The 274,894-nt window shown below is 44.8% G+C and overlaps 7 protein-coding genes and 1 non-coding gene across 13 annotated transcripts; 4 read left to right on the forward strand and 4 right to left on the reverse strand.

The window, feature by feature from the left end:
• Positions 1-6,329: 6,329 nt before the first annotated feature.
• On the reverse strand, positions 6,330-10,613 carry LOC141264933 (E3 ubiquitin-protein ligase UHRF1-like). Its single transcript, XM_073677361.1, has one exon. It carries the CDS (start codon positions 10,526-10,528, stop codon positions 8,288-8,290), a length of 2,241 nt encoding a protein of 746 aa, XP_073533462.1. The 5' UTR covers positions 10,529-10,613; the 3' UTR covers positions 6,330-8,287.
• Positions 10,614-14,019: 3,406 nt separating this feature from the next.
• Positions 14,020-85,724, reverse strand: PEX1 (peroxisomal biogenesis factor 1). Of its 4 annotated transcripts, XM_073677365.1 has the most exons (25): positions 85,544-85,680; positions 85,059-85,164; positions 84,074-84,214; positions 72,959-73,042; positions 69,424-69,538; positions 64,362-65,053; positions 61,900-62,019; positions 61,364-61,487; positions 59,243-59,346; positions 58,445-58,533; positions 57,438-57,570; positions 54,546-54,642; positions 53,994-54,164; positions 50,350-50,504; positions 48,847-49,036; positions 48,570-48,736; positions 40,923-41,057; positions 40,449-40,513; positions 37,310-37,452; positions 37,123-37,226; positions 35,378-35,554; positions 31,920-32,147; positions 27,751-27,927; positions 24,677-24,804; positions 14,020-14,511 (listed from the first exon to the last, which is right to left on the reverse strand). In XM_073677365.1, the coding sequence occupies exons 3-25, from the start codon at positions 84,161-84,163 to the stop codon at positions 14,436-14,438; spliced, it is 3,564 nt and encodes a 1,187-aa protein (XP_073533466.1). In that variant the 5' UTR covers positions 84,164-84,214; positions 85,059-85,164; positions 85,544-85,680; the 3' UTR covers positions 14,020-14,435. The 4 variants fall into 4 exon arrangements, with proteins under 4 accessions (XP_073533466.1, XP_073533465.1, XP_073533467.1 ...); XM_073677364.1 differs by lacking the exon at positions 85,059-85,164 and having other exon boundaries at positions 85,544-85,723; XM_073677366.1 differs by lacking the exons at positions 85,059-85,164; positions 85,544-85,680 and adding an exon at positions 84,899-85,038.
• LOC141264934 (E3 ubiquitin-protein ligase UHRF1-like) lies at positions 77,667-82,311 on the forward strand. The gene has a single exon (XM_073677362.1). It carries the CDS (start codon positions 77,761-77,763, stop codon positions 80,026-80,028), a length of 2,268 nt encoding a protein of 755 aa, XP_073533463.1. The 5' UTR covers positions 77,667-77,760; the 3' UTR covers positions 80,029-82,311.
• A 229-nt stretch (positions 85,725-85,953) lies between the features above and the next one.
• Positions 85,954-92,462, forward strand: RBM48 (RNA binding motif protein 48). The gene is made up of 5 exons (XM_073677368.1): positions 85,954-86,278; positions 87,269-87,459; positions 88,125-88,270; positions 90,153-90,622; positions 92,306-92,462. The coding sequence occupies exons 1-5, from the start codon at positions 86,171-86,173 to the stop codon at positions 92,393-92,395; spliced, it is 1,005 nt and encodes a 334-aa protein (XP_073533469.1). The 5' UTR covers positions 85,954-86,170; the 3' UTR covers positions 92,396-92,462.
• Positions 92,290-113,686, reverse strand: CLXN (calaxin). The gene is made up of 6 exons (XM_073677369.1): positions 113,494-113,686; positions 109,172-109,327; positions 108,996-109,100; positions 94,435-94,586; positions 93,634-93,738; positions 92,290-92,776 (listed from the first exon to the last, which is right to left on the reverse strand). Exons 1-6 carry the CDS (start codon positions 113,570-113,572, stop codon positions 92,726-92,728), a joined length of 648 nt encoding a protein of 215 aa, XP_073533470.1. The 5' UTR covers positions 113,573-113,686; the 3' UTR covers positions 92,290-92,725.
• Positions 113,687-115,513: 1,827 nt separating this feature from the next.
• On the reverse strand, positions 115,514-130,565 carry FAM133B (family with sequence similarity 133 member B). Its single transcript, XM_073677370.1, has 11 exons — positions 130,418-130,565; positions 129,298-129,395; positions 128,984-129,062; positions 127,709-127,783; positions 126,930-126,962; positions 126,413-126,484; positions 124,740-124,826; positions 123,979-124,026; positions 121,679-121,771; positions 118,922-118,960; positions 115,514-118,640 (listed from the first exon to the last, which is right to left on the reverse strand). The coding sequence occupies exons 1-11, from the start codon at positions 130,439-130,441 to the stop codon at positions 118,557-118,559; spliced, it is 732 nt and encodes a 243-aa protein (XP_073533471.1). The 5' UTR covers positions 130,442-130,565; the 3' UTR covers positions 115,514-118,556.
• A 2,931-nt stretch (positions 130,566-133,496) lies between these two features.
• Positions 133,497-181,106, forward strand: LOC141264173 (gastrula zinc finger protein XlCGF53.1-like). Of its 3 annotated transcripts, XR_012319817.1 has the most exons (4): positions 133,497-133,682; positions 136,206-136,242; positions 136,506-136,694; positions 151,856-151,965. XR_012319817.1 is itself a non-coding variant. In XM_073676482.1 (3 exons), exons 1-3 carry the CDS (start codon positions 136,294-136,296, stop codon positions 181,086-181,088), a joined length of 294 nt encoding a protein of 97 aa, XP_073532583.1. In that variant the 5' UTR covers positions 136,286-136,293; the 3' UTR covers positions 181,089-181,106. The 3 variants fall into 3 exon arrangements, 2 of the variants coding, with proteins under 2 accessions (XP_073532583.1, XP_073532584.1); XM_073676482.1 differs by lacking the exons at positions 133,497-133,682; positions 136,206-136,242; positions 151,856-151,965 and adding exons at positions 136,286-136,350; positions 181,041-181,106; XM_073676483.1 differs by lacking the exons at positions 133,497-133,682; positions 136,206-136,242 and adding an exon at positions 136,286-136,350.
• Positions 173,933-174,004, forward strand: TRNAA-UGC (transfer RNA alanine (anticodon UGC)). Its single transcript has one exon. It is a non-coding gene; the product is annotated as a tRNA-Ala (tRNA).
• Positions 181,107-274,894: the final 93,788 nt, after the last annotated feature.

The following is a 274,894-nucleotide window of genomic DNA, read 5'->3' on the forward strand; positions in this document are numbered from 1 at the left end:
AAAGGCAGAATGGCGGTAGGGACATAAGTGGAAGGGGATCTCTGAAAAGAGTCCCCCTTAGGCGCTTAAGATGAAAAGCTGCCACAGGTGCAGGGCCTCTGAAAGGCCTGTGCCTGTGTGTGCCATGGCTGCCTGCACTCCCCACGACTCCTACAGGGTCCCGCAGTCAAGCAGGGGCTCCTGTATTGCTGCTGGACCTCGGCTGCAGTGTGCTGGCTGGTGAGAGCTGCAGATGCTGCCGTCCAGGCCCTACCTGATGGTTTCTCAACCTAATACCCCCAGGGGGGATTAGGGAGGGTGCCGCTGTCACCTGTCAGGGGGCTTTGTCCTCGCCTCAACTTCGGACAAAGACCGAGGGAATTGGGGAAGGAGGGGGGTTCTGAACTTCGAGCCTGACCCGAGGGGCCGGAGAAGGAGCAGCATGGTGGCTACGCCATCTCAACTTCAACTGTGCACCCCATAGTAGGGGGCAGAGGAAGGAGCCATGCCGGGGGTCTCTTAAGAGACCCTCTTTTCTTAATCTGTAATCCCGTGCTGAAGCGAGGGACGAGTGAAGATCTGAGGTGTGCCTCTTTGCGACACTAAGCAAAAACTGGAGTAGGCCGATGCCGTCCGGGGGTGCATACCGCAGAGGAGGAGCCACGCTTAATCTTTTTCAGATAAGCATAGTGTTGCCTTCCTAGTGGACAGCAGCATAACACCCCAAGGTCCTGTGTCCCCCAATGAGGCGACAGAGTAATATGACTTGTTGGTGGCTCTTGAGGACTGGAGTTGGGGGAACTCTGAGCAGAGCCGTGTATCTAATCCTATCATGTGAGATACAAGTCCAACAAGCTATGTAACTAATCCTATCATGTGAGATACAGTCCGCTAAGATATGTAACTAATCCTTTCATGTGTGATGCAAAACCAACTATCAGCTCAGTGACACTGTCCACATCTTGAGATCACTTTGCAGTCACCAACAAAAATGTCTCTGCATTGTGATCCTAAACTTCATCATCCCTTATCCTTTTGGAAACACCCAGCAAGAGAGGGGAGAAGCGACATTAGACACATGCGCCCACATTTACTGCAGTTGTCATGCGGGCTAGCATTACAAAAGAGGTTATATGAGGAGATACGTTTTAATAAACACATTTAAAATTGAATATGCAAATTGCCTCTTCAGAGAGGAAGAGGACTAGAATTCTAGAAGTAGCAATCCTAAAAGTCAGTATTGACCCTTGCCACATGACTTTGGCTAAAAGTCAAACAAGATTCACAATTTGCAGACATGACGTTTTGGGATGTTGCTCCTCGTCAGCGCAAAGTATGAGATCTGATTTGGCTGGGTGAGAAAAACTGAAGACACAGGAGTTTAAAAACAGAACCACAATGGGCAAAAAAACACAACATGGCAGAGGATAAATGCAGGCAATATAGTACAATATGTAATATGGTGTATTGTGATTATATGTGCACTGATTGATATATCGCGCAATTACATCATTGTGCATTTGTCCCATTCCTGTAAAATATTACATACTGTACTATATTGCCTGCATTTATCCGCTCTGACATTCCGTCTTTGTGTGCATTGTGGTTGTTTTTAAACCTCCAGTATCTTCAATTTTAAACAGGTTTATCAACTAAAAAAAAAACAAAAAAAACAATTTTACAGGTTTACATTATGGTTTTTGCATTTGCTCCTGTTATCACAATCCATCTTGACTATTTCAGTGTCTGTATTGCTTTATACACTTGATATTATAGATACTGTTGTTAATATTGTGACGGCAGCTGCTCCCCCTAATGTTTAGAAGTTGAAATCATCAACTTTACTTTTCATATTTTATAGCATAAATTTTTTTGACAACACATTTAAAAAATTAAAAAACATTAACACTTTACTTTTTTCCCAACAATTTTTTTTTTAAATTTAGGACATTCCCTTTAAATGCATTGACAATCGGAAACCGCTTTAATAGCTACTATTAGGCCATGTTCACACGTTCAGTATTTACATCAGTATTTGTAAGCCAAAACCAGAAGTGGTGAGGTGTTTCTATTAGGCTGCGTGCCCACTATGCGTTTTTCAAGCATTTTTTGCTGCGGAATTTCCGCAGCGTAAAAGCTTAAAAAACGCTTGGTAATACGTGCCCCATGGTCCCCAATGATAATCCGCATGTGCTGTGCACATGCTGCGGAAATTTCCGCTGCAGATTATCATTGCGGAAAAATCCGCTACATGTCCATTATTTTTGCAGAAACGCGAAGCAATTGCCGCCATTGAATCGCTTAATATCCAAATGACTACATGTGCACATGCGGATATTAAGTGATTCAATGTGCGGATGGTACCCGGGTCTGGAGAAGAGGAGACTCTCATCCAGACCCGGGTACCATTTACCTGTAAAAAAAAAAAAAAAAAAGAAAGAATTTAAAATAAAAAATATACATTATACTCACCTTCTGATGGCCCCCAGTCTCCTGTACGGTGCGTCCTGGCTCCCCTGCGGCTCGCGATGGTGTAAAAGGACCTTCCATGACGTTAGTCAGTCATGTGACGGGTCACGCAACAGCTGACGACGGCAGTCACGTGACCTGTCACAAGACTAAATGACGTCATGGAAGGTCCTTTTACACCATCGCGAGCCGCAGGGGAGCCAGGACGCACCGCACAGGAGACCGGGGGCCATTGGAAGGTGAGTATAATGTTTTTTTTTTACCTTTTACCATTTTCATTCTTTTTTTAACTATTACTTGGTCACACTATATATGCCGGTTGCATGGATTTATATAGTGTGACCAAGTTGTCAAGCACTTTCCAAGTGATGGAAAAGCGCTTGATAACCCGCATGCAGAAATGCATGCAAAAACGCTTCTACCTGTTAGGAAAAACACATGTAAAATCAGCATGCGTTTTTCCTGCCAGGGAGATGCGGAAAAAATAAGCAGCATTTCGGCATCGTGGGCACATAGCCTTATACTTTTCCTCTGATTGTTTCACTCCTGATTTTGGCTTACAAAATAGGGAAACACAGCCGACCCCTGCCGAGTGTGGAGGGATGCTGGGGAAAACCATTCACATTAATGTATCATGTGACGGCGTGAAGTGACTGAATACATGCACGTCTGAGAGACATGACACCGTGCAAACTGCTAGGCCTTCATGTGCTGCCATGTCATGTCAACAGTGTAAGAAAAACATGTCTGTTGCCCATAGCAACCATTCACAGTGCAGCTGTTACAAGAACTGAATATAAAACAAACACGGAAGCTGAGCAGTGGTTGCTATGGGCAACAGTGTTTGTCTTTTCCCTTACACTATTTACATAAATCTGGCCAATCACAGTGCAGTTTTCACTTCATTTTCCATCCCTGAAAAATAAAAGCAGAGTTGTAATTGGTTGCTATAGATAACAAAGACAGCAATTCAAAAGAACAGGGCAGGGGGTCTCTGATCCCCACCATTGCTATTCCAGCATCTAATTTCTATACACCTAAAATAGATTCAAAAAGAGTGAGGACCCTAGTAGCGATCAGACAATATTGTGCCCCTTTAAGGATTTGCGGCAGTTCAATTCAAGTCAATGGGCGTGAAATTGCGGCGGAAACGCCCGAACAATGGCCATGCTGTTTTTTTCCGCAATGGTAATCCTGAGTGGAAATTTCCACATCATGTGCACAGCACGTTAGGATTACCATTGCTACAGCTGACAGACCTATTAACAAGCGTTTTTGCAGCGTTTCCGCAGCAGGAAAACCGCCGCGAAAACACATCAAAGACGCTTAGTGTGCACTTAACCTTAAAGAGATTGGAAAAAACAGTTGCTTCCTTTCAGAAAGAGAATACCCCCCCCCCTTTCCCTGACAAATATGGGTTGTGTATCTGGTATTGCAATTCAGCCCCATTATAGTGAAGGGAGCTGAGCTACAATACCACGGCACAACTCATTATGAAGGGGTGGCGCTGTTTTTGAAAGAAAGCAGCCATGTTTTTTCCCCCTTTCTAACTTCAGACAACCCCTTTAAATTTAGATTTTAAAATTTACAAAGGAATTGTGACTTTTTAGGTCTTTGTGGATCGAACCAAAATAATCTTACAAAAACTATAAAGAAAAAAATTTTTTTTTAAAGTTTTCCCAACATGGCAAACAAACTCAGAATTAACCCTTTTAATCCCTTCCTGCTACATTGTTCCCAACTAGAGATGAGTGAAACGATTGGCAGGACCCCGCTCCGTATTCTGTGGCTGACACACGTGAGCCCTGCGGACCTCCTCCTACCTGCATCCTCGGCGCCTCTTCTGGTTTTCAAGCCATCATCGCTGAGGTGTGATGTTTGCACTGTGATCAGAAGTTGCTGGGGATTCAGTCATGGCTCATGTACGGTGGCCATGGACTACTGACGCTGAATGATGGACCTGCGAATCAATGCGCTTATCTCTAGCTCTCCATCATTACCGAAACCAATTATATTTCGACCCATCAGTCACCCGATTATTGCAGCCAATAGATGGCCCCAGTAGTCACATGCCAAACATGCGCAAGACCGCTGAGGCCCACGGAAAGCCCCTGTAATAGAAGACCAGACAAAAATGCTTGCTGGGAGTTGTAGTCTTACATGAGCTCGAGAGCTGCGGATAAATGCATTATTAGATCAGTGCGTCTCCCACTATAACACCCAAAGATTGAAGTCTTGAGAGTTGTAACAAGAGTTATAGTTGGAGACGCACTGGTCTAATAATGCATTTACCTGGGATAAGTACTGCAGGAATTACAGTAAGTAACGTCATAGATAGACCATTATTTTTAATCTTTAAAGATTCCATAATAACAGGGTCTGTACCACAGGACTGGCGTATAGCAAATGTGGTGCCAATAATCAAAAAGGGGACAAAAACTGAACTTGGAAATTATAGGCCGGTAAGCTTTACCTCTACTGTGGGTAAAACCTGGAGGGTTTCCTAAGAGATGCTATACTAGAGTATCTGAAGAAGAATAACCTCATGACCCAATATCAACATGGGATTACGAGGGACCGTTCCTGTCAAACTAACCTGATCAGTTTTTATGAGGAGGCAAGTTCTGGACTGGACCAAGGAAATGCAGTGGATGTTGTGTATATGGACTTTTCAAAAGCTTTTGATACGGTTCCACACAAAAGGTTGATACATAAAATGAGAACAATGGGGATAGGGGAAAATATATGTATGTGGGTTAAGAACTGGCTCAATGATAGGAAACAAAGGGTGGTTATTAATGGAGACTGGGTCTCAGTTAACAGTGGGGTACCACAGGGGTCAGTATTGGGCCCCCTTCTTTTTAACATATTTATTAATGACCTTGTAGGGGGCATACAGAGTAATATTTCAATATTTTGCAGATGACACTAAACTCTGCAGGGTAATCAATACAGAGGAGGACAATTTTATATTACAGGAGGATCTATGTAAACTAGAAGCTTGGGCTGATAAATGGCAAATGAGCTTTAATGGGGATCAATGTAAGGTAATGCACTTGGGCAGAGGAAATAAAATGTATAATTATATGCTTAATTGTAAAACACTGGGCAAAACTGTCACTGAAAAAGACCTGGGTGTATTGGTGGACGACAAGCTCATGTTTAGTGGCCAGTGTCAGGCAGCTGCGGCAAAGGCAAATAAAATAATGGGATGCATTAAAAGAGGCATAGATGCTCATGAGGAGAAGATAATTTTACCCCTATACAAATCATTAGTGCGACCACACTTAGAATACTGTGTACAGTTCTGGTCTCCGGTGTATAAGAAAGACATAGCTGAACTAGAGCGGGTGCAGAGAAGAGCGACCAAGGTTATTAGAGGACTGGGGGGTCTGCAATACCAAGACAGGTTATTACACTTGGGGTTATTTACTGTGGAAAAACGAAGGCTTAGGGGTGATCTTATTACTATGTACAAGTATATGAGGGGACAGTACAAAGACCTTTCTACTGATCATTTTACTCTGAGGCCTGAGACGGGGACAAGGGGGCATCTTCTACGTCTGGAGGAAAGAAGGTTTAATCATAATCACAGACGGGGATGCTTTACTGTAAGAGCAGTGAAACTATGGGTTTTATTTTGCCTTCCTTTGGATCAACATGTTAGGCTATGGGTTGAACTAAATGGACTTAGTCTTCCTTCAGCCTTAAAAACTATGTTCCTATGTTACCTGCAGCTCTCGAGCTCATGTAAGACTACAAGTCTCAGCATGCAGTTATGGCTTTCTGGAAGTTATAGTATCACAGCTGCAAATCCATAGGTTGTCAAAGGCAAACAGACTGATCCCCCTATGCACAGAAAATAGATAAAACCAAACAGATACAATAAAAGTGGAAGTTTATTGGAACACATGGAATCCATCGTTTCCAGATATTCACAACTAATGTCTGAACGTATAAACCTAAAAAAAAAAACAACAAAAAAACAGTCACAACAGCTAATAACGACCCTAAGACTCATGTGTCATCATTACTGATCAGATTCTCCCCTCGGATACAGTCATAACCCCAGTCCCCACAAAGGGGTCCAAACAGAAGAAATAACAGATAAAAATCACAGTGTCTTGTTGGACAGCCCTTGTCTGGCAGAGGTAGATCACATCTCTACAGACTGATCGACATGAAGGACCACAAAGCGGGGTTATTATAGATTGTGGGGGAAATTAAAGTAATACAGTCATACAAAAAAATAAAAACATTGCAGTCACTGACTTGTCCACTGGCCCCACCTTTAAAGGGTAATTTATCGTTTGAACAGATGGGAACCCAGGTCCTGAGGCTGCCACCGATCACTCAACAGTAAATCTACGGCTCCGTAACCCAAGCTCTGCAAGACTGATGTCCAGATCCAAGCTCTGTGCGTGCTTCTCCAGGAGAGGAGCACTTCAGAGCAATGTTTAGTGATCGGTGGGTGTTGCAGGACCATCCCTCCTCCAGGCCCACTGATCAGCAACACGCTGCAGCTCACATTATATATAAAAGCTCTCAAATTATATTTACCCTTTAAAGGACATAAAAAAATATATATAAAATGCATTTCCCTTTAAAATTTGATCCCTGTGACTTAGCTGCAGAGAAAAGAGGTGGAAAAAAAAAAAAAAACTAAAAAAAAAAAAAAAAAGGGTTGTAGATTTCTTACTACAAGACAGCGCCACTATGAAATATGTGATGTGTCTGGTATTGCAGCCGCAAAACCAGTGGACAGGAGTGGCAATGTTAAACTCTCCAAAAACAAACAAAAATAAGTTTTTGCATGATTACATTCTTCCGCCAGGGCATGCTGGGCTTTATAGTTGCACATCTGTAGAATGATCACAGGCAGGAGAGCGTGTTAAACATTAGACTCAAACCTGCAGCTCTCTAGCTGTTGTAACAACTCACAGCATAGCATGATTGCATGCATTCATGTTGAGTGTTGCAGTTTAGCAGCAGCAGACCATGCTGAATGTGATCTCTAACTAATGCAAAACTACAACACCCATCAGGATATAAAACTAGTTTCCATAAAGCTTTTGCAAAGCTACAGTTCCCAGTAATTCCTTACAGCAGGCATGTCGGAAGATGTAGTTTTGCAACAGCTAGAAGTCATATGTAGTGTGAGTGAACGTGCTGGGATAAGGGGTTAACTGAGCACACTCGGGTGCTAATAGAGCGTCTTCGGGAGGTTCGAGTCAGCGCAGCTGCATGTCTTGTGGCTGTTCAACAGCTGCAACCCATGCATGGATTGACCAACAAACAGGCAATCCATGCATGTGTTGTGGCTGTCAAACAGCTGCGAGACATGCAGCTGCAGCAACAAACCTATTTTTGAAGCAAGCAGAAGACACTTCGCACCGGAGCGTGCCCAGTTAACCCCTTATCCGAGCACGTTCGCTCATCATGTCACATGGGCGGCAGACAAGAGCTATAAAAGTTTGCAAAAACATAAGACAAGCATATATGCAGCCACAATCCTATCACAATACATGCGTAACCCCGATAACGGCAGTGTTAGCCCTCTAAAAACAAATGCAAAAATCATCAGTGCAATTGATGGAAAATAAACGTCCTGCGCAGAAAGAACAAAAACGGTCAACTATGAAAAAACACCAGAATATGCATAGATGACACCTGCACTACAGAAGAACATATATAAGCGCTATGAAAATACAGAACTGGATACACAGAGGTAGCAGCAAGTCTGGAGTCAGGACAAAGACAAAGCAGAAGGAGAATTACTCTCCAACATGGGCGAGAAACTTTATGGCCATATCCTGGACTGTGTAGTCTCTGATGCGATCTACCGTCCGCTCTCATAACCCGGGAAGAGCTGGCCGAGGACGCTCTGCAGGGGCTTGTTCACAAGCATGTCGTAGTTCTTGCCCAGGTCGTATCGGCAGGCCGGACAGCTGTACACGGAGGCCTTGAAGGAGCGGTCCAGGCAGCTCTTGCAGATGTTGTGCAGACACTCGGTGGTGATGGGCTGGTACACCACCTCCTGGCAGCAGATGCACAGGAAGGTCTCCTCCACCTTGCTGATGAATTTGGGCCCTTCCTTTAGGTAGGTCATGGCCTCATTCCACAACTTGGCGTTCAGCTCGTCCTTTTTGATCAGCTCTTTTTGCTCCGGGGTCAGCTTGTAGCGTTCCACTTTAGTTTTCTTCGGGGTCGCCGTAGAGGGGGTCAGAGCTTTGGCGTTTTCGGAGTTCCTCTTTCTCTTGCCTTTGCTCGGAGTCTCCTCCACGCCAGCATTTTCCTTCTCCCTCTCCTTGTTGGCCACAGACTCTAGGTAACCCTCGGGGTACTGCATGGTGAGGCCCAGTTTTTTAATGCGGTCTTTGCCCTCCTTGGACCATGGCGCCGGCTCCTCGTCATCTCTTTTTAGCAGGTAGCGCCAGACGAGGAATCCGGATTTGCCCTTCTCAGGCCAGTATTTCACTATTTTGTAGATGCCGTCGTATCGGTTTCCCTCTTCTGGGGCGAATTTGCTGTGTTTCCGCCCCTTGGCATTGCGCACAACACGCACGGGTTTACCCGCTTTCCAGTCCTTGGCAACTGCCCCTTGCTTGTCATTGATGGGGGCGTTACAGTTCATGGCTAGTGCTCTGTTCGTGTTGGTCAGTTTCTGGTCACATGACTGCTCCGCCGTCCGCTTGTTACCGGAGAGGTCACGACCTCCGCTCCCGGTGTAGGTAAACTCAGTCCCGTTATCAACGTCGTCCTCATAACCACCAGCCAGGACCAGAGAATAGGAGCCATCATGGCTTCTCCCGTGGATGCCAGCCACATGGGGCCGGTGCACACCCGCTTCGCTGACCTGCACCCTGAACTTCCACAAGGTGCCAACGGGTACACCAGGTATCGGGCCGTAGTGATTGGACGGGACAATGGTGCACTCTCTGGAGCGCCCGACGCACGCCATGCCTTTCCCCCAGTCTCTATGGCACGAGGAGCTGGCAGACGCCATCTTGGCTTTCTTTTTGCTCTCCCTGAGCTTTTCCCCGGCGGACACCACCTCGCTGGTATCGTTCCGGCACTCGGGGCAGTACCAGTCTTCGTTATCTTGGGGGAGGGAAGTAAGAGGAGGGTCCAGGCAGTAGATATGGAAGGCCATGTCGCACTCATCGCACAGCAGCTGCTCCCCGGGGTCCTGTTTGCCCCCGCAGACGTGGCAGGCGCACATGCGGCACTTAACGCAGGGGTTGTCCTTGCAGTGTTTACATTCGGGACCATTTTGGCGCTTCGGGGGCGGCTCGGAGGACTGGTCGGAGCAACCAGGTTCCTCGATCTTATAAATCTCATCCACAAATTTGATCCTGCAGTCGTCGAGGGAGTCACCCGCCTGCCCCAGTAAGACCCTGGCGTACAGCTCCTTCACGGTGCGGGTCTCCCTCTTGCGGAGGATCTCGGCATCGTACCAGTAGCCCTTCTCTTTGGGCTCGTCGGGGTTGTAGTTGAGCATGACCACCAGTCCGGCCTGCAGCTCGTCCCAGGACAGCGTGCTCCGGGCTCGGGGGCGCAGGTCCTGGCCCCTCAGCTGCACCACCCCATTCTCAGGATAGTCCTCATACTTTATATGGTAGATGACGTCATCAGCGGGGTCTCCGGGGCTTCCCCGGGTCACGTTCACCACCTCCGCCTCGAACCAGGCGCCCATGTGCAGGTCCCGGGCGTCCACCGGCTCCTTTACCCGGTACAGGCCGCGGGCGCTCGGCTCCTCCTCCGGCTCAGTCTCTGACATCGGGGAGTCGTTGTCGTCGGGCTCTTCCGCCGTTACCGGCACCGAGGAAGAAGGAGGAGGAGGCGGCGGCGGGAGCTGGCGGAGCAGCAGCTGCACGATGTCATTCAGGCCGACGCTGTAATCAAAGAGCGTGTGTCCGTCCTCCATCTGCTTCCCCCGGTAGAAGAGCCGCTGCCGGTCCTGCTCCGCTCCGAACACCTCCTGGATCCGCTCCCGCAGCTCCTCCACCTTGGTCAGCTTAGACAGGGAGTCAATGCGGTGAGTCTCCCTGCCGTCCATGGTGCGCACCTGGATCCACATGATGGCGGCTACTGCGGAGCGAGCGACCGCTGCAGACTGCGGAGAAGGGTGAGAACTCCCGCGCTGCTCGCTTTGGCGCGGTTTATAGTTTGGCGGGAAACTGACTCGTGCGCCTGTGATTGGCTGCAGGAGCGCCGCTGGGCGGGGTTATAGCAAATATCCCCGCCTCCTCCTGTATACGTCATCCATTCATTTCCGCTTTGTGTTCCTGTCCTGAATGCGGAAATTATTAACCCCTTCTGCACCTTTCTGTGTGTGAGGGCGGAGGGGGAGGTGCAGTAATTTGGAGTTTACTAATGCACCTACTGTCCCCTAAGGTTATGTGCACACGATCAGGATTTGCTTGCAGACGTTTCTGCAAGGTTAGGCACCTCTTGACAGCGAAAAAACGCTGCGGAAATTCCGCAACATTTTTTTATGGGTTTTCATGCGTTTTTGCCTGTGGATTTGCCATGCTCTTTTTCCAATGCATTGTATAGGAAAAACGCACAAAGAATGGACGTGCTGCTTCTTTTAACGCACATGAAATTCTAGCAGGAAAAATCCTGATCATGTGTACAGGTCTTTCAAAATCTCATAGAAAATGCTGGGATGAGGTTAGGCTATGTGCCCACGATTCAGAAATGAAGCAGAAAATTTCTGCAGCATTTCTGCATCTCCCTGGCAGAAAAAACGCATGCAGATTGTGCATGCGTTATTCCTGCAGAATACATGCGGATTCACATGCGTTTCCGCATGCAGATTGACAAGCGCTTTCCAGGCGATAGCATCACTTGGAAAGTGCTTGACAACTAGGTCACACTGTATAAATCCATGCAAACAGCATGGATTTATACAGTGTGAACCGTAAAAATTAAAACAAATAAAGCTATACTCACCCCCGAGGCCCCGGCGTGGCTGCAGCGCTGCTTCCTGGCTGGTTCCCGGTTGCCGGCATATCGCGAGACAGAGCGGTGAAGGGCCTGCGGTCACATGACTGTGATGTCACCGCAGGTCCTCAAGCGATGCCGGCATTCAGAAAGAAGACGCCGGACAGGTGAATATAACTTTATTTGTTATTTTATTCTTTTTTTACAGGTACAATGGTACCCAGGTCTGGATGAGAGTCTCCTCTCCTCCAGAACTGGGTACCATCCGCACATAGAGACGCATAGAATCCACTTGTAAAAATGTACAGTCGCGGTTTCTATGCGTCTCAATGCAAGTCAATGGCGGGAGTTCCGCTGCGCTTCCGCAAAATTAAATGACATGCTGCGGATTTTTGTACGCAGCATAAACGCTGCGGAAAAATCCGCAGCATGTGCATAGAACATGTGGAATCCCCTTGGGGACCATGGGGTGCGGATTACCTAGCGTTTCACAAGCGTTTCCACTGCGGAAATTCCGCAGCATAAACGCTTGAAAAACGCTACGTGGGCACACAGCCTAACAATGTGTTTTTGGGGCCAATTTCGCACGGATTTACCGCATCAAAAACGCACCGTGTGCACATAGCCTTCCATAGTATTAATGCCCCAACTAACCCCTTTAAAAGTATTAGTGCCCCCTTTAGAAAGTATTACTTTCTAAATACTTTTTAAGGGGATAGTTGGGGTATTAATACTTTCTAAAGGGGACACTAATACTTTTAAAGGGGATAGTTGGGGCATTAATACTTTTAAAAGGGATAGTTGGGGTATTAATACTTTCTAAAGGGGGCACTAATACCCCAACTATCCCCTTAAAAAGTATTAGTGCCCCCTTTAGAAAGTATTAATACCCCAACTATCCCTTTTAAAAGTATTAATGCCCCAACTATCCCCTTTAAAAGTATTAGTGTCCCCTTTAGAAAGTATTACTTTCTAAATACTTTTTAAGGGGATAGTTGGGGTATTAATACTTTCTAAAGGGGACACTAATACTTTTAAAGGGGATAGTTGGGGCATTAATACTTTTAAAAGGGATAGTTGGGGTATTAATACTTTCTAAAGGGGGCACTAATACCCCAACTATCCCCTTAAAAAGTATTAGTGCCCCCTTTAGAAAGTATTAATACCCCAACTATCCCCTTAAAAAGTATTAATACTTTTTAAAGGGGATAGTTGGGGCATTAATACTTTTAAAAGGGATAGTTGGGGTATTAATACTTTCTAAAGGGGGGCACTAATACCTTTAAGGGGATAGTTGGGGTATTAATACTTTCTAAAGGGGGCACTAATACTTTTTAAAGGGACAGTTGGGGTATTAGCGCCCCTCTAGAAAGTATTAATACCCCAACTGTCCCTTTAAAAGTATTAGTGCTCTCTCTAGAAAGTAATGCACCGACTGCCCCCTTACAAAGTATTAACCCAAATACCCCCTTAAAAAGTATTAGTGCCCCCCCCTACTTTTCCCTTACAAATTATTAATACCCTGACTGTCCCATTAAAAAGTGTTAATTCATCAACTGTCCCCTTAAAAAGTATTAGTTCCCCCTGTAGAAAGTAGTAATAAAGCCACTTGAGGGTCCGCTTAAATAATAATACCCTTAGGTGCCCCCTCCAAAAAGTAATAATCCATTTTTTTTGACACCCCACACACAGATAGCCGGGTCCCTTCTCCTTCGCACACAGACCGCCAATGTCTTGTAGGCTGTGGGCCTTTATCAGCCTGAGGCATACAGGATGGAGAGCGGTTGCCCCTGGCTCTGCCCTATCACACGACGTAGACGCTGGCACCATGCAGAGTGTCGCTCAGCCTGATCCTTGGCACCAGTGATGTCACTACTTCTTTCTTTTGTAAATTGTGCGCCTCTAAGAATATCACATCCAGGGATACTGCCCTCATACTGATTTTCCATGTGGATTTTCAGTATGAAAATGCTCACACTTGATTTCAACGGGAAATAAGCGTTTAGGGCACAAGGTGCTCTGAAAAAAAAGGCAACAAGTCAATTCTTCATGCATTTCTGCCTGTCGAAAAAAGCTTCACATATGGCCACTTAGTAAATTAGAAGAAGAAAAAAAAAAGTCGAGAAAAATAACGTTTAAAAAGCAAAATAAAAAAAAAGCACCAAAATCCATTTCAGATTTCTCAGGCAGATTTACATGGCAGAAAAATCACCAGCAAAAAGTTCTTTCACCTAAGGGGCCTAAAAAAGGCACAACGTGCACATAGCTTCAGGGTGTACGCACAGCATTTATGACGTGGTCAAAAACGATGAGGTTTTCTAGTGAAAACCACTTCAGGGAACGCTCATTCTCTGAGGAGTTTTAGGAAGAGTTTTTTGTTTTACTGAAGCAGTTTTAAAGCGATGTGGAGGAGTTTTTTTTCCTAGAGTGTTTTTTATGCAGTCTTTTAATAGGACAGTGCCTACTTTGGAGCGGATTCCATCAGCAGATGCCTTATAGATGGGACATTAACATTTTTTTTTCAAACCCTGAAGAGGAAAAAAAATGCTCTAAAGACTGAACATAAGAACAGCAAAGTGTTTTTTTTTACAATAGAAAAGAACAGGAAGAGTCTTTCAAGTCTTTTGTTTAATGATTTTTCAACTTTATTTGAAGAACACACACATTTGTTTGCACATTTTTACATATGGAAGTCGTGGTATAGGCAGTATAAGGTGCTCGTCCCACCAATAAAAATGAGACCTTTTTGTAGAGATCGAATGTGCCAGTTATGAGAAATCTACTGTAGAAGTCTTATGCAAATCAGGCAGTAGGTGTAATGGGGGCGTGTCTGTGCTTTGTCACGCCTCCAGTGCACTTCCTGCCTTTATCTGCATTTGATCCTAATGATAACATTTCCTACTTATATCCACTGATGTGTGAAAGAAAGAAGGATCAGGAGCTTGTGAAAAATAAAAGACATTTATTAGTTCTCAGTTATACACATCACATGGCTTATCACTGCAGGTTTCCAGGATAGATCATTAGTATTGCACTCGTTAGGCTAATGTCACTTTCTGTCCTTTTCCGTGCGTCTGTGCACTTGAACTTTTCGGATTTTGGAAATTTTCATACCTGGAAAAAAAAACGAAGTTGTAGAAAACCATATTACACAATAGTGAGTGCAGCTCTGGAGTATAATACAGGATGTAACTCAGGATGAGTAATGTAATGCATGTATACAGTGACTGCACCAGCAGAATAGTGAGTGCAGCTCTGGGGTATAATACAGGATGTAACTCAGGATTAGTACAGGATCAGTAATGTATGTATACAGTGACTGCACCAGCAGAATAGTGAGTGCAGCTCTGGAGTATAATACAGGATGTAACTCAGGATCAGTAATGTAATGTATGTACACAGTGACTGCACCAGCAGAATAGTGAGTGCAGCTCTGGAGTATAATACAGGATGTAACTCAGGATCAGTAATGTAATGTATGTACACAGTGACTGCACCTGCAGAATAGTGAGTGCAGCTCTGGAGTATCATACAGGATGTAACTCAGGATCAGTACAGGATCAGTAATGTAATGTATGTACACAGTGACTGCACCAGCAGAATAGTGAGTGCAGCTCTGGAGTATAATACAGGATGTAACTCAGGATCAGTAATGTAATGTATGTACACGGTGACTGCACCAGCAGAATAGTGAGTGCAGCTCTGGAGTATAATACAGGATGTAACTCAGGATCAGTAATGTAATGTATGTACACAGTGACTGCACCTGCAGAATAGTGAGTGCAGCTCTGGAGTATAATACAGGATGTAACTCAGGATCAGTACAGGATCAGTAATGTAATGTATGTGCACAGTAACTGCACCAGCAGAATAGTGAGTGCAGCTCAGGAGTATAATACAGGATGTAACTCCGGATCAGTAATGTAATGTATGTACGCAGTGACTGCACCAGCAGAATAGTGAGTGCAGCTCTGGAGTATAATACAGGATGTAACTCAGGATCAGTAATGTAATGTATGTACACAGTAACTGCACCAGCAGAATAGTGAGTGCAGCTCAGGAGTATAATACAGGATGTAACTCCGGATCAGTAATGTAATGTATGTACGCAGTGACTGCACCAGCAGAATAGTGAGTGCAGCTCTGGAGTATAATACAGGATGTAACTCAGGATCAGTAATGTAATGTATGTACACAGTGACTCCACCAGCAGAATAGTGAGTGCAGCTCTGGAGTATAATACAGGATGTAACTCAGGATCAGTAATGTAATGTATGTACACAGTGACTGCACCTGCAGAATAGTGAGTGCAGCTCTGGAATATAATACAGAATGTAACTCAGGATCAGTAATGTAATGTATGTACACAGCGACTGCACCAGCAGAATAGTGAGTGCAGCTCTGGAGTATAATACAGGATGTAACTCAGGATCAGTAATGTAATGTATGTGCACAGTAACTGCACCAGCAGAATAGTGAGTGCAGCTCAGAAGTATAATACAGGATGTAACTCAGGATCAGTAATGTAATGTATGTGCACAGTAACTGCACCAGCAGAATAGTGAGTGCAGCTCTGGAGTATAATACAGGCTGTAACTCAGGATCAGTACAGGATCAGTAATGTAATGTATGTACACAGTGACTGCAGCTCTGGAGTATAATAAAGGATGTAACTCAGGATCAGTACAGGATCAGTAATGTAAGGTATGTACAGTGACTGCACCAGCAGAATAGTGAGTGCAGCTCTGGAGTATAATACAGGATGTAACTCAGGATCAGTAATGTAATGTATGTGCACAGTAACTCCACCAGCAGAATAGTGAGTGCAGCTCTGGAGTATAATACAGGATGTAACTCAGGATCAGTAATGTAATGTATGTGCACAGTAACTCCACCAGCAGAATAGTGAGTGCAGCTCTGGAGTATAATACAGGATGTAACTCAGGATCAGTACTGTAATGTATGTGCACAGTAACTGCACCAGCAGAATAGTGAGTGCAGCTCAGGAGAATAATACAGGATGTAACTCAGGATCAGTACAGGATCAGTAATGTAATGTATGTACACAGTGACTGCACCAGCAGAATAGTGAGTGCAGCTCTGGAGTATAATACAGGCTGTAACTCAGGATCAGTACAGGATCAGTAATGTAATGTATGTACACAGTGACTGCACCAGCAGAATAGTGAGTGCAGCTCTGGAGTATAATACAGTATGTAACTCAGGATCAGTACAGGATCAGTAATGTAATGTATGTACACAGTGACTGCACCAGCAGAATAGTGAGTGCAGCTCTGGAGTATAATACAGGATGTAACTCAGGATCAGTAATGTAATGTATGTACACAGTGACTGCACCAGCAGAATAGTGAGTGCAGCTCTGGAGTATAATATAGGATGTAACTCAGGATCAGTACAGGATCAGTAATGTAATGTATGTGCACAGTAACTGCACCAGCAGAATAGTGAGTGCAGCTCAGGAGTATAATACAGGATGTAACTCAGGATCAGTACAGGATCAGTAATGTAATGTATGTACACAGTGACTGCACCAGCAGAATAGTGAGTGCAGCTCTGGAGTATAATACAGGCTGTAACTCAGGATCAGTACAGGATCAGTAATGTAATGTATGTACACAGTGACTGCACCAGCAGAATAGTGAGTGCAGCTCTGGAGTATAATACAGTATGTAACTCAGGATCAGTACAGGATCAGTAATGTAATGTATGTACACAGTGACTGCACCAGCAGAATAGTGAGTGCAGCTCTGGAGTATAATACAGGATGTAACTCAGGATCAGTAATGTAATGTATGTACACAGTGACCACACCAGCAAAATAGTGAGTGCAGCTCTGGAGTATAATACAGGATGTAACTCAGGATCAGTAATGTAATGTATGTACACAGTGACTGCACCAGCAGAATAGTGAGTGCAGCTCTGGAGTATAATACAGGATGTAACTCAGGATCAGTAATGTAATGTATGTACACAGTGACTGCACCAGCAGAATAGTGAGTGCAGCTCTGGAGTATAATACAGGATGTAACTCAGGATCAGTAATGTAATGTATGTACACAGTGACCACACCAGCAGAATAGTGAGTGCAGCTCAGGAGTATAATACAGGATGTAACTCAGGATCAGTACAGGATGAGTAATGTAATGTATGTACACAGTGAATGCACCAGCAGAATAGTGAGTGCAGCTCTGGAGTATAATACAGGATGTAGCTCAGGATCAGTAATGTAATGTATGTACACAGTGGCTGCACCAGCAGAATAGTGAGTGCAGCTCTGGGGTATAATACAGGATGTAACTCAGGATCAGTACAGGATCAGTAATGTAATGTATGTACACAGTGACTGCACCAGCAGAATAGTGAGTGCAGCTCTGGTGTATAATACAGGATGTAACTCAGGATCAGTAATGTAATGTATGTACACAGTGACTGCACCAGCAGAATAGTGAGTACTGCTCTGGAGTATAATACAGGATGTAACTCAGGATCAGTAATGTAATGTATGTACACAGTGACTGCACCAGCAGAATAGTGAGCACAGCTCTGGAGTATAATACAGGATGTAACTCAGGATCAGTAATGTATATGTACACAGTGACTGCACCAGCAGAATAGTGAGTGCAGCTCTGGGGTATAATACAGGATGTAACTCAGGATCAGTACAGGATCAGTAATGTAATGTATGTACACAGATACTGCACCAGCAGAATAGTGAGTGCAGCTCTGGAGTATAATACAGGATGTAACTCAGGATCAGCACAGGATCAGTAATGTAATGTATGTACACAGTGACTGCACCAGCAGAATAGTGAACACAGCTCTGGAGTATAATACAGGATGTAACTCAGGATCAGTAATGTATATGTACACAGTGACTGCACCAGCAGAATAGTGAGTGCAGCTCTGGGGTATAATACAGGATGTAACTCAGGATCAGTAATGTAATGTATGTACACAGTGACCACACCAGCAGAATAGTGAGTGCAGCTCAGGAGTATAATACAGGATGTAACTCAGGATCAGTACAGGATGAGTAATGTAATGTATGTACACAGTGAATGCACCAGCAGAATAGTGAGTGCAGCTCTGGAGTATAATACAGGATGTAACTCAGGATCAGTAATGTAATGTATGTACACAGTGGCTGCACCAGCAGAATAGTGAGTGCAGCTCTGGGGTATAATACAGGATGTAACTCAGGATCAGTACAGGATCAGTAATGTAATGTATGTACACAGTGACTGCACCAGCAGAATAGTGAGTGCAGCTCTGGTGTATAATACAGGATGTAACTCAGGATCAGTACAGGATCAGTAATGTAATGTATGTACACAGTGACTGCACCAGCAGAATAGTGAGTGCAGCTCTGGAGTATAATACAGTATGTAACTCAGGATCAGTACAGGATCAGTAATGTAATGTATGTACACAGTGACTGCACCAGCAGAATAGTGAGTGCAGCTCTGGAGTATAATACAGGATGTAACTCAGGATCAGTAATGTAATGTATGTACACAGTGACCACACCAGCAGAATAGTGAGTGCAGCTCAGGAGTATAATACAGGATGTAACTCAGGATCAGTACAGGATGAGTAATGTAATGTATGTACACAGTGAATGCACCAGCAGAATAGTGAGTGCAGCTCTGGAGTATAATACAGGATGTAGCTCAGGATCAGTAATGTAATGTATGTACACAGTGGCTGCATCAGCAGAATAGTGAGTGCAGCTCTGGGGTATAATACAGGATGTAACTCAGGATCAGTACAGGATCAGTAATGTAATGTATGTACACAGTGACTGCACCAGCAGAATAGTGAGTGCAGCTCTGGTGTATAATACAGGATGTAACTCAGGATCAGTAATGTAATGTATGTACACAGTGACTGCACCAGCAGAATAGTGAGTACTGCTCTGGAGTATAATACAGGATGTAACTCAGGATCAGTAATGTAATGTATGTACACAGTGACTGCACCAGCAGAATAGTGAGCACAGCTCTGGAGTATAATACAGGATGTAACTCAGGATCAGTAATGTATATGTACACAGTGACTGCACCAGCAGAATAGTGAGTGCAGCTCTGGGGTATAATACAGGATGTAACTCAGGATCAGTACAGGATCAGTAATGTAATGTATGTACACAGATACTGCACCAGCAGAATAGTGAGTGCAGCTCTGGAGTATAATACAGGATGTAACTCAGGATCAGCACAGGATCAGTAATGTAATGTATGTACACAGTGACTGCACCAGCAGAATAGTGAACACAGCTCTGGAGTATAATACAGGATGTAACTCAGGATCAGTAATGTATATGTACACAGTGACTGCACCAGCAGAATAGTGAGTGCAGCTCTGGGGTATAATACAGGATGTAACTCAGGATCAGTAATGTAATGTATGTACACAGTGACCACACCAGCAGAATAGTGAGTGCAGCTCAGGAGTATAATACAGGATGTAACTCAGGATCAGTACAGGATGAGTAATGTAATGTATGTACACAGTGAATGCACCAGCAGAATAGTGAGTGCAGCTCTGGAGTATAATACAGGATGTAACTCAGGATCAGTAATGTAATGTATGTACACAGTGGCTGCACCAGCAGAATAGTGAGTGCAGCTCTGGGGTATAATACAGGATGTAACTCAGGATCAGTACAGGATCAGTAATGTAATGTATGTACACAGTGACTGCACCAGCAGAATAGTGAGTGCAGCTCTGGTGTATAATACAGGATGTAACTCAGGATCAGTACAGGATCAGTAATGTAATGTATGTACACAGTGACTGCACCAGCAGAATAGTGAGTGCAGCTCTGGAGTATAATACAGTATGTAACTCAGGATCAGTACAGGATCAGTAATGTAATGTATGTACACAGTGACTGCACCAGCAGAATAGTGAGTGCAGCTCTGGAGTATAATACAGGATGTAACTCAGGATCAGTAATGTAACGTATGTACACAGTGACTGCACCAGCAGAATAGTGAGTGCAGCTCTGGAGTATAATATAGGATGTAACTCAGGATCAGTACAGGATCAGTAATGTAATGTATGTGCACAGTAACTGCACCAGCAGAATAGTGAGTGCAGCTCAGGAGTATAATACAGGATGTAACTCAGGATCAGTACAGGATCAGTAATGTAATGTATGTACACAGTGACTGCACCAGCAGAATAGTGAGTGCAGCTCTGGAGTATAATACAGGCTGTAACTCAGGATCAGTACAGGATCAGTAATGTAATGTATGTACACAGTGACTGCACCAGCAGAATAGTGAGTGCAGCTCTGGAGTATAATACAGTATGTAACTCAGGATCAGTACAGGATCAGTAATGTAATGTATGTACACAGTGACTGCACCAGCAGAATAGTGAGTGCAGCTCTGGAGTATAATACAGGATGTAACTCAGGATCAGTAATGTAATGTATGTACACAGTGACTGCACCAGCAGAATAGTGAGTGCAGCTCTGGAGTATAATACAGGATGTAACTCAGGATCAGTAATGTAATGTATGTACACAGTGACCACACCAGCAGAATAGTGAGTGCAGCTCAGGAGTATAATACAGGATGTAACTCAGGATCAGTACAGGATGAGTAATGTAATGTATGTACACAGTGAATGCACCAGCAGAATAGTGAGTGCAGCTCTGGAGTATAATACAGGATGTAACTCAGGATCAGTAATGTAATGTATGTACACAGTGGCTGCACCAGCAGAATAGTGAGTGCAGCTCTGGGGTATAATACAGGATGTAACTCAGGATCAGTACAGGATCAGTAATGTAATGTATGTACACAGTGACTGCACCAGCAGAATAGTGAGTGCAGCTCTGGTGTATAATACAGGATGTAACTCAGGATCAGTAATGTAATGTATGTACACAGTGACTGCACCAGCAGAATAGAGAGCACAGCTCTGGAGTATAATACAGGATGTAACTCAGGATCAGTAATGTATATGTACACAGTGACTGCACCAGCAGAATAGTGAGTGCAGCTCTGGGGTATAATACAGGATGTAACTCAGGATCAGTACAGGATCAGTAATGTAATGTATGTACACAGTTACTGCACCAGCAGAATAGTGAGTGCAGCTCTGGAGTATAATACAGGATGTAACTCAGGATCAGCACAGGATCAGTAATGTAATGTATGTACACAGTGACCACACCAGCAGAATAGTGAGTGCAGCTCTGGAGTATAATACAGGATGTAACTCAGGATCAGTAATGTAATATATGTACATAGTGACTGCACCAGCAGAATAATGAGTGCAGCTCTGGATGACAATACAGGATGTAACTCAGGATCAGCACAGGATCAGTAATGTAATGTATGTACACAGTGACTGCACCAGCAGAATAGTGAGTGCAGCTCTGGAGTATAATACAGGCTGTAACTCAGGATCAGTACAGGATCAGTAATGTAATGTATGTACACAGTGACTGCACCAGCAGAATAGTGAGTGCAGCTCTGGAGTATAATACAGGATGTAACTCAGGATCAGTACAGGATCAGTAATGTAATGTATGTACACAGTGACTGCACCAGCAGAATAGTGAGTGCAGCTCTGGAGTATAATACAGGATGTAACTCAGGATCAGTAATGTAATGTATGTACACAGTGACCACACCAGCAGAATAGTGAGTGCAGCTCTGGAGTATAATACAGGACGTAACTCAGGATCAGTAATGTAATGTATGTACACAGTGACTGCAGCTCTGGAGTATAATACAGGATGTAACTCAGGATCAGTAATGTAATGTATGTACACAGTGGCTGCACCAGCAGAATAGTGAGTGCAGCTCTGGGGTATAATACAGGATGTAACTCAGGATCAGTACAGGATCAGTAATGTAATGTATGTACACAGTGACTGCACCAGCAGAATAGTGAGTGCAGCTCTGGAGTATAATACAGGATGCAACTCAGGATCAGTAATGTAATGTATGTACACAGTGACTGCACCAGCAGAATAGTGAGCACAGCTCTGGAGTATAATACAGGATGTAACTCGGGATCAGTAATGTATATGTACACAGTGACTGCACCAGCAGAATAGTGAGTGCAGCTCTGGGGTATAATACAGGATGTAACTCAGGATCAGTACAGGATCAGTAATGTAATGTATGTACACAGTTACTGCACCAGCAGAATAGTGAGTGCAGCTCTGGAGTATAATACAGGATGTAACTCAGGATCAGCACAGGATCAGTAATGTAATGTATGTACACAGTGACCACACCAGCAGAATAGTGAGTGCAGCTCTGGAGTATAATACAGGATGTAACTCAGGATCAGTAATGTAATATATGTACATAGTGACTGCACCAGCAGAATAATGAGTGCAGCTCTGGAGGACAATACAGGATGTAACTCAGGATCAGCACAGGATCAGTAATGTAATGTATGTACACAGTGACTGCACCAGCAGAATAGTGAGTGCAGCTCTGGAGTATAATACAGGATGTAACTTAGGATGCATTCGCCGTGCATCATAAATTACATTTTAACTGCTTTATTTGCACTTTAATTAAGAAAGCAATACCAAATGTTCAGCGCAGGAAAGGTTGGATATGACATTACCACTAGTGATGTGCAAACGTGCTTGATAAGGGGTTATCCAAGCACGCTCGGATGCGGAGTAGCTTCGTGGTGCTCAAAAACTATGTTTGAGTCGCCGTGGCTGAAAGTTGTGCAGCTGTTAGACAGCCGCGAGACATGCCGGGATTGCGTAACAAACAGGCAATGACCCCTTATCTGAGCACGTTCGCGAATCACCAATTACTACCTAATGACTTTTCTCTATATTATGATCTTCACCCGCAGTCTTTATCACATTAGAAATCTTGTACTTGGACTATCCGGAGATATAAGGTGACTTTGCCGCTCTAGGGATGATGTGTGCACCGGTGACACTTCCTTCCTGCACTTGGACTCTGGGACGCTCATTCATTCACAAACAACTAAGCACAACAAGGCGACAACTAAACAATGGCGGCAGAAGCTTCTGGATGGAGAAATCCGCGAGAAATAACAAGGCTGCTGGCTAAGAAAGCAAAAGAGGAGCAGTTCAGGATGTCACTGGTTTTCCTACCTTACACTTTTCTGGTACATTCGCAGGATATGTCATAAATGACTGAGGAGTTGAGGTCGCACCTCTGGGACATCAACTGTCCAAGGACCCAGGGTCCGGATTTTGCTGCGGACTTTGTGAATACGCTGTGGCTGCCGGTAACTTTTATGTGCTTCAATTGTTTACGCCACGTGGCCATAAAAAGTTTTGCAAAACCTTGATAATTCGTATTAAGGCTTTATTCACACGTCGGTGTTTTTGATCAGTATTTGTACGCCAAAACCAGGAGTGTTTCCAAAACACAGAACAGGAGTAAATCTTTCAATTATAGTTTTTCCTCTGTAAACTCCCCTCCTCGTTATGGCACAAAAATACTGATGCAAAATACTGACGTGTTAATAAGCCCTAAAACAGATTTAGTACTTTGCGGCCTCTATTTACATGAGCAGAATGATGTAGATAATTAAAGGGGTTTTTCCAAAAATCGAAAGTTAAACCCTATCCCATAGGAGGAAAACTTACGGCAAGAACGGAGCATTGGACCCCGAGAACCGGACTCCGCAAAGCCCCTTTTTTTTGCACATGCTTGATATCGGCCCCAAAATCATGGTCTATGGGAATGCTAAAAAATCTGAGTACAACACCACTATTTCGGGCAGTGTCATAGACAATGAATGGAGAGGAGGAGAAGAAGGGTCTCTGCAGAGCGCAGTTCAAAAAGCTCCGTTCTTAAGATCGGTGGGGCAAGAGGTCCGAGCGGTCAGATGTCCAGTTATCTTTTCTATGAATAGAGGATAACTTTCGATTCGAGGAATATCCCTTGTGACGAAACAGCTTCTTATCTTAAATCAGCCAGGCGTCTAGATTTGTTAAGCCAAAAGAAATACACTATTGTGTTTGTGTTGACTTGTGAATGTATGTGTATTTCTGTGGCTGGTCAAGAAGGACATTACTATTTGTATAACCCTGAATGTTGTCTTCTCTTGGTTCTGAAACAATGATGTTTGTTACTATGCTAATTGCATATTGTACTAAGGCCAGCTAGATGTTTATTTACAAGAGCCCCCTGCTTTACAAACTATGTAAATTGAGTAGTATTATGCCCACGGAAGACCCAGTGTCTTCACACCCCTTTAAAAGTTTCATGTATTACTCATGTCTTACAGTCGGTTGTAAAACCTCCAGTCTTCGGCACTTATCGAGGGTCTGGTACTGGTAAGTGCTGCCAGAAGGTGATTTTGGCCGATACACATTTTCTTCTTTGATTCCGTCTGGCAGTGAGCTGACGCCTCCTGATACGTAAAAATATAAACCGGTATTAAAAAAAAAAAATGATAAAAAAACTACATAGAAATGAAACATATTCTCTACAAACATATGTTACTTTCCTTTATTGTATCCGCACAGGCTCCAAAATAAAATAAAAGTATATATTACATATACAGTACAGACCAAAAGTTTGGACACACCTTCTCATTTAAAGATTTTTCTGTATTTTCATGACTATGAAAATTGTACATTCACACTGAAGGCATCAAAACTATGAATTAACACATGTGGAATTATATACTTAACAAAAAAGTGTGAAACAACTGAAAATATGTCTTATATTCTAGGTTCTTCAAAGTAGCCACCTTTTGCTTTGATGACTGCTTTGCACCCTCTTGGCATTCTCTTGATGAGCTTCAAGTGGTAGTCACCGGAAATGGTCTTCACTTCACAGGTGTGCCCTGTCAGGTTTAATAAGTGGGATTTCTTGCCTTATAAATGGGGTTGGGACCATCAGTTGTGTTGTGCAGAAGTCAGGTGGATACACAGCTGATAGTCCTACTGAATAAACTGTTAGAATTTTATTATGGCAAGAAAAAAGCAGCTAAGTAAAGAAAAACGAGTGGCCATCATTACTTTAAGAAATGAAGGTCAGTCAGTGCGAAAAATTGGGCAAACTTTGAAAGTGTCCCCAAGTGCAGTTGCAAAAACCATCAAGTACTACAAAGAAATTGGCTCACATGAGGACCGCCCCAGGAAAGGAAGACCAAGAGTCACCTCTGCTTCTGAGGATAAGTTTATCCGAGTCACCAGCGTCAGAAATCGCAGGTTATCAGCAGCTCTGATTAGAGACCAGGTCAATGCCACACAGAGCTCTAGCAGCAGACACATCTCTACAACAACTGTTAAGAGGAGACTTTGTGCAGCAGGCCTTCATGGTAAAATAACTGCTAGGAAACCACTGCTAAGGACAGGCAACAAGCAGAAGAGACTTGTTTGGGATAAAGAACACAAGGAATGGACATTAGACCAGTGGAAATCTGTGATTTGGTCTGATGAGTCCAAATTTGAGATCTTTGGTTCCCACCACCGTGTCTTTGAGCGGCGCAGAAAAGGTGAACGGATGGACTCTACATGCCTGGTTCCCACCGTGAAGCATGGAGGAGGAGGTGTGATGGTGTGGGGGTGCTTTGCTGGTGACACTGTTGGGGATTTATTCAAAATTGAAGGCATACTGAACCAGCATGGCTACCACAGCATCTTGCAGCGGCATGCTATTCCATCCGGTTTGCGTTTAGTTGGACCATCATTTATTTTTCAACAGGACAATGACCCCAAACACACCTCCAGCCTGTGTAAGGGCTATTTGACCAAGAAGGAGAGTGATGGAGTGCTACGCCAGATGACCTGGCCTCCACAGTCACCAGACCTGAACCCAATCGAGATGGTTTGGGGTGAGCTGGACCGCAGAGTGAAGGCAAAAGGGCCAACAAGTGCTAAGCATCTCTGGGAACTCCTTCAAGATTGTTGGAAGACCATTTCCGGTGACTACCTCTTGAAGCTCATCAAGAGAATGCCAAGAGTGTGCAAAGCAGTCATCAAAGCAAAAGGTGGCTACTTTGAAGAACCTAGAATATAAGACATATTTTCAGTTGTTTCACACTTTTTTGTTAAGTATATAATTCCACATGTGTTAATTCATAGTTTTGATGCCTTCAGTGTGAATGTACAATTTTTATAGTCATGAAAATACAGAAAAATCTTTAAATCAGAAGGTGTGTCCAAACTTTTGGTCTGTGCTGTATATATATATTATATATCTATCTATATATATCTATATCATGAAGATCAATTTTCAAATAATGACGTAAAAAAAAAAAGAATGGAAAAAGCACATTTGTATATTGCAAATGCTATAGGTAAGTTGAATTTGGTCATAAATATAATGGACAGCTCAGAAGGGGTTAGTACATGAATGGTTAATAATGACTAAATAGTGGGGTACATGGACTTATGATGCAGGACAGGGGGCCCACGACCATGAGGACATATACATTTGTAGAGTAATGGTCTGTAAAGCTGCGGTTTGTATGCGGCCCTGTAAAAACTCATCAATAATGATGTCAGGTACTTTATATTTTGGGAAGGAGCTCAGGAAACATTGACCTGGCGACTCAGTGATTTTCCTCTGAGAACAGACATTAGTGTCCTCATACATAAGATGCGATTAATTATCAGTTACAGGCACGGGTGGGGTCTTCCAATTAGGTGACTGGTATATAAGCTACAGCAGGGAGTGACTGTGAAGATGTCACAGACGAGGGGTCCTCCTTCAGGAGCTCAACAGGAAAGCCAATCGGTAGGACTGGTGTGTGGTCTGGAGGACTCCAGCCATGTAATACTACATTTCCCCTGCAGTGGCCACTGTTCGCTGGGAGTGGAGCTAGGAGCGATCATCTGATCGATGTGGTATATAAATTTTGCAATAGGTTGTCTATGGAGAGATGTTTTGACAGCTAAAAATGTTGAATAATTTTTAATAATAAAAACTTTGTGTCCCCCATTGTCTTAAAGAGGACCTGTCTTTTGCCATAAATATTTTTTTTACCTGGTAAATGCTGCTGTTCTCCTCCCTCTGGGATCGTTTTTTTTGTTCCTGTCCCTCTGCAATCTTAAGATATAGCCCCAATTCCTCAGATATAAATTTTTTTTTAGCCAATAGGGAAAGGAAGATGAAAACCACTCCCACTTGGTTAAAAAGACGAGATTCACATACAGACAAGAAGGGGCCATATCTCAAGAATGGAGAGGAGTAGAAAAAAAAAGAAAAACAACGCCGGATTCAGGGGAACAGCGGCATTTACAACACGTAAAAACAAAAATAACATATTTATGGCGACGGGACCCTTTTAAATTGAGCTGCACGTATGCGTGAATAGGAAATATAGCTACTGATAAGGTGGTTATACCAAGTTGTTGTAGGTGGTGAGACTGGTCTCAGCGGGGGCGTTCCGGCGGTGCTCCTGGAGGTCTTCTTGTGAGGAGGAGGTTATGAACACTAGAGGTTGGGAGGTCTCCAATTCTCCTACAGACAAGCCAGTGAAATCACAGGTCATGGAATTGCTTCCAGATAAGCTGTGGCAGGTCTGTAATGACAATTGAAGGAAGACATGATACCTGTGACGGCCACAAGAACGGTGAAGCTGAGCTCTATGGTGTAAGGTTGGTCCCTGAGCACTTCACAGTCCCCTGAGCACTTAGCAGGCTGCTTTGTGTACAGCATACACCCACAGCTCTTTTATACGGTAATGACTCTTCCGCTCATACGGGTGTGATACACGGGATGACATTAGCTGGGATGAGGCAAATTTTAATGAAAAGTGTAATAAAATGAAGAGAAGCCAGTAGGACGATCAGATGATCGCTGGCGATGAGCAGGAACCGCACACATAAGTATAGGATCTAATGGGATCACCAGAGCAGGAGTCACCCTGAACAAGCAGCAATTCATGGTGGCATGTAGAGGTGGATCCTGATTACCCAACCCCATGGCACTCATGTGCATGTGAACAGGAACAAATATCTTTAAAGGGAATGTGCTATCAGAAAATGACCCAGTGTTTAAAATCAGATTTTCATGTTAAATGTATTTTTCTGAATTGTATTTAAAAAAAATTGCAGTTTTCACACTGGCCACTAAGCCGGATACTGGACTCTTACTTTCTGTTCTTTTCAGCAGCCACTGGCTCTGACCACAAAGAAGTATTTAAGAGTATGCTCTGATCTTGGAAAAAGGTCCTTGAATGATGGATCCTGTGTTATCTACTATATATAGAGGTGTTATCAGTCATTGTACAGGAGGAGGAGGAGGTGAGCTATGACATCACCTATTGTGAATGGTGGATCCTGTGTTATCAGTCATTGTACAGGAGGAGGAGGAGGTGAGCTATGACATCACCTATTGTGAATGGTGGATCCTGTGTTATCTACTGTATATAGAGGTGTTATCAGTCATTGTACAGGAGGAGGAGGAGGTGAGCTGTGACATCACCTATTGTGAATGGTGGATCCTGTGTTATCTACTGTATATAGAGGTGTTATCAGTCATTGTACAGGAGGAAGAGGAGGTGAGCTGTGACATCACCTACTGTGAATGGTGGATCCTGTGTTATCTACTGTATATAGAGGTGTTATCAGTCATTGTACAGGAGGAGGAGGAGGTGAGCTGTGACATGACCTACTGTGAATGGTGGATCCCATGTTATCTACTGTATACAGAGATTATCAGTCATCGTACAGGAGGAGGAGGTGAGCTGTGACATCACCTATTGTGAATGGTGGATCCTGTGTTATTACCTGTATATAGAGGTGTTATCAGTCATTGTACAGGAGGAGGAGGTGAGCTGTGACATCACCTATTGTGAATGGTGGATCCTGTGTTATTACCTGTATATAGTGGTGTTATCAGTCATTGTACAGGAGGAGGAGGTGAGCTGTAACATCACCTATTGTGAATGGTGGATCCTGTGTTATCTCCTGTATATAGCGGTGTTATCAGTCATTGTACAGGAGGAGGAGGTGAGCTGTGATATCACCTATTGTGAATGGTGGATCCTGTGTTATCTCCTGTATATAGAGGTGTTATCAGTCATCGTACAGGAGGAGGAGGTGAGCTGTGACATCACCTATTGTGAATGGTGGATCCTGTGTTATCTCCTGTATATAGCGGTGTTATCAGTCATTGTACAGGAGGAGGAGGTGAGCTGTGATATCACCTATTGTGAATGGTGGATCCTGTGTTATCTCCTGTATATAGAGGTGTTATCAGTCATCGTACAGGAGGAGGAGGTGAGCTGTGACATCACCTATTGTGAATGGTGGATCCTGTGTTATTACCTGTATATAGTGGTGTTATCAGTCATTGTACAGGAGGAGGAGGTGAGCTGTAACATCACCTATTGTGAATGGTGGATCCTGTGTTATCTCCTGTATATAGAGGTGTTACCTTTCATTATAATCTTCTCTGTGATGGTAATGAGACTGCTGTACAGAACAAGAAGTAGGAGTCTAATGACCAGTGTGAAAATAGCAAGCTTTCCAATTTTTTGTTTTTGTATAGATAAAAATGTGGAAACAAAAGAAAAGGAAAATATTTTAAAACTAGGTAACATAAAAACCTGATTTAAACAATTGGTCATTTCTGCTGACACATTCCTTTTAATGTACTAGACATGGCATATTTGGAAATGTAAAGGAATACTCTAAGCAATACTAATGGTCGGAGCTTAAGGGCGCAGGGCATGATATAGGATCCAAATTATATAAAAACCCCAAGAGGGGACGCTGATCCAGGAAACTAATCGGAATACAATATGTGAAGTTTGGGAAATAATTTTTACCCTAATAAGGGGTAATTAGCATCAGCCTCATGGGGTTTCTACTTTACTTATGGATCAACACTTTTATAGTTTGAAATCAATAATCTTGAGTCTTCTTTCAAGCTTAAAGTTATGAAAAAGAGAATCCCTACGTCATGCACCTCCATTCAGTCCCTGCACCAGGCATAACACAGTATTCCATTACTATTTACCAATATGTCCAATGTCGGGTCCACATTTATGCTGCGGGCTCAGGAGCTGAGTCAGCATAATTCCCGGCAGATGATGGCTGTATTATACAGCCATCATCTGCCACTAACAGCAGTGAGAGGAGCTGAATTCTGTTCATTGCTGTTACACAAGTCCATCGCTCCCCCAACCCGTGATCAACTCACATTAGGACCCGGGGAACTGCTTAAAGCCCCTTTAACCATTAAGGAAAAGTGGAGCAGTTGAGCGCTGTAAAGTGTCTTTACTTTTGCTATGTAGTAGTTGTTTTCTTTGGAGCGGGGGAGTGGTAAAAATCAACTTTGTAATTAGTTTTCATTTAAAATTGTGCATCGTTTGGTTTTTACAGACTCTTTGTTTCTGTGCACATTGCCAGCTGCTGAGTGAGTGAACTGAGAATCCGTCAGCGACATAGGGGGAAATGTTTTCTTTTTCTCCTCTCAGCTGATTTATGACATCAAAAGTTCAGCTCAACTTTGATGTGGTCCATGATTATAAAATCAGCAGAAAAGAGTTACAAACTCTTGTCATAAGAAGCTCACTGATGGATTCTAAGTTTACTCATTCTGCAGCCAGCGATCGTGCAATATTATTAATGAGATCCAACTGCAAAATTTATTTTTAGCTCAAAATACATGAATTGGAAAAAAAAATGGCCATAAAAATGTTCTGTTCGTAACCTTTAATTAATTAATTGAGAAATCAATTAGTGGTTAATGATGTGAGTAGATGGTGATAGGAGAATAGTGATAATGTGCAGATTAAAGGGAGGTCACTGTAGAACGAAACCGATCAATACAGAATCTCTGGCCCAGGAACCACATGTACAATTAATATTTTGGGTTTCTTACCGTTCTCCATACACTGATCAACCATAGCATTAAAAACCACAAGGTGGGTAAAATTGATCATCGTATTACAATGGTCTCTGTCAGGGGACCATTGTACAGAACATGTTCCCCCCATCATGGCAGCGGGATTCCCAGTGCCCTTTCTCAGCAGGATAATGGTCCGTTAAGAATGGTCTGAGATCAATGTGATGACTAGTCTCCAAGGTACATCCCAGGCCTAGTTTCAGCCAGAAGTACCGGACTAGCGTGAAGATGCCCAGGATTTCAGTGCAGTACGAAGAGGTGACGAGGACCTTACGGGGGACGATGAGCAGTCAAGAGAGTATATGTTGGTTTTCTTTTCTTTCTACATGTTCGGTTTATTATGCCCTGGGGCCTGCACAAACTTCTGAGCACAATAAAGGACATACAGGATACATGCTCGCTCGCTGGGACTGAATGTGAATGTGTGTGCGGAAGCCAAGAAAATGGCTGTGGACCATCATTGATTGAAGGTGTATGGTCACTTTAAGGGAATTGGCTGCTTATAGCTTGGTGCCGGACACCACGGGACCCCTTCAGGAGGTCTTGTTGAGTGCTTTAGATGTTATGGGTGATAGGTGAATATGTAGAAATATACCTTTCTTTGATTTGAGATGATGAAGCATGCGGCATGGATCAGGCTGAGGTTAGAGTCATTACCTGATCTGAACTGCCATTCCCCAAGTCAGAGTCATTGGAGCTCCCGAAATAAAGGCGCCATATATTGGACTTTGTATCATCTGGAGGAATTTTGACCATATCCAGAGAGGTAAAAGACTGTTCCAGAGCGCTGTCTGGTTCTCCTGAAGATTCATCAGATATACTGCTTTGGTTTAAGAAAATCATTGATGATAAACTGGCGTCGCTGTCGGATCCAGAGCCGCTGTCCTGAAATAGGAAAGGTATAAAAAAGGTGAATAGTCAAATGTCTGTAGGAAGGCACACAATGAAGAAGCAAAAGGGGATGTGTCATAAAGAAAACCGCTCACGAGAAGATGTCAAGGTAATGCAGGGATGCCAAACACACAGAGGGCCAAAATGAAAAACTTGGACAAAGTTGCTGACCAACCAGTATACATTATAATGGGCCCGACATAGTCCTCCATATAGAATAATGGGCCCGACATAGTCCTCCATACAGAATAATGGGCCCGACATAGTCCTCCATACAGAATAATGGGCCCGACATAGTCCTCCATACAGAATAATGGACCCACATAGTCCTCCATACAGAATAATGGCCCCAAATAGTCCTCCATACAGTATAATGGGCCCCACATAGTCCTCCATACAGTATAATGGGCCCCACATAGTCCTCCATACAGAATAATGGGCCCGACATAGTCCTCCATACAGAATAATGGGCCCGACATAGTCCTCCATACATTATAATGGGCCCGACATAGTCCTCCATACAGAATAATGGGCCCGACATAGTCCTCCATACATTATAATGGGCCCGACATAGTCCTCCATACAGAATAATGGGCCCGACATAGTCCTCCATACATTATAATGGGCCCGACATAGTCCTCCATACAGAATAATGGGCCCCACATAGTCCTCCATACAGAATAATGGGCCCCACATAGTCCTCCATACAGAATAATGGACCCACATAGTCCTCCATACAGTATAATGGGCCCCACATATTCCTCCATACAGAATAATGGCCCCACATAGTCCCCCATACAGAATAATGGCCCCAAATAGTCCTCCATACAGTATAATGGGCCCCACATAGTCCTCCATACAGAATAATGGGCCCAGCATAGTCCTCCATACAGTATATTGGCCCCACATAGTCCTCCATACAGTATAATGGGCCCCATATAGTCCTCCATACAGTATAATGGCCCCACATAGTCCTCCATACAGTATAATGGGCCTCACATAGTCCTCCATACAGAATAATGGGCCCCACATAATCCTCCATACAGTATAATGGGCCCCACATAGTCCTCCATACAGTATAATGGCCCCACGTAGTCCTCCATACAGAATAATGGCCCCACATAGTCCTCCATACAGTATAATGGGCCCCACATAGTCCTCCATACGGAATGATGGGCCCCACATAGTCCTCCATACAGTATAATGGCCCCACATAGTCCTCCATACAGTATAATGGGCCTCACATAGTCCTCCATACAGAATAATGGGCCCCACATAATCCTCCATACAGTATAATGGGCCCCACATAGTCCTCCATAGAGAATAATGGGCCCCACATAATCCTCCATACAGTATAATGGGCCCCACATAGTCCTCCATATAGAATAATAGGCCCCACATAGTCCTCCATACAGTATAATGGGCCCCACATAGTCCTCCATATAGAATAATGGGCCCCACATAATCCTCCATACAGTATAATGGGCCCCACATAGTCCTCCATATAGAATAATAGGCCCCACATAGTCCTCCATACAGTATAATGGGCCCCACATAGTCCTCCATACAGTATAATGGCCCCACATAGTCCTCCATACAGTATAATGGGCCTCATATAGTCCTCCATATAGAATAATAGGCCCCACATAGTCCTCCATACAGTATAATGGGCCCCACATAGTCCTCCATACAGTATAATGGGCCCCACATAGTCCTCCATACAGAATAATGGCCCCACATAGTCCTCCATACAGTATAATGGGCCCCACATAGTCCTCCATACGGAATGATGGGCCCCACATAGTCCTCCATACAGTATAATGGCCCCACATAGTCCTCCATACAGTATAATGGGCCCCACATAGTCCTCCATATAGAATAATGGGCCCCACATAATCCTCCATACAGTATAATGGGCCCCACATAGTCCTCCATATAGAATAATAGGCCCCACATAGTCCTCCATACAGTATAATGGGCCCCACATAGTCCTCCATACAGTATAATGGCCCCACATAGTCCTCCATACAGTATAATGGGCCTCATATAGTCCTCCATATAGAATAATAGGCCCCACATAGTCCTCCATACAGTATAATGGGCCCCACATAGTCCTCCATACAGTATAATGGGCCCCACATAGTCCTCCATACAGAATAATGGCCCCACATAGTCCTCCATACAGTATAATGGGCCCCACATAGTCCTCCATACGGAATGATGGGCCCCACATAGTCCTCCATACAGTATAATGGCCCCACATAGTCCTCCATACAGTATAATGGGCCTCACATAGTCCTCCATACAGAATAATGGGCCCCACATAATCCTCCATACAGTATAATGGGCCCCACATAGTCCTCCATACAGAATAATGGGCCCCACATAATCCTCCATACAGTATAATGGGCCCCACATAGTCCTCCATATAGAATAATAGGCCCCACATAGTCCTCCATACAGTATAATGGGCCCCACATAGTCCTCCATACAGTATAATGGGCCCCACATAGTCCTCCATACAGAATAATGGCCCCACATAGTCCTCCATACAGTATAATGGGCCCACACAGTCCTCCAAACAGAATAATGGGCCCCACATAGTCCTCCATACAGTATAATGGGCCCCACATAGTCCTCCGTACAGTATAATGGGCCCCACACAGTCCTCCATACAGAATAATGGCCGCACATAGTCCTCCATACAGTATAATGGGCTCACACAGTCCTCCAAACAGAATAATGGGCCCCACATAGTCCTCCATACAGTATAATGGGCCCCACATATTCCTCCATACAGTATAATGGGCCCCACACAGTCCTCCATACAGAATAATGGCTGCACATAGTCCTCCATACAGTATAATGGGCCCCACACAGTCTTCCATACAGAATAATGGCTGCACATAGTCCTCCATACAGTATAATGGGCCCAGCATAGTCCTCCATACAGACATAGCCCTGCATACAAAATAATGACCCCACATAGGGGTGGCGGTTCTAGTGTCACAGGCCAAATATAATCACTCTGAGGGCCAGATTTGGCCCACAGGCCAGAGTTTGACATGTATGATGTAATGCATGGAAAGCCTGCATCCACCCCAGCAGGGGGCGCTCTATTCTGGCCCGTAGAGTGGGGTAGTCTTAAGTGGAGGAGCTTAAATTTTCCATGACGTATCATGAGATAACTCCTTCATGTAAAAATAAAGATAAAGATGTCCTACCTGGGGTGCACTGGCTGCGAGGCGGGAATGGATCGCCTCTAGCTGTGCGTTGTATAACAAGGCCTTCAGATCCGCTCCTGTAAAGTTCTCGGTGCGACTGGAAATGTACTGAAAATCCACATCACGGTCCAATGTCAAAGAGCGGCTGAGACCTTTAAGGATTTCATATCGAGACGCCTGTAAAAATTAAACCAAACAATTATTTAAGAGGGAGGTGATCTAATCAAGGCTTAATATTTGGGGCCGTCACCTGATAATCTTCCTTTAGTCGGCCCTGATCGCTGGAGGATGTGGCGTTTGGATTTGGGACTCTTGCATTCATATACTATGAATGACATAAATCAAAAACCCAAAAGCCCCTTCAACTGCTTGTACGTAGTATATAGTCTCAGCATTTTCACTCATTTATGGTGGGGGTTGTACTAATGCACAGCAGCCAATATGAATGAGCAGAGCTGCAGGATAAAGCATCTGGCCGTACACATTAGATGCTTGCCGGCAGACTCTACCAAGCATTGATGTATTTTCAATGGGGAGAGAAGATAAAGCTGCAGCCACTTGTGGCAGAGACTTATTCCCCTTGAAAATTCCCTTGCCCATTGAAATTCCAGCAACTCGATCCTGGGGAGAGTCAAAAGAAATCCATATACACCAGCTGTCTTTCATCTAATGTGTTTGGGGCCCTTAGGTCAAGGAAATAAAAGGAAATGGCTTTCAGACTTAATATGACTTACATTAGGCACATGTCTCAGCTCTCAGCTAACCTTTCCTCCTCTAGATAAGCTTGAACAATGGGCAGCGAGTAATAGTACGGTATTTAACTGGGAGCAATGCAAGATTCTACATCTGGGCAAGAAAAACAAAAATATGGGAGGAATAAAACTAAGCAACAGCACGTGTGAAAAAGACTTGGATATACTAATAGATCACAGACTGCACATCAGTCAACAGGGTGATGCAGCAGCAAAAAAGGCAAAACAGTTCTGAGAGGTATTAAGAGAAGCATAGAGTCTAGATCACGTGAAGTCATTATTCCCCTCTACTCCTCCTTGGTCAGACCTCATCTGGAATACTGTGTCCAGTTCTGGGCACCACATCTTATCAAAGACATCGAAAAACTGGAGCACGTTCAGAGAAGAGCTACCAGGATGGTGAGAAACTATGTCCTACGAGGAACGGTTAAAGGGTCTGGGAAGGTTTAGCTTGCTAAAGAGAAGGCTGAGAGGAGACTTAATAGCTGTCTACAAATATCTGAAGGGACGTCACAGTGTAGAGGGATCATCCTTAGTCTCATCTACACATGGAAACATGAAAAGCAATGGAATGAAACTGAAAGGGAGAAGATACAGATTAGATATTAGAAAAAACTGTTTGACAGTGAGGTGATCAATGAGAGGAACAGGCGGCCACGAGAGGTGGTGACGAGTTCTTCTTCAATGGAAGTCTTCACACAGAGGCTAGACAGACATCTGTCTGAGATGGTTTAGTGACTCCCGCATTGAGCAGGGGGTTGGATCAGATGACCCAGGAGGTCCCTTCCAACTCTAACATTCTAGGATTCTATGATTCCTCTGCCACCTTATGGACACGCTGGCATATACCTCCTAAATGTATGCTCAAAAAATATCTGTTTTAGCAGAGATGGGTTATGGATGTGTTTGGCATATGCACCAAGAGCCATTTGCAGAAGGCAGGCATAAAATGTGATACAAGCATAATCTGAAATGCTTGTTATCATTCCTGACCTGGTCTGGGGGTGGACAGTACAAACAATCATCCAAACGTCCAGGTCGAAGTAAGGCAGGATCAATCAAATCCGGGCGACTGGTGGCAGCCAGGACGTAAACTCCTAATAAAATAATGAAAAGCATGAATTATTTATATAGAGATCAGCCAGTCTATATACACAGTCCTGTGTATTCATGATTTTACCTTGTAACCCCTCCACTCCATCCAGCTGCGTCAGCATCTGATTGACCACCCTGTCAGTGACCCCCGTATTATCGTGTCCCCTACGGGGCGCGATGGAATCAAACTCGTCAAAGAACAGGATGCAAGGCTTGGCCGCCTGCGCTCTGGAAGTACAGGGCAGAAGAAGAAAACTTCATTAGCACTTTGCCCCATTAAGAGACTAGATCAGTTGTGCGGGGTCCCTACGTTCCTGGAATTTGCTGAGACCGACATAGGGAATATCATATATCAAGGACACGACAGACGTCCTAACCAGGGTTGACAGCATCTTTGTGGACGATGATGTTCTCCTCGTCATGGCGGATGTTGAAACGCTCTATACTTGCATTCGCCATGACGATGGATTAGAGGCAGTCTGCCTCTTCCTGGGTGCCTCCAACCTGGACGGCCCTTTATGCGGGTTTATTCTGGAGCTGCTGCGCTTTGCCCTCACCCACAATTTTTTTACTTTCAAAGATCTTTTTTATCTACATATACGCAGCACAGCCATGGGTGCTGCCTGTGCCCCTTCATATGCCAATCTCTTCCTGGGATCATGGGAGAGATCAATTTTTGGTGATGGGGGGGCGTGGGCCGCAGACCATGTGCTGTACTGGTACCGATACATCGACGACATTTTTTTGATGTGGAGGGGCACGGTGCAGCAGCTAGAAGTATTCATGGACAGACTTAACTGTAATGATAAAATTATCTGTTTCACTTACAAATACGATACCACCAGGATCGAATTTCTGGACGTCGGTCTGGAGGTGGACTCCGAATCGGCCATTCAGACTGACGTCTTCAGAAAGACAACTGCAGTCAACTCATTGATTCATGCTTCGTCTACCCATGACCCCGCTACAATTAGGGCCGTCCCGGTCGGACAGTTTCTCCGGGTCAGGCGGATCTGTTCCTCTATGCAACGGTTTAAGACACAGGATAGGGACCTTTGGACCCGCTTTGTACAGCGGGGTTATAGCCGGCGGGCTACTAAAAGAGGTTACACCAGGGCAAAAAGAACCTCGAGATCACAAGTTCTGTACCCTCGTGGGCGAGAGGACACGGGTGACAACAAGATTAGGTTCATCTCAACATACAATAGAGTGGAATACAATGAGATCAATTCTAACGAAACATTGGTCCATTCTCAGTATGGAACCCTCGCTGTATCCACTACTAGGAGACAAACCGTCTGACACCAAGGAGATCACGTAATCTCAGTGATCTTCTTGTTAGGAGCCATTATGTTCCAGCCAACAATACTTTTTTGGCTTCTTTCGCACCCACAGTGGGATGTTTCCCGTGCGGTCACTGCCTGACATGCACCAATGTCCTTCGCTGTAAGACTTTTGACTCTGCTGGGGGTGAGCGCCAATTTAAAAACAAACATTGGATTTCATGTGGTAGTACTTATGTTATCTATTACGCCACATGTGGCTGCCAACTTATTTATGTGGGGCTCACCCCCAGAGAGCTCAGAGTCAGAGTCTGAAAACATGTCAGAGACATTCGCGTTGCCAGGCAAGTGACCGAAACATCAGAACTTAAGACAATCCCCCGCCATTTCAGGGATTTTCATAATTGCGATTCACGCTCACTGATGGTTAGGGGAATTGATTTGATCCATCTAGGGACACGTGGTGGAAATGTTAAATGAGACACGCCGGATTGTGACTCTTGACACAATGGCTCCCAATGGACTCAATGAGTCCCTGAGTTTCTCTCCTTTTCTTTAGACCTGATTTTTGACAGTAAACATATTGGTTTTTTTTTATGTACTGTACTATGCGTTTTTATTCGGTGTTGCCCCCCTCCCCCCCTTTTTATTGCAGTGGGTGTTTTGGTAATTTGTTATGGGTTGTCCTTACTAAAAATTCTTCTTATTTTATCATACTTGTTCTTTATTGTTCGTATCTTTTTTCATTGTTTTTGTCCAGGTTTTATTCGTATTTGATATTCTTTTGGCTATTATTTTCTGAAGTACTGCACCGTTCTGAAGAATCCCTCTGTCTGGGGCATCTACAAAAAGCTTTGGAAGAATTCTGATATACTGTCATCTATGAATATGATATTTTGCCGTTATTCTCTCTATATATCTATTATTATTTTTTTTTATTTTTTTTTTGTGGATGTTATTTTTACTTATACCTGCAGTACCTAGAAAGGCCTGTAAGACATATATATATACACCTATGTATCATTGGTGGCGCTGTGGTGCGCGCGCTCCTCCTGGACCTGCGCCCACCTGCCTCGGTCTGGAATCTTCCATGCCCGCGCAGGCGCTGTGGCGGCTCTCTCAGGGGCTGCACGTGCCTCCCGTGGGCTGACTGCTGGGCATGCGGTGGGCGGGCGTGGCTTCCTGAGGGGGCGTGCACCGACTCCAGAAGCGCCATGGGCCAGCTTCTGATCACATGGTTTCCCATGTGATCGGTTGCTATGATACATTAAAGTCCTGGAAGGACAACACCTGTACTTCCCTTGAGAAAGCAAGGCACAGGCAACGCGAAACGTACGTTGGGAAGACGCCAATCCACCCTAGCTACCGGTCTGAGGGTCTTTGGGATACTTTAATTAGGGTAAGCGGACCTGGGCTCTTTTGTCCATTACTCCTACAAATTTGTTGATGGTGGCTCCGGGAGTTTGTAGTTTAGTGGCACACTGTGTGCTTATATTTTTGTTACTTGCCCTATACACACTACCTGGATTCACTAGTCATCACTAGCCTCATATATTCCGTTTTTCCCAGCCCATACCTATTATATAACTACAGATAACCTCTGCCTGGTTCTTTTTTCCTAGGGGGGTTCCTTCTGATACCGTTTCTTTTGCACACTGCTTCTATCCATATTGTCTTTTTTCTAATATGTATATATGTGTATTTAATAAAGATTTTGTTATATTTTTGTACAAGAAACTCCTAGTTCCTCGGTTTTTTCTCGACATAGGGAATATGTAGCATTGCACTGACTCTCCCATAAGGGCGGCAGCAGTCTGCCAGACCCGGAGCCATTCCTATATTGTAGAACTAGTGATATGTCATCACTTTAGGAGATGGGATTATCCCTTTAAACAGCTACACTTTAACTGGCATTTCCTATCATCACATACAAAATATTACCTTGTAAAGATATCCCGCACCGCCTGCTCACTGGCTCCGATATATTTGCTGAGAAGCTCAGGACCCTAAAGGACACATATTTTTACTGATCCAAAAAAAGGTCATAAACCAATTTTTACATCTCCCATAATTATCAAAATCTCCCCTCTGCCAGTCCATGATGCCAACAAACTGCTCTGGGGAAAAAAAAAATCACCCTTTAACCTGACTGAAAACAGTGGTGGTCCTAATCAGTGATTGACAGCTTCCTCTGTATAACTGTGCTTTCAGTGACAGCTGTCAGTCACAGATTAGGACCGCCCACTGGACTCCTAAGCCCAGAATGAGCAGGGATTTCATTAAATAAGATACACTGAATATTTCCCGTATAACTATATCTTTTCAGCTTGGTAACATGCTGCTCAGAGACTGGACCGATATTTGACATTTCAGGGGCGTTGAATGTGCAGAGTTTATGCAAAACACAGAGATCACCTTAATGCTGATGAAATTCATGCCGCTTTCATGAGCGATAACACCAGCCAGCAAAGTCTTCCCTGTGCCCGGTGCCCCGTACAGCAACACTCCAGATCTGTGCCGGATTGGGAGGTTTGCAAATAACTCTGGATACTAAAAAGAAAAAAAAAAGTAGACATTTACATTTCTGAGAATATTGTTTTCAAAGCATAAATGTAAGTTCAGTAACTACACACAATAAGCTGCTGTGTGTGTACACGAGGAATAACACTATTTCTGGCCATTATATCATTTGTATCCTGAACTTTTCTCCTCTGCAGTCCTATCTCTAATTTTCTGTTGTTTCTGAGCTAGTGCATGAAGACTCACTGCCAAGATGTCTCCTATACACAGCACACACAGACATGAGGGATTTCTGCTCCACTGTCTCTATGCAGCACATATTCAGCAGTAGCATGGAAAACATTAAAGCAGAACTGAGCAGTGTAGCAGTGAGTCCCTGCTCTTCTGTTTCTATGTAGCACTGAGGATACTACAGGAGAACTGAGCAGTGTAGCAGTGAGTCCCTGCTCTTCTGTCTCTATGTAGCACTGAGGATACTACAGGAGAACTGAGCAGTGTAGCAGTGAATCCCTGCTCTTCTGTCTCTATGTAGCACTGAGGATACTACAGGAGAACTGAGCAGTGTAGCAGTGAGTCCCTGCTCTTCTGTTTCTATGTAGCACTGAGGATACTACAGGAGAACTGAGTAGTGTAGCAGTGAGTCCCTGCTCTTCTGTTTCTATGTAGCACTGAGGATACTACAGGAGAACTGAGCAGTGTAGCAGTGAGTCCCTGCTCTTCTGTTTCTATGTAGCACTGAGGATACTACAGGAGAACTGAGCAGTGTAGCAGTGAGTCCCTGCTCTTCTGTCTCTATGTAGCACTGAGGATACTACAGGAGAACTGAGCAGTGTAGCAGTGAATCCCTGCTCTTCTGTCTCTATGTAGCACTGAGGATACTACAGGAGAACTGAGCAGTGTAGCAGTGAATCCCTGCTCTTCTGTCTCTATGTAGCACTGAGGATACTACAGGAGAACTGAGCAGTGTAGCAGTGAATCCCTGCTCTTCTGTTTCTATGTAGCACTGAGGATACTACATGAGAACTGAGCAGTGTAGCAGTGAGTCCCTGCTCTTCTGTCTCTATGTAGCACTGAGGATACTACAGGAGAACTGAGCAGTGTAGCAGTGAATCCCTGCTCTTCTGTCTCTATGTAGCACTGAGGATACTACAGGAGAACTGAGCAGTGTAGCAGTGAGTCCCTGCTCTTCTGTCTCTATGTAGCACTGAGGATACTACAGGAGAACTGAGCAGTGTAGCAGTGAGTCCCTGCTCTTCTGTTTCTATGTAGCACTGAGGATACTACAGGAGAACTGAGCAGTGTAGCAGTGAGTCCCTGCTCTTCTGTTTCTATGTAGCACTGAGGATACTACATGAGAACTGAGCAGTGTAGCAGTGAATCCCTGCTCTTCTGTCTCTATGTAGCACTGAGGATACTACATGAGAACTGAGCAGTGTAGCAGTGAGTCCCTGCTCTTCTGTCTCTATGCAGCACTGAGGATACTACAGGAGAACTGAGCAGTGTAGCAGTGAATCCCTGCTCTTCTGTCTCTATGTAGCACTGAGGATACTACATGAGAACTGAGCAGTGTAGCAGGGAATCCCTGCTCTTCTGTCTCTATGCAGCACTGAGGATACTACAGGAGAACTGAGCAGTGTAGCAGTGAATCCCTGCTCTTCTGTCTCTATGTAGCACTGAGGATACTACAGGAGAACTGAGCAGTGTAGCAGTGAATTCCTGCTCTTCTGTTTCTATGTAGCACTGAGAATACTACAGGAGAACTGAGCAGTGTAGCAGTGAGTCCCTGCTCTTCTGTCTCTATGTAGCACTGAGGATACTACAGGAGAACTGAGCAGTGTAGCAGTGAATCCCTGCTCTTCTGTTTCTATGTAGCACTGAGGATACTACAGGAGAACTGAGCAGTGTAGCAGTGAGTCCCTGCTCTTCTGTTTCTATGTAGCACTGAGGATACTACAGGAGAACTGAGCAGTGTAGCAGTGAGTCCCTGCTCTTCTGTTTCTATGTAGCCACGAGGATACTACAGGAGAACTGAGCAGTGTAGCAGTGAATCCCTGCTCTTCTGTCTCTATGTAGCACTGAGGATACTACATGAGAACTGAGCAGTGTAGCAGTGAATCCCTGCTCTTCTGTCTCTATGTAGCACTGAGGATACTACAGGAGAACTGAGCAGTGTAGCAGTGAATCCCTGCTCTTCTGTCTCTATGTAGCACTGAGGATACTACATGAGAACTGAGCAGTGTAGCAGTGAGTCCCTGCTCTTCTGTCTCTATGTAGCACTGAGGATACTACAGGAGAACTGAGTAGTGTAGCAGTGAGTCCCTGCTCTTCTGTTTCTATGTAGCACTGAGGATACTACAGGAGAACTGAGTAGTGTAGCAGTGAGTCCCTGCTCTTCTGTCTCTATGTAGCACTGAGGATACTACAGGAGAACTGAGTAGTGTAGCAGTGAGTCCCTGCTCTTCTGTTTCTATGTAGCACTGAGGATACTACAGGAGAACTGAGCAGTGTAGCAGTGAGTCCCTGCTCTTCTGTTTCTATGTAGCACTGAGGATACTACAGGAGAACTGAGCAGTGTAGCAGTGAGTCCCTGCTCTTCTGTCTCTATGTAGCACTGAGGATACTACAGGAGAACTGAGCAGTGTAGCAGTGAATCCCTGCTCTTCTGTCTCTATGTAGCACTGAGGATACTACAGGAGAACTGAGCAGTGTAGCAGTGAATCCCTGCTCTTCTGTTTCTATGTAGCACTGAGGATACTACATGAGAACTGAGCAGTGTAGCAGTGAGTCCCTGCTCTTCTGTCTCTATGTAGCACTGAGGATACTACAGGAGAACTGAGCAGTGTAGCAGTGAATCCCTGCTCTTCTGTCTCTATGTAGCACTGAGGATACTACAGGAGAACTGAGCAGTGTAGCAGTGAGTCCCTGCTCTTCTGTCTCTATGTAGCACTGAGGATACTACAGGAGAACTGAGCAGTGTAGCAGTGAGTCCCTGCTCTTCTGTTTCTATGTAGCACTGAGGATACTACAGGAGAACTGAGCAGTGTAGCAGTGAGTCCCTGCTCTTCTGTTTCTATGTAGCACTGAGGATACTACATGAGAACTGAGCAGTGTAGCAGTGAATCCCTGCTCTTCTGTCTCTATGTAGCACTGAGGATACTACATGAGAACTGAGCAGTGTAGCAGTGAGTCCCTGCTCTTCTGTCTCTATGCAGCACTGAGGATACTACAGGAGAACTGAGCAGTGTAGCAGTGAATCCCTGCTCTTCTGTCTCTATGTAGCACTGAGGATACTACATGAGAACTGAGCAGTGTAGCAGTGAATCCCTGCTCTTCTGTCTCTATGCAGCACTGAGGATACTACAGGAGAACTGAGCAGTGTAGCAGTGAATCCCTGCTCTTCTGTCTCTATGTAGCACTGAGGATACTACAGGAGAACTGAGCAGTGTAGCAGTGAATTCCTGCTCTTCTGTTTCTATGTAGCACTGAGAATACTACAGGAGAACTGAGCAGTGTAGCAGTGAGTCCCTGCTCTTCTGTCTCTATGTAGCACTGAGGATACTACAGGAGAACTGAGCAGTGTAGCAGTGAATCCCTGCTCTTCTGTTTCTATGTAGCACTGAGGATACTACAGGAGAACTGAGCAGTGTAGCAGTGAGTCCCTGCTCTTCTGTTTCTATGTAGCACTGAGGATACTACAGGAGAACTGAGCAGTGTAGCAGTGAGTCCCTGCTCTTCTGTTTCTATGTAGCCACGAGGATACTACAGGAGAACTGAGCAGTGTAGCAGTGAATCCCTGCTCTTCTGTCTCTATGTAGCACTGAGGATACTACATGAGAACTGAGCAGTGTAGCAGTGAATCCCTGCTCTTCTGTCTCTATGTAGCACTGAGGATACTACAGGAGAACTGAGCAGTGTAGCAGTGAATCCCTGCTCTTCTGTCTCTATGTAGCACTGAGGATACTACATGAGAACTGAGCAGTGTAGCAGTGAGTCCCTGCTCTTCTGTCTCTATGTAGCACTGAGGATACTACAGGAGAACTGAGCAGTGTAGCAGGGAATCCCTGCTCTTCTGTCTCTATGTAGCACTGAGGATACTACATGAGAACTGAGCAGTGTAGCAGTGAGTCCCTGCTCTTCTGTCTCTATGTAGCACTGAGGATACTACATGAGAACTGAGCAGTGTAGCAGTGAATCCCTGCTCTTCTGTCTCTATGTAGCACTGAGGATACTACAGGAGAACTGAGCAGTGTAGCAGTGAGTCCCTGCTCTTCTGTCTCTATGTAGCACTGAGGATACTACAGGAGAACTGAGCAGTGTAGCAGTGAGTCCCTGCTCTTCTGTCTCTATGTAGCACTGAGGATACTACAGGAGAACTGAGCAGTGTAGCAGGGAATCCCTGCTCTTCTGTCTCTATGTAGCACTGAGGATACTACTGGAGAACTGAGCAGTGTAGCAGTGAATCCCTGCTCTTCTGTCTCTATGTAGCACTGAGGATACTACATGAGAACTGAGCAGTGTAGCAGTGAGTCCCTGCTCTTCTGTCTCTATGTAGCACTGAGGATACTACATGAGAACTGAGCAGTGTAGCAGTGAATCCCTGCTCTTCTGTCTCTATGTAGCACTGAGGATACTGCAGCAGAACTGAGCAGTGTAGCAGTGAATCCCTGCTCTTCTGTCTCTATGTAGCAAATATTCAGCAGCAGCATTGAGGATATTACAGCAGAACTCAGCAGCGTAGCTGTGAATCTCTGGTTTCCTGTCTCTATGTAGCAAATATTAAGCAGCACCATTGAGGATATTGCAGCAGAACCGAGGAGTGTAGCAGTGAATCCCTGCTCTTCTGTCTTCTATGTAGCACATTTTCCAAAGCATGGAGGATATTAGGCAGCAGTACAGAGTAGTATTAGTGAATCCCTGCTCTATTGTCTCTACAGTGGGGAAAAAAAGTATTTAGTCAGCCACCAAGTTCTCCCACTTAAAAAGATGAGGTCGGCCTGTAATTGACATCATAGGTCGACCTCAACTATGAGAGACAAAATGAGAAAACAAATCCTGAAAATCACATTGTCTGATTTGGAAAGAATTTTTTTTCAAATTTTGGAGGAAAATAAGTATTTGGTCAATTACAAAAGTTCATCTCAATACTTTGTTATATATTCTTTGTTGGCAATGACAGAGGTCAAACGTTTTCTGTAAGACTTCACAAGGTTGGCACACACTGTTGCTGGTATGTTGGCCCATTCCTCCATGCACATCTCCTCTAGAGCAGTGATGTTTTGGGGCTGTCGCTGGACTTTCAACTCCCTCCAAAGGTTTTCTATAGGGTTTAGATCTGGAGACTGGCTAGGCCACTCCAGGACCTTGAAATGCTTCTTATGAAGCCACTCCGTTGCCCTGGTGGTGTGCTTGGGATCAATGTCATGCAGAAAGACCCAGCCACATTTCATCTTCAATGCCCTTGCTGATGGAAGGAGGTTTGCACTCAAAATCTCACAATACATGGCCCCATTCATTCTTTCATGTACACGGATCAGTTGTCCTGGTCCCTTGGCAGAGAAACAGCCCTAAAACATGATGTTGCCACCCCCATGCTTCACAGTAGGTATGGTGTTCTTTGGATGCAACTCAGCATTCTTTCTCCTCCAAACACGACAAGATGTGTTTCTACCAAACAGTTCTACTTTGGTTTCATCTGACCATGAGACATTCTCCCAATACTCTTCTGGATCATCCAAATGCTCTCTAGCAAACTTCAGATGGCCCGGACATGTAATGGCTTAAGCAGGTGAACACGTCTGGCACTGCAGGATCTGAGTCCCTGGCAGCGTAGTGTGTTACTGATGGTAGCCTGTGTAACGTTGGTCCCAGCTCTCTGCAGGTCATTCACTAGGTCCCCCCGTGTGGTTCTGGGATTTTTGCTCACCGTTCTTGAGATCATTTTGACCCTACGGGGTGAGATCTTGTGTGGAGCCCCAGATCGAGGGAGATTATCAGTGATCTTGTATGTCTTCCATTTTCTAATTATTGCTCCCACAGTTGATTTCTTCACACCAAGCTGCTTGCCTATTGCAGATTCAGTCTTCCCAGCCTGGTGCAGGGATACAATTTTGTTTCTGGTGTCCTTCGACAGCTCTTTGGTCTTCACCATAGTGGAGTTTGGAGTGTGACTGTTTGAGGTTGCAGACAGGTGTCTTTTATACTGATAACAAGTTCAAACAGGTGCCAGTACTACAGGTAATGAGTGGAGGAAAGAGGTGCCAGTACTACAGGTAATGAGTGGAGGACAGAGGAGCCTCTTAAAGAAGAAGTTACAGGTCTGTGAGAGCCAGAGATCTTGCTTGTTTGTAATTGACCAAATACTTATTTTCCTCCAAAATTTGAAAAAAATTTCTTTCCAAATCAGACAATGTGATTTTCAGGATTTGTTTTCTCATTTTGTCTCTCATAGTTGAGGTCGACCTATGATGTCAATTACAGGCCGACCTCATCTTTTTAAGTGGGAGAACTTGCACAACTGGTGGCTGACTAAATACTTTTTTTCCCCACTGTATGTAGCACATGTTCAGCAGCAGCACTGAGGATATTACACATCAGTACTGAGCAGTACATGATTTGTGTGTGGCTGTACATCTCTGTATTACATCTTTTCTCACTCTGCTCCTCCCCTTCCCTCTACATAAAGATCAACAGGCAGCTGTAATCTGATCCCTCAGTTAAATGGGTTGTCCACTACTTTTAATATTTGGCCATTCTATTTTTATGTTGAAAATATGTATCTTTGGAAATACCTTGCTTTGCAGTTACAGCCTGTGAGCGGCGCTATCCTTGGCCACTCACAGGCATCACGTGACCCGCCGCTGATGTCACGTCAAGTGAGGCATGACATCAGTGACGCGGCCCCCTTGGTGGATGCTGGGTTGTGGGTGGGATTACCCAGCGTGTCACACCCAGCATCCACCGCGCGCTTTCCCAATGAATGAGGAGAGGGAGAGCGAGCGGTGGATGCTGGGTGTGACACGCGGGGTAACCTTGCCCACAGCCCATCACTCATCGTGGAAAGCAGAAGAGAGAGACCCCCGGCTGCAGCCGAAACTTGATGTGACATCAGCGGATGTCAGAGCCGGCTGCAGACGGGGGTCACGTGATACCTGGGAGTGGCCAGTGATAGCGCCGCTCACAGGCAGTAACTGCAAAGCAAGGTATTTACAAAGATACTTATTTTCAACATGAAAATAGAATGACCAATAATTAATAGTAGTGGACAACCCCTTTAACTGGCAGTCTGTCTTGTTTTAGCTGTATTTCAGAATGAAATGAAATGATGAGGCTAAGAGGTGGGAAGAGGAGAGGAAGAGGCTCATAAGTGGAGAAAGAAACAGATTTTGCTGCTAAGATAATCTACAAAGTTTCTTATATTCACTTGTGCTACATATTTATGCAAACGTTGTTAAAGCGACAGTATTATTTTTTTTTTTTGCATACATGTGAAAAATCCCACTGTTATGTAAGGAAAGACATGAGTAATATGTTACATTTCTGTACCTTGGCTGGTAACTCAATGTTGTCCTTGAGAACCTGTCGTACATGGTGTAATCCTCCCACCATGCTCCAGCCCTGGTCCTTCGGCTTGTGTAATCTGGCGTTCTTCAGGGACATGGGAGTGAAGCCTTTAAGAGCTTTCTGGAAGTCTGACGTTGCCAAAACTAGATCTAAAATATATAATAAAAAAAAGAGCAGGTTTACGATATATATTTAATAAATTTGTAAGAATCTGAATGAAGGCCGGAGGGGATTCATTAGGAGAGCAGGGGCACGTCACCTCGTTTCATGTAGATCTTTCTTGTAGCCACGCTGGACTCTATGGCTCGTTCGACGAGCATGACAAAATCTTTGGCGACAAAACCTTCCGATTCCTTTGCGAGGTGATGGAGATCGAGGTCTTTAAAGCGAGAGATTTCACATGAAAGCCTGTTCTCTACAATGCAGCGGAAGACTTCAGACCTTTCCTTCTGTAAAATAAACGTGTCGCTTACGGACTTAGTCTGTATATGAGACTGAATCTACGAGGTCAAAAACAATATTTAGCAGACTGATTTACCGTATTTTTCGGACCATAAGACACACTTTTTTCCCCCAAATTTGGGAGGAAATGGGGGGTGCGTCTGAATGCACCGGGAGTTGCGGTGGTGATGGAGCGGGATTGCAGGGCCCTGCATTCCCTCCCTCCTTCAGGAACGCGGAGACGGCTGCAGCAGACGAAGAGGAGAGATGCTGTCAGCAGTGAGGCACAGCGGCGTGCGCGGCTTTCCGGTGGCCGTGGCCATCTTCCTGAAGCCGTGATCTACAGGAAAATGGCCGCCCGAGCCGGCGCATGCGCAGACTGGGAGCTCAGGCGGCCACTATCCTGTAGATCACAGCTACAGGAAGATGGCCACGGCCACCGGAAAGCCGTGCATGCCGCTCTGCCACGCCGCTCACAGCCCAGCCATGGCCCCAGCCCTGGCCAGGAAGAGGCCGCGGCCCCAGCCAGGCACAGGCCCCGGCCCCAGCTAGACACCGGCCCCAGCCAGGCACAGGCCCCAGCCCCAACCAGGCACAGGCCCCAGCAAGGCACAGGCCCTAACCCCAGCCAGGCAAAGGCCCCAGTCAGGCCCAGGCCCTAGCTCCAGCCACAAGCACCGGCCCCAGGCAGACACTGGCCCCGCAGCATCTCACCTTTTCTGCTGCAGCCACTGGGTTCCTGAGGGAGGGAACGGAGGGCCCTGCGATTCTGCTCCACCACCACCGCAACTCCCTGCTGCTGGAGCACCGGCTTCTTGCATCCAGGGTCCGCAGCATTCCTCCACTTCCGCCGGTTTCCTGAAGGACCCTACCTCCTGTGACCCGCACTCCACTGCCTCCCCAGGTAAGATACCTATTCAGACTATAAGAGGGACCCCAATCTTATAAAAAATATTTTTCTTTCTATTTTCCAACCCAAGATTTGGGGTGTGTCTTATGGTCCGGTGCATCTTATAGTTTGAAAAATACAATAAGTCTTAAAAAATATGGAGACTTTTGGGGGAATTTTTTTATTATTATTTATTTTTTCGCTTATGTAAATGCATGTATTTTGGGCTGAAATTAATTTTTACTCGTCAAAAGGAACTCACTGAAAGATTCTCAGTTAACTCATTCTGCAGCCGGCCAATAGGTGCAACATTTTTTTAATGAAATCCAATTGCAAAAATTATTTTTAGCTCAAAATACAGGGGATTAAGTAAAAAAAAAAAAAGAACCTAATAGATAATTATGTACAGACATCAGTGACAACGATGGTTACCTGAGCTGGTGGCAGGATGGGTTTAAGGCACTGGAAAAGATGAACTCCTTGCGACGAAATGAGGATGGGGTTTAGAGAATGCTCAGACTGGCTGGTTGCGATGACGGCAATCTGCGTCTCCATCCGGATTATTTCCTTCATTAGATCCTTCAGAACTGAAATACATGAAAAAAATAACCCAGGAGGTCAGCAAATTCTGCAAAGAGTAACATGCGTACCCAGCCTCCAACCAGGGGTCCCACCAGGCCAGTGGCGGCAGCTGCGATTCATTTTCTACCGGGACTGCCTGGGATGCTAAATGACCTGGCAATAGGATTCTGCTCATCAGTACAATTACGACAATACCAAACATGTCCAGTTTTTTATTATTTTAGTGGTGAAAAAAAAAAATTATGAAGTTTGCAAAAAAAATTTTGGGGGGTTGTGTCACCATTTTCCGAGATCTGTAATATTTTCATTTTTCTGCCAATGGAGCTGTGTGGCAGCTTACTGTTTGAGTGGCGAGATGATGTTTTCATTGATACCATTTTAGGATAGATCTGATGTTTTTATCACTTGTTACAGCAATTTTTTTGTGGTGTTACAGCGACCAAAAAACCCTTAATTTTGGAGTTCTTCAATATTTTTGTGGTTACGTTGTTTACTAATCGGGTTAATTATTTTTATATTTTATTAGATCGAACTTTTATGAACGCAGAGGGAAAAGGAGGGCGAGTTGAACTTTTATGGGTTTTTAAAAAAAAAAAAAAAAAAAGAAAACATGTCTTTTTACTTTACACTGTTCTTGTTAGTCCCCTTAGGGGACTTGAAGCTGAGATCATCTGATCACGTCACGGGCGTGCCGATGGACGAAAGGAATTCCGCACATGCATGGTGGCACGTGTTAAATGCGGCTGTCAATCGAGGGCTAAGCTCCTCTCTAGTCGCAATTGTTAGAGACAGGTCCTGGCTGTATCACATACAGCCATCATCTGCCAGTTATGGGGCGGGCTTACTCCGTATGCGGCGCATATTGTGAAGAGGTTAAACTTCAGCATCAGCATATACAGTACACATATGGTGTCGGATTATAGCGTGTGAGCATGCTGGCCTCATTGCTATTTATTTCCCTTACTTTGTTTGCTTTACGAGTTTGCACTTAATATTAAACCTCACAGTTGTACCCTGATTGTTCCTGGAATACTCTTTTGGATCACCTGTGTAGAGCATGCCCAGCTCTGCTACATCACCATTACTGAACCTTGCATTGCCTGACTGCTCTCCTGATGATCGTTTCTGTACTGCATGCCCAGCTCTGCTACATCACCATTACTGAACCTTGCATTGCCTGACTGCTCTCCTAATTATCACTTCTGTACTGCATGCCCAGCTCTGCTACATCATCATTACTGAACCTTGCATTGCCTGACTGCTCTCCTGATGATCGCTTCTGTACTGCATTCCCAGCTCTGCTACATCACCATTACTGAACCTTGCATTGCCTGACTGCTCTATCGCTTCTGTACTGCATGCCTAGCTCTGCTACATCACCATTACTGAACCTTGCATTGCCTGACTGCTCTCCTAATTATCACTTCTGTACTGCATGCCCAGCTCTGCTACATCACCATTACTGAACGTTGCATTGCCTGACTGCTCTAATTATTGCTTCTGTACCGCATGCCCAGCTCTGCTACATCATCATTACTGAACCTTGCATTGCCTGACTGCTCTCCTAATTATCACTTCTGTACTGCATGCCCAGCTCTGCTACATCACCATTACTGAACCTTGCATTGCCTGACTGCTCTATCGCTTCTGTACTGCATGCCCAGCTCTGCTACATCATCATTACTGAACCTTGCATTGCCTGACTGCTCTATCGCTTCTGTACTGCATGCCTAGCTCTGCTACATCACCATTACTGAACCTTGCATTGCCTGACTGCTCTCCTAATTATCACTTCTGTACTGCATTCCCAGCTCTGCTACATCACCATTACTGAACCTTGCATTGCCTGACTGCTCTATCGCTTCTGTACTGCATGCCTAGCTCTGCTACATCACCATTACTGAACCTTGCATTGCCTGACTGCTCTCCTAATTATCACTTCTGTACTGCATGCCCAGCTCTGCTACATCACCATTACTGAACCTTGCATTGCCTGACTGCTCTAATTATTGCTTCTGTACCGCATGCCCAGCTCTGCTACATCATCATTACTGAACCTTGCATTGCCTGACTGCTCTCCTAATTATCACTTCTGTACTGCATGCCCAGCTCTGCTACATCACCATTACTGAACCTTGCATTGCCTGACTGCTCTATCGCTTCTGTACTGCATGCCCAGCTCTGCTACATCATCATTACTGAACCTTGCATTGCCTGACTGCTCTCCTGATCATCGCTTCTGTACTGCATTCCCAGCTCTGCTACATCACCATTACTGAACCTTGCATTGCCTGACTGCTCTATCGCTTCTGTACTGCATGCCTAGCTCTGCTACATCACCATTACTGAACCTTGCATTGCCTGACTGCTCTCCTAATTATCACTTCTGTACTGCATGCCCAGCTCTGCTACATCACCATTACTGAACCTTGCATTGCCTGACTGCTCTAATTATTGCTTCTGTACCGCATGCCCAGCTCTGCTACATCATCATTACTGAACCTTGCATTGCCTGACTGCTCTCCTAATTATCACTTCTGTACTGCATGCCCAGCTCTGCTACATCACCATTACTGAACCTTGCATTGCCTGACTGCTCTATCGCTTCTGTACTGCATGTCCAGCTCTGCTACATCATCATTACTGAACCTTGCATTGCCTGACTGCTCTCCTGATCATCGCTTCTGTACTGCATTCCCAGCTCTGCTACATCACCATTACTGAACCTTGCATTGCCTGACTGCTCTATCGCTTCTGTACTGCATGCCTAGCTCTGCTACATCACCATTACTGAACCTTGCATTGCCTGACTGCTCTCCTGATGATCGCTTCTGTACCGCATGCCAAGCTCTGCTACATCACCATTACTAAAAGATGCATTGCCTGACTGCTCTATCGCTTCTGTACTGCATGCCTAGCTCTGCTACATCACCATTACTGAACCTTGCATGGCCTGACTGCTCTCCTGATCATCGCTTCTGTACTGCATTCCCAGCTCTGCTACATCACCATTACTGAACCTTGCATTGCCTGACTGCTCTATCGCTTCTGTACTGCATGCCCAGCTCTGCTACATCACCATTACTGAACCTTGCATTGCCTGACTGCTCTATCGCTTCTGTACCGCATGCCCAGCTCTGCTACATCATCATTACTGAACCTTGCATGGCCTGACTGCTCTCCTGATGATCGCTTCTGTACCGCATGCCAAGCTCTGCTACATCACCATTACTAAAAGTTGCATTGCCTGACTGCTCTATCGCTTCTGTACTGCATGCCTAGCTCTGCTACATCACCATTACTGAACCTTGCAGCAAGAGGCTAGCAAGAGGCACTGAAGTTGTGAGTCCATTTATGTTTCTCGACCAGAACTGAACCAAAGTCATAGTACGAGGGGGTGCAAAATGTTGGACCCCGGTGCTAACCACAGAGCAAACCAGGGATAATTCAGAGATGAAATTATTTGTGTTTTTAGCGCAGAAATGCAGATTTACCATAAGACACTTGCTTGCTGCGCACGGCCTCCGGGCTATGCTCTTGTTCGTGTGTTGCTGGCACACCAGCAATGTGATCCAGGTCGTCCAGTAAAAGAACAGCAGGTTGTCTCCACGCCGCCTCCGCGAATCCTTCCTCCAGAGTCTGGCATAAGCTTTCCAGAGTCTTTCCTGACGGGTCACCATATAAGAAAGGTTACATGCAACCGGCGACTTCATTTTCTTATTACAGATTAATGGCGGCTATTACAGCTTCCATATCTGTCTTCTGTCTATAGGATCAGTGTAATGAACCAGGAAGCTCAGGATGAACAACACAATAAGTCGAGTACTGCGATGTATGCAATTCAAATGTCTGATGAGTGACATTATGGATACGATGGGCTGGCGATATCCTATTCCTAGCTGACCGAAGGTGGGATCACGAAAAGGGTCTTACTTTTGGTATTGCAGCTCAGTCTCATTCAAGTGAATGGAACGGCTAAAGGAGGATTTCCTCAGATGTTCCTCCTGGCACAGAACAATGTGTGTATACCACTCATCATAAAGTACCTTTTAATAATTTACAGTCGATTTCTTCCACATAAGCTTCCAGGTTGTTGAACGCCTCTTTGCATAATGCTCTGGCCAGAGTGGTCTTTCCACAGCCCTGTGGAAAACAAACAATACATGAACATATAGGGTACAGGGGCTGAATATTGCTCATAACGCATAATACGTCATGATTTCTTCTTCTCCGTTCACATCCAAAGCTTCGATTTGGGAGACAGATGAATATAAATCCGGGGATGTAAAACCCAAACATTTGTCCGATGCATGAGATACAGTGGAGGGTGTAATCACAGGATCCCGTTGTAAAAAAAAAAAAAAAAACATACACTACCGTTCAAAAGTTTGGGGTCATTTAGAAATGTCATTATTTTTGAAAGAAAAGCACATTGAAGCTAACATTAAATGAATGAGAAATCCACTCTATACATTGTTAATGTGGTAAATGACTATTCTAGCTGCAAACGTCTTGTTTTTATTGCAATATCTACAGAGGTGCATAGAGGCCCATTTCCAACAACCACCGCTCCAGTGTTTTAATGGTACATTGTGTTTGCTAACTGTGTAAGAAGGCTAATGGATGTTCAGAAAACCCTAGAAAACCCTTGCACAAGTATGTTAGCCCGGCTGAAAACGGTTTGGCTGATTTGAGAAGCTATAACATTGACCTTCCTTTGAGATGTTGAGAATCTGGAGCATTACATTTGTTTGTTCTATGAAACTCTCAAAATGGCCAGAAAAAGAGAACTTTCATGTGAAACTCGACAGTCTATTCTTGTTCTTAGAAATGAAGGCTATTCCATTCGAGAAATTGCCATGAAACTGAAGATTACCTACACCGATGTGTACTACTCCCTTCAGAGGAGAGCACAAACAGGCTCTAACCAGAGTAGAAAGAGAAGTGGGAGACCCCGCTGCACAACTGAGCAACAAGACAAGGACATTAGAGTCTCTAATGTGAGAAATCGATGTCTCACAGCTCCTCAACTGGCAGCTTCATTAAATAGTACAAGCAAAACGCCAGTGTCAACGTCTACAGTGAAGAGGCGACTCCGGGATGCTGGCCTTCAGGGCAAAGAAAAAGCCATATCTGAGACTGGCTAATAAAAGGAAAAGATTAATATGGGCAAAAGAACACAGACATTGGACAGAGGAAGATTGGAAAAAAGGTTTCTGGACAGGCGAATCAAAGTTTGAGGTGTTTGGATCACACAGAAGAACATTTGTGAGACGCAGAACAACGGAAAAGATGCTGGAAGAGTGCCTGACGCCATCTGTCAAGCATGGTGGAGGTAATGTGATGGTCTGGGGTTGCTTTGGTGCTGGTAAAGTGGGAGATTTGTACAAGGTAAATGGGATTTTGAATAAGGAAGGCTCTCACTCCATTTTGCTATGCCATGCCATACCCTGTGGACAGCGCTTGATTGGAGCCAATTTCATCCTACAACAGGACAATGACCCAAAGCACACCTCCAAATTATGCCTGAACTATTTAGGGAAGAAGCAGGCAGCTGGTATTCTATCTGTAATGGAGGGGCCAGCGCAGTCACCAGATCTGAACCCCATTGAGCATTTGTGGGAGCAGCTTGACCGTATGGTACCCAAAAAAGTGCCCATCAAGCCAATGCAACTTGTGAGAGGGGCTTCAGGAAGCATGGGGGGGAAATGTCTCAAGATTACCTCAGCAAATTAACAGCTAGAATGCCAAAGGTCTGCAATGCTGTAATTGCTGCAAAGGAGCATTCTGTGACGAAAGCAAAGTCTGAAGGAGAAAATTATTCTTTATAATAAAAATCATTATTTCTAACCTTGTCAATGTCTGGACTATATTTTCTATTCATTTTGCAACTCATTTGAGAAATAAAAGTATGAGTTTTCATGGAAAACACAAAATTGTCTGGGTGACCCCAAACTTTTGAACGGTAGTGTATACCACAGTCAACTGCATGGCTATAGATATATATAAAATATATATACTTTAAATGCATTTTTTTTTTTTTTACAACAGGATCCTGCAGTTAAGGATGCCATGCATAGGAGGCGTTCAGATAACGTATACGTCCTGGAGTATATGTCAAAGTCTTTTTTCAAAAACTCCATTTTAGTAGTCAAAATAGCTCTATAATGTCCTTTAAAGTGTTTTTCATTATTTGTGCTACACTACCCCTTCTCTACCGTGTCACCACTACATGTACCTTTGTTTACTTGCAGCCCTCCTGGCAGCTGAGTATTTTTCAGACCCCCATAGCGGTAACCCCGTCACATTTTACCTTTTTCCGCCTCCTCTACTCCGTCCCGCTGCACCTGTGCTAGGGGTAGCTGCATCCTCCTAATTCTGGCTGTCAATTACGGTGACGTCAGTCATGAAAACCAATCAACGGACCAGAAAAAGCCCCCCAGAGATCAAGTGCTGCGGCCCCACGGTCAGACCCCCAGAGATCAAACACTGACCAAGCATTTTATATCCAGGTTTGTGGTATAAACCCTCTTTAAAATATTTTAAAAATATTAATCAAGTGGTGTTTGCCTTTTAAAGGGGTATTCCCATCTTTTAAGGAGATGACGTATCGCTGGCATGTACCATAACTATGATTAGTGGGGTTCTGACCTCTGGGACAGTCACTGATCCAGAGAGTGAAGAGGACGCAGCATGTCTATTTTTTCCCTGTGCAGAGTCATCCAGGCCTCTGACCGGGGCACAACTGTGCAGGAGAAAAATTGTAAAGGGGACCTAGTGCTAAACCAGCACTACAATCTCATCATCCTTAGGATCGGAGGCTACCCCAGAATTTGGACCTCCACCAATTATATCCTACAGATACACCATCACTTTATAAAATGGAAATGCCCCTTTATATGTTCTGCCTATTGCATAAAGCACTCGGATGCTGATACCTTTGGTCCAGATAGGAGGATGGCTCCACTGCGAAGTCCAGATGCCGTGGAGACAAACTGTCTGGATAATGGACGTCCCATTAGACAGTGAACAATATGGTCGTAGCAGGTTGTCAGTAAGCCATCGACACCACTGTAATACAAAAGAACCTGTATATAAATCCCTTCTGTATAAAAGCTGCTACAAGCCTAGAAGCTGAAGGGCCGATCAGGTGCAGGATGACCACCGACCGGGAGAAGGAAGCAGCCACACAGCTGTAGCTAAATGAGAACATGTTTTGTGTTTGAAGCCACCACTAGGGGGAGCCCACTGCATACCTATCTGTAAAGTCTGAATTAACCCCTTCCCGCTGCATTTTTCTGCTTTTGTTTTTCTCTTCCCCTGACTACCGAAAGGGACGTGTCTTTTTTTTTTTCTATTTGAGCGGTTGTTTTCATTTTTTTTTTTTGCACAAATTGTAGTTTTAATACCACCATTTAATTTACTATACGATGAAAAAAAAATCTGCAATTATTTTTTAAAAAAAACGTTTAATTATTAATGTTCTCGACTGTTTTTAAATCTATTTTTTTTATTTTTTTTTAAGAGACTTGAACATGTGACTGATTGATCTTTGTTACAATACATGCAATACTCCTGTATTGCAGTCTATTTTCCTGCCATCAGTCTCATGTTTAAGAGGTTGTCCACCTTTTGGAATATATATATATATATATATATATATATATTTTTTTTTTTTTAACTTAAATAAATGTATTTGGGCTCCGCTATTCATTCTAACCGCTTAGATGCCGTGATCACTAATAACTGCTGAATCTAAGAGGTCACACGATGGTGATCAGAGTCATCTCCGATCACGGTAGCGTCAGATAGGTGGTCATCTGTGTAACAGCAGGCACCACCCGCATATGGAGCCGGCTTAGATACCACAGCTGTAGTTACACCTATGGTCTGTACATTAAGAATCTACAACATATGTAAAGAAAAATGGGAATTTTCTTCATACCCCAGTCTGTTCATCTGCAGGTAGGTGAGGTTTTGATCAGGTTGCTGGAGAGCGGTAGGACTGTCTGGCGGAGTGAAATCTAGATCCACCTATATGAGATAAAAGAGACTTTAGTATTACTGGTAATAGAAGCTGGGGACCTATAAATGCATCACAGACTGGTCTATCCGATTATAGATGCACAGTGATCATTAGTCCTGAGCAATTATCACTGATTCACTGCGGGAAAAAGTCTCATCATGGCCGCCCTTTGCTAAAAACTGAACCTAGCACAATTTATAGGTGTGAAAAAGGTGCAATCAGCTCATCTGTCCGGGTGCACGGCAAAATACTCCAGTAATAGCAACAGTCCAAACGATAGCCGGCACTCACATCTTCTTAAAAGAATTGCTTTATTGATCGAGTAGTATAAAAGGCACAAAAAATTGTTGAACACAACAGGTACATAAATTAAAAAGGCAGAAAAGAAATATCCGCTGCGCTCACAGGCAACAGGTTTCAGACCTGCATGGTCCTTTGTCAAGCCTAAAGGACAAAGGATCGTGTAGGTGTGAAACATGTTGCCTGGGAGCGGAGCGGATATTTCTTTTCTGCCTTTGTGCTGTTGTGTGCAACCATTTTTTGTGTCTTTTATACTACTGGATCAATAAAGTAATTCTTTTAATAACCTATAAGTGGTTATTTAGGACACCGCTCTGACATTGTCCTAGTCATCCTCCCCCCACCACATCGTACTGAGCCCCTCATTACCAGCATAGGGCACAACTTCTCTAATAAATTATCTTACTTGATATTTACATGAATTTTAGTCTTCTGTAGGAAATCTTGACACAACATGAATATTTCGCCCGGTCTTGCTGATTCTGAAGAATCCTGAGGACTGAATGAGAATTCTGCAATTTCTGTAGGGAAAAAAAAAAATTAACACTTAAAGGGGGTAATCATTTACAATTTTTTTCCTCCTCCCTGTAGTGTAATCCTCCTCTTATATCCCATCCGTGTCTTCAGATCTGTCTCGCATCTTTTTCTGGCCCCATCTCCTCCATACTTATCTCTCTGCTTAGTTGTGCCCATGTGACCCCTGTACACTATGTTTCCCTCAGTCCCTTGCTTCTTCTCCAGGCTCCTGCTGTCCCCCATGCACAGATGACATTAGCTGGTCCTCTAGTTGCTCTGTGATCTGGTAATGGCCCCCGGGGCAGAGCGTGGTGTCTAATATTATATCTATAAATGTGATTCTTGACTGTCTCGGCCATGTGCACCCTGTGTGGTGAGGACGGTGCAATCACCAATTCACTAGGATTTACAGCCACTGAGCTGTGATTGATATTAGGGGAATAGCCCTGTAATGACAGGTGTCCCCACAGATCGCAGCTGACGCTGATCACGGGGGTCTCAGAAGGAAGACACTTTGCTAACAGATATTGAATATAGAAGACCCTTCAGAAAAATGGGGATTGTCCAAAACAGACAACCTCTTTAGGTAATAAAGCCGAGGCAAAAAGAAGCCACTGTCCTGGGATCCACTGCCCAGTCTCTACCATGAGCACCAGACCAACACATGGTTCATAAAGGGGTTCTCTCACTAAGTTAACCCTTTCTCATATACCCCTTTTAGAGTACACGGACAGAGGAGTGTGAGTATATTATGGAAGTATTATATTAGGCACTGTATGGAGGTACTATTTGGGCACTGTATGCAGGTACTGTTTGGGCACTGTATGGAGGTACTATTTGGGCACTGTATGGAGGTACTATTTGGGCACTGTATGGAGATATTGTTTGGGCACGGTATGCAGGTATTGTTTGGGCACGGTATGGAGGTATTATTTGAGCACTGTATGGAGGTATTATGTGAGCACTATATGGAGGTATTATGTGAGCACTATATGGAGGTATTATTTGAGCACTGTATGGAGGTATTATGTGAGCACTATATGGCGGTATTATGTGAGCACTATATGGCGGTATTATGTGAGCACTATATGGAGGTATTATTTAGGCACAGTATGGAGGTATTATTGGAGTACTATATGCCAGAATTATTTAGGCACTTTATGGAGGTATTATTTGAGCACTGTATGGAGGTATTATTTGGGTACAGTATGGAGGTATTATTTGAGCACTGTATGGAGGTATTATTTGGGTACAGTATGGAGGGATTACTTGGGCACGGTATGGAGGGATTACTTGGGCACGGTATGGAGGGATTACTTGGGCACGGTATGGAGGGATTACTTGGGCACGGTATGGAGGGATTACTTGGGCATGGTATGGAGGGATTACTTGGGCACGGTATGGAGGGATTACTTGGGCATGGTATGGAGGGATTACTTGGGCACGGTATGGAGGGATTACTTGGCACGGTATGGAGGGATTATTTGGGCACGGTATGCAAGGATTATTTGGGCACTGCTATATGGTGGTATTATTTAGGCACTATATGGAGGCATTATTTGGGCACAGTATGGATGTATTAGTTGGGCACTGTATGGAGGTATTATTTTACCACTGTATGAAGGAAGAAGTGGCTTACACACAATCGCTTGTCAAGGATCCTTTACAGATCTTAATGTGGTCCAGAGTCAAGTCCTCTATATATGCACGGTATATGAAATATAAAAGTGTAATCTCCATGTAAACCAGATCCCCAAAAATGTATAATAAATAAACCCTTTGTCAAATTAAAGAAGTTGTCTGATAAAAAAATAGTCATCACCACTACATTTTGCAACAGGGATAAAGTTGCCGCATTCTGCCGATCTGTGTGAGTCCCAGAGACTGGGCCCCCACTGATCAGCAAGCTATCGCCTATCCTGCCAGTAGGTGTTAAAGGGGTTGTCCAGTGAAAACAAGTTAAGTTACAGATTTACAAATATTCATGTCAGTAAATTAAGAAAACATCCTATTATTACTTGCCTTCACCAACAGAGAGCTGTGCGGTATCTGTTTTCCCTGAAATCCACGGTGAGGATGAGGTACTGTGCGAGTGCAGCCACGAGCTGAACGCAGATTTTATCTCTTCGGCTGTAATGCCTTTATCCTTCAAACATAACAGTCAGGACGGTATTAAAGCTGATTTTAGGTCCTACCATTTCTGTGTTTGCTGAAATCTGAATAACTTGGACCAGGAAAATACCGTTAAACAAAAATAAACCTTCAGATGGCGAGACGATTGATCATGGTGTATGTAGTTTCCAAAGGTTATTAAGCCACTGACCTAAACACAGGATATAAATACACTTTGTGCTGCTGGATCATAGAACACACAGTCGTATAGGGCTGCTGAAATGTCTTTCCTCCATGCTTTACACTGCAGCCTTTTAGAATGTTTGTGCATCTTGGATAAATTTGAAAACAGATTTTTTTTTTTCAATAACTTCCTACACTTGCTATTGCCCGAAAAATCTGTATCTGTGCGTCTTCCATGGGACAATTACGCTACAGTAACTCACCAAGCACTGCCTCGAGTGCAGCGTGATCGATGAAGGGATTTTGGGCCGGGGTTCCATTGACTGTATCCTGACAGCGGAGGATATATTAACGTTCAGGTTCTTTCTTAATCTCTCAGGAATCTGCATAAAGACAATATATGAAAAAAAAAAATCATATAAATCAAGAAACACAATACGGTCATATCATATCACAATGTGCATGACGCCACACCTAGCTACTCTGTCCTTCCCCCTTACTTTACACTGCAGCTCTGCTTGCTCTGATGCTATGCTAGGAAATGCACACAGTGACTCTCGCTCTGGAGGTCCTTTCCTGTGCTATATTATACAGACAACTCATTGATATCAATGGGCACCATGTAACGCTTCATGTCCTCAATAGTGGTGCTGCAAGAATACTGCACACTTATTGACAGGTGTGCGCAAATATTACAGCTGATCGCTGGGGGGCAGAGCAAGAGGATAGTCCAGCGGCCATGCCAGTAGTCTGTGGCCGGACTAGACAGGATGGGAGTCATATATATATCCTACAAAAGTAGGAGGGCTACACAAGTTAAACCGGAAGAACCCTCGGAAGAAGCTAAAGCGAAACGCGCGTTAGGGGTACTTCCGGTAGGACCCACACAGGTTTTATGAACTCCTTTATTCAAACTCTCCTTAGGTTATTTTGCTTTAATTGCAGTAAGGGATTCTGAAACATATCGTTTGTATCTTTTATATGTGTTGCCTGAAACTGTCTCTATATAGTCTTATTTTGAGCATATCAGTAGGACTGTGTGTTTATAATATGCGTCATGGCTCTGTATGTGATACCGACGTTGTGCTGGGCCTTCCAATCAAAAAAGACGGCAGGTGTTCCAGCAGGTATGAGGACGTTCGCAAAGCTCCTGTCGAAAGGCCAGTGAATACTGACGTGGTGACTGACCAGGGTCCTGAAAATCGATTTGTTCAACTCTGCAAACCTACACAGTTTTTTTATATATATTTTAGTGGTTAAGAAAAATTAAAAAAAAAATTGTAAACAAAATAATAAAAATTCATTTGTCTCAATTTTCCGAAGCCCATAATTTTTTTACTCTTCCGTCAATGGTGCTGCATCTGGGCTCGTTTCTTGCATTTTGCGCTGTGGTTTTTATTGATACCAGTTTGTAGTACGTAAAACATTTTGATCGCTTCTTATTGTCTATTTTAGAGCAATTCTGACGTTAAGATTTATTTTTCTTTATTCACCTCATGGGTCGATTAAGTTTTTTATTATCATACATCGGACTTTTATGAACACTGCGAGTTCGAATAAGGGTTTTTTTTTTGCTTTTTATTGTCAGATGGGAAAAAGGGAAGCGATTAGATTTTTATGGTTTTTTTTTTTAATTTCTGTAAAAACATTTTTTATTACATTTCACTTTCTTTTTTTCAGTCGTCCTTCAGGACTTGTCGTTATTTGATCATTTGTATATACACTGCAATACTTCAGTATTGTGATAAACAGTCAAAATAACTATCTGGTATGAAGCCCAGACGATCACCTTTTTCTTACAGGTTTGGGGCATTTTTGGGGAAACTGGACAGATTTTCAGCCTCCGGTCATTAGCAAAAGGTATTTTTTTTTCACCCTTAGCAAACAGAAATATTGTATACTGTGAAGAATTAACACACAATACTTCCAACAGAAAAAAAAAGACTGGCCTTATATTGCCCATAGCATCCAATCAGAACTGAGCTTTCATTAATTAAACTGCTCTGTAAAAATAAAAGCTGCATTGTGATTGGTTGCAGTCAGGTCAGTAGGTCCAAAGGCCTAAATTTATCAACATTAATGCAAGAGAAAAGTAGAATAGTTGCTTATTGCGCCTATAGTTTTTTTTTTTTTTTTTTACTTTATTTTTCAGTCCCCATAGGGGACGTAAACCTACGATTGTTTGATCGCTTATGATATATACTGTAATACTGAAGTATCGGAGTATATATCACAATCAATCAGTATCAGAGTATATATCACAATCAATCAGTATCGGAGTATATATCACAATCAATAGCAGGTGCAAGGCCCTACAGAGACTAAAAAAAATAAAATAAAAAAGTTTTTTTTTTAAATATGTATAAAAATATATACTTGAGTGATTCAGTATTTAGTAAAAATCCCAGCATGTGGCTGGTCTCTACAGGGGCCCCTTCAGCAGTCCCCAGGCTGCCATTGAAACCCATGGGCACTCCACGATGACAGGAGGTTAGTTACGTGTTGAACGGCAGAGATCAGAGGTATCTCCGATCCCTGCTGTTAGAGGCAGGCTCCGGCTGTATAACACAGTCGGCACTAGCCCTGCGTAGAGCGGGCTCAACTCCTGAATCCGCTCCATGACATCTTAATACGTCTTGGAACAGGAAAGGGATCAGTAACCCCTTAAAACCGCTAAAGTGACTTATTTATCAATGATTATTGGACGGTCGTTGTAGCCACTGACCCAAACTTTTGCAATATGTGTATTTCCATTTCTGGTGTCATAGTCAATGACGTCTTTGAGATCCTCAAACCCGTGCCACACAATCTTCACCACGGCTTCAGGCATCTCTGTGGCCTCCTCGTTCGTCCCGTCAGATCGCTCCACACTCAGCTTGCTACTCTTTTTTTTCCGTCTCTTAGGAGAAGGGATTTCGACAATTGTCCCATAGGATACAACCACGTCTGGAAGTAAACCTGGAGGCTCTGGATACCATAGGAAAACCTGAACCGTGTTCTCATCTGTATGGTCTAGGAACGCTCGGCTATTTCTTACGATGGGAGGAACATGGCGGGAAACCCGGAAAACCGCTCCTAGGCTAACGCTTTTCAGCACAGTCCTCCCAAAGACGTCCTTATCGAGGCCGCGAGGAGTCAGGGAGGGATTTTTTCCCAGAGCCCAAGAAAAGAGATTTCCAAAAGAGTCCCATATGCTGGAGACCTCCGGAGGGGGCATTTTGGAGGTTTCACTCTTGTCTTTGAGTGAGGAGGTATCGCTGCTACTTGTGGTTCCATGAGTTGTTCTATGGGATCCAAGATCGTATTCTGCAGGGGGCAAATGTGACAACACCTTCTCAGAGGTTCTGTTTTTCGGAGTCACGATTAACTCTGTCAGAGGTTCCAGTCGGCCATAACTTGCAGCCGGAGTCAAAGCTCCTGGAGATAAAAAAAAATAGGTTTTAGAAGTGTAAAATGTTTTTGCTCCCATCTTCTTTACATAGCACCAACATATTCTGCAGCGCTGTACAGCGATAACCGTCACCCTCTCAAGCATCTAAATACCTTATTACAAACACACAGCAGTGACATCACATGCACGTGTTATCTACTGTATATAGAGGTGTTATCAGTCATTGTACAGGAGGGGGAGGAGGTGAGCTGTGATATCACCTATTGTGAATGGTGGATCCTGTGTTATCTACTGTATATAGAGGTGTTATCAGTCATTGTACAGGAGGGGGAGGAGGTGAGCTGTGACATCACCTATTGTGAATAGTGAATCCTGTGTTATTTACTGTATATAGAGGTGTTATCAGTCATTGTACAGGAGGAGGAGGTGAGCTGTGACATCACCTATTGTGAATGGTGGATCCTGTGTTATCTACTGTATATAGAGGTGCTATCAGTCATTGTACAGGAGGAGGAGGTGAGCTGTGACATCACCTATTGTGAATGGTGGATCCTGTGTTATCTACTGTATATAGAGGTGCTATCAGTCATTGTACAGGAGGAGGAGGAGGTGAGCTGTGACATCACCTACTGTGAATGGTGGATCCTGTATTATCTACTGTATATAGAGGTGTTATCAGTCATTGTACAGGAGGAGGAGGAGGTGAGCTGTGACATCACCTATTGTGAATGGTGGATCCTGTGTTATCTACTGTATATAGAGGTGTTATCAGTCATTGTACAGGAGGACGAGGTGAGCTGTGACATCAGCTATTGTGAATGGTGAATCCTGTGTTATCTACTGTATATAGGTGTTATCAGTCATTGTACAGGAGGAGGAGGTGAGCTGTGACATCACCTATTGTGAATGGTGGATCCTGTGTTATCTACTGTATACAGAGGTGTTATCAGTCATTATACAGGAGGAGGTGAGCTGTGACATCACCTATTGTGAATGGTGGATCCTGTGTTATCTACTGTATACAGAGGTGTTATCAGTCATTGTACAGGAGGAGGAGGTGAGCTGTGACATCACCTATTGTGAATGGTGGATCCTGTGTTATCTACTGTATATACAGGTGTTATCAGTCATTGTACAGGAGAAGGAGGAGGTGATTGTGACATCACCTACTGTGAATGGTGGCTCCTGTGTTATCTACTGTATATAGAGGTGTTATCAGTCACCGTACAGGAGGGGGAGGAGGTGAGCTGTGACATCACCTATTGTGAATGGTGGATCCTGTGTTATCTACTGTATATAGAGGTGTTATCAGTCATTGTACAGGAGGAGGAGGTGAGCTGTGACATCACCTATTGTGAATGGTGGATCCTGTGTTATCTACTGTATACAGAGGTGTTATCAGTCATTGTACAGGAGGAGGAGGAGGTGAGCTGTGACATCGCCTATTGTGAATGGTGGATCCTGTGTTATCTACTGTATACAGAGGTGTTATCAGTCATTGTACAGGAGGAGGAGGAGGTGAGCTGTGACATCACCTATTGTGAATGGTGGATCCTGTGTTATCTACTGTATATAGAGGTGTTATCAGTCATTGTACAGGAGGAGGAGGTGAGCTGTGACATCACCTATTGTGAATGGTGGATCCTGTGTTATCTACTGTATACAGAGGTGTTATCAGTCATTGTACAGGAGGAGGAGGAGGTGAGCTGTGACATCACCTATTGTGAATGGTGGATCCTGTGTATCTACTGTATATAGAGGTGTTATCAGTCATTGTACAGGAGGAGGAGGAGGAGGTGAGCTGTGACATCACCTATTGTGAATGGTGGATCCTGTGTTATCTACTGTATATAGAGGTGTTATCAGTCATTGTACAGGAGGAGGAGGTGAGCTGTGATATCACCTATTGTGAATGGTGGATCCTGTGTTATCTACTGTATATAGAGGTGTTATCAGTCATTGTACAGGAGGAGGAGGTGAGCTGTGATATCACCTATTGTGAATGGTGGATCCTGTGTTATCTACTGTATATAGAGGTGTTATCAGTCATTGTACAGGAGAGGGAGGAGGTGACTGTGACATCAACTACTGTGAATGGTGGATCCTGTGTTATCTACTGTATATAGAGGTGTTATCAGTCATTGTACAGGAGAGGGAGGAGGTGACTGTGACATCAACTACTGTGAATGGTGGATCCTGTGTTATCTACTGTATATAGAGGTGTTATCAGTCATTGTACAGGAGGAGGTGGAGGTGAGCTGTGACATCACTTATTGTGAATGGTGCCTCCTGTGTTATCTACTGTATATAGAGGTGTTATCAGTCATTGTACAGGAGGAGGAGGAGGAGGTGAGCTGTGACATCACCTATTGTGAATGGTGGATCCTGTGTTATCTACTGTATATAGAGGTGTTATCAGTCATTGTACAGGAAGAGGAGGTGAGCTGTGACATCACCTACTGTGAATGGTGGATCCTGTGTTATCTACTGTATATAGAGGTGTTATCAGTCATTGTACAGGAGGAGGAGGAGGTGAGCTCTGATATCACCTATTGTGAATAGTGGATCCTGTGTTATCTACTGTATATAGAGGTGTTATCAGTCATTGTACAGGAGAGGGAGGAGGTGATTGTGACATCACCTATTGTGAATGGTGGCTCCTGTGTTATCTACTGTATATAGAGGTGTTATCAGTCACCGTACAGGAGGGGGAGGAGGTGAGCTGTGACATCACCTATTGTGAATGGTGGCTCCTGTTATCTACTGTATATAGAGGTGTTATCAGTCATCGTACAGGAGGGGGAGGAGGTGAGCTGTGACATTACCTATTGTGAATGGTGGCTCCTGTGTTATCTACTGTATATAGAGGTGTTATCAGTCATCGTACAGGAGGGGAGGAGGTGAGCTGTGACATCACCTATTGTGAATGGTGGATCCTGTGTTATCTACTGTATATAGAGGTGTTATCAGTCATTGTACAGGAGGAGGAGGAGGCGAGCTGTGACATCGCCTATTGTGAATGGTGGATCCTGTTCTCTACTGTATATAGAGGTGTTATCAGTCATTGTACAGGAGGAGGAGGTGAGCTATCACCTATTGTGAATGGTGGATCCTGTGTTATCTACTGTATATAGAGGTGTTATCTCTCATTGTACAGGAGGAGGAGGAGGTGAGCTGTGACATCACCTATTGTGAATGGTGGCTCCTGTGTTATCTACTGTATATAGAGGTGTTATCAGTCATTGTACAGGAGGAGGTGTGCTGTGATATCACCTATTGTGAATGGTGGATCCTGTGTTATCTACTGTATATAGAGGTGTTATCAGTCATTGTACAGGAGGAGGAGGAGGCGAGCTGTGACATCACCTATTGTGAATGGTGGATCCTGTTCTCTACTGTATATAGAGGTGTTATCAGTCATTGTACAGGAGAGGGAGGAGGTGATTGTGACATCACCTATTGTGAATGGTGGCTCCTGTGTTATCTACTGTATATAGAGGTGTTATCAGTCACCGTACAGGAGGGGGAGGAGGTGAGCTGTGACATCACCTATTGTGAATGGTGGCTCCTGTTATCTACTGTATATAGAGGTGTTATCAGTCATTGTACAGGAGGAGGAGGTGTGCTGTGATATCACCTATTGTGAATGGTGGATCCTGTGTTATCTACTGTATATAGAGGTGTTATCAGTCATTGTACAGGAGGAGGAGGTGGGGAGCTGTGATATCACCTATTGTGAATGGTGGATCCTGTGTTATCTACTGTATATAGAGGTGTTATCAATCATTTTAATAATTAGACTGCTAGAAAGACATCTGTACATAACAGGAAATATGTGTCTAGTATTAGAGCCAGTGGCCAGATTGAAAATTACAAGACTTCTGATCTTTATTTAACTTAAATTAAAAAAAAACTAAGATAAAAACCAGATACAATAGGTAATTTTCTGCTAACACTTTGTTGATAAGAAGACCATAGTCAAACTGTTTAATTTTATGACACAACCATAATTAATGCAAGTAATAGAATCAACACCAGACATATCGGCCAAAGCCGCCACAGAATATAATAAACGAGTCCCCCGACCATATACAGTACGTCGGACTAGTGTACACCGGTATTCTTTATTTTCCTTTATGGAAAATGATTGTAGAGGTATAAGAGGGGATGCATGCAGGGTGGGAGTCCATAGGGGATGTAAGCTAATATATAGCATGCAGCTACATACATCATGTATACATATAGGTCAGAAGAACGGACCCGTAATGACGTGACTTATGTCAGAGAGAGATCGAAGATATAAAGTAGGAGATCGTTCTATTCTACGGCGTCCAGATATGTATTGATGCGTATAGAAGGGAATATGGTGGTATATGGGCTATATACTACTACTCACCTATCTGAAGGTATATACACGTGTGCAGATCCACCCACACTGGAAACACGGCTTTGGGGTAAACTATGCGGATCTGGTCCAGAAGGTGCATTTCAAGGGCAGATGCATGCAGCTCCTGAGAACACACAGAGGTTAATACCGCTGTAGGATATGTCATCCATCAGACTCTGAACGTCGACTCTGTAATTGTGGTCACTGCCCACACAAATAAAGCCACGGCAGGAACTCAGTAACCGCCCTCCCCGGCTATAGAGTTGAAGAGCTAATTTTCCTGTATGTTATATTAACCCCTTCCTGTCATGGCCAATTTTCATTTTTGCACTTTCATTTTTTCCTCCCCTTCTTCCAAGAGCCATAAATCGTTTTTTTTGTTGTCATCATAGCCGTATGCGGGATTCTTTTTTTTTTTTTCCTTTTGCAGGACGAGTTGTAGTTTTGAATGATGCCATTTACATTACCACGTATTACACTGAAAAAAGAGGGGGGTGAGGAATCCAAAATGTGGTAAAATGGTGGGGAAAAAAAATGCAATTCCACCATTGTATTTTTATTTTTTATTTTTATTTTATGGCATTCATGAGGCAGTAAAAAAAAAAAAAAAATTGACACAATGATTCTTCTGTCTACAGGGACACCAAACTTACATGGTATATTTATATTTAACCCCTTAACTACCGGTGCCGTATTAGTACGCATATTTGCGTACTGCCCGTTCAGTGAGGGCTGCTGCGCTGAGCCCTCACTGAACGGAGCACATGTCAGCTGATTCTTACAGCTGACATGTGCCCGCAACAGCCGCGGGTGGAATCGCGATCCACCCGCGGCTGTTAACATGTTAAATGCCGCTGTCAATCTCCGACAGCGGCATTTAACGCGCACTTCCGGGTAGCTCGTCATAAGCCCCGCCCACCGGCGACCCCGTCACGTGATCGCGGGTCGCCGATGGGCGTGCATGACAACCCAGGGTCTGCAGCAGACGCCTGTGGTTGTCATGATCTCGTCGCTATGAGCGCCACCTAGTGGTCGGTGCTCATAGCACAGGACCATTTCTGCTGCATGCAGGGGACCTGCTCGTCCCCTGTATGTAGCAGAGGCGATCGGACAGTTGCTGCTTCTAGTCTCCTATGGAGACTATTGAAGCATGCAAAAAGTAAAAAAAAAAACTTTTTAAAAATATAAAAAAAAAAAAATATATAAAAGTTTAAATCACCCCCCTTTCGCCCCATTCAAAATAAAATATAAAAAAAAAACCCCCTACATACACATATTTGGTATCGCCGCGTTCAGAATCGCCCGATCTATCAATATAAAAAAGAATTAATCCGATCGGTAAACGGTGTAACGAGAAAAAAATTCTAAACGCCAGAATTACGTTTTTTGGTCGCCGCAAAATTGCAATAAAATGCAATAACGGGCGATCAAAACATCGGATCTACCCAAAATGTTATCAATAAAAACGTCAGCCCGGTGCGCAAAAAATAAGCCATCAACCAGCCCCAGATCACGAAAAATGGAGACGCTACGGGTCTTAGAAAATGGCGCTATTTTTTTTTTTTTTTTAACCAAATTTTGGAATTTTTTTTCACCACTTAAATATAAAAGAACCTATACATGTTTGGTGTCTACGAACTCGTAATGACCTGTAGAATGAGAAGGGCAGGTCAGTTTTAGCATTCAGTGAACGTGGTAAAAAAAATAAATAAAAAACAACTGTGGTATTGCACTTTTTTTGCAATTTTACCGCACTTGGAATTTTTTTCCCGTTTTCCCGTACAGGATATGGTAAAACTAGCAATGGCGTTGAAAAGTACAACTTGTCCCGCAAAAAATAAGCCCTCACATGACCATATTGACCAAAAAATAAAAACGCTATGGCTCTGGGAACAAGGGGAGCAAAAACGAAAATGCAAAAACTGAAAATGCTCCGGGGCTTAAGGGATTTTCCCCACGAACAAAAGTTCATTTTAATCAATAGATCTTGGAATAATAATAATTTCCACAATTGGATGTGTTTAAATAAAATGGTCCTGTGCTGAGATAATCTTATAAATGTGCCCCTGCTGTGTACTGTGTAATGGCTGTGTCTGACCGTACAGGAACATGGTCTGATCATACCACATCTCCTGGGCAGGGGAGGAAGCAAAAGAGTATACAGACATTACAGTATGGGATCACAGATGATTCTTTTTGTGAGATAAAACATTTCTCTGCCTGCTTTTAAACAATGTTTTACTTCAAAGAAAGGATTATATGTGATCCCCTGCTGTAATGTCTGTATCCTCTTTTCCTCCCCTGCCCAGGAGCTGTGGTATGATCAGACCATGTTCCTGTACGGTCAGACACAGCCATTACACAGTACACAGCAGGGGCACATGTATAAGATTATCTCAGCACAGGAACATTTTATTTACACACATCCAATTGTGGAACTTATTATTATTACAAGATCTATTAATTAAAATGTAATTTTGTTCCTCCCCTGCCCAGGAGCTGTGGTATGATGAGACCATGTTTCTGTACGGTCAGACACAGCCATTACACAGTACACAGCAGGGGCACATTTATAAGATTATCTCAGCACAGGAACATTTTATTTAAACACATCCAATTGTGGAACTTATTATTATTACAAGATCTATTAATTAAAATGTAATTTTGTTCCTCCCCTGCCCAGGAGCTGTGGTATGATGAGACCATGTTCCTGCACGGTCAGACACAGCCATTACACAGTACACAGCAGGGGCACATTTATAAGATTATCTCAGCACAGGAACATTTTATTTAAACACATCCAATTGTGGAACTTATTATTATTCCAAGATCGATTGATTAAAATCAACTTTTGTTCGTGAGAAAATCCCTTTAATTAGTGAGAAAAAAATTCAGGAATTTGTAAAAAAAAATAAATAATGGTGCTGTGTGAGAGCTTGTTTTTTGCGTGGCAAGTGGATATTTTTTATAGATATCATTTGCGGTACACTGGATGTTTTGATTGCTTTTTAAGGAGGGAGGTGCAGCAACCGAAAAATGGAAATTCTGGCATTTTGACCTTTTTTCGGCCTGATTGCACTAACTGTACAAGTTAAATAATTTTATATTTTGATAAATTTGACTTTTTTTTTTTATTAATAAGACGATAAGGGGAGAGGGTTCATTTGATTTTTTTTTTATATATATCTTATATTTAGTTTCCTTAAGTGACTTAAAACTGCCATCGTTACCAGCAGATGCTGGCTGTATAAGTCAGACGGCATCTGTTGGACATCGGCTCCATACATCTCCTCTCAACGTGTGCTGCACATGTATGTAACAGGTTAGGAAGTCTTGGACAACCTGTTTAATCTCTATATATTACAAGCCCTCACTTTAAGATGGTCTCTTGAAAAAGTGGTTGTCTTCGATGTGCCCAACACAGCAGACCAGGCGTCAGTTTGCTGGTTATGAATGCATATTGATACCACGGATCTTTATAAATATGTATTCAGAGAGCTCCCAGTTGTGGTAGGTGATATAAAAATAAAAAAAAGCAATTTACCAGTATCTCCCAGTCATCCGCAGACAGAGGCTCCACTATGACTTCCTTACAAGATGGGACATTCCTACACGGCTTGAGGAACACCTGAAAAGAAAAATGAACTCAGAGGAGATGTTACAGGCACCACAGATAGGAGGCTGACCGGCATCTAGGACTCCCTTGAGTAAGACAGGGAAAAAGTTGTTGGTCCTATAATTCATGCTTGCTCTCTATGGGGTCCAGGAGCGTTGCACCAACAGGGCATCATGTCTGCACCTCGGCCATAACTTGTGAACACAGGCTAAGTCCCTGGACAACTCCTAGCATGTCCCCAGAGTTACAGGTGTCATTTTGCAAAAGGCGCCACAGGTGGAAGAGATTCCTTTTAACCAAAATGAGGACGCATTCCTATTCTTTCTTATGGAGATCAAATTTTCATGATTGACTTTCCATAAAAATAGATCTGGTCTCATCCCTTCTCGCTTTAAAGACCAGGACCGGCTGCAGAATTATGGGGGTCCTTGGGCAATAGAGCTCTTTGTTTTTAATTTTATCTCCTCGCCATCCAAAAGCTATAATTTTTTTTTTCCGATTGATTGAGTTGTATCAGATCTTGTTTTTTTTTTTTTTCTTGCAGTACAAGTAGTTTTTAATTGGTGCCATTTTGAGGTCCATACGATTTTATGATCTCTTCTATTCCATTTTATTCTGTGACTGATAACCAGCGATTCTGCCATTTTTTCATTTTATTTTTTTCACTTCTGCGTTCAGCGTATGGGATAAATATTATTAGATATTCTATTGGTTTGGACAGTTCTGCACATGGCGATAATAAAAAAAATAAAATATTTGCTATTATTATTTATTACATTTTATTGACATTGCAGAGAAAGGGAAGGGAGATGAACTTTAAGATTTTTTTTATTTTATAAATATATTTTTATATATATTTTTCATTTTTATATACTATATATATATATATATATATATATATATATATATATATATATATATATACACACACACACACATACATACTTACACATATATATATATGTATATATACACACACACACACATATATATGTGTGTGTATATATATAGTACAGACCAAAAGTTTGGACACATCTTCTCATTTAAAGATTGTTCTGTATTTTCCTGACTATGAAAATTGTACATTCACACTGAAGGCATCAAAACTATGAATTATCACATGTGGAATTATATACTTAACAAAAAAGTGTGAAACAACTGAAAATATGTCTTATATTCTAGGTTCTTCAAAGTAGCCACCTTTTGCTTTGATGACTGCTTTGCACACTCTTGGCATTCTCTTGATGAGCTTCAAGAGGTAGTCACTGGAAATGGTCTTCCATCAATCTTGAAGGAGTTCCCAGAGATGCTTAGCACTTGTTGGCCCTTTTGCCTTCACTCCGCGGTCCAGCTCACCCCAAACCATCTCGATTGGGTTCAGGTCTGGTGACTGTGGAGGCCAGGTCATCTGGCGTAGCACCCCATCACTCCACCTCTTGGTCAAATAGCCCTTACACAGCCTGGAGGTGTGTTTGGGGTCATTGTCCTGTTGAAAAATAAATGATGGTCCAACTAAACGTAAACCGGATGGAATAGCATGCCGCTGCAAGATGCTGTGGTAGCCATGCTGGTTCAGTATGCCTTCAATTTTGAATAAATCCCCAACAGTGTCACCAGCAAAGCACCCCCACACCATCACACCTCCTCCTCCATGCTTCACGGTGGGAACCAGGCATGTAGAGTCCATCCGTTCACCTTTTCTGCATTGCACAAAGACACGGTGGCTGGAACCAAAGATCTCAAGTTTGCACTCATCAGACCAAAGCACAGATTTCCACTGGTCTAATGTCCATTCCTTGTGTTCTTTAGCCCAAACAAGTCTCTTCTGCTTGTTGCCTGTCCTTAGCAGTGGTTTCCTACCAGCTATTTTACCATGAATATATATATATATATAAATACACATATACAGCATATACATATATATATATATATACATATATATATATATACAGTACAGACCAAAAGTTTGGACACACCTTCTCATTTAAAGATTTTTCTGTATTTTCATGACTTTGAAAATTGTACATTCACACTGAAGGCATCAAAACTATGAATTAACACATGTGGAATTATATACTTAACAAAAAAGTGTGAAACAGCTGAAAATAAGTCTTATATTCTAGGTTCTTCAAAGTAGCCACCTTTTGCTTTGATGACTGCTTTGCACACTCTTGGCATTCTCTTGATGAGCTTCAAGAGGTAGTCACCGGAAATTGTTTTCACTTCACAGGTGTGCCCTGTCAGGTTTAATAAGTGGGATTTCTAGCGTTATAAATGGGGTTGGGACCATCAATTGTGCTGTGCAGAAGTCAGGTGGATACACAGCTGATAGTCCTACTGAATAGACTGTTAGAATTTGTATTATGGCAGGAAAAAAGCAGCTAAGTAAAGAAAAACGAGTGGCCATCATTACTTTAAGAAATGAAGGTCAGTCAGTCCGAAAAATTGGGAAAACATTGAACGTGTCCCCAAGTGCAGTTGCAACAACCATCAAGCGCTACAAAGAAACTGGCTCACATGAGGACCGCCCCAGGAAAGGAAGACCAAGAGTCACCTCTGCTTCTGAGGATAAGTTTATCCGAGTCACCAGCCTCAGAAATCGCAGTTTAACAGCAGCTCAGATTAGAGACCAGGTCAATGCCATGCAGAGTTCTAGCAGCAGACACATCTCTACAACAACTGTTAAGAGGAGACTTTGTGCAGCAGGCCTTCATGGTAAAATAGCTGCTAGGAAACCACTGCTAAGGACAGGCAACAAGCAGTAGAGACTTGTTTGGGCTAAAGAACACAAGGAATGGACATTAGACCAGTGGAAATCTGTGCTTTGGTCTGATGAGTCCAAATTTGAGATCTTTGGTTCCAACCACCGTGTCTTTGTGCGACGCCGAAAAGGTGAACGGATGGACTCTACATGCCTGGTTCCCACCGTGAATCATGGAGGAGGAGGTGTGATGGTGTGGGGGTGCTTGGCTGGTGACACTGTTGGGGATTTATTCAAAATTGAGGGCATACTGAACCAGCATGGCTACCACAGCATCTTGCAGCGGCATGCTATTCTATCCGGTTTGCGTTTAGTTGGACCATCATTTATTTTTCAACAGGACAATGACCCCAAACACATCTCCAGGCTGTGTAAGGGCTATTTTACTAAATAGATGACCTGGCCTCCACAGTCACCAGACCTGAACCCAATCAAGATGGTTTGGGGTGAGCTGGACCACAGAATGAAGGCAAAAGGGTCAACAAGTGCTAAGCATCTCTGGGAACTCCTTCAAGATTGTTGGAAGACCATTTCCAGTGACTACCTCTTGAAGCTCATCAAGAGAATGCCAAGAGTGTGCAAAGCAGTCATCAAAGCAAAAGGTGGCTACTTTGAAGAACCTAGAATATAAGACATATTTTCAGTTATTTCACACTTTTTTGTTAAGTATATAATTCCACATGTGTTAATTCATAGTTTTGATGCCTTCAGTGTGAATGTACAATTTTCATAGTCATGAAAATACAGAAAAATCTTTAAATGAGAAGGTGTGTCCAAACTTTTGGTCTGTACTGTATATATATATATATATATATATATATATATATATATATATATATATATATACATATATACATATATACATATACACAGTTGAAACCAGAAGTTTCCATACACTATATAAAAAGACACATCTGCATGTTTTTCTCAATATCTGACATGAAATCAGAATAAACCTTTCCCGTTTTAGGTCAATTAGGATTACCAGAATTTTTAATATTTTTAATATTTGCCAAATGCCAGAATAATGATGGAGAGAGAATGTTATAAGGCATTTTTCTGTCTTTATTAGGCCGGGGTTCAGACTGGCGTATTTCACAGACCGTATACGGACCACAAGGCCCATACTGACCGCAGGTCTCCTGCCCTGAACCTACAGCCTCGTATCATCACAAACCAACCAAAATCTCAGGCAGATCACAAGTCAAGCCCTGTTCACATGGAAGTTTTTGAGGTGTTTAAAAACTATAGGTTTTTCCAAGTAGAAATCCTCTCAGGGAAAAGTCATTTTTGAAGGAATTTTTATTTTTTTTTTGCTGCCGTCTGACTGGAGCAGATTCTCAGTGACCTTCGCCAGTTTTTCAAAAACCTCTTTAGGAAAAAAAAATACTGAAAAAAAATTCACCTAAGTCGATTTTTAATGGAAATAGATAAGAATGCCTTTCATAAGCTTTTATTATTTTGAAGATTTCGTAATGAATCCATTCAAAACAATGTTTGATATAAACGCTACTGGACATTGAAGCACAATGTATTGCCAAATATCTTTTTGGGGTTTTTTTTGCGCCGCTAACACATTTTGTGTCACAATCTTGTGGAATATGACAATTGTGTCACATTATATAATAATGGCACCGGATAATCTCAGAGCGTTGCTTTATTAATATTACAAGTAATGATGTCGGTGAGGACGTGTATAGTCAGTGAGTGAGGCGTATACACGGAGAGGTCATTGTCATTTATATATGTGGTAACGTTTCCATGACAACAGGAACAGCAGGCGGGAAAGAGGCGTCGCTGGAAGGGGGCGGAGCTACTTTTAGTAAACTCCTCCCTAGTGATGCGCGCTAACCAATCAGCGGCGGGCGGGTGAGGCTCCCGCCAGATTATAAACCGCGCAGCAAGCCGAGAGCGGGAGTTCATCAGCCTCTTCCGCAGTGAGAAGAAGTAGACTCGAGTAGCCGCCATCATGTGGATCCAGGTGCGCACCATGGACGGCAGGGAGACTCACCGCATTGACTCCCTGTCTAAGCTGACCAAGGTGGAGGAGCTGCGGGAGCGGATCCAGGAGGTGTTCGGAGCGGAGCAGGACCGGCAGCGGCTCTTCTACCGGGGGAAGCAGATGGAGGACGGACACACGCTCTTTGATTACAGCGTCGGCCTGAATGACATCGTGCAGCTGCTGCTCCGCCAGCTCCCGCCGCCGCCTCCTCCTTCTTCCTCGGTGCCGGTAACGGCGGAAGAGCCCGACGACAACGACTCCCCGATGTCAGAGACTGAGCCGGAGGAGGAGCCGAGCGCCCGCGGCCTGTACCGGGTAAAGGAGCCGGTGGACGCCCGGGACCTGCACATGGGCGCCTGGTTCGAGGCGGAGGTGGTGAACGTGACCCGGGGAAGCCCTGGAGACCCCGCTGATGACGTCATCTACCATATAAAGTATGAGGACTATCCTGAGGATGGGGTGGTGCAGCTGAGGGGCCAGGACCTGCGCCCCCGAGCCCGGAGCACGCTGTCCTGGGACGAGCTGCAGGCCGGACTGGTGGTCATGCTCAACTACAACCCCGACGAGCCCAAAGAGCGGGGCTACTGGTACGACGCCGAGATCCTCCGCAAGAAAGAGGGCAAGGCCAGCAAGGAACTGTACGCCAAACTGCTAATGGGGGACGCTGGAGACCCCATAAATGACTGCAAAATAGTATTTGTGGATGAGGTGTTTAAGATCGAGAAGCCCGGGACCCCAATCCCTACTGAGACTCTGCACCCGCCTCCCGAGGAGGTGGCCGCCAAGCCACAGACTGGACCCCAATGCAAGCTGTGCAAGGATGACCCCAAAACCAAGTGTCGCATGTGCGCCTGCCATGTCTGCGGGGGCAAACAGGACCCAGAGAAGCAGCTGCTGTGCGATGAGTGCGACATGGCCTTCCATATCTACTGCCTGGACCCTCCGCTGTCCGCCCTACCAGATGTGGATGACTGGTACTGCCCGGACTGCAGGAACGATACCAGCGAGGTGGTGCTTGCCGGGGAAAAGCTGAAAGAGAGTAAAAAGAAAGCCAAGATGGCGTCTGCCAGCTCATCTTCTCAAAGAGACTGGGGGAAAGGCATGGCGTGCGTCGGGCGCTCCAGAGAGTGCACCATTGTCCCGTCCAATCACTACGGCCCTGTACCCGGTGTACCCGTTGGCACCATGTGGAAGTTCAGGGTGCAGGTTAGCGAGGCGGGTGTGCATCGGCCCCATGTGGCTGGCATCCACGGGAGAAGCAATGATGGCTCCTTTTCTCTGGTCCTGGCTGGTGGTTACGAGGATGATGCAGATGATGGCACAGAGTTTACCTACACCGGGAGCGGAGGTCGTGACCTCTCTGGCAACAAGCGGACGGCGGAGCAGTCATGTGACCAGAAACTGACTAACATGAACAGAGCCCTGGCCCTCAACTGCAGCGCCCCCATCAATGACAAAGAAGGGGCTGAAGCTAAAGACTGGAAAGCGGGTAAACCCGTGCGTGTTGTGCGCAATGCCAAGGGGCGGAAACACAGCACATTTGCCCCAGAAGAGGGAAACCGATACGACGGCATCTACAAAATAGTGAAATACTGGCCTGAGAAGGGCAAATCCGGATTCCTCATCTGGCGCTACCTGCTGAGGAGAGATGACGACGAGCCGGCACCATGGACCAAGGAAGGCAAAGACCGCATTAAAAAACTGGGCCTCACCATGCAGTACCCCGAGGGTTACCTAGAGTCTGTGGCCAACAAGGAGAGGGAGAAGGAAAGCACCGATTCTGATGAACTGGAAACTCCGGTCAAAGGAAAGAGAAAAAGGAAATCTGTCATTGAGGATGATGATGAGGACGACGAGGAGGGAACGCAGAAGAAAACTAAAACTGAGCTTGTGTACGACCTGACCCCGGAGCAAAAAGAGCTGATCGAGAAGGACGAGCTGAACGTCAAGTTGTGGAGCGAAGTAATGACACATCTAAAGGAGGGGCCCAAATTCATCAGCAAGGTGGAGGAGACTTTCCTGTGCATCTGCTGCCAGGAGGTGGTGTACCAGCCCATCACCACCGAGTGTCTGCACAACATCTGCAAGAGCTGCCTGGACCGCTCCTTCAAGGCCTCCGTGTACAGCTGTCCGGCCTGCCGACACGACCTGGGCAAGAACTATGACATGCGGGTGAACAAGCCCCTGCAGAGCGTCCTCGGCCAGCTCTTCCCTGGCTACGAGAGGGGGCGATAATTGGTGGGCAGCAAAGATTACGTTATGGCAGCTATTATCTTTCTGGGACTCTGCCATAATTGCTGATGCCTCCCCTGAACTCTCCAGTCCTTCGTCTGACTCTGAGATCAAAGGCTGCAGCGGACATGACTTGCTGGCATACTCCCATCTATAGGCATACGCGGAGGAGAGGCGATGTTACCTGCATGCTGCTCTACCCATCTGGATATAAGAGATTTATTGTCAAGACATGTATGAAGCCAAGTCACTATAACAATGTTTTGTTTTGCAGGACTATAAGCCACCATTGATCAGGGTCTAACGAGCCCATGAGTATATCCTGTGTCACTGCTTAATAGTAAGGGTTATTCCAATCTTTAGAAGTTATCACCTATCTGGTGGTCTCACTACTGGGATCCACTCTGATCCAGAAAACAGGACTCTGCAGAGTGTTTTTCTTTTATGTAGTGGTGGCCGGAAGTGCACTGCTGCGCCATTTTCTATGGGACTACCACAAAAAGCAGAGCACTGTACTCTGGCAGCTCCATAGAGAATGAACACAGGAGAGGGGCACATGTCCGGCCATCGTTACATTCAAACTGGGGTAGGAGTCCTGGCATATGGAAGCCAGGTAGTTCAGCAAATTCGGTAGTAACTTCTAAAAATGGGATTAACCCAGTAAACGCTGAAACAATTAATTCTCACTAACTTGTAGTTTATTGATCTCTACTCAGTTTGGGGTTAGGAGTCCAGTGGGCGGTCCTACTAGTAGATGGACAGCTATCAGTGACTGAGGCCACTTGTGCTCCCAAGTGAATGAAGAGATCAATAAACGGCCGGTTATGACTTCTCAGATCCTATTAGTTGTTCTATAACTTTATCCCATATCTGTATTATTCATTATTGGTAGCGCCCGTACTCAGGGTTGTGCCAATATCTCCCGCTTGCTCCTCTGCAGCAGAGCCGACCTTTCCTCCCATGGATAGAATGTCCCTGTAGGAGCCAAATAGTGATTTTTAAATGGGGTCTTTGGGTCACCTGCTGTAGGGAGTAATTATCACTGTATAGTCGTATGTTTTCTGTTCTGCTGGTAATGGTGTCTAATGTCCAAGAACTGTTTAAAAGGGGTATTTCCATCTTCAAGGTCCTATCCCAATATGTACTAGATAATATTAGCAAATATCTCCAATTAGAAATATAGTATAGTTCTTCTGATTCACTATGTCGCATTGCAGTAGCTTAGGTATTCATGGTTAAGCCCACTAACTGTCAGGTATCCATAGTTACAACTACTCATGTACTACAGTACTGCAATGCCCTGCACACGGGGGAAGTGACATAGCGAATCAAAAGAACTAATACTATATTTCTAGTTTGAGGTATTTGCTAATATTATACTAGCTGGGATTTTGGAGATGGGAATACCCCTTTAAGTCCCTCTATGCTTCACTGTGCCTGACCTGCTGTCTTAGGCTATGTGCCCACGTGGCAGAAATGAAGCAGAAAATTTCTGCTTCATTTCTGCAAGTCCTCTCCCGGAAAAAAACACATACGGAATTCCGCACACGTTTGTCGCGCGTTTTCCACATGCGGAATTGCCTTGCGTGTTTGATTGCGTTGCCAAAGGCAATTCCGCTTGTGGAAACGCCAAATTAATTGACATGCTGTGGATTTTTCTGCACATCAAAAACGCTGCGGAAAAATCCGCAGCATGGGCATAGAACTTGCGGAATCCCCATGGGGGGTGGATTACCTAGCGTTTCACAAGCGTTTACGCTGCGGAAATTCCGCCGCATATACGCTTCAAAAACGCTACGTGGGCACCCAGCCTTATACACTATGTAAGCCTTAAAGGGCACAGCTGTGAGGACCCCCAACAATCAAGATAAGGCTCGATCATGTGCACCTCTCCACGAGATGAGTACCAGAGATGAGTACATTGCTCATCTGGTCCTGCAGCAATCTAGTTTCCAGATGTAGAATATATATGTGACTGTTTCTCCATTATCCGCTTTGCTCCTTGTTCTCTACCTGCCACATAGAACACGATCAGATCCTTGTCTCATCAGTCACTGACTCCCTTTTCCCCCTGGCGATAGGGGAGGCCTCAGGTCTTTTGTTAGCTTTGTTCTGCTGCATCAATGTCTGTGTGCTTTTATATGTCCATTTTTTTTTTTTTTTTTTTTTCTGTGCTTTTTGAATATTTGAAATCTGATGTGATAAATATTTTACAAATGTTTCTGGGATTTTCCTTGTCTAATGTTCACATTTAAATAAATGTCTTTCATTTCTGCAAGATACAAATGGACTTCAGTTTTGGGTGTGCAGAGTGATCATGGTTGGTCTGGTGGAGTTCGTTCAAACGTGTGTGTGTGTGTGTGTGTGTGTATGTATGTGTGTGTGTATATATATATATATATATATATATATATATATATATATATACACACACACCACTGATCACTTTTGTCCAGTGTTCTGGATCAGACTTTCAGCAGAGTTGGGTTTTCTTCGAGGGGGTCGCCAGCTTACAAGTCTGTGGTAACTGACTGTAGACTTATGAATCCCCATAGCACAAGCACACTGAGGATTCTCCAGCGCCGGAAACAGCGGTCACGTGACTGCAAGTATGTGATTTGCATACTCCCACCCACATTCAGATTAGACTGTTTTTGCTCTCACTCAATAGACTTGCATTGAGTAAGGCCGTGCATGTCTAGTCTTAAGTGTGGCCGGGAGTATGCAAATTTAAATACTTGTGGTCAAGTGACCGCTGATTCCAGTGCTGGAGAATCCTTGCAGTGTGCGCGCTGTGGGAATTCCTAAGTCTACAGTCAGTTACCGCAGACTTGTATTTTAAGAGCAGCCAATGGTCCTGATTGAGATAGAAAAGGGCTAAACTTTGAAACCACATGGCAGAGTGTAAACTTTTGAATATTTAGATATGTTTCCATCAGAATTATTTTTTTTTTAAATCTAATAAAACACCCTATAAAGCCCTTTTTTTTTTTTTTTTTTTTTTTTTTTTTTTTTTTTTTTTATAAATATTATGATTGTGATGGCAATAGTAACAACTCTAGTATCAGCCCCTGTACATTATATGTCTGCCCCTTAGAAGAAAAAGGCGATTTACTTTATTTTTGGCATCCAATATCAATAAAAAAAAAATAAAAATTTATTGGGGCGAGACGTCCAGCTTATAGGGAATGTTGTCTGGAAAACTTTAATAATGGAACTAGCAGTAAGGCCGTATAGGTGACACATGTCTTGTGTTCATCCAATGTGGCAGTGCTGAGAAATCAAGCTTGCAAGTGCATAGGGGGCGTGTCACTACGCAGTGCACTGATACACCCCAAATGCACTTCCACACCAATTTGCATATGTCAAAAAGCTGGGAAAACAAAAAAAAAGCATCAAGAACTTGTTGGATCTGAAAACTTTGGAAAAACCACATACATTTCGCTTATAAATCATGATGGCTTTTTCTGCCTCAAAAAAAAGCAAGTCTCCCAAGTCCAACCGAGTGATTTTTTTTGCAACTCACTTTTTGCGGTAGTGTGGGTGTCACAACGTGACCACATTCACTACAGCGCTGCGATATAGTAGCAGCACCAAGCCAAATTCGGTCAGGAGACAGTTGCCACAGCCAAAGTCTCTGTGTTGCCTCCCCTTAAAATCAATTATGATCTCAATTTTTATAGGTGATGACTTGAGGATAGTTCAAGTCTGACCACCGGGACCCTCATCGATGATTAGGGGGGGGGGGGGGGGGGGGGTTGATTAGTCCTCTGGTTTAATGGAGCAGTTGGTCAATCATGTGTATCATAGCTCCAGCTGACAGACATGGCTGTACTCTGCCTGAACGCTTTCACAAGGGTGGGATTGTTATTTCGATCTCTAAGGTCAGACCCCCACCAGCAATCACAAATGCACTCATCTATGGTTACAACTTTGTATGTCAATACACATGTGAATGTCAGGGCATGCTGAGAGTTGTAGTTACTCAACAGCTGAGGAGTCACATGTTGCAGATCTTTGCCCCGGAGCTGGAGAATATGCTGAGTACCTGCTGTCCGTCCACAAGTCCCAGTTTCTCGGCCAGCTGTCTGTTGAGCTCCACCACAGTGTAGTCTGTAACTCTGTTGCGATTCTCCATCCAACCAAGATAGACCGGCTGCTCCTCCCATGTCACCTCTACAGCGCCGCCCTGGAGGAAACATGACAGCGTGCAATCAGTGGTCTGTGCGTCACCATGTACTGAATTTGTTTTCTTAAAAACTGAACCCAGGATGGTGTAAAAACAAAAATCACACCAAAATAGAAGGCTTAGGAGGGGGGATCCTGCTGACAAATTCCCTTTAATATCTAATAGGATCTGGACCCTTTATTCAAATTTTAAGCTGTGCTTTTCAGTACCAGCAAAAGCAATGATATCTCAGAAATCTCATGCACAAACATTTTTTTTTTTTCCTGACTGATTTGGAAAACTGCTGCGTTTTTGCAAACTGCAATATGTCACTTCTTTCAGGGTTTTTGCAGTGTTTTTTCACCCATAGAAAGCAATGAGTAAGTGCAAAAAGGCAGCGAGAAATGCAGGTATCAGGTTTTGCTGCAGAAAACTCTGGAAGTTGCGTCATGTATTTTTTTGGGGCACTAAACTTTATCAGCATGCACAAGAGACCTGATAAAAGCAGCAAAACCTGCTTTTCTTTTCGTAAGCAGCTTTTTTACTGCCAAGGGAGCAGGTTTTGCCTGCAGAAAAAAAAAAACACAATGTGTGCACACAGCCTAAGGATCCCAGAGGTCGGCTTTCTCAGGGATCGTATCCTAGAAATATGTCATCACTTGCAGAAATGAGAATATCCCTTTAATGGGATTTAGCAATACTAACCAGCCCTTTAATTAAAAATATGACCACATAGATGAAACTTGCTCCGTCCTGAGACCTTAGCTGCACCTTAGTTTCGGGACCTAAATTTTATAAGATCCGCACGAGCCGCCGATGCAGCAGCCGCCCCTCCCCCAGTCCGGACGCCTCTCGCCACAATTACTCATTAACGTCGCTCCTTTCTCGGCTTCTCCTGGAGCAAAGGTTTTATTATAGCGGACGGTTACGCTGCAGATCTCACGTACGCATGCGGGGACATTAATGACCATCTGTAGGGAAAAGAGATCACATTCTGCAGAAAAAGGGGGGCATTTTTGTCCTACATAGAATAAAGAATTTAAAGGGGAACACACACACCCCAAAAAGGGACATGTGCAGAGCAATCTCTGAGCCGGGCCAAAGGGCTCCAAGCTCTACAGAGACCCTGACATCTAGAAATCAATGGTGGTCTCAGATCTCATGTAGTTATGACTCCAGCTGTTATAGAACTACAACTTCCAGTATGCCCTGACAGCAGCATGCTGGGAGTTGTAGTTCAGCACAAGTTAGGGACGCTCAGAAGCACCTGCGTGCACAGAGAGGACATATTGTCCCTTATATATACGCTGAGTGCACAGCCTGCAGGAGGTCGGCAGGGGACGCTCTCACCTGTTCCAGGCGCAGCTGTGCCCTGAGCTCGGGTGTCAGGCGCAGGAACGCATCCTTAGCGCAGGTTAAGGTGACGGTGACAGCCGCAGCCCCCGTTATCCCCCCTCCCAGCATTCCCCACGGCGGCTCCAGATCACAACATCAGCCCTGCAGTGCTGGGGACACACTGCTGCTGGGACTCGGCATTCTACCAATGACAGGGGGGGACAGTTCACAGGTGTCACACAAAAGCTCCTATACTAAGAATAAAACAACGCCTGGAATAAATCATAGATTATTCTAATTTAATAAAAACTAAATATCATATAGGAGTGTATAATATTTTTGTTTAAATGTAGAGAAAAAAATTGGAGTCCCCCCCCCTCCCTCAGTATTCAGCATGATGGTTCGTTCCGACCAATCAAATTTGTAGTTGCCTCTTCCGGGTACTGTGCAGACACGTGATTTGTAGAACGTGCTAAGCGTGGTATAAAAAGTGTCTCCGTCTTGTGAAACGAGGCTATATAACGGCGGCCATCATTCCGAAGACAGAGAGCTTTGAAAAATGGTTCCTGCATAGGCAGACAGAGCAGTGATGGTATAGTATGTGAAGGCGGCCTGGAGTGTTGGTTTAGGAGTAAGAAGAAAATGACGGATCCCCGTTTGCAACTAGAAGTGCAGCCGCATCACGAACAGAGGAAAATCTGCGGCTCCCGAGCAAAGTACCGTGATGGACGGAAGCCGAGAGCAGTCAAAGTGCGTGGAGCCATTATTATAACGCTAAATGTGACACTTCAGTTTTATTGTCGAATTACAAGCACCTGCAGACAAGACAGCAAGGACCTAGTACTTGTAGTCCTATAACACATGGAAGATCGCGATACAGAGACTAGTAATAATAGTGAGTGCAGCTCAGGAGTATAATACAGGATGAAACTCAGGATCAATCATGTAATGTATGTACACAGTGACTGCACCAGCAGAATAGTGAGTGCAGCTCTGGAGTATAATACAGGATGAAACTCAGGATCAATCATGTAATGTATGTACACAGTGACTGCACCAGCAGAATAGTGAGTGCAGCTCTGGAGTATAATACAGGATGTAACTCAGGATCAGTAATGTAATGTATGTACACAGTGACTGCACCAGCAGAATAGTGAGTGCAGCTCTGGAGTATAATACAGGATGTAACTCAGGATCAGTAATGTAATATATGTACACAGTGACTGCACCAGCAGAATAGTGAGTGCAGCTATGGAGGATAATACAGGATGTAACTCAGGATCAGTAATGTAATGTATGTACACAGTGACAGCACCAGCAGAATAGTGAGTGCAGCTCTGGAGTATAATACAGGATGTAACTCTGGATCAGTAATGTAATGTATGTACACAGTGACTGCACCAGCAGAATAGTGAGTGCAGCTCTGGGGTATAATACAGGATGTAACTCAGGATCAGTACAGGATCAGTAATGTAATGTATGTACACAGTGACTGCACCAGCAGAATAGTGAGTGCAGCTCTGGAGTATAATACAGGATGTAACTCAGGATCAGTAATGTAATATATGTACACAGTGACTGCACCAGCAGAATAGTGAGTGCAGCTCTGGAGTATAATACAGGATGTAACTCAGGATCAGAAATGTAGAATAATGTGTCATTACATACACTGTGCCCTTTGGGTGGGTTTCTATAGTGCCTGGTCAGTATTCTGTACCCATCTTTGCCTCTCATCTGTAGGTTTACACGATTAATCTGGAGTCTCGTTACTTGCTGGTGCAGGGGGTCCCGGCCATCGGTGTTATGAAGGAACTGGTTGAGCAGTTTGCACTTTTTGGAGCAGTAGAAGAATACAATCCGCTGGATGAATACCCGGCCGAGCAGTTCACAGAGGTCTACCTCATTAAGTTCCAGCGGTTACAGAGCGCACGGTGAGACTCGGGCCGTGGATTTCGTCGGTATTCGGATCTTTCACTTTCTACCGTCCCTGTCTAGTAGAGACCCCCTAATGTTACCTGGAGAGGAGAGACTACAGCAGGAATAGGGACCTCCGAGAGGTGGAGATTCACTGTACTTGTACTGAGTCGTTACCGGGCCATCAGGGGAAGCTGACTTATTGGGACTATTACTTCGGTATTATAACCCACAGTTCTATCATGATTGATTGCCCCCCTTGTTCTATTATTTGGAAACTCTCTCATATCTTACGGTGAATATCCCTTTAAGAGCCAGACACCACCGGTTCAATCAGTCATCAAACATTCCTATCTGTGAGCAGCTTTACGAATGTTCATCAGAAATACACTCCTAAACTTGGGACAACATCCCCCTCTGCTAGAATCTGCTGGTCCCCGGGAATATTATTATTTATTATTATAGCGCCATTTATTCAAAGGCGCTTTACATAAATATTCAAAGAAATCCATCACCTACTTCTTCCTTTTTTTTCCCCCAGTGCAGCTTTTATGGGAAATCTGACAGTGCAACATGGCCACTGTTCTCCAGATAGACGGGTACCATGGGTGGGACCACTGCTATCCTAGATGTGAGATGGGAACACCCCATTAATTCCATGGCTTCTCTCTTTACTCTTTAGAGTTGCCAAACGGAAATTAGATGAAAACAGTTTTTTCGGAGGAATCCTTCATGTCTGCTACGCCCCAGAGTTTGAGAGTGTCCAAGAAACTAGAGAAAAACTTCAGGATAGAAGACGATATGTGGCACGAGCATCATATGACCGAGGTCAGTTATATCCTGTCTTATTTGTGTAGTAGTTATATTCTTGTACATAGGAGCAGTATTATAGTAGTGATATTCTTGTACATAGGGGCAGTATTATAGTAGTTATATTCTTGTACATAGGAACAGTATTATAGTAGTTATATTCTTGTACATAGGAGCAGTATTATAGTAGTTATATTCTTGTACATAGGAGCTGTATTATAGTAGTTATATTCTTGTACATAGGGGGCAGTATTATAGTAGTTATATTCTTGTACATAGGGAGCAGTATTATAGTAGTTATATTCTTGTACATAGGGAGCAGTATTATAGTAGTTATATTCTTGTACATAGGAGCAGTATTATAGTAGTTATATTCTTGTACATAGGGGGCAGTATTATAGTAGATATATTCTTGTACATAGGAGCTGTATTATAGTAGTTATATTCTTGTACATAGGGGGCAGTATTATAGTAGTTATATTCTTGTACATAGGGGCAGTATTATAGTAGTTATATTCTTGCACATAGGGGGCAGTATTATAGTAGTTATATTCCTGTACATAGGAGCAGTATTATAGTAGTTACATTCTTGTACATAGGAGCAGTATTATAGTAGTTATATTCTTGTACATAGGAGCAGTATTATAGTAGTTATATTCTTGTACATAGGAGCAGTATTATAGTAGTTATATTCTTGTACATAGGGGGCAGTATTATAGTAGTTATATTCTTGGACATAGGAGCAGTATTATAGTAGTTATATTCTTGGACATAGGAGCAGTATTATAGTAGTTATATTCTTGTACATAGGGGGCAGTATTATAGTAGTTATATTCTTGGACATAGGAGCAGTATTATAGTAGTTATATTCTTGGACATAGGAGCAGTATTATAGTAGTTATATTCTTGTACATAGGGGGCATTATTATAGTAGTTATATTCTTGGACATAGGGGGCAGTATTATAGTAGTTATATTCTTGTACACAGGGGGCAGTATTATAGTAGTTATATTCTTGTACACAGGGGGCAGTATTATAGTAGTTATATTCCTGTACATAGGGGGCAGTATTATAGTAGTTATATTCTTGGACATAGGGGGCAGTATTATAGTAGTTATATTCTTGGACATAGGGGGCAGTATTATAGTAGTTATATTCTTGGACATAGGGGGCAGTATTATAGTAGTTATATTCTTGGACATAGGAGCAGTATTATAGTAGTTATATTCTTGGACATAGGAGCAGTATTATAGTAGTTATATTCTTGAACATAGGGGGCAGTATTATAGTAGTTATATTCTTGGACATAGGAGCAGTATTATAGTAGTTATATTCTTGGACATAGGAGCAGTATTATAGTAGTTATATTCTTGTACATAGGGAGCAGTATTATAGTAGTTATATTCTTGTACATAGAAGCAGTATTATAGTAGTCATATTCTTGTACATAGTAGCAGTATTATAGTAGATATATTCTTGTACATAGTAGCAGTATTATAGTAGATATATTCTTGTACATAGGAGCAGTATTATAGTAGTTATATTCTTGGACATAGGGGCAGTATTATAGTAGTTATATTCTTGGACATAGGGGCAGTATTATAGTAGTTATATTCTTGGACATAGGGGCAGTATTATAGTAGTTATATTCTTGGACATAGGGGGCAGCATTGTAGTAGTTATATTCTTGGACATAGGGGCAGTATTATAGTAGTTATATTCTTGGACATAGGGGCAGTATTATAGTAGTTATATTCTTGTACATAGGGGGCAGTATTATAGTAGTTATATTCTTGTACATAGGGGCAGTATTATAGTAGTTATATTCTTGGACATAGGGGGCAGTATTATAGTAGTTACCGTATCTTTAGACCCTAACATCCATATATTATTCCCCGAGGCTATCAAGGTAAAGAAAAAAGAAAAGACATGTCAGAGAAATCTGGTTTGGCATCTGCATCTGTGGAGTCCAAATTCGTGTGCGCCTCCACGTGGGGCCCCGCTCCTCAGCCTGATGATTTTTCACCCTTGCAGCCATATTTGACCCCTGAACCTTACCAGGAATGCAGATCTTCTTTAGGCTCTGAAAGTTTGTCTTCTGGAGGCACCGTCCATCACCCACCCTGCAGCAGACTACAGGAAACGAGCAGTCCAGAGCTTGTGAGGAGCAGCGCTGCCAGGTTTATGCCAAGGACGACCCAGCTTCAGGAACGACAGCGGAGACCGGAGCCCAGTTTGGCACTTTCTCCGTCTCTTTCTGACTCTCCAGAGGTTGTAATCGGACCGAAACTTCCCGAACTGCCAAAGTTAGATCTGGAAGATGATTCCCTAAACACTTCTGCCAAATTAATAAGCAAAAAGCTAAAAGAGGTGCGTATATACCGCCATTCCGGGAAGCTACATGTGCGCTGATGTTTTGCAGGACGAGTTGTAGTTTTTAATGACTGCATTCACTTTACTATATAATGTGCTGAAAAAAGGGGAAAAAAATTCCCAGTGGGGTGAAATGGTGGAGAAAAAAAAAAATCTGCCTTTTTTTATTTTACTACATTCAATGTACAGTAAAAAAAATGACTTGGATTGTCCAGGTCAGTACAATTAAAGTGATAACAAAGTTGCACTTTTTTTTTTCTTTATTATTACAGAAGTTAAAAAAGAAAAAAAAAATTCTCAACTCTGTTTAAACAATAAAAAAAAAAAAGTAATCACCATTTGAGACCCGTAACTTTTTAGATTTTTCCATCTATGGAGCTGTGTGAGTCTCGATCTTTGCAAGGTGAGCTGAGCACTTTAATTGAAGCACTTTGGGGTACATACAACGTTTTAATCACTTTTCATGGTAGTTTTGCTTAAGGAGCTCAGACAGAAAAATTTGCAATTCCGGCTTTTCAATTATTCTTTCTTTAGGGTGTTTACTTGCCCAGGATAAACAGTTTTATATTTTGATTGGACTTTTTCTGTCTGGATGATGCCAAATAGCAGTATTTAAGTGGTTAAATGGCAGAGAGCAGAGCTAACTCTGATCCCTGCTCTAGGAGGCAGGTTCTGGCTGTGTAACAGCTGGCGCCTGCCCTGTACGGTGCAGGAGCTGCTCCTTAACCTTGCACTTACCATCCTCTGTACATTTACGGCAGATGTCGGGAGAGAGGCCAGAGGGAAAGGATCTTTAGAAAATAAGGATAGGAGCATTACTTGCCCCTTTGAACCTGAGCCCCTGGTCCCATAGTCATTGCCTAGATCAGAAATGCTGATGTCCCATTCCTGCAGCCACCTAACAGATTAAGCCATTGATTGGCTGCAGGGTCGGGTGATTGATAAAGACGTCATTGCTTCTGGTCCCAGTGATGTTTTACAAACTGGCCACTTGTGGTAAAACCCCTCTGTCCAACAGTTACCAAAAGTCTGTTACATCCCATCATAGCTAATATAGTGATGTGGATTATTATTATTTTTTTTTTAGTAATGTCAAGCTTTTCCCCCTGCTAATTCATTGCCTGTAAGGCAAAGAACTAAAGCAAGATGTTTGTATGGACTTTATAGGACGGAAATTCGTTCACCCTCCACTAGGGGGAGCTTGCCACATATGGTTTTATAATTGAATAGGGGGCAGCATGGTGGCTCAGTGGTTAGCACTGATGCTTTGCAGCACTGGGGTCCTGGGTTCAAATCCCACCAAGGACAACATCTGCAAGGAGTTTGTATGTTCTCCCTGTGTTTGCATGGGTTTCCTCCGGGTTCTCCGGTTTCCTCCCACACTCCAAAGATATACTGATATGGGAATGCAGATTGTGAGCCCCAGTGGGGACAGTGATGACAATGTCTTTAAAGGGCTGCGGAATATGTTAGCGCTATATAAAGATCATTATTTATTTAATCCATTGTATAAGTTGTGTGCTCCCCCTAGTGGTGGCTGCAGGCGGACAGTTATGTCATTTACCTACATAGCAAGACTCCCCAGGATGGTAATCGTGCTATGAGACATTGATCACTTGTGTGGACAGGTCTCTAATTTTATTCATTTCTTCTAGTCATCCTGATTTTTCTTTTTTTTAGGTTTCTAAATGTTCTACAGTAACTAAACCAGAAGCCACGTCGGGTGACAATCAATCTGCTCCTCCAATAAAACAGAGAAGAAGAATATGAAAAAGTAAAAGCTTTGTTTGCTTGGTCCCCAGATTTGTGAATGCAGCAGTGAATAAATTATTTTTATTATAAAGAGAATATATTACTGGTGTTGTTGTCAGACAGTTTATTTTAGCAGAGCAGGGTCCTTCACTAATCTGCACAGACTGACAATGAGGAGCCATAGAAATGACCACTGATCCCAGCATACCCCCTGAGGCTGCTGCTCCTCACACCCAGGGTACAGTGTTGGGTATCACTGTCGCTGACTGGCACAGACGCCCCCCCACCACTTTTACGTCCCAGTTATTCGTGCAGACGCTCCACATCCCTCTCCCGCGATGTTCTTGATTATGGGTCCCCGGGCTCGGCAAATGCTTGACTTTCAAACGCCATGATGCTCTGCGAGAAGAAAGACATAACTTATGACTGAAAGCCGGCAGCTGAAGGTAGAAATAAAGCTCATCTTCTCCCAGCTGCCAGACCTTCAGTACAGCGGCAGGTCACCTTCATAACACTATTAACCAGCAGAATAGCCCCCTAGCTGCACGTTAATAGCATTTTTGGACCTGACTGGTTCCCTTTAAACTTTTAAGGACTCGACCAATTTGTCATTTTTGCGATTTCATTTTTTCCTCCCCCTTCTTCCAAAATTCATACTTTGTCCATTGACCTAGCCGTATGAGGGTTTGTTTTTTGGGTGGCGAGCTGATCATTTTTAATGGTACTATTTTGAGGTACATATAATGTGTTGCATTTTGTCGGGGGAGGTTCGGCAATCAAAAAAAAAAAAAAACAGCAATTCTGGAGTTTCAATTTTTTATTTTTTTTTCTTCACGGCAACTTGACAAATTTTATATTTTTGATCGATGTTTTTTGGAAGTGACAATACTGAATATGCAAATCATTATTAGATTTTACATCTTTGGATAAGGAAAAGGGGACTTTATATGACTTTTGTTAATTTTTAACATTTTTTTTTTTCCATAACTATTTTTTGTTTTACTTTTTCATTTTAATTTTCAGCCTCCTGTTCCCTCAGGGGACTTAAACCCATGTCCTCTTGTACTAGATACAATATTTTAGTATTGCAGTAAACAGTAGGGATCACGGTCCCCTATGAAGTCCGGCCTGTGGCTGCACCAACATTGCGATGATGGGTCCTTTATCCGGCCCCCAGTAGAAGATGTCTACCGGCTCAGAGTTTCACTACCCCCAGTCTTCTGATGAGACACTTGAGGGACTTTTCACAATCTCACCTTACTGTCTGGCAAACAAGGACCAAATGCCTCCAGTAAAAGGTTTTCCTCTCTGACAGCTTTGTCAAAATCCAAATAAGATAGCTTGCTGTCATGGTCGTGATCCTGTGGGAGAAAGCGGAATACACGTGTCACGTTTAATGAACATACATACATGCTGCACATTACAGGACTGTCTATAGGCGTATGGTCAGATGTGCAGGTACTGATTCAGGGGAGCTGAGGATCAGTTCCTCCACAACAGGGGGGCCGGGACATGACCCTTTCAATCATAGGATCAGTAGGGAAAGCATTGCTTTGTGTGAAGGTAATGACACCTACAATCAGACTGATGGATGGTTCCTCAATGGCAGCCCCTACATAATACTGTAGATTTTGACCCCCAGTTGTGCAGGCAAATATTAAGGTCCCACAGCCAACAGCTGAAGTGGATCCAACAGGAAGTAGAATCAGTTCGTCCTATTTACCATTCCTCCTGAATCTACCACTGCATTAGGATTTTTTTATTTATTTTTTTTTAAAGCCAACGTCCCTCCCTCATTAAAAAAATAAATTATATATATATATATTATATACAATATTTTTTTTTTTTTTTTTTTTATATATATATATATACAATATTTGTGGCAGCAGTTTTCGTTCTTGTTAACTCAAGTGATGCATATGTCCCATGGATCCCTGGGCACAGACCAGCTGCTTCTTTCTGCTCTCTCAGGGCAGTTAGCTTCTTGGCAAATGTAAGAAACTGAATTTAATAAATCTGAACAGCGGGAACTGAACTGAAAGATATGACACACATACCATCTTTTTTAGTGTAATTTCTACCAGGTCCTTTATACCCTCGTCTGGGTCTTCCTCTGTCGGCTGCTTAAGGAGACTGTTCTTCAGCATATGGAACATTTCTTCTCTGGAGATAAAACCATCACTGTTCAGATCATAGACCTCAAAGCAATCTGCAGCAGAAGGCAATAATCAGGGGGAAAAACAAGTGTTATATAATTATAATGTTCTATACAAGAAAACGATTTGCACTAACATCCTGTATTATACTCCAGAGCTGCACTCACTATTCTGCTGGTGCAGTCACTGTGTACATACATTACATTACTGATCCTGTACTGATCCTGAGTTACATCCTGTATTATACTCCAGAGCTGCACTCACTATTCTGCTGGTGCAGTCACTGTGTACATACAATACTGATCCTGTACAGATCCTGAGTTACATCCTGTATTATACTCCAGAGCTGCACTCACTATTCTGCTGGTGCAGTCACTGTGTACATACATTACATTACTAATCCTGAGTTACATCCTGTATTATCCCCCAGAGCTGCACTCACTATTCTGCAGGTGCAGTCACTGTGTACATACATTACATTACTGATCCTGAGTTACATCCTGTAATATACTCCAGAGCTGCACTCACTATTCTGCAGGTGCAGTCACTGTGTACATACATTACATTACTGATCCTGAGTTACATCCTGTAATATACTCCAGAGCTGCACTCACTATTCTGCTGGTGCAGTCACTGTGTACATACATTACATTACTGATCCTGAGTTACATCCTGTAATATACTCCAGAGCTGCACTCACTATTCTGCTGGTGCAGTCACTGTGTGCATACATTACATTACTGATCCTGAGTTACATCCTGTATTATACTCCAGAGCTGCACTCACAATTCTGCTGGTGCAGTCACTGTGTGCATACATTACATTACTGATCCTGAGTTACATCCCGTATTATACTCCAGAGCTGCACTCACTATTCTGTGGTGCAGTCACTGTGTACATACATTACTGATCCTGAGTTACATCCTGTATTATCCTCCAGAGCTGTATTCACTATTCTGCAGGTGCCGTCACTGTGTACATACATTACATTACTGATCCTGAGTTACATCCTGTATTATACTCCAGAGCTGCACTCACTATTCTGCTGGTGCAGTCACTGTGTACATACATTACATTACTGATCCTGTACTGATCCTGAGTTACATCCTGTATTATCCTCCAGAGCTGCACTCACTATTCTGCTGGTGCAATCACTGTGTACATACATTACATTACAGATCCTGAGTTACATCCTGTATTATACTCCAGAGCTGCACTCACTATTCTGCTGGTGCAGTCACTGTATACATACATTATATTACAGATCCTGAGTTACATCCTGTATTATCCTCCAGAGCTGCACTCACTATTCTGCTGGTGCAGTCACTGTATACATACATTATATTACTGATCCTGTACTGATCCTGAGTTACCTCCTGTATTATACTCCAGAGCTGCACTCGCTATTCTGCTGGTGTAATCACTGTGTACATACATTACATTACTGATCCTGAGTTACATCCTGTATTATACTCCAGAGCTGCACTCACTATTCTGCTGGTGCAGTCACTGTGTACATACATTACATTACTGATCCTGAGTTACATCCTGTATTATACTCCAGAGCTGCACTCACTATTCTGCTGGTGCAGTCACTGTGTACATACATTACATTACTGATCCTGAGTTACATCCTGTATTATACTCCAGAGCTGCACTCACTATTCTGCTGGTGCAGTCACTGTGTACATACATTACATTACTGATCCTGAGTTACATCCTGTATTATACTCCAGAGCTGCACTCACTATTCTGCTGGTGCAGTCACTGTGTACATACATTACATTACTGATCCTGAGTTACATCCTGTATTATACTCCAGAGCTGCAATCACTATTCTGCTGGTGCAGTCACTGTGTACATACATTACATTACTGATCCTGTACTGATCCTGAGTTACATCCTGTATTATCCTCCAGAGCTGCACTCACTATTCTGCTGGTGCAGACACTGTGTACATACACTACATTACTGATCCTGAGTTACATCCTGTATTATACTGCAGAGCTGCACTCACTATTCTGCTGGTGCAATCACTGTGTACATACATTACATTACAGATCCTGAGTTACATCCTGTATTATCCTCCAGAGCTGCACTCACTATTCTGCTGGTGCAGTCACTGTATACATACATTATATTACTGATCCTGTACTGATCCTGAGTTACCTCCTGTATTATACTCCAGAGCTGCACTCGCTATTCTGCTGGTGTAATCACTGTGTACATACATTACATTACTGATCCTCAGTTACCTCCTGTATTATACTCCAGAGCTGCACTCACTATTCTGCTGGTGCAGTTGCTGTGTACATACATTACATTACTGATCCTGAGTTACATCCTGTATTATACTCCAGAGCTGCGCTCACTATTCTGCTGGTGCAGTCACTGTGTACATACATTACATTACTGATCCTCAGTTACCTCCTGTATTATACTCCAGAGCTGCACTCACTATTCTGCTGGTGCAGTCGCTGTGTACATACATTACATTACTGATCCTGAGTTACATCCTGTATTATACTCCAGAGCTGCACTCACTATTCTGCTGGTGCAGTCACTGTGTACATACATTACATTACTGATCCTCAGTTACCTCCTGTATTATACTCCAGAGCTGCACTCACTATTCTGCTGGTGCAGTTGCTGTGTACATACATTACATTACTGATCCTAAGTTACATCCTGTATTATACTCCAGAGCTGCACTCACTATTCTGCTGGTGCAGTCGCTGTGTACATACATTACATTACTGATCCTGTACTGATCCTGAGTTACATCCTGTATTATACTCCAGAGCTGCACTCACTATTCTGCTGGTGCAGTCACTGTGTACATACATTACATTACTGATCCTCAGTTACCTCCTGTATTATACTCCAGAGCTGCACTCACTATTCTGCTGGTGCAGTCGCTGTGTACATACATTACATTACTGATCCTGAGTTACAACCTGTATTATACTCCAGAGCTGCACTCACTATTCTGCTGGTGCAGTCACTTCGTACATACATTACATTACTGATTCTGAGTTACATCCTGTATTATACTCCAGAGCTGCACTCACTATTCTGCTGGTGCAATCACTGTGTACATACATTACATTATTGATCCTGTACTGATCCTGAGTTACATCCTGTATTATACTCCAGAGCTGCACTCACTATTCTGCTGGTGCAGTCACTGTGTACATACATTACATTACTGATCCTGAGTTACATCCTGTATTATACTCCAGAGCTGCACTCACTATTCTGCTGGTGCAGTCACTGTGTACATACATTACATTACTGATCCTCAGTTACCTCCTGTATTATACTCCAGAGCTGCACTCACTATTCTGCTGGTGCAGTCGCTGTGTACATACATTACAATACTGATCCTGAGTTACATCCTGTATTATACTCCAGAGCTGCACTCACTATTCTGCTGGTGCAGTCACTGCGTACATACATTACATTACTGATCCTGAGTTACATCCTGTATTATCCTCCAGAGCTGCACTCACTATTCTGCTGGTGCAGTCACTGTGTACATACATTACATTACTGATTCTGAGTTACATCCTGTATTATACTCCAGAGCTGTACTCACTATTCTGCTGGTGCAGTCAATGTGTACATACATTACATTATTGATCCTGTACTGATCCTGAGTTACATCCTGTATTATACTCCAGAGCTGCACTCACTATTCTGCTGGTGCAGTCACTGTGTACATACATTACATTACTGATCCTGAGTTACATCCTGTATTATACTCCAGAGCTGCACTCACTATTCTGCTGGTGCAGTCACTGCGTACATACATTACATTACTGATCCTGAGTTACATCCTGTATTATACTCCAGAGCTGCACTCACTATTCTGCTGGTGCAGTCACTGTGTACATACATTACATTACTGATCCTGAGTTACATACTGTATTATACTCCAGAGCTGCACTCACTATTCTGCTGGTGCAGTCACTGTGTACATACATTACATTACTGATCCTCAGTTACCTCCTGTATTATACTCCAGAACTGCACTCACTATTCTGCTGGTGCAGTCGCTGTGTACATACATTACATTACTGATCCTGAGTTACATCCTGTATTATACTCCAGAGCTGCACTCACTATTCTGCTGGTGCAGTCACTGCGTACATACATTACATTACTGATCCTGAGTTACATCCTGTATTATCCTCCAGAGCTGCACTCACTATTCTGCTGGTGCAGTCACTGTGTACATACATTACATTACTGATTCTGAGTTACATCCTGTATTATACTCCAGAGCTGCTCTCACTATTCTGCTGGTGCAGTCACTGTGTACATACATTACATTACTGATCCTGAGTTACATCCTGTATTATACTCCAGAGCTGCACTCACTATTCAGCTGGTGCAGTCACTGTGTACATACATTACATTACTGATCCTGTACTGATCCGGAGTTACATCCTGTATTATACTCCAGAGCTGCACTCACTATTCTGCTGGTGCAGTCACTGTGTACATACATTACATGATTGATCCTGTACTGATCCTGAGTTACATCCTGTATTATACTCCAGAGCTGCACTCACTATTCTGCTGGTGCAGTCACTGTGTACATACATTACATTACTGATCCTGAGTTACATCCTGTATTATACTCCAGAGCTGCACTCACTATTCTGCTGGTGCAGTCACTGTGTACATACATTACATTACTGATCCTCAGTTACCTCCTGTATTATACTCCAGAGCTGCACTCACTATTCTGCTGGTGCAGTCACTGTGTACATACATTACATTACTGATCCTCAGTTACCTCCTGTATTATACTCCAGAGCTGCACTCACTATTCTGCTGGTGCAGTCACTGTGTACATACATTACATTACTGATCCTGGGTTACCTCCTGTATTATACTCCAGAGCTGCACTCACTATTCTGCTGGTGCAGTCACTGTGTACATACATTACATTACTGATCCTGAGTTACATCCTGTATTATACTCCAGAGCTGCACTCACTATTCTGCTGGTGCAGTCACTGTGTACATACATTACATTACTGATCCTCAGTTACCTCCTGTATTATACTCCAGAGCTGCACTCACTATTCTGCTGGTGCAGTCGCTGTGTACATACATTACATTACTGATCCTGAGTTACATCCTGTATTATACTCCAGAGCTGCACTCACTATTCTGCTGGTGCAGTCACTGCGTACATACATTACATTACTGATCCTGAGTTACATCCTGTATTATCCTCCAGAGCTGCACTCACTATTCTGCTGGTGCAGTCACTGTGTACATACATTACATTATTGATCCTGTACTGATCCTGAGTTACATCCTGTATTATACTCCAGAGCTGCACTCACTATTCTGCTGGTGCAGTCACTGTGTACATACATTACATTACTGATCCTGAGTTACATCCTGTATTATACTCCAGAGCTGCACTCACTATTCTGCTGGTGCAGTCACTGCGTACATACAGTGCCTACAAGTAGTATTCAACCCCCTGCAGATTTAGCTGGTTGACACATGCGGAATTAACTTGGCATTGTGACATTTGTACTGTAGATCAGCCTGGAAGTGGGAAATGCACTGCAGCAATTTTTTATTATTTTTTTTAAAACGTTAAAAGTTAATTCAGAGTGTCATTTATTATTCAACCCCTCAAACCACAAGAATTCTGTTTGGTCCCCCTAAAGTATTAAGAAATAGTTCAGGCACCAAGAATAATGAGCTTCACATGTGTGGATTAAAGATCTCTTTTGCCAGCCTTTTCTGACTATTTAAGACCCTCCCCAAACTTGTGAACAGCACTCAGACATGGTCAACATGGGAAAGACAAAGGAGCATTCCAAGGCCATCAGAGACAAGATCGTGGAGGGTCACAAGGCTGGCAAGGGGTACAAAACCCTTTCCAAGGAGTTGGGCCTACCTGTCTCCACTGTTGGGAGCATCATCCGTAAGTGGAAGGCTTATGGAACTACTGTTAGCCTTCCACGGCCTGGACAGCCTTTGAAAGTGTCCTCCCGTGCCGAGGCCAGGCTTGTCCGAAGAGTCAAGGCTAACCCAAGGACAACAAGGAAGGAGCTCCGGGAAGATCTCATGGCAGTGGGGACATTGGTTTCAGTCAATACCTTAAGTAACGTACTCCACCGCAATGGTCTCCGTTCCAGACGAGCCCGTAAGGTACCTTTACTTTCAAAGCGTCATGTCAAGGCTCGTCTACAGTTTGCTCATGATCACTTGGAGGACTCTGAGACAGACTGGTTCAAGGTTCTATGGTCTGATGAGACCAAGATCGAGATCTTTGGTGCCAACCACACACGTGACGTTTGGAGACTGGATGGCACTGCATATGACCCCAAGAATACCATCCCTACAGTCAAGCATGGTGGTGGCAGCATCATGCTGTGGGGCTGTTTCTCAGCCAAGGGGCCTGGCCATCTGGTCCGCATCCATGGGAAGATGGATAGCACGCCCTACCTGGAGATTTTGGCCAAGAACCTCCGCTCCTCCATCAAGGATCTTAAGATGGGTCGTAATTTCATCTTCCAACAAGACAACGACCCAAAGCACACAGCCAAGAAAACCAAGGCCTGGTTCAAGAGGGAAAAAGTCAAGGTGTTGGAGTGGCCTAGTCAGTCTCCTGACCTTAACCCAATTGAAAACTTGTGGAAGGAGCTCAAGAATAAAGTCCACATGAGACACCCAAAGAACCTAGATAACTTGGAGAAGATCTGCATGGAGGAGTGGGCCAAGATAACTCCACAGACCTGTGCCGGCCTGATCAGGTCTTATAAAAGACGATTATTAGCTGTAATTGCAAACAAGGGTTATTCCACAAAATATTAAACATAGGGGTTGTATAATAATTGACCCACACTTTTATGTTTAAAATTTAATAAAATTCAACTGAGAAACATAACTTTTTGGTTTGTAAGATTTATGCTTCTGTTCATAAAACCTACTCTCGTTTGCAGTTTTAAGGCTCTAACTTATTTGCATCTTATCAAACCAGCTAAATCTGCAGGGGGTTGAATACTACTTGTAGGCACTGTACATTACATTACTGATCCTGAGTTACATCCTGTATTATACTCCAGAGCTGCACTCACTATTCTGCTGGTGCAGTCACTGTGTACATACATTACATTACTGATCCTGAGTTACATCCTGTATTATACTCCAGAGCTGCACTCACTATTCTGCTGGTGCAGTCACTGTGTACATACATTACATTACTGATCCTGAGTTACATCCTGTATTATACTCCAGAGCTGCACTCACTATTCTGCTGGTGCAGTCACTGTGTACATACATTACATTACTGATCCTGAGTTACATCCTGTATTATACTCCAGAGCTGCACTCACTATTCTGCTGGTGCAGTCACTGTGTACATACATTACATTACTGATCCTCAGTTACCTCCTGTATTATACTCCAGAGCTGCACTCACTATTCTGCTGGTGCAGTCGCTGTGTACATACATTACATTACTGATCCTCAGTTACCTCCTGTATTATACTCCAGAGCTGCACTCACTATTCTGCTGGTGCAGTCGCTGTGTACATACATTACATTACTGATTCTGAGTTACATCCTGTATTATACTCCAGAGCTGCTCTCACTATTCTGCTGGTGCAGTCACTGTGTACATACATTACATTACTGATCCTGAGTTACATCCTGTATTATACTCCAGAGCTGCACTCACTATTCTGCTGGTGCAGTCACTGTGTACATACTTTACATTACTGATCCTGTACTGATCCGGAGTTACATCCTGTATTATACTCCAGAGCTGCACTCACTATTCTGCTGGTGCAGTCACTGTGTACATACATTACATGATTGATCCTGTACTGATCCTGAGTTACATCCTGTATTATACTCCAGAGCTGCACTCACTATTCTGCTGGTGCAGTCACTGTGTACATACATTACATTACTGATCCTGAGTTACATCCTGTATTATACTCCAGAGCTGCACTCACTATTCTGCTGGTGCAGTCACTGTGTACATACATTACAGTACTGATCCTCAGTTACCTCCTGTATTATACTCCAGAGCTGCACTCACTATTCTGCTGGTGCAGTCACTGTGTACATACATTACATTACTGATCCTCAGTTACCTCCTGTATTATACTCCAGAGCTGCACTCACTATTCTGCTGGTGCAGTCACTGTGTACATACATTACATTACTGATCCTGGGTTACCTCCTGTATTATACTCCAGAGCTGCACTCACTATTCTGCTGGTGCAGTCACTGTGTGCATACATTACATTACTGATCCTGAGTTACATCCTGTATTATACTCCAGAGCTGCACTCACTATTCTGCTGGTGCAGTCACTGTGTACATACATTACATTACTGATCCTCAGTTACCTCCTGTATTATACTCCAGAGCTGCACTCACTATTCTGCTGGTGCAGTCACTGTGTACATACATGACATTACTGATCCTGGGTTACCTCCTGTATTATACTCCAGAGCTGCACTCACTATTCTGCTGGTGCAGTCACTGTGTACATACATTACATTACTGATCCTGAGTTACAGTTGCTTCTTCCTCTAATCTTAGCGCTGTAGTCAATACTGACTGAGACATTAAGGTGATTTATACGGCTTCCTGTGTGATCCCATTGGCGCTCCATGCCATCAGCCTCAGGGGTTATAATTAGTGTTGAGCCACCCCCGTAGTGTTCGGGTTCGGTTCGGTTCGTCGAACACCGGGATGTTCGAGGAACTGTTCGTCGAACTGTTCGTCGAACACCTTAGAACACCGTCGAACACCGTTAAAACCAATGGCAGGCAAACAAAAACACATAGAAACACATAGAAAACACCTGCAAAGGTGTCCAAAAGCTGACAAACTGCTCAGAAGACACTCTCTTTAAAAAAGCCGGCCGGCAAATTCAGCAGCGGCATACACCGGTACCCGACAATTTAGACAAGAAGGAATAGAGCATCACACATAGATTAGATAGATAGAAACATGTCAGTAACACATATAAGAAGCACAGTGACAGTGTTGGTTACTGCACTTGTCATTTAGTGTAAAGGATTTATTAAAAAAAATATTAGTGTTTTCATGCACCGTCTCTTTAAAAAAGCCGGCCGGCAATTCAGCATCTGTACCCGACAATTTAGAACAGAAAGAATAGAGCTTCACACATAGATTAGATAGATAGAAACATGTCAGTCACATATATAATAAGTACAGTGATAGTGTTGCTTACTGTACTTGTCATTTAGTGTAAAGGATTTATTTAAAAAAATAATAGTGTTTTCATGCACTGTCTCTTTAAAAAAGCCGGCCGGCAATTCAGCAGCGGTACCCGACAATTTAGAACAGAAAGATAGAGCATCACACATAGATTAGATAGATAGAAACATGTCAGTCACATATATATGAAGTACAGTGATAGTGTTGGTTACTGTACTTGTCATTTAGTATTAAAATAAAGGATTTATTATTAAAAAAATTGGCGTGGGGTTCCCCTTAATTTTAGGCTCTAGCGGAGGTTAAGCAGACGGCTGGGGCAGATGTTTGAAGCCTGGGAAGGGGGTAATACCCACGGAGCTTCCCAGGCTACTAATATCAGCCCCCAGCTGAATACATAGCCTTTACTAGCTATTAAAATGGGGGACCCCCCAAAAAAAATGACGTGGGGTCCCCCCTAATTTAATAGCTAGCAAAGGCTAGGCAGACAGCTGGGGGCTGATATTAATAGCCCAGGAAGGGAGCCATGAATATTGGCCCCCTCCCAGGCTAGAAACACCAGCCGTCAGCCGCCCCAGAAATGGCGCATTCATAGGATGCGCCAATTCTGGCACTTAGCCTCGCTCTTCCACGCTGCCCTGGTGCGGTGGCAGGGGGTAATAGGGTTGGGGTTGATGTCAGCTTATAATGCCAGCTGACATCAAGCCCAGGTTAGTAATGGAGAGGCGTCTATAAGACACCCCCATTACTAACCCCATAGTCAAAGTTAAAAAAAACACAAACACCCAGAATAAAGTCCTTTAATTGAAATAAAGACACAATCCTTTATTGTTCTAAATTAAACCATACTTACCATCACGCCCATTCCAGCTGAAGCCAACGATCTCCTGCAATAAAAGAAAAATAATAAAGCAACCTCATCCTTACCTTTCCATGGTTCCCACGACAGCTTCAGCTCTGCTACATCGAGATGACAGGCTGGACCGCAGCAGAACGCTGCCATCCAGCCTGTCATCCCGCAGACACTGAGAAGCGCAGGCTTGCTTGCGCTGCTCAGCGTCTCTCTGTGACGACATCCAGATGAGCCGAGTTCATGTCCAATGAACTCGGCTCACCTCATGCACGTCACTGACAGCGTGGGAAAATTCTCACGCTGAAGCGCTGATTGCAGGAGAATTTTCCCACGCTGTCAGTGACGTGCATGAGGTGAGCCGAGTTCATTGGACATGAGCTCACTTCATGCACATCACTGACAGCGTGGGAGAATTCTCCTGCACTCAGCACTTCAGCGTGAGAATTTTCCCACGCTGTCAGTGACGTGCATGAGGTGAGCCGAGTTCATTGGACATGACCTCGGCTCATCTGGATGCCGTCACAGCGAGACAGTGAGGAGCGCAAGCATGCCTGCGCTTCTCAGTGTCTGCGGGATGACAGACTGGATGGCAGCGTTCTGCTGCGGTCCAGCCAGTCATCTCGATGTAGCAGAGCTGAAGCTGTCGTGGGAACCATGGAAAGGTAAGGATGAGGTTGGTTTATTATTTTTCTTTTATTGCAGGAGATCGTTGGCTTCAGCTGGAATGGGTGTGATGGTAAGTATGGTTTAATTTAGAACAATAAAGAATTGTGTGTTTATTTCAATTAAAGGACTTTTTTCTGGGTGTTGTGTTTTTTTTACATACTTTACTAGAAATTCATGGCGGTCATGTCTAATACTGGCGTGACCCCATGAATTTTGGGCTTGGGGCCAGCTGATAATACCAAGCTGGCCCTAACCCCTTTATTACCCAGTGAGCCACCGCACCAGGGCCCTGGATGAGTTGGGTACAGCGCCAGAAGATGGCGCTTCTATGAACGCGCCATTTTCCGGGGTGGCTGCGGACTGCAATTTGTAGCGGGGGGGGGCCCAGAAAGCTTGGGCCTCCCTGCGCTGCAGATTCCAGCCCCCAGCTGCCTAGTTGTACCTGGCTGGACACAAAAATAGGGCGAAGCCCCACGTACTTTTTTTTAAATTATTTCATGAAATTCATGAAATAATTAAGAAAAAAAGGGCTTCCCTATATTGTTGTGTCCGGCCAGGTACAAATAGGCAGCTGGTGGTTGGGGGCAGCCCGTTCCTGCCTGCTGTACCTGGCTGTACACAAATATAGTGCGAAGCCCCACTTCAATTTTTTTTAATTATTTCATGAAATTCATGAAATAATTAAGAGAAAAAGGGCTTCCCTATATTGTTGTGTCCGGCCAGGTACAAATAGGCAGCTGGTGGATGGGGGCAGCCCGTTCCTGCCTGCTGTACCTGGCTGGACACAAATATAGTGCGAAGCCCCACTTCAATTTTTTTAAATTATTTCAGGAAATTCATGAAATAATTTAAAAAAAATTGACGTGGGGCTTCGCACTATATTTGTGTCCAGCCAGGTACAGCAGGCAGGAACGGGCTGCCCCCAACCACCAGCTGACTATTTGTACCTGGCCGGACACAACAATATAGGGAAGCCCTTTTTTTCTTAATTATTTCATGAAATAATTTAAAGAAAATTGACGTGGGGCTTCGCCCTGTTTTTGTGTCCAGCCAGGTACAACTAGGCAGCTGGGGGCTGGAATCCGCAGCGCAGGGAGGCCCAAGCTTTCTGGGCCACCCCCGCTGCAAATTGCAGTCCGCAGCCGCCCCGGAAAATGGCGCGTTCATAGAAGCGCCATCTTCTGGCGCTGTACCCAACTCATCCAGGGCCCTGATGCGGTGGCTCACTGGGTAATAAAGGGGTTAGGGCCAGCTTGGCATTATCAGCTGGCCCTAAGCCCGAAATTCATGGGGTCACGCCAATATTAGACATGACCACCATGAATTTCTAGTAAAGTATTTAAAAAAAACACAACACCCAGAAAAAAGTCCTTTAATTGAAATAAACACACAATTCTTTATTGTTCTAAATTAAACCATACTTACCATCACGCCCATTCCAGCTGAAGCCAACGATCTCCTGAAATAAAAGAAAAATAATAAAGCAACATCATCCTTACCTTTCCATGGTTCCCATGACAGCTTCAGCTCTGCTACATCGAGATGACAGGCTGGACCGCAGCAGAACGCTGCCATCCAGCCTGTCATCCCGCAGACACTGAGAAGCGCAGGCTTGCTTGCGCTCCACAGTGTCTCTCTGTGAGGGCATCCAGATGAGCCGAGTTAATGTCCAATGAACTCGGCTCACCTCATGCACGTCACTGACAGCGTGGGAAAATTCTCCTGCACTCAGCGCTTCAGCGTGGGAGAATTCTCACACTGAAGCGCTGAGTGCAGGAGAATTCTCCCACGCTGTCAGTGACGTGCAGGAGGTGAGCTGAGTTCATTGGACATGAGCTCACCTTATGCACGTCACTGACAGCGTGGGAAAATTCTCCTGCACTCAGCGCTTCAGCGTGGGAGAATTCTCACGCTGAAGCGCTGAGTGCAGGAGAATTCTCCCACGCTGTCAGTGACGTGCAGGAGGTGAGATGAGTTCATTGGACATGAGCTCACCTTATGCACGTCACTGACAGCGTGGGAGAATTCTCCTGCACTCACCGCTTCAGCGTGAGAATTTTCCCACGCTGTCAGTGACGTGCATGAGGTGAGCCGAGTTCATTGGACATGAACTCGGCTCATCTGGATGTCGTCACAGAGAGACGCTGAGCAGCGCAAGCAAGCCTGCGCTTCTCAGTGTCTGTGGGATGAGAGGCTGGATGGCAGCGTTCTGCTGCGGTCCAGCCTGTCATCTCGATGTAGCAGAGCTGAAGCTGTCGTGGGAACCATGGAAAGGTAAGGATGAGGTTGCTTTATTATTTTTCTTTTATTGCAGGAGATCGTTGGCTTCAGCTGGAATGGGCGTGACGGTAAGTATGGTTTAATTTAGAACAATAAAGGATTGTGTCTTTATTTCAATTAAAGGACTTTATTCTGGGTGTTTGTGTTTTTTTTAACTTTGACTATGGGGTTAGTAATGGGGGTGTCTTATAGACGCCTCTCCATTACTAACCTGGGCTTGATGTCAGCTGGCATTATAAGCTGACATCAACCCCAACCCTATTACCCCCTGCCACCGCACCAGGGCAGCGTGGAAGAGCGAGGCTAAGTGCCAGAATTGGCGCATCCTATGAATGCGCCATTTCTGGGGCGGCTGACGGCTGGTGTTTCTAGCCTGGGAGGGGGCCAATATTCATTGCTCCCTTCCTGGGCTATTAATATCAGCCCCCAGCTGTCTGCCTAGCCTTTGCTAGTTATTAAATTAGGGGGGACCCCACGTCATTTTTTTGGGGGGGTCCCCCATTTTAATAGCTAGTAAAGGCTATGTATTCAGCTGGGGGCTGATATTAGTAGCCTGGGAAGCTCCGTGGGTATTACCCCCTTCCCAGGCTTCAAACATCTGCCCCAGCCGTCTGCTTAACCTCCGCTAGAGCCTAAAATTAAGGGGAACCCCACGCCAATTTTTTTAATAAATCCTTTATTTTAATACTAAATGACAAGTACAGTAACCAACACTATCACTGTACTTCATATATATGTGACTGACATGTTTCTATCTATCTAATCTATGTGTGATTCTCTATTCTAAATTGTCGGGTACCGCTGCTGAATTGCCGGCCGGCTTTTTTAAAGAGACGGTGCATGAAAACACTATTATTTTTTTTGATAAATCCTTTACGCTAAATGACAAGTACAGTAAGCAGCACTTTCACTGTACTTCGTATATATGTGGCTGACATGTTTATATCTATCTAATCTATGTGTGAAGCTCTATTCTTTCGGTTCTAAATTGTCGGGTACAGGTGTATGCCGCTGCTGAATTGCCGGCTTTTCATGTTTCACTGTTGGCACTGTTCCCATCGATTTGGGCAATCACTGTAATGCCACAACCACCATGGCTGTGGCATTACAGTGAGTGGCAGACAATCCCTGCATGATTGGTGCTCTAAATAGCGCCAGACATGCAGGACACGCTTTTGGTGCACGAACAGTTATCGAACATAACCTCGAACAGCCGAATTTTTTGCAAATCGTTCGGGTTCGTCGAACAACTCGAACACCGCCCAAAACAGCTCGAATTTGAGATTGGCGAACAGTTCTAGTCGAACACCGCTCATCTCTAGTTATAATGGCCAATAGATTCCCAGTAGTAGCCCCAGTTCTTCCATGTAGATAGGCCTATAACGCAGGACTAGAAGGAGAGTTATATTCCGGTACATGGGATCACTTACATTTAATCTTCTCATCCAGTGTTCCTCGGAGAAACACAGACAAGCCTTCGATCCATTCGCTGACACTGATGTAGCTGTCATTGTCCTTATCGAACCCTCTGAATACTGGAGATAGAAGCACAGTCCTTACTATACAGAGCGGTCTGAGGCCGCTCCGCGCTGAGACCTGCACTCACCCCGGTCCATGATCATATCGTCCGTCATGGTGAACGTGTTGTGCAGGATGTTCCTGAATGTGTTCCTGTCGATGCCGCCTCTGGTGTGCGGATCTATCGGGCGCCCGACTATCGTGTTGTACAGACGGATGAGACTTTCCACCTCGTGTCTGGTGACTGCAAGAATCACAGCAATCCCTGATGAGACTCCAGAGGGGTTTAAATCGAGCTGAAAATGATCCTGCGATACCGATCACCTAATAACTGTATGAAAACTTGTTTTTTTGCAGGATGAGTCGTAGTTTTGAATTACATCATTCACATTACAATATAATATACTGCAAAACACTAAAAAAAAATTTGAAATTGTGACAACACCATTCAGCTACTGATTTTTGGTTTTGTTTTTATAGCATTCAGTGTGCGATAAAAATTACCTGGTGACACGATTCTCCGGGTTACTATAGTTACGGCAATACCAAACTTGTATACTATATACATATATATATATATATATATATATATATACATATATATATATATATATATATATATATATACACACACACACAGTATATATACAATACAGGAAAATCTTTAAATGAGAAGGTGTGTCCAAACTTTTGGTCTGTACTGTACATATATATATATATATATATACAGTGCTGGCCAAAAGTATTGGCACCCCTGTAATTCTGTCAGATAATACTCAGTTTCTTCTTGAAAATGATTGCAATCACAAATTCTTTGGTATTATTATCTTCATTTAATTTGTCTTCAATGAAAAAACACAAAAGAGAATGAAGCAAAAATCAAATCATTGATCATTTCACACAAAACTCCAAAAAAGGGCCGGACAAAAGTATTGGCACCCTCAGCCTAATACTTGGTTGCACAACCTTTAGCCCAAATAACTGCGAACAACCGCTTCCGGTAACCATCAATGAGTTTCTTACAATGCTCTGCTGGAATTGTAGACCATTCTTCTTTGGCAAACTGCTCCAGGTCCCTGATATTTGAAGGGTGCCTTCTTCAAACTGCCATTTTGAGATCTCTCCACAGGTGTTCTATGGGATTTAGGTCTGGACTCATTGCTGGCCACCTTAGAAGTCTCCAGTGCTTTCTCTCAAACCATTTTATAGTGCTTTTGGATGTGTGTTTTGGGTCATTGTCCTGCTGGAAGACCCATGACCTCTGAGGGAGACCCAGCTTTCTCACACTGGGCCCTACATTATGCTGCAAAATTTGTTGGTAGTCTTCAGACTTCATAATGCCATGCACACGGTCAAGCAGTCCAGTGCCAGAGGCAGCAAAGCAACCCCAAAACATCAGGGAACCTCCGCCATGTTTGACTGTAGGGACCGTGTTCTTTTCTTTGAATGCCTCTTTTTTTTTCCTGTACACTCTATGTTGATGCTTTTTCCCAAAAAGCTCTACTTTTGTCTCATCTGACCAGAGAACATTCTTCCAAAACGTTTTAGGCTTTCTCAAGTAAGTTTTGGTAAACTCCAGCCTGGCTTTTTTATGTCTCGGGGTAAGAAGTGGGGTCTTCCTGGGTATCCTACCATACAGTCCCTTTTCATTCAGACGCCGACGGATAGTACGGGTTGACACTGTTGTACCCTCGGACTGCAGGGCAGCTTGAACTTGTTTGGATGTTAGTCGAGGTTCTTTATCCACCATCCGCACAATCTTGCGTTGAAATCTCTCATCAATTTTTCTTTTCCGTCCACATCTAGGGAGGTTAGCCACAGTGCATGGGCTTTACACTTCTTGATGACACTGCGCACGGAAGACACAGGAACATTCAGGTCTTTGGAGATGGACTTGTAGCCTTGAGATTGCTCATGCTTCCTCATAATTTGGTTTCTCAAGTCCTCAGACAGTTCTTTGGTCTTCTTTCTTTTCTCCATGCTCAATGTGGTACACACAAGGACACAGGACAGAGGTTGGGTCAACTTTAATCCATGTTAACTGGCTGCAAGTGTGATTTAGTTATTGCCAACACCTGTTAGGTACCACAGGTAAGTTACAGGTGCTGTTAGTTACACGAATTAGAGAAGCATCACATGATTTTTCAAACAGTGCCAATACTTTTGTCCACCCCCTTTTTTAGGTTTGGTGTGGAATTATATCCAATTTGGCTTTAGGACAATTCTTTTTGTGTTTTTTTCATTCAAGACAAATTAAATGAAGAGAATAATACCAAAGAATTTGTGATTGCAATCATTTTCAGGAAGAAACTGAGTATTATCTGACAGAATTGCAGGGGTGCCAATACTTTTGGCCAGCACTGTATATAGAATTTTTGTTTTTTTAGATATATGTATTTTTTTTTGTGTGGTTTAGAAAATTCCAAAACTTCGGACAAAAAAAAAAGGTAGTTTGTTATTATTTTTGATGTCACTGTGTTGTGGCCTGATTTTAGCATCACGAGCTGTTTTTATTTTACAATTTCGGGGTGCTTACAACGTTCCAATTGTTTTTTTGTTGCATTTTTTTGGGAGAGGTGCAGTGACCACAACATTCAGGCCTTATTCTTTTTTCTTTACCCTTTTTACCATATGGATTAATTATATTTTCACAGATCGGATTTTGACGACAACAAAAAAGTTTATTTTTTTTATCTCCAATTTTGAATTGAGAAAAGTTGTGGTATTCAAACTTCTACATTTCCTATTTAAAAAAATAAATTCATTTTACTATATTTTGTAATATTTATATGGGACCTGACCCTGCGATTTTTTAATTACTCTCCCGTAATTAAATATTACACTATATAGTGAATTTAACTATCTTTGAAGCCTTTATTGGAGTGCAAAAGTGGCAATGACGGGGGCTTTCATCTGGCCAGAGTAACACATGTGAACCCCACAATCACACTGTGAGGAGTGAGGGGGGACGAGCGGTGATGAGCACTTCTATCACCTCACCTCTGGGATCGCACCACTTAGTTGATGGATTTTGAGATTGTCAGTAATGATCAGAGATAGCTTTGATCACTGCTGTTACAGGCAAATTTTGGCTGTATAACACAGCCGACACCTGACTTATGAGAAGCGAGGTCAGCACCTGAGTCCACTCTGCACGCTAGCACCCGACATGTGCTGTACATGTAAGGCGGAGGTTGGAAAGGAGCCAAAGGGTTCTCCCAGCTTAGCAATTTATCATGCCTGCCCCCACCCCCCGCTATGTTATACAACCCCTTTCACTCCGGCATTTATCCGCTCCGCTCTTCTTACTAAATCCTGTAAAATCCCAAAGTTGATTTTTTTTTTTTTTTTGCGCCTGGCACCACATTGTGCAACTTTTCTAGCAGAGCGCTGGATAACCCCAATTACCCTATATGTCAAGATATAAATTACTACTACCCCCCAGCATGCAATGCCTGCTTATAAACTACAACCCCCAGCATGCAATGCCTGCTTATAAACTACAACCCCCAGCATGCAATGCCAGCCTATAAACTACAACCTCCAGCATGCAATGCCTGCCTATAAACTACAACCCCCAGCATGCAATGCCTGCCTATAAACTACAACCTCCAGCATGCAATGCCTGCTTATAAACTACAACCCCCAGCATGCAATGCCTGCTTATAAACTACAACCCCCAGCATGCAATGCCTGCTTATAAACTACAACCCCCAGCATGCAATGCCTGCCTATAAACTACAACCCCCAGCGTGCAATGCCTGCTTATAAACTACAACCCCCAGCGTGCAATGCCTGCTTATAAACTACAACCCCCAGCGTGCAATGCCTGCTAATAAACTACAACCCCCAGCGTGCAATGCCTGCCTATAAACTACAACCCCCAGCATGCAATGCCTGCTTATAAACTACAACCTCCAGCATGCAATGCCTGCTTATAAACTACAACCCCCAGCATGCAATGCCTGCCTATAAACTACAACCCCCAGCATGCAATGCCTGCTTATAAACTACAACCCCCAGCATGCAATGCCTGATTATAAACTACAACCCCCAGCATGCAATGCCTGCTTATAAACTACAACCCCCAGCATGCAATGCCTGCTTATAAACTACAACCCCCAGCATGCAATGCCTGCCTATAAACTACAACCCCCAGCATGCAATGCCTGCCTATAAACTACAACCCCCAGCATGCAATGCCTGCTTATAAACTACAACCCCCAGCATGCAATGCCTGCCTATAAACTACAACCTCCAGCATGCAATGCCTGCCTATAAACTACAACCCCCAGCATGCAATGCCTACTTATATACTACAACTTCCAGCATGCAATGCATCAGGCACAGCAGCGCCCTCTATGGCTGTGACACGGCGGCTCCCCACACACCGCTCCCCGGGATAGTTACAATGCCGGGCGCTCTTGCACAGGGTCTCCGCCAGCTTCTTCAGGTTCTTGCGGTTCATGGCGGCCACATGCTGGGACATGGCGAGGTCTGCTGGGGGTTGTAGTCCGCGGACTCCCGAGACGTTGTGGAAATCTCTCAGCAACGCTTCAGCGGCACAACAAGTGTAGCCATGGTAACGGCTAGAGCCAATCGGCTTCAGCGCCCCTAAAACGTCATCACATCTGCGCCTTATATCTTATTGGTCACTTCTGTAACGTGGGCGACACGTGACTGTATAAAAGCACCGATGCCTTCTCAGCTGAGGCAGTTGTTTCTCGTGAGTGTACACGGTGATGTAATGTATATGGATTAGATGGGGCGTCTGTATTAAGTAATGTATGGCAAAAGGAGGACATGAAAAACTGCTATTAATGATCAACACAACATTTCCAGCCGCAGTTATTTTCCCCTCAGTGTCCCTATAACATTGTCAACCAGACATTATTGGCTCTCACACCATGGGAGAAAAGTATTGGGACACGTGTCTAATCTTTGAATTAGGGTTTCTCATTGCACCCCTGTGTATAACTTCCGACCCCATCGCCCCCAGTATATAACTTCCAGCCCACCCCCCCTCCCCCCACACACCGTCTGCCATTACTAACATGTGACAGCGGCTGGTGGAGCAGAGCGGTCCTGTAATAGGAGCCACCGGGGTAACAAGTCCGTCCATGACATTTCTTCCTCCTAAATTTTACCCTATCACCTGTGAGTGATATTATTGAGAAGAAGAAAACTCAGCCACGAAGTGGAGACCCCGTAACGTTACAGAGCAGGGAATAAGTGCTGAGGAGCAGAGGGCAGAAAAGTCACCACCGCTCTGCTGACCCCATAACTGCAGAGTCCAGACCTCAGCCTCATCTAACTCCTTTGTGATGATCTAGAATGGAGAGTCCAGACCTCAGCCTCATCTAACTCCTTTGTGATGATCTAGAATGGAGAGTGTGAGCTCAGCCTCCCCCAACATCAGTGTCGGCACGGATTTACCCTATGGTGGTTTTTATGGGCTGTAATTTATGCCCCTGACAGCCACACAGCCGGTTGTCATCCTCAGTAACTTTATGGAATTTTCACTGCACATTTACCATCAAAAGTTGTACATAAGATGTGGATTTTTGTAGCCAATTTGTCAAAGGCGTAGAATTGCTGCCTTTGTGAATCCGTCCTTAGTCCAGCTTCACGGTCCATGTGTGGACCACGATTTCTGGACCGACCACAATAGCTTTGTAGTCATATACGAGGTCAGAAGACCCTCAACCGATCCAGAAATTACTCAAGATGTGTGAAGCTGGCCTAAGGGTATGTTCACACAAGGTAGATTTGTTGCAGAAATTTCTAAGAATAAAAATCATATCCACTCATCTGACTGAGGTTATTTCCATAGCAAGTGCAGAGCTTTCTCCAAACCTTATTCAGACGAATGTAAAAGAAGCGCAACACAAGTCTGAGCTGAACGAATGGTCAGTTCACTGAGAAATAGTATTACAGCTGCATATTTAAGTCTAAGGGGAGAGGTGGAGGAAAAAGCACAGTGAGAAAACAAGCAGAAGCAGGGAGGCAGGCAGATTTTGTTACAGCTTTCTAATAACTATTTTATTTCACAATAGTGCTGCACTCGCAGCTGCACGGCCCGGTAGTGCAGGACCATGTCCTCCATGCTGCTGCAGCTTTTTAACATGAGCTACCCCTCATGTCTGTGCTGTGCATGAGAGCCATCATAGCAGCTAGTCTCTACCCACTAACTCAGAGACAACTGAAAATTAGGGATAGAACCTGCAGGGGAGAAAAACTGGTGATATAATGGCCAGGAATAGTGTTATTCTTATTCTGTACAGTTCAGCTGAAATGAAAAGGAATACTTGAAAATCCGCTAAACCAGGACACGTACTAAGTTGTCTTTTTTTAGCTTGGAATACTTTTTTGAAAAAAATGTGACATGAATACCCGTAAACTATATGATGAAAAATGATGCACACAACCATTAATTAATTAATATTTTTATTTCAATGTATAATTCACTTTCATAAAACAGGACGAGTTCAAAGCGGGTTTGGTACCGAAAGTAGCTCAGCTTCAATATGAAGCCGTTAAATATATAGATATATTTATATAAAAAATACAAAACAAATGTAGCTTTATTCACGCTAAACGTTATCGAGGTAAAACAGTCAGACTGATATTCACTATTGATAGCGTCAGCTGCGCATGTATAGTGGGTGGACACATGCAAAATATCAATGGGGGGCTGAGTGGAGGGACAATCTGACATCCCTTGGGGACATTACTGTGATAATACATCAATGTCACTGTGTACTGCTGGCACCGTCCCCAAAAAAAAGGAAAAAAAATAAATTAAATCAAAATGCACCATTTTCTGCAGAACTACGAGTCCCTGCATACTTTACAACCTCTGGGTGATGGGGTCAATAGTCCATAGTGTTTGCGGCAATGGAGAAAAGCAAATTCTTTATAATGCCGATACTAATACTGATACTGGGGGAGTAGCTAACGCTAATAAAGCAAATAACCCTTGGGGTTTTCACACTTTCTCCAAACTGAAAAATAACTCTTGGATCGGCAGGATCCGACCTATGGGAACCCATCAGTCCTGCGAATGATTTGGTGCTGTGTCATTATTTTTTCCCCAGCACAGTGACTCTCTCCGATCATTCTGCAGCAGAGACAGGTGTCAGAGAGCGCTGCTCTGAAGGGAGAAGGGGCTGCAACTAGTGCCTCCTTTATTCTCAAGGACCAAGAAATCAGCTATCATTAGCAGACGTAAAAAATGGTGTCCCTGTTGCCAAGCCCCCCCTCAACCCAAACTGGCTGCTAGAGACGACCCTACATAAAGCATTATGGCTGTCAGGACTTTTTTTTAGTATAGTTTATCCAAACCCAGTCATCAAATTCTCTTAAATTATATTTTAAGACGTTCTTTAAAGGTTTGTTCCAAACATTGAAAGTTATCTCCTATTTACAGGTTAGATGATAACTTGTGGATCAGTAAGAGTCTGACCACTGGGACCCCCAACAATGGCTCCAAAATGCCCTTTAGAGTGTTGTGCTGACTTTGGGATACCACCGCTCCATTCATTTTCCATGGGACTACCAGGGATAGACGAGCGCTATAGTCTTAGGTAGCCATCGCTGGCAGTCCCATAGGAAATGAATTGAGGGGTGTAGTATGGCCAGTGGTTGGACCCCCACTGATCAGAACGTTCTGACCTATTCTGTGGATAGGTGATAACTGTATATGTTGAGATTACAAAAACATGGCTGTGTTCTTTCTAAATGCCCAATAGTGGTCAACAGGTTGTGTATATTACTGCTCAACACCATTCACTATATAGTAGAGTTGCAATATCAGACAACCAATGGACAGGTGTGGCGTTGTCTTTGTTAGAAAGTCTTCGTTGGATTTTGCAAGCAATTTACCCTTAGCCCCGTTATCTTCAACAATCCTTTACATTCTGAACTTTTGTCATCTCTCCCTCTGCACCTCTAGACTACATTTCCCAACAGACATAGCTGAATCTTTCCCACAGCTCCCTCACTCCCACCCTCTGTGCCCGCTCACTCCACCTACAAAGCACCATCCTGAGACTCTGACAGTCTCAAGATGGATAAAAATTACTGCTCACACAGATGCTCCCTCCAAATATTACTCCCACTTCACCTAATATTCTGACTCCGGTGTTGGCATTGAAACCACATGGGCTCGGTGTACTTTCCTTTCAAAGCACAGACAGGAAATCTCTGTACTCTGTGCTTTGAACAGACTGTAGCAAAAAGTAAGGAGCTGGAGGTCACATCCCCGACATGTCCAAGCTCAAAAACGGAGGATAATTTTAACAGCAAGTAAATTATGAAGCGTTTGAATTTCTCATGGGCTTTACTGTGTTTTCTTAATCTGCGTGCCCCAGAATACCCTAACTGTGAGGAAGCTCCAGGCTGGTTGTCCCATCCCACTAAAGACTGGAGCAGGTTACTGCCTTGTGCTAAAGTTCTGTTGTGTTGTTGGGACTGGAAGAAAAATCTACATTTTTTTTTTTTATTTTATTTTTTTATTATTTTTAAAAAGACCATTTTTTTTCCAGCATCTATGCTGCGAGTTAGTAAGGGGTCAATTCATCTCACTGTACATTTGATGTGGTTCTAGGCTTTGTACCGATGGACACAGATCATCCGGGGAGGAATTCTCCTTATTATTGCTTTATTCTAATACATTTATTGGGTTGTGAAATTGTCAGAATTAACAACCCATAAATGCATCTACCTCACCTACATCCGATCTGCACTATACGCCATCGCACTGATACATGTTTGAGGGGCTCGTCCAGTAATGCAGCCGATCGCATCTCCCGCCGGAGGTTTAAAAAAGTGAAGACGGGAGCGGCTGCTGGTCAAATTGCCTCCCTTGTAGTCTTGGTCGGTGGACGGGTCGCGCTCCTGCTGTCTCTTTACAACTTCAATGTTTCTGTTTAAAAAAAAGTGTGTTATTTTTATTTTTTTTAACTAAAAACATTTTTATGCCTTCATATAGGAGTCCCTGTAATCCCCCGATAATGCAGACGTAGGCCGCTCCCAGTCTATAACAAAGGCTCGTGCACACAGGGGAGCACTTTCTGCATCAGGGGATAGGTGCAAATCCTGATTGCTGCCTATGCACTGGACCACTTCCTCGTCGTGCTCCGTGCCTCACTGACCGCACTCGTTTACAGCAGGTCCATGGCTACTGTATCTCTCAGTGTGGCGATACATTTAGGATACTGAGGTAATATTGCTTTATGTGGTACCAGGACGAATACACCCTACCCCCCCCCCCCCATCACAGATAATACCATTACCAAAAGCATCGAGAAGCGAACGTGACGCCATTTTCCTGAAGGATGTTCATCTGGTGAGATTCTCGTTACTCTATGAAACAGTCGATTGCGGCACAGAAGATCTAATTACAGAAACGATGGATGAATGTCGGCTTTTCACAGTCATTGCGCGTGTGCGGCGGCGGAGTCTACGGCTCGTCACTCAGAATCGGAGCTGGAGGCGTGAGATTTATTTTTCTTCTTGCCGTGTTTCTTGTGCTTCTTCTTCTTCTTGCCTTTATACTGTAATATGAGGGAACAGTGTTAGCATTGTATGAGAACTAGAGAAAGGGACACAATATGACTTTTTGCACAGACGTCATTCTGCGGTGCTGTTCTTAGAAGCCACAGACAATGTCCGATGCCGTCGGCCGATCTTGTCCGTTTACCCACAGATTGCCATGGTTGACAGTGATATATCACACGGATAACTTATGGGGCCCCTGGATAACAGGTGCACTTCTCAATGAGTTGTTCATGTATTGATCTACCCAACAGCACGAATGGACGCCTCAGAAACTTACAGCTTTCTCTTCACTGCTTTTTTTCCTTTTCCCGCAAGCCTAAAAACAGAAACTTTGTTAGCATATTTTAACAACATAATGATGTATATTTAATGGTATTTGTAGAAAATATAATGACCAGATGTGAAAGACTAGCCTGAGTTTCACAGTTTAAAAACACACATTTCTACCCCAATTCCTGATAAAGGAAAGAAACACAATTTATCGGCAGATATAGGGTCAATCTGTAGGTAAATAGTGTTTAATGATTGGGGCCGGCTGCCTTAAAAGGGGCAGCGGCTACAGGGTGGAAATACACTGTGTTCCAAATTATTATGCAAATAATATTTTCTCAGATTTTCCCAAATTACCTATATGAATTGCAGTCATTGTAATTTTCCAGTCAAATAACTATTAGAGTACAATTGAAAGGTTTTTGTACAAACTGCCTATGATAACAGGATATTTAAAAAAAAATAAAACACTCAAACTGCACTGAAAATACATGTTACAAATTATTATGCACAGCAGAGTTTTCAACCTTTTCATTTTAATAAAGAACAAAAAAATGGTCATTTTTGAAATTATAAGCATTAGCAGGTTATTACAAACTGAAATCAAACAGTTTTCAACTCAAAACTTTATTCTAGGTGATGTTACATTTGCACATAGGACCCCTTGTTCGAAAGGAGCTTCTGAACTCTCTCGTCCATTGAATTTGTCAGGTTTTGGATGGTTTCTGCTTCAATTGTTTTGCATGAGGACAGAATACCCTCCCAGAGCTGTTGCTTAGATGTGAACTGCCTCCCGCCATCATAGACACTCCTTTTGATGATGCTCCAGAGGTTCTCAATGGGGTTGAGGTCAGGGGAGCATGGGGGCCACACCATAAGTTTGTCCCCTTTTATGCCCACAGCAGCCAGAGATGCAGATGTGTTATGTGCAGCATGAGACGGGGCATTATCATGCATGAAAATGATCTTGCTGCAGAATACACGGTTCTTCTTCTTGAACCATGGAAGGAAGTGCTGTTTGAGAAACTCAACATACATTATGGAGTTCATCTTTACCCCTTCAGGGATCCTAAAAGGGCCAACAATCTCTCTCCCCATGATTCCAGCCCAAAACATTACTCCACCTCCTCCTTGTTGGCGCCGTAGCCATGTTTGCATGGGGTGTCCATCAACCAGCCATCCTCCACTCCATCCATCTGGACCATCGAGCGTTGCACGGCACTCATCGGTGAACAAAACAGTTTTGAAGTCAGTCTTCATGTATTGTTTGGCCCACTGGAGCAGTTTCTGCTTGTGTACAGTGGATAGAGGAGGACGACAGGATGGCTTACGCACAGCTGCAAACCTCTGAAGGACCCTGCATCTTGTTGTTCGGGGGACGTTGGAGGCACCTGCAGCTTCAAAAACTTCTCTGCTGCTATGACAAGGCTTTTTTGCCGCTGCTCTTTTAACCTGACGTAATTGACTGTAGAAAAGAGTCCCAAATTTTCCCTTATCAGCACGCACACGTGTGTACTGTGAATCAGCTACATACTTCTTGATTGTGCGATGATCAGGATGAAGTGTCTTGGCAATATTGATTGTAGTCATGCCTTGACCTAAACACTCCACAATTTGTTGCTTCTCAGCAGCCGACACATCCTTTTTCTTTCCCATTTTGGCAGAAAATGTAGGCTGCTTAATAATATGGGACAGCCTTAAGTAGTCTTGACTTTCATTGGACACACCTGCCATACTATCTAACACAGGTGTCTGCAATTGCTTACAGTGATATAAAGAGCCCTGACACACATCACCATCAATGAGTTTATCTGCCAAACAAAAAAATTCTTACCTTATCACTCCGAAACACTTTTTGCATAATAATTTGGAACACAGTGTAAAGTTATATCCTCCCTGTGGCTGCTCAATTCCAGTCATCGGGGCAGTGTGGGGAGAGGTTACAGTCATCAAACGGTACACAGCGAGTGCGGCTGTAATTACTCTCAGGACAATCATTTACAGCGTGTGTGTGCGTGCGCAGCTGTCAATGTGCCGGCGAGTGATTACAGAGCGCTCTCTTTAGTGTTTGGTGACTGTAACCTCTCCCTGCACCGTCCCGATGACTGGAATTGTGCAGCTTCAAGGAGAATAAAGCGTAATTTTCTTCCTATAGCCGCTGCTCCAGAAAGCCGGCTACACAGAATTTAAACATTATTTACCAGCAGATTATACAGGTAAATAGCGTTTCTTGAGGTGACAGATTTCCTTTAAGAACACATGCACACTCGAGTGAACCGAGTGTACATGTGTATGAGGTGGAGAAATAACAGTCTGATCCTGCAGTCACGTTGTGTTCTTGTTCAACTACTTTGGCATAAAGGCATAAAAGAGGGGGACAAATAGAAGAAAATCTGCAGGCACAGACTGCTCCGGACACGATGGGCTATGGCAAAATTGGTAAAAAATAATTTGGTTACAGTCACTGCATCGGAGGATCGGTCACGTGTCGCAGATTTCGACAAAACAAAACCCCCAAATCATATCCCAAATTATTGTATCCATCATTAGATGTGTGATACCTTGTGTAAACTGCTCGTAAAGCTTCCAGAGCCTCCGGCAGCAGATGTGACCACAGAACCCAACAAGCCTCTTAAGACAATGGGGGTCCGTGAGGTGGTGTAAACAGGATCTACAACACAGTGTGAACGCAGCCCTTTGTGGCTTTCCAGCTTATTGCATTGTCTGAAAATAGACAAGAGAAAATATCCCGACACCCACTGACCTCATCTACTGACTCTGATCCAGACGAAGACTCAGAAGACAAGTATCTCTGATTGTCACCATCCGGATGCCGTCTCTTCCTGCTTTTCCCGTCCTTCAGTTGAACAAAAACAATTAATGGTAATTAATAAGTAATAGTTATGACACAATTGGTACAATTATCCATTGCACTGATCTGGCCTTAAAGGGGTTTGATCATCATCATAAAGAAGTAAAATGCTTCTAATTCTATAGTTTATCGCTCGCTGCCTAGGTTACAAACCGCTTCAGCGCGACTCTGATGTAGCAGCACCGCATCCCCCCCCTGCTGGCAGCACCGCACCCCCCCCCCCTGCTGGCAGCACCGCACACCCCCCCCCCCTGCTGGCAGCACCGCACACCCCCCCCCCTGCTGGCAGCACCGCACCCCCCCCCCTGCTGGCAGCACCGCACACCCCCCCCCCCCCTGCTGGCAGCACCGCACCCCCCCCCCCTGCTGGCAGCACCGCACCCCCCCCCCCCTGCTGGCAGCACCGCATCCCCCCCCCCCCCCCCCCCCGGCAGCACCGCATCCCCCCCCCCCCTGCTGGCAGCACCGCATCCCCCCCCCCCCCTGCTGGCAGCACCGCATCCCCCCCCCCCCCTGCTGGCAGCACCGCATCCCCCCCCCCCCCTGCTGGCAGCACCGCATCCCCCCCCCCCCCTGCTGGCAGCACCGCATCCCCCCCCCCCCCTGCTGGCAGCACCGCATCCCCCCCCCCCCTGCTGGCAGCACCGCATCCCCCTCTGCTGGCAGCACCGCATCCCCCTCTGCTGGCAGCACCGCATCCCCCCTGCTGGCAGCACCGCATCCCCCCTGCTGGCAGCACCGCATCCCCTCTGCTGGCAGCATCTCAGAGCAGTATCCCGCGAGGAACAGAAGAGTTGTGCTCCTGAAACCCCTTTAAGAACCCAGGATTTTTTTTTTTTCTTGTGCGCTGTAGTTTTTTCCTGTCCTGTTTTTCCCCGAGATCCATAACCATATGAGGGCTTGTTTTTTTGTTTTTTTTTAAGTTGTAGTTTTGATTGACACCACTTTACCATAAAATGTACTGGAACAATGGGGAAAAAAATTCAAGTGCAATGAAGTCACAAACCCCAAAAAAAAAAAAAAAGTTCCGTTATGGCTTTTTGAATTTTATTTTTATTGTGGAATTCATTGTTCAGTAAAAATGACCTGGCAACATAATTTTTCAGGCGAGTACGATTATGGCGATATCAAACTTTTTTTTTTTTATTATAATTTGTTGTGGTTTTTTTTGTTTTGTTTTTTTTTGTTTTTTTTACAAATTTCAGATTTTTTTTTCTCTCAAATTTTTTTTTTTTTTAACCTGTAAAAAAAAATTATCAGAAACTTGTAGAAAAAAAAAAAAAAAACACAAACAATTTTGTTTGTGTTGCCATATTCTGAGACTCGAACCTTTTTGTTTACAGCCACGTAACTGTTTGAGGGCTTGTTTTTTTGCACCCTGAGCTGAATGTTTTTATTAATACCATTTTGATAGCTTTTCATTGTATTTTTATGAGACGTGTGGCAAATGAAAAATGGCAAGTCTGGCGTTCCAATTTTTTGTAACATACGGTTTAAATAATTTTGATCAGACCCGTTTTGACCAGGACGATGCCAAAATGTCTATTTTTATTTTATTTCTTTATTTTGGGGGCAATTTGAATTTATATTTATTTTTTTTTTTACATTTTTTACTTTACTTTTTAGTCCCCTTAGGGCACTTGAACCTTCTTTTGCTTGATCGTTTATACTATATACTGCGGTTCTCCTATTAAGCTCAGCCTGTGTGGACTGATGAGAGCTGGTGCACGTGTCATTGAAGTCCTGCTGTCAAGAACTGCCAGCAGCATTTAAATGGTTAAAACAGCAGCGATCAGAGTGTGCTCCGGTCGCTGCCATTTCAGGCATATGCCGGCTATGTAACACAGCCGGCATCTGCCTGGTATAAAGCAGGATCAGCTCCAGAGCAGATTTCATGCCTTCCTTAGGGATTGATAAAATGTACATCATAGGTCGTTAAAGTGCTGTGCCCTCGCTGGGTTATGAATGTAGCGGAGCTACAATAACACACACGATCGATAAAACTGGCAGAGTTTTTGTAGATGATGCAAGAGGATGATATGCCCCATGATAAGAACCATTTTTTCATAGGGATATAATTTGCATTGTGGCTAATATCTATTCATAAATGCTATTTTACCAAAAAGTGTTCCAATTCTGGAAAACAGAGACACCTGTCAGATGACAGGGGGGAGATTTTCACATTTTCTCACCTTCTCTTTCTCGTGCTCACCTCTGGACTTCTTCTTCTTCACAGAATCCTATAAGGGAGAAATAATATATTAAGAATTTATTCAGCGGAGTGGAATAACTCTTTAAAAAAGGGATTGTCAAGGATTAGAAAAAAAATATTGTTGCTTTTTTTTTTTTATTCTTAAACAGCGCCATCCCTGATTATAGGTCGTGTGTGGTACTGCAACTTGAAATTAATGGAGCTGAGCTGCAATACCATGTTCAACCATTGATCAGGGATGGTGCTGTTTCCTGAAAAGAAAGCAGGCATGTTTTTCTAATAGTTGACATTAACGGTTTCTTTAAAGCCAGCCATTAGTACAGCAATGTGAGCAGATGCTTTTTCCAAAGAGTCATGAACTCTTCCTCATCTGCGATTCAAGAAAGCATTTATGCTGTTTGCAAAGGTCCCCGTATATCTTATGTAGCTGGTGGCGACAGCTATTCCTCCATATCCCACCTTATACATATGTACGCTCAGTTCAGTTGAGCATGCATGTGTACGTAATAGGATTTGGGGAATAATCAGACACCTCTGGCAGCAGAAGAAAGGATCAGGCATGTTGAATGCAATAAGCCCAATACTTCCTTCCCCAGAAATCTGACATGAGATGGTCCTGCTAAAATGAGTGGTTTTCCAACGCTTATCTATTATGTATGCGCCTCGTCACTTAGGATACTGAATAAGATTTCTCCTGCTCATGTAATCAGGTCTCTTGGGGAAGCACATTATGGCTCATACCTTGCTCTCAGACTCCGAGACGCTGTCGGACGTCCGGTGGGAGGAGTGCTTCTTCTTCTTCTTTCTTTTTGAAGTTTTTTTCTTGGTCTATAAAAATAAAATGCACAAATAAAAATACCAAAATGAAACTTTCCACAACACAAAGCGGTGTGTGTGCACAGTATCACAGTTACGGCAGGGGATAAGGATTTACATCACTGAGGCACCGAACAAGAAGGGGCTTTCTATAGACAATGATGGGAAAGTTTTCCCTTCTTATAACCAAGTATAGCAAATTTCTCACGCCATTCCTCACGCCTTTCCTCCCGCTCCTTTCCTTATAAAGTTATTGTCAGCGATCGCACCTTTCGTTATTCATGATTATCTACTACCCTTAAATTATTGATTAAAACGCTGTGGTCATTGTAAAGTTTCAACTCCCAGCAGGCAGCCATGGAAAGCTCGCTTCACAATAATCGTGATGATCACCTGACGAACAAGCAAAGCGTACGTTCGTTCGTCAGGTGAAATGATTTTTTGACTTGCTTAAAATAAAAAAAATATTTTCGGCAACACATAGTCCACGTGCTGCTGAGCAAAAAAGACAGCTGATGCAAACTGAACAATCTATTACTGATTATTCTGTACGCATAGTCAGTGTGGCCGGCCTATCTAAATAAGCTATTAAAAATTCACGACTGTCAAACATGTAGGTTGTTTATCGTCGCAGATCATTTAATGTAAATGAGCCCTTAGACCATACGTGTCAAACTCTGGCCCTCAGGGTGATTATATTTGGCCCACAATGCCGTGTGGACGACCATGTGGGGCCCCATTTTACTGTGTGGACGACCATGTGGGGCCCCATTTTACTGTGTGGACGACCATGTGGGGCCATTATTCTGTATGGAGGGCTGTATGGGATTCACAGTTGGTGGATCATACTGTGTTGGGGTCACAATACTTTGCCAGGGGAGTTGAGGGGGTAGGGGTTACAGTAGGGTCATCATACCATGTGTGTGGAGGAATTCACTGTGGAGGTATCATACTGTGTTTGGGGGGCACTTTTGTTGGCATCATACTTTATGAGGGCAATGAAAGGACAATCTAGGGGCTTTAATAGGAGGAAAATTACTCTGAAAGGGCTGCAAAAAATTGTGAGATATGCTTGTCTGTGACCCCACCGAATATTAAGGTTTTTTTTTTGTTGTTTTTTTTTTTATAATTAAGGTTGGCCTGAGAATTTGTCCAAGTTTGTAATTTTGGCCCTCTGTGTATTTGGGTTTGACATCCCTGCCTTAGACTAAAGCCCACCATACACATTAAATGGCTGTCGACTAAACGATGGTTCGGCCGGCAGTCATCCTGGCCGTCGCTTCCATAGACAGGTGCACTTCATTGGCCAAGTACTCCTGTGTTCTCTATGAGAGCCATGCCGAATTGATAAAAAATTGTCCGGGATCCCCATACAAGTTAGAGTTTCGGCCGAACCCGATGATGTTGGCGGCTTTGTCCGATATGAGTCTAATGCTTACGGTGAATTTAAATGTCGGCTAATCTTTGTGGATCAGTCTATATCGGCAGGTTTGTCAAAGGGGACGTTAGCACGCATCGGGGTGTTGGAACAAGGGACTGCAAATTAATACAACATAGGATTATAATGGGACAATGGGGGTAACAACTTGTGCACTCACCTCGTTATCAGATTCGTCAAAGCTGCTGGGAGAAGGAGAACGCGATGATGCAGAAGAAGATGATGAAGAAAACTTGACCACAGACAACAAGAAGTGAAACTTGTGAGACGCATATTAGAAATAAACCAAGAGATAACCAACCCGAAACAAAATCATAGACGCAAACACAACGTGGCTCTGTCCGCACCCAGTGCGTTTGCTGCTAGAAAAATGGCTTAAAGGATTGTCTAGAACTAGAAATACACGGCTGCTTTCATTCATAAACAGCGGCACACATATCCACAGGTTCAGTGTGATATTTCTGCTCAGCTCCATTGAAGTGAATGAAGCAAAGCTGCAATACCCGACACGACCCATGGGTAGGAGCGGTGCTGGTTTTGGAAGGAAGCAGCTGTGTATTTCTGGTGCTGGACAACCCCTTAAAGTTTACTTATTCGGTCCATTCAGCAATCTTACATTTGCTTCTGTAATTACATTTCACTTGTAGAATTAGCGAAGAGATGAAAGCTGTTCTCACCCCACCAGATTTCTTCTTTTCTCTTTTTCGTTTCTACAGAGACAGGATAAAGGTAAAATAAATAAATATATATATATATATATATATATATATATATATATATATATATATATATATATATATATATATATATATATATATATATATATATATATATATATATATATATATATATACACACATACATACATATACCTATACAGTCCAGCTAATTTTCATTTTCATGTAATATAGGTTATGCTTTATCTGCTCTCTCATGTTGCAACCAACATTTTAGGAATTAAATTAAAGGGGTATGCTCATCTCCAAGATCCTATACCAATATGTGGTAGAATAATAATATTAGCAAATACCTCCAATTAGAAATGTAGTATAGTTCTTCTGATTCACTATGTCGTTTAACCCATGTGCAGGGCATTGCAGCAGCTTAGATATCCATGGTGACCACTCATATAGTGAGTTAGTTAACCGTTAGTGGTCGTAACCATGGATACCCAAGATACTACAATACCCTGCACATGAGGAAAGGGAATTAGAGATTCAGAAGAACTATACTACCTTTCTAATTGGAGGTATTTGCTAATATTAGTATTACACTTGGTTATGTTTTTAATTAGTCGTATTCTTTAATTCGTCTTTTCAATACAAGATTTTGGAAAAAAGTAAAGAAATCCCTGTCCTTTCAGCAACCACTGAGCTCTCCCCAGTGTGTGTCCGCAGTAGAGACGCTCAGGTCTGAACATGGAACCATCGGTCATTTTCTAATAGTAATTTCTTACCTCCTTCTTCTTGGAGGAATTATCGCTTCCACTGATGATTTTCTCTCTGTGTTTTTCCAGCTCCTTCCTCCAACTCTATAGAGAAATATACATCAAGCAAATAGTTTAATATTTTAATGCAATAGATATTAGCAAAATACTCTAATCACATAAAGTCGTATGTGAGAAGAACTTTCTCCGATGGGAGAAATCTTATTGATGCTAGTGAGGTGTAGGCAGCAGCCTCGGAGTGTCCCGCGTGATGTAAACAGTAATATCAGTGTCTCCTATGTGATGTATATACAGCAGTCTCAGTGTCTCCTATGTGATGTATATACAGCAGTCTCAGTGTCTCCTATGTGATGTATATACAGCAGTCTCGATGTATATAGAGCAGTCTCAATTTCTTCTATGTGATGTATATATTGCAAACCTCTTACTACTTGAGTTCCATATATGTAACGTGAGCAATGATGAATTTCCCACTATGAGAAGACTTGCAGTGTACTGTACATCTGTGTTCAGTACGACTTACTGCTGAGAGTGCTTTACAAAACTTATCAATGCAAAAATTCACCTGCGCTCCAGACTGACGCAAACGTGGAAAAGCAGTTACAAGTAGAAACATCATCAATACCACCCAACATCACAGCAGCTCCAAAGAGAAGCAGCTCCAGCCGTCACATTAGGGGCGAGGTTTAAATGTTCGACCAAATATAGCAGGATAAATTTCAAGTTGATGATCAGCATAAATATCCAAATGGCCCTTGGCAAAAAAAAGGTTCCCCATCCTTGGTTTACAGCAACTGGGACTATGCTGGCATTGATGTAAAAAAAAAAAAAAACAAACAAAAAAAAAAGCTGGACCCCATTTTTCCTTGAACTTGCATCTACATATGGTGGTTATTGGCGTGGCCTGATGCTTCCTCAATATTCAGGACAGAAAAGGTGAGCTGGTGGTTTATGAATTATTATTATTTTTATATCTTTTCATCTCTTAGAATAAATAGAATATAGCTGAGCCAAGACCATAGGATGAGGAAACCAGAAAATCATTACAATTAATAAAATAAGAAAAGAAAAAAAGGTAAAAGGATGAACTGAGTGAAATGGTATAACTGAAGGAGGCAGATCGTGAGCATTTCCTGACTGCTCCATTTATACAGGGGACTGTTCTCAGAATTGCTGGGGATCCAGCAGTCGGACTGCAGGAATTATCCGTTTATCACCTATACTATGAATAAGGTATAAATGTATGTAGTGGGAAAACCTTTTAAGTGACCTGACAGCGAGTACCTCATTCATCTTTTCTTCAAACTCTGCCAGTGCCCGCGAACCTTTCTTCTTCTTCTCCAGCTGCTCCTTGACTTCTTCCCTACAGAAAGCAAGGAGATACAAAGCTTATAAAGGGCTTTTCCAGTACAGTGATATAACTGGACGCTTGCCTATCGGCATACCCAGCTCCTCTTCTAAATATCCTGCCTGGCACGACATCATGTCGCAGTGATAAAGTCGTACCAGGCTGACTAATTAGTGATATCTGGTTAGATGCCAGGGGGTGTGTAAGCCAACTACCTCTTTATGCTGTTTTACATCAAAGAACAACTCACCACGTAGGTCTTGGTCTGCTGAGATAATCCTTTATGGTTGGACCTCCGGAAGAAGAGGGGCCCTTGGCTCGGGCCATAGCAATAGGGTTCATATATGCCTATGAGAGACAGAGCAAGACACATGAATTAAAGGAGATGTCTGGCTTTAAAAAATATATATATTTTAAATGTAATATTTTAAATAAAAAAATAATTGAAAAGGATCAAAATTTACATCAAACAAGACAGATGTGCCAGGTCCTCCATATACTGTTCTGCTGTTTGTTAACAGACATCTATATGGAGTTTCAAAAATAATCAGATGGGGTCAATTTCATTGAGTTTTTGCAGAGCAACACGAGGCTTCTGGGCAAATGTATTATCCTGCAAAAAAGAGAGGTGCCTTGGTAAAATTTTTGCTTAAAGGGGGTATTCCCATCTCCAAGATCCTATCCCGATATGTAGTAGGTGTAATAATAATAATATTAGCAAACACCTTAAATTAGAAATTAAATATAGTTCTTCTGATAATTTATGTCGCTTATCCTATGTGCAAGGCATTGCAGTAGCTGAGGTATATATGATTATGACCACTAGTAACTAATTGTCACTATAAGAGTGGTCATAACTATGGATACCTAAGCTAGTAAAATGTCCTGCACATAGGGTAAAAGACATAGCTTATCAGGAGAACTATACTACATTTCTAATCGGAGGTATTTGCTAATATTATTACACCTACTACATATTGGGATAGGATCTTGGAGATGGGAATACTCCTTTAAGTTCCAATTACGGGGTTAACTTTACTTAATAACAATTTTAAAAAGTGACAGAACATTTTCTGCTAAGATTTAGCACTGGTCAGAGTCACTGCTTGTTTTCAGTCAGGGGATTCTGGTCTGCTAGACTCAAGGACAGAGACCTATGAATATAATTATATACATATATTTACTTATTGGTGTGTGTGTATATATATATACACACACATAATAAATCTATATGTGGCCAGTAATATATAGAGCACACAAGCAGCATCCACCCCGGCAGTAATAACCCCGCACAGCAGGGGCAGTGCAGCCAGGACAGTGTACATGGTGTCTGACATCCCGGCAGTCGCAGCCCCGGCCTCTCTACCTACCACCCGGTTGTCCCGCTTCCCCATGTTGTCCTGAGCTCTCGGGGAGACTCCCGGGACTGAATCGTCTCTATCTGTGCCCGAGGCCTCCGAGACTGGACACACAGTAGAGCGTCGTGACAGAGAGAAAGAGGTGTCCGAATGTGACAGCGACCCCTACAGGATCGGAGCATATTACAGCCAGAGGAATCACAGCTAGTACAATGATATGTCTCTAAAATAAAGAAAAAAACGATTTATATCACTTTGTATGGAATAAATAATAATAATAATAAATTAAAATCTCGGTTCCGCCAATCAGTGGGGGTCCCAGCTGTCAGACCCTCAATGTTCAATAAATGATCACATATTCCGTATGACTTCTTTTCACCTGACAGCCCTCTTTTAAGGACGTTCTTTCATTTTTGCATTTTCACTTTTTCTTTGTCTCCTTCCAGAAGCCAGAACTTTTTATTATTTTTCTGCCCACATAGCCGTATAAGTGTTTTTTGTTTTTTTTGTAGGACGAGTTGCATTTTTGAATGACACCGTTCATTGTGCCATACTGAAAAACAAGGAAAAAAAATTCAAATACAGTGAAATGGTGAAAAGAAAAATGCAATTCCACCATTGTTTTCATCCATCGTGTTGTAAAAATTACTCGGCACCACAATTCTACATGTCTGTATGATTATGGGGATAAAATAAACTTGTATTTTTTTTATATATGAAAGTGGTAAAAAAAAAAAAACTCAGTATTTTGTAAAAACAATAATAAATACATTGGTTTCTGTCTCTAATTTCTGAAACCTAAAACTTTTTTTTTTAATTTTTCCATTCATGGAGCTGTGTGAGAGTGTTTTTTTTCTTGGCAAACTGACGTTATTATTGATACCATGTTGGGATACCTACAATGTTTTGATTGCTTTTTATTGCATTTTCTAGAGACTTTTTATGACTGAAAAATGATTTTTTTTTGCACTATATGGCGTTTACAATATTGGCTAATTATTATATTTTGACTTTTTTACAGGTGCAGTGATACCAAATATGTTTAATTTTTATTTCTTTATTGTTAAATTGGACACAGTGAGGTGATAGAAACTTTTATGTATATTTTTGTAAATATTTTTGAAAAAATATTTTTTTTCCTTTTTTGTGTAGCCTTCCCACTTCACCTCAGGAGAGTTGAAATGAAGGTTGTTTCATCACTTTTCTAAATAATATTGAAGTTTATAGTAAAAATTATGTACTTTATGAAGCATAGCCAAGATGGTAGCAATGGGGGTCTTCAGTAGACCCCCAGCTGCCATTACAACCCATTACCCTTCCTTGATTCTGTTATGGAGGCGATGGGAGCTGCAGGTGCATTTAAATGCCGCTGTCGGAGATTGACAGGAACACGAGGCCTCCTTCACAAGTCCTGATATTTCCAGTAGTGGAAAAACTAGTACCGGAGATATCAGTGTCCATATGCCGCATCAGTATGGCACGTACCAGTACCCGAGAAAAGCCATACATTTAGCGCTTTTCCCAGACACCGGGTGCTGAAGTCAGCTCTCATCATTGTCGCCTAGTCTCCCTGAGACCAGTGAGACCAGGCGACAATGATGGGAGTTGTATTCAGCACCGTGTGTGTATAAATAAAAAAACCTGCGTGGGATTCCACGTAATTTTCATAACCAGCAAAGGGAAAGCCGACCACGGGGGGCTGATGTTAATAATCTGGGAAAGGGTACAATATTCCTAAAGGTTCACAGGCTATTAATAACAGCTCACAGCTGTTTGGTTCGCTTTTACTGGTTAGTTTATGGGGGGGGGGGGTGCAGAAAAAAAATGAAGTAGGGTCCTCCTATAAATTCTAACCAGCAAAGGCTGAACAGAAAGCTGTGGACTGATATTTTTAATAGCCTGGGAAGGGGCCAGGGATATTGGCCCCCTCCCAGGCTAGGAACATAAGCCCTCAGCCACCCCAGAAATGGCGCATCATCTGGCGCTTAAAATAACAAACAATCCATTTGTCCTACAAAGAAAAGCCCAACTCAGCTACATCTGGATTTCATGGCTGAGCAGTGGCATGATGTGACCGCTCAGCCGTGAATCCAGGAGACACTGAGCTGAGTTTGGGAAGCTGCTTCAGTGACGAGCGGTAACGTCATTGAGGTTACCGCAGCTCACAGTCAACTGTTCCCATGCTAAGCTCTGTGTAAGCCAGCCGATGAATTGCGGTAGCCTTTATGACGTCACCGCTAGCACTGTGAAAACTGTCGCCACACTTACTGAAGACACTGACATGTGAAGGAGGCCTAAGAGTTATCAGAGATAACATCTATGGTGCACGCTCAGTTCCTGAGCTGATTCATACACCTGCACCCGATCTAGGACATACTATTTTGTCCTACATTAGAAAGAGGTTAGAGGAGTTGTTGTCCACTATTCGGATACGCCCTTCTTAAATACTGTATTCCCTGCAGTAAAATAAAAATAACAGATGACCACTTCCCACCGTTCCACCGATGTCGGGGTTGGATCTCACCAAAGATTATGCAGCATTATTATGCTGAGAGCTGCAACCAATCAGTAGCCACTAATGGCTGCAGTTCTCTGTGTGCTAAGCAGCCCACCCGTGAACGCTGATCCCTGCAGAGCTTACGTGGCATAACGTCACGCAAGCCCTGGGAGACTAGGTGCTGGTGAGAGATATGAGTAGCTGTAATTTTTATTTTACACTGTAAAATATAGTATGTATGAAGAAGATGTTCAAGTAGTGGCCAAACTATTAAAGTAAGTCCCATGCGACTGTTATTCACTTGCAAAGGTGTGCAAATACTAGTTTCCCATAGCAACCAATCACAGCACGGTTTTCATGTTCTACGGTGTCCTTGACAAATGAAAGCTCCACTATGATTGGTCGCTAAGGCAACAACAACAGTAACAAGCAAGCTTTATTTAGTCCGTGAGAAAATTAAGTACTGGCGGAAGCGCTATAATCCGTAACAGTTCAGTCTCATAAAATGACGTCACTGCCCTCAGCAGGTGCCTGTGACTATATCGACTCGTATAGATGACGTTTTCACTCCTGACTGCCAGGAGTTCTCAGATCTGCGCGGCTCCTAGAAGTGACGTCATCTCTCCCAGCAGTCTGTGCGCTTGGATGTAGCGGTGTTTTCGCTGCTGAGCTGCAGAGATGCTGTGTGCCGGGAGGGGGCGAGAAGCCGGCCGCCGTTATCTTACACCGGAGACCCGAGAAATAGAGGCAGGGGAAGGAGTGTGAGGCCCCGGTGCAGCTGTGAGGGTTCTACATGTATTTCTATGGGCAGGGAGACTATATAAGTGGTTGTAGTGGATCCTCAGGAGCTGTAATTCCACTGCGGCTATAAAAATCAGCTGTCAGTGACTGTCTGCTGAAACTATAGTTCATTTTAGTAGCTGTTCTGAATCTATAAGCTTGTGCTGCTGTATCAGGTCATGCTGGGACTTGTAGTGCCCCTGCTGCTTCTGACCACCAGAGTATTCAAGGACGGGAATACATGGTGCAGCGAGTGACGTATGGAGCAGTAACAGCCGGGACCGCCGCCGGGCTGTGCAATAATGGCATCACATGTAGGGTCACTCTCCATTAAAGGGATATTCTCACCACCTAAGGATCATCGATCCTGACAAAGAAGAAACGTTTTATTGCTCAAACCTGTGTCAGTGTATTCACATACTCACCGACCGCCGTCTTCTCTGGTGTCCAGTGCCGCTCCTGAGTCACATGACTGGACCTCCGACTCTGGATTGTGTGTGAGCCGGAAGTCATAGAATGTTACTGATGGAACGGACCTCCCGGGTCCTCGTGTACAACCCCCTGCTCAATACAGGACTCACTAAACCATCTCAGACAGATGTCTGTCCAGCCTCTGTTTGAAGACTTCCATTGAAGGAGAACTCACCACCTCTCATGGCCGCCTGTTCCACTCCTTGATCACGCTCACTGTCAAAAAGTATTTTCTGATATCTAATCTGTATCTTCTCCCATTGAGTTTCATTCCATTGCTTCTAGTCTTTCTTTGCGCAGATGAGAATAAGGATGATCCCTCTACACTGTGACAGCTTTTCAGATATTTGTAGGCGGCTATTAAGTCTCCTCTTAGTCTTCTTTTTTGCATTCCCAGATCCTTTAACCGTTCCTCGTAGGACATTGTATGCAGTCTGGTCACCATCCTGGTCGCTCTTCTCTGAACTTGTTCCAGTTTTCCAATGTATTTTTTTTTTAAAATGTGGTGCCCAAAACTGCACGCAGCATTCCAGATGAGGTTCGACCATATAGTTTTTACATGTAAATCTATGGGGCCTTGTTTTGACTCCCCATAGACTTACATTATAAAAGGGACACACAAACCCCAGTGTTGAGCCGGCAAGTCGGAATAATCTTCACATGACTCGGTTGCACTAGAAACCAGGGAAGATCGGTGAAGATATTACCGCACTTCACCACACTACATACACATTTAAAGGGACTCTGTAAGCACAGAGTAACTGTTCAAACCAAGAACAGGTGACTGGTGTATCATAGCGCTGCCAAATATTTAACTACACCTCACTTGCTTGGTTTCCATCTCTGTCCTTCTCTGGCTCTATGAAGCCAGACCAGAACTGTCAATCAAAGAACAAGGGGAAGTGGAGATGGAGGGAAAACAAGCAGATGGGAAGGTGTAGTTAAATGTTTGGCTGCACATTTGTGCACCGAGCAGCTGAACTTGGTTCAAACAGTCATTCTGTGTTGATTAAAAGCATTCAAAACAGGTGTAAGCCATAAAACCTTTGGTGGGAGTTCTTTAAGGGGTTTCCTCCCCTTTCTTTAACTGTACAAATGGCTTCAATTTGGTAAAAATAACATAAATGGCACATACATGTAATGACTGATAACACCTTTATATACAGTAGATAACACAGGATCCAACATTCACAATAGGTGATGTCACAGCTCACCTCCTCCTCCTGTACAATGACTGATAACACCTCTATATACAGTAGATAACACAGGATCCACCATTCACAATAGGTGATGTCACAGCTCACCTCCTCCTCCGGTATAAGGAATAATAACACCTCTATACACAGCTGATAACACAGGATCCACCATTCACAGTAGGTGATGCCACAGCTCACCTCCTCCTCCTCCTCCTGTACAATGACTGATAACACCTCTATATGCAGTAGATAACACAGGATCCACCATTCACAATAGGTGATGTCACAGCTCACCTCCTCCTCCTGTGCAATGACTGATAAGTTTGATAACACCTCTATGTATAGTAGATAACACAGGATCCACCATTCACAATAGGTGATGTCACAGCGCACCTCCTCCTCCTGTACAATGACTGATAACACCTCTATATACAGTAGATAACACAGGATCCACCATTCACAATAGGTGATGTCACAGCTCACCTCCTCCTCCTGTGCAATGACTGATAAGTTTGATAACACCTCTATGTATAGTAGATAACACAGGATCCACCATTCACAATAGGTGATGTCACAGCTCACCTCCTCCTCCTGTACAATGATTGATAACACCTCTATATACAGGAGATAACAGGATCCACCATTCACAATAGGTGATGTCACAGCTCACCTCCTCCTCCTGTACAATGACTGATAGCACCTCTATATACAATAGGAGATATCATACCATACCCTGCTCCCCCTTCCTTTTCGACCCCTTTTTTCTTATTTTGGCTATCCTAGTCTGGGACAGTCTGTGTACATTTATTCTTGGGGTATTTCTTATGATTATTAAGTTTCTATCCTTTTCTTCCAGGCACAGGAATCACCTCCGGCTCCGCAGTTGTCCTCAGGTAAAATTGCCTTTTCAAACAATGACCTCCATGAATGATAAAACGATTTCCATGACTGACAGGATTTTAAACCTCACCCTGGAGATTATTTCCCTCCTCACAGGAGAGGTGAGCGATACTGCCTTATTCCCTACAGCAGTGTTCTCCAGCTATGGTGAAACTACAACTCCCAGCATGCCCTGAGATCTGCAAGTTGCTATATAGTAAAATATCATTTTCTGGATGTTGGTGTCTTGATAGATAACTGTGTTCTTTCTGCACAGGATTACACAATTGTGAAGAAGACCTTCGCTGATCACATAAACTCCGGCTGTGGACCCTCTGGGTCTATAGGTGCGGTCATATGTAAGGAGCTCGTCATGACGTCTCGGCGTCCCTCAGTAAAACAGGAAACCAGTAACGAAAGGATTCTTCAGCTCACCAACCAAATCATTCAGCTTCTAACAGGAGAGGTAAGACTGACATGGCAACTCCATGCCACATTTTCTGGATCTTCGGCCATTCATTCTAATGGGAATGTAACAGTGTATAAACATTAATAGCAGACTTCACCCGCAAAAAAAAACCTAGTTGCCAGTAGCACATTTTTAAGCTCGCTGACTCCTTCCTAGTAAATCTGAGTAAAAGGATCCAAACTAACTTGTCCAGTTGGGTCCTTGGTGGTGTCGTGAGGGGTTAGCAAGAGGCAGCGGTGCCCAGGATACTGGGTGGAGGATTGTAGAAGTTAACACTGCCCTTGTGTGGCTGCCAACGAGGAACAGAACTGGATCCCGGACTTAAGGTAGCTCAAATGTTTTTTGTTCATCTCTATTTTCTAGGTTGTTGTTAGTTATGGCTCTCAATATGGTGAAAAAAATGCACATGAGACTTTAAATGAGTTGTTCCACCATTAACTGTCATGTGAAATGCATAGGTTATTAAAAAAAAGGTCATTACCATCTACATGCTGTGATAGTACATTCCAGCGAAGAGTTGTGCCTCATTCTTCAAGCAGAAGATTGACACCATCAGACAAAGCTTTTGCCTAAAGTCCCCACAGCCCCTCCTCATAGCTACTCAACCCTCCTCCTCCAAAACCAGCTTCTCCACTATTACGGACGATCATATTTCCTCTTTACTCTCCAAATCACACCTCACCACCTGCGAACTTGACCCAATTCCATCCCACCTCATCCCTAACCTTACCACAGTCTTCCTCCCAACCCTATCCCACCTTTTCATCCTGTTGCTAACAACTGGTGTCTTCCCCTCATGCTTTAAAGCGCACCTGTCAGCAGGATTGTGCTTAGTTAACCACATACACTGTCAGGTGGGCGCCGTTATACTGAGTAAAATGATACCTTTGTTGATGAAATCCGTCCAGTGGTTCTTTTATAATCTTAACTTTCATTTCTGCTATAATGATATGCATGTGCTCTGCTGCTCTCATTATATATTCATGTATGCCTATCTCTGCCTTGTGACAGGTCACTGTGCTTTCAGTGACCTGCCTACTATTTTACATACTGACTGTGTAATTTGTGTCACAAAGTGAAATTTACATTACCCAAAATGGCCGCAGCGGCCAGCACATGCGCAGTAGCGGCACCATATTGCTGCACCCAAATTCTTTTCCCAAAAGCAAAATGGCTCCCGCGCGTGCGCAGTAGCGTCTCTCGGCAAATGAGAGATGCTACTGCGCATGTGCTGGCTGCCGTGGCCATTTTGGGGTAATGTAAATTTCGCTTTGTGACACAAATTACATAGTCCGTATGTAAAATAGTAGGCAGGTCACTGAAAGCACAAGGACCTGTCACAAAGCAGAGATAGACATACATGAATATATAATGAGAGCACGAGTATATCATTATGTCAGAAATAAAAGTAAAGATTATAAAGAAACCACTGGACGGATTTCATCAACAAAGGTATCATTTTACTCAGTGTAACATTGCCCATCTGACAGTGTATGTGGTTTACTAAGCTCAATCCTGCTGACAGGTGCGCTTTAAACATGCCTCGATCACACCCATCCTCAAAAAACCCTCCCTTGACCCATCCACTCTGACTAGCTATCGCCCCATATCTCTTCTCCCCTACTCCTCAAAACTACTGGAACAACACGTTCACTTTGAACTGTGCTCCCACCTTTCCTCCTGCTCCCTCTTTGACCACTTACAATCTGGCTTCCGACTGCACCATTCCACTGAAACTGCCCTGACTAAAGTCACCAACAACCTAATAATTGCCAAATCCAAGCGACACTACTCCATCCTCCTCCTCCTAGACGTATCATCTGCCTTTGACACAGTGGACCATTCCCTCTTACTACAGACTCTCTCATCTCTTGGCATCACAGACCTGGCCTATCCTGGGTCTCCTCATACCTAACAGACAGGACATTCAGTGTCTCCCACTGACGCACCACCTCTGCATCTCACCCCCTATCTGCCGGTGTCCCCCAAAGTTCAGTCATAGGACCCCTGCTCTTCTCCATCTACACCTTCGGTCTGGGACAGCTCATAGAGTCTCATGGCTTTCATTATCACCTCTATGCTGATGACACACAGATCTACCTCTCTGGATTCCTTACTAACCAAAATCCCACAATGTCTGTCCGCTATTTCATCCTTCGTCTCTGCTAGATTTCTAAAACCTAACATGGACAAAACTGAATTCATTATCTTTCCCCAATCTCATTCATCTCCCCCTTCTGACCTATTTATCAACATCAATGGCTGCCCACTCTCCCCAGTCCCACAAGCTTGCTACCTTGGGGTAACCCTGGACTCTGATCTCTCCTTCACACCACATATCCAAGCCCTTTCCACTTCCTGCCGACTCCAACTCAAAAATATCTCCCGGATCCGCACATTCCTCAACCATGAATCTGCAAAAACACTAGTGCTCGCCCTCATCATCTCCCGCCTCGACTACTGCAACCTCCTGCTCTGTGGCCTCCCCTCTAACACTCTCGCACCCCTCCAATCTACCCTAAACTCTGCTGCCCGACTAATCCACCTGTCCTCTCGCTATTCCCCGGCCTCTACCCTCTGTCAATCCCTTCACTGGCTTCCCATTGCTCAGAGACTCCAGTTCAAAAACCCCTAACCTTGGCATACAAAGCCATCCACAATCTGCGATCACCTCCCCTTGCCACCACAAGTCGATCGCAGCATTGTGGTGGCAAGGGGAGGTGATCGCAGATACTCACCTCCTCTTCCAGCGCTGTCTGCCGTGGCTTCCAGGATGTTGTCATGATGACCCGATGTCGTCATGACAACATCCGGGTCACCAGACAGCAGGAAGATTTTTTGGACATGCGCAGTGCATCTCCAAACTATCTTCTCCCTGTCCGGCGCTGACAGCCTGCATGGCACAGGGATGGTGCTGCATTCCTGTGCCATGCAGGCGATCAGAGGAAAAAAAGTGAAAGTCCCATATTGGGACAAAGTAATAAAGTATAAAAACTGTCAGAAAGGGGGGAAAAAAAAAATTGTAAAAATATTTAAAAAAAAATAAAAAAAATAATCCACCAAAAATAAAAATATAATGTACCCATCAATAAATATTATTATAAAAAAAAAAACAATAAAAGTACACATATTTGGTATCGCCGTGTCCGGAACAACCTGACCTATAAAACTGTCCCACTAGTTAACCCCTTCAGTGAACACGGTAAAAAAAAAAAAAAAAACGAAGCAAAAAACAATGATTTATCACCATACCGCCAAACAAAAATGGAATAACACGCGATCAAAAAGACGAATATAAATGAAAATGGTACCGCTGAAAACGTCATCTCGTCCTGCAAAAAACAACAGCTCCATCAGCCGAAAAATAAAAAAGTTATAGCTCTCAGAATAAAGCTATGCTAAAAAATAATTTTTTCTATAAAATTGCTTTTATTATGTAAAAATGCTAAACATAGAAAAACGATATAAATGTGGTACCGCTGTAAACGTACTGACCCGAAGAATAAAGCTGCCTTATCAAATTTACCACACGCGGAACAGAATAAAAAAAAACAATTCCTGAATTGTTGGTTTTTGTTTATTCTGCCTCCCAAAAATCGGAATAGAAAGCGATCAAAAAATGTCACGTGCCTGAAAATGGCACCAATAAAAACGTCAACTCGTCCCGCAAAAAACAAGCCGTCACATGACTGTCTGCCAAAATCTGGAAAAATTATAGCTCTCAAAATATGGCGATGCAAAAACTAGATTTTACAAAAAATGCGTCTTTTAGTGTGTGACAGCTGTCAGTCATAAAAACCCATATGATTCTGGTATCGCTGTAATCGCACCGACCCGAAGAATAAAGTCGTCTAATCACTTTTACCGCACGAGGAACGGCGTAAAAAATAAACTCTCGGGTTAGGGTTGGGTTAGGGTTAGGGCTGGGTTTGGGATTAGGGTTGTGATGGGGTTGGGATTTTTTTCAAAAGTAAGAAAAAAAGATGACGATATGGCGACTAGTGTTGAGCGCAAGTGCTCGATCTTGAGTTTGCATCGGGTGCTCTGGTATGCATTGAGTATCGTGGGTATTTGAGTGACATGCTCGAGTCTCCGCCCCATATGCTTCGCGTCCAAAAAAACTTTGCGGGGATTGCCTGCCATGCACGAGCGATCCCCGCATGTTTTTTTTTGGGTGTCTAATAACCGTGATGCGGAGCAGGGACTTGAGCATGTCACTCGAGCACACGCTGTACATGGTGCATACCTGAGTACCCGATGCAAACTCAAGTAGCGAGCACTTGCGCTCAAGACTAATGACAACTTATTCAATATGATGACCTAATGTTATCAAATTCTGTGTCGTACCTCTGGGTTCAAAATGTTCACTATACACCTTAATAAAATCCTTGAGGGGTATAGTTTCCAAAATGGGGTCACTTGTGGGGGAGCTCCACTGTTTAGGCACATCAGGGGCTCTCCAAACGCGACATGGTGTCCTCTAACAAATTGAATGGAAAATCGTCTCAAATTGTTAGCGGACGCCATGTTGCGTTTGGAGAGCCCCTGCATGCTTAAACATTGGAGCTCCCCCACAAGTGACCCCATTTTGGAAACTAGACCCCCCAAGGCACCTATCTAGATGCATAGTGAGCACTTGGAACCCCCAGGTGCTTCACAAATTGATTCATAAAAATGAAAAAGTGTTTTTCTTTTTCACTTTTTCATTTTTATGAATCAATTTGTGAAGCACCTGGGGGTTCCATGTGCTCACTATGCATCTAGATAGGTGCCTTGGGGGGTTTAGTTTCCAAAATGGGGTCACTTGTGGGGGAGCTCCAATGTTTGGGCACACAGGGGCTCTCCAAACGCAACATGGTGTCCGCTACCAATTTGAGCCGACAATTTGTTAGCTGATACCATGTTGCATTTGGAGAGTCCCTGTGTGCCCAAACATTGGAGCTCCCCCACAAGTGACCCCATTTTGGAAACTAGACCCCCAAAGGCACCTATCTAGATGCATTGTGAGCACTTGGAACCCCCAGGTGCTTCACAAATTGATTCATAAAAATGAAAAAGTGTTTTTTTTTTTCATGGTGTCCGCTACCAATTTGAGCCGATTTTCCATTCAATTTGTTAGCGGACACCATGTTGCATTTGAAGAGTCCCTGTGTGCCCAAACATTGGAGCTCCCCCACAAGTGACCCCATTTTGGAAACTAGACCCCCCCAAGGCACCTATCTAGATGCATAGTGAGCACTTGGAACCCCTAGGTGCTTCACAAATTGATTCGTAAAAATGAAAAAGTGAAAAAAAAAACACTTTTTCATTTTTACGAATCAATTTGTGAAGCACCATGGTGTCCGCTAACAATTTGAGCCGACAATTTATTAGCGAATACCATGTTGCAGAATCAGGGGGATCCGTTGAAGCGTTCCAGAGTAATTACCTCATAAAGTGACAGTGGTCAGAATTGTAAAAATTGGACTGGTCATTAACGTGCAAACCACCCTCAGGGGTTAAGGGGTTAAAGAAGAAAGTCTCTTTATTTCTGTTGGATCTATAGAGATAGATAATAAATATAGACAGACATACTGTATATAGACAGAGCGACAGACATAGACATATATTGCACAACCCTCCGACATATTGTAAAATTGAACCCTGTGGAGCTTATCGGGCAGCCTTTTATGATTAAATAGATGAAAAAAATTATGTGGGCTCCCCCCATTTTTTGTAACCAACAAAGGTAAAGCAGACAGCTGAGCGCTGATATTATCAGCCTGGGAAGGTCCCTGGTTATTGGTGCCTTCCCAGCCTAAAAATACCAGCTCGCAGCCCCTCCAAAAGTGGTGCGTCACATTAGGTCCCGTTATTTTCGGATGGATGGAGCTTTAGATATTCCATATTTCGTATCGGCTCCAGAAATCCTGCAATCTGCAACTGGGGAATCAAATTAATTATTTGTGACGTAATAGTAGAGAAGATATCTGGCACCACCTCTGCTTTAAATACACTTCCCCTTCGATATGGTGAAACTCCTGGATATATGGTGGTGCATGTCCAAGTGAACAATCAAATAGTGCAAAAGCCAAAGTAAAGGTAGCACTCACCAATGGTTCCAAAGATGTCATTTATTTGTACTCACAGTACATATTAACTAGCGGCATCGGACGGAGGTTCCTGAGGGTGTGCGGGGGAGTGAGAGAGAGGACGACGGCTGTTTCGCTCCCTTCCGGAGCTTCAACGGGTCCCAGGGAGGCCTCAGGTGTGGGATCTATCTTCTTCCTCTCCGGGCAGGCAAGGCTGAGGTGACCTGCTTGGTCACAAGTATAGCACTTACGGGAGTCAAATGCAGTCCAGGTGCTGGCAGATGGGGCAGAAGCCACTGAGGGCCAGGTGGCTGGAAGACTGGGGGCGGCTGTAGGCTTACCCCTCTTGCCGATGGCGGCGGCTGACTTCCGCACCTCTGGTGTACAGTTGGCCTCATAGGCATCTGCGATCTGGGCTGCCTTGGCGGCCTCCCTTGGCTCCCGATCCAGCACAAACTGTTGCACTTCCACTGGGCAAAGACAAAGAAACTGGTCCATCACCATCAGATCCTTCAGGTCCTCAAAGGTGGTGACTGACAGTCCTCGGACCCACTGTTCAGCTGGTCCTGAGTCCATCCACCACATCACTGTAACTATCATGTGGTCCACATTGGAGGGCTCTGAACCTTTCCCGGTAAACCTCCGGAGCCAACTGGTACTTTTTTAATCGGCCTGCTTGATGGCCTCATAGTCTCCATCGTGCTCTCGAGGGAGAGAAGCAAACACCTCCAGAGCTGTTCCTCTGAGCCCTGGAGTTAAGTACCTTGCCCACTGGTCCGCGGGCAGCTGATACTATCTGCAGGGTTTTTCAAACCCGTGCAGAAATATATCCAAGTCTCCATCCTTTTCCATTACAGGAAAATGCTCCGAACGGGGTTTAAAGCTGTTAATGATGTTGGAATCACAGATCTGCAGGGTGGATGGCTACTTCTGAATCCGGGCTAGCCTCAGCTGGTGCCGCTGCTCATCTTGCCACTTTCGCTCAGCAGCCTCTCGCTTGGCTTGGGCCTGACGCTCATCAGCCTCTCGCTCGGCTTGGGCCTGACGCTCATCAGCCTCTCGCTCGGCTTGGGGCTGACGCTGAGCAGCCTCTCGCTCCTTGAATTTCAGGATTAGCTGCAGTTGTCCATCACGTTCATCTGCGGCGAGCAGCTCCAAGGCCATGTGCAGGTGGGATTTCACACTACTCTGGCTGCGGGTCTGGCTGACAATCACAGGTGGGACCCCTGCAGCAGCGCCATCCGGGCCTTGGCTGGCCACCCCATCATCAGGGCTCTGCTGTCGAACGGGCTCTGCAGCACCTTGCAACAGTTCAGCAATCATTTGGGCCTTGCTTTTGCCTGTGGAGTCAATCTGTCTCAGCTCACAGAGAGCAGTGATAGTGTCCTATGACTGCTGGTGATACCAGGGCTCTCAACGTGTAGGCATTATTGCCAAATAAAAGATAGGACAGAAAAACAAGAGAAGGGAGGGGATGCAACTGCTACACATATAGTAATGTCCCAGATAAAAAATATTAAAACACTGAGTCTAATTTCTTAAAACTCTGCACAGAATTCTCGCAACAACTGTGCAAGTTTTCAGTGACAGTAATGATTGCTCAATCCAGTCACTGATGTTCTGTAATATCCCACCGCTGCCACGAATTTGTCACATATTCCACAGAGACGACACCAGGGAGATCACACAATGTCTCACCGTGCCGTCACTGTCAGAATTTCGTCAGGGAACCGCGAGCACATGTCCCCTCTACTCACTATGGAGGTATCGGCAAGTGACCAGTGAGCATATGGTGTCACACCTCTGCATTCCAACGCATGGAATATGCATATACGCCCCATACGGTGACTGTCAGCTTCACGATAGCCCAATTATTAATATTATTCGCTGCCACCACCGGCCGAGTTACAAGTATAATACAGGCCTGGCCGGACACCTGCGTTCTGGTAGCGTATGGCTTCGGGGAAGGGAATGATTACAGGACAAAGAAACAGAGCGATTAAATTTTATATTTCATCCAAAAGGGAGGCAGTGTTTAGGAAAAATATACGAAAGATTTTACAAAAGGAGACAATACAATACATAAGCAGTTACACAAAATAATAAGGAAGAAGAGACTTACTATAAGATCCCTGAGACGATTCAATATACAGTGGGTATGGAAAGTATTCAGACCCCTTTAAATTTTTCACAGAGAGCCGGAACACGCTGTGGAGGCAGGACCTGCTGCCAGCGGGGAACAAGGAGAGGTATTTGATTATTATTATTTTTTTCTGTATGGAGCATTATATGGGGCCATACTGTATGGAGCATTATATGGGGCCCATACAGTATGGAGTAATACAGTGGATATGGAAAGTATTCAGACCCCTTTTAAATTTTTCACTCTTTGTTTCATTGCAGCCATTTGGTAAATTCTAAAAAGTTCATTTTTTTTTTCTCATTAAAGTACACTCTGCACCCCATCTTGACTGAAAAATATTAGAAATGTAGAAATTTTTGCAAAGTTATTAAAAAAGAAAAACTGAAATATCACACGGTCATAAGTATTCAGACCCTTTGCTCAGACACTCATATTTAAGTCACATGCTGTCCATTTCCTTGTGATCCTCCTTGAGTTGGTTCTACTCCTTCATTGAAGTCCAGCTGTGTTTAATTAAACTGATAGGACTTGATTTGAAAAGGCACACCTGTCTATATAAGACCTCACAGCTCACAGTGCATGTCAGACCAAATGAGAATCATGAGCTCAAAGGAACTGCCCAAGGAGCTCAGAGACAGAATTGTAGCAAGGCACAGATCTGGCCAAGGTTACAAAATAATTTCTGTATTACTCAAGGTTCCTAAGAGCTCAGTGGCCTCCACAATCCTTAAATGAAAGAAGTTTTGGACCACCAAAAGTCTTCCTAGACCTGGCCATCCAGCCAAACTGAGCAATCGTGGGTGAAGAGCCCTGGTGAGAGAGGTAAAGAAGAACCCCAAGATCACTGTGGCTGAGCTCCAGAGATGCAGTAGGGAGATGGGAGAAAGTTTTACAAAGTCAACTATCACTGTAGCCCCCCACCAGTCGGGTCTTTATGGCAGAGTGACCTGACAGAAGCCTCTCCTCAGTGCAAGACATATGAAAGCCCGCATAGAGTTTGCTCAAAAACACATGAAGGACTCCTAGACTATGAGAAATAAGATTCTCTGGTCTGATGAGACGAAGATAGAACTTTTTGGTGATAATTCTAAGCGGTATGTGTGGAGAAAACCAGGCACTGTTCATCACCTGCCCAATACAATCCCAACAGTGAAACATGGTGGTGGCAGCATCATGCTATGGGGGTGTTTTTCAGCTGCAGGGACAGGACGACTGGTTGCAATTAAAGGAAACATAAATGCGGCCAAGTACAGAGATATCCTGGATGAAAACATCTTCCAGAGTGCTCTGGACCTCAGACTTGGCCGAAGGTTCACCATCCAACAAGACAATAACTATAAGCCCACAGCTAAAATAACAAAGGAGTGGCTTCAGAACAACTCTGTGACCATTCTTGACTGGCCCAGCCTGAGCCCTGACCTAAACCCAATTGAGCATCTCTGGAGAGACCTGAAAATGGCTGTCCACCAACGTTCACCATCCAACCTGACGGAACTGGAGAGGATCTGTAAGGAAGAATGGCAGAGGATCCCCAAATCTAGGTGTGAAAAACTTGTTGCAACATTCCCAAGAAGACTCATGGCTGTACTAGCTCAAAAGGGTGCTTCTACTCAATACTGAGCAAAGGGTCTGAAGACTTGTGACCATGTGATATTTCAGGTTTTCTTTTTTAATAAATTTGCAAAAATTTCTACATTTCTGTTTTTTTCAGTCAAGATGGGGTACAGAGTGTACTTTAATGAGAAAAAAATGAACTTTTTAGAATTTACCAAATGGCTGCAATGAAACAAAGAGTGAAAAATTTAAAAGAAGTCTGAATACTTTCCGTATCCACTGTATTGCTCCATACTGTATGGGCCCCATATAATGCTCCATACAGTATGGCCCCATATAGTGCTTTATACAGTATGGGCCCCATATAATGCTCCATACAGAAAAAAAAAAAATCAAATACCTCTCCTTGTTCCCCGCTGGCCGCAGGTCCTGTCTCCACAGTTTGTTCCGGCTCTCTGCACTGTGACTGCTCAGCAGAGGGGGCGCTGTAGTGATTGCACCCTCTGCCCTGAATCATCACAGAGTCGGAAGACACCGGAACTGCGGAGGAACGTGGAGAGATGAGTATCGCGAGCAGTTTAAAGCAATGTGGGACCCGGTGCCAGCGCCCGTGCTGTACAGCTCTGCCAGCTGTATAGTGGCCGCTGCCGGGTACTGCACACCTGACCCTATTCATATGAATATAGTGGATCTGCAGTACCCAGCTGTGGCCACTATGCAGTTGTCGGCGCTGTGCTGTTCTAGTTTGCAAATAATCACATCCAACCGGCACCAAGAACAGCTGATCGCGCGTGCCGGGGGTCGCGTCCCCATTAATCTGATATTGGTCGCCTATCCTAAGGGTAAGCCATCAATATAAAAGAGCTGGCCATCCCCTTTAACTGTTGCCACTACCCCTATACCAGCTAATGGTAAATCCCTCCCTCACTTATCATTATGTGCTGCTAATGTTACGTAACTACATTCTATATAGTAAAGTCACAACCAGACATAGAGATGGTAAATATTATTTATTTTTAGGAATATTTGGACAAATAATGTAATATATGAGGATATCATAGTCTGGGGCTGCAGCTGTTATCAGCATCTCTGCACATGATGGAATCAGTGTCTCTATGAAGCAGATGAGGGATCTGTGGATCATTATGGAAATGATCTGTAACTTCTGCAGATTTCTGTAAAGAGAAGACGCCAAATTATTACATCTCATCAATAGATTCTCAGTAAAAAGTTAATAATCAGCTGGAAAATATAAAAAAGCAAATTCTAATATCTACTTACATGAAGGACAAGTCATTCTGATCTAATTCCTCAATGTTCTCCAGACTTGGATCATCCTTCTATGAAAAGGAGAAAAGAACAATTACTTATATGTCACATGTGATATAGATATCATGGGGCAGCGGGAATGAGAGGTGACTTACCATCTGGTGTTTTTGGGGTGTTCATGGCCCTTCTTGCTTGGTAAGATGTTGACCAAAGCTGATGGTAAACTAAAGAGAGATCAGAACAGCAGGAAGTTAAAGGTGATATTTTTTACAGTTCTGTAATGAATGTAGTGTTAATGTATGCATTGCTCCCTTACCTGGGCTGGGGTTCAGTATGTTCTCTACCACTGTCTGCACCATGAACATGGTGCTTCAATGGAAGCAGTGGTTACGGCACAGGGGGCACAGAGGTTTGGAGCGGAGCCATCTAGTAATACATCCCTGATGGAAGGTGTGGTCACATGGAAGGGCCGTGACCTGCTCTCCGATCTCATATTCGGTCATACAGATGATACATGACTCGGCCTCCTCCTGTGCGGTTACATCCCTTGTTGGGAGATTTGCAATTAGCAGTGCTCTCCTGTGAACCCAATGCTGCCGCCTCTGCCGCACATGTAGATTTTGTGCAGGTGGCTCCACAGCATTGCTGTCGCTCTGACGTCCATCACTGGTAGAAGGTCTTTCCTCGTCTCTTGGAGGAGACCGTCCATCACTGGTAGAAGGTCTCTCCTGCACAGGTAGGTTTTGTGCAGGTGCCTCCACCTGTGGCAGTGGTGGTGTCATCACACCCACTTCCTCCAGTTGTATGGGTGGGAGGGGACGGCCGCCATCCCTGCTGCTCTCTCCTGTTGTTCCGGAGGGCTCCGCAGGGGCTGGTCTTAGAGGAGAGCGGCTTCTATCCCTGCTCTCTTCCTGTCCTCTACGCCGTGGAGGATCTCTTGCCCGTCTCCCTCTACTCTCAGTGACAGCATTGCTGTCTCTCTGACGTCCATCACTGGTAGAAGGTCTTTCCTGATCTCTTGGAGGAGACCTCCTTCCATCACTGGTAGAAGGTCTTTCCTGATCTCTTGGAGGAGACCTCCTTCGTCCATGGACAAATATGGCCTGACCTATAAACAAAAAAGAAGTTATCAGAATTTTTCCCAATTTTAGCAAACACTTTTGGGCTATAGTGATGGGTCCTTCTACTGCTGTGGTGTTTAGGGAGAGGGGAACCCTAGAAAGAATTGACTTTATTTTGGACTTAGTAAACCTGCACTGCCGGTTCTGAAATGCATCTCATCTTACCCCAAGGATATCTCCTCCCAGGAAAGCCCTATAGTGTAGGAATATTGTCTATGTCCCCTAAATATTTCACTTACCTTGATTTTCTGGTCGGCGCAGCCATGCCTCATTGTCAGCAATCAGCTGACGCAGCTCCCGGGCGCTCATGACTTAGGTACCTGGAGCTGGCTGATAGAATATTGGAGAACTAAGCTCTCCGGTGGCACCGGTGTTATTGTGCTCTGATCAAAGATCAAGAAGAATAAATGGAAGTAATCACCAGATGTGTAACACAAACTAGTTCGCTCTTCCACAACCAAAGTGAAGTCTCAGCAAAAGCATCAACTCAAGAAATGGCGCTGATGTCACAGTGCTCAGAGATTATATACCCTCAGGACATTCCATGATGTCATTATGACATCATAACTGAGTGACCCCCTAATCCTGAGCATAGCATTGTGACATCAGAGCTGCCAGGCCGCCATGTTTGCTGCGAACTGGTGAATGAGGCAGAGAATGTGGAATAGAAATATCCCATCTGATTAATAGAATATAAATGTATATAAATCTGTGTTGGAAAAGATAGAAAAATCAGTTTTCTCCATGTTTGTAAATGGTCGTTTTTTTGCTTTGGTAGATATTATATACATGTTATATATGGTATAAATTATCCTCTGCTGTAAATGATAAGAATGGAATGTTATTCTTTATCATTTATAGTTGTGGGTGATACATTATTGCTAAACAATAAACAACTCACCGACCTGTCAGGGAAATGATCAGGTTATATAAATAAGTGAAAACAGAATAAATAATAATAGAAGGTAAAGTATACAAATGCCTCTAAAAAAAAAGTCATCAGTTTTTTTACTTTTCTGTACCACCAGGGCCATCCTACATGACATACACGGATTTTACCTAGGTGTCACGTGCCCCTATAATAATGTGTCCATATCACTCAGTTACCCCAAATCCACAAAACTATCTATTCCAACAGGACCTGGACTGGTAATCTTCCTACCTGGCAGATTCCCTGTGGACACCTCGGGTGGGCTGGTCAGTGGATCACCGGCAAGGTGCAGATTTAGGAGAAGGAGATAGTGAAATTGCCCTCCTAAAGTATAACAATAGTAACTATAACAATAGTATGTTTGCATATTGTAGCGCTACAGATTGCTACTTTATTTGTTGGTTATATATTGAGATGGCTACTCTTAGTAAGCACCTGTACACACCGGTTTTATGTTTTGGAAGTGACGATCAGTCTTTTGATATATGTGTAAATGTGTATATGTGATATATGTGTACATAGGCTTTCTGACTGAGCACTCCACCCCAAGCCTCAGGCGGTTTTAATTATAGCAGGATCCTACCCTCCCATATTCATGTAGACTTAAGACTTAAGTATAAGATTGGATTCACACTAGGTAGGTTCCTGGCAATGAGAGTCACCTTACCGTGGCTATCGGGTACACATGAATTGGCCAATTTATGCGCTAAGAATTCTCATTTATTTCTATTTTCTAGAGCAATTCAAATTTCATATATTTCATGTTTACATGCTATAGCGCTACAGAGTGCTACTTTATTTGTTAGTTATATATAGAGATGGCTACTCTTAGTAGAGAGTACAGACCAGTTTTCTGTTTTGGAAGTGACTGACAGTCTTTTGATAGCAGTTATTAATAACCAGGGAACATTTTGGGCTAATGGCCCCTTTCCCTGATGTGAGCTGCATTCAGCTCCCGGCGCCTGTCCGGCATTCAAACGTCCCGCATTAGAGCTACCGTGAGACCCGGTGGCTTGAACTCCGGTAACCTTGTAGAGTTCAAAGCCACCGGGTCTCCCGGCAGCTGCAAGGCCCAGAAACCTCATGGGTAACTTTGAGGAACATTTTAGGTTTTGGAAGTTTCCAGCTGCTGGAACACCTAGAGGCTGTGAACTAAGGTTACCTTAGGTGTGTATTTTACTGTGCTTGTTAATAAAAAAAAAAAGAAGTGGGGTCCCTCGTCATTTTCATAATCAGCATAGGGAAAATCAACGGCTGGTGGCTGATATTAATGTTCTGGGAACAGGCCAATACCCATAAAGGTTCCCAGGCTATTAATATCAATGCACAGCTGTTTGCTTAGTGTTACTGATTATTAAAGGGGAGACCCCAAACAAAAATTGATGTGGGGTCCCCCTTTATTCACTAACCATCAAAGGCTAAACAGACAGCTGCGGGCTGATATTAATAGCTTAGGAAGTGGCCATGGTTATTGGCCCCCTCCTAGACTAAAAACATCAGCTCTCAGCCGCCCCAGAAATGGCGCATCAATAAAATGTGCCAAATCTGATGCTTAGCCTCCTATCTTCCCACTTACCCTGATGCGATGACAAGTGGGTTAATGATTGTGGGGTTGACGTCAGCTGTTTTAGTATCAAGTCCACAAGTTAGTAATGGAGAGGCATCTATAAGACGCCCTATTACTAACCCATTAGTCAGATTGTAAAAAAAACCCACCAAGAATAAAGTCCTCTGTTTGAAATAAAGACAAACACTCCTTTATTGAAATAAAAATAAAAAAGTATTATACTCACCTTTACGTCTAATCCACCGAAGCCCTTGTCCCCTGTAAAAGAGAAAAAAATAAAAAACACCATAATGCTCACCTTAACACCTAATCCCTGATGCCCTTGTCACCTGACAAAAAATAGTAAACCACCATAATACTCACCTGTCCGCCGTGAATATAATCCATACTGTCCCACGACAATCCGGATGACTTGGAGAGCAGTCACTTCAACAGTAACTAATGTGACTGCTCTGCACGACAGCTGGCTCACACTGACACAAGAGTGTAATCTCTCCTGCAGTTGATGACGCCTTTCTGCCGCCGCTGATAGCCTGCAACCAATCATCAGACATAAGCAATATCAGGAGATCATCATGGGGTGCAGTGCTTGTCACAGTGCGTATCTGGGAGGTAAGTGCCCTTTGCTTTCTTCTTATTTGATTGGGACAATCAAAAAGTGCCATCCAGTAGGGAACAATCTCTTTAAAATACGGGAAAAGGAGAATTGCATTTTTTTTTCATCTGTTCAAAAAAAGATGTAAAAAATAAAATCTCCTTTTTTCCCCATATTTTAAATATAAACAAATAATAAAAAATTAAAGAAAATAGTTTTGTCTTGTCCCTAATAGTCCAGACTATTAGAATATGATTTATTTATGCTGCATGATTATAAAAGAGAAAAAATAATAGAGAAAATCTATTAGTAGATAGTCATAGATTAGTGTCTCTTGGAGATAAGAACAAATCCCTGGGTGTCCATACAGGGGATATAGCTCAGTGGTAGAGCGCATGCTTTGCATGTATGAGGCCCTGGGTTCCATCTCTGATATCTCCATATTTTATGATAAAAAAAAAACTAGAAAAGCTTCCAAATATTCAGAAATCTGATACGTGTGAGTATACAGCTGCTCGTCTGTCTGGGTGTAACACAGAAACTGCACTCAGCACTAAATATCAGATAGGGACTAGTGTTGATCGAGCACTAACATACTCAGGTGTTCAAAGCTCGGGCCAAGCTCACCGTGATACTCGGGTGCTCAACCCGAGCAATGAGCCCAATGTTAGTCTATGGGAGACCCGAGCATTTTTGCGGCGGCTCCCCCGGCAGTCTGTAGAAAGCCTAAAAAGTGCCCAAAACGATAGTGACAGTGCTCAACTGACATGGGGACAGCATGGGGATCGCCCCAGGAAGCATTTCTGACCCCCAGGTCACTGCTGTCAACAACGTGGTCAGAGGTATTAAGCCACTTTTACGGGCTCACAATAAAACGTTCAAAAACGAAACTGAAACTGCTTTCCTGTGAAATATGTTAAGGAACTTCCTTTCCGGGCTAATGACTTGTGTATAAGGTAAAATAAATAACCAAAAATAAAAATACTCCTCCACACCTTGGGCTATATTCACAAGTAGCATTTTTTATGTGTTTTTTTCACTTTTGCATTGCTTTCAACTGTGACAAATGCAATCACCGGGCAATCTCATTTTAACATTTTACAACCTTATCTGGCCATGTGCTGTGTGACACATGCATACAGTGCTGAAAAGACATGGGAACAGCATGGGAAAGACCCCTGGAAGCATCTCTGACACCCAGGTCATTGCCCAAAAGTGTGCCCATCAGAAGTGATCCTTGCCGCATCAGAAGATGCTGACTTGCAACTATCCCCGTGCAAGTCTTTGTCTCAGGGCATTGTTCAATTGTATCTCCCCCATTCCTTGCAATGCAAGTGCAAGTATTCAGCCTGCCACCCACCCACCCCCAAGCTGCAATACCATACTGCTTGCTTGCTTGCACTTTAAATTGGGCCTTTTAGGCATGTGGAGGCGGAATCTGGCCACCACGTCATGGCTGCATCTGCGGCCTGGTATCCATACTCAGTCCCCAGCCGCCCAGCGGCCGGGTGTCTACGCTTGGTCCCCAGCCGCCAGGGGGCGGCCGGGTGCCCATACTCGGTCCCCAGCTGCCCCGCGGCTGGGTGCCCTCACACAGTTCCCAGCCGCCTGGGGGTGGCCGGGTGTCCATAAACGATCCCCAGCCGCCCCTATTTGTCACGGTGCGCCTTATACACAAGCGCGCATACCAAAACATTACCTGTGCCCTCCCCAGTGCATGTAGTGGGAAGGACAGCCTAACCACAAACACATGGAAAAGTGAATGTGGCCAGGGATGGTCCATCTCACTGACGCCTTCACACTGGGTTAATATTGTGGAAGCCGGGATACAGTTGGACACTGGGATGCAACACGTCCTCCAGACATAGAGGATTGCGGGTCCTGGGTCAATCAGGCTTCAACACAAAGTTCAGAAGGTAGACAGCAGAAGTCGTCGGCCTCCTACACAACGAGTAAATTATTTATGATCATGAGGCTATCCATCTCATTAGCTTTCTGTTCCTTGGAATGCAAGCGCATGTATGTAGTAGCGGCTAGGCCTGAGGTGGTCAGCGTTTTGGCACATATCCTACCTCCTCCGAGGATTGCTGGATGTTTTCCTGCTACTATCCCAGTTCTATGACTCCTGTTAAAACAAAGCTTCAGGTGATGAATGATGGATGAGGTGGTGGCAAAGGAGAAAGAGCTGGAGGAACAGGGACCATTCACATCAATATCAGGCCAGTCAACCACACATGTCTTGTAGGATAAGTTTCTGTACCAAAAGGAGTGGTTCGGCTACACAGTTATAGGGCATACAGTGAGTGCAATGCCTACCAAAAATTTTGAGGCACTCCAATGCCCCTTGGAAGTGACATGGAGGTCAGAGGGCCTTAACTAAACCATTTTTTCCATTTATAGCAACTGGGACTCCTGTACACTGTTGGCCTAAGCAGTGAATGGAAGAGTCATGGAGGTTAGAGGTAATTGAAAACAACATTTCAATGCTCCTTGGAAGAGACGTGGAGGTCACAGTAGCTTAAGAAGACTGTTTTAATGCCCCTTGGAAGAGACGTGGAGATCACAGTAGCTTAACAACATGGTTTTAATGCCCCTTGGGAGAGACATGGAGGTCACAGTAGCTTTACAAGACGGTTTTAATGCCCCTTGGAAGAATGGTGGAGGTTACAGTGGAATAAAAAGACAATATCAATGCCCCTTGGAAGAGATGTAGAGTTCAGAGTGGTTTAACAAGACAGTTTTAATGCCCCTTGAAAGAGACGTGGAGTTCAGAGTGGTTTAACAAGACAGTTTTAATGCCCCTTGGAAGTGACGTGGTGGTGACAGTAGCTTAACAAGACGGTTTTAATGGCCCTTGGAAGAGACGTGGAGTTCAGAGTGGTTTAACAAGACGGTTTTAATGCCCCTTGGATGAGACGTGGAGGTCACAGTAGCTTAAGAAAACGGTTTTAATGCCCTATGGAAGAGTGGTGGAGGTCACAGTGGAATAAAAAGACAATATCAATGCCCCTTGGAAGAGACGTGGAGGTCACAGTAGCTTAACAAGACCGTTTTAATGTCCCTTGTAAGAGACTTGGAGATCACAGTAGCTTAACAAGACGGTTTTAATGCCCCTTGGAAGAGACGTGGAGTTCAGAGTGGTTTAACAAGACGGTTATAATGCTCCTTGGAAGAGACGTGGAGGTCACAGTAGCTTAACAAGACCGTTTTACTGTCCCTTGTAAGAGACTCGGAGATCACAGTAGCTTAACAAGACGGTTTTAATGCCCCTTGGAAGAGACGTGGAGTTCAGAGTGGGTTAACAAGACGGTTTTAATGCCCCTTGGAAGAGACGTGGAGTTCAGAGTGGTTTAACAAGACGGTTATAATGCTCCTTGGAAGAGACGTGGAGGTCACAGTAGCTTAACAAGACGGTTTTAATGCCCCTTGGAAGGGTGGTGGAGGTTACAGTGGAATAAAAAGACAATATCAGTGCCCCGTGGAAGAGACATGGAGGTCATAGTAGCTTAACAATACCGTTTTAATGCCCCTTGGATGAGACGTGGAGATCACAGTACCTTAAGACGGTTTTAATGCCCCTTGGAAGAGACGTGGAGTTCAGAGTGGTTTAACAAGACGGTTTTAATGCACCTTGGAAGAGACGAGCTAACAGTAGCTTAACAAGACGGTTTTAATGCCCCTTGGAAGAGACGTGGAGTTCAGAGTAGTTTAACAAGACGGTTTTAATGCCCCTTAGAAGAGACGTGGAGGTCACAGTACCTTAACAAGACCGTTTTAATGCCCCTTGGAAGAGACGTGGAGGTCACAGTAGCTTAACAAGACGGTTTTAATGCCCCTTGGAAGAGACGTGGAGTTCAGAGTGGTTTAACAAGACGATTTTAATGCCCCTTGGAAGAGACGTGGAGGTCACAGTAGCTTAACAAGACGGTTTTAATGCCCCTTGGAAGAGACGTGGAGTTCAGAGTGGTTTAACAAGACAGTTTTAATGCCCCTTGGAAGAGACGTGGAGGTCACAGTAGCTTAACAAGACGGTTTTAATGCCCCTTGGAAGAGACATGCAGGTCACACTAGCTTAACAAGACGGTTTTAACCCCTTAAGCCCCGCGGGTGGTTTGCACGTTAATGACCGGGCCAATTTTTACCATTCTGACCACTGTCACTTTATGAGGTAATTACTCTGGAACGCTTCAACGGATCCCCCTGATTCTGAGATTGTTTTTTCGTGACATATTGTACTTCATGATTGTGGAAAAATTTCTTCGATATCACTTGCGTTTATTTGTGAAAAAAACGGAAATTTGGCGAAAATTTTGAAAATTTTGCAATTTTCAAATTTGAATTTTTAAGCCCTGATATCAGAGCGATATGTCACACAAAAGAGTTAATAAATAACATTTCCCGCATGTCTACTTTATATCAGCACAATTTTGGAACCAAAATTTTTTTTTGTTAGGGAGCTATAAGGGTTAAAAGTTGACCACCGATTTCTCATTTTTCCAACAAAATTTATAAAACCATTTTTTTAGGGACCACATCACATTTGAAGTCACTTGGAGAGGTCTTTATGACAGAAAATACACAAAAGTGACACCATTCTAAAAACTGCACCCCTCAAGGTGCTCAAAACCACATTCAAGAACTTTATTAACCCTTCAGGTGCTTCACAGGAATTTTTTGAATGTGGAAGAAAAAAATGAACATTTAACTTTTTTCACAAAAATGTTACTTTAGACCCAATGTTTTTTATTTTCACTGGGGTAACAAGAAAAAATGGACCCCAAAATTTGTTGTGCAATTTCCCCTGGGCACGCAGATACCCAATATTTGGGGAAGAAACACTGTTTGGGCGCACGGCAGGGCTCGGAAGGGAAGGAGCGCCATTTGACTTTTTGATTGTAAAATTTGCTTGAATAATTAGCGGACGCCATGTTGCATTTAGAGAGTCCCTGTGTGCCCAAACATTGGAGCTCCCCCACAAGTGACCCCATTTTGGAAACTAGACCCCCCAAGGCACCTATCTAGATTCATAGTGAGCACTTGGAACCCCAGGTGCTTCACAAATTGATTCATAAAAATGAAAAAGTGTTTTTTTTTTCACTTTTTCATTATTACGAATCAATTTGTGAAGCACCTGGGGGTTCCAAGTGCTCACTATGCATCTAGAAAGGTGCCTTGGGAGGTCTACTTTCCAAAATGGGGTCACTTGTGGGGGAGCTCCAAAGTTTGGGCACAGAGGGGCTCTCCAAACGCAATGTGGTGTCCGCTAACAATTTGAGCCGATTTTCCATTCAATTTGTTAGCGGATACCATGTTGCATTTAGAGAGTCCCTGTGTGCCCAAACATTGGAGCTCCCCCACAAGTGACCCCATTTTGGAAACTAGACCCCCCAAGGCACCTATCTAGATTCATAGTGAGCACTTGGAACCCCAGGTGCTTCACAAATTGATTCATAAAAATGAAAAAGTGTTTTTTTTTTTCACTTTTTCATTTTTACGAATCAATTTGTGAAGCACCTGGGGGTTCCAAGTGCTCACTATGCATCTAGATAGGTGCCTTGGGGGGTCTAGTTTCCAAAATGGGGTCACTTGTGGGGGAGCTCCAATGTTTGGGCACACAGGGGCTCTCCAAACGCAACATGGCGTCCGCTAACAATTTGAGCCGATTTTCCATTCAATTTGTTAGCGGACACCATGTCGCGTTTGGAGAGCCCGTGATGTGCCTAAACAGTGGAGCTCCCCCACAAGTGTTCCCATTTTGGAAACTATACCCCTCAAGGATTTTATTAAGGTGTATAGTGAACATTTTGAACCCAGAGGTACGGCACAGAATTTGTTTACATTAGGTCATCATATTGAATAAGTTGTCATTATTCTTGAGCGCAAGTGCTCGCTACTTGAGTTTGCATCGGGTACTCAGGTATGCACCATGTACAGCGTGTGCTCGAGTGACATGCTCGAGTCCCTGCTCCGCATGTTTCACGGTTATTAGACACCCAAAAAAAAACATGGGGGGATCGCTCGTGCATGGCAGGCAATCCCCGTAAAGTTTTTTGGCCGCGAAGCATATGGGGCAGAGACTCGAGCATGTCACTCAAATACCCACGATACTCAATGCATACCAGAGCACCCGATGCAAACTCAAGTAGCGAGCACTTGCTCTCAACACTAGTCGCCATATCGTCATCTTTTTTTCTTACTTTTGAAAAAAATCCCAACCCCAGCCCTAACCCTAGCACAACCCTAGCCCTAGCACAACCCTAGCCCCAGCACAACCCTAGCCCCAGCACAATCCTAGCCCCAGCACAACCCTAGCCCCAGCACAACCCTAGCCCCAAACCCAGCCCTAACCCTAGCCCAATCCTAACCCAAGAGTTTATTTTTGACGCCGTTCCTTGTGCGGTTTATGTGATTAGACGACTTTATTCTTCGGGTCGGTGTGATTACAGCAATGCCAAAATCATATGGGGTTTTTATGACTGACAGCTGTCACACACTAAAAGACGCATTTTTTGTAAAATCTAGTTTTTGCATCGCCATATTTTGAGAGCTATAATTTTTCCAGATTTTGGCAGACAGTCATGTGACGGCTCGTTTTTTGCGGGATGACTTGACGTTGTTATTGGTGCCATTTTCAGGCACGTGACATTTTTTGATCGCTTTCTATTCCGATTTTTGGGAGGCAGAATAAACAAAAACCAACAATTCAGGAATTGTTGTTTTTTTTATTTTTTTTATTCTGTTCCGCGTGTGGTAAAATTGATGAGGTAGCTTTATTCTTCGGGTCAGTACGTTTACAGCGGTACCACATTTGTATCATTTTTCTATGTTTTGGCGCTTATACACAATAAAAGCTATTTTATAGAAAAAAATATTTTTTAGTATCGCTTTATTCTGAGAGCTATAACTTTTTTATTTTTCGGCTGATGGAGCTGTATGGTGGCTTGTTTTTTGCGGGACGAGATGACGTTTTCAGCGGTATCATTTTTATTTATATGCGTCTTTTTGATCGCGTGTTATTCCACTTTTTGTTTGGCGGTATGGTGATAAAGCATTGTTTTTTGCTTCGTTTTTTTTTTGTTTTTTTTTACCGTGTTCACTGAAGGGGTTAACTAGCGGGACAGTTTTATAGGTCAGGTTGTTCCGGACGCGGCGATACCAAATATGTGTACTTTTATTGTTTTTTTTTTATTTTTTTTATAATAATATTTATTGATGGGTACATTATATTTTTATTTTTGGTGTATTATTTTTTTTATTTTTTTATAATATTTTTGCACAAATGTTTTTTTTTTTCACTTTCACGCAGTTTATACATTTATTACTTTGTCCCACTCTGGGACTTTCACTTTTTTTTTTCTGATCGCCTGCATGGCACAGGAATGGAGCACCATCCCTATGCCATGAAGGCTGTCAGAAGTGTGAAGTGTGAAGATTGCTTGGAGATGCACTGCACATGTCCAAGCAATCTTCCTGCTCTCTGGTGACCCGGATGTTGTCATGACGACATCGGGTCGTCATGGCAACACCCGGGAAGCCTTTGCAGACTGCGCTGGAAGCCGGAAGAGGAGGTGAGTATCGCCGATCACCTTCCCTTGCCCCCGCAATGCCGCGATCGACTTCAATCGACTTCGATCGCAGCATCGCGGGGGTTAATGTGCTGGGAGCGGTGCAGGACCGCTCCCTGCACATAGTACCGGGTGTCAGCTGTGACAATCAGCTGACACCCGGCGGCGATCGCGCCCGCACAGCCTGTGTGCGCGCGCGATCGCAATGACGTACTAATACGGGTCTGGCTCTTAAGTCCCAGGGCACAGACGCGTATTAGTACGTTAGATGTTATTAAGACAATTTAAATGCCCCTTGGAAGAGACGTGGAGGTCATAGTAGCTTAACAAGACCGTTTTAATGCCCCTTGTAAGAGACGTAGAGATCACAGTAGCTTAACAAGACGTTTTTAATGCCCCTTGGACAAGACGTGGAGTTCAGAGTGGTTTAACAAGACGGTTTTATTGCCCCTTGGAAGAGATGTGGAGGTCACAGTAGCTTAACAAGACGGTTTTAATGCCCCTTGGAAGAGACGTGGAGTTCAGAGTGGGTTAACAAGACGGTTTTAATGCCCCTTGGAAGAGACGTGGAGGTCACAGTAGCTTGACAAAATGGTTTTTATGCCCCTTGGAAGAGACGTGGAGTTCAGAGTTGTTTAACAAGACGGTTTTAATGCTCCTTGGAAGAGACGTGGAGGTCACAGTAGCTTAACAAGACGGTTTTAATGCCCCTTGGAGGAGTGGTGGAAGTTACAGTGGAATAAAAAGACAATATCAGTGCCCCGTGGAAGAGACGTGGAGGTCACAGTAGCTTGACAAAACGGTTTTAATGCCCCTTGGAAGAGATGTGGAGTTCAGAGTGGTTTAACAAGACGGTTTTAATGCCCCTTGGAAGAGACGAGGTAACAGTGGCTTAACAAGACGGTTTTAATGCTCCTTGGAAGAGACGTGGAGTTCAGAGTAGTTTAACAAGACGGTTTTAATGACCCTTGGAAGAGACGTGGAGGTCACAGTAGCTTAACAAGACAGTTTTAATGCCCCTTGGAAGGGACGTGGTGGTCACAGTAGCTTAACAAGACGGTTTTAATGCCCCTTGGAAGAGACGTGGAGTTCAGAGTGGTTTAACAAGACGGTTTTAATGCCCCTTGGATGAGACCTGGAGGTCACAGTAGCTTAACAAGACCGTTTTAATGTCCCTTGGAAGAGACGTGGAGGTCACAGTAGCTTAACAAGACGGTTTTAATGCCCTTTGGAACAGTGGTGGAGGTCACAGTGGAATAAAAAGACAATATCAATGCCCCTTGGAAGAGACGTGGAGATCACTGTAGCTTAACAAGACGGTTTTATTGCCCCTTGGAAGAGACATGGAGGTCTCAGTAGCTTAACAAGACGGTTTTAATGCCCCTTGGAATAGACATGCAGGTCACACTAGCTTAACAAGACAGTTTTAATGCCCCTTGGAAGAGTGGTGGAGGTTACAGTGGAATAAAAAGACAATTTCAATGCCCCTTGGAAGAGACGTGGAGGTCACAGTAGCTTAACAAGACCTTTTTAATTCCCCTTGAAACAGACGTGGAGATCACAGTAGCTTAACAAGACGGAGACGGTTTTAATGCTCCTTGGACGAGAAGTGGAGTTCAGAGGGGTTTAACAAGACGGTTTTATTGCCCCTTGGAAGAGATGTGGAGGTCACAGTAGCTTAACAAGATGGTTTTAATGCCCCTTGGAAGAGACGTGGAGTTCAGAGAGGGTTAACAAGACGGTTTTAATGCCCCTTGGAAGAGATGTGGAGGTCACAGTAGCTTAACAAAATGGTTTTAATGCCCCTTGGAAGAGACGTGGAGTTTAGAGTGGTTTAACAAGACGGTTTAAATGCTCCTTGGAAGAGACGTGGAGGTCACAGTAGCTTAACAAGACGGTTTTAATGCCCCTTGGAAGAGTGGTGGATGTTACAGTGGAATAAAAAGACAATATCAGTGCCCCGTGGAAGAGACGTGGAGGTCACAATAGCTTAACAATACCGTTTTAATGCCCCTTGGATGAGACGTGGAGATCACAGTACCTTAACAAGACGGTTTTAATGCCCCTTGGAAGAGACGTGGAGTTCAGAGTGGTTTAACAAGACGGTTTTAATGCCCCTTGGAAGAGACGAGTTAACAGTAGCTTAACAAGAAGGTTTAAATGCCCCTTGAAGAGACGTGGAGTTCAGAGTAGTTTAACAAGACGGTTTTAATGCCCCTTGGAAGAAACGTGGAGGTCACAGTAGCTTAACAAGACCGTTTTAATGCCCCTTGGAAGAGACGTGGAGGTCACAGTAGCTTAACAAGACGGAGACGGTTTTAATGCTCCTTGGACGAGAAGTGGAGTTCAGAGGGGTTTAACAAGACGGTTTTATTGCCCCTTGGAAGAGATGTGGAGGTCACAGTAGCTTAACAAGATGGTTTTAATGCCCCTTGGAAGAGACGTGGAGTTCAGAGAGGGTTAACAAGACGGTTTTAATGCCCCTTGGAAGAGACGTGGAGGTCACAGTAGCTTAACAAGACCGTTTTAATGCCCCTTGGAAGAGACGTGGAGGTCACAGTAGCTTAACAAGGCCGTTTTAATGCCCCTTGAAAGAGACGTGGAGTTCAGAGTGGTTTAACAAGACGATTTTAATGCCCCTTGGAAGAGACGTGGAGGTCACAGTAGCTTAACAAAACGGTTTTAATGTCCCTTGGAAGAGACGTGGAGGTCACAATAGCTTAACAAGATAGTTGTAATGCCCCTTGGAAGAGATGTGGAAGTCACAGTAGCTTAACAAGACAGTTTTAATGCCCCTTGGAAGAGACGTGGAGTTCAGAGTGGTTTAACAAGACAGTTTTGCATCCCAGTGACCAACTGTGTCCCGGCTTCCACAATATTAACCCAGTGTGAAGGCGTCAGTGAGATGGACCATCCCTGGCCACAATCACTTGTCCACTTGTTTATGGTTAGGCTGTCCTTCAAATAGGGACGGCTGGGAACCATTTATAGACACCCGGCCTCCCCCAGGTGGCTGTGGACCGCGTGTGGGCACCCGGTGCGGGGCGGCTAGGGACTGAGTATGGACACCCGGCCGCTGGGTGGCTGGGGACTGAGTATAGATACCAGGCCACCGACGCAGCCATGACGTGGTGGCCAGATTCCGCCTCCACATGCCTAAAAGGCCCAATTTCAAGTGCAAGCAAGCAGTATGGTATTGCAGCCTGGGGGTGGGTGGGTGGGTGGCAGGCTGCATACTTGCGCTTGCATTGCAAGGAATGTGGGAGGTACAATTGAACACTGCCCTGGGACAAGGACTTGCATGGCGATAGTTGCAAGTCTGCATCTTCTGATGCGGCAAGGATCACTTCTGATGGGCACACTTTTAGGCAGTGACCTGGGTGTCAGAGATGCTTCCAAGGGTCTTCCCCATGCTGTTCCCATGTCTTTTCAGCAGTGTATGGTTTTTTTTTTTCACTTTTTCATTTTTACGAATCAATTTGTGAAGCACCTGGGGGTTCCAAGTGCTCACTATGCATCTAGATAGGTGCCTTGGGGGGTCTAGTTTCCAAAATGGGGTCACTTGTGGGGGAGCTCCAATGTTTGGGCACACAGGGGCTCTCCAAACGCAACATGGTGTCCGCTACCAATTTGAGCCGATTTTCCATTCAATTTGTTAGCGGACACCATGTTGCATTTGGAGAGTCCCTGTGTGCCCAAACATTGGAGCTCCCCCACAAGTGACCCTATTTTGGAAACTAGACCCCCCCAAGGCACCTATCTAGATGCATAGTGAGCACTTGGAACCCCTAGGTGCTTCACAAATTGATTCGTAAAAATGAAAAAGTGAAAAAAAAAACACTTTTTCATTTTTACGAATCAATTTGTGAAGCACCTGGGGGATTCAAGTGCTCACTATGGATCTAGATAGGTGCCTTGGGGGGTCTAGTTTCCAAAATGGGGTCACTTGTGGGGGAGCTCCAATGTTTGGGCACACACGGGCTCTCCAAACGCAACATGGTGTCCGCTAACAATTTGAGCCGACAATTTGTTAGCGAATACCATGTTGCAGAATCAGGGGGATCCGTTCAAGCGTTCCAGAGTAATTACCTCATAAAGTGACAGTGGTCAGAATTGTAAAAATTGGCCTGGTCATTAACGTGCAAACCACCCTCGGGGGTTAAGGGGTTAAAGAAGAAAGTCTCTTTATTTCTGTTGGATCTATAGAGATAGATAATAGATATAGACAGACATACGGTATATAGACAGAGCGACAGACATAGACATATATTGCACAACCCTCCGACATATTGTAAAATTGAACCCTGTGGAGCTTATCGGGCAGCCTTTTATGATTAAATAGATGAAAAAAATAATGTGGGCTCCCCCCATTTTTTGTAACCAACAAAGGTAAAGCAGACAGCTGAGCGCTGATATTATCAGCCTGGGAAGGTCCCTGGTTATTGGTGCCTTCCCAGCCTAAAAATACCAGCTCGCAGCCCCTCCAAAAGTGGTGCGTCACATTAGGTCCCGTTATTTTCGGATGGATGGAACTTTAGATATTCCATATTTCGTATCGGCTCCAGAAATCCTGCAATCTGCAACTGGGGAATCAAATTAATTATTTGTGACGTAATAATAGAGAAGATATCTGGCACCACCTCTGCTTTAAATACACTTTCCCTTCGATATGGTGAAACTCCTGGATATATGGTGGTGCATGTCCAAGTGAACAATCAAATAGTGCAAAAGCCAAAGTAAAGGTAGCACTCACCAATGGTTCCAAAGATGTCATTTATTTGTACTCACAGTACATATTAACTAGCGGCATCGGACGGAGGTTCCTGAGGGTGTGCGGGGGAGTGAGAGAGAGGACGACGGCTGTTTCGCTCCCTTCCGGAGCTTCAACGGGTCCCAGGGTGGCCTCAGGTGTGGGATCTATCTTCTTCCTCTCCGGGCAGGCAAGGCTGAGGTGACCTGCTTGGTCACAAGTATAGCACTTACGGGAGTCAAATGCAGTCCAGGTGCTGGCAGATGGGGCAGAAGCCACTGAGGGCCAGGTGGCTGGAAGACTGGGGGCGGCTGTAGGCTTACCCCTCTTGCCGAAGGCGGCGGCTGACCTCTGGTGTACAGTTGGCCTCATAGGCATCTGCGATCTGGGCTGCCTTGGCGGCCTCCCTTGGCTCCCGATCCAGCACAAACTGTTGCACTTCCACTGGGCAAAGACAAAGAAACTGGTCCATCACCATCAGATCCTTCAGGTCCTCAAAGGTGGTGACTGACAGTCCTCGGACCCACTGTTCAGCTGGTCCTGAGTCCATCCACCACATCACTGTAACTATCATGTGGTCCACATTGGAGGGCTCTGAACCTTTTCTGGTAAACCTCCGGAGCCAACTGGTACTTTTTTAATCAGGGCCTGCTTGATGGCCTCATAGTCTCCATCGTGCTCTCGAGGGAGAGAAGCAAACACCTCCAGAGCTGTTCCTCTGAGCCCTGGAGTTAGGTACCTTGCCCACTGGTCCGCGGGCAGCTGATACTATCTGCAGGGTTTTTCAAACCCGTGCAGAAATATATCCAAGTCTCCATCCTTTTCCATTACAGGAAAATGCTCCGAACGGGGTTTAAAGCTGTTAATGATGTTAGAATCACAGATCTGCAGGGTGGATGGCTCCTTCTGAATCCGGGCTAGCTTCAGCTGGTGCCGCTGCTCATCTTGCCACTTTCACTCAGCAGCCTCTCGCTCGGCTTGGGCCTGACGCTCATCAGCCTCTCGCTCGGCTTGGGCCTGACGCTCAGCAGTCTCTCGCTCCTTGAATTTCAGGATTAGCTGCAGTTGTCCATCACGTTCATCTGCGGCGAGCAGCTCCAAGGCCATGTGCAGGTGGGATTTCACACTACTCTGACTGCGGGTCTGGCTGACAATCACAGGTGGGACCCCTGCAGCAGCGCCATCCGGGCCTTGGCTGGCCACCCCATCATCAGGGCTCTGCTGTCGAACGGGCTCTGCAGCACCTTGCAACAGTTCAGCAATCATTTGGGCCTTGCTTTTGCCTGTGGAGTCAATCTGTCTCAGCTCACTGAGAGCAGTGATAGTGTCTTATGACTGCTGGTGATACCAGGGCTCTCAATGTGTAGGCATTATTGCCAAATAAAAGATAGGACAGAAAAACAAGAGAAGGGAGGGGATGCAACTGCTACACATATAGTAATGTCCCAGATAAAAAATATTAAAACACTGAGTCTGATTTCTTAAAACTCTGCACAGAATTCTCGCAACAACTGTGCAATTTTCAGTGACAGTAATGATTGCTCAATCCAGTCACTGATGTTCTGTAATATCCCACCGCTGCCACAAATTTGTCACATATTCTACAGAGACGACACCAGGGAGATCACACAATGTCTCACCGTGCCTTCACTCTGTCAGAATTTCGTCAGGGAACCGCGAGCACACGTCCCCACTACTCACTATGGAGGTATCGGCAAGTGACCAGTGAGCATATGGTGTCACACCTCTGCATTCCAACGCATGGAATATGCATATACGCCCCGTACGGTGACTGTCAGCTTCACGATAGCCCAATTATTAATATTATTCGCTGCCACCACCGGCCGAGTTTCAAGTATAATACAGGCCTGGCCGGACACCTGCGTTCTGGTAGCGTATGGCTTCGGGGAAGGGAATGATTACAGGACAAAGAAACAGAGTGATTAAATTTTATATTTCATCCAAAAGGGAGGCAGTGTTTAGGAAAAATATACGAAAGATTTTACAAAAGGAGACAATACAATACATAAGCAGTTACACAAAATAATAAGGAAGAAGAGACTTACTATAAGATCGCTGAGACGATTCAATATACAATGGGTATGGAAAGTATTCAGACCCCTTTAAATTTTTCACAGAGAGCCGGAACACGCTGTGGAGACAGGACCTGCGGCCAGCGGGGAACAAGGAGAGGTATTTGATTTTATTATTTTTTTCTGTATGGAGCATTATATGGGGCCATACTGTATGGAGCATTATATGGGGCCCATACAGTATGGAGTAATACAGTGGATATGGAAAGTATTCAGACCCCTTTTAAATTTTTCACTCTTTGTTTCATTGCAGCCATTTGGAAAATTCTAAAAAGTTCATTTTTTTTCTCATTAAAGTACACTCTGCACCCCATCTTGACTGAAAAAAATCAGAAATGTAGAAATTTTTGCAAATTTATTAAAATAGAAAAACTGAAATATCACACGGTCATAAGTATTCACACCCTTTGCTCAGACACTCATATTTAAGTCACATGCTGTCCATTTCCTTGTGATCCTCCTTGAGTTGGTTCTACTCCTTCATTGGAGTCCAGCTGTGTTTAATTAAACTGATAGGACTTGATTTGGAAAGGCACACACCTGTCTATATAAGACCTCACAGCTCACAGTGCATGTCAGACCAAATGAGAATCATGAGCACAAAGGAACTGCCCAAGGAGCTCAGAGACAGAATTGTAGCAAGGCACAGATCTGGCCAAGGTTACAAAATAATTTCTGTATTACTCAAGGTTCCTAAGAGCACAGTGGCCTCCATAATCCTTAAATGGAAGAAGTTTGGGACCACCAAAAGTCTTCCTAGACCTGGCCGTCCAGCCAAACTGAGCAATCGTGGATGAAGAGCCCTGGTGAGAGAGGTAAAGAAGAACCCCAAGATCACTGTGGCTGAGCTCCAGAGATGCAGTAGGGAGATGGGAGAAAGTTTTACAAAGTCAACTATCACTGTAGCCCCCCACCAGTCGGGCCTTTATGGCAGAGTGGCCCCACAGAAGCCTCTCCTCAGTGCAAGACATATGAAAGCCCGCATAGAGTTTGCTCAAAAACATATGAAGGACTCCTAGACTATGACAAATAAGATTCTCTGGTCTGATGAGACGAAGATAGAACTTTTTGGTTATAATTTTAAGCGGTATGTATGGAGAAAAACAGGCACTGTTCATCACCTGCCCAATACAATCCCAACAGTGAAACATGGTGGTGGCAGCATCTTGCTATGGGGGTGTTTTTCAGCTGCAGGGACAGGATGACTGGTTGCAATTAAAGGAAACATAAATGCGGCCAAGTACAGAGATATCCTGGATGAAAACATCTTCCAGAGTGCTCTGGACCTCAGACTTGGCCGAAGGTTCACCATCCAACAAGACATTAACTCTAAGCACACAGCTAAAATAACAAAGGAGTGGCTTCAAAACAACTCTGTGACCATTCTTGACTGTGCCCATTCTTGACTAAACCCAATTGAGCATCTCTGGAGAGACCTGAAAATGGCTGTCCACCAACGTTCACCATCCAACCTGACGGATCTGGAGAGGATCTGCAAGGAAGAATGGCAGAGGATCCCAAAATCCAGGTGTGAAAAACTTGTTGCATCATTCCCAAGAAGACTCATGTCTGTACTAGCTCAGATGGGGGCTTCTACTCAATGCTGAGCAAAGGGTCTGAAGACTTGTGACCATGTGATATATCAGTTTTTCTTTTTTAATAAATTTGCAAAAATTTCTACATTTCTGTTTTTTTCAGTCAAGATGGGGTGCAGAGTGTACTTTAATGAGAAAAAATGAACTTTTTAGAATTTACCAAATGGCGGCAATGAAACAAAGAGTGAAAAATTTAAAAGGGGTCTGAATACTTTCCGTATCCACTGTATTGCTCCATACTGTATGGGCTCCATATAATCCTCCATACAGTATGGCCCCATATAGTGCTTTATACAGTATGGGCCCCATATAATGCTCCATACAGAAAAAAAAAAAAATCAAATACCTCTCCTTGTTCCCCGCTGGCCGCAGGTCCTGTCTCCACAGTTTGTTCCGGCTCTCTGCACTGTGACTGCTCAGCACAGAGGGGGCGCTGTAGTGATCGCGCCCTCTGCCCTGAGAGGTCACAGAGTCGTAAGACACCGGAACTGCGGAGGAACGTGGAGAGATGAGTATCGCGAGCAGTTTAAAGCAATGTGGGACGCGGTGCCAGCGCCCGTGCTGTACAGCTCTGCCAGCTGTATAGTGGCCGCTGCCGGGTACTGCACACCTGACCCTATTCATACGAATATAGTGGATCTGCAGTACCCAGCTGTGGCCACTATGCAGTTGTCGGCGCTGTGCTGTTCCAGTCAGCAAATAATCACATCCAACCGGCACCAAGAACACCTGATCGCGCGTGCCGGGGGTCGCGTCCCCATTAATCTGATATTGGTCGCCTATCCTAAGGGTAAGCCATCAATATAAAAGAGCTGGACATCCCCTTTAACTGTTGCCACTACCCCTATATCAACTAATGGTAAATCCCTCCCTCACTTATCATTATGTGCTGCTAATGTTACGTAACGACATTCTATATAGTAAAGTCACAACCAGACATAGAGATGGTAAATATTATTTATTTTTATGAATATTTGGACAAATAATGGAATATATGACGATATCATAGTCTGGGGCTGCAGCTGTTATCAGCATCACTGCACATGATGGAATCAGTGTCTCTATGAAGCAGATGAGGGATCTGTGGATCATTATGGAAATGATCTGTAACTTCTGCAGATTTCTGTAAAGAGAAGACGCCAAATTATTACATCTCATCAATAGATTCCCAGTAAAAAGTTAATAATCAGCTGGAAAATATAAAAAAGAAAATTCTAATATCTACTTACATGAAGGAGAAGTCATTCTGATCTAATTCCTCAATGTTCTCCAGACTTGGATCATCCTTCTATGAAAAGGAGAAAAGAACAATTACTTATATGTCACATGTGATATAGATATCATGGGACAGCGGGAATGAGAGGTGACTTACCATCTGGTGTTTTTGGGGTATTCATGGCCCTTCATGCTTGGTAAGATGTTGACCAAAGCTGATGGTAAACTAAAGAGAGATCAGAACAGCAGGAAGTTAAAGGTGATTTTTTTTACAGTTTTGTAATGAATGTAGTGTTAATGTATGCATTGCTCCCTTACCTGGGCTGGGGTTCAGTATGTTCTCTACCACTGTCTGCACCATGAACATGGTGCTTCAATGGAAGCAGTGGTTACGGCACAGGGGGCACAGAGGTTTGGAGCGGAGCCATCTAGTAATACATCCCTGGTGGAAGGTGTGGTCACATGGAAGGACCGTGACCTGCTCTCCGATCTCATATTCGGTCATACAGATGATACATGACTCGGCCTCCTCCTGTGCGGTTACATCCCTTGTTGGGAGATTTGCAATTAGCAGTGCTCTCCTGTGAACCCAATGCTGCCGCCTCTGCCGCTCATGTAGATTTTGTGCAGGTGGCTCCACAGCATTGCTGTCGCTCTGACGTCCATCACTGGTAGAAGGTCTTTCCTCGTCTCTAGGAGGAGACCGTCCATCACTGGTAGAAGGTCTCTCCTGCACAGGTAGGTTTTGTGCAGGTGGCTCCACCTGTGGCAGTGTTGGTGTCATCACACCCACTTCCTCCAGTTGAATGGGTGGGAGGGGACGGCCGCCATCCCTGCTGCTCTCTCCTGTTGTTCCGGAGGGCTCTGCAGGGGCTGGTCTTAGAGGAGAGCGGCTTCTATCCCTGCTCTCTTCCTGTCCTCTACGCCGTGGAGGATCTCTGGCCCGTCTCCCTCTCCTCTCAGTGACAGCATTGCTGTCTCTCTGGCGTCCATCACTGGTAGAAGGTCTTTCCTGATCTCTTGGAGAAGACCTCCTTCCATCACTGGTAGAAGGTCTTTCCTGATCTCTTGGAGGAGACCTCCTCCGTCCATGGACAATTATGGCCTGACCTATAAACAAAAAAGAAGTTATCAGAATTTTTCCCAATTTTAGCAAACACTTTTGGGCTATAGTGATGGGTCCTGCTGTGGTGTTTAGGGAGAGGGGAACCCTAGAAAGAATTGACTTTATTTTGGACTTCGTAAACCTACACTGTCTGTCCTGAAATGCATCTCATCTTACCTCAAGGATATCTCCTCCCAGGAAAGCCCTATAGTGTGGGAATATTGTCTATCTCCCCCAAATATTTCACTTACCTTGATTTTCTGGTCGGCGCAGCCATGCCTCATTGTCAGCAATCAGCTGACGTAGCTCCCGGGCGCTCATGACTTAGGTACCTGGAGCTGGCTGATAGAATATTGGAGAACTAAGCTCTCCGGTGGCACCGGTGTTATTGTGCTCTGATCAAAGATCAAGAAGAATAAATGGAAGTAATCACCAGATGTGTAACACAAACTAGTTCGCTCTTCCACAACCAAAGTGAAGTCTCAGCAAAAGCATCAACTCAAGAAATGGCGCTGATGTCACAGTGCTCAGAGATTATATACCCTCAGGACATTCCATGATGTCATTATGACATCATAACTGAGTGACCCCCTAATCCTGAGCATAGCCTTGTGACATCAGAGCAGCGAGGCCGCCATGTCTGCTGCCAACTGGTGAATGAGGCAGAGAATGTGGAATAGAAATATCCCATCTGATTAATAGAATATAAATGTATATAAATCTGTGTTGGAAAAGATAGAAAAATCAGTTTTCTCCATGTTTGTAAATGGTCATTTTTTTGCTTTGGTAGATATTATATACATGTTATATATGGTATAAATTATCCTCTGCTGTGAATGATAAGAATGGAATGTTATTCTTTATCATTTATAGTTGTGGGTGATACATTATTGCTAAACAATAAACAACTCACCGACCTGTCAGGGAAATGATCAGGTTATATAAATAAGTGAAATAGAATAAATAATAATAGAAGGTAAAGTATACAAATGCCTCTAAAAAAAAAAGTCATCAGTGTTTTTACTTTTCTGTACCACCAGGGCCATCCTACAAGATATACACGGATTTTACCTAGGTGTCACGTGCCCCTATAATAATGTATCCATATCACTTAGTTACCCCAAATCCACAAAACTATCTATTAGAACAGGACCTGGACTGGTAATCTTCCTACCTGGCAGATTCCCTGTGGACACCTCTGGTGGGCTGGTCAGTGGATCACCAGCAAGGTGTAGATTTAGCAGAAGGAGATGGTGAAATTGCCCTCCTAAAGTATAACAATAGTAACTATAACAATAGTATGTTTGCATACTATAGCGCTACAGAGTGCTACTTTATTTGTTGGTTATATATGGAGATGGCTACTCTTACTAAGCACCTGTACACACCGGTTTTCTGTTTTGGAAGTGACGGTCAGTCTTTTGATATTTGTATACATAGGATTTCTGACTGATCACTCAACCTCTAAGCCTCAGGAGGTTTTAATTATAGCAGGATCCTACTCTCCCATATACATGTAGACTTTAGTATAAGATTGGATTCACACTAGGTAGGTTCCTGGCAGCGAGAGTCGCCTTACCGTGACTATCGGGTACACATGAATTGGCCAATTTATGCACTAAGAATTCTCATTTATTTCTATTTTCTAGAGCAGTAATGCTATTCAAATTTCATATATTTCATGTTTGCATGCTATAGCGCTACAGAGTGCTACTTTATATGTTAGTTACATATAGAGATGGCTACTCTTAGTAAGCACCTGTACAGACCAGTTTTCTGTTTTGGAAGTGACGGTCAGTCTTTTTATAGCTGTTATTATTAACCTGGGAACATTTTGGGCTAATGGCCCCTTTCCCTGGCTAGTAATATCAGCCCCCAGCACATGGCTTTCCCTCTGCTGGTTATGAAAATTTGGCCAGAGACCACTCTGTTTTTTTAATTTAATTCTTTATTTTACACATAATGTACACTGGGTATGCTGACTACAACTTCCATCACTGTCGCCTGCTCGCGCTGGTCTCAGGCAACAATGATGTGAGCTGCATTCAGCTCCCGGCGCCTGTCCAGCACTCCTGCATTCAAAAGTCCCACATTAGAGCTACCGTGAGACTCGGTGGCTTGAACTCCATTAACCTTGTAGAGTTCAAAGCCACCGGGTCTCCTGGCTGTTGCAAGACCCCGAAACCTTCAGGCGAAACTTTGAGGGACATTTTAGGTTTTGGGATATTACAGCTGCTGGAACACCTAGAGGCTGCAAACTAAGATTACCTTAGGTGTGTATTTTACTGTGCTTGTTAATAAAAAAAAAAAAAGAAGTGGGGTCCCTCGTAATTTTCATAATCAGCAAAGGGAAAGTCAACAGCTGGTGGCTTATATTAATATTTTGGGAACAGGCCAATAGCCATAAAGGTTCCCAGGCTATTAATATCAGCTCACAGCTGTTTGTTTAGCCTTTACTGGTTATTATAGGGGAGACCCCAAACAAAAATTGATGTGGGGTCACCCTATATTCACTAACCATCAAAGGCTAAACAGACAGCTGCAGGCTGATATTAATAGCTTAGGAAGTGGATATGGTTATTGTCCACCTCCTAGACTAAAAACATCAGCTCTCAGCTGCTCCAGAATTGGTGCATCAATAAAATGTACCAAATCTGATGCTTAGCATCCACTCTTCCCACTTACCCTGATGTGATGACAAGTGGGTAAATGATTGTGGGGTTGACGTCAGCTGTTTTATGGCCGCTAACATCAAGCCCACAAGTTTGTAATGGAGAGGCATCTATAAGACGCCCTATTACTAACCCAATAGTCAGATTGTAAAAAAAAACACCCAGAATAAAGTCCTTTATTTGAAATAAAGACAAACACTCCTTTATTGAAATAAAAATAAAAAAGTATTATACTCACCTGTACACCTAATTCACCAAAGCCCTTGTCCCCTGTAAAAGAGAAAAAAAATTAAAAAACCACCATAATGCTCACCTTAATACCTAATCCCTGATGCCCTTGTCACCTGTAAACGAGAAAAAATAGTAATCCACCATAATACTCACCTGTCCGCCGTGAATATAATCCATACTGTCCCACGACAATCCGGATGACTTGGAGAATAGTCACATCAGCAGTCACTAATGTGACTGCTCTCCACGACAGTCGGCTCACACTGACACAAGAGTGTAATCTCTCCTGCAGGCGATGCCGCCTTTCTGCCACCGCTGATGGCCTGGAACCAATCATGAGGCTTAAGCAATGTCAGAAGATCATCATGGGGTGCAGTGCTTGTCACAGTGCGTATCTGGGAGGTAAGTGCTCTGTGCTTTCTTCTTATTTGATTGGGACAATAGAAAAGTGCCATCCAGTAGGGAACAATCTCTTTAAAATATGCGAAAAGCAGAATTGCATTTTTTTTAATCTGTTCAATAAAAGGCATAAAAAATAAAATCGCCTCCTTTTTTCCCCATATTTTAAATATAAACAAATAATAAAAAATTAAAGAAAAATAGTTTTGTCTTGTCCCTAATAGTCCAGACTATTAGAATATGATGTTATTTATGCTGCATGATTATAAAAGAGAAAAAATAATAGAGAAAATCTATTAGTAGATAGTCATAGATTAGTGTCTCTTGGAGATGAGAACAAATCCCTGGGTGTCCATACAGGGGATGTAGCTCAGTGGTAGAGTGCATACTTTGCCAGTATGAGGCCCTGGGTTCAATCCCTGGCATCTCCATGTTTTGTGATACAAAAAGCTAGTAAAGTCTCCAAATGTTCAGCAATCTGATACGTGTGAGTATACAGCAATTCGTCTCTCTGGGTGTAACACGGAAACTGCACTGAGCACTAAATATCAGATATTTGCTTTTGAAAATGTTATGCAGAGTGATTGTTGGACACTAGGGGGCAGTGTAATCAGCACAATACACCTACATACATCGCTAGAGACTAGAGAGGAGGAAATCAGTTTTCAGGACCAGCGGCCGCAACAGTTATTCTGTGGTCGCTGGACAGGAGCCCCCCAAACCTAATCCCACCTGCTGGTATATTATGTGAGTACTGTGTGCTATTAGTACAGTATTAGTATTTGATACGCTGCTGATTTTGCAGGTTTCCCACCAACAAAGAATGGAGAGGTCTGTAATTTTTATGGTAGGTACACTTCACCTATGAGAGACAGAATCTGAAAAGAAAACAGAAAATCACATTGTATTTTTACCCTTTAACGACCTTGGGTTTTTCCGTTTTTCTTTTTTTTATTTTTTGCCCCCTTTTGTCTCCGAGCCATAGCCTTTTTATTTTTTCGTCAATATGGCCATGTGAGGGCTTATTTTTTGCGGGACAAGTTCTACTTTTAAAAGTTATTACTGGTTTTATCATATCGTGTACTGGAAAATGAGAAAAAAATTCCAAGTGCAGTGAAACTGCAAAAAAAATGCAATTTCACTGTGTTTTTTTTTTTTACCACGTTCACTGAATGCTAAAACTGACCTGCCATTATTATTCTCCAGGTCATTACGAGTTTGTAGACCCCAAACATGTATAGGTTCTTTTTTAGTGGTGAAAAAAAAATCCAAAGTTTGCTAAAAAAAAAACAATGGCGCCATTTTCTGAGACTCCATTTTTCGGGATCTGGGGCCGGGTGAGGGCTTATTTTTTGCGTGTCGAGATGACGTTTTTATTGATACTATTTTGGGGTAGATACGATGTTTTGATCGCCCGTTAATGCATTTTATTGCAATGTTGCAGCGACCAAAAAACGTAATTCTGGCGTTTAAAATGTTTTTCTCGTTACACCGTTTTCCGACCGGAATAATTCTTTTTTTATATTGATAGATCGGGCGATTCTGAACGCGGCAATACAAAATATGTGTGTGTGTTTTTTTTTAATTATTTTATTTTGAATGGGGCGAAAGGGGGGTGATTTAAACTTTAATATATATATACATATTTTTATATTTTTAAAAACATTTTTTCCATTTTCTGCATGCTTCAATAGTCTCCATAGGACACTAGAAGCTGCAGTTATCTGATCGGCTCTGTTACACACAGGCGATGAGCAGATCTCCTCTGTGTAGCAGAATTGCTCACTTGCTATGAGCGCCGACCACTGGGTGACCCTCATAGCAAGCGAGACACGACAACGACAGGGGTCTGCTGCAGACCCCGGGTTGTCATGCCCACCCATCGGTGACCCGCGATCAGAGATTGACAGTGGCATTTATCAGCCGCGGTTGGATCGCGATTCCACCCGCGGCTGTTGCGGGCACATGTCAGCTGTAAGAATCAGCTGACATCTGCCCAGTTCAGCACTGGCTCAGCGCCGGACCCCGTGCTGAACCGGGGGTGATGGCCTAGGGCAGTGATGGCGAACCTTTTACTGACCAAGTGCCCAAACTGTAATCCAAAACCCACTTATTTATCGCCAAGTGCCAACACGGCAAATTAACCTGAATACTGAGGTTTTAGTTTAGAAAAAACAACTCATACAGAGAGCAGACGAGGGCAGCATAGAGCAGCCACCGAAAGGAGCAGGGGTATGAGACCGCAGAAATAACGAATGTGCTCACCCCCATCTTGTTATATGCCCCCAATCCATGTATATATGCTGCCCTCCCCCAATCCATGTATATATGCTGTTCCCCACCCAGTCCATGTATATATGTTCTTTCCCTCCCCCCTCCCATTCCATGTATATATGCTCTTTCCCTCCCCCCTCCCATTCCATGTATATATGCTCAATCCCTCCCCCCTCCCATTCCACATATATATGCTCTATCCCTCCCCCCTCCCATTCCATGTATATATGCTCTATCCCTCCCCCCTCCCATTCCATGTATATATTCTCTTTCCCTTCCCCCCTCCCATTTCATGGATATATGCTCTTTCCCTCTCATTCCATGTATATATGCTCTTTCCCTCCCCCCTCCCATTCCATGTATATATTCTCTTTCTCTCCCCCCTCCCATTCCATGTATATATGCTCTTTCCCTTCCCCCCTCTCATTCCATGTATATATTCTCTTTTCCTCCCCCCTCCCATTCCATGTATATATGCTCTTTCCCTTCCCCCCTCTCATTCCATGTATATATGCTCTTTCCCTCCCCCCTCCCATTCCATGTATATATGCTCTTTCCCTCCGCCCCATTCCATGTATATATGCTCTTTCCCTCCCCCCTCCCATTCCATGTATATATGCTCTTTCCCTCCCCCCTCCCATTCCATGTATATATGCTCTTTCCCTCCCCCCTCCCATTCCATGTATATATGCTCTTTCCCTCCCCCCTCCCATTCCATGTATATATTCTCTTTCCCTCCCCCCTCCCATTCCATGTATATATGCTCTTTCCCTTCCCCCCTCCCATTCCATGTATATATGCTCTTTCCCTTCCCCCCTCCCATTCCATGTATATATGCTCTTTCCCTCCCATTCTGTGTATATATGCTCTTTCCCTCCCCCCCCCATTTCATGTATATATGCTCTTTCCCTCCCCCCTCCCATTCCATGTATATATGCTCTTTCCCTCCCCCCCATTCCATGTATATATGCTCTTTCCCTCCCCCCTCCCATTCCATGTATATATGCTCTTTCCCTCCCATGCCATTCCATGTATATATGCTCTTTCCCTTCCCCCCTCCCATTCCATGTATATATGCTCTTTCCCTCCCCCCCATTCCATGTATATATGCTCTTTCCCTCCCTCCTCCCATTCCATGTATATATGCTCTTTCCCTCCTCCCTCCCATTCCATGTATATATGCTCTTTCCCTCCACCCTCCCATTCCATGTATATATGCTCTTTCCCTCCCCCCTCCCATTCCATGTATATATGCTCTTTCCCTTCTCCTCTCATTCCATGTACAGTACAGACCAAAAGTTTGGACACACCTTCTCACTTAAAGATTTTTCTGTATTTTCATGACTATGAAAATTGTACATTCACACTGAAGGCATCAAAACTATGAATTAACACATGTGGAATTATATACTTAACAAAAAAGTGTGAAACAACTGAAAATATGTCTTATATTCTAGGTTCTTCAAAGTAGCCACCTTTTGCTTTGATGACTGCTTTGCACACTCTTGGCATTCTCTTGATGAGCTTCAAGAGGTAGTCACCGGAAATGGTCTTCCAACAATCTTGAAGGAGTTCCCAGAGATGCTTAGCACTGGTTGGCCCTTTTGCCTTCACTCTGCGGTCCAGCTCACCCCAAACCATCTCGATTGGGTTCAGGTCTGGTGACTGTGGAGGCCAGGTCATCTGGCGTAGCACCCCATCACTCTCCTTCTTGGTCAAATAGCCCTTACACAGCCTGGAGGTGTGTTTGGGGTCATTGTCCTGTTGAAAAATAAATGATGGTCCAACTAAACGCAAACCGGATGGAATAGCATGCCGCTGCAAGATGCTGTGGTAGCCATGCTGGTTCAGTATGCCTTCAATTTTGAATAAATCCCCAACAGTGTCACCAGCAAAGCACCCCCACACCATCACACCTCCTCCTCCATGCTTCACGGTGGGAACCAGGCATGTAGAGTCCATCCATTCACCTTTTCTGCGTCGCACAAAGACACAGTGGTTGGAACCAAATATCTCAAATTTGGACTCATCAGACCAAAGGACAGATTTCCACTGGTCTAATGTCCATTCCTTGTGTTCTTTAGCCCAAACAAGTCTCTTCTGCTTGTTGCCTGTCTTTAGCAGTGGTTTCCTAGCAGCTATTTTACCATGAAGGCCTGCTGCACAAAGTCTCCTCTTAACAGTTGTTGTAGAGATGTGTCTGCTGCTAGAACTCTGTGTGGCATTGACCTGGTCTCTAATCTGAGCTGCTATTAACCTGAGATTTCTGAGGCTGGTGACTCGGATAAACTTATCCTCAGAAGCAGAGGTGACTCTTGGTCTTCCTTTCCTGGGGCGGTCCTCATGTGAGCCAGTTTCTTTGTAGCGCTTGATGGTTTTTGCAACTGCACTTGGGGACTCTTTTTAAAGTTTTCCCAATTTTTCGGACTGACTGACCTTCATTTCTTAAAGTAATGATGGCCACTCGTTTTTCTTTACTTAGCTGCTTTTTTCTTGCCATAATACAAATTCTAACAGTCTATTCAGAAGGACTATCAGCTGTGTATCCACCAGACTTCTGCACAACACAACTGATGGTCCCAACCCCATTTATAAGGCAAGAAATCCCACTTATTCAACCTGACAGGGCACACCTGTGAAGTGAAGACCATTTCCGGTGACTACCTCTTGAAGCTCATCAAGAGAATGCCAAGAGTGTGCAAAGCAGTCATCAAAGCAAAAGGTGGCTACTTCGAAGAACCTAGAATATAAGACATATTTTCAGTTGTTTCACACTTTTTTTTTAAGTATATAATTCCACATGTGTTAATTCATAGTTTTGATGCCTTCAGTGTGAATGTACAATTTTCATAGTAAAGAAAATACAGAAAAATCTTTAAATGAGAAGGTGTGTCCAAACTTTTGGTCTATACTGTATATCCTGTGATTTCCGTAATTCAGGACTTTTCCTTCTTGGTTTTACAATTTCAATGTTGAGGGATTTATAACAATATAACACAGCAGCGCCGCACACGGAGACCATTGTCTGACAGAAATAAGAAGGTCTTCAGGCTCCTCCACCCGGGGATGGAGCTCAGTGGTAGAGCGGATGCTTCGCATGTGATCCACTGACCAGCCCACCCGAGGTGTCCACAGGGAATCTGCATGGTAGGAAGATTACCAGTCCAGGTCCTTTTCTAATAGATAGTTTTGTGGATTTGGGGTAACTGAGTGATATGGACACATTATTATAGGGGCACGTGACACCTAGGTAAAATCCGTGTATATCTTGTAGGATGGCCCTGGTGGTACAGAAAAGTAAAAACACTGATGACTTTTTTTTAGAGGCATTTGTATACTTTACCTTCTATTATTATTTATTCTATTTTCACTTATTTATATAACCTGATCATTTCCCTGACAGGTCGGTGAGTTGTTTATTGTTTAGCAATAATGTATCACCCACAACTATAAATGATAAAGAATAACATTCCATTCTTATCATTTACAGCAGAGGATAATTTATACCATATATAACATGTATATAATATCTACCAAAGCAAAAAAATGACCATTTACAAACATGGAGAAAACTGATTTTTCTATCTTTTCCAACACAGATTTATATACATTTATATTCTATTAATCAGATGGGATATTTCTATTCCACATTCTCTGCCTCATTCACCAGTTAGCAGCAAACATGGCGGCCTGGCTGCTCTGATGTCACAATGCTATGCTCAGGATTATGGGGTCACTCAGTTATGATGTCATAATGACATCATGGAATGTCCTGAGGGTATATAATCTCTGAGCACTGTGACATCAGCGCCATTTCTTGAGTTGATGCTTTTGCTGAGACTTCACTTTGGTTGTGGAAGAGCGAACTAGTTTGTGTTACACATCTGGTGATTACTTCCATTTATTCTTCTTGATCTTTGATCAGAGCACAATAACACCGGTGCCACCGGAGAGCTTAGTTCTCCAATATTCTATCAGCCAGCTCCAGGTACCTAAGTCATGAGCGCCCGGGAGCTGCGTCAGCTGATTGCTGACAATGAGGCATGGCTGCGCCGACCAGAAAATCAAGGTAAGTGAAATATTTGGGGGAGATAGACAACATTCCCACACTATAGGGCTTTCCTGGGAGGAGATATCCCTGGGGTATGATGGGATGCATTTCAGGACAGACAGTGTAGGTTTACGAAGTCCAAAATAAAGTCGATTCTTTCTAGGGTTCCCATCTCCCTAAACACCACAGCAGTAGAAGGACCCATCACTATAGCCCAAAAGTGTTTGCTAAAATTGGAAAAAATTCTGATAACTTCTTTTTTGCTTATAGGTCAGGCCATAATTGTCCATAGACGGAGGAGGTCTCCTCCAAGAGATCAGGAAAGACCTTCTACCAGTGATGGAAGGAGGTCTTCTCCAAGAGATCAGGAAAGACCTTCTACCAGTGATGGACGCCAGAGAGACAGCAATGCTGTCACTGAGAGGAGAGGGAGACGGGCCAGAGATCCTCCACTGCGTAGAGGACAGGAAGAGAGCAGGGATAGAAGCCGCTCTCCTCTAAGACCAGCCCCTGCGGAGCCCTCCGGAACAACAGGAGAGAGCAGCAGGGATAGCGGCCGTCCCTTCCCACCCATTCAACTGCAGGAAGTGGGTGTGATGACACCACCACTGCCACCTGAACAAAACCTACCTGTGCAGGAGAGACCTTCTACCAGTGATGGACGGTCTCCTCCAAGAGACGAGGAAAGACCTTCTACCAGTGATGGACGTCAGAGCGACAGCAATGCTGTGGAGCCACCTGCACAAAATCTACATGTGCGGCAGAGGCGGCAGCATTGGGTTCACAGGAGAGCACTGCTAATTGCAAATCTCCCAACAAGGGATGTAACCGCACAGGAGGAGGCCGAGTCATGTATCATCTGTATGACCGAATATGAGATCGGAGAGCAGGTCACGGCCCTTCCATGTGACCACACCTTCCATCAGGGATGTATTACTAGATGGCTCCGCTCCAAACCTCTGTGCCCCCTGTGCCGTAACCACTGCTTCCATTGAAGCACCATGTTCATGGTGCAGACAGTGGTAGAGAACATACTGAACCCCAGCCCAGGTAAGGGAGCAATGCATACATTAACACTACATTCATTACAGAACTGTAAAAAATATCACCTTTAACTTCCTGCTGTTCTGATCTCTCTTTAGTTTACCATCAGCTTTGGTCAACATCTTACCAAGCATGAAGGGCCATGAACACCCCAAAAACACCAGATGGTAAGTCACCTCTCATTCCCGCTGTCCCATGATATCTATATCACATGTGACATATAAGTAATTGTTCTTTTCTCCTTTTCATAGAAGGATGATCCAAGTCTGGAGAACGTTGAGGAATTAGATCAGAATGACTTGTCCTTCATGTAAGTAGATATTAGATTTTGCTTTTTTATATTTTCCATCTGATTATTAACTTTTTACTGGGAATCTATTGATGAGATGTAATAATTTGGCGTCTTCTCTTTACAGAAATCTGCAGAAGTTACAGATCATTTACATAATGATCCACAGATCCCTCATCTGCTTCATAGAGACACTGATTCCATCATGTGCAGTGATGCTGATAACAGCTGCAGCCCAGACTATGATATCGTCATATATTCCATTATTTGTCCAAATATTCCTAAAAATAAATAATATTTACCATCTCTATGTCTGGTTGTGACTTCACTATATAGAATGTTGTTACGTAACATTAGTGTAACGGGTCTGGGAGGCGGAACCTCTGAGCAACTATACAAGGGGGCGGTCCTTGTAAGGAAGCGGGTGGCGCCCAGAGAAGACGGGCAGGTAGTCACAGCAAGTGACAGGGACAGTCTCTGGGTAAACGGGCAGGTGGTCACGGCAAGTGACCGGGACAGTCTCTGGGTAAATGGGCAGGTGGTCACGGCAAGTGACCGGGACAGTCTCTGGGTAAACGGGCAGGTGGTCACGGCAAGTGACCGGGACAGTCTCTGGGTAAACGGGCAGGTGGTCACGGCAAGTGACGGCAGAGCCTCCAGGTAGGCTAGCAGGCTGGTAGCAGGTGGACGCTCCCAGGTGAGCGAGCAAGAGTCTCTGGACAGGCAGGTGGTCACAGTACGTGACGGCGGAGCCTCCAGGTAGGCTAGCAGGCAGGTAGCAGGTGAGCGCTCCCAGGTGAGCGGGCAAGAGTCTCTGGACAGGCAGGTGGTCACAGCACGTGACGGTGGAACCTCCAGGTAGGCTAGCAGACAGGTAGCAGGTGAGCGCTCCCAGGTGAGCGGGCAAGAGTCTCTGGACAGGCAGGTGGTCACAGCACGTGACGGCGGAGCCTCCAGGTAGTCTAGCAGGCAGGTAGCAGATGAGCGCTCCCAGGTGAGCGGGCAGACGGATCCATAGACAGACTGGCAGAGCTGGTAGGCAGACTGTCGGACCGCAGGAATAGCAGCAGATAGACACGAGGCAGGCAGGTATCAGACAGGAAACTGGCAGGCAACTGGCAGGTAACTGGAAACGGGACCTGAGGGCTGAAGCAGAGTGATGAACTGTGCTACAACATTGCTCGGGCACCTCCATTTTGGAGGAGGTACCTTATATATGGTGAAGTCCTCCGGCCATTGGCCGGGAACTCCTTAAGGCGGCGCGCGCGGCCCCTTTAAGAGAGGGGGAGCGCGCGCGCGCCCTAAGCACCGTGGCCGGGAAGCAGCGCGCGCTGCCAGCAGAGCGGGAGGAGGACGCCGGGCACGGAGCGGAGAGGTGAGGGGAACAGCGTCCCTGCCTAGCAGGAGGCAGGGACGCCGATGCTACAGTACCCCCCCCCCTTTAGGCCCCCCCCTTTTTTAGGCCAGAGAGAAATTTATCAAGGATGAGAGGGGCATGGATGTTCTCCCGGGGCTCCCACGTTCTCTCCTCAGGACCAAACCCCTTCCAATCTACCAGAAAAAAGGTTTTTCCTCTTACCCTTTTGGTGGCCAGAATGTTCTCTACCTCAAATTCGTTCTCAGCGGAAACCGGAGCAGGGGGCGTACCTGTAGACTTGGAAAAAGAGTTAAGTACCACGGGTTTGAGGAGAGATACATGGAAGGAGTTAGGGATCCGTAAGTTGGCCGGGAGATTCAATTTATAGGCCACCGGATTGATTTGTTTGATAACTTCCAGTGGGCCGATGAACCGAGGCCCTAACTTGTAGGAGGGAATCTTGAGCCGGACATACTTGGACGAGAGCCAGACTTTATCTCCAGGACGGAATTGTGGAGGATCCAGGCGTTTTTTGTCAGCGTGTTTTTTCATCCGCTCGGACGACTGAAGGAGTGCGGATCGGGTACTCTCCCAAATGGAGGAGAATCCACTAACGAGAGATTCCGCAGCCGGATTGTCCACCGAGGTGGAGACGGGAAACGGGATCCGAGGATGCTGACCGAAGACTACAAAAAACGGGGATTTGGAGGAAGACTCGCTCTCGTGATTGTTGTAAGAGAACTCGGCCCATGGTAGGAGATCCACCCAGTCCGAATGGTGGGCATTAACGAAGTGCCAGAGGTAACTGGTCAGGTTCTGATTGATCCGCTCCACTTGACCATTGGACTGTGGGTGGTAAGCGGAGGAGAAGTCCAGAGTGACGTCAAGCAACTTACATGTGGCTCTCCAGAAGCGTGAGGTGAACTGAACCCCACGATCTGACACGATGTGGAGGGGCAGGCCATGGAGACGGAAGATGTGGCGGATAAAGTCTTTAGCCAGTTCGGGTGCAGACGGGAGGCCCGGCAGGGGAATGAAGTGCGCCATCTTGGAAAAGCGATCAGCGACCACCCAAATGACCGTACAACCGGCAGAGACAGGAAGATCCGTTATAAAGTCCATAGCAATATGCTGCCACGGGGCAGCAGGTACTGGAAGAGGAAGAAGGCGACCGGCTGGCAGGTGTCTCGGAACTTTGTTGCGGGCGCAGGACACACAGGCAGAAACAAAGTCTATTACATCCTTGTGCAGGGTAGGCCACCAGTAATGCCGGGTAATGAGCTGGAGGGTCTTTTTCTGACCGGCGTGGCCAGCTAGCTTAGATGAGTGACCCCAGTGTAGGACCTTCTTCCGATCGGGTACTGTTACGAACGTCTTACCGGGAGGGAGACGATTTAGATTCACGGGAGCCACTTGCATTACTCTGGCGGGATCAATGATGTGCTTAGGTTCCTCCTCTAGATCAGATACCAGAAAGGATCGGGACAAGGCGTCAGCTTTGATGTTTTTGTCTGCCGGGCGAAAATGAAGAACAAAATCAAAGCGGGCAAAAAACAAGGACCACCGGGCTTGGCACGGGTTAAGTCTCTGGGCGCTCTGAAGGTAAGCCAAGTTCTTGTGGTCCGTGTAAATTATTACCGGGTGAAGAGCCCCCTCGAGCAGGTAACGCCACTCCTCCAGTGCCAGCTTAATGGCTAACAATTCTCGGTCTCCAATAGAATAATTGCGCTCAGAAGAGGAGAAGAGTTTGGAGAAAAAACCGCAGGTTACCATTCTTCCGGAAGATGACTTTTGGGTAAGTACTGCCCCGGCTCCGGAGGAGGAAGCGTCAACCTCTAGGAAGAATTGTTTGTTACCGTCCGGACGATGCAGCACCGGGGCGGAGGAGAAGGCCTGTTTTAAGGAAAGAAAGGCCTCCTCAGCTTTGGGTGGCCATCTTCTGGGATTAGTACCCTTACGGGTGAGCGCAGAGATAGGGGCAGTCCGGGAAGAGAAGTGCGGTATGAAGAGGCGGTAATAGTTGGCGAAGCCCAGGAACCGCTGAATAGCCTTCAACCCCTCTGGTCGAGGCCACTTCTGGATGGCAGACAGTTTCTCAGGATCCATTTGTAGGCCGGTCTGAGAGATTATGTAGCCCAGAAATGGAAGAGAGGTCTGCTCAAAGATGCACTTCTCATATTTAGCGTAGAGGTGGTTCTGCCTGAGCCTGAGCAGGACCTGACGAACATCCCTCCGGTGAGTAGGAAGGTCCGGAGAGAAGACCAAGATGTCGTCCAGGTACACCACCACGCAGGAGTAGAGAAGGTCATGGAAGATGTCATTGACCAACTCTTGAAAGACGGCAGGAGCGTTACAGAGACCGAAGGGCATTACAAGGTACTCATAGTGGCCGTCCCGGGTGTTGAATGCCGTCTTCCACTCATCCCCCTGACGGATACGGACCAGGTTATACGCCCCACGGAGATCCAGTTTGGTGAAGATTCTAGCCCCCCTCAGGCGGTCCAATAATTCAGGAATGAGCGGAAGGGGGTATTTATTCTTCACTGTAATCTGGTTAAGGCCTCTATAATCTATACATGGACTGAGTGAGCCGTCCTTCTTTTTGACGAAGAAGAAGCCTGCTCCCGCCGGGGAGGTAGATTTCCAGATAAATCCCCGGGCAAGATTCTCCTCAATATATTCAGACATGGACCGGGTCTCTGCTGCGGACAAAGGGTAGATACGCCCACGGGGAGGAGTAGAGCCTGGTATCAGGTCGATTGGACAGTCATATGGTCTATGAGGGGGTAATGTCTCTGCTTCTTTCTTATTGAAGACATCCGCATAAGACCAATAGGGAACCGGTAGACCGGGTAGATTGACTGGGGTAGGAGAAGGACGAGCAGGATGAATGGGAACTAGACAAGTCTTATGGCAGTCCTGTCCCCAGCGAAGGACTTCTCCGGTCTGCCAGTCAAGCACGGGTGCATGTTTCTGGAGCCAAGGTAGGCCCAGCAAGAGTGCGTGAGAGAGTCCAGGCAGAACATGAAAGGAGATGCTCTCAGAATGCAGCATTCCCACCTGCAGAGTTATGGATTCGGTGATGAGTTGGATGGGATGTGGTAAGAGGCCCCCATCCACGGCGGCGACAGATAAAGGTACGGCCAGAGGTTTGGTGGGAATGCGGTACTTCTCTACCAGGGATTGAGAGATGAGATTACCAGCAGCTCCTGAGTCAAGTTGAGCCAGTTCGAAATAGCGGTTCTCTCCGCAGGTGATAGAGACTGACAGCATCAGGGATGGAGAGGGTTTACTTTTGTCTAGGGCGACCTCTCTGAGCGACCCTAGACACAGGCGTTTCCCGATCTCTCAGGGCAGGAACGGATCCGGTGCTCCTTACTGCCACAGTAGAAGCAGCTCCCCTCGACACGGCGTGAGTCTTGACGGGTTTTGACCATCTTGGTCTGGTCGACCTGCATAGGCTCAGGTGAGTGTGCCTGGGGAGTAACGGAGGGAATGACGGGTTTCTGGAAGGTGGGGGCTAGATGTGGAAACCTCCTCTCACGGGTGTCACGGGTGTGTTGCCACGAAGATCGTCACGAGTACACAGCCTGACTTCTCGCAGCTGACTTGTTGGTGCTTTGTGTTTCTCGGCAGTGAGGGAGTTAATTCTCTCTCTCTCTCTGGGCTAGATGAGGTCCAGCCTCGCCCAGCTGCAATCAATACTTCTGTAGTGAGACTCCTTCATATACCTGCTGGTCTGTTTGGGAGGTGTCGGTGAAAGCATTTCATTCAGACTGACAGAGCGGATCGTGGTGTTTGGAGTTGCTGAGATAAGTGTATTTGGAAGTGTTTTTTCCCTTTCCTCGCTTTATCATTTATCTCCTTTCCCGTTGGTTTTCCCTCTGTTGTAGTTGAGAAGTTGTTTGTATGCAAGGTGGTTTTGGTTTTTCCCTTGTACTGTCTCGTTCGTCTAAATACTGTGTTTGGGCATATTATTTCTTGTTCCCTTTGGTTGTGATCGGGGTCCTTCTCAGGACTAGATTACTGAGGTGCAGGGATCTTCAGGAGGTAGGGGTTACGCTGGCGGCCTGGACCTCTGTACCTTTAACAGTACCTCCAGGTTGAGGGATTAGTCAGGGCCCCAGCTTAGGGTCAGCTTAGGCCCCCTACCTCCAGTATACAGAGACAGCGTGACATTTTCACCGACCCACTTAGTTTTTCTCCAGCTACTATGGATCCAGTAGCCGGTCTAGCTCGGCAATTGCAGAGTTTGTCCATGGAGCTGGCGGACGTTAGGTCCAAGGTTTGGCATCCTCAGGAGCAAGCCGGACCAGAACCTAAAGTAGCTCTCCCTGATAGGTTCACTGGGGGGCGGGACAAGTTTTTTGTTTTCCGGGAGGCATGTAAATTGTACTTTCAGCTGCGGCCTCGGTCATCGGGGAGTGAAGAACAAAGGGTGGGAATTGTCATCTCACTCCTACAAGGGGACCCACAATCTTGGGCGTTCTCTCTTCCCCCGGGTTCCCCGGCTCTCCAGTCAGTGGATAAGTTTTTCGCTGCCCTGGGACTCGTATATGATGACCCAGATCGGATCTCCCTTGCTGAGTCTAAGTTACGTAGGATCCAGCAGGGAGATCGTCCGGCGGAGGAATTCTGTTCGGAGTTCCGTAGGTGGGCCACGGACACCCAGTGGAATGACCCGGCTCTTAGGAGCCAGTTTTGTCATGGTTTATCCGACAAATTACAGGATGTGTTGGCACAGTATGACTCTCCCGTGTCTCTGGAAGCCGCTATGGCCCTCGCTATTCGCGTGGACAGACGGCTTCGGGAGAGGTGCGGGATAACTCTACCCCCTGTGATGACTCCACCTCCTACAAGGTCCCCTCATATGGTGGTTCCCCTGGTCAGTCCAGAGGAGCCTATGCAATTAGGAGGGACATCATTTCGGGGGAGGGGACCGGTGGTGCGCCATAAGGCAGGAAGGTGTTTCTTCTGCGGCAGAAAGGGACATTTTATTGGGGGTGTCCATCCCGTCCCTTGCAGAGTGAAGAGTCGTCGGAAAACTGTTGATCCCAGGTTGTGTGGTGGACGGCAATCTGGGAGTAGGTATTTCGTCCCTAGGTTCGTCTCAGTTTCTCGTACCGGCGGAGGTGGTGGTGGGTACGAGAACTGAGAGGATATCTGTTCTTCTGGATAGTGGGGCCGGGGCTAATCTGGTTGATGCTCGGTTTGCCCGGGTTCAAGGTATGCGGTTGAGTGAGTTGGCTAAACCCATCCCCATATTCTCGATCGATGCCAGGCCTCTCGGGCAGGGAAGTTTTTTGCAAGTTGTGCATGACGTAAAACTTCAAGTGGGGGCAATACATAAAGAACTGTTGTCTTGCTACGTGTTGGAGGGTCTTCCCACTCCTATTGTGTTGGGCCTTCCTTGGTTAGCTAAGCATAACCCGGTTATTAATTGGCAAACCAGGGAGATAAGCCAATGGAGTAAATTCTGTAATAAAAACTGCATGAACACGGTCATTGGTGCGGTTACTCCTTGGGTCTTACCTCCATTTCTGGTGGACTTTGAGGATGTATTCTCGGAGAAAGGGTGTCAGGAACTACCTCCTCATCGCGTGTATGACTGTTCTGTAAAACTGCTCCCTGAGGCCAAGTTACCTAAAGCTAGGTTGTATAACCTTTCTGGTCCTGAGAGGCAGGCCATGAAGGATTATATCTCAGAAAGTCTGGCTAAGGGGCATATTAGACCTTCATCTTCACCGGTGGCTGCGGGGTTCTTCTTTGTTAAGAAGAAAGATGGAGGCCTACGCCCTTGCCTGGATTTCCGTGAACTTAATCGGATTACGGTCCGAGATCCGTATCCGCTCCCACTTATTCCCGATCTCTTTAATCAGATCGTGGGCGCCAAATGGTTTTCTAAGTTGGATCTCAGGGGGGCGTACAATCTGATTAGGATGAAGGAGGGGGATGAGTGGAAGACGGCGTTTAACACTCCGGAGGGGCATTATGAGAACCTTGTCATGCCATTCGGTCTGACTAATGCTCCGGCGGTGTTCCAACACTTTGTTAATGACATTTTTCGCCGCTTGGTGGGACAGTTTGTTGTCATATATCTGGATGATATCCTAATTTACTCGCCGGATCTGGTGTCTCATCAGGAGCACGTTAGGCAGGTGTTACAGATCTTGCGGGATAATAAACTGTATGCCAAGTGGGAAAAGTGTGTGTTCGCCGTACAGGAACTCCAGTTTTTAGGGTTCCTGGTTTCAGCGTCCGGTTTTCGTATGGACCCTGGGAAAGTGCGGGCAGTTCTTGAGTGGGATCGGCCAGAGAATCTTAAGGCACTACAACGTTTCCTGGGGTTTGCTAATTATTACCGAAAGTTCATTCGTAATTTCTCGTCCATGGTTAAGCCTCTCACTGACATGACTAAAAAGGGGACGGATTTTTCTAGGTGGTCTGACAAGGCTTGTCAAGCATTCTCCTCTTTGAAAAAATGTTTTGCCTCGGCGCCCATACTCATTCAACCTGATGCGTCTCAGCCATTCATTGTAGAGGTAGACGCTTCCGAGGTAGGGGTGGGAGCAGTATTGTCACAGGGTTCGTCCCCTGGTAAGTGGCATCCGTGCGCCTTTTTCTCTAAAAAATTGTCGTCCGCTGAGAGGAATTACGATGTCGGCAATAGGGAACTCTTGGCCATTAAGTTAGCTTTTGAGGAGTGGCGCCATTTTCTGGAGGGGGCAGTTCATCCGGTCACCGTCATCACCGATCACAAGAACCTGCTATATCTGGAGTCCGCGAAACGTCTGAATCCCAGACAAGCTAGGTGGTCATTGTTTTTTACCAGGTTTAATTTTGTCGTTACATATCGTCCTGGGTCAAAAAATGTAAAGGCGGATGCCTTATCTCGTAGTTTCCCGGGGGCCGGGAATACGGACGACCCGATTCCTATCCTTCAGGAGGGGGTGGTGGTTTCGGCAGTATGCTCTGAGCTGGAGGAGGAGGTATTGGAGGCTCAGGGGGACGCCCCTGTTGGACCTCCAGGGAGATTGTTTGTTCCAGATCAGTTGCGACAAAAGGTGATCGAGGCACACCATAACTCAGTTTTTGCAGGACACCCGGGGAGTAAAGCAACTGTGGATCTCCTCTCGCGTCGGTTTTGGTGGCCTAATTTACATAAGGAGGTGGTAACTTTTGTCGCGTCCTGTGGGGTTTGTGCGCGCTCTAAGACCTCACATACCCGTCCGTCTGGGGCCCTCTTACCTTTGAAGATCCCGGAGCGTCCTTGGACTCATCTGTCTATGGACTTTATTACGGACCTCCCTCCGTCTTTGGGTAAAACGGTCATACTCGTTGTAGTGGACAGGTTCAGCAAGATGGCACATTTTATCGCTCTTCCGGCTCTCCCTAATGCTAAAACTCTTGCGCAGGTGTTCATTGGGGAGATTGTGAGGCTTCACGGGGTACCCTCCGAGGTGGTGTCTGATCGGGGGTCTCAGTTTGTGTCCAAGTTCTGGAAGGCGTTTTGTGCACGGCGGGGGATGCAGTTGTCATTCTCATCGGCTTTTCATCCTCAGACCAATGGTCAGACGGAACGTATGAACCAGAGCTTGGAGACATATCTCCGGTGTTTTGTGTCAGAGAACCAGGAGAACTGGGCTTCTTTCTTACCTCTGGCAGAGTTTGCTCTTAATAATAGGCGGAGCGAGTCCACTGGTAAGTCCCCGTTTTTTGGGGCATATGGTTTTCACCCCCAGTTTTGTACTTTCAGTGGGGGGGGCTCTTCGGGGGTTCCTGAGGAGGAACGATTTTCCTCATCACTCGCTTCAGTATGGAGAGGGGTGCTGAAGAATCTGAATACTATGGGGAACCGATACAAACGTATGGCTGATAGGAGGAGAGTGTCTGGTCCGGACCTAAGTGTGAACGATCGGGTATGGTTGTCTACCAGGAATATAAAACTTAAGGTTCCCTCCTGGAAACTGGGTCCCAGGTTCATCGGGCCGTACAGAATCAGTTCTATTATTAATCCGGTGGCATTCCGTCTTGACCTCCCCCCTACGTTTAAAATTCACAACGTGTTTCACAGATCATTGCTTAAGAGGTATGTGGCGCCGGTGGTACCGTCACTTTTACCTCCCCCTCCAGTGGTTGTCAATGGTAACTTGGAGTTCCAGGTATCGAGGGTCATTGATTCACGCTTTAATCGCCGGTCCCTTCAGTACCTGGTTCATTGGAAGGGGTATGGTCCTGAGGAGAGGATGTGGGTTCCTGCGTCGGATATTAACGCAGACCGATTAGTTCGGGCCTTCCACACGACTCACCCGGATAAACCTGGCCCTGAGGGTCCGGAGGCCCCTCGTAGAAGGGGGGGTACTGTCACGGGTGTGTTGCCACGAAGATCGTCACGAGTACACAGCCTGACTTCTCGCAGCTGACTTGTTGGTGCTTTGTGTTTCTCGGCAGTGAGGGAGTTAATTCTCTCTCTCTCTCTGGGCTAGATGAGGTCCAGCCTCGCCCAGCTGCAATCAATACTTCTGTAGTGAGACTCCTTCATATACCTGCTGGTCTGTTTGGGAGGTGTCGGTGAAAGCATTTCATTCAGACTGACAGAGCGGATCGTGGTGTTTGGAGTTGCTGAGATAAGTGTATTTGGAAGTGTTTTTTCCCTTTCCTCGCTTTATCATTTATCTCCTTTCCCGTTGGTTTTCCCTCTGTTGTAGTTGAGAAGTTGTTTGTATGCAAGGTGGTTTTGGTTTTTCCCTTGTACTGTCTCGTTCGTCTAAATACTGTGTTTGGGCATATTATTTCTTGTTCCCTTTGGTTGTGATCGGGGTCCTTCTCAGGACTAGATTACTGAGGTGCAGGGATCTTCAGGAGGTAGGGGTTACGCTGGCGGCCTGGACCTCTGTACCTTTAACAGTACCTCCAGGTTGAGGGATTAGTCAGGGCCCCAGCTTAGGGTCAGCTTAGGCCCCCTACCTCCAGTATACAGAGACAGCGTGACAACGGGTGACCTCTTTGGCGCGCTCCTGGAACCGGATGTCAATCCGGGTGGCAAGTGTTATTAAGTCGTCGAGAGTGGTAGGAATGTTCCGACCGGCGAGTTCATCTTTAATACGGCCGGACAGACCCTCCCAGAAGACAGACACAGAGCGTCGTTATCCCAGGCCAGCTCCGAAGCAAGAGTACGGAACCGTATGGCATATTGGCCCACGGTGAGATCTCCTTGACGGAGGCGTAGCAGAGACGATGCGGATGAGGTCTTCCGTCCGGGTTCGTCGAAGACTTTCCGGAAAGCCGTGAGAAAGGCTGGCAGGTCGGACACCAGGGGGTCTCCTCTCTCCCATAGAGGATTTAGCCAAGCCAGTGCCTCCCCCGTGAGATGGGACATGATGAAGGCAACTTTGGCCCGGTCGGAGATAAACTGGTGGGACAGGAGTTCAAAGTGCAGGGTGCACTGGTTTATGAAGCCCCGAGCTTGAGCGGGGTCGCCTCCGAAGCGAGGAGGTGCAGAAAGCCGGGGTCCGGGGCAGGATACCATGGTATTGGTAGGCAGCGGCGCTGCCGGGTTGCGAGTCATGACACTAGCGGTGGTTGCTGGTGGAGCAGTCAGAGTGTCCAGGCGAGAGTTGACATTCCGCAGGTGACCCAGGATGGACTCCTGTTGGGACCTCTGACGGGACAGTTCATGACATAGGTCCGAGAGCGAGGGAGCTTGGGTGCCACCGGGTTCCATGGCCCGAGCAAACTGTAACGGGTCTGGGAGGCGGAACCTCTGAGCAACTATACAAGGGGGCGGTCCTTGTAAGGAAGCGGGTGGCGCCCAGGGAAGACGGGCAGGTAGTCACAGCAAGTGACAGGGACAGTCTCTGGGTAAACGGGCAGATGGTCACGGCAAGTGACCGGGACAGTCTCTGGGTAAATGGGCAGGTGGTCACGGCAAGTGACCGGGACAGTCTCTGGGTAAACGGGCAGGTGGTCACGGCAAGTGACCGGGACAGTCTCTGGGTAAACGGGCAGGTGGTCACGGCAAGTGACGGCAGAGCCTCCAGGTAGGCTAGCAGGCTGGTAGCAGGTGGACGCTCCCAGGTGAGCGAGCAAGAGTCTCTGGACAGGCAGGTGGTCACAGTACGTGACGGCGGAGCCTCCAGGTAGGCTAGCAGGCAGGTAGCAGGTGAGCGCTCCCAGGTGAGCGGGCAAGAGTCTCTGGACAGGCAGGTGGTCACAGCACGTGACGGCGGAACCTCCAGGTAGGCTAGCAGACAGGTAGCAGGTGAGCGCTCCCAGGTGAGCGGGCAAGAGTCTCTGGACAGGCAGGTGGTCACAGCACGTGACGGCGGAGCCTCCAGGTAGGCTAGCAGGCAGGTAGCAGATGAGCGCTCCCAGGTGAGCGGGCAGACGGATCTATAGACAGACTGGCAGAGCTGGTAGGCAGACTGTCGGACCGCAGGAATAGCAGCAGATAGACACGAGGCAGGCAGGTATCAGACAGGAAACTGGTAGGTAACTGGCAGGTAACTGGAAACGGGACCTGAGGGCTGAAGCAGAGTGATGAACTGTGCTACAACATTGCTCGGGCACCTCCATTTTGGAGGAGCTACCTTATATATGGTGAAGTCCTCCGGCCATTGGCCGGGGACTCCTTAGGGCGGCGCGCGCGGCCCCTTTAAGAGAGGGGGAGCGCGCGCGCCCTAAGCACCGTGGCCGGGAAGCAGCGCGCGCTGCCAGCAGAGCGGGAGGAAGACGCCGGGCACGGAGCGGAGAGGTGAGGGGAACAGCGTCCCTGCCTAGCAGGAGGCAGGGACGCCAACGCTACAATTAGCAGCACATAATGATAAATGAGGGAGGGATTTACCATTAGTTGGTATAGGGGTAGTGGCAACAGTTAAAGGGGATGTCCAGCACTTTTATATTGATGGCTTACCCTTAGGATAGCCGACCAATATCAGATTAATGGGGACGCGACCCCCGGCACGCGCGATCAGCTGTTCTTGGTGCCGGTTGGATGTGATTATTTGCAGACTGGAACTGCACAGTGCCGACAACTGCATAGTGGCCACGGCGGGGTACTGCAGATCCATTATATTCGTATCAATAGGATCAGGTGTGCAGTACCCGGCAGCGGCCACTATACAGCTGGCAGAGCTGTACAGCACGGGCGCTGGCACCGCGTCCCACATTGCTTTAAACTGCTCGCGATACTCATCTCTCCACGTTCCTCCGCAGTTCCGGTGTCTTACGACTCTGTGACAATTCAGGGCAGAGGGCGCGATCACTACAGCGCCCCCTCTGCTGAGCAGTCACAGTGCAGAGAGCCGGAACACGCTGTGGAGACAGGACCTGCAGCCAGCGGGGAACAAGGAGAGGTATTTGATTATTATTATTATTTTTATGTATGGAGCATTATATGGGGCCCATACTGTATGAAGAATTATATGGGGCCCATACTGTATGGAGCATTATATGGGGCCCATACTGTATGAAGAATTATATGGGGCCCATACTGTATGAAGAATTATATGGGGCCTATACTGTATGAAGAATTATATGGGGCCCATACTGTTTGGAGCATTATATGGGGTCCATACTGTATGGAGCATTATATTGGGCCCATACTGTATGAAGAATTATATGGGGCCTATACTGTATGAAGAATTATATGGGGCTCATACTGTATGGAGCATTATATGGGGCCCATAATGTATGAAGAATTATATGGGGCCCATACTGTATGGAGTATTATATGGGGCCCATAATGTATGAAGAATTATATGGGGCCTATACTGTACGAAGAATTATATGGGGCCCATACTGTATGAATAATTATGTGGGGCCTATACTGTATAAAGAATTATATGGGGCCATACTGTATGAATAATTATATAGGGCCCATACTCTATAAAGAATTTTATGGGGCCCATATTGTATGAAGAATTATATGGAGCCCATACACTATGGAGCATTATATGGGGCCCATACTGTATGAAGAATTATATGGGGCCCATACTGTATGGAGCATTATATGGGGCCCATACTGTATGAAGAATTATATGGGGCCCATACTGTATGAAGAATTATATGGGGCCTATACTGTATGAAGAATTATATGGGGCCCATACTGTTTGGAGCATTATATGGGGCCCATACTGTATGGAGCATTATATTGGGCCCATACTGTATGAAGAATTATATGGGGCCTATACTGTATGAAGAATTATATGGGGCTCATACTGTATGGAGCATTATATGGGGCCCATAATGTATGAAGAATTATATGGGGCCCATACTGTATGGAGTATTATATGGGGCCCATAATGTATGAAGAATTATATGGGGCCTATACTGTACGAAGAATTATATGGGGCCCATACTGTATGAATAATTATGTGGGGCCTATACTGTATAAAGAATTATATGGGGCCATACTGTATGAATAATTATATAGGGCCCATACTCTATAAAGAATTTTATGGGGCCCATATTGTATGAAGAATTATATGGAGCCCATACACTATGGAGCATTATATGGGGCCCATACTGTATGAAGAATTATATGGGGCCCATATTGTATGAAAAATTATATAGAGCCCATACTGTATGGAGCATTATATGGGGCCCATACTGTATGGAGCATTATATGGGGCCCATACTGTATGAAGAATTATATGGGGCCCATAATGTATGAAGAATTATATGGGGCCCATACTGTATGGAGCATTATATGGGGCCCATACTGTATGAAGAATTATATGGGGCCCATACTGTATGAAGAATTATATGGGGCCCATACTCTATGGAGCATTATATGGGGCCCATACTGTATGAAGAATTAAATGGAGCCCATACTGTATGAAGACTTATATGGGGCCCTTACTGTATGGAGCATTATATGGGGTCCATAATGTATGAAGAATTATATGGGGCCCATACTGTATGAAGAAATTTATGGGGCCCATAGTGTATGAAGAATTTTATGGGGCCCATAATGTATGAAGAATTATATGGGGCCCATACTGTATGGAGCATTATATGGGGCCCATACTGTATGAAGAATTATATGGGGCCTATACTGTATGAATAATTATATGGGGCCCATACTGTATGAAGAATTATATGGGGCCTATACTGTATGAAGAATTATATGGGGCCCATACTGTATGAAGAATTATATGGGGCCCATACTGTATGAGGAATTATATGGAGCCCATACTGTATGGAGCGTTATATGGGGCCCATACTGTATGGAGCATTATATGGGGCCCATACTGTATGGAGCGTTATATGGGGCCCATACTGTATGGAGCAATATATGGGGCCCATACTGTATGGATCATTATAATGGGCCCATACTGTATGGAGCATTATATGCGGCCCATACTGTATGAAGAATTATATGGGGCCCATACTGTTTGAAGAATTATATGGGGCCCATACTGTATGAAGAATTATATGGGGCCCATACTGTATGAAGAATTATAAGGGGCCCATACTATATGGAGCATTATATGGGGCCCATACTGTATGGAGCGTTATATGGGGCCCATACTGTATGGAGCATTATATGGGGCCCATACTGTATGGAGCAATATATGGGGCCCATACTGTATGGAGCATTATATGCGGCCCATACTGTATGAAGAATTATATGGGGCCCATACTGTATGAAGAATTATTTGGGGCCCATACGGTATGAAGAATTATATGGGGCCCATACTGTATGGAGCATTATATGAGGCCCATACTGTATGAATAATTATATGGGGCCCATACTGTATGAAGAATTATATGGGGCCCATACTGTATGAAGAATTATATGGGGCCCATACTGTATGGAGCATTATATGGGGCCCATACTGTATGAAGAATTATATGGGGCCCATACTGTATGAAGAATTATATGGGGCCCATACTGTATGAAGAATTATATGGGGCCCATACTGTATGGAGCAATATATGGGGCCCATACTGTATGAAGGATTATATGGGGCCCATACTGTATGAAGAATTATATGGGGCCCATACTGTATGAAGAATTATATGGGGCCCATACTGTATGAAGAATTATATGGAGCCCATACTGTATGGGGCGTTATATGGGGCCCATACTGTATGGAGCATTATATGGGGCCCATACTGTTTGGAGCGTTATATGGGGCCCATACTGTATGGAGCAATATATGGGACCCATAGTGTCTGGTGCATTATATGGGGGCCATTATTCTGTATGTAGCATTATATAGGGTCCATTATTTTGTTTGGAGCATTATATGGGGTCCATTATTCTGTATGGAGCATTATTTGGGGCCCATTATTCTCTATGGAGCATTATTTGGGTTCCATTATTCTGTATGGAGCATTATATGGGGTCCATTATTCTACAGTACAGACCAAAAGTTTGGACACACCTTCTCATTTAAAGATTTTTCTGTATTTTCATGACTTTAAAAATTGTACATTCACGCTGAAGGCATCAAAACTATGAATTAATACATGTGGAATTACATGCTTAACAAAAAAGTGTGAAAGAACTGAAAATATGTCTTCTATTCTAGGTTCTTCAAAGTAGCCACCTTTTGCTTTGATGACTGATTTGCACACTCTTGGCATTCTCTTGATGAGCTTCAAGAGGTAGTCACCGAAAATGTTTTTCACTTCACAGGTGTGCCCTGTCAGGTTTAATAAGTGGAATTTCTTCCCTTATAAATGGGGTTGAGACCATCAGTTGTGTTGTGCAGAAGTCTGGTGGATACACAGCTGATAGTCCTACTGAATAGACTGTTAGAATTTGTATTATGGCAAGAAAAAAGCAGCTAAGTAAAGAAAAACGAGTGGCCATCATTACTTTAAGAAATGAAGTTAGTCAGTCCGAAAAATTGGGTAAACTTTGAAAGTGTCCCCAAGTGCAGTTGCAAAAACCATCAAGCGCTACAAAGAAACTGGCTCACATGAGGACCGCCCCAGTAAAGGAAGACCAAGAGTCACCTCTGCTTCTGAGGATAAGTTTATCCGAGTCACCAGCCTCAGAAATCGCAGGTTAACAGCAGCTCAGATTAGAGACCAGGTCAATGCCACACAGAGTTCTAGCAGCAGACACATCTCTTCAACAACTGTTAATAGGAGACTTTGTGCAGCAGGCCTTCATGGTAAAATAGCTGCTAGGAAACCACTGCTAAGGACAGGCAACAAGTAAAAGAGACTTGTTTGGGCTAAAGAACACAAGGGATGGACATTAGACCAGTGGAAATCTGTGCTTTAGTCTGATGAGTCCAAATTTGAGATCTTTGGTTCCAACCACCTTGTCTTTGTGCGACGCAGAAAAGGTGAACGGATGGACTCTACATGCCTGGTTCCCACCGTGAAGCATGGAGAAGGAGGTGTGATGGTGTGGGGGTGCTTTGCTGGTGACACTGTTGGGGATTTATTCAAAATTGAAGGCATACTGAACCAGCATGGCTACCACAGCATCTTGCAGCGGCATGCTACAGTCACCAGACCTGAACCCAATCAAGATGGTTTGGGGTGAGCTGGACCGCAGAGTGAAGGCAAAAGGGCCAACAAGTGCTAAGCATCTCTGGGAACTAGTTCAAGATTCTTGGAAGACCATTTCCGGTGACTACCTGTTGAAGCTCATCAAGAGAATGCCAAGAGTGTGCAAAGCAGTCATCAAAGCAAAAGGTGGCTACTTTAAAGAACCTAGAATATAAGACATATTTTCAGTTGTTTCAAGTATATAATTCCACATATGTTAATTCATAGTTTTGATGCCTTCAGTGTGAATGTACATTTTTCAAAGTCATGAAAATACAGAAAAATCTTTAAATGAGGTGTGTCCAAACTTTTGGTCTGTACTGTATAAGGAGAATTATTGGTGGCCCATACTGTATAAATCTAGTAGCATTATATGGGGTCCATTAATCTGTATGGAGCATTATATGGGGTCCATTATTCTGTATGGAGCGTTATATGGGGCCTATTCTGTATGGAGCATTATATGGGGCTCATACTGTATGAAGCATTATATGGGGTCCATTATTCTGTATGGAGCATTATATCTTGTCCATTATTTTGTATGGAGCATTATATGGGGCCCATTATTCTGTATGGAGCATTATATGGGGTCCATTAGTCTGTATGGAGCATTATATGGGACCCATTATTCTGTATGGAGCATTATACGGAGTTCATTATTCTGTATGGAGCATTATATCGGGTCCATATAATGGTAGGTGGTAGGTAGTGTATGCTTCATCATCAGATCCTTATTACCCTATCAGATCCTGCTGGAGATGAGGATATAAGTTAATTGACAGTTAAACAGTGACAGGTTGGGTGATTCTCTGCACTACATAAGTAGTACAGTGTATTATGGGTGGTATCGCATGTTCGAGTCCCTCATGCTTGGGGTGGGATGTGATGTCTCTCGGTGACAGGCGACAACGGCTCATGTAAAGCGTATAATTGCTACTGTCTAATGTAACATCCCTGGCAGCGTGTGGGCATTGCTTACCATCTCCTACCATGCAAGACCGCCAACTTTTCTATCAGTCCTGGCTGCACACTTTGCTCCATTACTTGCTGTGTGCATGTCTCTTGTCTGATAGCTTAGGGCGGCGGTGCTGTTACTTCCTGATTCTTAAAGTTACAGTGTGCGCAGTCCTAATGCGTCCCCAGCCTATTGCTGTGAGTCACTGGATACTTAAACCCCCTCCACCAAGTGGGAGGGGCCAGAGAAACGCTTTATTGCAGTGTGTTCTGTGCAACTGAGTTGCCAGGTCCTGTCCTGTATTTTGTCTGTTTCCGCCACCCTGGGGGCTGAGTACCCAGGCCTGTTACCTGTATCTGTGACTTCTAGTCTGTTTCCGCCACCCTGGGGGCTGAGTACCCAGGCTCGTTCCTGTATCTTGTTCCAGGTTCAGTTCCTGTCTGAACTGTGTCCTTGCCCGTTACCTTTTTGTCTCTATGTCCGATTCTTCCCTTTTCCTGCAGTATCTGAACCTGCACCTAACTCCAACTCGTTGTCTCTGTACTTCTGTTTGTGAGTTTTGTGTCCACTCGCTACTTCATTGCAAGTACCTTGTGTGTATCTGGTTCTGCTTGTCCTGTTTCCCAGCCTCCGTATCTACCTCCTATGTTCTAGCTATCTTCCTGTGTTTCCCAGTCTGTTCCATGTGAACAGAGCCCTGTCCTGTCTGCCTGCACCTGCTGTTCCGCTCTGCTCTGCTTGTCCTACACGCATGAGGTTCTGCTCTGCTCTGCTCCGCTTGTCCTCCGCGCCTGCAGTTCCGCTCAGCTCTGCTCCGCTTGTCCTCTGCGCCTGCGGTTCCGCTCTGCTGTGCTCCGCTTGTCCTCCATGCCTGCGGTTCCGCTCTCCTCTGCTCCGCTTGTCCTCCATGCCTGCGGTTCCGCTCTGCTCCTCTTGTCCTCCACGCCTGCGGTTCCGCTCTGCTCCTCTTGTCCTCCGCACCTGCGGTTCCGCTCTCCTCTGCTCCGCTTGTCCTCCATGCCTGCAGTTCCGCTCTGCTCCTCTTGTCCTCCACGCCTGCGGTTCCGCTCTGCTCCTCTTGTCCTCCGCACCTGCGGTTCCGCTCAGCTCTGCTCCGCTTGTCCTCTGCGCCTGCGGTTCCGCTCTGCTGTGCTCCGCTTGTCCTCCATGCCTGCGGTTCCGCTCTCCTCTGCTCCGCTTGTCCTCCATGCCTGCGGTTCCGCTCTGCTCCTCTTGTCCTCCACGCCTGCGGTTCCGCTCTGCTCCTCTTGTCCTCCACACCTGAGGTTCCGCTCTGCTCTGCTCCGCTTGTCCTCCGCGCCAGCGGTTCTGCTCTGCTCCACTTGTCCTCCGCCCCTGCGGTTCTGCTCTGCTCTGTTCCGCTTCTCCTCCGCACCTGCGGTTCTGCTCTGCTCCTCTTGTCCTCTGCGCCTGCGGTTCTGCTCTGCTATGCTCCACTTGTCCTCTGCGCCTGTGGTTCTGCTCTGCTCCGCTTGTCCTCCGCGCCTATGGTTCTGCTCTGCTCTGCTTGTCCTCCGCTCCTGTGGTTCTGCTCTGCTCAGCTTGTCCTCCGCACCAGCGGTACTGCTCTGCTCCACTTGTCCTCCACGCCTGCGGTTCTGCTCTGCTCTGTTCCGCTTGTCCTCCGCGCCTGCGGTTCTGCTCTGCTCTGCTCCGCTTGTCCTCTGCGCCTGCCGTTATGCTCTGCTCCACTTGTCCTCTGCGCCTGCGGTTCTGCTATGATCCGCTTGTCCTCCACGCCTGTGGTTCTGCTCTGCTCCGCTTTTCCTTCGCGCCTGCGGTTCTGCTCTGCTCCGCTTGTCCTCCGCGCCTGCAGTTCTGCTCTGCTTGTCCTCCGCACCTGCGGCTCTGCTCTGCTTGTCCACCGCACTTGCGGCTCTGTTCCTGTATCCCAGGTTGTACTGGTCCCTATACAGCCTGCTTTCCAACCTGCCAGTATCAACCTGTCTGCATACCTGCCGTGCCTGCCAGTACCTGCTTGTCTGCATACCTGCCGTGCCTGTCAGTACCCGCCTGTCTGCATACCAGCCGTGACTGCCAGTACCCACCTGTCTGCATACCAGCCTAACCTGCCGTTCCTGAATTCCCCGGTGTGGGTCAACAGCTGTGACCGGGGTCTGACCTGGAGTAATACCTGGGCCACCTCCCACGTCCCTCCTTGGACCACGGAGTCGATTAAGCTGTCGTGTGTTCGTGGTCGGATCTGACGAGGCCCCTAGTCACGCCCCTCCAGGCACTCCTCGGTTCGTGGCCCAGTGGGACCACTAACCACGCTCACGCCAGTCAGTCCAGGCGTGAGCGTAACATCTAATAGTAACAGGACAGGGAGGGGTTAAACGTGCTAGTAATTAATCTCTATTGGAAATGAATCTTCCCCTTATTGATATCAGAAAGAACAAGTGACCTCCATAAACAAAACAAACCATGATACCAAGACCAATAATACCACATACAAGAGAGAAAAACTGCCACACCATGACCAGACCACATATTACCACCACATAGTGACCAAATAATACCACATACATGGAATAAATACCACCACATCATGACCAGACCACATATTTCCACCACATAGTGACTGAATAATACCACATACAAGGAAAAATACCACCACTCCATGACCAGTCTTCATATTACCACCACATAGTGACTGAATAATACCACATAATAGCAACAAATACCACCACACCATGACCAGACCACATATTACCACCACATAGTGACCGAATAATACCACATGCAGGGACAAATAGCATCACACCATGACCAGACCACATATTACCACCACATAGTGACCGAATAATATCACATACAAGGAACAAATACCACCACACCATGACCAGAACAACATAGTACCACCACATATTGACCAAATAATACCACATACAAGGAATAAATACAGCCACACCATGATCGAACCACATATTACCACCACATATTGACTTAATAATACCACATGCAAGGAACAAATACCGCAGGTCACAAACTGCTGGAGATGGACCGCAGCGGCGGTGATAATACATGAAGATGCAGGAAAGTGAGTATCAGACAGTGGACTTGCATTTTAAGCAACACTCCAGAGCTGCCATAAACAAAAATGGAGTGGTGCTTTCAGTATTTGCTGTGTTTTTTTCCAGCAAAAACGGCAGCATTTCTTAGTACCAACTAACGTCTCCGCAACAGAAATTGACATGCTGCGGTCTGGAAAGACGTGCCACATATTCGTGTCCGCAGGAGCACGCAGACGCATAGTAGACATGGAATTTCTACAAATCCCATCCACTATGCTGTAACATCTGGCCGCTGCAGATTGAATGCAGCACAAGTGCTCTGCGTGCAATCCGCAGCAATTACTGACCGTGTGCACGTGCCCTAAGTGAATGAGATTCCTGAAGTCTCATGCACACGTTGCTTAGTTTTGCCTTGTACATTTGAAGTAATTTCAGATCTGCAGCGTGTCAATTCTTTCAGTGTTTTTCATCCTATCCAATGCAAGGGAGGAAAGAAAGGCAAGTAAAAAGCGCTTAATACAGAAGACATGTTTTTGGTGCAGAAATGTCTGCAGCAAATAATGTGTGCACCTACCCATACACACGCTATTTCACACACACAAATTCAGATATATGCCTTATACGGTATATACCCAAGTGCACACATATAGGAATTGCAGTGTACAAACACACAGACACAAACATGCATTACACACATGGCACATGTATTAGACATACACATCACATGTACTGTGCATATATTATACACATGTACACTTTGTGTAGAGGACATGGCGTCATGCATCCTCCTCAGTCTCATGCAATGCGGTGGGGGGCACAGGACCCTCGCTAAGCTCTCCATGTGCAGCTCTGTGCATAGTGGACTGCTCCCCTTCCCCTCCCGTTTGCTGACTACTAGCTGTTCTGGAAAGACATGAGGGGGAGGTATAATGATTGCTGTGAGGCTGCTGAGAAGTAATAATGGCAAATAGGCGGCAGGGGGACTAGTATCCCCATAGCAGAGCAGACTAGCAGAGAGGAGGCTTTTTCAGCCTGGAGGCAGCAGTCTGGTCTGCAGGTGTCTCCGGGGAGTGGGCTGAGCCTGCACTGTCTGAAGATTGCAGCCGCCGGAGCAGAACACTGAGTGCAGCACTGCAGCGGCTCCTGGTTGTTCTGATGAGGAAAATCCACATGTGTAAAAACCGCATGTGTGATTCAATAGCAGAAATGCACACAAAAACGTTACATGATGATCAATAAAGTTTGTTTAAAAAAAAACTATTCTCTAATTTCAACATGAAGACATGAAAAACGCATGCATAAAAAAATGCATCAAAAATCGCAAGTAACCTAATTTGCATATTAGGTGCGGAAATTCAGCAAAAATTATGCAGCGTCAAAACCGCAGCTAATCCAGACGGTGTGCACATACCCTGTTAGCTCCTCTCCTGCGTTAAGTACAGACACTTGCAGGAGCGGTCACGTGTGTGTTGTGCTCCCAGGTGCAGGAGAGGAGACAGGAAATGTAGCGTTTCTGTGTCAGGCTGCTCTGGAAGAAGGTGCCCACAGGTATGGGGCTCAGGTGCCGAATGTAACTGGCTAACAACGCCCCTGCCCTCGGTCCTGGTTAATTTGTCAGCGGCGCGCAGCTTCGCCCCATCCTGGCTAAGCTTAACCTGTTTTTTACAAAGTTGGCAGAGTTGGTCGGCACCAACTAAAACCACAAAAAGTCGAAGAATCTCAGGAGCAAAATGAATGAACCGGGGAACATGTTTTATCATATACAGGCCCTGGAGTGGAAACATTATACCAGCAGTATTGTATGGTACTGTGGTGTTGATAGTAATATATACCTCAAATCAACTCCAGGCCTTTTATCTGCTCAATTGAGAATGACATAACGAAGGGATTGCCCACACCTGTCCATGAAATAGCCTTGGAGTCAATTGTCCAATTACTTTTGGTCCCTTTAAAAACAGGGTGGCACATGTTAAGGAGCTGAAAATCCTAAACCCTTCATCTAATTTTAATGTGGATACCCTCAAATGAAAGCTGAAAGTCTGAACTTCAACTGCATCTGAATTGTTTTGTTTAAAATTCATTGTGGTAATGTCTAGAACCAAAACTAGAAAAATGTTGTCTCTGTCCAAATATATATGGACCTAACTGTATATATAATGTGTGTGTATATTTATATATATAATATATGCATGTGTATGTACATATATATATCTTGTAATGCCCCGTCTCATGCTGCACATAACACATCTGCATCTCTGGCTGCTATGGGCATAAAAGGGGACAAACTTATGGTGTGGCACCCATGCTCCCCTGACCTCTACCCCATTGAGAACCTCTGGAGCATCATCAAAAGGAGTGTCTATGATGGCGGGAGGCAGCTCACATCTAAGCAACAGCTCTGGGAGGGTATTCTGTCCTCATCCAAAACAATTGAAGCAGAAACCATCCAAAACCTGACAAATTCAATGGACGAGAGAGTTCAGAAGCTCCTTTCGAACAAGGGGTCCTATGTGCAAATGTAACATCACCTAGAATAAAGTTTTGAGTTGAAAACTGTTTGATTTCAGTTTGTAATAACCGGCTAATGCTTAGAATTTCAAAAATGACCATTTTTTTGTTCTTTATTAAAATGAAAAGGTTGAAAACTCTGCTGTGCATAATAATTTGGAACGTGCAGTTTGAGTGTTTTTTTTTTTTTTTTAAATATACTGTTATCATAGGCAGTTTGTACAAAAACCTTTCAATTGTACTCTAATAGTTATTTGACTGGAAAATTACAATGACTGCAATTCATATAGGTAATTTGGGAAAATCTGAGAAAATATTATTTGCATAATAATTTGGAACACAGTGTATATATCTCTCCCTAACTCAGCAGCACCCTCTCTACACTGTCTGATCCGGAGCGACTGTGTCCCAGATGGCGGCGCCCGGTTTTAAATACTCGAGGTGACGCTGTGCGGCCAGCCAATCACTGTAATGCCCACAAACAACATGGCTGCGGCATTACAGTGACTGGCTGGCAATCCCTCCATGTTCATTGGCTCTGTAAAGAGCGCCAAACGTGCAGGGCGGAGACCCGAGCTCCCGCCCGAGTAACCCAGAAATGCTCGGTGCTCACCGAACATCCCGAGTAGTGAGATGCTCGGGCGAGTAACGAGCAGTGTCGAGCATGCTCGCTCAACACTAATCTTCAGTGAGATGGACACCTGGTTATGGGACTCGCTGTAACTTTAAGAAGAATGTCTTATATGAAAAATGTGTTATATATTTGAAGAAAGTTTTATAATGTTTTGATACAAGTAACCAGTAACGTTTAAGAAAAAGTGCCTCCCATAAAGGGAAGAAAGCGTTTGTTTATAATCTTATATGTGATGCATCTAAAAATTGCATGTCTGTAAAATACCATGTTTTTACTCTGTTCCAGCCCGCGGACGTGCTGTGTTTTACCAAGGGGGTATGTGGCGCCCCTGAGGGTTCAGTCGCCACAGAGGTACTGCACCTCACCCAGAGGTGTAGCATCTCATTCTCTCAGGTAAGGATGGAGTGCTGCCTGGGACCCTAACACCTGCACCCAACACTACACTACTCCAGACCGGCTGGAAGGGCAAGATGCACTGCTTTCTGCTGGCCCCGTCCCTGGCTGGAGTGGGGGGAACCAAAGTGAGGGGGAACCATGTAGTGGGTGTGGGTGGAGGACGCAGACCAGGGGAGCACTTGAAGAAGAGACGTATATATAGAGGGAAGCCATCTTTTTAGAGAGACGGACGGAGAGAGAGAAAGCGAGAGGACGAGAGGAGCGGAGGCTCTTCAGGAGCTCTGCTCGGGAGGCGGGCTTAGCCTGTCATGCCCAAGACTGAGAGAGGAGTGGGAGCAGGAGGAAAGCTCCAGGAACTGAAGGGATCCCAGGGGGTATGGTGAGTGCGGGACGGCACCCGTATGCCCGAGTCTGCCGGGCGGTGGAGGGATAAGGCCGCAAGAAGGGAACCGGTCCGTGGGCTAGCCGAGTTACATTAGGTCTCAGCTAGAAAACCGGAGGCTTCTGCACTTTCAAGGTGCAGTTGCCACATCCGCACCTAAGTCGCCGAAAAGGTCACCAAGTAAGGTCCGGGAACTCCAGGCTGCCCAGAGGAATCTCAAGGTACCAGATCGGGACTTTATGTGGCGGGGCGCAGGGCATGAGGGAGAGACCCAGCGCGGGAAGTCGGCTAAGTAAGAAACATACAGAAAGGGGTCCCATTAAGTGCTCTTGAGTGTTGAACCCCTGCCTGGTGAATGCAGCGCGACGTGGGAGGCTGTCACCTGTACAGTGCAGCCCAAGGAATTTAACAACTATGAGTAAACTCGGATGACTGCACCCCACTGTCTCTGTCAGTTACTGCTGCTGCGCCATCACTGCTGCACCACAACGCCCAGCATCACCATTTACACCTACACTGCCTGTGGAGAGCCGCACCAACCCAGCTGCCCTAACATCGGCTCTAGAGGTCTGCAGCAGCGCTGGTACCCATTACCAGGAACCACAGGTGGCGTCACGAGACAAAACCGTTTATCATCCCTTCCAGCAACAACCCCTTTTAAAGAGAGACCCCAGGGTACGGGCCCGGGAGCTGACCGTCGTGACATCCCACAGAAGGTCAAGGCCTGGGTACCGAGTTTCCCCCATATCCCCCTGGGCGAGTCAATAGTAGCACAGCTGCGGATCAAATGGAGAAAGTAATTTCTCCATCTCCTCTGTTGCTGGTGTCGGCGGGAAGCACACTGCACTCGGGTGATATCCAAGTGAAGTACAATGTTTCACACGCACCCATAGACTTATATGGGTGTGTGCAATCCGAATCCAGCATGCTGCGTATTTTTTTCAGTCCGATCGCGATCCAATCAGAAAAAAAAAACAGCACAGAATCATCGATTAAAATTGGACTGAATGCAATGCGATTTTTTTATTGGATTGCATATGTCCAATTTAATCGCAAGTAAGAGCGAGCCCTAAGAGATACTATGAAATGAAATCCCACATACAGTACAGACCAAAAGTTTGGACACACCTTCTCATTTAAAGATTTTTGTGTATTTTCTTGACTATGAAAATTGTACATTCACACTGAAGGCATCAAAACTATGAATTAACACATGTGGAATTATATACTTAACAAAAAAGTGTGAAACAACTGAAAATATGTCTTATATTCTAGGTTCTTCAAAGTAGCCACCTTTTGCTTTGATGACCGCTTTGCACACTCTTTGCTTCAAAAGGTAGTCACCGGAAATGGTCTTCCAACAATCTTGAAGGAGTTCCCAGAGATGCTTAGCACTTGTTAGCCCTTTTGCCTTCACTCTGCGGTCCAGCTCACCCGAAACCATCTCGATTGGGTTCAGGTCTGGTGACTGTGGAGGCCAGGTCATCTGGCGTAGCACCCCATCACTCTCCCTCTTGGTCAAATAGCCCTTACACAATCTGGAGGTGTGTTTGGGGTCATTGTCCTGTTGAAAAATAAATGATGGTCCAACTAAACGCGAACCGGATGGAATAGCATGCCGCTGCAAGATGTTGTGGTAGCCATGCTGGTTCAGTATGCCTTCAATTTTGAATAAATCCCCAACAGTGTCACCAGCAAAGCACCCCCACACCATCACACCTCCTCCTCCATGCTTCACGGTGGGAACCAGGCATGTAGAATCCATCCGTTCACCTTTTCTGCATTGCACAAAGACACGGTGGTTGGAACCAAAGATCTCAAATTTGGACTCATCAGACCAAAGCACAGATTTCCACTGGTCTAATGTCCATTCCTTGTGTTCTTTAGCCCAAACAAGTCTCTTCTGCTTGTTGCCTGTCCTTAGCAGTGGTTTCCTAGCAGCTATTTTACCATGAAGGCCTGCTGCACAAAGTCTCCTCTTAACAGTTGTTGTAGAGATGTGTCTGCTGCTAGAACTCTGTGTGGCATTGACCTGGTCTCTAATCTGAGCTGCTGTTAACCTGCGATATCTGAGGCTGGTGACTCGGATAACCTTATCCTCAGAAGCAGAGGTGACTCTTGGTCTTCCTTTCCTGGGGCGGTCCTCATGTGAGCCAGTTTCTTTGTAGCGCTTGATGGTTTTTGCAACTGCACTTGGGGACACTTTCAAAGTTTGCCCAATTTTTCAGACTGACTGACCTTCATTTCTTAAAGTAATGATGACCACTCGTTTTTCTTTACTTAGCTGCTTTTTTCTTGCCATAATACAAATTCTAACAGTCTATTCAGTAGGACTATCAGCTGTGTATCCACATGACTTCTGCACAACACAACTGATGGTCCCAAGCCCATTTATAAGGCAAGAAATCCCACTTATTAAACCTGACAGGGCACACCTGTGAAGTGAAAACCATTTCCGGTGACTACCTCTTAAAGCTCATCAAGAGAATGCCAAGAGTGTGCAAAGCAGTCATCAAAGCAAAAGGTGGCTACTTTGAAGAACCTAGAATATAAGACATATTTTCAGTTGTTTCACACTTTTTTGTTAAGTATATAATTCCACATGTGTTAATTCATAGTTTTGATGCCTTCAGTGTGAATGTACAATTTTCAAAGTCATGAAAATACAGAAAAATCTTTAAATGAGAAGGTGTGTCCAAAGGTTTGGTCTGTACTGTATGTCAGTTCTTTCCTATTAGATTTCCATTGCTCTTAAATGGCCTGATTGGTGTAGCTACCCAGTAAAAAGAAAGGCAAGGTCTCCCCTACATAAAGACCCCCAGCTGGACATTTGGTACATATAATTAAGTACACTACATTAGATGTGATACAGCTGAACGTACCTGGGATCTTGTAGCCCTGATGTGAGTTGGGGATCTTTATCTTGTCTGTGGTCGTTATAAACGGACAGGTTTTACATTTTTTCTGGTTGCAAGGAAAGGTACCTGTAGCTGGTGGAGATGACAGGGAGCTTCTGACAATGATGCTTCTTAGATTTGGGGGCTGCCTGAAACACAGAAGTGAGGGGTCTGGAAATATGGATTGTAATTGGGCATCTTTTTGTAGTAAGGGTTGTAGTTTCCGTGCAGCTCTTCTTAGCACCTCCAGATTTGGATTGTAGATGACTACTAGAGGCACCCGGTTGTTTTCTTGTTTGCGTTTGTAATGTAAGAGATGATTCCTTGATATTCTGGTGGCTCTTGTAATCTGCTTTTCAATTGTTCTTGCATGGTAGCCCTGTTTCAAAAAGGTCTTTCTGAGGCCATCAAGGTGTTTGTCTATCCATCTGGTTGGAGCATCTCCGATTGTATCTGATGGCTTGGCTGTAGACAATAGAGTTTTTTATGTGCTTTGGATGGAAACTGCCCCATTTAAAGTATGTAGGACGGTCGTTTGGTTTCCGATACAAGGATGTCTCTATTTCATTGTTCTGTAGCTTGATGATGGTGTCCAAAAAGTTAATTTCAGTACAGGAGTAGTTGAGTGTTAGGTTGATGGTGGGATGAAATCGATTAAAGTGTTCATGGAACGTCTTCAGCTGTTGCTTAGACCCCGTCCAGATGATTAAAATATCGTCAATGAAACGATAGTAGGCCAGAGGCCTGATGGGACATGAGGACAAAAAGTCACTTTCAAGCTTGGCCATGAAAAGATTTGCGTACTGTGGAGCCATTTTACTTCCCATCGTTGTACCTGTTTCCTGTAGATATACTGTATGTTGTTATCAAATTCTAAGTAATTGTGGGTGAGGATGAATTCTGTAAGTTTGACCACAGAATCTGCAACAATTCCTGTATTTTCTATGAAGATTTTGCAGGCATTTAATCCATCCTTGTGTGGGATATTAGAATACAAAGATTCCACATCCATGGTGGCCAGGATGGTTCCTTCCGGTAGAGGACCTATTGCTGCTAGTTTATTCAGTAGGTCTGTCGTGTCCTGAATGTAGTTGGGTGTACTCTTTACCAGTGGTTTAAGAACACACTCTACCCACACATGAAATAATTGGTCTTCCTGGATTTCCAGATTTGTGGATTTTGGGGAGCATATAGAATGGCCCTATTCTTGGACTCTTTGGTATCAGGTCATCGGCTCTTATGGATTCGTCAGGCAGACACGATACCAACTTGTTTAGTTCCTTGTAATAGTCCTGTGTAGGGTCAGACTCCAGTTTTTTGTAGTAGCGCGTGTCCATCAGTTGTTTGTTTGCTTCCTTCATGTAGTCTGATGTGTTCATCATGACTATTGCACCACCCTTGTCTGCAGGTGTAATGATGATTTCTTTGTTGGTTTTCAAAGATTGTATGGCCTTTCTCTCCTGTGCACTGATGTTGGATGCTTGTCACCTGTTTGTGTCTAAGATGGTGGATTTTATCACATGTCTGAAGGAGTCTATATATGTATCCAAATGAGGGTTTCGTCCAGGTGGTGTCCAATCTGACCTCTTCGTTGTCAAGATCCCTTTTCCTTCAGTTAGGGTGGGTTCTGAATCTTCTGTAGCATTGAAGTATTCCCTCAGGCGCAGTCTCCTGAAATAATTTTCCATATCACTACAGATTTTAGTTTTATCTAGGGCCTTAGTAGGACAAAATGAGAGTCCCCTAGAAAGCACAGCCAACTCCGCTTTGTTGGGTGTATAATCTGAGAGATTGATGACACAGTTAGATGCTTCTGTGTCTGGAATGGAGTGGTTGTCCAAATTGTCAGGTTTTGGCTTTATTTTGTAACTGTTTGTATAGCGTCCTGAGTTTAGGCGCAATCTGTGCAGCTTCTTTTCCTTGTTATGAATCAGAAGGGTCCGTAGTTTGTTATAGTATTGCTGTAATTTTTGCTCTGTGTTTTCTGTAAGTGTTTTCCTCCAAGTTTCAAATTGCCCTTGGACTTAACTCTTGATGCTGTAGAAGACATGGTTCCTTAGTCTCTCAGAAGTTCTGTGGCAAAGGTTTTGTGCATAATGAGTATTGTAGGTATGATGAAGAGACCTGATGAAGAGACCTGAGTAGTCTGGAAAGCTTGCAATTTGTTACCATCTTTTCAGTTAGCCATTAAAAGGTATCAACCACTGAGGACTCTCAAATCTAAATATTTTTCTATCTACTGGCTAACACGGTACGAGAATATATATTTTCCCTATATTTGTACTGATATGGTATTCACTACTGGACCAAACCTTATTGTGTTAAGTTCTCACGATGAGTTTTTGGTGCTTTGTATTTCGCTGTGCAAAAAGAACCGAAGCGTCTTACAGCCTCCAGCAAAGCTGATGGGATTTGTAGAAATCTTATGAGCACTGTGCCTGCGGTGCGATTTCAAATCTGCAACATGTCAATTTCTCTTGCGAGTTCTCTGAGTTGTATGTGTGGATTTTCCCCATAAAATTGCATTAGATGCGAAAATCCGCAGGTAAAAACTGCATATGTGTTTTTAGTTTGTTTCCACAGCGGAAGCATACTAAAACCGCATGTAATTCCCACATGAATAAAGTTTTGTCAAACCCATATACCAGGAAGTATCAAAAATAAAGCTGCTTAATTAAAAACATTCCATACCAAAAAGAGAGAAAAAACACTCAAAAATGCAATGAAAAAACACAAGTAACCTAATTTACCTAATAGGTGCTGAAATGCTGCAGAAAATCTGCAACATCAAAAAACTCTCATGTGGCAATGTGCTTTAATCTCTTCACCCCCCGCATCCCCCCAGCCTGTTTTCACCTTCATGACCAGGCCAAATTTTACAATTCTGACCAGTGTCAAATTAAGTGGTAATAACTCTGGAGCGCTTCAACCGATCCCAGTGATTCTGAGAATGTTTTTTCGTGACATATTGTACTTCATGATAGTGGTAAAATTTGTTCAATATGACTTGCATTTGTTTGTGAAAATACTGGAAATTTGGCAAAAATTTTGAAAATTTAGCAATTTTTAAACTTTCAATTTTTATATCCTTAAACCAGTTAGTCATGCTGTACAAAATAATTTATAAATAACATTTCTCACATGTCTACTTTACATTAGCATCATTTTTGACACAGATTTTTTTTTGTTAAGAAGTTAGAAGAGTTAAAAGTTGATTAGCAATTTCTCATTTTTCCAGCAAAATTTAAAAAAAAATAATTTTTGGGACCACATCACATTTGAAGTGACATTGAGGGGCCTATTTGACTGAAAATGCACCAAAGTCACACCATTCTAAAAACTGTACCCCTCAAAGTGGCCAAAACCACATTCAAGAAGTTTATTAACCCTTCGGGTTCTTCACAGGAATTAAAGCAATGTGGAAGGAAAAAATGAACATTTTACTTTTTTTCACAAAAATGTTGTTTTAGTCCCAGACTTTTTATGTTCACAAGGGTAACAGGAGAAAACGGACCCCAAAATTTGTTGTGCCATTTGTCCTGAGTACGCGAATACTGCATATGTGGGGGAAATCTACTGTATGGGCGCACGGCAGGGCTCGGAAGGGAAGGAGCATCATTTGACTTTTTGAACGCAAAATTGGCTGTAATCAAGAGCGGACGCCATCGCCGTATTTGAAGAGCCCCTGATATGCCTAAACAGTTGAACCCCCCCCCCATACACAAGTGACCCCCTTTTGGAAACTAGACCCCTCAAGGAATTTATCTAGATGTGTGATAACCAACTTTTGGTGCAATTTCTCCTGAGTATGCAGATACTCCTATATGTGGGGAAAAGCTAAGGTTTGGGCATACATCAGGGCTCGGAAGGGAAGGAGTGACGTTTTGGAACATAGACTTTGATGGAATAGTTTGCGTGTGTCATATCACGTGTGGAGAGCCCCTGATGTGCCTAAAGAATGGAAACTCCCCACAAGTGACCCTATATTGGACTAGTGACCCTATATTGGAATTGATCTAGTGTTTTCCTGGTATATGAATTTTATAATGTGGCATACGTGAGATGTGCAACAGATTGGCATACATGAGTTGTGTAGAGTGCATCAGGTTGGCATACATGAGTTGTGTAGAGTGCAGCGTCGGCATCTCTGCACGCTTCCTCGCTCTCCCGGCAGGGACGCTGACTCACTCACCGCTGCAGACACCGTCGTTGCACTTCCTCCTCCTTGTGCTGCTGCCCGGGGTCTGTGCACCACGCGCAGATCACCAGACACTGTGCTTAGGATACACACGTTCCCAATCTCTTAAAGGGACAGAGCGCTGTCCTAATGTGTCCCCAGCTGTGCTCCAAAATGTTATGTAAAATGTTCCCAATAAAAGCTTAAGCTCAATCCACAAAAAAAGCAAATACCCAGTCATGTCCATCATCTGTTGTTGGAAATATAGGGGGCTTCCACTTTACTGGTAGCACAAAGGCCCTGGAAAAGCATCATGGCTCCTCGCCTCTCAAAAGAAATCTAGCGAATACTGCGCTACCAAATCCAAATGCCCTTCTAAGTCCCAGTGTGTCTAAACCACAAGTAGCGTCCACATGTTTGCCATTTCTGTAGCAATGAAAGCCAGTTTAATTTACGGGTGCATGTCTCCAGAAGCATGAGCTGGGCATAATGTACTGGTCACTACAACGTACTGGTCACTACAATGGCAGTTTGCAATTTTCATTCTCCAACTTCCACTGCTTCTTGTTTCTGGAAAACACCCATGGAGTGAAAATTGTTGCCAAAGGGGTATAATTTCTAAAAATTCTAAAATGGGGTAATTGGAGAGAAGAGTCTACTCTTCTAGCACTTAGGGGCTCTGTATATGGAGACAGCAAGCTATTCAGGAAAATCTGCGCACCAGGAGGCAAATAGAGCTCAGTCCCTCCCGAGTACAGCCAAATATGGGGTATTTCTACATTCAGCAGAGATTGCGGGACAAATATTGGTGCCACTTTTACCCATTTCCCAGTGTGAAAATGTAAAATCTGGGGCTAAAACAAAATTTCGGTGTTAAAAATTTAGTTATTTTTTCTTCACTGCCCAATGGTATAAAATGCTGTGACACACATGTGATGTCAGTATGATCACTGCATCTTTAGATGAATTCATTGAGAGGTGTAGTTTGTAAAACTGGGTCACTTATGTGGGCTTCTGGCACCTCAGGGGCTCTACCAATGTGACATGGCACCTTCAAACCAGTCCAGCAAAATCTGAACTCCAATAAGGTGCTTCTTCCCTTCTGAGCTTTCCCCTTTGCCTGTAAAGTAGTTTTCGACTACATATTGGGTATCTGCATACTCAGGAGAAATTGCACAACAAATTTTGGGGTCCATTTTCTCCTGCTATCCTTGTGAAAATGAAAAAAAATTGGGGCTAAAACATATTTTTTTCATTTTCACAGATCAACTTTCTAAACTTCTGTGAAACACCTGTGGGTTTAGATAAATTCCTTGAGGGGTCTAGATTACAAAATGGGGTCACTTGTGTTTTTTTTTCACTGTTTAGGCACATCAGGGGCTCTCCAAAATCGACCTGACACCCGCACACCATTCCATCAAAATCTGCATTCCAAAACATCACTCCTTCCTTTCTGAGCCCTACCGTGCGCCCAAACAGTTATCACCCACATATGGAGCATCTGCATACTCAGGAGAAATTGCACAACAAATTTTGTTGTCCATTTTACCTGTTACCCTTGTGAAAATGCAAAATTTGTGACTAAAAAACATTTTTATGGGAGAAATGTGATTTTTTTTTCACGGCTCAACGTTATAAACTTCTGTGAGGCACCTGGGGGTTCAAGGTGCTCACCACACATCTATATAAGTTCCATGAGGTGTCTAGTTTCCAAAATGGGGGGGGGTTTCCACTGTTTAGGCACATCAGGTACTCTACAAACTCGACATGGTGTCTGCTAATTATTCCAGCAAATTTTACGTTCAAAAAGTCAAATGGCGCTTCTTCCCTTACAAGCCCTGCCGTGTCCCCAAAAAGTAGTTTTCCTCCACATATTGGGTATCTCCGTACTCAGGAAAATTTTCACAACAAATTGTGCAGTGCAATTTCTCCTGTTACCCTTATAAAAATTCAAAATTTGAGGCTAAAAAAGACATTTTTGTGGAAAAATGTGATTTCTTTATTTTCACAGCTCAACGTTATAAACTTTTGTGAAGCACCTGGGGGTTCAAGGTGCTCACCGTACATCTGGATAAGTTCCCTGAGGGGTTTAGTTTCCAAAATGGTGTCACTTGTGTGGGGTCTCCACTGTTTAGGCACATCAGGGGCTTTCCAAACGTGGCATGTCATCCGCTAATTATTCCAGCAAATTTTACATTCAAAAAGTCAAATGGCGCTCCTTCCGAGCCCTGCCGTGCACCCAAACAGTAGTTTTCCCCCATATACAGTGGTGGCCAAAAGTATTGGCACCCCTGCAATTCTGTCAGATAATACTCAGTTTCTTCCTGAAAATGATTGCAATCACAAATTCTTTGGTCTTATTATCTTCATTTAATTTGCTTGCAAGGAAAAAACACAAAAGAGAATGAAGCAAAAATCAAATCATTGATCATTTCACACAAAACTCCAAAAATGGGCCAGACAAAAGTATTTGCACCCTCAGCCTAATACTTGGTTGCACAACCTTTAGCCAAAATAACTGCGAACAACCGCTTCCGGTAACCATCAATGAGTTTCTTACAATGCTCTGCTGGAATTGTAGACCATTCTTCTTTGGCAAACTGCTCCAGGTCCCTGATATTTGAAGGGTGCCTTCTCCAAACTGCCATTTTGAGATCTCTCCACAGGTGTTCTATGGGATTCAGGTCTGGACTCGTTGCTGGCCACCTTAGAAGTCTCCAGTGCTTTCTCTCAAACCATTTTATAGTGCTTTTGGAAGTGTGTTTTGGGTCATTGTCCTGCTGGAAGACCCATGACCTCTGAGGGAGACCCAGCTTTCTCACACTGGGCCCTACATTATGCTGCAAAATTTGTTGGTAGTCTTCAGACTTCACAATGCCATGCACACGGTCAAGCAGTCCAGTGCCAGAGGCAGCAAAGCAACCCCAAAACATCAGGGAACCTCCGCCATGTTTGACTGTAGGGACCGTGTTCTTTTCTTTGAATGCCTCTTTTTTTTTCCTGTACACTCTATGTTGATGCTTTTTCACAAAAAGCTCTACTTTTGTCTCATCTGACCAGAGAACATTCTTCCAAAACGTTTTAGGCTTTCTCAGGTAAGTTTTGGCAAACTCCAGCCTGGCTTTTTTATGTCTCGGGGTAAGAAGTGGGGTCTTCCTGGGTATCCTACCATACAGTCCCTTTTCATTCAGATGCCGACGGATAGTACGGGTTGACACTGTTGTACGCTCGGACTGCAGGGCAGCTTGAACTAGTTTGGATTTTAGTCGAGGTTCTTTATCCACCATCCGCACAATCTTGCGTTGAAATCTCTTGTCAATTTTTCTTTTCCGTCCACATCTAGGGAGGTTAGCCACAGTGCCATGGGCTTTAAACTTCTTGATGACACTGCGCACGGAAGACACAGGAACATTCAGGTCTTTGGAGATGGACTTGTAGCCTTGAGATTGCTCATGCTTCCTCACAATTTGGTTTCTCAAGTCCTCAGACAGTTCTTTGGTCTTCTTTTTTTTCTCCATGCTCAATGTGGTACACACAAGGACACAGGACAGAGGTTGAGTCAACTTTAATCCATGCTAACTGGCTGCAAGTGTGATTTAGTTATTGCCAACACCTGTTAGGTGCCACAGGTAAGTTACAGGTGCTGTTAATTACACAAATTAGAGAAGCATCACATGATTTTTCAAACAGTACCAATACTTTTGTCCACCCCCTTTTTTAGGTTTGGTGTGGAATTATATCCAATTTGGCTTTAGGACAATTATTTTTGTGTTTTTTCATTGAAGACAAATTAAATGAAGATAATAATACCAAAGAATTTGTGATTGCAATCATTTTCAGGAAGAAACTGAGCATTATCTGACAGAATTGCAGGGGTGCCAATACTTTTGGCCACCACTGTAAGGGTATTAGTGTACTCAGGAGAAATTGCACAACAAATTGTATGGTGAAATCTCTCCTATTACCCTTGTGAAAATGCAAAATTTGGGGCTAAAAAACTTTTTTGTGGGAAATATGGTATTTATTTTATTTTCATGGCTCAACATTATAAACTTTTGTGAAGCACATGGGGGTTCAAGGTGCTTACCAAACATCTATACAAGTTCCCTGAGGGGTGTGGACCTAGTTCCCAGAATGGTTTCATTGGGGTGGATTTCAACTGGTTAGGCACATCAGGGGTTCTCCAAACACGACATGGCGTCCGCTAATTATGCCAGCAAATTTTACATTCAAAAAGTCAAATGGCACTCCTTCCCTTCCATGCCGTGCCATTTTCCCCCACATATTGGGTATCTGTGTGCTGAGGAGAAATTGCACAACAAATTTTGGGGTCCATTTTCTCCTGTTACCCTTGTGAAAGTAAAAAAAAAATTGGTTCTAAAGGAAAATTTGTGTGAAAAAAAAAGTTAAATGTTTATTTTTTCCTTCCACATTCCATTAATTCCCGAGAAGCACTTGAAGGGTTAATACACTTCTTGAATGTGGTTCTGAGAACCTTGAGGGGTGCAATTTTTAAAATGGTTTCACTTTTGGCTATTTTCTGTCATATAGACCCCTCAAAGTCACTTCAAATGTGATGTGGTCCCTAAAAAAATGGTTTTGTAAAGTTGAGAAATTGCTGGTCAACTTTTAACCCCTCTAACTTCCTAACAAAAAAAATTATGTTTCAAAAATTGTGTTGATGTAAAGTAGACATGTGGGAAATTTTATTTATTAACAATTTTTTATGACATAACTCTCTGATTTAAGGGCATAAAAATTAAAAGTTTGAAAATTGCAAAATTTTCAAAATTTTCGCCAAATTTCCATTTTTTTCACAAATACACACAAGTCATATCAAAGAAATTTTACCACTATCATGAAGTACAATATGACACAAAAAAACAGTCTAACAATCACCTGGATCCGGTGAAGTGTTCCAGAATTATAATCTTATAAAGGAAGGTGAAAACAGGCTTCGGGGTGAAGGGGTTAAGGCACCTCCACCTGTTGGGAGGTACTTGAGCAATGTGTTATGTCAGTAGTCTGCACGCTTGCTAGTTCTCAGGTCCCCAGTATCTGCCAGTCAGTATACCTGCCTGTACCTGCCATGTATTCCTGTATTTCAGCTGTGCCCGCCAAGATCTGTGTAGCATCGGCGTCTCTGCCCCGTGCTAGGCAGAGACGCCGTCCCTCTCACCTCCCCACTCCTGGCGCCTCTCACCTCCCCACTCCTCCCTTGAGCCGAGTTCTCTTACAATAACCACGAGAGCGAGTCCTCTTCCAAATCCCCGTTCTTTGTTGTCTTTGGCCAGCACCCCCGGATTCCGTTTCCCGTCTCCGCCTCTGTGGACAACCCTGCCGCGCAGTCTCTTGTCAGCGAGTTTTCTACCATTTGGGAGAGTACTAGATCCGCACTTCTTCTGTCCTCCGAGCGGATGAAGAGATATGCTGATAAGAGACGTCTGGATCTGCCTCATTTCCGTCCGGGAGACAAGGTTTGGCTCTCCTCCAAACATGTATGGCTCAAGATACCCTCCTACAAGTTAGGTCCTCGCTTCATCGGCCCATTCGAAATCCTCAGGCAAATAAATCCGGTGGCCTACAAACTAAAACTCCCGGCCACCTTACGGATTCCTAACTCCTTCCATGTGTCTCTCCTCAAACCCGTTGTCTTTAACTCTTTTTCCAATAATCCAGGTGCCCCTCCTGCTCCGGTTTCCGCTGATGACGTCTTTGAGGTAGAGAGTATTCTGGCCTCCAAGAGGGTAAGAGGAAAGACCTTTTTTCTGGTAGATTGGAGGGGGTTTGGTCCTGAGGAGAGAACTTGGGAGCCCAGGGAGAACATCAACGCCCCGCTTCTCCTTGAAAAATTTCTTTCTGGCCAAAAAAAGAGGGGGCCTAAAGGGGGGGGGTACTGTAGCATCGGCGTCTCTGCCCCGTGCTAGGCAGAGACGCCGTCCCTCTCACCTCCCCACTCCTGGCGCGGCGTCCTCCAGCGCTTCTCTCCCCGCTGCTTCCGGCACGCGCTCCTTCCCCGGCAGTGTGCTTAGGGCACGCGCGCGCGCGCTCCCCCGCTCTTAAAGGGACCGCGCGCGCCGTCCTAAGGAGTCCCCGGCCAATTGCCGGAGGATCTCCCATTTATAAGGCACCTCCTCCAAAATGGAGGTGCCCGAGCTTTGTTGTTTGCACTGTGTCTCACCTGTGCTTCAGCCCTCAGGTTCCGCTGCTAGCCTGACTTCCCGTCCTGCATGCCAGCCTGTTACTTGCCTAGTCCGTCAGACCGCTCACCTGGGAGCATCTTCTACTTACCTGCCTTGTCTGCCAGTCCGCTCACCTGGGAGCGTCCTTCAGTTACCTGCATGTTACCTGCCTCGTCTGTCAGACCGCTCACCTGGGAGCGTACACCAGTTACTTGCCTGTTACCTGCCTTGTCTGCTGACTGCTCACCTGGGAGCGCCCACCAGTCACCTGCCTGTCTCCTGCCTCGTCTGTCAGACTGCTCACCTGGGAGCGTCCACCGTTACCTGACTGTTTCCTGCTGTCTCAGTCTGCCCGCTCACCTGGGAGCGCCCGCCAGCTACCTGTCAGGTACCCGCCTCGCCTGTCTACCCAGAGACTGCCCCGGTCACTTGCCGTGACCACCTGCCTATCTACCCAGAGACTGCCCCGGTCACTTGCCGTGACCTCCTGCCTATCTACCCAGAGACTGCCCCCATCACTTGCCGTGACCACCTGCCTGTCTTCCCAGAGACTGTCCCCCGTCACCTGCCGTGACCACCTGCCCGCTTACCCAGAGACTGTCCCCGTCACTTGCTGTGACTACCTGCTTGCCCTCCCTGGGAGTCACCCGCTTCCTTACAAGGACTTCCCCCTTGTATTGCAGCTCAGAGGTTCCACTTCCCGGACCCGTAACAGTAAGCTCGGGCCATGGAACCCGGTGGCATCCAAGCTCCCTCGCTCTCTGACCTATACCATGAACTCTCCCGTCAGAGATCCCAGCAGGAGTCCATCCTGAACCACCTGCGGAATGTCAACTCCCGCCTGGACACACTGTCTGCTCCACCAGCAACCACCGCTAGTGTCACGACTCGCACCCCGGCAGCACCGTTGCCCACCAATATCATGGCATCCTGTCCCGGACCCCGGCTGTCTGCACCTCCTCGCTTTGGAGGCGACCCCGCTCAAGCTCGGGGCTTCATAAACCAGTGCACCCTGCACTTTGAACTCTTGACTCACCAATTTATCTCCGACCGGGCCAAAGTGGCATTCATCATGTCCCATCTCACTGGGGAGGCACTGGCATGGCTTAACCCCCTGTGGGAGAGAGGGGATCCCCTGGTGTCCGACCTGTCGTCTTTCCTCATTGCTTTCCGGAGAGTCTTCGATGAACCGGGACGAAAGAATTCATCTGCCTCCTCTTTGCTACGTCTCCGTCAAGGGAGTCTCACCGTGGGCCAATATGCCATACGGTTCCGCACCCTCGCTTCTGAGCTTGCCTGGGATAATGAGGCCCTGGTGTCCATCTTCTGGGAGGGCCTTTCCGGTCGGATTAAAGATGAGCTCGCCGGTCGGGATATTCCTACCACCCTGAATGACCTGGTGTCGTTGGCTACCCGGATTGACATCCGGTTTCAAGAACGCACCAAAGAGACCACCCGTGAGAGAAGGTTTCCCCGCCTAGCTCCTACTTTCCAGAAACCTGTCTCCTCTTCTGTCACTCCCCGGGCACACTCACCCGAGCCCATGCAGGTCGACCAGACCAAGATGGTCAAATCTCGCCAAGAGTCTCGCCGAGCCGAGGGGAGCTGCTTCTATTGTGGCAGTAAGGAGCACTTGATTCGTTCCTGCCCGGAGAGGCCGGGAAACTCCAGTGTCTAGGACCGCTCGGAGAGGTCGCCCTAGACAAAAATAAATCCTCTCCAACCCTGACTTTGTCTGTATCTATCTCCTGGGGAGAGACCCGTCACTTTGAACTCGCCCACCTGGATTCTGGATCCGCTGGAAACCTCATCTCCCAGTCCCTGGTTGAGAAATACCGTATTCCCACCAAGTCTCTGGCTGAACCCTTGTCGGTCGCCTCAGTGGATGGAAGACTCCTTCCGGTGACCATCCTGCTCGCCACAGAACCCATAACTCTGCAGGTGGGAATGCTGCACTCTGAGGTAATCTCCTTCCATGTGTTGCCCGGACTCTCCCACTCCCTATTGCTAGGTCTACCTTGGCTCCAAACACACGAACCCGTGTTGAACTGGCATTCCGGTGAAGTACTCCGGTGGGGGCCGGACTGCCATAAGACCTGCCTGGTTCCGGTTCGTCCGGTTCGTCCTACACCTACCCCAGCTAATTTACCCGGTCTTCCGGCTCCTTACTGGACCTATGCTGACGTCTTTGGTAAGAAGGAAGCAGAGACATTGCCACCTCATAGGCCATATGATTGCCCGATTGACCTGGTTCCTGGCGCCACTCCACCCCGTGGGCGTATTTATCCGTTGTCTGCGGCCGAAACCCGGGCCATGTCTGAGTACATAGAGGAGAATCTGGCCAGGGGATTCATCCGGAAGTCTACTTCCCCGGCTGGAGCCGGATTCTTCTTTGTCAAAAAAAAGGATGGCTCGCTACGCCCCTGTATTGACTATAGAGGACTCAATCAGATCACGGTTAAAAATAAATACCCCCTTCCGCTCATCTCCGAGTTATTTGATCGCCTTAAAGGCGCCAGGATCTTTTCCAAGCTGGATCTTCGTGGAGCGTATAACCTGGTCCGTATCCGTCAGGGAGACGAGTGGAAAACGGCATTTAATACCCGTGACGGATACTATGAGTACCGTGTGATGCCCTTCGGTCTCTGCAATGCTCCCGCCGTCTTCCAAGAACTGGTCAACGACATCTTCTGTGACCTTCTTTACTCCTGCGTGGTGGTATACCTGGACGACATCTTGGTCTTCTCTCCGGATCTTCCCTCACACCGGAGGGATGTTCGTCAGGTCCTGCTGAGGCTCAGGCAGAACCACCTCTATGCTAAATACGAGAAGTGCCTTTTTGAGCAGACATCTCTTCCATTCCTGGGCTATGTTATCTCCCAGACGGGTTTGCGAATGGATCCCGAGAAGCTCTCTGCTGTCCTAAAGTGGCCCCGTCCGGAGGGCTTGAAGGCGATACAGCGATTCCTGGGCTTCGCTAATTACTATCGTCTCTTCATTCCTCACTTCTCGTCTCGGACTGCGCCCATATCTGCGCTCACCCATAAGGGAGCAAATCCCAAGGTATGGCCACCCGAAGCTGAGGAGGCCTTCCTTTCCCTGAAGCAAGCCTTCTCCTCTGCCCCTGTGCTGCACCGTCCGGACTGCAACAAACAGTTCTACCTGGAGGTTGATGCTTCCTCCTCTGGAGCCGGAGCGGTGCTCACCCAAAAGTCTTCTTCCGGGAGAATGGTAACCTGCGGCTTCTTCTCTAAAATCTTCTCCTCCTCTGAGCGCAATTACTCCATTGGAGACCGAGAACTGTTAGCTGTTAAATTGGCGCTGGAGGAGTGGCGTTACCTGCTTGAAGGGGCTCTATACCCGGTGATCATCTACACGGATCACAAAAACCTGGCATATCTCCAAAATGCCCAGAGACTTAATCCACGTCAGGCCCGGTGGTCTTTGTTTTTTGCCCGCTTCGATTTCATCTTTCATTTCCGCCCGGCGGACAAGAATGTCAAAGCTGATGCCTTGTCCCGATCCTTCCTGTCCTCCGACCAAGAGGAGGAGCCTATGCACATTATCGACCCCTCCAAGGTGATGAATGTGGCCCCCCTGGATTTGACTCGTCTTCCACCCGGCAAGACGTTTGTGGCGCCTCCTGACCGTGAGAAGGTTCTTCACTGGGGTCATTCTTCTAAACTTGCTGGCCATGCCGGCCAAAAAAAGACCTTCCTACTCATTTCCCGGCATTACTGGTGGCCTACCCTGCGTAAGGATGTGGTAGACTTCGTCTCTGCATGTTCATCTTGTGGCCGCAACAAGGTTCCTAGACACTTACCAGCTGGTCATCTCCTGCCGCTTCCCATACCTGTTGCCCCATGGCAACACATCGCTATGGACTTCATTACCGATCTTCCTGTCTCTGCCGGGTGTACTGTCATTTGGGTGGTCGCTGACCGCTTTTCTAAAATGGCCCACTTCATTCCCCTGCCTGGTCTTCCATCTGCACCTGAGCTGGCTAAGGACTTTATCCGCCATATCTTCCGTCTTCATGGCCTACCCCTCCACATCGTGTCGGATCGAGGAGTTCAGTTCACCTCGCGCTTCTGGAGAGCCACATGTAAACTGCTGGACGTCACCCTGGACTTCTCCTCCGCTTACCACCCTCAGTCCAATGGTCAAGTGGAGCGGATCAATCAGATCCTTACCAGCTATCTCCGGCACTTTGTTAATGCCCACCATTCTGATTGGGTGGACCTCCTCCCTTGGGCCGAGTTCTCTTACAATAACCACGAGAGCGAGTCCTCTTCCAAATCCCCGTTCTTTGTTGTCTTTGGCCAGCACCCCCGGATTCCGTTTCCCGTCTCCGCCTCTGTGGACAACCCTGCCGCGCAGTCTCTTGTCAGCGAGTTTTCTACCATTTGGGAGAGTACTAGATCCGCACTTCTTCTGTCCTCCGAGCGGATGAAGAGATATGCTGATAAGAGACGTCTGGATCCGCCTCAATTCCGTCCGGGAGACAAGGTTTGGCTCTCCTCCAAACATGTACGGCTCAAGATACCCTCCTACAAGTTAGGTCCTCGCTTCATCGGCCCATTCGAAATCCTCAGGCAAATAAATCCGGTGATATGGACAGGAATTGATATTAATCATGCCTTATTAGGCAACATTATTGTGCGGGACTGGTGATTTGCCAGACCCTCTTGCCCATTAAGATGTTGGGCTACTTTATGATCTGCCTGCACTATGTCTCAATACCCCCTGAGGAAGCAATATACGCGACACGCGCGTTGGGGTGCTGGATAATGTGGTAGCCTTTAACATGGCACATGGTTGGTAATACAATGTTCTACTTGAATATAATATGCTAATTGTTTACTATGGTATATAAATGTTCAATATAGCACTGCATTGGGGTACAGAACAGTGTGGCAACCTATATGGTTGATCATACTGTGCTTTACTAAATGCTTTACTAAATATAATAAGCTAACCTCTACCATGGTATATACTTGTTGACTTAATAATGTGTAGAACATTATGGTGTATACAACCTAATCTACAAACTTAGAAGGATTTTTCTGTTAAAATGTAATCAATATGTGATGTGAATGATCTAATTATTGTTCTGATTCAGGACATTTGATCTATAATCTTTTATGTCTCTATCTAATTACTGTTCTGATTCAGGACATTTGATCTGTAACCTTCTATATTCCTATGTGTATAACCATTGATACTTATGACTATTCATATGTCTTAGGCTATATATATATACCACATTGCCCGAAAAGGGTTTTAAATGTTTTTATGGGTATAATGAAGATTTTTATAGAAAATATTATCACTTTTCTGTTTGCTGTGACTTAATAAAAGTATTGATCAAATATGAATGAATATGATTATTTTATATAATATATTTTTGAAATTAATGAAGGAGATACATTAATGGATATTGATTTTTGGGGGTAACTCCTTATAATATAATTAATGGACCTATATATCCATATTTTTCTAATTACCTTTGTGTTTTGTGTGGATTCAGGATCCAATATGGACTTTCGCAGTCGCGATGCAAATTGGGCTACACAGCTGGTGGAAATGTTTGGTAATGAATGCCGCATGGGATCGGATCCTCCTATGCAACAATGTCATGAATTGGAAACAAATTTAAAGAAACTACTCTATAAACGAACAAAAGCCTGGTGGAATAAAGCCACACTTGAACAATATTTAAGCAAAGATATTACACCTAGAGGCTTACGTGTTCAGGTATATCCATCATTTTCAGTAGAAGATGATATGTTTATAAAAAGATGGGAAGATGCATGTAAACTTTGCTCCCGTACCATGATAGAGCTCCTAATTGGTCTGGATAAGAAATTAATTGAAAATCTTGAAATTGAGATAGAGGACCTTCAAAAAGAACTGAGATCTAAGTCCTCAAAAGAAGCCTTAGAAATATTTGAGAAGGAACTAAGCAACGAATATGGAAAATGGGAGACAGATATTAAAAATCTTAAAATGAAGAAATATCAACGTGATATTACAGATTATCAAAAGGATAGAGTGTTTAAATGGCATCAAGGTCATAGGAATTTTCGAGCGAGATCAGTATCTAGAAATGACTCTACCTCTTCTAATGAAAGCAACTCTGCGGTTCGTTTTTTAGTCAAACGTTCAGCTACAGAGGACGATCCAGGTCCAGGAAAAGGAAGGCGAATGGAAACCAGAAATTTTACCAGCGCCAAAAAAAAGACAGGAGCACCATGGAGGGAACAATTGAAAAAGATGAACTAAAGGTAATCAACTTATCGAATAGAACACTAACAAATGAACAGATCGAAGTTTTGAGTAAGGGGTTAACTTTTTCCCCTGTCTCAAACTATGATCAATTCACGGCGATTAAAGATATAAACTTATTTAGTCGTAAACTACTTCTTAAAAAACACTTCTCCAAATCGGACGATGCCTTCCTCAGGGAGGCATCGACCGAAGAAAGAGAAGCAGTTCAAATACTTGAATCACTTTTTGATGAACAAAATGGGGGTATAGGGGATGATCCCAAATTCCCACCATTTATTAGGAAAAAATCAACAATGAGTCCTCCCTTGTCCGCCTGTCCAGTGATTGAGATGTTTACAAAATTAGTCACTGAGGAGTTAAGACATCTTCCGAGTAAACGTACACATGACAACTTAAGTTTGGGTCAGAGGACTGCACTTTATGAATTAAGAAATATGACGGACATAGTAATAAAAAGAGCGGACAAGGGAGGAAACATTGTTATTTGGCAGACTATAAAATATGAAAAGGAGGCCAATAGACAGTTGAACAATAAATTATGTTATAGGAAATTGGAAAAAAATCCAATAGCATCTTTTAGTAAAGAACTGATGACAATTTTGGATGTAGCCTTACAAAAAAATATCATCCCTAAATCAATATATGATGGTTTAGTTGTTTCAAACCCAGTAATACCTACCCTATACTTTCTACCTAAAATTCACAAAGACATTGCTGACCCTTCAGGCAGACCCATTGTCTCGGGCAACAATAGTCTTTGTGAACCAATATGCAAATTTTTGGATTACTACCTAAAACCTCTTATGCAAAACTTACCATCCTATATTAGGGACTCTACAGATCTGCTGATAAGATTACAGGATGTCTCCTTTGATCGGGATGTCATCATGGTGACTGCGGACATCGAATCTCTTTACACCTCAATTAGGCATGAGGATGGATTGAAAGCAGTAGAATTCTTTCTAAAATCTACACATCTGGACTCCCATTTGATCGTATTAATTTTACATTTACTTGATTTTGTGTTAAAACATAATTTTTTCTTATTTAAAGATCGAATGTATCTACAGGAGAGAGGCACTGCAATGGGGGCGTCTTGTGCGCCCGCATATGCGTGCCTCTTTCTTGGATACTGGGAACATAATATTATCTTCCCAGCAGCAGAAAATGGTGCAGTCCAGATGTGGGTGAGATTTATTGATGATCTTTTCATCATATGGCAAGGAGAGGAAACAATCTTGGAGAAATTTCTCCAGGATTTAAACACCAATATGTATAACATCAAATTGACATATGCCTCGAGCTCTGAGGAACTTGACTTCTTAGATTTGAAAATTAAAAGGGAGAAAAATGGCATACTATCTACAGATATTTATAGGAAAAACACGGCTGTGAATGCTATTCTTAATGCCAAATCATCTCATCCCCCCCAGGTTATTAGATCTATACCGACCGGTCAGTTCCTCAGGGCTCGACGCATCTGTTCAACCGATGCTTTGTTTGAAAAACAAGCAATGGATTTGACAAAGAGATTCGATGCCCGCAGCTACAGAAGTGATGTCATCCAGAGGGGATATCAAAGAGCTAAAATGACTAGCAGAAATGAACTTTTAAAACCTAAAATTAAAAAACAAGATCAAAGTGTGAGATTCATTACCCCATATCATGGTCAATGGAGGGAAATGTATGGGATTATTAATAAATATTGGCCCATTCTTCTCTCTGACCCTACTTTAAACCAATTTATTTAAAAAAAAACTTCAATAACTCCAAAACGATCAAAAACACTAACAGATATTTTGGTGAGAAGTCATTATATCCCCCCAAAACCGCAAAATGTATTTACTGCCAATATTACTTATAGACAGGGATGCTTTTCTTGCGGTTCATGTGGGGCTTGCCCCCAGATTGATAGGACAAAGGAATTTTTTGACTCTACAAAAAAGAAGACATTTAAAATCTCTGAATTCATTAACTGTCGATCCACAGGAATAATCTACTGGGCAATTTGCCCATGTGATCTAATTTACATAGGACTAACGTCTCGAGAATTCAGAGTAAGGATATTGGAACATATTAAAGATATAAAAAACGCAAAGAAATGTGATAAACCCGAGGAAATTGCTTTTTTAAAAAATATACCAAAGCATTTTAAGGAATGTCATAATGGGAACTGGAGACTATTACGCTTCAGGGGTATTGATAAAATCAATCTGGGAGTGAGAGGGGGAAACCTTAAGAAAATGCTAGAACAAAGAGAGATTAAATGGATAACCATCCTGAACACGATTAAGCCCAAGGGGTTAAATGACTTGACAAGCTTTGTTTCATTTTTGTAATTTATGACATTGTTGCTATTAGGACTGAAAATGAGGATTACTGATATATATGTGGAATACAAACATGTTCTGTACATGTAGGTGAAATATAAGTATGGTATAAGATATTGTAAAATACGGATTATACTGATGTATTGACCTATGTGGTATTTATATGATTACATATTGCAGGCTAAGTATTAAGCAGAGGGACATAATGGGTTAATAATACGATTTGAGCAATAGTGTAAGACAATGCAAATATATTAATAATCTTATACCTGTCCTTAAAATCTATCTGTTCCAAATTAGAGCTTGACATGATATGCGCTAACTGAATATGGAGGAAAATCTGATTTCACATAGAAGACAAGTGCACAAAATAAAGAAGAACAAAAAGGAAAGAGGAAATAAAATAAAAGATATGAAAAAGAGAAAAAGACATCTTTAAAAGACAAGATTTAATATATGTATAAGATATACTACATTTAAAATGATTATAATGAATATTGTGCATCTTCTTTGTGAATACGATATAATGTCAGGTTAGAACGCAAGATTTGAATAATTAAGGGCAAATTTTGCCCATTTGTAAAATGGTGTTAGACTATCTATGGTGGTGCGCGCCCCCGCCGCGTCATACTGGCCTCGCCCCCAGCGCTCGGCGTCCAATCGGAGGCTTCAATACGCGCGCATGCGCGGTGGAACTTCCGGGACGCCGACCGCGGTGGGTGACGCATTATGGGCGATGGGAGCGCGCCACAACACACACCGGTGATATGGACAGGAATTGATATTAATCATGCCTTATTAGGCAACATTATTGTGCGGGACTGGTGATTTGCCAGACCCTCTTGCCCATTAAGATGTTGGGCTACTTTATGATCTGCCTGCACTATGTCTCAATACCCCCTGAGGAAGCAATATACGCGACACGCGCGTTGGGGTGCTGGATAATGTGGTAGCCTTTAACATGGCACATGGTTGGTAATACAATGTTCTACTTGAATATAATATGCTAATTGTTTACTATGGTATATAAATGTTCAATATAGCACTGCATTGGGGTACAGAACAGTGTGGCAACCTATATGGTTGATCATACTGTGCTTTACTAAATGCTTTACTAAATATAATAAGCTAACCTCTACCATGGTATATACTTGTTGACTTAATAATGTGTAGAACATTATGGTGTATACAACCTAATCTACAAACTTAGAAGGATTTTTCTGTTAAAATGTAATCAATATGTGATGTGAATGATCTAATTATTGTTCTGATTCAGGACATTTGATCTATAATCTTTTATGTCTCTATCTAATTACTGTTCTGATTCAGGACATTTGATCTGTAACCTTCTATATTCCTATGTGTATAACCATTGATACTTATGACTATTCATATGTCTTAGGCTATATATATATACCACATTGCCCGAAAAGGGTTTTAAATGTTTTTATGGGTATAATGAAGATTTTTATAGAAAATATTATCACTTTTCTGTTTGCTGTGACTTAATAAAAGTATTGATCAAATATGAATGAATATGATTATTTTATATAATATATTTTTGAAATTAATGAAGGAGATACATTAATGGAAATAAATCCGGTGGCCTACAAACTAAAACTCCCGGCCACCTTACGGATTCCTAACTCCTTCCATGTGTCTCTCCTCAAACCCGTTGTCTTTAACTCTTTTTCCAATAATCCAGGTGCCCCTCCTGCTCCGGTTTCCGCTGATGACGTCTTTGAGGTAGAGAGTATTCTGGCCTCCAAGAGGGTAAGAGGAAAGACCTTTTTTCTGGTAGATTGGAGGGGGTTTGGTCCTGAGGAGAGAACTTGGGAGCCCAGGGAGAACATCAACGCCCCGCTTCTCCTTGAAAAATTTCTTTCTGGCCAAAAAAAGAGGGGGCCTAAAGGGGGGGGTACTGTAGCATCGGCGTCTCTGCCCCGTGCTAGGCAGAGACGCCGTCCCTCTCACCTCCCCACTCCTGGCGCGGCGTCCTCCAGCGCTTCTCTCCCCGCTGCTTCCGGCACGCGCTCCTTCCCCGGCAGTGTGCTTAGGGCACGCGCGCGCGCGCGCTCCCCCGCTCTTAAAGGGACCGCGCGCGCCGTCCTAAGGAGTCCCCGGCCAATTGCCGGAGGATCTCCCATTTATAAGGCACCTCCTCCAAAATGGAGGTGCCCGAGCTTTCTTGTTTGCACTGTGTCTCACCTGTGCTTCAGCCCTCAGGTTCCGCTGCTAGCCTGACTTCCCGTCCTGCATGCCAGCCTGTTACTTGCCTAGTCCGTCAGACCGCTCACCTGGGAGCATCTTCTACTTACCTGCTTTGTCTGCCAGTCCGCTCACCTGGGAGCTTCCTTCAGTTACCTGCCTGTTACCTGCCTCGTCTGTCAGACCGCTCACCTGGGAGCGTACACCAGTTACTTGCCTGTTACCTGCCTTGTCTGCTGACTGCTCACCTGGGAGCGCCCACCAGTCACCTGTCTGTCTCCTGCCTCGTCTGTCAGACTGCTCACCTGGGAGCGTCCACCAGTTACCTGACTGTTTCCTGCTGTCTCAGTCTGCACGCTCACCTGGGAGCACCCGCCAGCTACCTGTCAGGTACCCGCCTCGCCTGTCTACCCAGAGACTGCCCCGGTCACTTGCCGTGACCACCTGCCTATCTACCCAGAGACTGCCCCGGTCACTTGCCGTGACCTCCTGCCTATCTACCCAGAGACTGCCCCCATCACTTGCCGTGACCACCTGCCTGTCTTCCCAGAGACTGTCCCCCGTCACCTGCCGTGACCACCTGCCCGCTTACCCAGAGACTGTCCCCGTCACTTGCTGTGACTACCTGCTTGCCCTCCCTGGGAGTCACCCGCTTCCTTACAAGGACTTCCCCCTTGTATTGCAGCTCAGAGGTTCCACTTCCCGGACCCGTAACAATCTGCCAGTAAGTACAGCTGTCATGCGTCCGATGTCTGTCCTGGAGTGGCAACTGAAGTCCATCCGAAGCCAAGTCTGACTCCACCATCAGGGGCTTTAGCGAAGAGTCGGTTGTTCGCTTAGTCACGCGTCTCCAGGTTCTCCTCAATCCACGGCACAGTGGTTCCACCACCCAGCTTGTCACAGTTTGCTGAGGCCATGGAATCCGCTGGCTTTCAATCGTCTTTCATCTCTGACCTGTACCAGGAAGTCTTCCACCAGAATGTCCACAGATAAGAGAAGATTTTACCCTGCTGGTCTGTTACCACCCGCCTGGACACGCTGACATCTACGCCTGCATCTGCTCCTCAAGTTGGTATAACTATGGCCTTGACCCTCCAGCCTGCCAACTATGTTCCTGTTTCTGGACCCCGTCTGTCGGCTCCACCACATTATGACAGTGATCCTGCTGTATGTCGAGGGTTCATCAACCAATGCATGCTGCATTTTGAACTCTTGACACACCAGTTCGCTTCAGATCGGGCCAAAGTGGATTTCATCATGTCCCATCTCACTGGCGAAGCCCTGCATGGCTCATTCCCCTATAGGAGAGAGGAGATCCTCTTGTCTCCAACAGCCAGACCTTCTTAGAAGCCTTCAACAAGTTCTTTGATGAGCCTGGGCATGTTTCCTCCTCAGCATCTTGTCTTCTCAGGTTGTGCAATGGTAACCTAACAGTGGGTCAGTACGCCGTCCGATACTAGACCCTGTCTGCTGAACACGCTCGGAACAATAAGACGCTGGTAACCGCCTTCTGGGAGGGTCTTTCCGGAAGAATTAAGGATGAGTTGGCTGCCGTGATATTCCCAACTCATTGGATGACCTGGTGTCACTGGCTACCTGGATCAATATCAGGTTTCAGGAGCGCTCCAAGGAGGTGACCCATGAGTGAAAATATATGCACTTGGCTCCTACGTTTCAAAGGCCGATCATGCCACAGACCTCAGCTTTGACACACTCCTCTGAATCCATGCAGATCGACTGAGTGAAGCTGGCCAAGTACCGTCAGGAGGTCCGTCATGCCGAAGGAAGGTGTTCTATTGCGGCAGTCATGAACATTTAATCCGTTCCCGTCCTGAAAAACCGGGAAACTCCAAAGTCTGGGATCTGTTGCAGAGGCTACCCTGGAAGGGAACTACTCCTCTCCTCACCTGACTCTGTTAGTATCCGTTTCCTGTGGCAACATCCATTTGCTGAAACTGCTCATCTGGACTCTGGTTCCGCAGGAAATTCCATTCAACAGGCCGTTGTGGAGCATCATCAGATCCCTATCCAACATGTGCAGAATACTTTGGTGGTATAGTTAGTGGATGGGAAACCTCTATCCGAGACGATTCTTTTAGTTTCCGAGACTGTGGAACTTCGGGTAGGAATGTTGCACTCGGAGAAGATTTCTCTTTATGTGCTATCAGGTTTGTCTCATACTCTGCTACTGGGCCTGCCTTGGCTACAAAAACACAAGCCTGTCTTGGATTGAAGATCCGGTGGTGTCCTCCGTTGGGATCAGGCGTCTCTCAAGTGATACAAGTCACAAAGGTCACATAAATATACTTCCTGAGTTCACAATATAACACACAAAAAGCTCAAGCTCAAGTGGCCCAGCTTCAAAAGGAAGATGGATAAAATTTGTAGATAAAAAATAAATTTTATTTCCAATCTTTAAAATCAACAAATAATTAAAAAACAGAGACCTTCGGGTTCCATCCATCAACATCATGCATAGATAACAGGAAGCACAGCTTCTCAAATAAATACAAAATAATTGTATAACATAGTTCCATACAATATCAAAACGTCCTATATCAGCCAAAAGTAGCCAGGTAAATACACCCAAAACTGCAGACTAAATGACAATACTGGACTCAGTTACTAATCTCAGACATAAAGGTGCAAAGTGCATATATCAGGGAAATCCCTTATTATGAATAGAGACAGCTGGATGTAGATAAACAGATATAAGTAGATAAGTAGTGAATCAAAACCGGACTAGAGGATATATGTATTAACTCACATGAGGAGGGAAGGAACCTACCCCGACGACGCCGTTTCGCAAAGTGCTTCTTCCAAGGGGGCGTGTATACATGTGTAGACTGTCTAGTTTAAATATGGTGGTAATCAGCTGTTTGAGAGGAATGGTTGATGGGGAAATACCGCATACCGCAATGTCCCGATAGACACGCCTCCCTCCAACCCCGCCACCTCTATATGGGGATTTCTTGATGGAGAGTACGCGTGCGCACGAAAGGACCCGTTCGACTTCCGGCTATGCGCAATAGACACCAATGCGTTCCACCGCATGCGTGTCAAGCGCTATACCCCGGAAGTCACTTTGATTTTAAACGGGAGTCCGAGTAGTAAGCGCACGCGCTGCATTTCCCCATCAACCATTCCTCTCAAACAGCTGATTACCACCATATTTAAACTAGACAGTCTACACATGTATACACGCCCCCTTGGAAGAAGCACTTTGCGAAACGGCGTCGTCGGGGTAGGTTCCTTCCCTCCTCATGTGAGTTAATACATATATCCTCTAGTCCGGTTTTGATTCACTACTTATCTACTTATATCTGTTTATCTACATCCAGCTGTCTCTATTCATAATAAGGGATTTCCCTGATATATGCACTTTGCACCTTTATGTCTGAGATTAGTAACTGAGTCCAGTATTGTCATTTAGTCTGCAGTTTTGGGTGTATTTACCTGGCTACTTTTGGCTGATATAGGACGTTTTGATATTGTATGGGACTATGTTATACAATTATTTTGTATTTATTTGAGAAGCTGTGCTTCCTGTTATCTATGCATGATGTTGATGGATGGAACCCGAAGGTCTCTGTTTTTTAATTATTTGTTGATTTTAAAGATTGGAAATAAAATTTATTTTTTATCTACAAATTTTATCCATCTTCCTTTTGAAGCTGGGCCAATTGAGCTTGAGCTTTTTGTGTGTTATATTGTCTCTCAAGTGATGTCTAGTCCGCATTCGTCCAGCTCAACCTCCAGCCACTCCATTAAATTTACCTGGCTTACCTCCTGCTTATTGGACATATGCTGATGTCTTCTATAAAAAGGAGGCAGAGATGCTACCACCTCATAGGCCGTACAACTGATTATAGAACTCCTTCCTGGCTCTTCTCCTTCAAGAGACCGTATCTACCCCCTGTCCCAGGCTGAGATGCGAGCCATGTCTGAGTGTATCGAATAGAATCTAGCCAGGAGATTTATCCGGAAGTCATCCTACCCGACAGGAGCAGGATTCTTCTTTGTAAGAAAAAGGATGGCTCACTTCACTCCTGCATTGACTATAGGGGTCTTAACCAGATAACAATCAAGAATAAATATCATCTGCCCCTCAGCACATACGCCAGGCAAGGGATGTGCATCAACCCGGCTAGGCCCAGAGCTGTGGCCGGCCCCTAACCAGTATGTTGGCTGCTACTGCCCACCGTGCCAACGAACTGAGCATGTGGCATTTCTTCAGGCAATGTGCTGATGACAAGAGATGGGTGGTTTATACGCTATGCAGTCAAGAGCCTGAAGCAAGGCATAAATGTTCTGAACCTGAGCACCACCTACATGACGAGGCATTCGAATTCAAAGCATGACCTGCAGTGGAGTACACACCTGAAAAAACAGGAAAGATCTGAGGCTCCCCCTGCTCCCTCTTGTGATGTAGTCTTGGCCTCTCTTTCCTGCCCCCAATCAACAAGGCTATCTGGCTCACCACAAAGAGAGGATGTGACAGCACCACCAGCAGTGTCACCGAGCATCTCCACACCATCCCATGGAAGCGTTCAGCTGTCCATCCCCCAAACACTGGAGAGAAAGAAAAAGTACCCCCCTACCCACCCATGAGCTCTGGTGCTGAATGACAGCATTTCAAAATTCCTGACCTTTGAAATGCTGCCATTCCGGGTGGTGGAGATGGACAATTTTAAAATACTGATGGCGGTGGCTGTCCCACAGTATGTGGTTCCCAGCGCAACTCCTTCAGTTGCAAGGTCCACATAACCACCGATGGATCAGTAAGCATGGGCAGGGATGTTATATCTCCCTAACTGCCCACTAGGTAAATGTAGTGGCAGCTGGGCCTGAGGCAGAAAGCATTCTGGCTCATGTCCTACTACCACTGAGGATTGCTGGACGTTTCTCTGTCTATGTTGCTTCCTCATCCTACTCCGCTTCCTCCACCACCTCCTCATGCGGTTAGTGTAACACCTATACCACCAAGTTTAGCACAGCCAGGTGGAAACGACAGCAGGCTGTTCTGAAACTCATCTGATTTGGGGAAAGATCCCACACCATGCAGGAGCTGTGGGCGGGGATCAAACAATAGACCGATGAGTAGTTGGTGCCGCTGAACCTCAAGCCCGGCCTGGTGGTGTGCGGTATCGGGCAAAATCTCATAGCAGCTCTGGGCCTACCTGGTTTGACACACATTTCTTGCCTGGCACATGTGTTGAATTTGGTTGTGCATAACTTCCTTTAAAATTACCTCAATATGTCAGAGCTGCTGCTGAAAGTGCGGGCTGTCTGTGCACGCTTTCAGCGTTGTCACCCTGCCGCTGCTCGCCTGTCTGTGCTGCAGAGTCACTTCTGCCTTCCCGCTCCCCGCCTCATATGCGACGTACCCACAAGGTGGAACTCCACCTTGCATATGCTGGAGAGATTGAGCAGCAGCAGGCAATATTGGAGTTTCAGCTGCAGCACGTATGGGTGAGTCACTCTGTGGAACAACATCACTTCACAACCAATGAGTGGGCCTCCATGCAGGACGTGCGTTCCGTGTTGCACTGCTTCAAATACTCCACCAGCATGGCCAGCGCGGATGATGCCATCATCAGTGTTACTATCCCACTTCTATGCCTTCTTGAAAAAATGTGACGCGCCCAGGGGACGATGGGGAGGCGGACTCGGCGCCTTGTTGTTGGTTTCGGGGATATCGCGGGGGCCCGTACCCTGGGGTCACTCTTAAAAGCAAGGAAGGGGGAAAAGGTGTATGGGAAAGGGGAATGTTCGTGATGCCACCCGTGGTGTCTGGTGAGGATCACCAGCGCTGCAACAGTCCTCCGAGGCCGGTGTTCAGGCAGCTTAGTTGGTGCCGCTCCCCACAGGTGGAGCGGGGCCTCAGGGCAGTGTAGAGAGGGAGACAGAGTAGAGCTTTAGCGGGTGCAGAGTCGCGGAGGAAGGAACAGACAGAGGCAGTATTTGAAGTCATCCAAGTCTTTTACTCACGGTAGTGTTTTCTCAGCTCAGAGCTTCTCTCTGCTGTCACACGGCGAGCTGCGGCCGCCAGCGTGGGGTTCAGCACACTCCAGGTAGTTCAGGAGCACTTGTCAGGACCGCCGCTCTAGTGTGTTCCTCTCTAGTTGAACTTCTCCCGCCTTGTGTCCCCCACTGTGTCCCGTACGGGTACTGCGATGTCCCTTGCGGGTAAAGTCTAGTTCCCGGACCGACTGGGTGCTCTTCTTGGTGACTGGTGGTGAGGACGTGGCGTAAGGCCGGGTCCCTCTGGATGAACTCAGATTAGGGTTTACAGGTGGCGACTCCGCTCCGTCCGTATCCCCCTGGGATCCACATAAGCCTCCGGACTTTTCCGACAGAGACGTGAAGTGCAAAGTCAGATAATCGGGGACCGGTACCCCCTCTTGCGGCAGGGTCTCTCTGGCTGGGCCAGAATAAGGTATGCAGGTGGCGACTCCGCTCCGTCCGCACCCCCTGAGATCCTTTCGACTGTGGAGCCTATCTCCTCTGCTCCCCTCCTGGGCCTTCTTGATTGGACTAAGACCGGGGACAGAGCCGGTTTTAACTCTACCCCAATCCCCCGTCTCGAGGCCTGAGACCGGGAACCGTGGACCCTCAGCCGGCTGCAGCTTTGTGGCTGACCTGCTGCACCTAAGACCCACGACCAAAGACCCAGTCCTTAAAATGGCCTCCAGTTATATATGATTCTATTAAGTGCTAAAGTAAAGTGCTTTCTCCACCCTCACTCACTACATGGTTCCCCCTAACTTTGGTTCCCCCCGACTCCTCCATTCCGGCCCGGGGCAGCACTATGGTGCTTTTAGGCCCCCTTCAGAACTGGAGTGGCGTAGTGTTGAGTGTGTGGTTGGGGTCCTGTGTGGTGCTCCATCCTTACCTTGGAGAGGAGATACCACACCTCGTTCTGAGGTGCAGTACCCCTATGGCGACTGAACCCTCAGGGGCGCCACAAATGCTTCAGGCGATGATGGATGCGGTGGTAGCAAAGGAGGAAGAGGAGGAGGAACAGGGACCATCCACACCATTATCAGGCCAGTCGTCCACACATGGCTTGGAAGGTGGGTTCCTGTACCAACAGCGGCCAGGTGCACAACTGTCCAGCCAAGGGACAGTTTTGGAGGAGGAAGAGGGAGAGTGTTCACACCAGTGTTGCTCTTGGAGCTGCTCACAGGCATCACTGAAGCATGGCTGGGGGGATACAGAGGAACCAGATGATACACCTTTCACCAAGGGCAGCACACATAAGCCAATACATGCTGCTGTGCCTGCGCAACGACTGCCAAATTGCCCGGATTGTTACCAGTGCTGATTACTGGGTGGCCATCCTACTGGATCCCCACTACAAGGACAACATACCATCCTTACTTCCGTCACTGGAGCGTGAACGTAAAATGCGGGAATATAGGCGCACACTGGTAGCATTCTCACCTGACAACAGTGGCTCAGTGGAAGAACAAGGCAGAGGAGGAGGAAGTTGCCAACACAGCTGGGGCACCAGCACCACCTCGGAAGGGAGGGCTGGCTGGCCTAAATGTGGAAAACCTTCCTCAGCATGCCGCAAGATCTGACACCACCATCTGATACGGTCCGTATTAGCAGGAGGTAGCGTATCAACAACATGGTGGAAGAGTACATGTCCATACATCTACATGTACTGAGTGATGGGTCTGCCCCAATTAAGTTCAGGTTCTCCAAATTGAGCTTGCCCTTTACGCCTTGTAGGTGCTTGCCTGCTCTGCAGCAAGTGTACTGTCAGAACGTGTGTTTAGCATGGTAGGAGGTGTGATCACAGACAGGAATACCCCCCTGTCCACAGCCAACGTGGGAGGCTCACATTTATTTAAATAAACCAGGCATGGATCCCACAGGACTTGTTCATACCTTTGGCTGACTAGAGAAGTAGTCCAGCCACACCCAACCATTGTTATACTCCACCACAATTTGTTAGTTCTATTTACCATTCCCAATGTTTTGTGGCCTACCCAAATTAATCCCTTTCTGACCTGGGGCGTATTAGTACGTCCCAGGTCATCACCCCCGGTTCAGCGTGGGCTCCAGCGCTGAGCCCGCACTGAACCAGGCACATGTCAGCTGATTTATACAGCTGACATGTGCCCGCAACAGCCGCAGGTGGAATCGCGATCCACCCGCGGCTGTTAACCAGTTAAATGCCGCTGTCAATCTGTGACAGCGGCATTTAACATCGCCGCAACGGAAGTGCTGCGTTAGCCCCGCCTATCGGTGACCCCATCACATGATCGCGGATCACCGATGGGTGGGCATGACAACCCGGGGTCTGCAGCAGACCCCTGTGGTTGTCATGTCTCGATTGCTACGAGCGCCACCCAGTGGTCGGCGCTCATAGCAAGTGAGCATTTCTGCTACATACAGGCAATCTGCTCATCACTTGTATGCAGCAGAGGCAATCTGATAACTGCTGCTTCTAGACTCCTATGGAGACTATTTAAGCAAGCAGAAAGTGGCCTGTACTACTACAATTTTACAGCACCAAAGTTCGGGTCCCCATTGGCTACTATGTGGTTCGGGGTCAATTTCTGGTACCCGAACTTTGGACTACAGTTCGACCGAACCCGACGAACCGGAACATCCACAGGTCCACTCATCCCAACTAATGTAAATTATTATTTTTGATACTTTTTTTTACGCTTTACTATCTGACACTAACCCTGACTATATTCAGTAAAAAATACTGCTGTAGATGCTAATTACTACGGTATATTTTTACTGTCCCTAATCTATCCCTTTCAACTCATTTAAATTATTATATTTAATTGATTTTTTTTTTCACAAAAAAAAAAAAAAACAACCGGATGCGATCAGTGATGTGCGTCACTGATCAGCACTCGGCGGCAGTAGGACACACGCATAGATGTGCAAAAAGGGGGAGAAAAAAAAACAGTCCTGACCAAAAGCGAGCACAGACGCTGATGTGTGTCACTGATCAGCAACTCAGTGGCTGCAGGACGCATAAAAAAAACTATCAAAAAACGACAGATCAAGTACTGATCGGCGCTCAGTGGCAGAAGAAAGTGGGTTGTTCGGTCACAGTGATGCATTTTCACCAGGGCGTATCCATATGCCAAAGGTCGGGTACCCTTCCCCAGCCAGGACGTATGGATACGTCGAAGGTCGTGAAGGCATTAAAGGGAATCTAAATCCTCTCTAAAATGTAAAGTGCTACGTAATATGTTGGCGCTATAAAAATTATTATTATTAATCTATTATTAATCTATCAGCAGGTTTTTGCTATGTAATCTGAAGACAGCTTGAGGTAGGGGTTAAAACATAGTTCCAGGTTTTATTAAAAAAATAAGTGAGTTTGCTTGCAATGATAATTTTAGCACCAGTAGCTTATGATTGCTGCCCCTAGCTGGTCCCTAGAGCCCCGGTCCTACACACCCCTTCCTCTCAGATGAGGTAGCAAAAACCTGCTGACAGATTCCTTTAATGGGCCTAGAGAGGTAAAAAAAATGATGCTATAAAGCTGGTGCAAACAGATATAATGATCAACTAAATGTAAAACAATCACAAACAGTGAAGATAACCAATTGTGAGTGGTCAAAGTTCCAATAGTTGTTTTATGTCACATACTGTATGGCACGTGCTTACAGTATCTGGATTTCAGGGTGTGCCATCTTTAAATACTTTGCTACCAAAGTGCAAAGTATAAGAGGTCTTTGCATGTTTCCATATAAAGAGGAAAAGGCAGAAGAATACTTAGGAAAATATTTTTTGCAAGGTTTATATTCTGCCATCCACTTCACTGCTTACAACTGCCACCCCACACCATTACTGACCCCCTGGCAAACCGGTCATGCTAAAGGATGTTGCAGGCAGCAGATCGCTCTCCACGGCGTCTCCAGACTCTGTCACGTCTGTCACATGTGCTCAGTGTGAACCTGCTTTCATCTGTGAAGAGCACAGGGCGCCAGTCCTGGTGTGCTGTGGCAAATGCCAAGCGTCCTGCACGGTGTTGGGCTGTGAGCACAACCCCCATCTGTGGACGTCGGGCCCTCATGCTACCCTCATGGTGTCGGTTTCTAACCGTTTGTGCAGACACATGCACATTTGTGGCCTGCTGGAGGTCATTTTGCAGGGCTCTGGCAGTGCTCCTCCTGTTCCTCCTTGCACAAAGGCGGAGGTAGCGGTTCTGCTGCTGGGTTTTAGCCCTTCTACAGCCCCCTCCACGTCTCCTGGTGTACTGGCCTGTCTCATGGTAGCGCCTCCAGCCTCTGGACACTACGTTGACAGACACAGCAAACCTTCTTGCTCCAGCTCGCATTGATGTGCCATCCTGGATGAGCTGCACTACCTGAGCAACTTCTGTGGGTTGTAGAGTCCATCTCATGCTACCACGAGTGTGAAAGCACAACCAACATTCAAAAGTGACCAAAACATCAGCCAGAAAGCATTGGTATAGAGATGTGGTCTGTGGTCCCCACCTGCAGAACCACTCCTTTATTGAGGGTGTCTTGATAATTGCCCATAATTTCTATCTATTGTCTATTCCATTTGCACAACAGCATGTGAAATTGATTGTCAATCAGTGTTGCTTCCTAAGTGGACAGTTTGATTTCACAGAAGTTTGATTCACTTGGAGTTATATTCTGTTGTTTAAGTGTTCCCTTTATTTTTTTGAGCAGTGTATATTGCTCTATCCTGTATGGGCCCCATATAAAGCTCCATCCTGTATGGGCCCCATATATTGCTCCATCCTGTATGGGCCCCATATAATGCTCCATCCTGTATGGGCACCATATATTGCTCCATCCTGTATGGGCCCCATAGACTCCTCCATCCTGTATGGGCCCCATATAATGCCCCATGCCTCCATACATAAAAAAAAAAAAATCAAATACTCACCTCACCTCTCCTGCTGCCACTGCTCTGCTCCGGACTCCTCAGCCACGTCACCGGCATCTTCCCGCTCTCTGCACTGTGACTGCTCAGCAGAGGGCACGCTAGACCTGAGACGTCACAGTCAAGAGACGGAAGAGGCCAGAGCTGCGGAGGCACAGGGAGAGGTAAGTATTGTGCCGGGGCCCTGAGCAAGCGGGGGGGCCCTGAGCAAGTGGGGGGCCTAGTCGCGGGCGCTGGCACCGCACTCCTCCGCTCGCGGGCCCCATAGTACACCGGGGTGCCCGACAGCGAGTGGGCCCCTCCGCCTGCTCAGGGCCCCAGCACTTGCCCGGGTGCGCCTGGTGCTGACGCTGGGCCTGCATGGCAGTGATGCCACACTCTCCCATTGCACGCCGAGTCCTGCTGGCTGCACAAGAGGATGCACCCGGCGCAGGAGCACAGGAACAGTGAGTATCTATTTATTTATTTTTAAAATCATTGGCCAAACAACTGTGGATGTCTATGGAGTACATTATACTTCTATGGATGTCTATGGGGGCGCATTATACAACTGTGGATGTCTATGGGGTACATTATACTACTATGGATGTCTTTGGGGGTGCATTATACAACTGTGGATGTCTATGGGGTACATTATACTACTATGGATGTCTATGGGGTGCATTCTACTACTATGGATCTCTATGGGGGTGCATTATACAACTGTGGATGTCTATGGGGTGCATTGTATTAATGTGGATGCCTATGGGGGGTGCATTACACAACTGTGGATGTCTGTGGGGTACATTATACTACTATGGATGTCTATGGGGTGCATTATACAACTATGGATGTCTATGGGGTGCATTATATTACTGTGAATGCCTATGGGGGGTGCATTACACAACTATGGATGTCTGTGGGGTGCATTATACAACTGTGGATGTCTATGGGTGCATTATAAAACTGTGGATGTCTATGAGGTGCATTATACTACTGTGGATGTCTATGAGGTGCATTATACTACTGTGGATGTCTATGGGGGTGCATTATACTACTGTGGATGTCTATGGGGGTGCATTGGACTACTGTGGATGTGTATGGGGTGCATTGGACTACTGTGGATTTGTATGGGAGTGCGATATACTACTGTGGATGTATATGGGGGTGCATTATACTACTATTGTTGACGTCTATGGGGGTGCATTATAATACTATTGTTGACTATGAGCTGTGCAGTATATTATATGGAGGACTATGGGGAGTGCATTTATACTTTTTCTATTGAGCCCCATGACTTCTATGTATGTCCATGGTGAGTATAATGGTTTATTTTCTTCTATATGTTAAAGAACAGCGGCATAACGGGAGATAGATATATATATATATACTAGCTATTGAACCCGTTCTATGCCCGGGTGGCGAGCATTTTTACTGGTATATGGTCTCCCATGCTGGTATGTGCTGCCCCCTTCCTGTTATTTCTGCTGCCCCCATCCTGGTATTTGTGCTGCCCCCATCCTGTTCCCACCATCCTATCCTGGTATGCATGGCACCCCTCATCCCTTTCCTGGTATGCATGGCACCCCTCATCCCTATCCTGGTATGCATGGCACCCCTCATCCCCATCCTGGTATGCATGGCACGGCACCCCTCACCCCCAATCTTGGTATGCATGGCACCCCTCACCCCCAATCCTGGTATGCATGGCACCCCTCACCCCCAATCCTGGTATGCATGACACCCCTCATCCCTCATCCTGGTATGCATGGGTCCCTCATACCCAATCCTGGTATGTATGGTACTCCTCATCCCTATCCTGGCATACATGGTAACCCTCATCCCTATCTTGGTATGCATGGCCCCTCATCCGAATCCTGGTATGCATGGCCCCCCCCACATCCCTACCCTGGTAGGCATGGTACCCCTCATTCCTATCCTGGTATGCATGGCCCCCTCATCCCCAATTCTGGTATGCATGGCACCCCTCATCCCCAATCCTGGTATCTATGGCACCCCTCATCCCCAATCCTGCTATCTATGGCACCCCTCATCCCCAATCCTGGTATCTATGGCACCCCTCATCCCCAATCCTGGTATGCATGGCACCCCTCATCCCCAATCCTGGTATGCATGGCACCCCTCATCCCCAATCCTGGTATGCATGGCACCCCTCATCCCCAATTCTGGTATGCATGGCACCCCTCATCCCCAATTTTGTTATGCATGGCACCCCTCATCCCCAATCCTGGTATCTATGGCACCCCTCATCCCCAAACCTGCTATCTATGGCACCCCTCATCCCCAATTCTGGTATGCATGGCACCCCTCATCCCCAATTTTGGTATGCATGGCACCCCTCATCCCCAATCCTGGTATGCATGGCACCCCTCATCCCCAATCCTGGTATGCATGGCACCCCTCATCGCCAATCCTGGTATGCATGGCACCCCTCATCGCCAATCCTGGTATGCATGGCACCCCTCATCGCCAATCCTGGTATGCATGGCACGCCTCATTCCAAATGTGGTATACATGGCACCCCTCATCCCCCAATCCTGGTATGCATGATACCCCTCATCCCTATACTTGGTATACATGGTACCCCTCATCCCTATTCTGGTATGCATGGTACCCCTCATCCTGGTATGCATGTCACCCCATCCCTCATCCTGGTATGCATGGTACCCTGCATTCCTATCCTGGTATGCATGGCACCCCTCATCCCTATCCTGGTATGCATGGCACCCCTCATCCCCATCCTGGTATGCATGGCACGGCACCCCTCACCCCCAATCTTGGTATGCATGGCACCCCTCACCCCCAATCCTGGTATGCATGGCACCCCTCACCCCCAATCCTGGTATGCATGGCACCCCTCATCCCTCATCCTGGTATGCATGGCCCCCTCATCCCCAATTCTGGTATGCATGGCACCCCTCATCCCCAATCCTGGTATCTATGGCACCCCTCATCCCCAATCCTGCTATCTATGGCACCCCTCATCCCCAATCCTGGTATCTATGGCACCCCTCATCCCCAATCCTGGTATCTATGGCACCCCTCATCCCCAATCCTGGTATGCATGGCACCCCTCATCCCCAATCCTGGTATCTATGGCACCCCTCATCCCCAATCCTGCTATCTATGGCACCCCTCATCCCCAATCCTGCTATCTATGGCACCCCTCATCCCCAATCCTGGTATCTATGGCACCCCTCATCCCCAATCCTGGTATGCATGGCACCCCTCATCCCCAATCCTGGTATGCATGGCACCCCTCATCCCCAATCCTGGTATGCATGGCACCCCTCATCCCCAATTCTGGTATGCATGGCACCCCTCATCCCCAATTTTGGTATGCATGGCACCCCTCATCCCCAATCCTGGTATGCATGCACCCTTCATCCCCAATCCTGGTATGCATGGCACCCCTCATCGCCAATCCTGGTATGCATGGCACCCCTCATCGCCAATCCTGGTATGCATTGCACCCCTCATCGCCAATCCTGGTATGCATGGCACGCCTCATTCCAAATGTGGTATACATGGCACCCCTCATCCCCCAATCCTGGTATGCATGATACCCCTCATCCCTATACTTGGTATACATGGTACCCCTCATCCCTATTCTGGTATGCATGGTACCCCTCATCCTGGTATGCATGTCACCCCATCCCTCATCCTGGTATGCATGGTACCCTGCATTCCTATCCTGGTATGCATGGCACCCCTCATCCCTATCCTGGTATGCATGGCACACCTCATCCCCATCCTGGTATGCATGGCACGGCACCCCTCACCCCCAATCTTGGTATGCATGGCACCCCTCACCCACAATCCTGGTATGCATGGCACCCCTCACCCCCAATCCTGGTATGCATGGCACCCCTCATCCCTCATCCTGGTATGCATGGGTCCCTCATACCCAATCCTGGTATGTATGGTACTCCTCATCCCTATCCTGGCATACATGGTAACCCTCATCCCTATCCTGGTATGCATGGCCCCTCATCCGAATCCTGGTATGCATGGCCCCCCCACATCCCTACCCTGGTAGGCATGGTACCCCTCATTCCTATCCTGGTATGCATATCATAGAATCATAGAATGGTAGAGTTGGAAGGGACCTCCTGGGTCATCTGGTCCAACCCCCTGCTCAAAGCAGGATTCACTAAATCATCTCAGACAGATGTCTGTCCAGCCTCTGTTTGAAGACGTCCATTGAAGGGGAACTCACCACCTCTCGTGGCAGCCTGTTCCACTCATTAATCACCCTAACTGTCAAAAAGTTTTTTCTAATATCTAATCTGTGTCTCCTCCCATTTAGTTTCATCCCATTGCTTCTAGTCTTTCCTTGTGCAAATGAGAATAAAGATGATCCTTCTACAATGTGACAGCCCTTGACATATTTGTAGACAGCTATTAAGTCTCCTCTGTCTTCTTTTTTGCAAGCTAAACATTCCCAAATCCTGCAACCGTTCCTCATAGGACATGGTTTGCAGACCAGTCACCATTCTGGTCGCTCTTCTCTGAACTTGCTCCAGTTTGTCTATGTCTTTTTTAAAATGTGGTGCCCAAAACTGTACACTGTATTCCAGATGAGGTCTGACCAAAGAGGAGTAAAGACCGATAATGACTTCACGTGATCTAGACTGTATGCTTCTGTTAATACATCCCAGAATTGTATTTGCCTTTTTTGCTGCTGCATCACACTGTTGACTCATGTTCAGTCTATGATCTATTAGTATACCTAAGTCTTTTTCACATGTACTGTTGCTTAGCTCTATTCCTCCCATTCTGTATATGCTTTTTTCATTTTTATTGCCCAGATGTAGTACTTTGCATTTTTCCCTGTTAAAAACCATTCTGTTGGTTGCTGCCCACTGCTCCAGTTTATTTAGGTCTTTTTGAATCCTCTCTCTCTCTTCTCTAGTATTAGCTATCCCTCCTAGCTTTGTGTCATCAGCAAATTTAATCAGTTTACCCTCAATTCCTTCATCTAAATCATTGATAAAGATGTTGAACAATACAGGTCCCAGGACAGAGCCCTGTGGTACCCCACTTGAGACATTCATCCAGCTGGATGTGAAGCCATTTACAACCACCCTTTGAGTCCGATCACTAAGCCAGTTATGAATCCACCTAACAGTTGCCTGGTCCATTGCATACTTGGTCATTTTTTCAATAAGGATGGTGTGAGATACTTTGTCAAATGCTTTGCTGAAGTCAAGATATACTATATCTACAGCATTTCCCTGATCCACCCAGTCAGTGATTCTGTCATAGAAGGAAATTAAGTTAGTCTGACATGACTTGTTAGTTACAAACCCATGCTGACTCTGGTTAATCACTTCATTCTTATCCATGTACTTACATATATGTTGTTTAATAATTTGTTCAAAGATCTTTCCTGGTATAGAAGTCAGACTCACCGGCCTATAGTTCCCTGGGTCCACCTTCTTCCCCTTTTTGAAGATAGGAACAACATTTGCTCTTCTCCAGTCTTCTGGGACTTCTCCTGTTCTCCAAGAATTTTCAAAGATTATGTAGAGTGGTTCTAAAATTTCTTCTACGATCTCCTTCAGTACTCTGGGGTGTAATTCATCTGGACCTGGAGACTTGAACTCATTTATGTTAGCTAAATATTCCCTCACAATCTTTCTGTTTACAGATAACTTGGATTCCTCTATTCCTTTAAAAGGACAGTGAAGATCAGTTGATGTTACATTTTCTTTCTGAGAGAAAACAGATGCAAAATAGGAGTTAAAAAGTTCGGCCTTCTCAACATCCTCTCTTACCATTTCTCCATTTTCATCCTGTAAAAATCCTATAGCATCTTTGACTTTTCTTTTACTTTTGACATACCCCCAAAATCCTTTTTTATTGCTTTTGACATCTCTTGCAAGCCTTAATTCATTGTCAGCTTTAGCTAACCTGATACGTGCCCTACAGGATCTGCAGACTGCATTATAATCTTCTTTAGATATGCCTCCCTCTTTCCATTTAATAAACATTTCTTTCTTTCTTTTTAGCATGTGTTTAAGTTCTGTGTTCATCCATCCTGGTTTCCTTAAATGCTTCCCATTCTTCCTACTTTTCGGGATTGTTAACGATTGTGCTTTGAGAATCTCATTTTTAAAAATTTCCCATCCTTCCTGGACATTTTTGTCCTTAAGGACATCCAGCCATTGGATCCCTCCTATTCTCTTTCTGAGTCTATTAAAATCTGCCTTTCTAAAATCTAACCTTGAAGTTTGAGTCTTCACATGTCTTCCTCCTCTAGTTATCCAAAATTCTATAATAGCATGATCGCTACATCCTAGGGTCCCAGCCACCTTTACCTCCTCAACCATTTCCTCCCTGTTTATAAGGATTAGATCCAAAGTAGCAGATCCCCTTGTTTTCTCCCCTACCTTTTGGAAGATAAAGTTGTCAGCAAGAGAGGATAAGAATTTGCTTGACCTGTTAGTTTTACTTGAGAGAGATTCCCAACAAATGTCTGGATAGTTGAAATCTCCCATGACCACTACGTCATATTTTTTGGAGAACTTGGTCATTTGATACATAAAGAGTTCATCCATATCTTCAGCTTGCCCAGGTGGCCTGTAGTAAATGCCTACAATGGTGTCCTTTCCGTTGTTCTCTCCTTGTATTCTTACCCAAACAGTTTCCACAGAACTCCCAGTCTCTGAAGCTTCAATCTCTGTGCAGATATACGCTTTTCTAACATACAATGCGACACCTCCTCCTCGTTTATCAAGTCTGTTTCTTGCAAATAAGTTGTATCCTTTTAGCCTTTTATTCCAATCATGTGTATCGTCCCACCAAGTTTCAGTGATTCCAATGACATCATATTCCTTTTCCTGCATTAGTAGTTCCAATTCTCCTTGTTTGTTGCCCATGCTTTGTGCATTTGTATAAAAACATTTTAGTTTGTGATTGGTTTCTCTTCCTCCCATATTTTTATTATTTAAATTGTTTTGTCTTTGTTCTTCCTTTCCACTTCCATTAGCAGAGATCTCAATAGTATTTGTCAGCTGTATGGCTTTTTCTGGCCTTTTGCTTCCCTTCCCACATTGTTTTAGTTTAAAGCTCTCCTGATGAGTGTAGCAAGGCGACTTCCAAATACTTGTTTTCCAGTCTTCGTAAGGTGCATGGCCCCCTCATCCCCAATTCTGGTATGCATGGCACCCCTCATCCCCAATCCTGGTATCTATGGCACCCCTCATCCCCAATCCTGGTATGCATGGCACCCCTCATCCCCAATCCTGGTATGCATGGCGCCCCTCATCCCCAATCCTGGTATGCATGGCACCCCTCATCCCCAATCCTGGTATGCATGGCACCCCTCATCCCCAATTCTGGTATGCATGGCACCCCTCATCCCCAATTCTGGTATGCATGGCACCCCTCATCCCCAATCCTGGTATGCATGGCACCCCTCATCGCCAATCCTGGTATGCATGGCACCCCTCATCGCCAATCCTGGTATGCATGGCACCCCTCATCGCCAATCCTGGTATGCATGGCACCCCTCATCGCCAATTCTGGTATGCATGGCACCCCTCATTCCAAATGTGGTATGCATGATACCCCTCATCCCTATACTGGTATACATGGTACCCCTCATCCCTATTCTGGTATGCATGGTACCCCTCATCCTGATATGCATGTCACCCCATCCCTCATCCTGGTATGCATGGTACCCTGCATTCCTATCCTGTTATGTATGGTACCCCTCATCCCTATCCTGTATGCATGGTACCCCTATCCCTATCCTGGTATGCATGGTACCCCGCATTCCTATCCTGGTATGTATGGTACCCCTCATCCCTATTCTGGTATGCATGGCACCCCTCATCCCCAATCCTGGTATGCATGGCACCCCTCATCCCAAATCTTCATATGCATGGTACCCCTCATCCCCAATCCTGGTATGCATGGCACCCCTCATCCCCAATCCTGGTATGCATGGCACCACTCATCCCCAATCTTGATATGCATGGCACCCCTCATTCCAAATCTGGTATACATTGCACCCCTCATCCCCAATCCTGGTATGCATGGCACCCCTCATCCCCAATCCTGGTATGCATGGCACCCCTCATCCTCAATCCTGGTATGCATGGCACCCCATCTCTCATCCTGGTATGCATGGCAGCCCTCATTCCAAATTTGGTATGCATGGTACGCCTCATCCCTATTCTGGTATGCATGGTACCCCATCCCTCATCCTGGTACTGCCATTTCTGGCCTCCATTAAAAATTTGTTTGTGTGTCAGTGAAATTTTTGACACCGGTTTGCTGTTCAAAATAGTTACCTACAGGCCAGCTATTTAAAACTGTGGTTTGTCTGTCACATGGATCACATATACGTAAGTTCACTCCAAATTCAGCCATTTGTAGTGAACGTGGAAGATATTTTCCTCCATTTAAAATGGGCAAGGCACGTGGCAAGGGATGGGGAAATGGACGTGATGGTGATGGTGCATGCAGAGGCCGAGGCCGTGGGCAAGCTGAAATTGTGCCACAACAAACACCCACATCTTCTTGCTCGACCTTCCTGTCCCAATTAATAAGGGACCACAGAACACCACTATTGAACACAGAGCAGTGTGAAAAGGTTATTGGTTGGATAGCAGATAATGCTTCCAGTCACTTAGCCACCACCACCACCACCCTGTCTTCCACACGGTCAAGTCTCAGTAGCCGTGAGTCTGGACCGCATATTCCTCACCCTGAACAAATACGCAGCCAACGCCCCACAGGCCACACTACTAAATTCCCACATTTTGTGACTGCTTGCGCTAGAAATGTTGCCTTTTAGGTTCGTGGAGGTGGAAGCATTCCGCAACCTGATGGTGGCGGCCGTCTCTCGGTACTCGGTCCCCAGCCGCCACTATTTCTCCCAGTGTGCCGTCCCCGCATTACACAAGCACGTGTCCCAAAACATTAGCCGTGCCCTCAACAACGCAGTTACCGGGAAAGTCCACCTAACCACAGACACGTGGACAAGTGCTTGTGGGCAGGGATGGTACATCTCGCTGACGGCACACTGGGTTAACGTAGTGGAAGCCAGGACCCAGTCGGACCTTGGGACGGAACACATCCTTCCCACACCGAGGATTGCAGGCCCTATGTCAGTCAGGGTTGCCCCGCAGTCTACAGCTCCTGCACCTCCTCCTCCTCAGCCTCCTCTTCCTCTTCAGCCTCCATCTCCGAAATGACATCAGTCACAAGCTGGAACTCACAAGGAGTGCAAAGTTTGGGAAGGTGTTGAGGGAGTACCTTGCCGACCGTACCAACGTCCTCCATGATTCCTCTGTGCCTTATAATTATTGGGTATCCAAGCTGGATACGTGGAATGAACTGGCTCTCTATGCCTTGGAGGTCCTGGCCTGCCCTGCCACTAGCGTTTTATCACAGCGGGTTTTTAGTGCCGCTGGTGGAATTATAACTGATAAGCTCATCCGTCTGTCAACTGAAAATGCTGACAGGCTGACTCTTATAAAAATGAACAAGGGCTGGATTGGGCCAGACTTCTCAACACCACCGAATGATAGCAGCGTAACATAAACTCAAATCCAGTGTCTTTTTTTGGGAGGTATATTCCCATGCACCTTTTCACACACACACATGGGTATACGCTTCCTGATTTTGGCTATTTGCACTTGTCCTCCTCCTTCTCCTTCTCCTTATCCTCCACCACCATATCATCAGGGTGACCGTGGTCCGTGATGCAACACCCACATAATTCTTTTAAAGGGTCTTTATGATGCCCGTAAAAAATTTTTTTATACAGTATGTTCATATATACCCCCCAGGGGTAAATGTTTTTCAGCCCATACACTTAGTGCATGGGCATTACAAGTATAGGAGACCCGCTCCTTTCTAATGGGAACATTTTTTTATGAGGCCCTCCTCCACGTCTCTTCCAAGGGGCATTGGAGTGCCTCCCAATTTTTGGCTCCCCTTGTATTCACTGCATAGGCCAACACTATGGGAGACCCACTTCGTAATAATGGGAACATTTTTTTTCAGGAGGCCCTCCTCTACGTCTCTTCCAAGGGGCATTGGAGTAGGTCCAAATTTTTGGCAGCCCTTGCATTCACTGCATAGGCAAACAGTATGGGAGACCCACTTCCTAATAGTGGGAACATTGTTTTCAGGAAGCCCTCCTCTAAGTCTCTTCAAAGGGGTATTGGGGTGTGTCCAAATTTTCAAAGGGGTATTGAGGTGCGTTCAAATTTTGGGCAGACCTGCCACTCACTGCATACACAATAACAGTATAGGAGACCCAATCTTTAGTAGTGGGAACAACAAAGCATATCCGGCTGATGGCTCTCTAAGAATAGCGAGGGCCGACTGCTGGCCCTATAAAAATAGGCTTTGTGACTTTCAGAGTCCCTCCTTCATAAATGAAACAGGATGTGTCTGATGATATCCACACACCACATGGCCAGATAAGGTTGTAAAATGTTAAAATGACATTTCCCAGTGAATGCATTTGTCACAGTTGAAAGCAATGCAAAAGTGCAAAAACGCATCAAAAACGCTAAGTGTGAAGAAAGCTGAAGGTGTGGAGGAGTATTTTTGTTTTTGGTTATTTATTTTGCCTTATATACAAGTCATTACCCTGGAAAGGATGTTCTTTAACATATTTCCCAGGAAAATCCATTTTGGTTTCGCTTTTGTATGTTTTATTGTGAGTCCGTAAAAGTGGCGTAATTCCTCCTGACATGTGCGCAACCCTCATCATCAACCACAACAAACGTCTGACTGCTGTGCTTGCCATCAAGGGTTTTGCCACCAAGTATTAACCGGTTCCCGACCGCCCACTGTAGATAAACGTCCGCGCTGCCTGGGCTCTGTGCAGCGCCGACGTTTAAAAACGGTGGGTGGTCTCGCAGTGCTCAGGACCCCCAGGGTCCTGCAAGCACTGCGATTCCGGTGCAGAGCGTTAGCTCTGACAGGGTACATCATCGGGACCTGATTGGATCAGGTCCCAGTGATGTTAACCCTTTGCTGTCTTCTATATGCTGTGATCTATAGTGATCGCGGCATATAGGAGACAGCAGGAAGAGAGGGGGTCGTCTTACCTCCGAAGACCTCCGTTTCGTTTGAGGACCTGGGGTTGCTATGGCAGCTGGAGGTCACATGACCGCCTCCAGCTCTACCATATATGGTGTCCTTCCTGTCTGGCTTCAGCCTGTATGTAGCTGATGCCAGACAGGAGACTGACTGAAACAGTCAGTGAAGATCTCATGTAATGTAATATATGTCTATTACATTACATGAGATCAGTGATCAGAAAAATAAAAATTAATGTCCCATACAGGGACTAAGTAAAAATGTAAAAAAAAGTAAAAAAAAAGTTTTTAAACTATTAAAAAAAAATCACAAAATAAATAAAAATAAATAAATAAAATATTAAACCAATAAATCCGTATATTATTACAAAACCAAAAAAAGTACACATATTTGGTATCGCCGCGTCCGAAACAACCCGAGCTATAAAACTGTCACACTAATTAACTCCTTCTGTGCACACCGTAATAAAAATAAATAAAAAACGGAGCAAAAAAATATGCTTTTTCATCATATCGCCAAACAAAAAGTGGAAAAAAATGCGATCAAAAAGCAGAATAGAAATAAAAATGGTACCACTGAAAACTTCATCTTGTTCCGCAAAAAAAAGCCGCCATACAGCTCCATCAGCCGAAACATAAAAAAGTTATAGCGCTCAGAATAAAGCAATGCAAAAAAAATATTTTTTTTTCTATAAAATTGTTTTATTGTGTAAAAGCGCCAAAACATAAAAAAAATACAGTAAGTGTAGTATCGCTGTAAACGTACTGACCCGAAGAATAACGCTGCCTGATCACTTTTACCACACCAGAACGGCATAAAAAAAAACTCAAAAAACAATTCCTGAAGTGTTTGTTTTTGTTAACTTTACCTCCCAAAAAACGGAATAGAAAGCGATCAAAAAATGTCACGTACCCAAAAATGGTTCCAATAAAAATGTCAACTCGTCCCGCAAAAAACAAGCCGTCACATGACTCTATCGGCCGAAATATGGAAAAATTATAGCTCTCAAAATATGGTGATGCAAAAACTAGATTTTGCAAAAAAAGCGTATTTTAGTGTGTGACAGCTGTCAGTCATAAAAGCCCGATATAAATCTGGTATCTCTGTAATCGCACCAACCCGAAGAATAAAGTAATCTAATCAGTTATATCACACTAGGAACGGCATAAAAAATAAATAAAACAAATATTATTCACCTGCTACTGATTTGTTTATTATGTCTCCCAAAGATCCCAGTAAGGCTCTGCTCACATTTATCCTGTGCTCTGCGCTGAGCACTTACACCAGAGTTTCCGTGTAAATCTCTGAAATACGTGATTCAGCCAGAACCCATGATGGAAGATTCCCTGTAATGAGGCAGATATAGGCCACTGTGGACGCCGTCTAGCCTGGGATCCCACGGTGTCATTTGTTTTAGGCGTGCATAAAAGTGCGGTTGGCCACAGTTTTGTGCACTTCTGAAAAAAAGGACACCACTAAACAGAGGCCAGACGGGAGTCCAGAGTAACTCTGCTGCCTCATTACAGTGAATGAATCCCACAGGGGTTTCATCTGAATTACATCACTTGGAAATTTAGATGGAAACCCCGATGTAAGTGCTCAGCCTAGAGCGCCGGATAAATGTTATGTAAAATGTTCCCAATAAAAGCTTCAACTCAGTCCTCAAAAAAAGCTAGTCCCCACTCAGGTCCATCATCTGTTAAAAATATAAGGGACTTCCAAGTTACTGGTAGCAGAAAGGCTCTGGAAAAGCAAAATGGTCCTTGCCCCCCAAAAGAAATTCAGAAAATTTTGTGCTCCCAAATCCAAATGCCTATTCTACAATAATTTGTTCTCCAATTGTCAAATAGCACTCCGTCCCCCCCAGATCTCACCGTATGGCTGAGCGGTACGATACAGCCACATATGGGGTATTGACACTTTTAGAATAAATTGTGTGACACATTTCGGCACCATTTTTACCCATTGCCCTGTGTGAAAATGTAAAATCTGAGGGTAAAACATTTTTTTGTGGTAAAAATATAATTATGCTTTTTTCACTGCCCAATGGTATAAATTTAAAAATTAAAAAATGCTCACTACTTCCCTAGATGAATTCCTTGAGAGGTGTAGTTTACAAAATGGGGTCACTTGTGGGGGTTTCTGCTGTTTTGGCATGTCAGCGACTCTTCAAATGTGACATGGTTGTCTGCTGCCTATCCCAGCCAACATAGCGCTTCTTTCTCTTCCGAACCCTGCCGTACACCAAAGCAGTGGTTTTCCCCCACATATGGGGTATCGGCGTACTCAGGAGAAATTGTACAACAAATTTCATGGTGCAATTTATCCTGTTACCCTTATGATAATGCAAAATTAGGGAATGAAAAACATTTTTTAAGGGAAAAATGTGAAAATTTTATTTTTACGGCTCAATATTATAAACTTCTGTGAAGCAGCTGGGGGTGCAAGGTGCTCACCACACATCTAGATAAGTTCCCTAAGGGGTATAGTTTCCAAAATGGTGGCACTTGTGGGGGGTTACCACTGTTTAGGCACATTAGGGGCTCCCCAAATGTGACATGGCGTCCGCTAATTATTCAAACAAATTTTACATTCAAAAAGTCAAATGGCGCTCCTTCCCTTTCAAACCCTGCCATGTGCCCAAACAGTAATTTGCCTCCACATATGGGGTATCGGCGTGTTCAGGAGAAATTGCACAGCAAATTTCATGGTGCAATTTATCCTGTTACCCTTATGATAATACAAAATTAGGGAATGAAAAACATTTTTTGAGGGAAAAATGTGAAAATTTTATTTTTACGGCTCAATATTATAAACTTCTGTGAAGCAGCTGGGGGTGCAAGGTGCTCACCACACATCTAGATAAGTTCCCTAAGGGGTCTAGTTTCCAAAATGGTGGCACTTGTGGGGGGTTTCCACTGTTTAGGCACATTAGGGGCTCCCCAAATGTGACATGGCGTCCGCTAATTATTCAAACAAATTTTACATTCAAAAAGTCAAATGGCGCTCCTTCCCTTTCAAACCCTGCCATGTGCCCAAACAGTAATTTGCCTCCACATATGGGGTATCGGCGTGTTCAGGAGAAATTGCACAACAAATTTCATGGTGCAATTTATCCTGTTACCCTTATGATAATACAAAATTAGGGAATGAAAAACATTTTTTGAGGGAAAAATGTGAAAATTTTATTTTTACAGCTCAATATTATAAACTTCTGTGAAGCACCTTGGGGTTCAAGGTGCTCACCACACATCTAGATAAGTTCCCTAAGGGGTCTAGTTTCCAAAATGGTGTCACTTGTGGGGGGTTTCCACTGTTTAGGCACATCAGGAGCTCTCCAAACGCAACATAGCGTCTGCTAATTATTCAGACAAATTTTACATTCAAAAAGTCTAATGGCGCTCCTTCCCTTCCGAACCCTGCCGTGCGCCCAAACAGTGGTTTTCCCTCACATATGGGGTATCAGCACGCTCAAGAGAAATTGCACAAAAAAATTTGGGGTCCATTTTTTCATGTTACCCCTGTGAAAATAAAAAAAATTGGGTCTAAAGTAACATTTTTGTGAAAAAAGTTAAATGTTAATTTTTTTCTTCCACATTCCAAGAATTCCTGTGAAGCACCTGAAGGGTTAATAAAGTTCTTGAATGTGGTTTTGAGCACCTTGAGGGGTGTAGTTTTTAGAATGGTGTCACTTTTGGGTATTTTCTGTCATAAAGACCCCTCAAAGTGACTTCAAATATGATGTGGTCCCTAAAAAAATGTTTTTGTAAATTTTGTTGGAAAAATGAGAAATCGCTGGTCAACTTTTAACCCTTATAGCTCCCTAACAAAAAAAAATTTTGGTTCCAAAATTGTGCTGATGTAAAGTAGACCTGTGGGAAATGTTATTTATTAACTATTTTGTGTGACATATCTCTCTGATTTAAGGGCATGAAAATTCAAAGTTTGAAAATTGCAAAATTTTCTAAATTTTCGCCAAATTTCCGATTTTTTCACAAATAAACACAAGTTATATCGAAGAAATTTTACCACTATCATGAAGTACAATATGTCATGAAAAAACAATCTCAGAATCAGGGGAATACGTTGAAGCGTTCCAGAGTAATTACCTCATAAAGTGACAGTGGTCAGAATTGAAAAAATTGGCCCGGTCACGAAGGCAAAATCAGGCTCTGGGGCGAAGTGGTTAAGTGTTGTTTGCCAGAGGGATCAAATACTGTACTTATTTCTCACTGTAAAATGCAAATACATTTATCTAATTTATACAATGTGATTTTCTTGATATTTTTGGGATATTCTATCTCTCAATGTTAAAATTAACCTACACTTAAAATTATAGACTGTTCATGTCTTTGGCAGTGGGCAAACTTACAAAAACAACATTATATATATATATATATATATATATATATATATATATATATATACACACAGTACAGACCAAAAGTTTGGACACACCTCATTTAACCCCTTAAGCCCCGAGGGTGGTTTGCACATTAATGACCAGGCCAATTTTTACAATTCTGACCACTGTCACTTTATGAGGTAATTACTCTGGAACGCTTCAACGGATCCCCCTGATTCTGAGATTGTTTTTTCGTGACATATTGTACTTCATGATTGTGGAAAAATTTCTTCGATATCACTGGCGTTTATTTGTGAAAAAAACGGAAATTTGGCGAAAATTTTGAAAATTTTGCAATTTTCAAAATTTGAATTTTTAAGCCCTGAAATCAGAGAGATATGTCACACAAAAGAGTTAATAAATAACATTTCCCACATGTCTACTTTACATCAGCACAATTTTGGAACCAAAATTTTTTTTTCTTAGGGAGCTATAAGGGTTAAAAGTTGACCAGCGATTTCTCATTTTTCCAACAAAATTTACAAAACCATTTTTTTAGGGACCACATCACATTTGAAGTCACTTTGAGAGATCTTTATGACAGAAAATACCCAAAAGTGACACCATTCTAAAAACTGCACTCCTCAAGGTGCTCAACACCACATTCAAGAACTTTATTAACCCTTCAGGTGCTTCACAGGAATTTTTTGAATGTGGAAGAAAAAAATGAACATTTAACTTTTTTCACAAAAATGTTACTTTAGACCCAATTTTTTTTATTTTCACAGGGGTAACAAGAAAAAATGTACCCCAAAATTTTTTGTGCAATTTCCCCTGGGCACGCAGATACCCAATATTTGGGGAAAAAACACTGTTTGGGCGCACGGCAGGGCTCGGAAGGGAAGGAGCGCCATTTGACTTTTTGATTGTAAAATTTGCTTGAATAATTAGCGGACGCCATGTTGTGTTTGGAGAGCCCCTGTGTGCCCAAACTTTGGAGCTCCCCCACAAGTGACCCCATTTTGGAAACTAGACCCCCCAAGGCACCTTTCTAGATGCATAGTGAGCACTTGGAACCCCCAGGAGCTTCACAAATTGATTCGTAAAAATGAAAAAGTGAAAAAAAAAACACTTTTTCATTTTTACGAATCAATTTGTGAAGCACCTGGGGGTTCCAAGTGCTCACTATGCATCTAGATAGGTGCCTTGGGGGGTCTAGTTTCCAAAATGGGGTCAATTGTGGGGGAGCTCCAATGTTTGGGCACACAGGGACTCTCCAAATGCAACATGGTATCCGCTAACAAATTGAATGGAAAATCGGCTCAAATTGTTAGCGGACACCACGTTGCGTTTGGAGAGCCCCTCTGTGCCCAAACTTTGGAGCTCCCCCACAAGTGACCCCATTTTGGAAACTAGACCTCCCAAGGCACCTTTCTAGATGCATAGTGAGCACTTGGAACCCCCAAGTGCTTCACAAATTGATTCGTAAAAATGAAAAAGTGAAAAAAAAAACACTTTTTCATTTTTATTAATCAATTTGTGAAGCACCTGGGGGTTCCAAGTGCTCACTATGCATCTAGATAGGTGCCTTGGGGGGTCTAGTTTCCAAAATGGGGTCACTTGTGGGGGAGCTCTAATGTTTGGGCACACAGGGACTCTCCAAATGCAACATGGTATCCGCTAACAAATTGAATGGAAAATCGGCTCAAATTGTTAGCGGACACCACGTTGCGTTTGGAGAGCCCCTCTGTGCCCAAACTTTGGAGCTCCCCCACAAGTGACCCCATTTTGGAAACTAGACCCCCCAAGGCACCTTTCTAGATGCATAGTGAGCACTTGGAACCTCCAGTTGCTTCACAAATTGATTCGTAAAAATGAAAAAGTGAAAAAAAAAAAACACTTTTTCATTTTTATGAATCAATTTGTGAAGCACCTGGGGTTCCAAGTGCTCACTATGCAACTAGATAGGTGCCTTGGGGGGTCTAGTTTCCAAAATGGGGTCACTTGTGGGGGAGCTCCAATGTTTGGGCACACAGGGACTCTCCAAATGCAACATGGTATCCGCTAACAAATTGAATGGAAAATCGGCTCAAATTGTTAGCGGACACCACGTTGCGTTTGGAGAGCCCCTCTGTGCCCAAACTTTGGAGCTCCCCTACAAGTGACCCCATTTTGGAAACTAGACCCCCCAAGGCACCTTTCTAGATGCATAGTGAGCACTTGGAACCTCCAGGTGCTTCACAAATTGATTCGTAAAAATGAAAAAGTGAAAAAAAAAACACTTTTTCATTTTTATGAATCAATTTGTGAAGCACCTGGGGTTCCAAGTGCTCACTATGCATCTAGATAGGTGCCTTGGGGGGGTCTAGTTTCCAAAATGGGGTCACTTGTGGGGGAGCTCCAATGTTTGGGCACACAGGGACTTTCCAAATGCAACATGGTATCCGCTAACAAATTGAATGGAAAATCGGCTCAAATTGTTAGCGGACACCACGTTGCGTTTGGAGAGCCCCTCTGTGCCCAAACTTTGGAGCTCCCTCACAAGTGACCCCATTTTGGAAACTAGACCCCACAAGGCACCTATCTAGATGCATAGTGAGCACTTGGAACCCCCAGGTGCCTCACAAATTGATTTATAAAAATGAAAAAGTGAAAAAAAAAAACACTTTTTCATTTTTATGAATCAATTTGTGAAGCACCTGGGGTTCCAAGTGCTCACTATGAATCTAGATAGGTGCCTTGGGGGGTCTAGTTTCCAAAATGGGGTCACTTGTGGGGGAGCTCCAAAGTTTGGGCACACAGGGGCTCTCCAAGCGCAACATGGTGTCCGCTAACAATTTGAGCCGACAATTTGTTAGCGGATATCATGTTGATTTGGAGAGTCCCTGTGTGCCCAAACATTGGAGCTCCCCCACAAGTAACCCCATTTTGGAAACTAGACCCCCCAAGGCACCTATCTAGATGCATAGTGAGCACTTGGAACCCACAGGTGCTTCAGAAATTGATTTGTAAAAATGAAAAAGTGAAAAAAAAACCACTTTTTCATTTTTATGAATCAATTTGTGAAGCACCTGGGGGTTCCAAGTGCTCACTATGCATCTAGATAGGTGCCTTGGGGGGTCTAGTTTCCAAAATGGGGTCACTTGTGGGGGAGCTCTAATGTTTGGGCACACAGGGACTCTCCAAATGCAACATGGTATCCGCTAACAAATTGAATGGAAAATCGGCTCGAATTGTTAGCGGACGCCATGTTGCGTTTGGAGAGCCCCTGTGTGCCCAAACTTTGGAGCTCCCCCACAAGTGACCCCATTTTGGAAACTAGACCTCCCAAGGCACCTTTCTAGATGCATAGTGAGCACTTGGAACCCCCAAGTGCTTCACAAATTGATTCGTAAAAATGAAAAAGTGAAAAAAAAAACACTTTTTCATCTTTATTAATCAATTTGTGAAGCACCTGGGGGTTCCAAGTGCTCACTATGCATCTAGATAGGTGCCTTGGGGGGTCTAGTTTCCAAAATGTGGTCACTTGTGGGGGAGCTCTAATGTTTGGGCACACAGGGACTCTCCAAATGCAACATGGTATCCGCTAACAAATTGAATGGAAAATCGGCTCAAATTGTTAGCGGACACCACGTTGCGTTTGGAGAGCCCCTCTGTGCCCAAACTTTGGAGCTCCCCCACAAGTGACCCCATTTTGGAAACTAGACCCCCCAAGGAACCTTTCTAGATGCATAGTGAGCACTTCGAACCTCCAGATGCTTCACAAATTGATTCGTAAAAATGAAAAAGTGAAAAAAAAAACACTTTTTCATTTTTATGAATCAATTTGTGAAGCACCTGGGGTTCCAAGTGCTCACTATGCATCTAGATAGGTGCCTTGGGGGGGTCTAGTTTCCAAAATGGGGTCACTTGTGGGGGAGCTCCAATGTTTGGGCACACAGGGACTTTCCAAATGCAACATGGTATCCGCTAACAAATTGAATGGAAAATCGGCTCAAATTGTTAGCGGACACCACGTTGCGTTTGGAGAGCCCCTCTGTGCCCAAACTTTGGAGCTCCCTCACAAGTGACCCCATTTTGGAAACTAGACCCCCCAAGGCACCTATCTAGATGCATAGTGAGCACTTGGAACCCCCAGGTGCTTCACAAATTGATTCATAAAAATGAAAAAGTGAAAAAAAAAAACACTTTTTCATTTTTATGAATCAATTTGTGAAGCACCTGGGGTTCCAAGTGCTCACTATGAATCTAGATAGGTGCCTTGGGGGGTCTAGTTTCCAAAATGGGGTCACTTGTGGGGGAGCTCCAAAGTTTGGGCACACAGGGGCTCTCCAAGCGCAACATGGTGTCCGCTAACAATTTGAGCCGACAATTTGTTAGCGGATATCATGTTGATTTGGAGAGTCCCTGTGTGCCCAAACATTGGAGCTCCCCCACAAGTGACCCCATTTTGGAAACTAGACCCCCCAAGGCACCTATCTAGATGCATAGTGAGCACTTGGAACCCACAGGTGCTTCAGAAATTGATTTGTAAAAATGAAAAAGTGAAAAAAAAAACACTTTTTCATTTTTATGAATCAATTTGTGAAGCACCTGGGGGTTCCAAGTGCTCACTATGCATCTAGATAGGTGCCTTGGGGGGTCTAGTTTCCAAAATGGGGTCACTTGTGGGGGAGCTCCAAAGTTTGGGCACACAGGGGCTCTCCAAACGCAACATGGCGTCCGCTAACAATTCGAGCCGATTTTCCATTCAATTTGTTAGCGGACACCATGTCGCGTTTGGAGAGCCCGTGATGTGCCTAAACAGTGGATCTCCCCCACAAGTGTCCCCATTTTGGAAACTATACCCCTCAAGGATTTTATTAAGGTGTATAGTGAACATTTTGAACCCAGAGGTACTGCACAGAATTTGTTTACATTAGGTCATCATATTGAATAAGTTGTCATTATTCTTGAGCACAAATGCTCGCTACTTGAGTTTGCATCGGGTACTTAGGTATGCACCATGTACAGCGTGTGCTCGAGTGACATGCTCGAGTCCCTGCTCCGCATGTTTCACGGTTATTAGACACCCAACAAAAAAACATGCGGGAATCGCTCGTGCATGGCAGGCAATCCCCGTAAAGTTTTTTTGCCCGCGAAGCATATGGGGCAGAGACTCGAGCATGTCACTCAAATACCCACGATACTCAATGCATACCAGAGCACCTGATGCAAACTCAAGTAGCGAGCACTTGCGCTCAACACTAGTCGCCATATCGTCATCTTTTTTTCTTACTTTTGAAAAAAATCCCAACCCCAGCCCTAACCCTAGCACAACCCTAGCCCTAGCACAACCCTAGCCCCAGCACAACCCTAGCCCCAGCACAACCCTAGCCCCAGCACAACCCTAGCCCCAGCACAACCCTAGCCCCAGCACAACCCTAGCCCCAGCATAAACCCTAGCCCCAGCACAACCCTAGCCCCAAACCCAGCCCTAACCCTAGCCCTAACCCTAGCCCAATCCTAACCCAAGAGTTTATTTTTGACGCCGTTCCTTGTGCGGTATAAGTGATTAGACGACTTTATTCTTCAGGTCGGTGTGATTACAGCAATGCCAGAATCATATGGGGTTTTTATGACTGACAGCTGTCACATACTAAAAGACGCATTTTTTGTAAAATCTAGTTTTTGCATCGCCATATTTTGAGAGCTATAATTTTTCCAGATTTTGGCAGACAGTCATGTGACGGCTCGTTTTTTGCGGGATGACTTGACGTTGTTATTGGTGCCATTTTCAGGCACGTGACATTTTTTGATCGCTTTCTATTCCGATTTTTGGGAGGCAGAATAAACAAAAACCAACAATTCAGGAATTGTTTTTTTTTTTAGTCTGTTCTGCGTGTGGTAAAATTGATGAGGTAGCTTTATTCTTCGGGTCAGTATGTTTACAGCGGTACCACATTTGTATCATTTTTCTATGTTTTGGCGCTTATACACAATAAAAGCTATTTTATAGAAAAAAATATTTTTTAGCATCGCTTTATTCTGAGAGCTATAACTTTTTTATTTTTCGGCTGATGCAGCTGTATGGCGGCTTGTTTTTTGCGGGACGAGATGACGTTTTCAGCGGTACCATTTTTATTTATATGCGTCTTTTTGATTGCGTGTTATTCCACTTTTTGTTTGGCAGTATGGTGATAAAGCATTGCTTTTTGCTTCGTTTTTTTTTTTTTTTTTTTTTTACTGTGTTCACTGAAGGGGGTTAACTAGTGGGACAGTTTTGTAGGTCAGGTTGTTCCGGACGCGGCGATACCAAATATGTGTACTTTTATTGTTTGTTTGTTTTTTTTTTATAATAATATTTATTGATGGGTACATTATATTTTTATTTTTGGTGGATTATTTTTTTTATTTTTTTTTATATTTTTGCAATTTTTTTTTTTTTTTTCCACTTTCAGACAGTTTATACACTTTATTACTTTGTCCCACTCTGGGACTTTCACTTTTTTTTCTCTGATCGCCTGCATGGCACAGGAATGGAGCACCATCCCTATGCCATGCAGGCTATCAGCGGTGCACAGTGTGAAGATTGTTTGGAGATGCACTGCGCATGTCCAAACAATCTTCCTGCTGTCTGGTGACCCGGATGTTGTCATGACGACATCGGGTCGTCATGGCAACACCCGGGAAGCCTTTGCAGACTGCGCTGGAAGCCGGAAGAGGAGGTGAGTATCGGCGATCACCTCCCCTTGCCCCCGCAATGCAGCGATCGACTTCGATCGCAGCATCGCGGGGGTTAATGTGCTGGGAGCGGTGCAGGACCGCTCCCTGCACATAGTACCGGGTGTCAGCTGTGACAATCAGCTGACACCCGGCGGCGATCGCGCCCGCACAGCCTGTGTGCGCGCGCGATCGCCATGACGTACTAATACGGGTCTGGCTCTTAAGTCCCAGCGCACAGACGCGTATTAGTACGTCAGATGTTGTTAAGGGGTTAAAGATTTTTCTGTATTTTCATGACTATGAAAATTGCACATTCACTTTGAAGGCATCAAAACTATGAATTAACACATGTGGAATTATATACTTAACAAAAAAGTGTGAAACAACTGAAAATATGTCTTATATTCTAGGTTCTTCAAAGTAGCCACCTTTTGCTTTGATGACTACTTTGCACACTCTTGGCATTCTCTTGATGAGCTTCAAGAGGTAGTCACCGGAAATGGTCTTCCAACAATCTTGAAGGAGTTCCCAGAGATGTTTAGCACTTGTTGGCCCTTTTGCCTTCACTCTGCGGTCCAGCTCACCCCAAACCATCTCGATTGGGTTCAGGTCTGGTGACTGTGGAGGCCAGGTCATCTGGCGTAGCACCCCATCACTCTCCTTCTTGGTCAAATAGCCCTTACACAGCCTGGAGGTGTGTTTGGGGTCATTGTCCTGTTGAAAAATAAATGATGGTCCAACTAAATGCAAACCGGATGGAATAGCATGCCGCTGCAAGATGCTGTGGTAGCCATGCTGGTTCAGTATGCCTTCAATTTTGAATAAATCCTCAACAGTGTCACCAGCAAAGCACCCCCACACAGGGTCGGTCTGGCCTGGCAGGAAATCGGGAAATTTCCCGGTGGGCCCCGATATGACAGTGAGAAAATTGGTGGTGGGGGCCCTTTAAAAGCGCGGCTGAAGCAAATGTAGCATCGCGCGCACGGCACATTCATTGGTGACAGCGGGCCTGCAGTGACGTGCATGCAGCATACTTACCACGTGAGTCTCTGACACTGAGAGGACGGATTCTTTCTGGGCGGTGACACGCACCGCGCTCTGCTTTCCCGCTGGCTGGCAGACTGTGGTGTCAGGTGACACTGACGCTGACGCCGCTCTCTTCTGGCCTCTGATACGCCGCGGCCGCGCTCTGCAGTGCTTTCTCTCTGCTCCGGGGCCGGCCTCTGATACATCGGCGCCACCGAAGCTGACGTCTCGCTCTGCTCTCTTGCTCCCGGGCTTCTGATACGTCCCATCCTAGCTCCATATCTGCCCGGGCCTGCTCCCCTGTAGTAATACCGGCTCCCGGGTGGTGGCACCGCCCTCTTCTCTCCTGCTCTGACTCTGGGCTTTTTTATACCTGCTCCGGGGCTGGATATGTGGACGGTGACCTGCAGCACTCTACAGTTCAGCTCTCCAACCAGGCCTGGAATTGGAAACAAGGCTGCAGGCCTACAGCTCTCACTGCTTCAATTTCATATCAAGAGCAACGTGCCAAATATTCAATAACGTTTTTATGGGCGAGTCATATGCCTGTGCGTGTATATGCCTGCAGTGCATGTGTGTATATGCCTGCGGTGCGTGCGTGTATATGCCTGCGTGTGTGTGTGTACAGTGTGTGTAAATGCCTGTGTGTGTACAGTGTGTGTGTATATGCCTGCGATGCATGTGTATATATGCTTGCGTGTGTGTGTGTATATGCCTGCCTGTGTGTATATGCATGTGTGTACAGTTTGTGTATATGGCTGTGTGTGTACAGTGTGTGTGTATATGCCTGCCTGCATGTGTGTGTATATGCCTGCATGCGTGTGTATGTATTTGAGTGCCTGCATGCCTACATGTGTATATGTGTCTTCACACGTGTGTGCATGCTTCCGTGCATGTCTGCATTTTTGTGTGTGCTTGCCTGCGTGTGTACGTGTCCCCATTTCTGTGAGTACGTGTATCTGTGTGTGTATATTAGAGCTCTTTCACATGTCCTGATATTTACCCGACTGGAGATATCCGTGTCCACCTGTGTGTCATCCGTGTGACACATACCAGCGCTTGGGAATCAATGTACAGTTAGCGCTGTTCCCAAGAGCTGGGTGCTGCCCTCATCATAGATCCCTGCCGATCCTGCGATCAGCAGCAGCGGGGTCAATGATGAGAGTAGTAGTCTACTCCCGCCGTGTCCAACTGTAAAAATAGGAATAAAATTAAAAAATCCTTATACTCACCTCTCCTAAGTGTCACCCACTGTAATCCGTGCGAGCGCTCTCGCCGAGGAGAATGACTCCTGCTGCGAGCGGGCCCCGGAGCTGCGCTCAGTGATTGACAGGGCACCCCTTGTTGAGCGCAGCTCCGGGGCCCGCTCGCTGCAGGAGTCATTCTCCTCGGCGTGAGCGCTCGCTCGAACCCTGCTGTTGCTGATCGCAGCGACGGCAGGGATCTATGATGAGAGCAGCGTTCAGCACCCGGTGCTTGGGAAGAGCGCTGTCATCAGTGTGCGGGAGGTTTTGCATGAAGTGCAGCTGGTAAAAACATTCATTTGAATGGGTCTGCGTGTACCAATGTCTCTGGTACGTGTGGAAACGGTCATCGCATGTACTGACGTGTGAAAGAGCCCTTAGTATGTGTCTGTGTGCGCTTGTTTTCGTGTGTGTAAGCGCGCTTCTGCATGTCTGTGTGCTCTTCGGAAGATTTATTATATTTGGGGAGAGATGGCAGAGAAATTTTAGGAGACAAAATGGGGAGATGTGTGAAATAACTAGGGGAGGTGTGGGAATGGGTGCGGGAACAGAATGGGGAAGGGGGATGTAAGAGGAAACAGTACGGAGAGTGGGGGAATAGTGTGAGGAGACAGTATGGAGGGAGAAAAGTGTGAGGTGACACAGCACAGAGACTAGGTAGTGTGGGGGAAGGTATGGAGATGCGGCAGTATGGGGGGAACAGTGTGAGGGCACAGAAAGGGGGGAACAGTATGCTGAGGAGGGGGAGTGTGATGAAGGGGCACAGTATAGAGACTGGGCAGTATAGGGGGGACACAGTGTGAGAGGACAATGTGAACAGGGGGCCCAGTATGGTAAAGAGAGGACAGTGTGGAGAGCAGGTACCATAAGAGTGGTAGAGTGTATGTCATGTTTTGTGCAGGGAGCATTGTAAGAGTTAGGTTTATTCAGGGCTCAGTGTAGATATTGTTATTCAGGAGCATCATAATGACTCTGCTATCTTTAAGGGCATCGTGTGGGGATGATCTGCAGAAGACCGGAGAAGATGGAAGTCTGCAGAGACGATCTGTGGATGAGAAAGTCCTCAAGGGGTCTGGACAAGAGGAAGAAAAGAAAGAGAACGACTCTAATCAGAGAAGACGTCTCAGGTAAGATACCTGGATGTAAATGTTCATTTGTGATCCTGCCTGCGTCTCATCAGTACTGTGGTTCCTGTATGGTCCGCAGTCTGATGATGACTGATAACTCCCAGTATCTCTATTGTTAGTTACATACTGGGAGTTGTAGGTTTATGCGATACAAAGATATATGGCTCTGACCTGACATTACAAATAATGGTGGTTCCGATGATGTATTCTTGTACTGATGTGTTTGTGCGCGTCTGCGTATCTGGAATAATATGTATTTTTGTAAGATGCGTGTATGTAACTGTGCATTGTGGTGTGTAGTAACATTCATATGCTTGAGGCACCTTTACTAAATCTATTAGGACTCTTTCACATCTGTTAGGGAATTCCATTTGTCTTTCCACATTTAGGAACAGACAAGTGAAATTTGCTAACCTTGTCATAACCATAGGGTTGTACTTGTATGGAGCGGGTTCAGGAGCTGAGCCTGCTCCATACCGGGCAGATGTCAGCTGTGTTACATAGCCGGCGTCTGCCTGTAACAGCAGTGATCAGAGCTCGCCTTGATTGCTGCTGTTTTGAGTATTTAAGTGCCCTTTTCAATCACTGACAGCGGCATTTAGATATCACAATGGCCGGTGCATGCAGTCACCTGTTCCCTTCAGCCCCCTGTGACGCAGTTGCAGGTTGCTGATGGGTTGTCAGTAGTGCTGAGTGAGCGTGGTCGGATAAGAGACATTACAGTCACCGCGAACTACAAAGTGAGTGTGCTGCAATAACTTCCGGCACCTTGATTGTGACACTTCCATGGAGCCCAACCTCAGGCTGAGCTTCATTGAATGACTATTTCAATTGCAAAAAGAACTTCGGCACCACTGGATATGCCACTCTTGGGCTGTAAGCCTGTATGGACAATATGTCTCTGCTTGGGCTTTTCACCTACAATGTATGGGCTGGTAGAGCTAGTTAAAACCACCTGTGACTGAATGGGAGGGACACATGGTCAGAAAAAAGGCTGTCAAACTTCTAATAGTGTGAACACGTACCTGCTGCAATGCTCCAGGAGCGGGATCCCAAAAATGATTAATAGAAAAAAGAGAGGGGTCGCTCACTGGTCTATTCGGGTGCTCTGAAGAAAAGAGTAATCTCAATTGCAAAAAGAACTTCGGCACTCCATACATGAAAATATAAGAAATATTGTATCTAGACTAATGTCACTTTGAAAAATGAAGGTTTTTTGCGCATAATTTGGCCAATTTATGTGTGCCCATCAACCACGACAAGGTCACCTTCGTATGATGGGAAACTACGCTACGCTACCACTGGATATGCCACTCTTGGGCTGTAAGCCTGTATGGACAATATGTCTCTGCTTGGGCTTTTCACCTACAATGTATGGGCTGGTAGAGCTAGTTAAAACCACCTGTGACTGAATGGGAGGGACACATGGTCAGAAAAAAGGCTGTCAAGAGTGGCATATCCAGTGGTAGCGTAGCGTAGTTTCCCATCATACGAAGGTGACCTTGTCGTGGTTGATGGGCACACATAAATTGGCCAAATTATGCGCAAAAAACCTTCATTTTTCAAAGTGACATTAGTCTAGATACAATATTTCTTATATTTTCATGTATGGAGTGCCGAAGTTCTTTTTGCAATTGAGATTACTCTTTTCTTCAGAGCACCCAAATAGACCAGTGAGCTACCCCTCTCTTTTTTCTATTAATCATTTTTGGGATCCCGCTCCTGGAGCATTGCAGCAGGTACGTGTTCACACTATTAGAAGTTTGACAGCCTTTTTTCTGACCATGTGTCCCTCCCATTCAGTCACAGGTGGTTTTAACTAGCTCTACCAGCCCATACATTGTAGGTTAAAAGCCCAAGCAGAGACATATTGTCCATACAGGTTTACAGCCCAAGAGTGGCATATCCAGTGGTAGCGTAGCGTAGTTTCCCATCATACGAAGGTGACCTTGTCGTGGTTGATGGGCACACATAAATTGGCCAAATTATGCGCAAAAAACCTTCATTTTTCAAAGTGACATTAGTCTAGATACAATATTTCTTATATTTTCATGTATGGTGTGCCGAAGTTCTTTTTGCAATTGAGATTACTCTTTTCTTCAGAGCACCCGAATAGACCAGTGAGCGACCCCTCTCTTTTTTCTTTCATTGAATGACTAACATGGTAGCTGCACCAGGCAACTAGTGCTGAGTGAGTTTGGTCGGATAAGGTGTGATCCCAGCATGCTCGGGTGTTATCTGAGTATCTTGTAGTGCTCTGCTAATATGCTCGAGTCCTCGGGGTAGCATGTTTTGCGGTGATAGACAGAAGCAACACATGCAGGGATTACCTCACAAACCGGCAATTCCTGTATGTGTTGCGTCTGTCTACCTCCGTAAAACATGCTACCCCGAGGACTCGAGCATAGTAGCAGAGCACTACAAGATACTTGGATAACACCCGAGCATGCTGGGATAACACCTTATCCGACCACGTTCTCTCAGCACTAGTTGCCAGGTGCTGCTGCCATGTTAGTCATTCAATGAAGCTCAGCCTGAGGTTGGCCTCCATGGAAGATGTCACAATCAAGGTGCTGGACGTTATTGCAGCACCCTCACCGACTCTATGACAGTAAGCGAGTGGCGGCAGGGAGAATAAAATGTAATTTTCTCCGTGTAACCAATGCTTTTCCAATAAGCCGTCTAACCAGGCTTTACACCCTATTTACCTGCAGATTACCCCTATATCTGCAGATAAATAGCATTTTTCAAGGTGACAAGTTACCATTAAAGGGACTCTGGCAGTACGGAATGACTGTTTGCTTGGTGCTCCACAGCGCGGCCAAACATGTAATTATAGAAAAACATAACAAGTAATAAAACCGTTTAGGTAGGCTGTAGTGTGGGCCCCTAGAGTCAGTTCCCCTGGTGGGCCCTAGGCACCCCAGTCCGACCCTGCCCCCACACCATCACACCTCCTCCTCCATGCTTCACGGTGGGAACCAGGCATGTAGAGTCCATCCGTTCACCTTTTCTGCGTCGCACAAAGACACGGTGGTTGGAACCAAAGATCTCCAATTTGGACTTATCAGACCAAAGCACAGATTTCCACTGGTCTAATGTCCATTCCTTGTGTTCTTTAGCCCAAACAAGTCTCTTCTGCTTGTTGCCTGTCCTTAGCAGTGGTTTCCTAGCAGCTATTTTACCATGAAGGCCTGCTGCACAAAGTCTCCTCTTAACAGTTGTTGAAGAGATGTGTCTGCTGCTAGAAATCTGTGTGGCATTGACCTGGTCTCTAATCTGAGCTGCTGTTAACCTGCGATTTCTGAGGCTGGTGACTCGGATAAACTTATCCTCAGAAGCAGAGGTGACTCTTGGTCTTTCTTCCCTAGGGCGGTGCTCATGTGAGCCAGTTTCTTTGTAGCGCTTGATGGTTTTTGCAACTGCACTTGGGGACACTTTCAAAGTTGTCCCAATTTTTCGGACTGACTGACCTTCATTTCTTAAAGTAATGATGGCCACTCGTTTTTCTTTACTTAGCTGCTTTTTTCTTGCCATAATACAAATTCTAACAGTCTATTCAGTAGGACTATCAGCTGTGTATCCATTAGACTTCTGCACAACACAACTGATGGTCCCAACCCCATTTATAAGGCAAGAAATCCCACTTATTAAACCTGACAGGGCACACCTGTGAAGTGAAAACCATTTCCGGTGACTACCTCTTGAAGCTCATCAAGAGAATGCCAAGAGTGTGCAAATCAGTCATCAAAGCAAAAGGTGGCTACTTTGAAGAACCTAGAATAGAAGACATATTTTCAGTTGTTTCACACTTTTTTGTTAAGTATATAATTCCACATGTGTTAATTCATAGTTTTGATGCCTTCAGTGTGAATGTACGATTTTCATAGTCATGAAAATACAGAAAAATCTTTAAATGAGAAGGTGTGTCCAAACTTTTGGTCTGTACTGTATAAATATACATACACCAGGATGGGGCCCAGGATAAGGGACATACAGGTGCATCTCACTAAATTACAATATCATCAAAAAGTTAATTTATTTCATTTCTTCAATACAAAAAGTGAAACTCCTATATTATATAGAGTCATTACAAACAGAGGGATCTATTTCAAGTGTTTATTTCTGTTAATCCTCAACTGGTGAGGTGGGGTTTTTGTCACGCAACTGTGGGGTTTCCTATACCCCAGTGTTTAGAAATCTCTTATTTTTACAGAAAATGCAAAGATCACGTTTGTTTTAATCGTTTTCTTATTGGCGATTGATTACACATGAGTATAACAAATTTTTGACACCCACAAGTATCGGATAATGTAATACTTTGATGATTCAATCCGAGGGCATTATGAAACATGGCAGCCGATCAAAAATTATCTGGGGTGTGCCAAACCCCACCTCACCAGTTGAGGGTTAATGTTGATGATTATGGCTTAAAGAATACTTTATAACAACAGCTTGGAAAATGTTTTTAAAATCCGAAATGTTGTCCTACTGAAATGTCTGTTCAGTAAATGCCCTCAATACTTGGTCAGGGCTCCTTTTGCATCAATTACTGCATCAATGCGGCAATGTGGCATGGAGGCGATCAGCCTGTGGCACTGCAGAGGTGTTATGGAAGCCCAGGTGGCTTTGATAGAAGCCTTCAGCTCGTCTGCATTGTTGGGTCTGCTGTCTCTCATCTTCCTCCTGACAATACCCCATAGATTCTCTATAATAGATTCTCTATGGGGTTAAGGTCAGTCGAGTTTGCTGCCAATCAAGCACAGCGATACTGTTGTGTGTAAACCCGGTATTGGTACTTTTGGCAGTGTGGACAGGTGCCAAGTCCTGCTGGAGAATGACATTTCCATCTCCATAAAGCTTGTCGGCAGAGGGAAGCATGAAGTGCTCTAAAATGTCCTGGTAGACGGCTGCGCTGACTTTGGTCTTGATAAAACACAGTGGACCTACACCAGCAGATGACATGGCTCCCCAAACCATCACTGATTGTGGAGACTTCACACTAGACCTCCAGCAGCTTGGATTGTGGCCTCTCCACTCTTCCTCCAGACTCTGGGACCTTGTGGAGAGTGTCAATGACTGCCTTCTGGACATCTGCCAAGTCAGCAGTCTTCCCCATGATTGTGGAGCCTACTGAAACAGACCAAGGGACCTTTTTAAACGCTTAGGAAGCCTTTGCAGGTGTTTTTGTTAATTATTTTAGTTTACTGAGATAATGACTTTTGTGTTTTCATTGGTTGTAAGCCATAATCATCAACATTAACAGAAATAAACACTTGGAATAGATCACTCTGTTTGTAATGACTCTATATAATATAGGTGTTAGAACCTTGCTCTTAGGTTTTTTCTATTGCTGGTCACATGACCTTGTTGGCCTATTTAGTCCTGCTCCGCCCTTCTGGCTTTGCTGGACTTCATTGTATTACTACTCTTTAGCTAGCCGGTGCTCAGTATCTAACTCTGTTAGTTTGCTTGGTCTTCGGACCTCTGTGTTCTATATATTTTGTTTGTTCGTCTGTCTGCTACTATTTCTGTTAGGAGGTGTCCATTTTGCTTCCAGTCCCTAGTACTTGTAGGGATTCCTTCCCCACATCTATAGGTCTCCGTACAGACTAGCTGAGGACTTTAGCAGGTCTGATCGCAGGATCAGGTCCCCTGTTACATCGTAGGGATCAAGCTGAGTTCTATCGTAGGGACAGATCTCCTCTCTTTCCTTAGCTCTGGTAGCAGAACATAACAGTAAGTCCAGCCTGCAAATTCTCTAATGAAAGATTTTTTTGTTCCATCATGGTGTCGGTTCAGGATTTGGCTCAACGCCTGCAGGGACTCTCTCTGGAGGTGGCCGAGCTCCATCAGCACGTGAGTAACTGTTCTGGAGCACATTTCTTGGAGCCTAAGGTACGTTTGCCTGATTTATTTTTTGGTGAACACCAAGAATTTTTTTCATTTAAAAATGCTTGCTTATTGTATTTTCGTTTGAGACCCAGGTCCTCTGGGGATGAATCCCAGCGCATAGGGTTCATAATGTCACTTTTGCGCAAAGAGCCTCAGGAGTGGGCCTTTTCTTTGCAACCTAGTGATACATGCTTTAGATCAGTGGATAGTTTTTTTTCTGCTTTGGGGCTATTATATGATGATCCTGACCGTGTCTCATCTGCTGAGACTGAGTTGAGACGTTTGAGACAGGGATCAGGTAATGTGGAAAAATATTGTACTCATTTCCGTCGGTGGTCTACTCAAATAGGGTGGAACGATTCTGCTCTGAAGAGTCTGTTTCTTGCTGGGCTTAGTGAAAGGGTTAAAGATCTGCTAATTGCTTATCCCACACCTGAAGATTTGCAACAGGCTATGCAATTAGCTATACGGGTGGATAGGAGACTGCGTGCAAGGGTTAATGAGAGCAAATCCTCTGCTATGTCAGTTTCTGGTCATGAGAATGTGTGTACTAACAGTGGAGAGCCGATGGAGATTGGAGCGATGGCACCTCGCTCTCAAGAAAAAGACCGCAGATTTTCTGAAGGTTTGTGTTTCTATTGCGGAAATTCTGGTCATTTCATTAAAAGCTGTGTGCTTCGTATGAAGAAAGAAAAAAAAATGGTCAGTCATGCCCGTATTGCCTGTTTAAATTCCAAGGGTGTATTTTTAGCTGCCTCCACTATTGCTCAGGAAAAATTAATGGAATTTCGGGTGTTTGTCGATTGTGGGTCTACTCTGAATGTAATTGATGGGGGATTCTTGGAAAAACTCAATTTAAAACCCGAACCTTTGTCATCCCCCATTGCTGTGGTTTCTGTGGATGGCTCCCCTTTGAAGAATGTTACTCTCAAGGTCTGTGAATTTCCCCTCACTATTAATGGTGTTCACCATGAGAATTTGGATTTGGTAGTTTTGAATAACTTGCCTTCTCCGGTGGTGTTGGGATTGCCCTGGTTAAAATTGCACAATCCTGTACTGGATTGGTCTACCAATGAAATTAAATCCTGGAGCCATAAATGTTATGACAAGTGTTGTAACGGGCGTATTGCAGCTGTGGATAGGGGGGAATTGCCTGTTCCTATTCAGGATTTTTGGAGAGTTTTTTCTGAGAAGGAATCGCAGGTTTTGCCTCCCCATAGAGACTATGATTGTACCATTGAATTTGTCCCTGGAGCGACTCTTCCTAAAAGTCGTTTATTTAACCTTACTATTCCTGAGAGAAAGGCTTTGGAGGAATACATACAGACAAGTTTGGCCGCCGGTCACATTAGGCCCTCTAAGTCTCCTGTGGCGGTTGGATTTTTTTTTGTAAAAAAAAAACGGACGGCGGTTTACGTCCTTGTCTGGATTTTCGTGAGATTAACAAAATTACTGTACGCAATCCTTACCCACTGCCACTGATTCCTGATCTGTTTAACCAGTTAGTGGGGGCCAAGTGGTTCTCTAAAATTGACCTTCGGGGGGCATACAATCTGTTGCGCATGAAGGAGGGTGACGAATGGAAGACTGCTTTTAACACTCCTGTGGGTCATTTTGAGAATTTGGTTATGCCTTTTAGTCTTACTAATGCTCCTGCATTTTTTCAGAATCTTATTAATGACATCCTTAGACCTTTGATCGGCAAAAATGTGGTTGTGTATTTGGATGACATTTTGATTTATTCGCCGGATCTGTAGTCTCATTGGCGGAGCATACGTGAGGTATTACAGTTATTAATGGACAATTCACTTTTTGCTAAGCTGGAGCAATGTGAGTTCGCTGTACAGAGAATTAGTTTTTTGGGCTACATTATCTCCAGCGAAGGTTTTGAGATGGACCCGGTGAAAGTTCAAGCTGTGCAGGAATGGCCTAGGCCTATTGGTTTGAAGTCGATACAGAGGTTTTTGGGTTTCGCCAATTATTATAGAAAATTCATTAAAAATGTTTCTATTATTGTCAAACCGCTGACCGATCTCACCAGGAAAGGTGCTGATGCGGTTCAGTGGACTGCTGAGGCCATTGAAGCTTTTGTGTATCTCAAGGAGAGGTTCACCTCTGCTCCCATCCTTATGCAGCCTGATGTGACTAAGCCGTTTTTGGTTGAGGTTGATGCTTCCTCTGTGGGGGTTGGCGCAGTATTGTCTCAGGATAACGGGGATGGAGTACATCCCTGTGCCTTTTTTTCAAAAAAAATTTCAGAGACTGAACTGAAATACGATATTGGTAATCGGGAATTATTGGCTATTAAACTCGCATTTGAACACTGGCGCCACCTCTTGGAAGGTGCTGAATTTCCCGTTCAGGTTTTTACGGATCATAAAAATCTGATATATCTTGATGCTGCCAAGCGCCTGAATGCCCGTCAGGCTAGGTGGGCACTGTTTTTCTCGCGGTTTAATTTTTCCGTTACTTACAACCCAG

Source organism: Phyllobates terribilis, unplaced genomic scaffold, assembly GCF_046119375.1.
Source record: "Phyllobates terribilis strain yellow unplaced genomic scaffold, ASM4611937v1 Scaffold_4__5_contigs__length_816908805, whole genome shotgun sequence".
NCBI classification, from domain to species: Eukaryota; Metazoa; Chordata; class Amphibia; order Anura; family Dendrobatidae; genus Phyllobates; species Phyllobates terribilis.

Excerpts from the sequence above, each read along its gene's own strand:
- LOC141264933 (XM_073677361.1), bottom strand. The coding sequence starts at position 10,528 with ATGTGGATCCAGGTGCGCACCATGGACGGCAGGGAGACTCACCGCATT.
- LOC141264934 (XM_073677362.1), top strand. The coding sequence starts at position 77,761 with ATGTGGATCCAGGTGCGCACCATGGACGGCAGGGAGACTCACCGCATT.
- PEX1 (XM_073677364.1), bottom strand. The coding sequence starts at position 85,657 with ATGCTGGGAGGGGGGATAACGGGGGCTGCGGCTGTCACCGTCACCTTA. Across the intron at positions 65,054-69,423 it reads GTGTATATACCTTCAGATAG|GAGCTTTGACTCCGGCTGCA; the intron begins GTGAGTAGTAGT and ends TTTTATCTCCAG. Across the intron at positions 58,534-59,242 it reads TACAGAAGACTAAAATTCAT|GTGGATCTAGATTTCACTCC; the intron begins GTAAATATCAAG and ends TATCTCATATAG.
- RBM48 (XM_073677368.1), top strand. The coding sequence starts at position 86,171 with ATGACGGATCCCCGTTTGCAACTAGAAGTGCAGCCGCATCACGAACAG. Across the intron at positions 86,279-87,268 it reads GGAAGCCGAGAGCAGTCAAA|GTTTACACGATTAATCTGGA; the intron begins GTGCGTGGAGCC and ends TCTCATCTGTAG. Across the intron at positions 87,460-88,124 it reads CAGCGGTTACAGAGCGCACG|AGTTGCCAAACGGAAATTAG; the intron begins GTGAGACTCGGG and ends TTTACTCTTTAG.
- CLXN (XM_073677369.1), bottom strand. The coding sequence starts at position 113,572 with ATGTCCCAGCATGTGGCCGCCATGAACCGCAAGAACCTGAAGAAGCTG. Across the intron at positions 109,101-109,171 it reads CGATATGATCATGGACCGGG|TATTCAGAGGGTTCGATAAG; the intron begins GTGAGTGCAGGT and ends TTCTATCTCCAG. Across the intron at positions 92,777-93,633 it reads CTTGTTTGCCAGACAGTAAG|AGCATCATGGCGTTTGAAAG; the intron begins GTGAGATTGTGA and ends TTCTTCTCGCAG.
- FAM133B (XM_073677370.1), bottom strand. The coding sequence starts at position 130,441 with ATGGGGAAGCGGGACAACCGGGTG. Across the intron at positions 126,963-127,708 it reads ATTCCTCCAAGAAGAAGGAG|AAACGAAAAAGAGAAAAGAA; the intron begins GTAAGAAATTAC and ends CTGTCTCTGTAG. Across the intron at positions 126,485-126,929 it reads AAAAGAAGAAATCTGGTGGG|TTTTCTTCATCATCTTCTTC; the intron begins GTGAGAACAGCT and ends TCTGTGGTCAAG.
- LOC141264173 (XM_073676482.1), top strand. The coding sequence starts at position 136,294 with ATGACTGACAGGATTTTAAACCTCACCCTGGAGATTATTTCCCTCCTC. Across the intron at positions 136,351-136,505 it reads TTTCCCTCCTCACAGGAGAG|GATTACACAATTGTGAAGAA; the intron begins GTGAGCGATACT and ends CTTTCTGCACAG. Across the intron at positions 136,695-181,040 it reads TTCAGCTTCTAACAGGAGAG|TTTACCATCAGCTTTGGTCA; the intron begins GTAAGACTGACA and ends ATCTCTCTTTAG.